Raw genomic sequence first — 288,358 nt, forward strand, 5'->3', positions numbered from 1 at the left:
ATAGAAAAAGTAGACGTATTACTGGTACTGTACTTTTAGGTTTGGGTTGTGTGTGTGTGTGCACACTCACGCACACACATCCAGAGATGTAGATGAAAAAGCAGGGATAAACATGTCCTCTGACCTCTTGAGTGCATGGTTCTCTCCATTCCCAAGGATGATGCAGGAAACAAAGAGAATAAAATAAAATATATGGAAATGTGTGCCAAAGAACTAGACAGAATATTTCCTTCAAGAACATGTGTCCTTGAAGAAGGACACCAAAAATACAGGAGATCCTGTTTATACCCCATAAATCTTTCTATTAATCTATAAAATGACTTCCAATACAAGCAATGAGAAAAGATATTAGTTTAGTGTTATTATTATAAACCATCACTAATGTCAGTTCTTCTTATAAAAAAATTCATGAGAATTATCTGAGTCTTAGAATGGGGTAGATCATGACTAAATTAAGTAATACAAGTAATTCATAATCATATTTATGGAGAGATGATCAAGTTTTAGTTTTGATAACGTTATATCCCCATAATTTGTATTACTGACTCCCTTAGAAATTGCCTTCCTTAGATAATAGAGGGAAGAAATCTAAACATAACTGATTCAAATATATATATATATCATATATATATATATATATATGGGAGAAGAGAGCAGATGTTGTCCTTTTTAAAAATATATAATATCCATCAATAGAGAAAAGCTATTATTACTGGTAAAGGAGTGATGACAATTCTTTCTTTTACTCCATACCCTTTTCTTCTTGTTCTTGTACCTATTTTTTTAGCTGTTTGGGTTTTTTTTTTTAAGTATATTTAATACACAACGTTAAATTAGTTTAAGTTTTACAACCTGGTGAACTCAACAAGTCTATACATTACGCTATGTTGACCACAAGTGTAGCTACCATTTCTTACCACATTAATACTATTATAATGTGTTCCCCATGCTTTGTTACCTATATTTTAATAGGGCTGTTTTTTCTGTATGAGAGACATTGTACCTTTACCTTTTATTTTATCAGAGTGATGCTCATTCCCATCTCCTTAAACCAACTTTTTAGTTTTCCAAAACATTCATTTGTTACAACAATAAGTGTATATGTTAATCTATGAAGTGAATCACATAATCTGTTTACCAAAACCATGGTATGCATTTTGGTAAAACCATGGTTGTCATAGACAGAAAAAACATTAAGAAGGTTCTTTTGAATATATTGTAGATTTAAAAAATAATACAGCTGAAAATGTGGAGGAAACAGAGAAAACAGAACAGGAATATAAATACTTTTTCATTTATCAATCCATACATGCTAGCTTCTATTTCCTAGAAAGATAATTTTCCACATTTAATTTCAAGTAATATGTTTGTCAGGACCATTTGAGTATGCCTATATCTTGCAGCAAGGACAAAGATGAAGACCATTAATTTAAGAGAAAGACTTTTATTAAACATTTTGAAAAAGAGTCAAAGAGAGTAAAAGGAACCATAACAAACAGGAAATATCCAGTATCACCAAAATAATAACATTACATAAGACATTCATATATTTGTCTCCTCCTTATTTATTGCCTCTTAAATTACCATGTAATGGGCAAGGAGAGACGCAATGAAATTTTCTTTTCTTTTTTATTTTAATTCTCTTGGTTATCTCTGGGAGAAACTAATGTAGATATTTGCACACAGTGAATTCTCAATAAATATTATAGAATTCAATGGAATTAAATTATATTGACTTTGTAGGTTAAATGCATCTTACTTTTATTCAAGCATTTATTTTTCAGAAACAAGGAAGTGAAAGCACTTAAAAATTTAGTCATAAAATAAAATAAGCATTACAGACTGTCAAATAATCTAGCCGGCATGCAAAAGAATCTGTGTTTGATGGTGGAACTAAGGGGTGCTTTATGAAAACCCTCGACAATTATAAATGCCTAAGGAAATGTGATATAATTGAGTGTTCTATAATCCACCTGACTGTACCCAAAGTATTGTTATTATTTAATATAATTTTGATTATGTGCTCATCAAATAGCTATATCTGAACTGATTTATCTTAGCCTAAATGGTTCATATGACAATTGAATTAATACAAACCAAACAAATAGAGTTGTACTGAATGAAATTGCACTTACAAAATCATTGCTGTTTAAATAATTCATCCATTTAGTGACTAAGTCTCAAACTCACATTGTTAGATACAAAGATAAATTTTCTGTACAATTTTTTCTTGATTTATCACAAACATTTGGCACAGTTGTTCATTAATTTCTCACTGATTTATTCATATGGCTTCTAGGAGACCTCTTATGTCTGGCTTTGCCTCTATCCCATTGACTTCATTGTTAGTCCTTCTTCATGGCTCCATTGTTAGTCCTCCATCATGGCTCCATAACATTTGGTATGGCCAAATGGTGGAGGGTCTCAGATCTCAGAATTTGGCCCTTTTTCCCTCTACCTTCATAGGTTCCCTGAGTGATCCCTTCTTGACTATGCCATATATAGTTCTAATACACTCACATCTATGTGTTCATATTCCTTCTACGTCCAGACCAGCTTATCCAATCACCTGCCAAAATTGGAGTATGTGTATTACATCTAAAACACAACATGTTCATCAGCGAACCTCGAATATCCCTCCCCCCGGATCTCCTTTACCTGGAATCCCCCTTCACTCCATTTTTGGCAACACCAACTTTCCAGTTGCTCAAGCCAAAAAAGAGAGAGAGAGAGAGAGAGAGACATCCTTGATTTCTCTTTTTCTCTCACATACAAGAACACCACATCCAGTTCCTCAGAACATCTATAAGCTTCACTTCAAAAGACACCCAAGCTTCCATTCATTTCCCTGCCACAACTGCCATTTACTCATTCTCTTCACCATCATCTTTCTCTGGTATTATTGTAGTCACTATTGTTTCCACCCTTGCACTTCAAGTTGAATCTCAACATAGTAGAGTGTTATTTAATTTAAGTTAGGTTATATCATTCTTTTTCATCTTAAAACTCTCCAATAGTTCACCAGTTCAGTCAGAGCCTAGAAAGCCCTGAGTTACTGTCTCTCTATTCACATAACCCCCAACGAAAATCTGCCCCCATCCCCTGACTTTTTCTCCTCCATCTCCTACAGGTTTCCTTCCTGCTCCTTATATATGTCAGGCATTCTCCCACCTTAGGAAATGTGCCCTGACTCTCTCTGCCTAAGATACATATTCCCTGGAAACCACACAGCTGAATTCATTATCATATTCAAGTCTTTATATAAAGTTTTTCTCAGTGATGTTTATCTTAAATAACCTTTTTTTTAAAATTTCAGGCTTGAGAAAAGCACTTGTAATCCCCTTTACCCTTTTCTACCTTTGGATTTTTTATGTCACGTAATTTTAAAGCATACTAAACAAATGGCTTATTTATTATATTTAATGTCTTGTCATGTGTCTCCCGCTCAGAATACAAACTATGTGAGTATAGAGATGTTTTTCTTTTGTCCAGCAGCTAAAGCTATCCTTAACATATAATTGCTCAATAAATATTTATTGAGTGAATAAATAAGACCAATCTCCATAAGTGGTGCAGAGAAACAAATTACATCAAGAAGCAAATATAGTTACTTTTTACATATTCAGTCTGCGTTTAGGTATGGCCATTATCCTCAATAGAGAATTTTACACATGGCATAGGAAATATTTTTAAGTGTGTAAAATATAAAGAGAATCAAAACAGTTTTACTTTCTCATAATAATGTGTTTAAATTCATTATTAAATACATAGCATATTAAAATAAATTCCATGACTAGATTGCATCACTTTAAAAACTGTAAAAATATAAAGCATGAATTCGTTTCTAAAATAGATTTGAGAGGTTCCACCAAGCCTAAGTTAAATAATCTTAATTTTCCCAGAAAGGTGCGGCATTCTGAATTTTCTTAAAAATGCAATTAAGCAATGTTAGCCATGTGTTAATGATGCATCTTCAGCAGCGGTTGTCAGGATATCATTCTTCCAACTTGAGACAGAAAACATATGCTGCTCCTTATCACAGCAAGGCTCTAACTTCACTGCAGGGATAGAATGTTATAACCTACTAGAATTACCAGGCATATTTCATGTGAATGCTCAGTAAAGACCACACTTTGGTACACAATAAAATAAAAGAAAATGTTCCCTAGAGGCAATCCAACATGCTGAGACTTACCTATTTTTTCCATATTAAACAGGACTGATGGGTTTGAAGAGATGAAATGCAAAATATATTCAAGGAGGCTAAAGTAAAAGGCCACCAATTAGGTGAGAGTAATTACATGACTACAGAAAAAAAATTGTGTTTGCCAAAGTTGGTCTTGAATCAACGAAGAGCTCTTTTAAAAGCTGAATATCCATTCTAATTTTTTAACATTTCAGACACATGAAGTGGAGTAGAAATTAGAACAATTTTTTTTGAAATTTTCTGTTTGAGATTTGAAAAAAAAAATCAAGTTTAAATTGATCCGTAGCTTTGAGATAATTTTGAAATGTTAGATTTTGTTTCTGATTGGGAATCTTACAAAACAGCTATCCTTGATTGTAGACTTAAAACTTCCAGGATATTCTATGTTTTTCAACAGTATGCTATCTGGATTATAAATTCCTTAGGGCTAGGGTTATTTTTTTTTCCCCTACTTACAATTATGATGACAAATTTCACATGGATATTAGTGTCTCTCACACACAAGCTTCAATGGCCCTGCGAGAAAAGCAGCTCGAGTAAGGGCTCTAACATCATTCTGAAAAGGTGTTTTCTTTCTCACCAATTTAGTAACCAAACCTAATGGAGCTTAAAGAAAATAGCATTAGTACTACAACAAATTTATGGCATAATATTTAAATACAAGGAATATTTTAACATGCCCCAATAAATTAAAGCTATTTTAGATATAGAAAGTTTTTGCAAGAATCACTTTCAACCATGAAATACAGAGGCCTCAGAAGCTTGTGGGCACACAGAGAAATAAAGTTTTAGACACGTTTTTCTAAACTTCCCTCCCCCCCAATTGGGACTACATTTCTACCTTTCATTGTTTAGACATTTAAACAATAATAATCTTTTAATATTAACAAAATTAAAATGAAATTATTTTTTTACTTACACAGAACAGTAGTTCTCCACAGAGCTAAATATTGAAGTAATTTCAGTGTTTTAATTCACTTCTAGAAGTAGATGGGTTAGAGAAAAAAAGTTAGCAAGAAAATAACATAAGGTCATTTCTGTATATATAACACGTTCTTAAAGACAATCTAAGTTATCTTTAAAAAACAAGATGTTTTACCAATATTTATAGTAAAGTGCCTAGAATGCTGTTGTCTTCCAGTTTTATTGAGACGTAAGTGACATGCAGCAATGTATAAGGTCAGGGTGTACAGCTAATGATTTGACTTACATATAATGTGAAATGATTACCACAATAATTTCAGTTAACATCCGTCATCTGATACAGATAGACACACATATTTTTTCCCTGCAATAAGAACTCTAATGATCTACTTAGTAACTTCCCCATCTATCCTACAGCAGTGTTCACTACAATCATCACGATGTGCATTATATCCTTCGTATTTATTTGTCTTGTAGCTGGAAGTTTGTACTTTTTGACCACTTTTATCCAATTTTCCCTACCCAATCCCCATCTCTGGTGACCACAAATATGATTTCTTTCAAGTTATTGTTTTGTTTTGTTTTGCTTTGTTTGTTTTAGGTTTCACATCTAAGTGAGATCATGCAGTATTTGTCATTCTCTGTCTAATTCATTTCACTTTGCATAGTGCCCTCAAGGTGTCCATCCAGGTTGTTACAAGTGGTAAGACTAACTCATTTTTTTTTATGGCCAAATAATATACAAGGCAAAACATTTAAGGTAGAAATGTCTTGGGATGATTAATTTTATATATTTACTTGGTTAGGCTATAGTGTCCAGCTTTTGAGTCTATCACTAATCTAGATGTTACTGTGAACAATATCAGCTGCTGTGTATTTTATAAATATGATTAACAGTTACAATCAGGTGACTTTAGGTAAAGAAGATTACCTTTCATAAAATGGGTGGGCCTGTTCCAATCAGTTGAAGGCCTTAAGAGCAAAAACTAAAATCTCATAGAGAAGGATTTCTGCCTCAAGACCTTAACAACTGAAATCCTGGTTAAGTTTCCACCCTGCTGCCCTGCCCTATGGATTTCTAACTTGCCAAACTCTATTATTATGTGAGCTACCTCTTTAGAATAAATCAGTTTAAATATAGGTAACTATAGATAAAAATATAGATGAAATATCGAAATAGAGATAGATATCAGTATTCTATTGGTTCTATTTCCCTGAAGAACTCTGATATATATTTTAATTATACCTTTTTTGAAATCTTATTTTATTACTTTATTGATTGTTTATACTTGTATAATTGAAATAAAGTTGAATAACATGATGCTTAACTTATAAATTAAATACTATGTGAAATTATAAGAATCAAGACTTAACTAAAACTATGAAATCATATTAGAATTATCTGTTCTAGGGGCGCCTGGGTGGCTCAATCAGTTAAGCTTCTGCCTTTGGCTCAGCTCAGGTCATGATCCCAGGGTCCTGGGATAGAGCCCCAAATTTGGCTCCCTGCTCAGCAGGGAGCCTGCTTCTCTCTCTCCCTCTGCCTACTTTTCTGCCTGCTTGTACTCTCTCTATCTGTGCCAAATAAATAAAATCTTTAAAAAAAGAAGTATCTGTTCTTAAATGCTCTTTTAAATTGAGTTAAATCATATTTCAAGAATCTATGTAACTATTGACCTTCCATGCAAACCTTAATAGTTTAAATCCAAACAATAATTTGATCAGGCTTTGTGATTCGCTCTCAGCTTTATGAATCCATAACAACTTAATCTTGCTTGGAGAAAAAAAATTGATGATAACATCTTATTTACCTGAAGTGAACTTCATATCTTTTTAAGATTTGATTTTTAAGTAATCTCTACACCCAATGTGGGCCTCAAACCCACAACCCCAGGATCAGGAGTCATATGCTCTATTGACTGAGGCAACCTGGCACCCAAATTTCATAGTTTTTTTAACCAGTGTATAATCTAGAAAACTCATTCAATCTTCTCTGTAGTCATTTACAAAAATATGTTAATTTGTTTACACATAATTATATATGGTTGTTTTATTGCTTATAAAGTTTTCCTTTCAATTGATGAATTGATCAAGAAAGAGTCATTTTTACTTTAGTAAAACTCATCAAGAATAACATTGTGCATGATAACTTAGCACACAGAAAAATATATTTTCAGGAGATGTCATGGTGCACATTTTTGTAGACAGCAATGGAAAAATGCTCTAGGATTAGGTAAAATGATTCTAGTACCAATTTCAGTGTGTGTGGGAGGGAGGGGGAGTGTTGTTCTTCACACCACCAAGCAATTCTGACAACAGCCAAGTGCCCTACAGTGAAACTCAGTTCTGACACTTTCTAGTGTCTAGGGACAGCATCAGACTCCCAACAGGTTAAGAGCTCAGTCCTATAAAACTGCCCACTCAAATTCAGATGTCAATCACAAGTCTAAATTGTCACCCCAGCTTCTGATCAATGAGCTAGAGGTCAGGTGTTCAACAACCCTCCTTGAGTTTGCTTAATTTGCTAGGGCAGCCTGTAGAACCCAAACAAACATTTTACTTCCTAGATTACCGGATTGTTATGAAAAGATATAACTCAGGAATAGCCAAATGGAAGAGATGTGTAGGGTAAGGTATGGGGAAAGAGTAAGGAGCTTCCATGCCTTCTCCAAGTGCATCAGCCTCCCTCAATCTCCACTTGTTCACCAACCAGGAAGCTCTTCGAACCCTGTACTACTGGGATTTTTATGGAAGTTTCATTATATAGGCATGATTGTTGAAACCATTAGCTACTAATAATTAATTTAGCCACCATCCCTTCTCCCTTCTCCAAAGGTCAGTGGGTGGGACTACAGTTCCAACCTTCTAATCACATGGTTGGTTCTCCTGGCAACCAGTCCCCATCCTTTAGGTGTGGTCCAAAAGTGGCCTCATTAAAATAAACTCAGGTGTGGTTAAAAGGGGTGTGTTATGAATATTAAGATACCCTTATCACTCACTATTTAGGAAATTCCAACATTTTCAGCACCTCCTTGTGAGATAAAAGACAAAGACTAACACATATTTATTATTATAAATCATATCACACTCCAGGAATTATGAAATTAGATGTTATGCAGTAGATGTATCAATAAGTCACAATATTCAAGATAAATAAACCAAAGTAAAATTGCATTAGATTTTATTTTCTAATATTAAAAATATTCTACACAGTTGTTAAAACTAGCATATGGAAAATAAGACATACAAATTTCTGACGTGTGATTTTGGTATGTCTTTGGTATTCATTACAAACAGGAAGCATATTATACTACAAATTGACATTTATTAGAAAAATACAGATTGAGCATTTCCATTACTGAATTGTTTGTTTATACCTAATTTTTCAGTTGAAATATCCTGATTTATCCTTCAAAAACTTTTTTCCTAGAGTATGTGAACTGCACACTCTTAAAATATGGATGTGAGCAATTTCACTCCATTAACATTTAAATATGAGTTGTGTATTGCAATTACAACAGTATCTAACTGAAATGAGAAAACTGCAGACTCTCACTAAGAGGAGATGAAACATCAAATAAGTTGCAGTACAAAACAAAGCCTGAAAGTTATTAATTTCATCACACTGTAATACTAAGTGATATCTGCACTTCCTAGAAAAGCCAATAAATTCATCTACATACAGAAAATAGGAATAAAAGTCAATTAATAGTATAATAGCAATCAATCATTCTATAAACATGGCAATGATATTACGTAGCAGTTAAACTGTATTGTAAATGACTAATGTTCTCAAGGTAATGCAAATAGAACAAAGTATAAATTAATTGACAAACCTTTGGATTTGTGAAAATCTTTGAATATACTTGCCACTTAAATTCAGAAGTTTATTAGGTTTTGATGCTGTATATCCATAAAGTATATTTCACAATCCTATACTTTTGATTTTGATTAACTAGAAAACAATTATCATAATGAAAAGCAATGGACAGATCAGATTATAGTGAAAGAATTTTCTTTGAGGTGAAAATGAGTTTTCTTTTAGACATACAGAATTGGGAGGAACAGTGGAAAAACATCATTAGATATACCTTAAGAGTCACGTAGATGGAAGTCAAAATAGTGCCTTTTATACTGATAAAGCTTTTTGGAGAATGCCACACAGATGTGCGAATAAGAGTGCAGCAAATATTTCACCCTAAAATTAGACATACTAGCTCACCCAGTAAAGAATAAAGTTAAAGGAGCAGAGTGGTGATCCATTTTTATAACGATTATGAAGGAGAAATCCCCAAGGGAAAGAAAATAGCTGACCCAGTACAACCCTGCTGATAATTGTACACACAGTAAAAAAAACAATAATATTTGCTGGGCAAAATTTTTGTCTATGGAAATCTCATAACATGATGTACATGGTTTAGTATTACTAACAGGATAGAAACCACACCCTGTGGAGTTATGACACAGGGCATTCTGAAAAGTGTGATGTAAGCATTGTAATATTCTTGTTATAAAACAGAGATGTTTGATTACCTACATGATCTTCACCATACTCCACTTAGAGTATATACCCATTACTCTGGGACAAAAAACATGTATCTAATGTGAGAAAGAAGTACATAAAGAACCAGACAGGATGCCCTGGAACTCTCTCTACTTCACCCTATGCTACTTTGTTGCTTGTATCCTTGAAATTATTCCTAAAACTTGACACTGGCAAGATCTCTGATTTAGTGAGTTTATTTGACAGTCTGGTTGGTGGTGGTAGCTCAGATTTGCACCGTGAGAGGATGATCTTTCAGCCAGAATGTAGCTGCCTACCCATCTTTGGTATAAAATGACAAAAGCTTTGAGATAAATTATCGAAATAAATATTACCAGTGGGTTTTGGAGAAAATAGAATTAGATCAAAGAGAAGTATCTAAATGAATGATAGGGCGTACATGAAGGAAGAAACGTTAAATAATATTCTATTCCCTGACTATTTCTAGTAGCTTTGGAAAAATCTACACCTTTAAAAGAGGACAATATTGTAGAAGTAAAAGTTGTTCATTCTTTTAAAAAAAAATGTACCAATGTATGACCTTCTTATGTATTTTTGTTTATCTGGAGAGATGCTCAATTTCCTCACAAAATAACTCAATTAAAGTTTTTGATTACCCAAAAAGTTATATACATAGTTGGAGGCCTAGTTAGGTCAGATGACTACTGAATCCCAAGGACGTACTGTTAAAGAACTCAAACACTTTAAAAAGAAATGCTGGGGGGAAGGGGGGTTGGCACCATGGTGGTTCAGTTGATTAAGCATCTGCCTTTGGCTCAGGTCATGATCCCAGGGTCCTGGGATGGAGCCCTGAATCCAGCTCTCTGTTCAGCAGGGAGTATGCTTCTCACTCTCACTCTCCCTCTGTGACAGTTTTCTCTTTTTCTCTCTCAAATAAATAAATAAAATCTAAAAAAAAAAAGAAAGAAAGAGAAAGAAAGAAGAAAGAAAGAAAGAAAGAAAGAAAGAAAGAAAGAAAGAAAGAAAAAGAAAGAAAGAAAAGAAAAGAAAGAAAGAAGAAAGAAAGAAAGAAAGAAAGAAAGAAAGAAAGAAAGAAAGAAAGAAAGAAAGAAAGAAAGAAAGAAAGAAAAAGAAAGAAAGAAAGAAAGAAAGAAAGGAAAGAAGAAAGAAAGAAAGAAAGAAAGAAAGAAAGAAAGAAAGAAAGAAAGAAAGAAAGAAAGAAAGAAAGAAAGAAAGAAAGAGAGAAAGAAAGAGAGAAAGAAAGAGAAACGCTGGGGTGCCTGGGTGGCTCAGTTAAGTGACCAACTCTTGATTTAGGCTCAGCTCATGATTTCAGGGTCATGAGATCGAGCCCCACATTGGGTTCCACCCTCAGCAGGGAGTCTGCTTGGAATTCTCTCACTCTCCCTCTGCCCCTCCCCCTGCTCATGCATGCTTTCTCTTTCTAAAATAAATAAATAAATCTTAAAAAACAAAACAAAACAAACAAAAAAAAGAAATGCCAACAAAAGTCTGATGAATAATTAATGGCATGATCTCTTAGAATTGATAATGGAAGGACATGTCACTACTTTTAGATATTACTTAAGAGGAGGGATTATTTAAATACTTAATATTGATTAATCTTGGTTTGAGAAATAGAAAATACCCATTCTTCATTTTATTACTATTTATACACTTATGATCTAAGTCTGTTATGTAGTTGAATTACCTGCAATATTAAACAGATCATGGCCCAGCTACCTTCCAAGAGGTAAATGGGATTTCTAAATCTCACTCTATTCAAAAAACCAGAAAACCTTAGAATTATATTTACAATGCATGTATATTACACATACACATATACATACTCACACACACAAATATATTGAAGAAAAATGTCTGGAAACTTCTTGCATAAAGAATTGAAACTTTCTTTGTCATGTTAAAATATATTTTATCTTAAAACTACAATAAAGCAAATGTTTTTTTTTAAAGGCTCTTCAATATTGCATTCTTTTAAGTTTCTCTAAAGTCTTATAAAAGCAAATGATCTTTACAATACTATCAAAAATCTTAAAATAGTAAATGTGTTTTTTCAGTGGTTGCAGCTTTTCTATTATTTTTAACCTAAAAAATTAATGAGTATAATAGCAATAAAACAAGAATTCTACTTTATATGGATATTTTAAATGCTGATATTTGCCTGCATGAAAAAAAATATTCTCTCAACGTGTTTGAGACATTAATTTTTGTTTTAATATTGTTCTGCTTCACTCCATGTAACATACAATATTCATTATCAGGTTTAATGGGAGGAAAAATGAAAATTTAAAGTTCTATCTTTGGTTTTGTTGACAACTGATTTAATGTTGTCTATAGAAAGCAAATTGATTTTATGAGAATATGGCTTTAATATATATGCATGAATATCACTGTTTTGCTATTCATTTAAAATATGAAAACAGTTGCTTGCTTTTAAGATTGCAAAAGAAAAATATGCTCACCTAAGAAGATTTGGATGGTGATTGAAATATGATAGGACAATAGAAATTAACTAATATCCCAATTCCTATGCATAAGTGCTGTAAAAATTTGATATATATTCTCCAATATTTTGTAACTTAATTACACAAATGCACACAAATATACCCATGTATTGAAATGATCATATAACTTCCTTCTTAGATATTTTCCCATGAATGTAGTTTTATGCAATACCCATTGGTGACCATAAATGTTCTTATTGCTATTTGACAATATATTTTCTTTTTTTTTTTTAAAGATTTTATTTACTTATTTGACAGAGAGAGAGACAGCGAGAGAGGGAACACAAGCAGGGGGAGTGGGAGAGGGAGAAGCAGGCTTCTCGCCGAGCAGGGAGCCCTCTGCGGGGCTCAATCCCAGGACCCTGGGATCATGACCTGAGCCGAAGGCAGACTCTAAACGACTGAGTGACCTAGGCGCCCCAACAATATATTTTCAAATAGCCTGTATATCTATTTAATTCAAATAATTAAAAAAGTGAGTTTTTCATTTTTTTAGTTATTTTCTACTTTTATCACTCATTTTTATTGTATTTTACTGTAATAGGATCATAATTTGTGAAATTATCTTTTTTCTAAAGACAAACTCTTGTCCCACATTATTTTTTCAAACTTTCTTCCCTTCTAGAATTTTCTAAAATAGGTAAAAGTACTTTGGTATTTTTGTTGTTTGTATTAATTCTTACCATTGTGGAAATGTGTAGAATTTCCATCATCTTTTTTTGTCGGGGAACTTCTTTAATTTGACCTTAAATTCATCAGATTTCAACCAGGTTTCCATGGTTTTACATTTTCATCAATTTTTCCTGCTAGATGGTAAGGTTTTGTTTTAGTTTTAGTGTATTTAGGTTGATCATTCGAGCTACACAGGGTTTCATTTTTTCTGTTTGCATTTGTTGGTTTTGTTTTTGAATATGTACAGCATCAACATGGCTTTCAGGGGGAGAATTATAAAAGAAAGTTTTATTGAGAGAAGTATCCCTTCCTGTTTGTTCTCTCCTTCCCACTCTCCTTCTTTTCATTCTATTTCCAACTCTACCCTATAAACAGTCTCACTATTGTGTTTCTTATTTCAGGACTGAGAGAGAGAACAAAATAACCTGTCATCCCTTGTGTCAGAAAGTAAGACAGCCCATAGACTAAAGTAGGAATTGATAAATTCCTACCGGCAATAAACAAACACATAGAGAAAGAAAACGTTTTCTCCCACAGAGTATCGTTGTAATGAGCAAGTGAAGAAGAAATGATGGAAGAAAATAAAAGTCACAGTTTGATAATCATAAAAATAATAATTGTTTACATCAACAATTTTTAATAGATGAAGGTAGTGAGTGTAAGTTAGAGGAGAAACAGGATATTTAGAGTTATAAAATATCCTCCATGGGGCATGTATCAATTACAAGAGGCAAAATCTTAATGCATCTGTAAGTGAAATCATAGGATCACATCATGTTTTTTCCTGATTTTGTTAGAGGAGGCAATTAGTTATGTTCTGACAGGATACCTGGAAGTCAGCAACCAGGAAATCCTGGCCAGCTAAAGTCAGAGGCCTGTCTGGCAGCACTCTGCAAGAAGCAGGATCAAGCTAGACAGATCCAAGATGGCAGTAGCCATAACAGGAAACCCCTGACCAAAGTAAGAAGAAAAAGAGCAGAAGTCCTGTTTCTTGCCTCAAGTAATAAATATTCCACCCCCTAGATAACAGCTGTGAATAAAAGATAGAAATCCAAGCCCCAGGGATAGATGCTCCCTCCCTCTCTCTCTCTCTCTCTCTCTCTCTCTCTCTCGAGCTTGCCCATTCTTCTATCTGGGGAGTATACTTTTCACTTTAACAAACTTCCCCCCTTGTGTTACTTATCCCCTGCACAGCTTGTCTGTCCTTGAATTCATTCTCTTAATAAATTCTTCTTAATAAAGGTTCTTTGGAGATTCCTTTGGTTCTGGCTGGGTCAAGGCGCCCGGGCCTGGGGCTCCCTGATTCACCTGGCAATGTAATTTCCTAGGAGATATACCTAGCATAAAGTAAAAGGGCATCAGGCCTGCAACTTTCACACAAATGATTGGAGGGAAAATCAATCAATCAGTGTATCTATTGGTAGATAAATAGATACAACACACACAAATGCACATACACACACACACACAAAGGGCAAATGTAGTAACATTTGGGATCTGTGTAAAAGATACTGTCAGGGAGAAAAACCTTCCTCTGCCCCGTAGTCTTTCTAGCTGGACTTAGAATCAAATTGACAAGAGACAGATTAACAGGAGAAAATCAAACTTAATAGGCATATGTACGGGGAATCCACACACACACGAAATTCCGAAGGCAATGAGACAACAGGAAGCTTATATGAGCTAAGGAGAGGGGTGGGGGCCTGAGGACACAAAGGGGAAGGAGGCCATTACCAAGAAGGTGAAAGTGAAGCGGGAGAACGAGGTTCTCATCTCACAGCATCAAAGAATGAATCTCGTGAGCAAAGGAGAGTGAGCAAAGTGATAGAGTTTTATTAAGCAAGGAACAGAAAAAGCTCTTAGGAGTGAGAGGGTTCCTGACAGGGTTGCCAACGTGGGCCTCCACCAACAGTCTTTTATTAGAACTGACCAGGGAGCCTGTGGCCTTGTCATTCTTGTGACGTCTTGGTTTGAGTGAGGACTGGTGAGGACATCTTTAATGGTTTACTTCTTTGGGTTCTGGTTATTCTTTGTTGGTCACAATGTGACGGCCATAAAAAGACCCCCCCACCCGACACCCAGGGCAGAGTGGTCTGGTTTGTTCCCTTATCTCTGGTTTCATTATGTCTCAGCACTTCTGGGATTTCTGTGAGCCTGATCCCATAGCCCCCTACCTGTCTTTCCCTACCTAGCCCCACCTGTCCTTACTCAGTGAGACCCTTTAGATGTATACTGGTGGGTCATATATTTGGGGGATGATTACCAACATGTACCTGGGGAGAGGGGGTATAGAGATAAAGGAATTTTATATGTTGAAGTAGACTTACAGGATCCTGGGGGTCAGGCTAAGATCACCTTCTGCCCTTAGCAAAGTGTCAACATCCAGGCAGTTGAGTTCCTGGGGGAAAGTCACTCTGCCCACCTCAAGGACTTGCCAATGGGCTGCAAGTAATAAGGAAATTTAATAATTTTTCTTCTGTCTTTATTTCCCACATGACAAATGATCGCTCTAATATGCAGATGAGTTCCTTTGGTAACAGGGGCCTCTGTTAATACATCTCTTCCTGGGTTGTCTGGGTGGCTCAGTGGGTTAAAGCATCTGACTCTTGGTTTCAGCTCAGGTCATGATCTCAGGGTCATTCTCTCTGCTCAGGGGGGTGTCTGCTTGGGATTCTCTACCTCTACCCCTCACACCTCTCTCTTTCTCTAAAATAAAATAAATAAAATCTTAAAAAAAAATACTTCTCTTCCTGTTGCAGGATCTCCTTGCCAATATAAATTTACATGGGAAGCAGAGAGCCTTTCATGCATCTGCTGGGTTTTTATTACTTTTAACTGGAAATAATCTTTATGCCAAAGTGGAATATTTTGGGGTGTCTCATCCTGCACCGCTTCAATATACAAGACTTTTTTGTTTCTTTTCACACTTTTTGGTAAGTCTGGAATTACTTCAAAGGAAAAGATCATAAAAAATAAAATAAAATCAGTGACAGAGTGGACAGAGTGAGTCCAGAACATACGACTGAGTCGTGGAAAAAAACCATTTAAAACATAGTAAATAAATAAACAAATTAACTAACAGAAGCGTGTGATTCTAAATTTTGCAGCTTCCAATGATATATAATTTATGCAATGGGCTTATTTAAGTATTTACATTTGCCTCCAGCTGAAAAGTTATCTTTTCATCACAATCTGAGGTTTGTTTTGTCTTTTCATCATCATTTATGCCTTACTTTTCAGACTTTGTATCCTTTAGTTTTCTTGTCTACGTGAATATATCAACTTTTTTTAATTCCTTGGGTAAAAATTCAGATGCACATCTCTGTGTGACTTGCATATATTTTTTGCTTTTCTCTTTTTTATATTTAATCATTAAATATTTGATTATATCCATATTCTCATCTTCAAGTGAAAGTGGATTCATCTAGAATGACTTTTATCAAAGGAAATGAACCTCTACAGCAACAATATTAGCAACAAATAGACAATAGAATGAATAGCATCGCTTTTTTTCTTCTGTGTGCTGGGTGCTATTTGATCATTCTCCTGGAAATTAAGCTATAGTGCTGGGCATTATTAATTTATCTAATCGCAGATTTTATTTAGTTAACTGATGGTGGCAAGTAGAAAAGCAGGCTGTTTGTCCTTTGATATGTGATCTTTGATTCTCTCTGCTTTATTTTCATTCATAGCAGCACCAAGAGTTACTCCACTTGGTTGGTGGTGTGAACAATGAACACTCAGGATTTTTTTGTTTGTTTTTTGACATACCCAGTGAAGATAATTTACATGAGAGATATACACTGACTCTCACAAACTGCTTTGTCAATTGGGAATATTCTCTTTAACACAGTATTTTATTGTTTATTTACTGTTCTTTGTCAGATCATGCCCCTAAGTCTTGAGACTGTGTGTGTGCCCGTGTGTGCCTTAAATCAGAGATTACCATTAAAAGCAAAAATAATAAGACACAGTTGTAAATTTTTATTTTATTCTCAGTATAATAGTCCCTGCAGAATTTGGTCTATGATAAAGAATCAGTCTCGGTGAAATGGGGTGGAATACTCCCATGTCCCCAGCAATTGCTTCAGACCTCTCCAGTTTTGAAGCTAAACAAGTAATTTTTCAAAATCACATCTACATTTTCTCTCTAACACCGAATTCTTATTTCATAAAAGGAGTTATATGATTATTCTATCTTACTCTACTTGTAAATTGCATGTTAGTTGAAGGATGTCTCAGAATACTTTCTACTTATTTTCTAGCACAGTGGGAAAGGTAAGTTGAATATTTTTGATAAACAACTTCATTTGATTTTATATGAATTACAATATATTATAATATATTTTAGTATTCATTAATTTCCCTCCACAATGTTTTATTCTCTTTGTTCATTTTTTTTTTCTTGTCAGTGTTTAGATATTTTTCTTCACCCATGGTTACCTTATCATCTTCCTCTTGAGTCCTAAACTTAAAATATTCCAATGGTAATGCATTTGAAACTATTTATTGTTCATGCATATATATCAACTAATAGTTTTACCTTAAATGAGTCTTTTGGTGTTTCCATTATTTTCTCTTTTTTTTTTCCTGATTAATCAGGGCAATTGCATTTTAGATATTTTAAAATATTCAAATTGTACAAGACCTGAAAATACACACTGAAATGGAAATTGTGCTCTTTATATTAATATGTATGTGCATCTAATGAGTTTTAATGAATGTGCAAAGGTCATTTCAATTGATTGTTGATTTGAGTAGTTTTCCTTTCAAGGGATTTGAGAGAATTGTATTCAAATAGACTAGATTCTTAAAACAATCAAAATACTGTAATAGTGACTATTATATTAAAATATGATTTTCATGGTTTGAGAACAAGTGTTTTGTCATAAAGTCACAACTTTGAAATTTTAAGTAAATTTAATGATTTGATATAAATTATTTTGAATTACATATGAGTTAGAGGAAAATTTTTCACTGTGTAAATGGCAAGCCATGAATAGAATGAAATAGCAAAGAAGTTTAAGAATTCTCACCTGATCATAAACAAACACATCAGAAAATTTTTTAGGGAGCACAACAAGTACTTACATGTCTTTAATACCATAAATCATGAGATTGATTGTTATAAATTAATGTATTTTCAAATTTCATATGCCATGATAGATGAGAATTACTGTTATGAACTTTTTTCCAAATTTTAGATTTAATAAGACAATTTGTTCAAGTAACTACCAATTAAAAATTTCATAATTCAATAAAATACGCACCTGCTGACTAAAATTTATAGGATATTGTATGCATTTAAAAATATTTTTGATCCCATATATTTGAAGAGAGGCAGCATCTGTACTACTAATAAAACTATGTTGCATAATGTAATAAAAATCATATGAACAAAGTGCAAGGAGATTCAATTATACATATATTTTTTAATGGAGAAAGGAGATAATGCTACAATATGGGAGCACCTGGGTGGCTCAGTTGGTTAAGCGTCTGCCTTGGGCTCAGGTCATGATCCCAGGGTCCTGGGATTGAGCTCCGCATCGGGCTCCCTGCTCAGCGGGAAGCCTGCTTCTCCCTCTCCCACTCCCCCTGCTTGTATTCCCGCTCTCACTGTGTCTCTCTCTGTCAAATAAATAAATAAAATCTTAAAAAAAAAGAATAATGCTACAATATGAATATTGTAACACTGGGAATTCTCTAAATTCTAGATGATTGTGTGAATCATGTCACTATCATGCTTATATCACTTTTTATCTCTAAGATACAACAGTGTAGCTTTGTTGCCTTTACCATTCAAAATAAGGCTGGATTGTACACCAAGAGGATATCAAAGGCATTAGAGAAATTAGAGGGGTGAGAAAATGAAACCATAATAAAGGAACATAAATGAAAATGAAAAACTTTTCATAAGTCTATGACCAAACTTTTCCTAAACCCCAAATATTATAAAATTTTTCTAATTACACTGGAATATTAGTTTATGTAGCAACTTCAAATGCTAAAAATCCCAGAGGAGTTTTTATGTCATTGGAAAGACAGTAGCTATCCTGAGTAGTTTAGAATCAGGTTAAACAATATTTCACTGTGGCATTCCTGTTTATAGTTACAAGTTTAGCTTTACTACCCCTCCAAGTAAAATATCTTCATTCATTTTTTTAAATAAGTTGCCACTGGGTGAATGGCAACATCTTTCTATGACTTCCTGGTGAAAAATGCCAATTGTTGCTACTATCTAATAATTTAGCGTTTAAAATATTACTCCTTAGAAAAAAGTCAATAACAAAAATAATCAAGAGCAACAAATGGAGATGCTTGCATTGAATCATATATAACGCAAATATCTTTTGCTTTTTATCATAGTCTTTTCTAAACATTCTTTCATTTATTCTTTCCAAGTTTAAGAAAAATTCATAGTCTTTGACCCAGTTCTCCTAAATACAGGCTCTTAGATAGACTTACTTGCAGGAAGTTTATTGATGCATGTGTTTGGAAATAACACTTGTGAAGGAGTAAAGAAATCTGGATCGGGCATAATGAGAATCTGAACTGCAGTAAATTTGCATAAAACAAAACAAAACAAAAACCTCAGTCTATCCAATGCAGAGCTCTGGAACTGGGATGGCATTTCAGAATTGATTAGAATTGAAACAAAGGGAAAAACTTTCATGTTCTTCTATTGACCAAAGGATGATTGCCAGCCACCAGGAAGGGCATATAGTTGGGTGACATCTTTGGCCAAACGCAATGCACAAGAAGAAAATTAGCCGTGGGCTGGGACAAAGATTACCTTATTTTTAAAGTTAGGTTCTGGACAACTAACCATAAACTCCCTGGATTCATCTACTTTCTAAATAGAATTCATCTGTGGAATCTAAAAGACACACACACACACACACACACACACAAACAAAAAGCAGAAACAGACTTTTAAATACAGAAAACAAACTAATGGTTGCCAGAGGGCAAGAGGGAATGGGCAAAATGGGTGAAAGAGAGTGGGACATCCAGGCTTCCAGTTATGGAATGAATAAGTCATGAGGATAAAAGGCACAGCATAGAAAATACAGTCAATGGTACGGTAATAGAGCTATATGGTGACACATGGTAGCCACATTTTGCGTGAGCATAGCATAACGTATAGAGAAGTTGAGTAACTCTCTTGCATATCTGAAACTACTGTAACACTGTGTGTCAACTGTACTCAAAAAAAAAGATAAAAATCAAAATAGCAAAATTGAAAAATCCCATTTTGATCTCTTAAATAGTATCGTTTTCAGTACTAGAACATCTTATGTTAAACATAATAAAGTAAAACAACATGGCTTATTGATATTTGTCTTAATTTTCTTTCAACTTCAAAATGAGTTAAGAATTAGAGCTATAAAGGAGGCATAAGCAAAGCCATAGTAGGAATTCAGTGCAAGACATGATCTATGTAGGTCCCGTTCCTCACTTTTTATTGTGTCTCCAGTTTCAGAGGTTTAGATATGGTAGCTCTACATCCCAGAATTGACAAACAAAGTAGACTTTTGTGTCTGTAATCTGTGGGCAGGAGATGCTATTTCACTTTCCAACATCAGGGGTCTGTACCTTAGAATAAAATAAGTATTCATTCCACTATCACTCAGTCTGAACCTGTGTAGATGGCAGTGTCCTTTCTCTTCCGTAACACTTTTCCTAATATTTTCTTTGTCATTTATTCTGCTTCTCTTTCGATATAGGGCTCACAATTTCATAAAACTTTTCCATGTTTTTGCAACTTTACCGACTCTCTTCCTCCTTGAAAGTAGAGCCACATTTCCTTCCACCATTCTTCTTTTCCACCAATGAGGCATTACTACTTTTTTCAAGGACTAAGGCAGTCATCATTCCTTTCCATGCTATCCTCTACGACGTTCCCTTTGATTGTGCATTAGCAATTATACCTGCTGTCTTACATCTCAAATTGATCAGCCAGATACCATCTTTCCCCTTATATGTAATCACGATTAAGTCTCTTTCATCCTATTACAATGATTTAAAAGTCATTTCTTTAGCTATCGCCTTTTCAGGATACTGTTCCATTTATTTTCTTATCTTCACTGTCAAATTCCCAGAAAACATAATTTTCACTTGATACCTATTTTAACCTACCAAATAACCCCTCAACTTAATGCTATCATGCAAGAGAAATTATATTTCCTTTCTTGAATATTCTTTCAAGATTATTCAAAGAATTAAACCCAACAATCTTTTTACAGACATTATTTAAAAGCTCTATTTGAAAACATTTTCCAGGGAATGAGATACTCATTACATCAGATGAAGCTTCATTTCACCATTTATTAAGTCACAATATGTTTTTCTCTAAGTTTTAGAGGTTTCAATGCCCCATGGAGATATTAAGCTAAAATTACTCCTTTGCCCACTTTCCTTGATAAAGGATTATTCTCCTATGTCATTCTTTTATGTATATCTTGATTATCTTTAAATTATATAAAGACCTTAAATAATTTTAGTGATTTTTTAGGAGCCAGTCTCTTTGTAAGATTCTTCTATTGATCATATCACTTCAGGTTGACATTGCGCACTAGACCAGGACATCTCGGTCTTGGCACCACTAACATTTTAGAACGGATTATTCTTTTATACTGGGGGAGTGTCTTGTGAATAGTAGGACCCCCCCCTACCCACCACATCAAGGCTAGAAAGAAGGGAAATCCTTTAAAAAGAATATAAGATTGGTAGAAGGAAAGAATTTTCAAAACTTGGAAGCCCTTTAAGATAAAATAAGAAAGAGGAAGACAATCAATAAACAGTTCAGAGGATAAGAAATAAAGAAGACAGGGATACACATCTTTAAGGAGTTTGGGAAAGAGAGGGAGAAAACTAGGTCATTACCCACATGAACATTAGATTTAAAACTATAATATAGTGGGAGATTTTTAATGTAGTAGGAAAATGTTTCTATTTTAAAAGAAATCTTAGTTGTCCTTATTACAAATCCATCATTTCTGATCAATTATTTTCTTAAGAATACCAGTTTTTTCTTGTAGTCACAGATTGAAGTCAGTGGTATGGAGATTGATAAGGAAATCACAGAATTATGTAGTTATTTGTACAATGAGGAATCTAGCAAAGCAGATCATTTACATGGTGTTATGGTATTATGTTTTGCATAATTTTACTGATGGCACAAGTAAAACAAATTAGGTTCCTATGAACATAAACTGGAAATGAACACCATTGGTTTTGGTGATACTAAGTTTACATTTTCTTTTATTGGAATAATTATCACAGGCTCATAGCTGCAAGATGCAAGAGAATGTATATGTTAACAGACAGTAGAACATCATACAGAGAGACCCTGAAGTCCAATCCCCAGAGAACAGGACAGGCAGTGGTGCCAGTATGCAGCCAGTCAGGTGGAGAAGGCAATAACGTGCTAGAATGAAGTGAAGTCTTAGAAAAGACTCAGCTGATTGCACTATCCCAAAGGCTGGTAAGCCTGTGTACAATTGTACAGTGTCAAGAATATTTTAAATTGGGTTTAGAAGGAGAATAAAGGTAAATTCTGGATCAACGAAACCAGACGAAAACTTACATCAGGCTGTCCAGTCCAGTGCACACACCACACAAAATCGCTAAGGATGATGACACAGCTAACAAAGGGAGAAAATGTTTGGAGATGGACTTAAAAATAATAGAAAGTGTTGCTTTGCTGCTCATTCCAGTGTGGAGCAAAATAGCTAAAATACGAACTGTCTTTCAAAGCCATGTCACAGTTTTGTGCATCCAAATACTAATCTTCCAATATATGAATGAATATGTTTTGTAAATATCTTATGCTCCCCTCAAAATATAGGGGCTATCTTTTACTAGCAAAAAAAGGTCAAGAATCCCATTAAAATTTTTTAAAAACCCTCTTTTGGCTATCAAAATATTAAGTGTATGTCCTTCATATAGTATCAGTGAGGAAAAAGGTTACTTGGATTATACAAAGATAAGTAAGGACAATAGAATGTAAGAGGTTAAAGCTAGCTGTTGAAATGTTTGGGAATATTTTGGCTTTAAATATCTTTGAGGTCATGATAGTAAGCAGAAACCAAAATGGATGATTTAGCTTGTTTATGATAGTTGCTACATATTTATAATAAAATATAAATATTTTAATACATTAGACACCTCAACATCTAACATTTATAGCCACATAAAATAAGTCTTGGTATAAGATTTGAACATCATTATATTCACATTAGTATAATGACAAAAAATAATTATAGTTTGGCATATAAAATAGTAAATTATTATGTTTTTAAAAAGGTTAAACTTGATGTGTTTTAATAACTGCCTAAGAACATAGTTTAAACCAACTAAATATATAAATACATAAATCTCATTGCCATAATCTCAATATACCTGAATTGAAAAATGTGCCATATTCTAGAATTTCATTTCTAAATTGTAGTGATATTTTGTAGTTTTTAACAGATGACCTCAGGAAAATTTTATGAAAACAATTTCAGGATAAAATTTTCAATTGACCTCCAGAAATACATTCTCAAAGGGAATTTGAGATAGGATTGTAGATTCTGTCACATAGCCAGGTGAATTAGAAGTGAAAACAAAAAATGCCTCTGTGTACCTAAAAACTATGCATTTGTATCTGTAAATAAATAGTTGAGAGAATTTTAGCCATTACAATTTCCTATAATACTAACAAGGAAAAGATGTGTAAAAAATAAAGACAATGTCAGGTTCAATTTGGATCAATTTTTCAATCAGTGCAAATACCTAGAACATAGTACAGCCTCACATTGTAGAAATTTTTTTCTTTTCCTTAATTTGGGAGAATATGACTCCTCATCACATTTTTCTATATTCCAGAGACTAAGTACATAGAGCTAGATGGATAGATAGATAGATAGTTGATAGGTAGATAGATGATAGATAGATAGATAGATAGATAGATAGATAGATGGATAGATAGATAGATGATAGATAGATAGATAATAGATAGATGATAGATATCTTCAAATTTTCTCCTTTCTTAAGAATGTATCAAGGGGAAAATTCACAAAATAACAAGTTGGATTAGGAATTGATTGTTGTTTATTTTTCTTCTTCAATATGACCTTTAAAATAAAAACATCCTCTGAAAGGGAAAGAGGATCCTATCCCCTTGAAAGGGGTTTCTTGATGAGAAATCCAGGAATACTGTTTTATGTAGCCACAAGGTAAAATCACTGTCAGAATCTTTGTATTACCAAATGCCATGGTGACTTTAGAAATAGCTTATGGTTATCACATTGAGAAGAACTTGCCAGGTTCTAAACATTCTGCTATGGCTATTTAGAGCCCTCATATGTCAGTTGAAACATGAAACAACTGATACTTCTGAAAATAATGATTTATGTCCTTAGTCTGGAGCAAAAGAAAACTTAAAAAAAAATCAGAGTCAACATTATACACTAAAATTTCTTTTGAGCAAAAATCATTTTTCAAGAACTTCCCAATCGAAAATATAAATTGATGAGATCACTGCCATATCTTCAGATTCTGGAAAATGTCCTTGCCACATATTAAGGACCAAAAAAACGAAAAACAAAACAAAAAAACATATTGCTTCATATATAAATATTTATTTATGAAACTTTATTTATAAAAATTTAAACTAAGCCACCAATTTATTAGGTCTCTTAGGAAATTACCTAAAACAGTGAAACAACCTGGGGATTAGCAAATAGCTTTACCAGTGATATAATTGGAATATTTGATAATTTTGTGGATTTTCCAAAACTTAAACAGAGCTGTGAGAAGAAGGATATTAAAATGGCCACTGCTTTTGAAGGAGGATTATATGCAACAAATAAGAAAATATAAAATTCAAATCTAGGCTTGCACTTTCTGGTGTAAATCCCTTCATTAATCCTCTGCTTTGAATTTATAATATCTTTCTAGTTATTACAAAAAAAAATGTTAGTGTATATTACTTATTTATCCCCTTTCAGGCTTCTCCCCAGCCTTCTCTTGTTCGCATGCCACAGTCCAACCATGTTCCCATTCACCCTGTTCCCCGCCTACGCATGCGGTTCCGCGGTTCCGTCTCTCTACTCTCTTCTACTCTTAATCTGGCTGATTTGCATACGTGCTTCAGTGCTCCGTTTGAAGCTTCCAAACTTGGTTTAAGTCCTCCTCTAAGGTGGTCCCATGCCACCACTGTCATCACTTATCACACCATATTAAAATTACATAGTTACTCAGGTATTATCTGACCTTGACTGGGAACTCCAGAAATACAGACTCCATGGGAATCTGTCTCAGAAACATCCCGCGCCGAGTGTGGTTTTTGGCACATAGCAGGTGTTGTGTAACTTTTTATTTAATGCCTGAATTAATGTATATATAATTGGATGAGTGAATAAAATTAGAGTAAACGATTGTATCACTTAACTGTTGCTCTGAGAGTGGAAAGAATAATCTTTTATTTTCATTTATCACTTCCCATGTGCTACATAATCACATACATATAATTTTAAAAACATTTATTTTTGAACATGGGAGAAGTATCAACATCCGTATAATAAACAAACTCCTTTATAGAAGTGGGTTTAGACAGTTTTTAGGAGCAAAGTAACCAAATGTAATGATTGCAATGAGCAAAATAAAGTATTTAATGGAAACTTCCAAATATTTTTTAAATGATAAGGAATATAATATTTCCTCAATTCTATTAAAATCCACAATGTTACCCTCCTATTTTGAAAGCACTTTTTTTTATTATGTTATGTTAATCACCATACATTACATCATTAGTTTTGGATGTAGTGTTCCATGATTCATAGTTTGCGTATAACACCCAGTGCTCCATGAAGAATGTGCACTCTTTAATAACCATCACCAGGCTAACCCATCCTCACACCCCCCTCTCCTCTAGAACCCTCAGTTTGTTTCTCAGAGTCCTTAGGCTCTCCTGGTTCGTCTCCCCTCTCCGATTTTTAAAGTCACTATATTCATGTGGCACAAAAGTGATTTGTGTTTCCAGTATGTTTCCCCAAAATTCAGCTCTTCTGAAAAACTTTTAGAAGATGGAACATACCAAGTTAATGTAATCAATTTTGAGGTATAATGTACAAAAAATAAATGCACCCAAGTTTATGGTACTGTTTTATGAGTTTTAACACATGAATATAGTTAATTAAATATATTAATTATATCGAAGATTCATTATATTTCTGTCACCACTTCTTTTGTGCCGATCCTTGGTTGATCATCATCTTATCCCTACCACCAGGCAAATGCAGATCTACTTTTTATTACTATCATATAAATTTACTATTTCAAGAGTTTTGTATAAATGGGATAAAAATATGTATTATTTGTGTAGCTTCTTTCATTCAGCATGATGCTTTTGAGATTCATATATGTTATTATGTTTATTAGTATATTCCTTTGTACCACAAAGCAGTATTCCATTTTCCAGTTGAAAGGCATATGGGTTATTGTCAATCTGGGACTATTATGAGAAAAAGCTGCTAAAAACATTTACATCTCTGTGTGGACGTTCTTCTTTTTTCTTTTTTTCTTTTAGTAAATACTTAGGTATAAAATTGCTGGGCAATATGTAATTAAAGATTCCTGTATTTATTATAATATTTATATGCCCACCAGCAGTGTTGTTCCATACCCTGGCCAACACTTGGTATTGTCAGACTTTTTTTTCACATAACCACTCTAATTGGTATGTAGAGGCATCTCAATGAGCTGTTTGTAATGTGCATGTATCTGATTAACAGTAGTGTTAAGCACTTTTTCATGAGACTATTGGCCATTTTTTTGGGGGGGAGCAGAGAGAGAAGGAGGGAGAGGATCTTTTTTATTTTAAAGATTTTATTTATTTTTCAACAGAGAGAGAGAGAGACAGCGAGAGAGGGAACACAAGCAGGGGGAGTGGGAGAGGGAGAAGCAGGCTTCCCGCTGAGCAGGAAGCCTGAGGCAGGACTCAATCCCAAGATCCTGGGATCATGACCTTAGCTGAAGGCAGACGCTTAACGACTGAGCCACCCAGGCGCCCAAGAGGGAGACGATCTTTGTGGAGCTTCATGTAGGGCTCTATTTCACAACCCTGAGATCACGACCTGAGCTTAAATCAAGAGTTGGACCCTTCACTGACTGAACTACCCAGGCACCCTGACTGTTGGCCATTCGAATACCTTGTGTGGAATATCTGCTCAAATATTTTGCCCACTTTTAAAATTTGGTTGTCTTTGTGGGTTGTAAGAACTCTTCATGTTTCTGGATAAAGTCTTTCAGATTTGTAAAGCTAATATTCTTTTCCCTTTTCATTTTCTCAATGGTATCTTGGGAAGAGCAGATTTTTTTTTTATTTCCTCAAAGACTAATCTATCAAATCTTTATTATCTGTGCATTTTGTGTCTTACCTAAAAACTTTAAATCTACTCCAAGGTGACAAACATTTTTTTTATTATCTCTTCACTTCTAGAAGTTAAATGGTTTTAGCTCTTACATATATTTCCATTACCCATTTTAAAGTGACTTTTATGTGTGGTGTGAATTAAAGGTCAAGGTTCACTTTTCGTTTTTCTTTATTTCCCCATTGAATGAGCTTGAAACTTTTGTCAAATTTTAACATATACGTTTGAGTTTCATTTTGGACTATGTTCCATTGATCTATATGTCTATCCTTAACTTTATACTGCCTTATCTTTTTTTTCAAAGATTTTATTTATTTATTTGAGCGAGAGAGAATGAGAGACAGAGAGCACGAGAGGGAAGAGGGTCAGAGGGAGAAGCAGACTCCCTGCTGAGCAGGAAGCCCGATCTGGGACTTGATCCCGGGACTCCAGGATCATGACCTGAGCCGAAGGCAGTCGCTTAACCAACTGAGCCACCCAGGCACTCTATACTGCCTTATCTTGATTATTGTGGTTTTTAGAGTAAATCTTGAAACTACATGGTAAAAGTTGTTAAATCTTATTATTTTAGCTACTCTAGGACCTCTGAATTTCTATATATATTTAGAATCAGATCATCAATTTCTACCAAAAAAGGCCTGTTTAAACTTTGTGATTGACTTGTGGTCATATCAGTTGGGAGAAAACTGGATCCTGAATAATATAATATTAAGTCTTCCAACCTATGAGTCTGGTATTTTTCTGTATTTATTTTGGTCATTTAATTTTAGTTTTTCTTTGTAATTTTTGGAGGATTTTTAAGTCCCTTACACACACACACACAGTTATCCCTGAGTATTTAATAGTACTTCTTTAAAATATTGTAAATAGTATTGTTTTTTTATTTCAATTTCTGTTTTTTACTAGTGTATAATAATACAGCTGGTTTTTGAACCTTGCCCCTGTATCCTATAACATTGTTAAACACATGTATTAGTTTTAGCAGAATTTTATATTTGGATATTCCATGTATATGACTATGTTGTCTGAAATAAGTCAAGTTTGCATCTTTTTAATACGTAGGGTTTATTATCTGTTTTACCTTATTGCACAATACAGGATCTCCTATACACTGTTGAATAAAAGTAGTGAAAATAGCCTGTGATTTTTCCTGACCTTAAAGAAAAAGGGAACAGTCTTTAACTATCAAGTACAATGTTATTTATAATTTTTTTTATAGATGCCTTGTAGCAGAATGAGAAAGTTACTTTCTATCTTAAATTTTCTGAGAATTTTTCTTTTATTATTAGAGCTGGGTTTTGTACTTAGTCAAATCCTTTATTCTTGATCTAATGCAATGACTTAAAAATTTATTTCTTTGCTTTTTCTGTCATTATAGTGAATTATACTAAGTTTCAAATGTTGATGAACTTTGCATTCCTTGCATTCCACTTGGTTCTGGGGCATTTACCTTCTTACATTTGTTAGATTTGATTTGCTAATATTTACTAAAGATTATCTCACTGATATTTAGGAAGAATGTAGTGTATAGTTTTGTTTTCTTGTGATGTGTTTCTCTAGTTTTAATGTCAGGATAATGGCCTCATAAAATAAGGTGTTCCACTGATGAATGTTTCTTCCCTTCTATACTGTAAAAGAGGTCATCTAGAATCGAAATTATTTGAGTAAACAATTCAGACCTAGAAATTTTTTGGGTGAAGGAGGATTTTTGTCCTTGTTGTTTTTGTTTTGTTTTGTTTTCTAGAGGGGGTACACAGTGGGAGAGGGAGAGAGAGAATCTTGAGCAGGCTCCACGCCTACTGCAGAGTCCAACGCTGGGCTCTCTCTCACAACCCTGAGATTATGACCTGGGCCAAAATCAAGAGTCAGTTGCTTAACTGACTGAGCCATCCAGGCACCCTTGTTTTGTTCTGTTTTTGTTTCCTTGCTTTACCATTCTGATTAAAAATTGATCTAGGGATATTGAGTTTTTGTAATATTTTGTGAATCTGTTTTCATGACTGTGTCTTCCAAAGAATTCACCCAATTCATCCAAATTGTCAAATTTACATAGGTAAAATGGCTCTATCATCCACTTACTTTTCTTTAGTCTTTTAAAGTTTGTCACGTAGTTATCCAGATGAAGTTGCTGAGGTGGAGTTTGGCATTCAGGATGTTTATCAGGAGAAAACACCTGCAGAAAGAATGGAAGAAAGGAAGTAGCATCGGAAACGGGTGAAGTTGAATTGTTATCTCTATCCTGAGGTGGATGTTCTTCAGTGTGACTACCTACGCGGTACCAAGATCTTCACATTTTATTCCAAATTCCATACGTCTGTCCATTTGCCTCTACTCCAGATCTTCTGGTCCCCAATATTCCCATTTTTTCTGCTTCTCGGCCTTTGACCACCCAACTAGGCCATTTAACACAGCACATTAATCCACATACATTCTAACCTTGACTCAGTTCCTGTTCTAAATAAAAGGGATGACTAGATGTACTACACTAAGTTTCACCACTGGGGAGATTCCCTTACACTGGACTTTTCAAAAGCACTTCCTAGGGATGTCAAGGTATATATCTGCTGTACATCTTCAGCTTTTATCCACATACCTCGTCTACCTTTCTTTAAACCATACGTAGGTTTTTTCCTTCTCTATCAGTTGGTCAGAAATGATCAACCATCTGCCCATTGTTGGGAAAACAGCCATGGGGCAATCTGCCCCCACTCTTTGGGATTGCCCAATCGGTGCCCCAGGTCTGGAACATTTCCCTATATGGAAGCCAGGGCATAGCTGTCACTCGGCCCCTTATTAGAGGAAATCTTTCTCCTGTCCTAGGTACCAGTGAACTTTCTTATATTACTTAAGTATGTGCGGCATATGGTACCTGGCCAGCCCTAGGAGTTTATCTGCCCTGAAACCCTGCACCTGGGGAAGGGAACAAAGTCTTTGCCTGCAGCACCAGATGAGTGCATGTAGCTCATCACCCACCTCAGCAATTGGGAAGGAGTTCTTGGCCAGGGGAGATCACACACTAGACCCATCTTGCTGAGTCTCCTCCTTTCTGTGCGTAAAGCATTATTCTAACCAGCACCTTGTGTGTTGGATCCTTCTTGCTGACTGCATCCATACAAGATGCAGTGAGTGCAGGTTATGAGCTCCTGCTTCCAGTGCTTGGCATTGTTATGATCTTTGCTGTCTTCCATGCCATGGAAATCTTCACTTGGGATTGGTAGCCATATTTAACTGCTCCACAGGCATGGACCTAAGAGGGGATTCTCATGCTACTGAAACATTAATGAATGGACAAGGGTTCTGGGAAACACCCTCATGCACCTTGATTTGTCATATGCTTGATTACAGATGTGTAATGGCCAACATGTGTTAGATTTCATCTGACTCTGCTTGATCTTATAATTCCACAGCTTGGACAGAATCCAGTTCATGAGAGTTCCAGATGCATAGTCACTTGATGGTCCATGTTTAAATGTTTAATGTCTTCTAGGCCATGCTGAGAGTGCTTTTTAAGTAGCATTTAATTCTGTACTACAGATGGCCTGGACTTACTTCATATCCTCAAAGGCCTATGTTTTGATTCCCCCCCGCCGAGGCTTACCATTGCCTACATCCAGCAGTTTTTCCAGTTACTGATACCTCTAGTATTATAGTCTACTGAGTCCATATTCCCAGGTGGCAGAGCTATTTATATCACAGACTGAGCACTTTCCTGCTTCAGAAACCCCTGGATGACTACTTTCATTGGACATATAACCGGGAGAAGTATTTTCAAGTGTAGAATAAATTTCCCATGGAACTCAAATGGCCAAGTAGGTATTATGCTTTCTCCTTTATAGTGAGAGAGGCAAGATTCAAACATCTTTGCCCCACTTGGGGCAATATCAATTCACCAAGAATATTCTCTGCAAGATAATGTCAACTGTACTTTAAAGATTAAAAGACTGATAAATTTGGCCAAACTTCTGATGTCATATTATATTTATGGTTGAGATTAAAATAAACTTTAAATGTATTTTACAAAGCAATTATTTTTCATAAATATATAATTATTTTACTTATTATTTTCTTATGTTTTCATTTATGCAATAAAATTTGATCCTATGTGTTGTGAGAAATAAGTGGGTATTATTTCAAAAGGGCAAATCATTTTAAGATAAGCTACTTTTTAAGACAATTTTTGAATCATGGGTTTAACATGCCTGTTTATAATAAAAATATAGATTTTTTTGTAATATATTTTGTTAAATATAATCTGACATGATCATTAATTTTGAGTAGACAGGTATTAAAATCAAAGCTTTAAAATATAAATGAACACACCTCACTATTGTAAAGATCTAAAGTGGCTCTATATAAATTAAATTTGGGCTAAAAATCCTCACCATATAATAGGTGATTTCTCCAATGCAAAAAAAATTATCTTGGTTCTGGTGGAGCAGTGTAGCTGCCTATTTGCTTGTCCAACACCAGCTATACTCTTCACACCTCTCGAGAAGCAAATGCAGTTCATGCTTTTCCCATCAGTGTGTTAAACAATGTATCAGATATGGTGCTATTGGCCTAGGGCACTGTTACTGGGGAAAAAAATGATAAATACCTAAAACAGTTCCTCCCTGCCAGGAGTAACTGCACACTTTGTTTTTGAAATAATTATAACATTGTGTGGTTTAATGAACAAACAACCAAAAAAAAAAAAAATTCAAAACTCTTCCTTCAGTTCACTTTTCCTTGAGATAGGAAAGAAAACATAACATAAATGTCTTATAGGATTTTTGCTGCGCAGATGTAACCATTAATTTAGAAGAGCCAGACTATTACATTTAGGCAGAAAGCTACTTTCTTCTTTGTGCCCAAATATCTATTCAAACTCACTGTTTACCCTAGGATATTCAAAAAGATTTTAGTCTTTTGTAGCTGCTAGAACCAATTGCAGATACATGATAGATAGAGGGATAGATAGATAGATAGATAGATAGATAGATAGATAGATAGATAGATTATTATATAAAATGTCTAGGCATATGCAATTTTCCCAAATCATTTAAAATAAGCCTGCTACCAAATGGCTGCTTTACAGTGGAAAATGGGAGCATATCATCTTCATTATTACTCCTCATCCATCTTTCCAGTGATACATCCAAAGATCCAATCCATAGGGATGTTTCAACTACAGTTTCAGATATAGGTGAATACATCTGCATGGCTGGTCACTCCTAATTCCTTCTTCACTCATTAGGTAAGTATTGCATAGGTGAAGAAATAGTAAAATTTTGGAGGTGTGAAATTATTTCTCTTTTGAAGAATGTTGATGAGTCTTGTAACAACGAGAGATGGAGAAATGTTAACTTCATTTAAATATGGACATATTCTTTTTTTCAAGATTCATATCTAATGGTCAACAACTTAAGGGGAAATATTGCTCTGCTTTGAGTTTGACCTCTCTGTGTTCTTCACAAGTTTTTCCACTCACATTAAATGATAGATATATCTTTCTACAATTGTTCTCGCACTAATTATTTACACTGTTTGATTAGGAATTAATTTACTACTATATTGTATGGTTCTTAATAGACTTTTATTTTCTTTATTGCTCTTCAACTATTGGTCTATAAAGTTCTTAAAAAAAGTTTCTCTCTTAAAGTAATTGCTTAAATTTATCTCATAACCCACTCTGTTAAAACTGTGTTTAATGTGTTTTCCTCTTTAAGTATTTTATTTTAATTTACATCGTATATACAGAAGAGTGTTAAACATTTATATACGTGCATTTTGAAAAGTAATTTTAAAATTGACATTTGTTACCTATTTTCCAGCTTGAGGAAAAAGAATGACTTAAAGGTCTGTACCTGCTCTTCGCTGTTTATATCCCTTCCTCTCACCTCTTCTCCCTGCCCCCCACCCCCATATTCCAGCATTTGCACTAATTATCTTTTGGTTGTCTTCAGAGTTTTGTCACTTATAAAATATCTCTCCAATCCATAATTGTTTAGTTTTTAAAAATGGAGTCACAATCACACAATGAATGATGTCAAAAAAGGACAAGACTGACAATACTAGATGAGGGCACTCAACAGAAGACAAGCTACACAAGTTCTCTGATCATAGTCTGGCTTCTGTTACCCTGAGAGTTTATAGATTTTCTTCTAGGGAAGTCAGAGGCAAGGATATGAGCGAACATTGGGGAATGTTCCCATTTCCAATACTATGTTTTCATTTTCAATACTTTTCTTCCTTTTCAGAATATTCGTTATCATGCAATGTTGTTCTACTTTAAAGAATGTCCTATCTTGTCTAAGCTCCCTATATAGTCACAGTCTCTTCTAAATTGTTTTATTCCCATTTGTTTGAGTTTTAATTTTTCTCCTTAGAAAGGATTTCTCACAAATATAATGATATTTTGTGTCTATGATTAAGAATGGAGCACGACGGGGCGCCTGGGTGGCTCAGTCGTTAAGCGTCTGCCTTTGGCTCGGGTCATGATCCCGGGGTCCTGGGATCGAGCCCTACATCGGGCTCCCTGCTCAGCGGGAAGCCTGCTTCTCCCTCTCCCACTCCCCTTGCTTGTGTTCCCTCTCTCTCTGTCAAATAAATAAATAAAATCTTTTTTTAAAAAAAAGAATGGAGGATGAAACTATGTATTTGGAAACCCAAAGTGCAAATGTTAGACTTGTTACCTTTGAGTTTTACTGGAGAGTGGCTTCAAGGATTTGCTTTTAGGGTACACCAAGATATGAATCCAGTGCCTAGGTGTTTCTTCTTGAGTTTCTCAGTAAAGGCTCTTCTAGCTTCCTCCTCAAAGTGTTCTGGTTAGTAGATGGGAGAAGAGTGTTCAATAGCATTAATTCACAGTATATTGCACTATTGTGTGATTGAATAACCAGGGCACAGTAATCTTGGGTGACATCTTTATAATTGTGTCTATGACAGGTACCATCCACTCACCATCTAGAGGGGCCTCAGCAGCTGCCCTTAGGGGTGGAATGCTCGCCTTTGCTCTATGACCAGATACCTGGAACACACCTGTGACTCCCAGACAGAAGCACTCCAGTTCTTGGCACAATCCTGGAGGCAGATCTCTCCAAGTTGCTCTCTGACTCAAGGTGGATAGAAATGTAAACCTTCTAGCTGCCCCTGCCTCTGTCAATTAATCCTAAATTAAGCCTGGATTGTTGCCTATTACTGCACCTTACCACCTTCAGCATGTTATAGATCAGTGCTTCTTGAATTGTAATCTCCATTTCAATGTAAGTCAACCTGATTTACTTGTTTAATGGACTGATCTTGGTTTATTGATCCTCCAAATATCTTTTCTCATTTTTGGTGTGGCTGTCATTACATATATGTGCTTTTCTGTAAATTCCAGAAATTTGATATAGAGTTGGATATAGCAGTAAATACTCCACATACATTCTAGAAATTGAAGTTGAATCTATAACAAGCTACTAAAATTATAATGTAATGGATTATGGAAATCTCTCTTTTTACTTATATATTATGAAGTATATATGTGCAAAATTTCTGAGTTTTTAAAGTCCTTTGAAGTAACAAAAAATTATTTATTTCTTGAAATATGCCATGATTGCCACCTTATGTTTTAAATTACTTTTTTATTTATGTTTTACATAGAGTAGTGATTAGCCCCAACTGACCATTTTACAAGACCCCAATATTCATTACATATGCACGATGTATGCATGTCTGTGTGTATATATATATATACATATACATATATACATCTTAATTTTTAAATAGAAAGCAAATAGAAGTTGTAATATTTTGTTCCTACAACTTACATATTTTTATAAGTGTGTGTGTATGTGAGTGTAAACAGGCCTAGGGAAATTTGGACATAAAACAGAGTCATTGTTATTCATGCTCTGCTTTCAGTTCAGTCTAAGTCAAGGAAGACATCTGGGGTTTAACGTTTGGCAGCTGCTCAATAGGCTACAGCATATGAAATAGTTTGGTGGTCTGACTTCACTTTTCACTGAATCGTTGTCAGGTAGTGATTAGTAGCCTCTGTGGAACTTGGCAAACAGTAAGGGATGTTCCATGCTGGAATTCTTTTCTATCCATACACACTCTGTTTTTAATATCAGCAGTAAAGTGTATTGGCAGGAAATTCTGTCTATGTCACCCTTTCCCACTGTTCAATAAATAAAAGACTCTAACTGCCAGTGCAGATTATATGTTTCAAGAGATTCAAGTAGTTGATGTATAAAAAAATAATTATGTCATGCTAAGAATATATAAAATCACAACAGACATTTTAGAAATGATTAATAATCTCATTTCTCTATTTTTATAAGAAAGAAAAAATATTTTCCTGGCTGAAATACCTACAATATTTAGGCACTTAGTAAATATTGATTGTTGTTGATTTGTTGTTAACCATTAATTGGATTCAAATAATTTTCTATGTTAATAAAAATAATTATACCAATTGTGCATGCGGTCAGAACTTTAGTGGTGCAGTGAAACACTTAGAATGCTTTTCCCCAGCTTTATTAAGATACAATTGACATACAACAGTGTGTAAGTTAAAGGTGTGCAACATAATGAGTTGGTACGTTTATATATTGCAAAATGACTACCACAATAAGATTAGTTAATATCTTTCTCTTTTCACATAATTACCATTTTTGTTTGTATGATGAGAACATTTAAGATCTGCTCTCATAGCAACTTTCAAAAATGTAATACAGTATTGTTGACCATAGTTACCTTACTATATATTAAATCCCCACAACTTACTCATCTTATGACTGGAAATTTGTACCCTTTGACAAATATTTTCCCATTTCTCCCGTCCCCTAGCCCCCAGCAACCACCATTCTGCTCTATTTCTATAAGTTTGTCTTTTTTAAAGAGTCCACTTATAAGTGAGATCATGCAATATCTGCCTTTCTCTATCTGACTTGTTTCACTTAGCATAATGCCCTCAAGGTCCATCCATGTTGTTGCAAATGGTAGGATTTCCCACCCTTATGAGGGAGTAAAATTCCATTGTGTGTGTGTGTGTGTGTGTGTGTGTGTGTGTGTCACATTTTATTTATCTAGTCATCTGTTGATAGACACTTAGACTGTTTTCATATCTTGGATATTTTGGAAAACACTACAGTGAACATGAGAGTGCAGGATAAAGATGATTGCAAATGTACGTGCAAGCAAGTACGTACAAGAAAGTACAACTGGAAATCTTGGTTCAAAGCATCTTTTTGTAAATTAATGTCTGATCTTATTTTTAAGTCTGACTTTTCTTTTTTTCAGAAAAAATATGAATTGAAAAAATCTATACTGTCATAAATATTTCTGTGAAATAATATTGCATTGTATCTAGTACACAAATGCTTAAATGCCTTTATTCAGCAAATAATGATTAACTCTGTGCTGCTATTGCAAGCCAGTAATTCTGTCCTATGTCATTGATCTAAGAAATGGGGTATTGTATATTTTCTCTCGGAAGGCTACAGTCAAGATCAGTGGTCCCTGTAGAAGAAAATATTCTTTGCCAAGTAGTTTGAAAGACTACCTCTTATGCCTCAGATGCAGAATATCACAGATTCTATCTATATTTTGATATACATATTGACTCTTCTCTTATTTGGTCTGTATTTTATGTGGTCACCTCTGACATGAAATGTGTTGGTGATCCTCAGAAAATTGTGGCTATATAAAATACAAATTCACAAACTCATTATACTTTAGAATATTGTAAGTTAATACATCTTTCACAAATTTGATTAAGTGATTTTAATCTAATACTATTTTGTTCAATTATATTTAGCTAAGACAATATTCACAGAATGCCTTGAAATATTTTTCTAGAGAAAAATACAGATAAGTTGAGCGATGTTAAGTCAAACAGCAGCATACACAAGAAACAGGTAAAGTTGACTTGTTACCTTTCCTAGTGAAAGTACCTAACATAACCAGATAAAAACAATGAAAATTTAAAAGAATTGAAAAACTCAGACAAAAGTGTTTGGAATTATAATAAACTATTAAATACAGATTTTATATAGATTTATGTTATTAATAATGGAAGCATACCCTAAGTCTCAATGTAGCTTGCAATAATAGATGACGATAATGTTAAGCCATTATTACCAGACACTTAAAAATTGTGTCCAACATATAAAGAACAAGATCTTTCTTGTCACAATCACTTTTTAGCACAGTCACAATCACTTTTTAACACAATATTCTGTAAAGTTGCCTTTAATGGTAAAGATCTAGATGATTCTGCTGAATTTTCTTATCTAAAAGAGAAATTCTAACACACCATACCATCTAAGTAACACTTGTTCTTCTTGCCATGGTAAAATTGCTTGAATAAAACATACAAAACAATGTGAAGTTGAAATAAAGTACATCCCATTGTCAGAAATACTGTCAGAGGATGCTTGGAAAACACTACTGAAGATCTGAAAACAAACATGCTTTATAATATATTTCAAAGTAGGGAAGATTACTGGAAAATTAGATGAAAGTACAGAAGTTTTGACTGTGACTTGTACTGTGGATTTTACAATATTCTCTTTCAAAAATGAAATGTATGAAAAACTACTCCTTTTGAATCAGTGAAGACATATATACTAGCTAGATATAATCTTTAGTTAATATCTTTTTAAAAAACATATTTTGTTTTTAAAAGTGTATCATTTTGGGGCACCTGGGTGGCTCAGTCATTAAGCGTCTGCCTTTGGTTCAGGTCATGATCTCGGAGTCCTGGGATCGAGCCCCGCATCGAGCCCCACATCGGGCTCCCTGCTCGGCGGGAAGACTGCCTCTCCCTCTTCCACTCCCCCTGCTTGTGTTCCCTCTCTTGCTGTCTCTCTCTCTGTCAAATAAATAAATAAAATCTTAAAAAAAAAAGTACATCATTTTAACTAGCCAGTTTATTAGTTCTTTAAAACTTCTGGAAAAATTTTACAGAATTAGCAGAATAGTTCAAGTAATTGATTCTTCAAACAAGAATTGATTTTCTGCCTTTTATGTACCCCCTCTCAAGGAACTGGAGCCTGGACATACAGCAGTGAAAAAAAGAGACAGAAATTCCTACCTTCATGGGACTTACTTTGAGGAGGGGGAGACAGAAAATGTGCCACGTACGGAGTATGTCAAAAATTAATGAATGCCATAGATAAAAGCTAAATTGGAACAAGGGATAGGGAACACTAGTGGGGTCAAGGACAGATATAGACAGTTTTTTAAATAGTAGTTTTTTAGTTCATTTTGAGAACGTGACACCTGAGCAAAGACCAAAAAGAAGTGAAGGGCCTAATCTAGCATACATGGTTCTTTTCTAGGAAAAGGACAAGTTCAAATGTTGTGGCTGTCCTCTGCAGGGCATGTTTGAATGACAACGAAGAGGCTAGTGTAGATTTAGAAAAACCGCTGGATAAGAGATGCCATGGGGCATGTGCAAACATTTATCCCTCAATTATTAGACCAGTACAATACATTATCTGATAATTCAAAAAAAAATGCCATAAGAAGGGTTCTAGGGATCCAGAATATATAATGCCTTCAGACCCTTCTATAAACTTTGATCTTACTCGGAGACAGTCATTTGAAGGGTTCTTCTTTTGAGCAGGAGAGAAGCATCATCACGTTCAGTTTTTCCAAAGATCTCTAACTAAGATGGTAAGAACAGATTTTAGGGGAAAAAGATGGGAAGTAGAGAGACTGTTAAAAGTAATCCACATAAGGAGCCCCTGGGCGGTGCTGTCACTTAAGCCACCTGAGCATGATTTCAGCTCAGGTCCTGATCTCAGGGTCCTGATCTCAGGGTCTTGGTATCGAGCCCCATGTCTAGACTCCGCACTCAGCAAGAAGTCTACTTGGGTTTCTCTCTCCATTTCCCTCTGCCCCTCTCCACCACATGCATGTTCTCTCTCTCTTTCTCTCTCTCTCTCTCTCTCTCTGAAGTGAATAAATAAACCTTTGGGGGAAAAAAAGTAATCCACATTAGACATAAAAATAGTTGGCCCACAATAATTGCAGCAAAAATGATAAGATTCTAGATCATGAATATGTTTTTGGGAGAATTTTCATAATGATTGTGGCTTATGAGACAATAAAAGGAGACCAGAATGAATCTATGCAATTTTTTTTTTGAAGAAGAAGAATCTAGGGCCAGCTACTGTAACAAAGAAGCACTCAGACTGTTCATAACTATAATGTGATTAATTTTATAAAAGGACATTTTTCAACAGGTAGTATATTGTCTATTTTTTTAGTGAAATATGGGGTTTGTGAATATATTTTTTAACATGAAGTTCACTGGCTATATTATGGAAAAACATTTGAGAGAGGGGCTCTAACATAAAGGTTAATTATGCATGTATTGCATGTTTCTTTCATACACATACAATAGATCCAAACTTCTGAAAATGTCAGTGATTTGTGTGCTACATAATTACTTCTGAAAAAAAAAATACATTTAATCTGCCTCTTCAAAGTGAAATGATATTTTCACAATTAATGAAAACATAACTGCCTTTGTCAAGTTATTCCTCCTATAGAAAATGCATTTTAAAAATTAATAGTTGCAATATTTCCATTGTTATATAACTTTGCTGTTGGAACCAATGTTTCTTTATCACCTATTAAAACTCTCCCTACATTAAGAAAGTAAAGAAAATATGTGTGTGTATGTAACACATGTAAATAAATGTATATATGGAATACATTTTCATTGGTATACAAGCACAAATGTTAATATCAGAGAATATAAAAATGTACTTGCTTAATTACAAGAAAATTTTCACCTAATTATTTGATACAATTGGAAAATAAAAATCATGGTTTATTTCTTTAAAAAACAGAGGCGAAGATGTACCTTTACCTTTTTTAAGTATGAGAGCCACTAAAATCGATTATCAAAATACAGTGTTCAGTTCCCACTTTGCATGAAGATAGCATATAATTCTGGTATGCCCTTTAGCCTGCACACTTCAGGGTGGTGCCCTAGCCGAGATCTCTAATTGGTCCTGTGTCCAACAGGACTAATTCAGGGAATTCTGGTTGTCTGAATGGTGATTCTAGAATATTGTCATGTTCGCCTTAATGTCAAATTCAAATAAGTTGTGGTCAGTACACCTAAAAGAACAAAGATTTGAAATTTCTGTACCTTTTTTTGTGCCTTCTTCCTAATAAATGTAATGTGTCAGAAAAATAAAAAAAATGTGTGCTCTGTAACCAGACGTTCAAAATGTGAAATATCACACAATGTTAAATCAAGATTTACAGAAACAATGTTATAAAGTTTTTTATTATTGCTGATAAATGAGAAAAAAATCAAAATTTAAATAATTGCTTTCTCACACTTTTACCTTGTTTTGTTTTTGTTCTATTTATCATGCTTAAAATATATTATTACAGTAGCACATGCATATAATTTTACCATAAATGGACATATTGGAAACACATGAAGAGTTTTTAATGGTGGGATAGATAATCATTTTGAAGAGCACTAATCTAGAGGACCATGCAAGCAGGTAAATAGATTATTTACTTACAAAGGACCCTAGTACAGGTGAGTTTGTGTATGTTTTTGGTGTGTGTATGAATGTGTATAAGATGTTCAATAGGTGTTTTCTAAAATTATTTGTTTAGATGTTCAAAGGAAACAAAACAAAAACAATGTTTAACAAAATTTAATTCTACAACTCCAATTCCATTTGTATCAAGATTCTGCTTTATGATTGGCATCGGCTTAAATGTCCTTTCCCCTTGTAAACAAATGCTCTTAATATGGGTAGTAAAACCTAATGTAATCTCTGTCTTTGTCTATGCGATTGCCAAGATTTTTACATCAGTAGTAATGTTAAATTCTAAGGTCTTTTTAGTTTTGCTCACATTCCTTAATTCTCATTCACATAACAGGTTGTAAACTAGGGTAGAGGTGCTGACTATAGTGTTAGTAATAGCAATAACAATAGCAATAAGAAAGCACGCTTAGTGTGTGCCACTGTGTGTCAATCCCTGTTTCAATAGTTTTGCATATATGAACTTATTTCTTTCCACGACTCTAAAGTGGAGTGTAATTGTTATCTTATTTTAAATGAGACTGATGCACGGAGAAAATAAATTACTTGCCTAAAGTCACAACTGCAGTAAGGAGGAAGAGCCAATATTTAAACTCAGATATACTGTTGCTAAGTGTAGATTTCTGTGTATATTTCACCTGGCAAAAAATCCATTATTTCGGGGCATCTGGGTGACTCAGTTGTTAAGCGTCTGCCTTCGGCTTGGGTCATGATCTCAGGGTCCTGGGATCTTAGCCCCACATTGGGATCCCTGCTCGTCAGGAAGCCTGCTTCTCCCTCTCCCACTCCCCCTGCTTCTGTTCCCTCTCTCGCTGTCTCTCTCTGTCAAAAACATAAATAAAATCTTAAAAAAAATCCATTATTTCACCTCTGCATTTTTATGCTTCCCATAATCCATTAAATATCCCTGATGCAAATATTTCTTTTCAATGTGTCTTGGTTAGGTTTTCATAATTTTCTTTAATTTTGTTTTGCCTTTAATACTTTAAATTCTCAAGATGTATTCAATTTCCACTGAAATTTTGCTGAGGTGTAACCATAGCCTTGAGGTACTCCTTCTTTTACCCCCCTGTTGTTTCCAAGTTTAACTACTCTAGAAGTACCAATGTTGGCTTTGAGCTGTGCTTCCATGGTGTTAATGACTGGTATAATTGCTTTTTAAAGGAACATCGCTACTTGGAATAATTTCAAGGAGTACCTTAGAGATAGAATTTGCAGAATGAAAAGGTTGGTGAATGGCTATTATTTCCCAAAACCTCAAGCTTTGATCTAATATTAATCCCTGAAGCTAATTGTCCTGATGAATATTTTTAGTAGAGGTTAAAGATTCCTTCAGTAACTTTTATTGAAAAGTAGGTAATATGTTTTTAGTCATTTAGCTACATGCAGTTATTCAATTAAAATAATGGCATTCTGTGTTTTATCTATATCAACTATATTCAACAAAAAATGCATATACTCAAAAATTATTAAATTTTATTCTTAAAAGAATCAGAGTCCAACCGCATCCGAAAGTAATTTCCTAGATCACTGACAGCAGAAATGTAGGTGTTTTCTCCATGATTCCAAAGAAAGGCATTATGTAACAATAAGATTAACTTGTATTGAAGTGCAAATTTCTATTAAGAAACAAAAATGTCTTTGTATTTCCAAGAGTACCCCGCTTTGTATTTTCGGGCTATATAAATCTGGCTGGGAGGGCCAGATTCATTAATAGTATACTGATTGTGTTATAACACATCTTATCCATGTGGGTCCAGGTGTACTTTGAAAAAGTAGTGTCCCAGATATTATGTCCAGATGCCAAACACTTTATTTTTCTAATACAATTTGATTAACTTCTAAACATAGTTTTCCCAAAAAATTCTAACACAAGGGTGCTGAGCTCCATTATAACACTATTTTCACAGATTCCTGAAGTGGAATATAGTGAGATTTTTTTTTTTAATGAGCTAGGCAATAGCAGTAATGACCTCCGACATTACAATACTGTTATATGGATTCATGTTTTAAAGTACATTTGTTTCTGTCAGATTGCTAATAAATTCAAGGTTGAAGGACCCTATTTTAGAACTATATTCTATACTTCTTTTTAGTTCTGTAATTTCTTTAATACCATGAAAATAACATAAATTTACTGGACATTCAATAGCAGGACTATAACTTCCATGTCTACTATGGGAAAATAAATCCCTGTAGATTGAACCGTTTCTTCAAAATAAATACACAGACTTCCAAATATTAAGATACATAACATTTGAATAATTTCCTATCCTCTGTTTCGCACTAAATACCATTCTGGAATAAATCTTATTTCTATACCTTTATATACTTCTGTAAGTGTATTTATAAAATAAAATGTTGGAAAATAAGTTTCTAAAATCAAGAGTTTTGGACATTTTAATATTTGCACAAATGGCCAAATACCTTCCAAATCTTTCACCAACTCATAACCATATAGGTGAGACTATTACATTTATTAATATTTTAATTTTTCTTATAATGAGTGTATAAGCACATTTTCATGCATTTCTAAATGATTTATATTTCTGAAAGTTCATACTTTGCTAACATTTTCTCTATTTGGCTTCTAGTATTTTCCACTTGGTTTTTAGAACATGTATTAAGACAATTAGCCTTGTTTGTAATAACATAATATATTCTTTAAAAAAGTATGATTTACTTTTTAACTTAGGGTGAGTTACAGCAAAGTTTTTACTTCTGCGTATTATGTTTTATATTATGTTTTGTGAGGTTGTGGCTGCCTTAGAATGTTTCCCTCACTCTTTTAATTAAGGTCTCACAATTTCTAATAATGAGTTTATTTTCTTTTAATATTTAAATCATTAGAAAATCAACGATCCATGTCTTAACAAAATGGTTAGCCTTTTGTAATTATCAAATGTACTGAAAGTTTTATCTTATCTTAAATCACTATAATCTTAGCATCTATTTTTATAGTTTCTATAACACTACATTGATCTGTTAATGAATTCTTATGTCCAAACCATTTTGATTATTCTAAATCTGTAATATCTTTCAAAGTCTTGTACTATGACTAATTCATCACTCATCATCTTTTCTAAATTCCTGTCTACTCTTGGATGCTTAATTTCTATATGAATGTTTATAGTTTACAACTACCTTTTCTTTCCCATAAATACGTATTCTGTAAAATAAGCAAATAAAATACTACAATCACATCTTTTTTTTTCTTTCTGATTGGGATAATCTTCCATTTAACATTATATATTTAGTCAGAGAAAGAGGAAGAGAAAGAAAGATATAGGCAAATTTACTATATTTGATTTTCACCTTAGGTGAGATGTTTCTTTTTTCATTTCTTCAATATTACTTTTATGCTACTCAGAAGACATATTGCTTTTTTGTGCATATCAAACCACTTCTTTTTTTTTTTTAAAGATTTTATTTATTTATTTGACAGACAGAGATACAGCGAGAGAGGGAACACAAGCAGGGGGAGTGGGAGAGGGAGAAGCAGGCTTCCCGCCGAGCAGGGAGCCCGATGCGGGGCTCGATCCCAGGACCCTGGGATCATGACCTGAGCCGAAGGCAGACACTTAATGACTGAGCCACCCAGGCGCCCCTATATCAAACCACTTCTTGATATATTTTGTTTTTTAAGTGACCAACAGGACCAGAACCACTATCGCTGCCAATCCAAGGTAATTAGAACAAGCTCACTAGGCTTGGCCTGAAACTCTCAAACTGGGGCAGCAACAACAACAAAATATGGCTAAGATGTCTGGAAAGGAATGACATCAGAGTTCATGCCCAGCATGTTGGTTGGTATCGTGTAACAGAGAGGGTATCCTGCAGGAGTGCTATTTACTTCTTGGTTCTCCAAAGACCTTGGCACCTCTTCGTGGTCCTCCAAAGTAGATTAGTTCTTTCCTGTTATCCAAGCCTGGCAATTCATTCTCCTGTCAAGATGCCCAGCACACTTCCGATAACCTCTTCCTTTTTGGCTTGTGATGGTCAATGACAGTTCCTGCAACAGTCCGCCTATGTGCCAGAAATTCTAGGCATCTGGAATAGATAAGGGAAAGAGAATTGTGAATGGTGTCCTCTTTTAGCAAGATTGGTCAGAAAAGTATGCTCCAAGGCATCGTATTTCATCAGAGACCTGAGAGCATGTGAGAGATGTAGGCCTGAAATATATGGAAGAGAACCATCTGGCCAACTGAGAAGCAAGCTCTTTGCAGGATGGGAAGCAGGCCTTCAGGATATAATGTGGAATTTGAACGAGAAATAACTCTATGGAGCTGTTCTTCCATGGAAAAGAATACTGTTGCCTATTAACCAAGGGCTAGAAATAGAATGGCACCTTTCAAAGTGGATATTTGGGTTGTCAGGGAAAAGAATGATTTTATCAGTATAATTCTAGCCTCTGCATGTTTAGCATCTTTACAACCTAAGAAAAATGAATGGTCCTAGAATATCATAAGCTGAATCTGCTACCAGGCCACTTGAGGCTCTTTATTTCAGTTGGTAAACAGGCAAAAATGAGAGGAGTATTCTGGTGGAAATGAGTGTTCCTGATAATCAAGTAAATAAATCTGGGAGCTGTGGATAGAGCTTCCTATTATCACTATGTTCGATAATAAATATTAAGGTGACACAAGGGTACTCCAAAGAGGCATTACCACCATGAATACACATTCTCAGAAATGAAAAGTGTGGCTCACCCTAATGGACAAATAGCTTTTATCAGCAACTCAAGCTGCAGACTAAATGAATGGGTAGTAGAAGAGAATCATAATGGGCGCTGGGTGGCTCAGTTGGTTAAGTGACTGCCTTCGGCTCAGGTCATGATCCTTGAGTCCCGGGATCGAGTCCTGCATCGGGCTCCCTGCTGGAGTCTGCTTCTCCCTCTGACCCTCCTCCCTCTCGTGCTCTCTATCTCTCATTCTCTCTCTCTCAAATAAATAAATAAAATCTTTAAAAAAAAAGAAGAGAATCATAAAGGTAAATTTGCCATTTACCAATTGCAGAATAAGATTTTACTTAGTGTGATTCCAATTATTATTTTTCTTTATTCCCTCTTCCTGACAATTGTATAATGAAAGTTGTAGGAAAGAAAGAAGAAAGAAAGAAAGAAAGAAAGAAAGAAAGAAAGAAAGAAAGAAAGAAAGAAAGAAAGAAAGAAAGAAAGAAAGAAAGAAAGAAAGAAGGAAGGAAAGAAAGAGAAAGAAAGAAAGAAAGAAAGAGAAAGAAAGAAAGAAAGAAAGAAAGAAAGAAAGAAAGAAAGAAAGAAAGAAAGAAAGAAAGAAAGAAAGAAAGAAAGAAAGAAAGGAAGGAAGGAAGGAAGGAAGGAAGGAAGGAAGAAAAAGAAAAAAAGAAAGTTGTAGTAGTGGTTAAATTGTTCATTGGACCATTTGTGGAATATTGGGAGGGACACAACATTAGGAGTGCAATAGATTTACCCCAAAGATAATGGTACTGGGACATAGGCAATCATGAAGAGATTTAGGGTTGTATTCCTTTGGGGAAGTGGGGACTTCTTTAATTGAAAAAGGAAGACTGCATTTTACAAGCAGACTATTTTTTTGGCAGTGTAACTATAGAAAGAAGGATGAGTGTCAGTGTTAGGAAACCAATAGGATTTTCAGTATGTTTTGGCTCTTCATCATCCAATCTCCACTTTCTAATTTTTGGAGGTGACTGATTGTTCACAGCCTGGTGGGAGGCATTGTTCTACTTTTCATTACGGAAGCTGAGTATCCCAGATATTTCTCTCTCAGCTTCACAGAAAATGGAGCACCTGCATCTTGTCCAGACGTAAACTGCTGCTTTATATTTTAAACTTGTGCAATCGGAGAAAGAGAGTGAAAATTGCTTTTTGCAATTGCTGCAGTAAAGGGATCCAGTGGCAACAACCATCTCATCCAACAGAGGCAGCTGCAGTGTCTCGTGTTGGCCCCAGTGCCCTTTCCTGAAGATTTACACTGATATCCTATGTACCTTTCATTCTCTGTTCCAACAGTACCATCTTAGTTTCTGACTTTTTTGCCTAAGCGAAAACTTCCAACCTTAAATAAAACCAGTAAGACCCTGGCATCAGTCCAATCAATTTCCTTTTCATGTAAGTTTGACAGAATACATTTATCTCCCTTGAAATACCTCTGTTATTTAAGGAAAAGAACACTAAATTTATACTCATGTGGTACTATGTATTATGTTTGAATTTCTTCCTTTCTTTCTTTTTTTGAACCTATAGGTTCCATTAGTAAAAGGGTATATTTTCTTGCATTCAATGATCTAACTCCTAATTTTATATGTAGAATCTAATTATTTACTTCTTCCTTTATGTCTATTTTGTCTATTCATTTTGTAACAAATCAATGCAAAAAAATTATCTTATTATTTTAAACTTTCAAGTACATTTTCCGAAGTGTTTCAGGTGTACGATAATATTATCTAAGACAATGAGAACTTTTCTTTTTTCTTTGACTTTAACTAATTGACTAGATAATACTTTTAGAATACATTAAATATTAATGTATATTAATATCTGTAACAGACAACCTTATTTTCTCAAAATTTATGCTTCTGATGATTTGACATTATGCATGATACTGGCTTTTACCTTATGATATATATTTTAATTTACATTGAGAAATAACATTTTTTTCCCATTTTATTAAGGGTTTTTATCAGAAATCCATGCTGTATTTTATCAAATGACTTTTTGGCACTTGTTGAGGTGATCATATTTCTTTTATCCACATTGACTTTCTAACATGGTGAATTATAATAAAGATGTTCTGACAATGAGCTACTATTGAATTCCTGGAACAAACTTCACATGACTCCATTAATTATTAGTTATAATATGTAGTTGGAATTTATTTGATTATATTTTATTTCAAAATATTTTGTAATCTCAATATATGAGACTGTATAGTGATTTTTATTTTATTGTGTATTATTGTTGTGAGTATCTATCAAACTGGCTCTCTATGTATATGAAAAATATCAATAGAAATGGTCTTAGATTCCTCGAAGTTTTATTAGCATTTTACTTGTGAATTATTTTGGACATTGTAGGTTGTATGAATGTGTACCTGTGTGAGTAGAGGGCAAGAAATAGTTCAACAAAAGCATGTGGCATTTCGATGTCACTTTCTTGATTTCTCCAAATGCTATTTCTATGGGATCTGGTTTGAAAAATTGAAACTATATTTTTTTAGAAAAACATCATTTTAAATTAGATTTCCAAGTCATTTTGAACATGACAATTATTCTGTTATGATTTTTTAAATGCCACATATGTATGCAACGAATTTTTTCAACTTTCATTCTTACTTTCAGTTTTTCATATTTTTCTTAAGATTTTATTTATTTATTTGACAGAAAGAGACACAGGGAGAGCAGGAACACAAGCAGAGGGAGTAGGAGAGGGAGAAGCAGGTCCCCGCTGAGCAGGGAGCCCGATGCAGGACTCAATCCCAGGACCCTGGGATCATGACCTGAGCTGAAGGCAGACGCGTAACCGACTGAGCCACCCAGGTGCCCCTTCATTTTTTAGAAAGTAGTTTCATATTAATGTTTCTTGATTAATTTATCTGATTGTTCCTGTTTTGTTGATTTTCTCCTAAAAACAGACTCAAATTTATTTATTTTTTTCTATTTTACTAAATTCTTTTTTTTAAAGAAAATTTTATTTATTTATTTGACAGAGAGAGACACAGCGAGAGAGGGAACACTAGCAGAGGGAGTGGGAGAGGGAGAAGCAGGCCCCCCGCGGAGCAGGGAGCCCGATGCGGGGCTCGATCCCAGGACCCTGGGATCATGACCTGAGCCGGAGGCAGATGCCTAACGACTGAGCCACCCAGGCATCCTTCTCCTTCTTTTCGGTAAATTTTTTTCTGCTTTCTTATTTCTCCATTTGATTTTTCCAAATTTTTGAAAAACAAGATTAAAAGTAATCATTTTATTTCTCCTTGTTTTGTATTATGTGTTAAAATTAGGGTTTTTTGGTTGTTGGTGGTCATTGTATTATTCAGGGATCTCCAGAGAAAGAGAACCAATATATAATATGTACTATATAATGTATATAACGTGGATGATATAATATAATATAATATATAATAATTATATATATCCACAATAAGGAATTGGATCACACAGTTGTGGGTGCTGGCAGGTCCAATCTGAAAGATGGAGAACGGTCCAGCAGGCTGGAGGCCTATAATGGCTGAAAATCTTGCTGTATAATGTGGGGAACAAAGTCAGGAAGAGTTCCCTATTAATATCCTGTCTTATGCATTTTATATACATTATATTAAATATGATTGAATGCAAAATGAAATTTAAGTATTAATTTACAGTTACATATATAAATATATATTATATTACCCCTGTATGTCTTAACTGAGCACTGTCTGATATTAATTATTATTGCCCCCTTGGGGTGGTAAGGAGATTAGCACATTATTATACCTCCATTGGGGTAGTATATATATATTTTTTTGCCTAATACTCACTTTTGTTAATTATTTAGTAACTACACATTTAGTAATGATTGAATAATTATTTGTCAGCATTAAGTATTACGTATTTGAAATCATGCTAAAGAATATGAGTAAAACTGAAATTTCACTTCCTCACACCTTCTCTCCTCAATGGTTTATTAATCTTAGTCATTTTTGTTATTCCCACTTTGTTGAGGTTTCATGAAGTGATTCCCAAATAATAGTGAATGCTCAGCACTGTTACTTTTCGAAGTATCTTAATTTTTTTCTCTTGGTTGCTGGACTTGTTCACTTTAAATAGATTTAAAAATATTTATCTACTATTACTGTAATTTGCCTACCAGTTTCTTTCTTGGTGCTTTCGAAGAATTTCACTGTCACTGATTCTTCTAACAGTGACTTCTCATCCCAATTTCTCCTTGCAATAACACACACACACACACACACACACACACACAGTCATACACGTATCATTGCGGCTTGTTTTTTTTCTGATAGCTCCATGAATATTCATTCATGTAAGTAAGACTACCTCACATAGACAGATCTTTATGTCAGTTATTTTATTATTTCCTTTTCCTCATCTTCATAAATACAAATTATATGTGTTTGGGGCTTTCCTTTTCTGTCTTATATAAATAATATTTTATTTTATAACTATAAACTGTGTACCTTCCCAGTCCATTTACTTACCTTTTAAAGGCTTATTCTCTATGTTCTTGCCTCTTATTCTTATTATTTTTTTAGAGAATCTTTTTTATTTTATTTTATTTTTTTAGTTGAGAGAGAAAGAGCGAGCACTCATGTGAGAGCAGGGGGAGGGGTGAAGGCGGGGGAGGAAGAATCTCAAGCAGACTCCCTGCTGAGCTCAGAGCCCATAGCAGTCACAAACTCAGGACCCTGAGATCATGACCTAAGCTGAAATTAAGCATCCAAAGCTAAACTGACTGAGCCACCTCGGTGCCCCCATGCTGCTGCTGCTGCTGCTTCTTCTTCTTCTTCTTCTTCTTCTTCTTCTTCTTCTTCTTTTTAATCAAAATATATTCTCCTTTCTGGTGTTTCAAATATTGCCTTTATTTATGTACTCAGTTGCTTTGTTTTGTTTTTTCCCATTATACCATCCTGTTCTATTTGGCTTATAGTTCTCATATTTTATCATTTATTTTAGTTTTTGACCTTTTATTTGAGCTCTTGTTTCTATCTTTAATTTTTGATATCATTTTACACTGTATATGTTCTGTGCCTTTTGCTTCTTACCTTATGTTCTTATGTTATACAGACATAGGTTCTTACATGCTTTTATTCACTCATCCTATGAGTTACTTGAAGAATTGATTTGGGGGTTGGAACAGGGGTAAAATAAAAGAGCAAACTTGTGACCTGAGATGCTAGGAACACTGCATATATTAATTTTCTAAGAACTTCTCAAAACTCTTATGCAATCTGCCCCAATAGTACATCTGTGATCATAGTTCTCAGCATTTGGTATGTCCTCTATCAGAAAAATCAACAACGCTCCGCATGTCCCGTATTTTTTGTTTTATTTCTGTTTTTGCTGTTGAGTGGCAATTTAGCGTTATTTATTTTTTCTTCTTCAGCTGGCTGTAATTGGCAGCTGATGTTCTCTTCCCCACCCTGTCCCCTGCCACACTGAGAGCTTGCTTCTCTGTAAGGAGTTGTGCCACGTGCCTCCTCATCTAGGTGAACCAACTCTTTCTCAAACTTCACCTTTAAAAATAAAGGCCAACATTATTGACTTGTGGAAAATTTTGCATCCATCCAAGACCTCTAGGGGCGGCTTTCTTTGCTCGGCATCATCTTTGACTAGATCCGTGTATCGTTAAATTAACTTTGGATAATGATTCAGCGTTGTTGTAAATGCTTCTTTCCTTCAGTTTATTTCTCTGTGCTTGGTGTGCTCTGTGTTTTTAAAGAAATGAAGCAGATAGTATGTAAATGGGTGCAAATATTTTAATAAAGTAAAACTTACAATTGGATTTCATTTTATTGAGATTATTTTTGTGACAGAGTGGAGAAAAGTTTAGAATGGGAGAAAATAAAAAAAGACAATTTAAGTCTCAAACACTTTATAATAAAATATGAGTCATTTTTTAGAAGATAGAAATTCTTCATCTGTAAACCTAAGTTGCATAAGGGCAATGGTTTTATTTTTTCTACTCACTGCTTTGGGCTGATCACCAAAAAAAAATAGAAAGACTTCAATAAAATTATTTTAAGTGAATGAATACATTTATTTTAATTTTTTCAAATATAAGTTGGAACCCTGTAGCATTTTCAGAAAAAAAAATATTTAATCAATATGGAGTCTGCAGTTCTTTGTATTATAATGTCATCACTCATATGACTCTCACAGGGAGTTTCTAGAAAAACTATACATAGTAAATAATCAGTTTCTAACAAAGATAATGCACTGGCCCAACATCCGTTGTGCACTGGAGTTTTCAGTCCTATTATTACTCCCCTTAATGCTTTCTCGGAAATAACCAGACTTTTGCTTTAGGAAGGGTGTTTTATCCTTGATTTGTAGTCAGTTATTTTTTTAATATGCTATTCCAAATTCTTTCTATAATTTTAATTGGCCTCTTTAAATTCATTTTTATTTTCCTTATTTAAAAAAAAGGATTTGGGGCATACAAAGTTATCAACTTCAAACAGTATGAGAGTGTGAAGTAAGTTTTCTGTTGACCATTCATCATACATCTTGCATCTGTGATGCATCAAAATGCACTTTAGAAACCAAGTTGAAGTATCTCCACTCATCACTGTAATAATTTGGGAAACATACATATTAAATACTTCTTAAAAATAGGAAGAAATACACATGTTCAAACAAATAAAATATTTTTTAAAAAATTGAGAAAGAAATTCCTCAGGTTTCTGACCATGCATAGAAATTTACCTACAGGACTGGTTTCCTCTGAGGATTTCCTCCTTGGCTTGCAGATGGCTCCCCTCCTGCCACCTCTTCACAAGTTTGTCCTTCTGTGCATGCATGCTGCCGGTGTCTCCCCATATGTACTAATCTCCTCTTTTTATAAGAGTGCCACGCATACTGAATTAGGGCCCACCCTTATGGCCTCATTTTAACCTAACTACCTCTTTGAAGGCCTTATTCCCAAATACAATTCCCTCTGAGGAACTGGGTGTGAGAGCGTCAACACTTGAATTTGGCAGATGGGGAAACACAACAGAACAGTGTGTGTGAGGAATTTTTCTAAGGAATGTCCTTAAAATCAGCATCTATGGAAGGGAGAAGGAGCAGGACTGGGCAGAGAGACACTGAGTTGTTGCTTTGCAGTCTTGAATGTTAGCCTTTGGTTATCCCAGGAGCAGCTTCAAGGCATTTATGCTTCACTCATGAGACTTGTTTGTATTAGGTCAAAGGGGCCAGGCTTTATGACCTAATTTGATCAGTCTTGAGATGCGTGGACCTCAAGACTCACATTACTTATCTGCAGTAAAGACATTCTCTGATGGGGCTGAGATCAGGAGGCTGTCTGCTGACAGCATTCCCAGGATTTGAGGCACCAAGACCTACCTGAAAGCAAAATATGGTAGTGTGTCACCCTTGTTCATCACAGTACTTTTTCTGCGAGGCTTCTTCCATTTAAATTTAAGCAGATTATATTTACAAGTGCAATTTTCCATGAGAGAATCCAATATACAAAAACCTTGATTGAGAATTTTCAGAAATACTTAACTTTTTGGCTTTTAACAGGTGAAGAGGAAAGCATAAACTATTTCAGGTGGTTAAATAACATAATGGAGATGTAATTTATTAAGCAATATTTAGTCTAAAAAAAGTGCATTAATATTGTTTACAAAGACATTTCTACCATATCAATAGTTTTCATACTAGAGAGACTCAAAATCAAGATTTAATTTAAACAAAACCAGTTATTTCATCAGGTAATCAGCATAGCTAGATGTAAAAAATTTTCTGACATTACACATTACCCACAAATTCTGAAATAGAGCCTCAAATAGCATGAAGAATTTGTTTTCATATCCCCTTAAATCATTTCTTATTATCTCTTGGCAATTCTTGTAAGACAAATCAGCACCAAGTTCTCAATTCTGAAAACAGAAGGGACTTTGCTTGGAATTTCCAGCACATAATTAATGGGTCAGTTATAAACACAAAGCCGACTCAGTTTGTATTATCTAAAGACAGTTTGGAATGGCAGGTGTTTACTACTTCCTTACATCTCTAATCATTCTTGGCTTGATGCTTTAATGCTTGAAACTGCATATAATGACAATTCCTGTTGTGAAAATGCCACAGAAACGTTAGAAGGCGAAGGCATATTTGCAGAGACAACAGAAAACAGCGGAAAAAAAGTCAGTATATTTCTAACAAATTTGCCTAAACTGTGATTTTATAGCAAGATGAACACAGTGGGAAGTTCCAAAGGGAAATTTATTTTCTTATCCTATTATTAATAGAGAAAAGAGTTAAATTGCCTCTTCCGATGTCAAATTTCTAATGATGTATATTTTGAATTATGGAGGATAAGGCAACATGTTCAGTTTCACTGTAATAAATCAAATACTCAATAGTGGTGAATTTGATTAGTGCGGTAATGAGTAGATGGGCTGTGTGCTGTCATGCCTTCAGACTCCTCAGGCTGTTCATTCTTTCATACGATTTCTTTAGTTTCTTTCTTTTTAAATTTAATCCATCAATTTTTAAATGACATCTCCACTTCACTTTTTTAACCTACTTTTTAGGATATATTGTTGGAAGGATTGCTTTATTATATCCCCCGAAATAAGTGCTAATTAGAGAAGAGGCTTATAAGATTACAGATATATGCATGCATATAAGAAGTTAGTAAAATTTAACATTTACTGTCATACAATTTATATAATGTTTAACTGTAAAAGTTTCGTGGCGCCTGGGTGGCTCAGTTGGTTAAGCAACTGCCTTCGGCTCAGGTCATGATCCTGGAGTCCTGGGATCGAGTCCCACATCGGACTCCCTGCTCAGCAGGGAATCTGCTTCTCCCTCTGACCCTCCCCCATCTCATGCTCTCTCTCTCTCTCTCTCTCTCTCAAATAAATAAATAAAATCTAAAAAAAAAAAAGAAAGTTATTACAAAGAGTTAAATTCCTTCAAAGCAAAGGACATTTGGTTCAGGTCAACTTTCATAAATATAAATGTGGAATCAGTAATATTTGATAAACTTCTTAATTATAGTTTATGGACATATTTATTAGGGTTGGCTTGGACACAATAGTGATAGTTACACTGACTTCACAAACATAAATATAATAACGAATTATGTTTACAAAATAGCAATACCTGACCCAATGCTTGTGTTTATTGTGGGCCAGTTAAAATATAAAAGTGAATATACAAATTATAAATTGGTAGAGTTTATAAATAGCACTAAGATCCTTCTACTTTAAACTAGAGGTAGTAGGGGTGCCTGGGTGGCTCAGTTGTTAAGCGTCTGCCTTCGGCTCAGGTCATGATCCTAGGGTCCTGGGATTGAGCCCCACGTCAGGCTCCCTGCTCAGTGGGGAGCCTGCTTCTCCCTCTCCCATTCCGCATGCTTGTGTTCCCTCTCTCGCTGTCTCTGTCAAATAAATAAATAAAATCTTAAAAAAAAAGAAAAAAAAACCTAGAGGTAGTAAAATACACCATTTATATAAAAGTGAAAAGAGTTCTTAATACCAAGAAGAAATTGAGCTTAGAACTTTGATCCTGATTAAGTAAATTATCCTCTGCCAACATAACTTTCAAATAAAAACACAAACTCCGTGTAAATGTGTTCTTACTTGTTCCATTATAATATTGTGTATGTCCTGTCGTTTCTATGTGTGAAACACTTATTTCCTTAATGGCATGTTGTCCAGAAATATGAAAAAATCCAAAGCCAGCTGGTCTCTATGTACTACAAAGGTTTAATACAAATCACCTCGATTGCTTAATCTTTTCATGAAATTGCAAATGTTAAAAACTGTGCTATTGTCTCAGGAATTTACATTTTACTAACTGAGCAAAGATAAGTGAGAGAAAGAAAAATATAACCTCTACTAACATGTAACCAAATGATCAAAATGATCATTTGAGTCATAATAAAGAACTATAGCTTCAGGTGTATCTTAGATGTTAAACTTGACTGAAGGAATAACTCCCCTTTGCTTTCCCGCTTGGTTGCCTGAGACACTAATTCTCAGCTCCGAAGATTATCTCACACTCCAGTGGCTTTGGTGCCTTCATATAATCATCTGCTGTGAACTTTTTCTGCACTTCACAGATACGCTGTAGGGAACAGAGCAGTCATAAAGGATAAAAAACTATAAAGGGCGAGATCTAGCTTCATCATAATAGCTACTATTTAGATTTCAAACAAACTCCCACAAATTTTATTTTAAGCAGAATTTAAAAAGAATGCAGATTTGCAGTCCAGGGATTCCCCATCCGTGCCCCAACTGTATTCTTTCAAGATAAGTGCACTGGTTCTTGTGTGGTCAGATACCGTGGGTAAAGGTGTTAAAGAGCTTCTTGCTTCTTCAATATTGACAAGTATAATTTAATCAAAATGTGAGAAAAGAGCTTGAAGTGTATATTAGAAAAGAACACGAACATATAATTCCCCACAAAGTATTCTAAATTGAAGTAGATGAAGACTTTCAAACAAATATATCACTATTATTCCCATGTAACTTTATAGTTCACCAATAATCAAATTCATGTTCTTACACATTTATGTATTATGACATGGTAGGTTTCTAAACTTAGTGCATACCTGCAGGCAATGAAAATAAATATGTTCGATTAAACTCTTTCTTGAGCACTTTAATGATTTTAAGCAATGGGCCAACTATTCATATCAATAAGCATGCAAAAAAAAAGATTTATACTACCAAATTATGCAGTGAAAGACATTTCAGGGGAATCGGCTGTAGAATTATTAAGAGTAATTAAAAAGTGCAGTTATGTTATGTCCAAGCTTCTATGTGTATACAATACATAACTAAAACAACAACCAAAGAGAAAACAGTAATAAGAAAAAAGGATCCCCTTTATTAATAATATACCTTATATCAAAGAAATGTATAAACCTATTTGAAGTAAACTTTAAAAATTTGACCAAAAAGAATAATAAAATGTCTATATCAATGAAAAGACCTACTTAAAATACTTTAAAGTATTTAAAATTATCATATGCATTCTCCCAAATATATCTAATATCATCCTTATTAAAACTCCTAAGTATGTTTCAATAAAACTTTAAAAGACGAGTCTAGGGGCTTCTGGGTGGCTCAGTCGGTTAAGCGTCTGCCTTCGGCTGAGGTCATGATCCCAGGGTCCTTGGATTGAGCCCTGAGTCAGGCTCCCTGCTCAGTGGAGAGTCTGCTTCTCCCCCCTCCCCCCCCATGCTCTCTTTCTGTCTGAAATAAATAAATAAAATCTTTAAAAAATCTAAAAACCTAAAAAAAACTTAAGAAAAAGACAGACATAATTCTTAATAATATTCAAGAATATACTTAAAATGTATTTGCTGTGTGTATAATAAAAGGACGGGATCTGATTTATGAACAAAACTAAATGAAAATGTAAACTTGTTTTTGCACCTTCTCTTTTTTCCAGAGGTATATTTGTAGATGCATTAAGCCATTTCATCACGTTTTAATGTTTATGATTTCATAATAGACAGTTTTTGCCTTGAAGATTAAGTCCCTTTTGGTGGTATTCTTTCTCAATATGTTCATGACAGTTTTGAGAAACACTTGCCAGGCATTTTGTGGAATGTCCTCAGTTGGGGTTTGTCTGATGTGTTTTGTGATTAGACTAAGGGATGTGTTTTGGAGAGGACTACAGAGGTAAAGGGCCATTCCCAACACATTATCATTAGGGTACATATTAACAGCATGATTATTACTGTTTATGTTGACCTTGATCACCTGACTTATTATTTTTGTTGTATTTCTTGAGTGGAGTTACTCATTTTTCTCCTTCAGTTTTTAGGAGAAGGTCACTGTGCGCAGCCCACACTTAATGGAGAGGAAGTATTGCTCCTTCTCCTTGAAAGGGCACTGCCTATATAAATTATTAGGATTTTTTTTTCCTGTATGAGAGATTTGTCATTCTATTCTACTTTTTTAATCATTTGCTTATATCAGTAATATATTATTTATGTCATTTCTCAATTCTTTCAACAATAAGACAATTTTTCATTTGATTCCTGTGTCCTTTGACAAACCCCCATTACTGTGTTTTATTGTTCGGGACACTTCCTCACTGTCTGACTACACTTGTATATGCTGATGAGCTAGAGAGGGTCAGCTGCCTATATGTCCAACAATTGGATTGATGCCTTTGTCAGGCCTATGAGTGAGGCCACTGTAGAAAGGTATTTTCATCAGGTGTCCATCTCATGACTGGACACTACAAGAGCAGGAGAAGTCTAAGGTAAAAAAGACAGACATTTTTAGGAACTTGTATGGGGAGGCCTTCCCCTTCTATGAAAATTAAACTTAATGGCCTGACCTTTAGATATTAATGTGACTGCAGCTTTAGGAATTTGACCAAGTTGCATATATCATACATGTTTGCCAGGGGAGGGGGCAGTGGCAGTGCTGCCAGATAAGACCCTCACCTTCTCCCCTCTTTCAGGGGTGTGTGTTCCTTTTAAGGTATAATGCATTTCAACCGGTCCAGTCTGCAGCAAGACAATGGGATCCCAGTGGAGATTGTGCAGTTCCTCCTTACCTAGGGCTGCAGAGTAACTCACCCATCCCCGCAGGATGTCCCATTGCAAATTCCAGTAGACAACTCCTTTCCTAGGCAGGAGGGAGCTTGCTGTTCTCAGCAGAATAGCACAGTGAGAGTCAGGGCAATGGCTGTTTCCTGAGACTTTCATACTTTTATAGTATTGGGTGACTCGGCAGGGGTCCCCAGTCTGACATATGGGGCAACAGGCCCTACTGGGTGGTCATTTAAATGTGCTAAAGCCTGGGATGGTACTGTAGTCCACCTGGACAAGATGATTTTGCCTGTTAGTAATTTAGTATGCTGTTTTAATATTCTGTTTCCTTTCTACCAACCTTGCTGCTTCAGGTTATAGGAAAGATAGAACCTTCACTCAATGTCATTTTCTTTTGCTCAGTGTTGTACATCATGACCTTTGCATTGTGACTTCCAATCACTGTCTAGTTGATGAGGTGATTTTTACTCAACTTCTCTAATCCCCTAATGATGGCAGGCTGGTTCCCACAGTGATGGGGGAAGTTTGGGTTAGGCCAGATACAATGTCCACACAAACCAAGGCATATTTAGAACAGTCACTTGCCAAAGTAATTAATAATAATAATAATAATAATAATAATAATAATAATAAAATTGTAAAAAAGAACACTCATTTGCAGGGAGTGGACCAAATATACTCAATTTTCCAATTCCTTATTGGTTGGGAACTTTGGTGGATGGCCCCAGACTCATCTGGCAGTTGCCTTGGGTGTTGTTTACAACACAAAGGAAATGATGTTACTGCATTAAACATGCCACTGTATTCCAAGGGCAATCAGCATCCCGGGCAATACATCAGCTCACGTGGGCACTGAAGTGACCACTCTTTCTATGCACCAATCTGCTGTATCTACTGAAGGGTCAGTTGCTCATACCCAAGCTAGGGAATCAGTTTCTTGATTGCCAGGGGGTATCAATACCTTCTATGTTGGGACATGAAAAACAGTGAGGCCTGCCTTGAGTTCCAAATTGATATATAATTGATAACTAGAATGCTTGACTGAATAAAATATTTTGTATACTGCCTCTCAAGTGCTAGATAGGGATCACCTCCATAAGTGCCTTCTTGTGGAATTTTAAAATGTGATTCTATTTTTAATAATTTCAAAACAGATACTGACTGTGAATTTACATGTCAATTATTATAGGATAAAGAATGAAAACTGGTATATTGATACTTAACCATATGTTCACAAATAAAAAATGCTACTAGGGATTCAACACTCTGTAACACTTTCTTCTGGAGCATAAAAGTTAAAATTGGACATGAGATCTCTATGCAGATAAAAATAATTTAAAAAGAACAGAGTATGAAAAATTACATGAGAAGCACACAGTATAGGGAATTCAGTACATAAACAGATAGCATCTGAGCAGAGTTTAGAAGAAGCCATTGAAGTTACTGAGACTAAAAACTTAGAATTGATCGGTGAGAGGATATTGTATTTCATGAAGAGTAAAACTCAGGAGGACACAGTCAAGCATCTTGTGAAATAAGGTATAACTTGATTTCAATAATTTCAAAATGCAAATGTGAAAAACACAAGCAGATTGAATCAATGAGTTTTAGACTCTGAGATTTAACTGAGTGAATCAAAATTCACTAATTCTGATGAAAAATAAATAACAAAAAAATCATACAAGTTTCAAAATAGCCTACACCGATATCTTCTGCATTTGAAAAAGATTATAAAAGAGCTGTTTTCGTAACTTATCATAAACACTCCAAGAGCCTACACTTCATTTATGTCTGATTATAATAATATCTGCATGTATCTGCAAATATCTCCATTGGCAGTAACAGATTGGTTTCAGAAAGCAAGAAATTAATAGCAAACAAAGAAAACACATTCAAATCCCTTGCCACTAAAATCAATAAACTGACCAATTTTAAAGCTGAGCTGTTTTATTATATAGTAATGAAGTTTATTTAGATTTTTGGCAACCACATTATAGCTCAGGGATTTATCAACCACTCTAAAACAAGAACATTTACATACTTCTTTAACTAACCTCATTAGTCTTCAGACAGAAATATCCATTTTTTCCCTTTCAATATTTAGTTTTTAAGTCTTAATTCTGTTCACTCTTCTTAGTCTTACTGAATAATTAAGCCTTTAATCTTAGTGTTCGATAGGAGAAAAAAAACTAATATAACATTTTTTCTTCTAGTATGCATTTTCTTTAAAAAAATAACATCATTAAATATCTGGATTCGGTTCTATTAAAGCAATGCAGCTAAATTTTAATTTATTAGCATCACAAGCACACATTATTGCCAAGAGCCAGAAATCAGAAGACTAATGATTTTACAGGTTAAAACATAAGCAGAAGTGCAAATCCCTGCTTATATTGTAAGAATGACATGTATCTGTTATTCCATTCTGTCATAATTGTATAGTGGATAATTTGGTGTTTATGAAAATACAAAGTCTAAAATTATTTTTAAAGGAATATTATCAAAAGACAAATTTAATCATTCAAGCTGGATCACTAAATATGGGTATTTTGCATAGTATTAAGTAAGTACATAGCTAAGTATGTAGCTACCAGATTGGAGGATCTGGTTTCTATCATTGAGGTTTTATTGACATGTCTTTTATCATATAACCTGAAAAGATGAAAATTGATTCCAACCTAGTCAGCAATGCCAGTAGACCATAATTATCCCCCTTTCTCTCCTTTTTCATTGTCATGGCCCTGGTTTAACATTTTGCAACTTATAGCATACATGTTGTCATGTATTTTAATCTTTATCTCTTTTTTATCTGCCTCTTCACCTGGTGGCCAGGCAGAGCATTTTGTGTCACCAGCTGAAATGAAGACTGGGGCCTAGCCTCTACCAGTTTTGGCTAAACAAGTATCTTTGTTACCAAGCCCTCAGGGAATCTACTCTTATCCTGACACATGTTGGATCTTACTGTTTTTTTGGTGATAATCCTGTGGTTTAAAATCCATTTTACCTCCATTAACTTACTGAGGAAATAAAGGCTCACAAATGTTCTGTGTCCAGTCCAAGGATAACTTGCATCTGAGCAAAAGATACAACATTTAAACATATATAAAGACAACCATAAAAAATTATAACTATGTACCATGATGGATGTTAACAAGACTTACTCTGATGATCATTTTACATTATGTGCAAATATCAAATCACCATGTTGTACATCTGAAACTAATGTTATATGTCAATTACACCTTAATAAAAAGTAAAAAAGATAATCAATTTCAGTATCAATCAAGAAATATAATTTAAAATAATCAAATAGTATTTTGTTATTATTAGATTTATAAAAGTCTTGAAAAATCTGTTTTTGGTGACCATTTGGTAGAATCAGCAACCTCATTTATTATGTTGTGGAAATGAAAATCAGTACAATTTTTTGGAAAGAGAATTTGAAAATTCTCATGAAAATAGAAAAAAGTACTTGTATCCTTTCACCCAGCAGTTTCACTTCTGGAAATATTTTTTGTAATATATTCACAAAAGTATATTATGTATATTTATGCCCAATTAAAAATTGTATAATTTTATTAAAAATGATTTTTTTATTTTAAACAATTACTTATATGAAATGTTATTACAACTTTTTAAAAAGGAAATAATAGATATAGAATGTGTTTTTATAAATCCAAAAACAAATGGTTCTATTTAAGACATGAAGTGAAAAGAAAGCCTAAGTTTCCAATGAAAGAAACTTTCTATTTTTATTCAATAACAAATACTTCATATTGTTTGGATTTTACAAGAAATGCATATTCTTTATTATTTGCAAATAGTTACAGAAATAAAGATGTCTCAAAATAATAGATATAAACAAATATTGTGACCCTAAATTATTAAAAATGTATGTATTGCTAAGTATAACATTACACTGGGTTCATACACTGAAGTAAAAATGAAGAACCCAGAAGAAATAATCAAGCTCTAATATATATGTATATATTATCATACACACATATTTATATTGTATATGCATATGTTCTTATGTGTAGATTTTATATGTATATGTGTGTGTATGTATATGTGTACTCTTAATGCTTGAACTTCTAAGACAAGAGAGTGCCAAAACTACAATGAATTGAGTAATTCAATAAATGATACTAAATGGCAGTAAATTCATTGGACAATCCATTTCCCCTCCTCCTTTCTTGTATAGTCTTGTATATTATATCTCTATTTTATGTGCCCAACAACACAGTTTATGGATACTGTTTTTTTGCAATATTTTGTTGTTTTAAATTGGTTCAGAGTAGCAATGAGAAGAAAATTTTAGGCTTTTACAACTATGTACATCAACATACTATCCTTTTTTTTTAAGGACTTTATTTGACAGACAAAGAGACAGCAAGAGAGGAACACAAGCAGGGGGCGTGGGAGAAGGAGAAGCAGGCTTCCCGCTGAGCGGGGAGCTGGAAGCGGGACTCGATCTCAGGACCCTGGGATCATGACCTGAGCCGAAGGCAGACGCTTAACGACTGAGCCACCCAGGCACCAAACATAGTATTTTTTCCAATCATTTTAGATAAATGTCTTATCGCTCTAATTTAAATTTTTAAATAATCTTATATAAAAACAAGATCATATCTCTCCAAAATATTATGGAATTATTTAAATACTAATTTGACAGGTAAGCTTACTTTATGGTTACTATATAAAATTTTAAATATTTATACTTAATTGTAGTTATTCAGAAAATCACTATTCCTTGTTATTAATCAGTATAGATAAAGCTCACTAATTGAAACTAAATGTGCTTTTTAAAGTGCTTTAGGTCCAAATTTAAGTGTTGAGTCTAAATTCTGAAGGTCCTTTCCAGTTTTATTTTTCAGTGTATGTAACTGTAAATATAAAATTAAAGCTTTGATTTGCCAACTCTACCTAAACACTGAGCATTTTGTATATGTTTTATAATAAGTTCCACTGTCCCAATGCCAACATTGAATTTTAACTTATTTCGATTCTGAGAATTTGGAGGTATACATGATTCTTTATTTCTCTTGATACAAATAAGTACCACTTTAAATGGCCTGTGAGTTTAAAATTTTGCTACAAGGCTCACAGCTTTAGAAATATTGGGGAAGTTTGACAGCAACCTGTTTAAGTGCTGGTGGGATTTGCAAAACTCAAGGAGCTGTGAAAGTCTGAGATTGAAAGTATTTCCTATGAACTGCTGGGGGAACATTGGGCAGTTTCACACACCTCAAATACAGATATGAATTGTAAGTCTTTGGTCACAGGCAGCATTATTCACTTGCAAAATTTCTTTTATTTTCCAGCCAAGAGAGCTGTTTTTTCTAGTTGTTTGTGTTTTCATATTGCTATTATGAACTAATAAATTCTCTGTGTATAAAACTGTGTATCATGATTAATAAATGTTAATATAAGCAGTAACACTTTTAAAGTTGAATATAACTCTCTGTGAATGGTATTTATTTTACTGATGGGTAAGAAAATATTGTTTTCCTTTCCATTTTCAATTTTTGCTAAAACACTGAGATTCAGGTCTGAAATAAGCAGCATGTATTGTCACTTATCTCTTCAAATCTGCTCTGCAGCATGCCTGCACATGCAAAATGTATTTTCCAGGATACACTTTGATGCATGAAGCACATGGGAAAGTGCTATTTAGCCATTAGAAATCTTTATTTTTTCTTTAAAGAAAGCAATTTATAGCATTTCAATTTTAAATGTTTGATAGTGGCATAATCATGTTCTCCCTGTTAAAGCAAAAACTATTAACAAATAAGTTCGCCTTTAAAAGGAAAGCAGACAAAAAGCCATTTATTTTACCAGAGTTTGAGGATTATTTCCTGTACTCCCCAGAGATACAAATATGCTTATTTTGTAGTTCTAATGCAAAATCGTGCTCTCCTGCCACTCAGAATCTATATTATTAAGATGCTTGCATTTTTAAAGCAGTATCTATGTACCTAGAGGCTAAAATAAGTTCTTTATAACTCAATCTGAAATAAAATGTCTAACAGTCTTTGAATGAATTCAAAATGCCTTTTGTATAAAGATAATTAAAAATAGTGAATATGATGAACTGAGCCACCAGCCTGGAATGACAGTGGTTTATATTCCATGAAAGCTTTCTTAAAATTCCTAAATAATTTGAAAGATATATTGAAATAATGTATAACCATGTGAACATTGATGAGATATACAGGGAATTATTGATATTGTTAGTAGATCCCAAGTTGAGTTACATCATCTAAAGACGCAAACAACAATTTGCAGCCAAACATAGTGAATGCAGTGATGCTTGTTGTTTGTCGTGTCTTCAGTGACCAGTATTAGTGGAAGCAATGTGAGTGCCATAACTTCACCCTTTGCCTTGAAGACTTTGGCCAATTCCCAACTCAGAGGAATGGCATCAAGGCAAAAATATGGTCTCCTTGGGTTGGAAAGTTAGTCAATAGAATTAGAGCTAGCAGCTGCCCAGATGGCTGGTCCTCAAGCAGCACAATCCTAGAAGAGTGCACAACAGGGAAGTGAACCTCAAAATCTGCATGCAAGTTTCCCCTTGAATTTTTTCCCCTGAATTTCAACCTGCCTGTGTTGAATGGGGCAAGGTTCTGAGGCTAACATGAGACAGAAATAACAAAGATCCTGAATATGTGGGTAGATATTTCAGCAGTTGGAATGTATAGGGAGATGGGTTGGAATTCGGGACCATCCGAGGTGGAAGAGCGCTGGTAAATACTCCAATGTTTTATTTACTCTGATCTTAGAGATAAGATGCTCTGCATTGCAAAAAAGCTACAAGAAGTTCATCAGGATGAATGAAAATGAAACTAGATGAAAGCTCAGATCTGAAGGTAGGAATAAAAAACAATAGAAGGAACATATGTCCGTGCACTCATCTAATAACTGAACCCTTCTGACACCCCTTGTATCTCTGTACTTGGAGCTCCTACCATGGTACTACTTGATATAGAATAAATAGAAATGACCCAGTACAAAATCTCTGTACACTGACAGTTTGTACACAGTGGGCCTGTGGATGATTAGTGGTGGGCATTTAGTAACAGGAGAGGTTGCTGCAGCGTGAAGGAGGCAATGTGAGTGATGCCTAGTGGGATGGGTGGGGTGTACATGAGGAGAGAGTACAGGGATGGACAGGTAGGCAAGAAAGAATTTATAAAACAGTGACACTTGTGGGTGTACAGGGGTTGCGCAACAGTCTGAAAAGAGAACAGACTTACTCAGGGAAAAAGAAGGACTGGCAGTTGAAAAAATTAGAGGCCTCTGATGAATTCTCCCTACATACGTGAGTTCTGAAGTTTGCAGCATGTCCACCAGACATTGTGGGCACCAGAGGCTTATCTCAAGGGATGCCTGAAAGCACGGACTTATCAAGAACTGCCTACAGTCTGGATATATTATGTGTTTCACCTACATATGCTGCTATTTTCATAGGTATATACATATTGCAGTGATTTATTTAATTAAAATTACTTAAAATAGTGCTTTCAAAAGGAAAGATTATTTACCTCAAGGATGCTATGACCCACTGGGGTGCTGAGAAAAACTCCAATGTTGAAGAAAATATCAAAACTTTATTGTTTTATTGCCCTTTTAAAATTTCAACTTGGGGTTTATTTTAATGTTTATAATAGTAAGTAAAATACATATATATTTTATAAATGAAATGTTATATTTAATACAATAAATCAAATAACTGATATGTATAATAAATTAAATTGATTTAAAAATTAAATACATACTGTGCAAATGGCAAGATTTCATTCTTTTTCATGGCTGAGTAATAGTCTAGTGTGTGTGTGTGTATATATGTATCACATCTTCTTTATCTTTATCTATCTATCTATCTATCTATCTATCTATCTATCTATCTATATCACTTCCTCTTTATCCGATCATCTAGACCTAGAGGGTAGAATGCTAAGACAAATAAGTCAAAGGAGGACAAATACTACATGATTTCACTCAGATGTGGAATTTTAGCAACAAAGCAAATGAAAAAAACAAACAAAAAAAGAGATGAACAAAAAAAGCTGACTCTTGCTGTTGTTGGTGGTGGCTATTTGGTGGCAGCAGGGGGGTTGACTCTTAAATACAGAGAACAAACTGGTGGGTGAGGTGGGTGGGGGGATAAGTGAAACTGATAATGGGAATTAAGAGTATACTTATCTTGGGGCACCTGGATGGCTCAGTCGGTTAAGTGGCCAACTCCTGATTTCAGTTCAGGTCATGATCTCAAGGTCCTGGGATCGAGCCCTGCATGGGGCTCCACACTCAGCAGAGAGTCTACTTGAGGTTCTCTCTCCCTCTCCCTCTGGCCCTCCCCCACAGTTCATGTGTGTGCATTCTCTCTCTCTCTCTAAAATAAATAAAATCTTAAAAAGTACACTTATCTTGATGAGCACCGAGAAGTGTATAGAATTGTTGAATCATATTGTACACCTAAAACTAATATAACACTGTATAGTAATTATACTTGAATAGAAAATTTCCATATATATGCTTATTAACGGATCAGAGGACTAGTAAACAAGAAGAAAGTTCAGCAGCAGAAGGTATCCACATAGAACCACAGAGAGAAAATTTGTGTGGAAAATATGGTAATGAATCTAAGAGTCATGTGGGATCCTAAAAGCAACCTGATATGTAATTAGAGAAACAGAGGAGAGGATGGTGAGGGTAAGACAGAAGCATCATTTGCAGAAACTCTGGCTGAGAATTTTCTAAAATATAATGAAATACTTCAAATTAGTGTTACAAGCAATCCTACAAACTTCAAACGTGGTTGACATTAAGAAAATCACACCTACTGCATCCTAGTCAAACTGCTGAAAACTAAATAAAACATAATCTGACAGTAATAGAAAATAAGAACTACCTTAAATTCACAATCATAAGATTGACAACACACTTTTCAAAACAAGGGAAACCAGAATGGAATGGAATGGAATGGCATATTTACAAGACGAAGAAAAAGAATTCAGCATAGAGTCCTATACCGATGGGAAGTAAAATAAAGCTACATTATTGTAAGTAAAGAGAAAGAAAGCTGGGCGAATTGATTACCAGTATACCTGCACTAAAGGAAGGGAAGTCATCAGGCAGACAGAAAATGTTCCAAGACGGACTATGAAATTTCAGATGCAAAAGAGAAGCATAAGAAAGAGTAAATAGTTGAGAAATATGAGGAATATGATTTTTGTAAACAAAATATAACATAAAAGTAGCATTGAAATATATAACTAAAAAGGCTCCAAAATGAGACAGTTAAATAGAATCTGTCAACTGTGTTGACTTAAACCATCAGGTTTGTGGTCCTGTATTATAAGAGCCATAGGAAACTAAGACAATTGCATTAAAAAAACAAAGCCCGCTGTATTCTGTTAAAAGGAAAGCATTTTAAAGATAAGAAATAGTTAGATTTTATTTTTTATTTTTTTAAAGATTTTATTTATTTATTTGAGAGGCAGAGAGAGAGAGAGAGCCCTCGAACGTGGAGAGGAACATGAGGGATGGGGACAAGCAGACTCTGTTCTGAGCGGGGAGCGTGACGCAGGGCTTGATCCCAAGACCCCGAGATCACAATCTGAGCCGAAGTCAAGAGCTGGAGGCTCAACTGACTGAGCCACCCAGGTCCCACTATAGTTAGATTTTAAATAAAATACAAATATGAAGTCACTAAACAAAAAAGCAGAGTTCAAGTTAAAGGATAGTCCCAGAAAGAGAGTATCATCATAATGAAACAGGGTCAAATCATAAAGAAGAAAAAGCAGTCTAAATATATCTAAGAACAGATTTAAAATACGTAAAGCTAAAATTGACAGAACAAAGAAAAATTTGTATTACACAAAGATTTACTTAACATGGCAGAAATGCATCAAACAGAATGGAAGACTGATATATTAAAATTCACTAACATTAAGAATTTATGTTCATAAAGACAATAAATAAAAAGTATGTTTACCTACATTAAAAAAAAGACATTGAGTGAAAAATACAATCTACAGAGTGGAGAAAAGTGCTCGTCTATAGAATACCTTTTTAAAAATTGTTCCTACAAATTAACAATAAAAATAAAGCATTAACCTACATATCCAAAATGGTCAAAAGCATAGCAAAAATGGATCTAGACTGGCACATGACATGTGTAAAGATGGGCAAACACCATTAGTCTTCAAGGAAATGCCAATTAAAAATGAGTACCACAACATACAGACCAAAAATTTTAAAAAGAGCCACACCAGTGCTGGCAGTAAGAATGTGGATCAAGTGGGGGCACCTGGGTGGTTCGGTCAGTTAAGCATCTGCCTTTGGCTCAGGTCATGATCCCAGGGTCCTGGGATCAAGCCCCGCATCAGGCTCCCTGCTCAGCGGGGAGCCCGCTTCTTCTTCTGCCCCTCCCCCTACTTGTTCTCTCTCTGATTCTCTCTCTTTCTCTCAGATAAATAAATAAAATCTTAAAAAAAAAAGAATGTGGACCAAGTGGAACTCACATACTTGTTTATGAGAGTGTTAAAAGGTATAGCCTTGTTGGAAATGTTTGATGGTGTCTGTTAAACTGAAAATCAGACCACATTATAAACCAGAAATTCTTTTAGATATAAATATGTATATATATATATATATATATATATGCCCAACAAAAAATGAATGTACATAAACACCAAAAGATATATACAGGGGCGCCTGGGTGGCTCAGTCATTAAGTGTCTGCCTTCGGCTCAGGTCATGATCCCAGGTTCCTGGGATCGAGCCCCGCATTGGGCTCCCTGCTCCGCGGGAAGCCTGCTTCTCCCTCTCCCACTCCCCCTGGTTGTGTTCCTGCTCTATCTCTCTCTCTTTGTCAAAAAAATAAATAAATAAAATATTTAAATACACACACACACACACACACACACACACACACATACACAAACATTTCACAGCACCGTTTATCCAAAATGGCCCCAACATGGAAAAAACCAAAAGCCCATCAGTGGATTGGAAACAAAGTTGTGTATTCCTACTATAAGATATTACTCAAAAAGGAAAATGAAAAAAATGAAAAAAATGGTGAGTCATACAAGATGGATGCATTTCACATGTTTAATATTAGATGCAAAAAGCCCAACATGAAAAACAGTACCTGCAAGAACAGGCAAAACCTGAAGCTATAGTATTAGACAACATAACGAGAGTTATGTTGTGTGGTTACCAAAAGGTTCACAGAGGCTTTTTCTTGTGCTGGAAATATGCCATAGGTTAATCCTGATAGCAGTTCCGTGAGTTTAGAAAAAATTCAATAAATTGTGTACTTAATATTTTTGAAATTTCCTGCATGTTTATGACATTTAACATTTTTATTATAAATCAGCTTTGCCCCCCAATCTAAAACAACATGCTGGATATAATTTTACATATTGCCTTCCAAAGTTAAAATGCTACCATTCTAATCTATGACCTTTATTTTTTATTTCACAAACGCTTAAATTGCTAGGTTACCTAGCAATTGTTTTTGTGCTTTGTTTTTCTAATCACAGCACTTTGACCCTTGGACGTGAATTTAGCCCAGGCACCTAATATTGGTGATTTATATACTGTCATATTTCTTCTTAAATTTCCCAAACTGTAAACTCCTTCAAGGAAAGAACCTGTTTATGCCTTTTTCTCTTGTGTTTAGTACACTGCTTTTCCCACAGCAGGGGCCCTGGAAACGTGCATGGGAAGCTGAATGGAATTGAGTTCCTCCCACTCGTTCCCTGTGGTGTTATCTCCATCACGTTACTGTCTCTGGTCTCAGTAATCTCACCAGTAAAATGGGAATAATAAGTGAAACTACTTCTTCGTAGAATTGTTGTGAGAATAAAATAATGCATGAGATGCATTTAGCAGGGTCTGGTGTTGCAGAGCTAAACACTTAAAAAAAAATGGTAGCTCTAATACTAATTTATTATTAAGAAGCAAAGCCCTGCATGCTGGTTTATGTGCCACTGACTCAGTTCAGAGGAAAAAGAAGTGGGGATGGCAGACAAGTTTCTGAACTGGACAGGGTGGCACTGTGGGATAGGAGATTAAGATTATTTTTGCATAAAGCCTGTGGCAGTTTAAGTGAGTCAGTGAGGACCATGGCAAAGCCTTCCTATGAGGTAGGTACTTTTGGCACATTATCTAGCCAAAGGCCCGAGTAGAGTCTGAAACCAACTGATGTTCTCCTCCCAAACCCTGTGCAACAGGCTAAGGCTGCAGGGTCTGAAGAAAGAACAACAAAGGAGGAGCCCTCTTCCTCACCCCCACGGGGATGGTGCAGGTGCTGTCAAGGGCCTGGTGTCAGATGCCCTGCGAAAATGTTGAGGAAGGCATAGGGTACCTCATAATTGTTATGTTCTTTCAAAAGATTAACTCATTTAACCCACCTACCAACCTGGCAAGGCAGGTAAGACCAGTATTCCGTTTTACTTATGGTCAAACGAAGGTACGGGAAGGTTAGGCAGTGCATGCAAGGTCAGATTCCTTGGAAGCAGCATAGCCAGGTTAAAATGCTACACTTCCGGACTGGGGTCCAGGCTCTTACCAACAGCGTGCCTTTCCCTTTCTCATTTTCCACTCCCCTTACTCCATGCCCATTTATTATCAGTCTAGTTTCCTTTTGCATTATTTCATAATCTGTTCATGTTTTTCTTTAAGTTTTCTCATTTTTAGTGGTTACCCAATATTCTATTGTTTTATTGTCAAGGATGACTATTTACTATAATTTTAAGTAACATTTGAAGAAAAGCTTCCTGTATCTGCCCCAATTCTTTCAACTGATACACTGTGTAAAAATGACCAGCTACATCAAAATTCTAATAAAATTCATATTGTTATTATTGATTATATCAGTAGCAATAATAGTTGAGAAACTGTGTAATGTAGTGGAAATACCATTTATTTAAAAAGACTGTATGGTCCTTTTATATAATATTTGGTTATAAAATATTATAACAAGTTATTAAATATCTTGGATCACTCCCTCCTATATTTTTGTTGATATGAGCTCTGCCTATCGACTATAGTGATTCACAGATTTCTTTGTGATGTTCACAATGTCTAATGCACATGAAAGCAGTTTGAAAATCACGATTGTGGTATGAAATCAACTACTTGTTAGTAATACTATTATATTAAAGGTGTCAAATTATAGTAATCTTGATTATGAGTGGGGAGAATATTGTCTTTTTAAATCACCATTTCTCCTCCACCATCATCTCAAAACCACTTAAAGGAGTTGGGACCAGGTCTGACAGATCCTACTGGAGCTGAAAGGAGAAGAAATTACCTTGTCACAGCTAGGGTTGAAAATGAGAGGGCAGCTGGGCAGGGTTGGGACCCTGATGTATTATCATGTTATGCTGTGAATTGTAAAATCCCTAGTAAGTCATATTTTTTTAAAGATTTATTTATTTACTTGAGAGAGAGAGAGAGAGCACAGAGGGAAAGGGAGAGGGAGAAGCAGACCCCCCCCAGCTGAGCAGGGTGCCCGATGGGGGGCTCAATCCCAGGACCCTGAAACCATGACCTGAGCTGAAAGCAGATGCTTAACCAACTGAGCCACCCAGGAGCCCGTCTAGTGAGTCATATTATTGTTAAATATTTCACAGGTTTTTCTGATTCAGTCACAAATACATAATTTTTCTAAAGAAGGACTATCTCGGTTTGGGAGACACATGTTCAGTTAAACATTTTTTTTTAATTCTTTATGTAAAATTAATTAGTGGGGAGTTTATATAAATAAGAAATTGTCAAATTCCTTAGGGGTGGAGGTCAGCAGCGAAAGGGGAAATGAAGAACTCAAAACTGCCTTTGTGCATATACTAAGTTTTTATTAGTCATATTTTTCTGATAGCTATCCAGGAGGTTCAAATGCCTAACCACTGGAGACAATTGGAAATACGCAATACAGCAAAAATTTTCACATAATGAGCATAAATATCCTTTCAAAGAGAAAATCATAATCTACCCTGCTCTAATCAAGTCTGCATTGTTGCATAAAGAATGCTAAGCAGCTGAGTATGAGGAAATGTTGTTGAAAGAAAACCAGAGAAATTATTATGAAATGTTTTTTAAAAAACATTTTAATCCCTTGTTATTCAGCTAAAAGTAATTATAAGTTATAATTTATCACTAGGGCAGAGTTTGTATTCTTACTAATGAAGTTCTGAAATGAATTAAAATGACCAGAAATGTATCTTCTTCATAAATAGTCCTAGCTAAAAGAGAGCTTAGTTTGTCTGGAGTGAATTTATAATCCTGAACTTCCAAATATATTAAGAATTTTGGGGTATTTTAAAAATTTTGAATTTTTAATATTAACTTCTCACTTATACAATGTTAAATATGGATATTTAATCTGAAGTATGCTTTTTTCAAAAACAAAATTGGCACTCTGATCATATTTCTTATAGTTGCATATATTTAAAGAAACAGTGGAAATTATTTGAATAGCATTTGAAAATGCGGAAGAACATTATCTGATTCCAGGAGACACTTGGTAAATGTTTATTTATAAACTTGGTCATTAGAAGAAAAAAAAAATCCTTCCTGTAGGAAAATCTCCTGACTTATTTTCTTTAATGTAAACCAAATTTGAATTCTACAGTAGTTGAAGCTATACTAATTAACCTAGGTCTTTTCAAATAAGGTTCATACCTGTCTTTCAAGAAGACATAGGAAAGCCTCATGTTTTGTGCCTCATTTACACTCATATTCTTCTTGCCAAGCATTTTTCAAGGAAATAGGTATTGCTAACATTTATCCTGCTTAGCTGATAAGCTAAATGAGACACAGGGGTATTTTATTTTATTTTACATATTTAATAACCTTATCAGGAATTTCTGAGCTTGGGTCTGTGTCTATTTTTAATAAACTAAAAAAGAAGAAATTTTAAGGGCAGGAGACAGAATCAAATATTAGAATTTTCAAATTTATTTCTTTTTCTGTGACCTTGGTCATGATCACTCAAATATTCAATAATATAGCTTCTTTTTACTGAAATGACTACAAAAATACTAAGTTTTATAAGTTGTGCTTTGTATAATATTGCATTGTCTTTCATCATGTCTTTTTTTCTAACTCAGCTAACAATATCGTGTTTAAGATTATTTGCAGAAAAATTATAAATTAAAGGTGAGATATGCTATCACTTTATAAGAGTACATTGTAAAATCAGCCACAAACAATTATTTGTTCCTAGACATTATGGTGAGCTAAACACAATTGTATACCGAATGAAATGTATTCTTGGGGTACTGTTAAGTTTGAATAATATGCTCTGTTTTTTCTCCAGATATAAATAACTGAAAAACTCAATCACTTTTTAAAAAATTTTCTATAAAACCAAATCTTGAAGTGGGGCACCTGGGTGCCTCAGTAATTTGGGAGTCTGACTCTTGATTTTGGCTCAGGTCATGACCTCAAGATCGTGGGAATGAGTCCCATATCGGGCGCTGTGCTCAGGAAGGAGTCTGCTTGAAATTCTCTCTCATCTGCCTCTCCCTCTGCCCTCCCCCACTCGACTCTCTCTCCCTAAAATAAATAAATCTTAAAAAAAAAACAAATCCTGAAGTAAAATAATATAATCAATTACAAATTTATACACTTTATTTATATATAAAACATATTATAGAATAAAGCTTAAAGAACTATCAGTATGTTGTTAGAAGTGCAGTGCCAGCCTCGTGCTAAATGGCCAACAGCTTTCCAATATACATTTTGAGAAGACTTAACTCTTCTTCCTTTACTCTGGGTCTTTCTGAGATGGAGGGAGAAGGTGGGGATAAATTTGTTTATCAATTCTGATTATGATTTATGTTGATTCTTCTCAAAATGTATCAGTCATCACTACAAACTTTAAGACATTTTCATAGTGAGGGTATTAATTAAGCATGCTTTTCTGATTGTCTGATTCTCTCAATATTTTTCTTCTAAAATGTTTGCTTTACCTTTTTTTTAAAAGATTTTATTTATTTATTTATTTATTTATTTATTTATTTATTTATGTGAGAGAGAGAGAATGAGAGAGAGAGAGCATGAGAGGGGAGGGTCAGAGGGAGAACAGACTCTCTGCTGCTGTGGGACTCGATCCCGGGACTCCAGGATCATGACCTGAGCCAAAGGCAGTCACTCAACCAACTGAGCCACCCAGGTGCCCTGCTTTACCTTTTTTTATTCCCAGCTACATCAAGTTTTTTTTTTTTTTTTTTTTTTGCATAACGTTCATGGCTTTGAAGAGCACATATAAAATTTATTTATGAGATTCTTTGTCATTTATATTATGTATAAAGCTTGATTGTATTCTTCAAGACCAAGAGTATGATTGCGTAAGTAATATTCAATATCCTGAATAAAGCTGTTGAGTGCTACTGAATAAATGAAAATATATTTAGCTGCCTTAAGGCTGTTCAGTGTTTACTTAACAAATAGGCATATACATATCATACAATATATGTCAGAGATACTATTGCGCACAGGACAAACAAAGACTGTTAAATGCTCTTGAAGATGTCCATAAAGTACTTCCTTCTTTTATATAAAGGTAGACATATAAGCAAGTAAATGTAATAAAGTGATTCATTTATAAATATCAAAAATAAAAAAACATACAAAGGAGTCCTCAAAGGGAGTTGGTGTGTTCCTCCTACTTAGAAAAGTTTTCAATCTGGGTAACGTAATGCTCAGTCTGAAAGATGACAATCAGCAGGTAATCATGGAGTGACGGAGCAGGAAGTATGTCCGGAGAACAAAAAGGATATATGAGAGCCAGAGCAGCATTACAAGGTCAACTTCAGTAAAGGTAAAGGGATGTGAAGCAGTCAGGGAAATTCAAGAGAGTAAGAGCAGTTTAGAGTTAGCATCTAAGTATATTGTGGGAAGAAATAAAGTCAGAAGCAGCAGTGATCAGAGAGCCTTCTGTGCTGTCCTGGGGAGTGTGAATTTTATTATGTAAATTCTAAAAAAAAAAAATGAAGCTTTGTCAAAAGCACAGGACAACTGATTATTAAATTTTAGGGAAGGGCGCCTGGGTGGCTCAGTTGGTTAAGTGACTGCCTTCGGCTCAGGTCATGATCCTGGAGTCCCGGGATCAAGTCCCACATCGGGCTCCCTGCTCAGCAGGGAGTCTGCTTCTCCCTCTAACCCTCTTCCCTCTCGTGCTCTCTGGCTCTCATTCTCTCTCTCTCAAATAAATAAATAAAATATTTTTAAAAATAAATAAATAAATAATTTTAGGGGAAAAAGATATATAGTTTTACTAAGAATACAGATATATTTTGGCAACTGTATAGTAGAGTGGAAAGTTTAGGGAGACCTATTTGGAGAATAATGTAATGTTTACATGAGAAATTACAACAGACTTAACTGAGACAGTAGTAGTGGAAACACAGAAGGAAGGATAGAATCAAATCATACAGAGCAGTTAAAATTGAGAAGATACAGTAATTGGTTAGAAATAAAAAATAAGGGGGGGGGGCGCCTGGGTGGCTCAGATGTTTAAGCATCTGCCTTCGGCTCAGGTCATGATCGCAGGGTCCTGGGATCAAGTCCTGCATCGGGCTCCCTGCTCCTTAGGAGCCTGCTTCTCCCTCTGCCTCTCTGTCTCTCATGAATGAATAAATAAAATCTTAAAAAAAAAAAGAAATAAAGAATAAGGAGATATGATAATTTATGGCATTTGGAATTCTGATTTGGGCAACTGGTGTCATTATCAAGAGAAGAAATAGAGGATGGAAAGCATTTTTTTTCATAAATTCAAACACCCAGTGAACACAGAGTGCTACTTTGTGTAGATTCTTCAGTGAATGTTAGTGCGGTGGGAGCATTAGGTAACAAGATTTATGCCCACCATGTGACATTGCCTTTGTACTAGTTAGCATTCATAGGGGCTGGGAATTGAAGGATTAGGGGTCCATTATGAAAATGTTGACTTTGAGATGCTAGTGGAACTTCTAGATAAGGACCACCAGTCAGCATTTGCTTAAGGGAAGCCAATGTACTAGGCTATAAAAGAAAGAAAAGAAATAAGGTGTACTGAATTATGTCAAGAGAATAAATCGGCTTTGTCATCACCCAAACCTGTCCTTGAAGGGAAATTGCTCTTGATGTGACCTAATTACTTAACCTCTTTGAGCCTCAATTTTCTCATCTCTGAGGAGAAAATAGTAGTGCCTAGCTCAAAAGGTAATGTGAGGGTCAAATAAGAAAATGAATTGAGAGTGCTTAGGTGGTATATAAACTTCTGGACCGCAGATTTAGATTACAGATGGTACTAATGTATGAATGGTCATCCTAACTTTGTTGTTTGAAATCAAGAGAGTATATGAAATTATTTAGAGAATATATTAGAGAATATGGGTTTAGATCCTTGCCAAACGATCAAAGGACAAAAAATAGTGTCAGAAGGACAAAAAATCGAGTTAGAAGGAAATGATTTAAGATCTAAGGAACCAGGAAGGAGACCGTTTCACAGAAAAAAAAAATATATATATATAATAAAGAAATTAAAAAATATATATATAAATATATATATAAAAATTGTTCAAACTGCCTGATTCTACAGAGTAGCCAAACAATAAGAATACTGAAAAGAAGGAATCCAGGGGCCGCCTAGGTGTCTCAATGGGTTAAGCCTCCAACTCTTGATTTCAGCTCAGGTCATGATCTCAGGGTGATGAGATGAGCCCTAGATTGGACTCCAAGCTCAGCGGAGAGTCTGCTTCAGATTCTCTCTCCCTCTCCCTCTGCCCCTCCCTGCCCACCATGGCACTCTCTCTCTCTCCCCCTCTCTCTCTCTCTAAAATTACAAAAAAAAAAAAAAAAAAAAGAATACTGAAAAGAAGGAATTCAGTAAAAGGAATTAAGAGAATACTGGAGTAATTTGCCAATGGATTGCTTTGAATTGAAAGCAGTTTGCTGTGTGTTGGAGAATCGATAAAAAAGAATGGGTAATGAGTGGAGCTCTTCTGTAAAAGGACTAGGCTATAAAAGAAAGAAAAAAATAAGATGATGACTAGAGAGAGGCACAGAACGGAGATGTGTTCTTTGTGTGTATCCACAAGGATGATGTAAGGGAAAGGTTGAAAATATAAGAATGTGGGATCATGGTACTAAGGCAAAAAAAAAAAAAAAGGAGTAGTTTAGATAAAGACCACAAGTGAGGGTAGTAAACATGAGACTAACAGGAAGAAGAACTGCTAGATTGACCTACTAATATCTTTATAATTTGGGGAAGTTCACTAGTTATTAATCTCACTTTTTTTTTTCCTCTGAGACAAACCATCTGCAGAAATGTGGGTTAGCAGGACAAGAAGTTGAAAATAATTGGATAAAGTCCTTGTAGCTCTACCAGTCTCATTTCATGTAAACTTACTTTCATATATTTAAGTTACCTTATTCTATGTACAGAATAGCCATGATATCTGAACATTTCTTATTTTGGAAGTTAGCCCTCTTTTTGGATCTTTATCCCTGAAAAGAAGGAGGCAATGATATAATTCAATTACTGTAATTTTGAATTAGCCATTTAATTTTTTTTTCCCAATTTCATACACTAGTAGGCTTTATTCTTTAATACCAGTTGGTACTAAATTATATGGTCAACTGAATATATTCAGGAAGCCTAAATTCAACTTTTAATAAAATAATAATACTCATTTTATAAAAATAGGGGAGTTGATTAATGGATGCCAATGTTTTCCTTGGTACATATTTTGTAATTGTGAACGTATTTGTTATGTTTATTCACCTGAAGTATTAAATAACATATTCTAATAAGATCATGTTGATTGAGTCAATTGTTGATCTTAAAAACAAAAATAGAAGAAGGGAGGTATCTTATTCTGAACATCATGTGTTTATTAATATTTCCAAATTTGTGTAGACTTAAGGTGAGCATTGTAATATTGAGACATATAGATGGAAGACTTTTCCCACTGCACTCTCAATAAGTAAAATTATAAAATATGTTGAGCTAAGTAAGTAAAAATGAAGCATGCTATCCAGAAAGACTTAGGAAAGAGCCTAAAATAAGTTAGAATGGTTACTAGTGTGAAAAGCAGCCTTTTAAACTTCTAATTATGGACTTTGATTTCAGTGCAATCCTAATGTTGCAAGCAAATCCATTCAGATGCTTCACTTATCCCAGGACATGGCCCCAAACTAGAGCACGGTTCTAATCCTCTCCAGCAATCCTAATACCCCTGTTTTCTGAAAGAGTTGTAAATGTCAACCTAAAATCCTTTAAACCAACAAGTTCAAAAGTAAATTGGAATTGGAATACTTATTGGACTGGTCAGTTTTTAGCTTTAAGGAAAAAAACTCTATGTTTATAGTCACTTGTCTGTAGTTCTCCAGATATTTTCTATATATCACTTTATGTGTGTCATACCCAGGTATTTATTTTTGTTTGTTATACTTATGTTTTGGAAATAAATTTTAATGTTCATTGATAATAATAAATAAGATAATTGCAAAAAAAAAAAAAAAAACCTGGAAAGTCTTCTTTCTTTGAGGAGTTTAGAATTTATAAAGGTAGGGGCGCCTGGGTGGCTCAGTCGTTAAGTGTCTGCCTTAGGCTCAGGTCATGATCCTCGGGTCCTGGGATCGAGCCCTGCATCGGGCTCCCTGCTCCACGGGAAGCCTGCTTCTCCCTCTCCTACTCCCCCTGCTTGTGTTCCCTCTCTCGCTGTGTCTTTATCTGTCAAATAAATAAATAAAATCTTAAAAAAAAGAATTTATAAAGGTATATAATTAACATCCTATAAAGCCAATGATACAATATATGCAAACACATAGAATTTACAATAATAGACATTTTAAATAAATAATAGCTTCAATAGGATAACTAATTAGTAAAGTATACATTTAAAAAGACAAAAGTTAACTGTAAGTAATAATCTATTGTGTACGAGACAATTTGTGATAAAGTTGGAGACTTAATACTCTTGATAAGAGTAATGAGATATGATTTGAAAATTCAGGAATTATCAGGCAAATTGTATTTGTGATGTCCCTGGCTTTCTTCATTCTAGCAAGGACTAAGAAGACACATGGAATGGATATTTAGAACAGAGTAAATACATTTGCGTTCCAGGGACAAAGTCATGGTGGTTTTCTTCTGCAGTGGCAATTCACTATGGGTAAGTTCCTATAAAAGGAGATAGGAACACATTTGCTTTTAGATTGGTATTATTGCTCATTCATGCCACAATAATGAAAAAAAACTTTCAACATCAATGCATGTGGTTTGTTTTTATAGACTCTTTCTCTACTTCATAATGTAAAAAAAAGAAAGAGTAATATTTAAGTGATAGGAAACAAGCTTAGTGTTGAACCTTATTTGTTTGAGCTGAATGATTTTTGGGGGGTGGGGGTGGGGAGTGGGGCTAAAAGATTTTAAACACAAATGAGAATGTTCCCTGGTCTGGAAATCCAAACTCCAAGTCATCAGGGTATGAGTTTGATCTGACTCACTTCACCCCACCCACCCCCAATGCCATTAACTAAATGACTGAATTAAAAGTATATATCTAAATTCTATCTGTGCTTAAAAAGGTCTCTTTCCAGATTATCATTTCAATAGATGATACTCTGATTCTCATTTAAAGCTTGAAATTCTCTCATATGTTTTTTGACTTCATCACATCGAAACTCTAATATGTTATTTGACTTCATCAAATCAAATGACAAATGGGAATAACTTGTATTTTATTTCTGTTTATTTGTGAAATTATATTGAGGCCTATGAGACTTCAAAATTGTGCTTATGTCCACTCCAGCTGCCACAATATGGCTTTACTGCAGCTCAGTTTCTCCTCTGCTAAGCTTTTTTTAGGTCCATGGGTAAAAATATCTTCAAGTTCTGGGTTCACATCTGAATTTCCTCCTGTGCAGAATTTTGACCTCTCAATTCCTCACTGCATTAGAAATCCTCCATGCTTTCAAAAATAGATTTCTAAATTATTTTCCAGCTCTCCTGGCTGTGTTCTCATTGAGCTATTTTTTTATGTGACACTGATATACAGTCAGCATACAACTAGCTTCCACTAATCCAGACACACATTCAATTACATGTAAGTTGTGGTTATACTTTATACAATGTTACAAAATTCAGTACGTGACAATAAAGCTACAACAAATCAATCAGAAAAATAATCATGGTATCTAGGGGTATTAAATAAGTTATAAATATTTAAGATTGTAGCAGAAACCATTATCATATACTCTAAAAGAGATAATAATTAAAGTTTAGAATAGTTGACCCTATTTTGATATGAAACCCTGATATCTATAGGAGTTAATTTTTTATAAGAACTCACAGAGATCTAGTGCCAATTAATGAACTGAAATCTTTGTTTTTATTTCATTTATTATTTTTATTATATAATAGCAAAGTCAAACAATAATGCACAATATCATAGAACCTAAAAACCTTATGGGATAACGCTTTAATTTTACAGATAAAGAAATCAAGACTCTGAGAGGTTCATTTGAGCAAACAAAACTAGATTTATATTCCCAGTTTCCCTATCAGAGCTTGTTTCTCTGAATCCAGGGTATTTAAGAGCAAATTTAAATTGGTTCTCAATTTTTTTTTCAAGAATAACTTCATGAAAAAAATGTGTTAATGCTCTTACAAGTGTCATTTAAAATAATTAAGGAAATTTTGTGTGGGCCAGTTGGAATAAATAAATAACTTGAAAGAGTGAAAAAAAAAAAGAACAAAAAGACAACTTGATAATAAGATAATAGTACACACTGCATGAAAGCCAGTTAATTGAAGGTTTGTCATGACCAGGGAATGCTACTTGTAAATCATCTTGAGAAAATAATAGCCTGCTAAAGAAGAAAAATAATCAAGAAGAGGAGATCTCAGAGAAGTATAAATTAGCATATTTTGATCTATGCATTGTCAAAATAATAATGGTCACTCTTAGCTCATAACAGAAGAGAACATATATAAGTGGACTGATGAACTTATTCAAACTTACTCGAAAAATATTTTAGCAGCTCCAATCTACCTTTTCTTATTTATATCAGGTCAGCCCTTTTTCTAGACAGGCTATAAAGAATTTCTCTTCAGAATTATACCCCTTTAGAGAATGCCTTATCTTCACTTTTCTTCAGAATCCCCCAGAGTGGAGTTCCTCTGCAGCAACATACAGTGTGTTAGAAGATGTGTTGGAACTCCGGAATATCTACTTAGGTAAGTTTCTTTTATTTTTAGTTTATGTTGAGCCCCCTTCTGAATCTCTCATTTTCACTGTATGTTAGAGTTCTGCTAGGCACATCTAACACTGCCGAGAGTTGAATTAGATAACACTTATTTTGTTTTGGATGAAATAATACAAGCATTTATTTTCAAACGTTTATATTTATAACTTTTAATATTTTATATTTTAAACCAAAATTCTGTCTAATACTATTATTCAAAAGAGAAGAGACTGTGATTTTTGTCAGTGAAATGTCTGCTGGCTACAAATGTCCTCATTTCCTATTAGGATTTGTATAGGAATTTTGTGCCCAATTGGATCTGGTAAGTCAGAAGTGGATCACACTGCAGAGCATTTTTAGGGTAACCTGGGTTCAATGACCAGCTTCTTGCTCTGGGCCACACTTACAGTGGGGATTCTTCAGGTACTGAAATTATGTAACCCAAGTACAAATGTAGGAATTAGAGCAATGAATATCTTGTGGTTTTAAAGTTCCACTACACTGAGTGTAAGATGTGCTTTGGTCAAACTCCATTTGTTGCCTGTCTCACTGGTCCTGCACAGTGGCCTCTAGCATCTTCAGGAATTAAGAGTTAGCTCAGGACACTATCCAAACCTCTAGAAAGGCAGTATCTACTCCCTGCCATCTGGATTTTTTTTCTTTCTTTTCAGTTCAAAAACACCCTGTTGACTGACTTCAGGTCACCTCAAAGGAAAATAGAAGGCAGGTTATGGTACAACATTTATGGTTTTATATCAGTATACCAGGGTCCCTCCTCAAGCTAATTAAACTGGTGTTTATTTAATGATCCTAAATCTAAAAGTTGAATCAGATCTGAGAAGTGGATCAGAAACTCTGACTTTCTTTCTTTTCCCACGAAGGCTTTACATTTCTTCATCTATTTATACTAAATGATAACTGACTTTTCAGTGTCTTTACTGAATCTTAAAGTTTGAATTTCCCCATACACATGCACACTCACATGCATGCACCACACATACATTATTAGAAACATACATGGTTCCTCAAGCTAGCATGTTGAAGGCAGAATTTCTGCTAAGTGCCCTCATATTGACACTGAGTAGGTTAAAGATATATATAAAGATATATAATAAAACATATGCACACAAAATCTCATTCCTAATCAAATTCTTTAGCACTTTTCAATGATATAAGTTAGCAATTGCCTGAAATTTTATTTGGTTAAAAGCCTTAGTTGATAAGGCTACCTTAGTTGGTAAGCTATAGGAACAAAACAGGGCATCTACCTGGAGTCTAGGTAGCATAAAATGCTCCATTTTATTGTAGCACTGATGTAACGAATGAAATCAAACCCTTTTATCCTGTCTTCATTACCAAGATTCAAAATCTTAGTAATGTCTAATTGGTTTAGCTTCAGCCCAAACTCATGATTCAGATAGGAAAAGTTAAGCACCCTGATTTATAGCCTACATGTATTTATGAATAAAAAACTTGGAAGGAGTAATTCCCCAAAATTCTCTCTTTTTTTTAAGAACATTCACTAGATGCAAGAAGCTAAAGTTAAGGAAGTTAATGAAGGCCCAGATTATTAAGTTAAAGAAAACTCCTACTCCCAGTTGAACAAAGTTACTTGAATTCATATCAATCTCTCCCTATAGTCTTCTGTTTACTGTAGTAGAACTTCCTCTCTTCGTACTGAAAGCCAGGCCCTCTCCCGAGCTCATGATCATGATTGCATCACTTCCTTTCTCTCAAAATTTATATCATCAACTCTCCTTTTTCTTTTTTGTGTATTCAAGCTGTTCGTCAACTTGATCTTTTTCCCCATACTATTTAAAAGTACTCAAGTTTCACTTCCTCAAAAAATACTTTTTTTTTTGATCAAACTTCCTATGAAAGCCAGCTACAAAATTCTCACCTCTGAAGCAGCTATACTTGCTGCTCCATTTCCTCACCTCCAAATAGCCTCAATCTACTTGAGAAAACAAAAATAATCGAATGGAACAAGACAAGAATAAACAGAAGCTTCCTATTCTTTTCAGTACCTCAGTGGAGGTCTATTGAGTCTTCTGAACTGTTGATTTAAGTAATTAGGATTTACTTAAGTAGCAGGATTTTCGCACCCTAGAGTCATTCGTTATAGACATTGGTATATAGAAACAGGGAAATTAAGAATATTTTAAGTGTACCCAAAGTTCTCCCATCTGCTCCTATAATGACTCTAAAAAAAAAAAAAAAATTCTGACTGTTTCTAAGATAAACCCTCTTGGGTTTATTATGCTAATAAAAGCCCTTAACTGAGAAAATAATAATTTACCCAATGTAGTACTGCTGATCATTAGCGAAGTTAGAATTATAAATCAAAAATATAGTTCAAGAGCATTACATCCTTAACATGACACGAAACTTATTAGTATGGGATTTAAATAAGTTTTACTGGGAAAATTTTAAAGAAAGATAGGTAAAAATGCCAAAAGAGATAACTGGGCCAATATTTTAGCAAAGTAGCTTATCTATATAATATATATAAAGATTTTTAAAGTTTATTTCATTCAGGAATGCCTGGGTGACTCAGTCAGTTAAGTGTCCAAGTCTTGGTTTCTGCTCAGGTCATTATCTCATGGTTGTGAGATCAAGCCCCCACTTTGGGCTCTGTGCTCAGGGTAGAGTCAACTTGAGATTCTCTCTCTCTCCCTCTAGCCCTCCCCCCACTCACGTTCACATTCTCTCTCAAATAAATAAAATCTTTAAAGCAAAAAAGCTTATTTTATTCAAACTGGTAATCCCTATTAATGAATTTACCCTATTGATATATGGCAAATGTAAACAAAGATACATATGTACAGAGATAGTCACAAAATAGCACTGTTTATAATAGCAAAAAAAAAAGAATGAAGGGGAGTAAGTCAGAGGGGGAGACGAACCAGGAGAGACGATGGACTCTGAAAAACAAACTGAGGTTTCTAGAGGGGAGGAGGGTAGGGGGATGGGTTAGCCTGGTGATGGGTATTAAAGAGGGCACATTCTGCCTGGAGCACTGGGTGTTATGAACAAACAATGAATCATGGAACACTACACCAAAACAAATGATGTAATATATGGTGATTAACATAACAATAAAAAATTTAAAAAAATAAGAAAAAATTTTCATAATCATCATCTATACTGAGCCTGGTGAATCTATATGTGGAGTATTATGCAGTTATTTAAAAAGTAAAAGATATTAAAAGACCCAGAAAGTGTTGAATATCTTTAAATGTAACAGTTACATATTCTTGACTTTATATTTAATAAATTATATATACTATGAAATGTATAGATACATAAGATACATTAATACTATTAACTATATTTGAGGGTAATAATATTTGAAGTTGAGGGCTTTAAGGAGAAACATGTTCATTTTTATTTTATACACTAACTTTTTTCAAATTTTACCATCGTTATTTTAATAAATACTAGTTTACGTAAAAGAACTTTTTCTAGTTCAAGTTTAAATTTATATTGGAAAATGTTTATGCTAAGTTTGAACTATATCCATAATGACTAAGAATGTTATTTAAAAGAAGTCATCTTGAATTACCATAAAAAGCACTTTCTCCAAAAGAAACTGACCCGTCAGAAAGCCCTTAGAAATGTTAGTGTAAGTTTTTGCCCTGACCACTTGTTCAGCTAAGATAATTTCTTCAAAAGAGCCTTGTCATTTCTGTTCCAACATGTAAAGAATTTGGAAGTTATCACTCTACCCCCACAACAAGAAGCAAAGCTGAAAAGAGTGCAAATCCACAATTCCTCTTAGATTGATCTCATCAGTGAACAGAAGTCAAAGGAGAAAATCACTGTCCAGAAAACATGAGAAACAGATGAATATGGTAGCTTACTAGGCGCAGAACCCACTGGAGCCAGTAACTGGTAGAAATACTTAAATTGATGAATGGCTAGAGATAGAGTGTGCGCTAACCTGAGAATTCAAAACACTCCGGGACCCAGTCTTGGGAGGATCCCTACACTCCAGGAGCCTATGTTTCCTGGTAAAAGTTGGTAAAACTCTCCTTTTTTCTTCAGGCAGGTAGACAGGATAAGTAACCATTTAAACAGGTGTCCAGGAGAAAAGGAACCCTCTGGAAATCTGCCAGCCTACAGGGTTTTGTTCTCTGTAACCAAGTCCTGCCACAGAAAATCTACTTTACTTTTACTGGAGCCTTAGCTGACCTGGGGGTGGGAGGAGAGGGGAGAATGGTAATTAAAAAGCTAGAGCACCCTCTAGCCTTTCTGTTACACATAAGGGGTCAAAAAGGCTTAAAAAATCTTTGGAAGGTCGCAAACAAGGGACGTAGGCTGATTAAAAAACTCAGATGTAATAATAAGATAATTGAACACCTCCCCTCCTCATTACCTTATGTCTACATCAAAAACACTTTGCTATAATAACAGTGAATTACCACTGAGACAGCTGCAACACACATATTCTATTTAAGTAGGAGTTTCTAGAGAACTCCAAACACAACAGGGCAGACAAAAATTAGAATGCTAGAGGAAACTGAAACCTCTGACATTTACAGCTATGCAAACATTTAATATAGCCTGACTCCTGGACAGATAAACATAAAACCCCACATTAAAGGCCACTTCACCTAGGTTCCTATTATTCAATATATGATGTCCATATTTCAGTGAAAGTCTACCAGGGATGCTAAAAGGCAAGAAAAAAAACAAAGTCTGAAAAGAAAAAGTAAGCATCAAAATCAGACACAGTATATGGCAGAGATTTGAGAATTTATCAGACCAGCAATTTAAAACAACTATGATTAACATTGTGAAGGGTCTAATGGAAAAAAAAAATAGAACATAGAAGAACAAATACATAATATAAGTAGAAGACAAGGAAACTCTAAGGAAAAATCAAAACTAAATGCTAGCAAGTGTGTAGAGAATTATGATGTTGTACACCTCAAACTAATGTAACATTGGGTGTCACCTATACTTTAATAAAAAGATACTCTAAAAAATTTTGAAAAATGTTGTAGAAATAAAGAATGCCCTTGATGAGCTCATCAGCAGACTAAAAATAGCCAAGGAAAGAATCAGTGAACTTGAAATATGTCAGTAGAATTTCCCAAACTGAAATCTAAAGAGGAAAAAAAACAAAACCAAAAGAAAACACAAGACAGAATACGCAACTAGTCTTTATGAGGCTGTAATGGTAGATTCATGGCATTAAGCATTTGTCAAAACTCATGCAACTGAACAACACAAAGGAGGAACTCTAATATAATCCAGGAATTTTAGTTAATAATAACCAATATTCGTTCATCAGTTGTAACATCTATGCCACACTAAGGCAACTAAGGCAAGATGTTAATAGCAGGGGAAAATGTGTGAGGTGTGGGGAGAGAAAAAAATATGGAAGCCCAGTATACTTTCAGCTCAATATTTCTGTAGACCTAAAGCTCCTAAAAAGTAACAGATTTCAAAAATACTTGTCAATTTACACAATAAAAATAACTTTTTACATTATCAGCTCTTTTCTTCCCCTCATTCTTCTTTCCCTCATTCTCTCCTTAGCCTTTACCTTAAACTAGACAACAGAGAAGTATCTAACTATATGTGGCTGCAAAGAAAGTCAATATTTATTCCTAAATGATGTAATGTTAATTATATATTCTCCCAGGTTTAATTTTAATTACACTAACAATTATTTTTAAAGTATCTTAACATTTTAAATATTTACGCAAGCTAGCTATACTACATAAGCTTTCATTATTAAAATAATTGATTAAAAAGTATCTTTCCAAATCTTACAATATATTTTTAATAAAAAAAGTATAAATCCATTACTGTGAAAATATTTAGGTTTGCCTAAATTACAAGTCACTTAATATAAGACACTCAATATTATTTTTAATTACTTATCAGAGGCCTGGGCAGATTTCTCTCACTGGTTAAACCTGCAAAGTTAAAGATAATGTCTCCAAAGAAGAGCTTTAAGAAAATGGTGTACATCTGTCATCCCCCCTCATTATTTGTTACCTTAGGTATTACAAGACAGAGACATTCCTAAAAGCAAATCATATGATTAGGAACACCTTAAATTCCCAAATTAACTGTAGGGTACATAGTTAACTAGATACTAGAATCAACTTCATGGCAATTTTAAAATTATAATTTATTTGTGATTATTTTGTTTAATGTTTTCTCTCTCTCTGTAGTGTGCATATGCCGTGAGATTAGGGCCAATTAAAATTTTGTTCACCAAATATTTATTCACTCATGAATAAATAAACATTCTATTTTTATGCATTGCTATAATATAAAAATGTGTTATCATTATGTAGACATAGGTACAGACTTATAGACAGACAAAGCATTTTAACTAAACAAACACACTACAAAATAAGGTATGTCAGTTAAGTTTATATCAGACAGATCTTTTTTTTTAAGATTTTTTTTTTTTAATTTGAGAGAGAGAGAGAGTGCACAAGCAGGGGGCAAAGCAGAGGCAGAGGGAGAAGCAGACTCCCTGCTGAGCAGGGAGCCTGACGTGGGGCTCGATTCCAGGACCCTGGGATCATGACCAGAGCCGAAAGCAGACGCTTAACCAACTGAGCCACCCAGGTGCTCCTCAGTCATAGATCTTCTTATCCTAGGATATTATCTATAATTCTTGAGCTATTAACTATAGATTATTAAATATCAGGTATCTGCAATATCAAAAAGCAATCCTGGATAAATTGGTAAGATTCTAGAATTCCTGAGCATTCGTTTTGTTTTGCTTGTTTTGTTTTACATTAATTTTTTTTATCTTGAGGTAAATGTGGATTCATGCAGTGGTAAAAAATAATACAGAGATCCTGGGTACCTTTTTTCCACTTTCCATTAATGGTAATAGCTTGCAAAACCGTAGTACAATACCACAGCCAGAATACTGACATGATAGAGTCAAGCCATACACATTTCCAAAACCACAACAATCTCTCCTATTGAGCCACACCCGCTTCTCTCCCACCCTACCCTACCTGTGACAACCACTAATGTGTTCTTCATTTCTACAGTTTTGTCATTTGAAGGATGTTATATTAAAGAAATCTAATGGTTGATGATGTTGAGCAAACTTTCATGTGCTTATTTGCCATTTGTATGCCTTCTCCAGTAAAATGTCTATTTGTGCCTTCTGCCTATGGTCTAATTAGATTGCTTTCATTTTCACTGTTAGGTTTTGAGAGTTATTTATACATTCTAGATACTAGTTCTTTGTTGGATATCTAGTTAGCAAATATCCCCTGCCTCATTCTATAGCTTGTCTTTTTATTGTCTTTTTTTAATTTAAATTTAATTAATTAACATATAATGTATTATTTGTTTCAGGTGTACAGGTCTGTGATTCATCAGTTTTCTATTATACCCAGTGCTCATTATAACACATACCCTCCCTAATGTCCATTCCCCAGTTACCCCATCCCCCTCTTCCCTCTCCCCTCCAGCAACCCTCAGTTTGTTTCCTGAGCATTCTTGTTATCTTTAGTAGCAGCTTGGGTGTTCTGAGTACACTGTTTTAAAAGCAAATGATTCCTTAAAAAAATAAAACAAGAATTTAAATTATTTGGGAAGGACTAATGATGGAGTATTAGATTTATTCTCCCCACTCTCTAGATTTTGTATATGAGCACATTTGTTTCAGTATAACTACAGGAACATTAAAAATAAAATAATTTCCCATCTCTCTCTTTCTTGCTGGACAAGGGCAGGACTTCTCACCTTCTGTTTCCATAATAATGGGGTAGACCTTTCATCCCTCACCATCACAAGGAGTTAAACTAAACGGATGGTTAAAACAAAAGTTCATAAAAGTGATAAACACATTCATTAAGCATTTAAACCAAAGTATACTCAGTATTTGTACATACTAGGTTGACTAAGTTCAAAAACAATTCATGTCCCCTTGAAACCTGTGAATGGGATCTTATTAGGAAATAGAGTCTTTGTAGATGTACTCAAGTTAAGATGAGGTTATGCTAAAGTAGTCCCTTATCCAATGACTGGTGTCCTTGTAAGAAGGAAATTTGTGCAGGCACACAGGGGAGAAGACCGTGTGAATATGGAGGCAGAGATTAGAGTGATATATGTAGAAGCCAAGGAATTCCAAGCATTGAAGGTGACTACTGGAATTTAGGAGAGACACATGGAACAGATTCTCTCTCAGAGCTTCCAGAGGGAGCGCGGCCCTGCTGACACTTTGATTTCAGACTTCCAGTCTCCAGACTTGTGAGAGAATAGATTTCAACTGTCTTAAGACACCTAGTTTTTGATAATTGGTTATGGTAGCACTAGAAGACAAATAGGATATTTTATCAACTACTCAGTAAATTGTTATTGGCCACTGTCAAATTGCAAATATCATTCTTTCCAAATCTTTATACATATATTTTTTTCTTTGTCCTCGTGCAGTTCTTGAAGTTTACAACCAGCTTACCTGCGTAAAGTACCAAACATACATATTCTGAACAAAGTTTTCATTTCTTTGAAGCACAGTAAAAATTTAGAGTATAAACAAAATAAACAGGGCGCCTGGGTGGCTCAGTTGTTAAGCGTCTGCCTTCGGCTCAGGTCATGATCCCAGGGTCCTGGGATCGAGCCCCGCATCAGGCTCCCTCCTTGGCAGGAAGCCTGCTTCTCCCTCTCCCACTCCCCCTGCTTGTGTTCCTGTTCTCACTATCTCTCTCTCTCTGTCAAATAAATAAATAAAATCTTAAAAAAATAAACAAAATAAACATATTTTAAAGTTTTTAGATTTTTTTCTTTTTAAATTCTTTACTTCCTTCATCTAAAAAATTATAGTAGGCACAACCATTTCTAAAAAGACGAAAATTTTTTAACCAACTTGCCTTTTTAGTTTCTCAAAAAATTTAGTTTTTAACTTAGTATTCAAAGAACCTGTTTTTGCAACTATCTTTTGCCCTCATTTTTTCAGCAAATTTTATAATTAAAACATCAGGTGTGACTGGCATAAATAGGATTTAGAACAAACATCACTGACTCTTAGTACACATACAAGTGAGCTAGTGGGAGTGTACTCTAGAGTAGCATGTACAACATGGTCTGGGCATCAGTCAGTCTGTTGTACAAAGGAAACACAGTTTGATGTTCTTGGAATAAGATTATGTGGAGGTCAGTTGGAAGAGCAACTCCTATTATCTCCTGTACCTCCCTCTCAAATGTTATCTTGGCAATAACATTTGTTCATGTATCTTTATACTCTATTGGGTGTGAAAGAAAGGAAGAGATTTCTACCCTATCTATGAAAATATCATGCCTAGTGGTGCCTGAAACATAGCGGACATTCATTTAAATATTTGGTAAAGGAATAAATCAATAATCAATGAATGAACAAAGTAGTTTACTTAGAGAAACACTACTAGTGATAGTAGTTGTTATTTGAAGACAGTTGGTAGGGAGGGACTTTTAAATAGAAAACCATTTTCCCCTGTGGATATAATAAAAGACACCAGTGCCCATTATCAAACTATTTTTTTCTTTCTCTGAGTTTTACTTAGAATTAAAATTCTTTGTGTGGGTGAGAATACCTGTTACAGAAAGATCTCCATCAGAGACTTAGTAAAACAGAACAGATTTCATAGAAATCGAGTGTTTTCTGTATTTGGAAATTAAGAATTACAAGGTAAGAAAAGAATAGAAAAATTCCAGGAATTGGTCTTGAAAGTTGATAAAGATTACTTCACTAATATTAATAAGGTCATGGTATAATTTTGATTGCTCAGAATTACTAAAACTAATTATAGAGCTATTACCTTTTGTTTGCCCTATGTGACTGATGCTTTTTTATATCTCCCCTGGTGATAGCTCCAGGGGAGAAAGCTTGTCTACTGAAACAAATCACTGTGCTTCTTGTTTTTCTTCTCCTATAGTGTTAACACATTATATCTTTATGGCCAGTGCTTATATCTGTAGGAGTATTGCAGCCCCAGCAACCTCAACTTTAGAGGCGACTTGAGCCATCTGAATACAATTCAAACAGCCCGTAAAGAACTTTATTTTTCTTAAGGAGTTACCTGATCCATGTATAATTTTACGGAAGAAATTTGAAAAGTTCAGCTTGCTTTCCTCCCTCTCAAGCAGATCCACTGAAGTGTTGAAAAAAGAGATTCTACTTTCACAAATTAAATCCTTGTCTTAGGAAAGACAGATTGATACTCAAGTATTTTTCAGTAATTTCTTGAAAAATTGCTTAAGAGTGCCCTTCATATTGAGAGGTTATTGATAATTTATTAAAAGTTCACATGCTGTATGTCAAACTAAGATTTCAAGGTCTAACAGTGAAGTCAGAGACTCATACATTGATGTGCCAACAGTGATATCTTTTCCTTCATCCCACAGACCTCACACCAAATTTATACAGCCTTAAAAAAAAAAAAAACTGGACCATAAAATATTTATGGTTTACATATTTTTCAGCTTCCTTTTTGGAAATAGGTAGCATCAGTGCAATGAAGTATTAAGGAAAATGCAATGAGAAAGTTTCACCAAGATTACCATTTTTAGCATGCTAATAGCTATAATCTTAAACTATAAAGTAGTTCCCCAGAACTCCTAAAGAGCTATGCTGCCATCTATTGACAATGCAGATGTCTTTTAATGGCTATATGTTGCAAGAAAAGAAATTTTTATTAGAAAATATGTCTATGGGAAATCACTGTTTCTGAAAAGACCTACTTTGTATGGTAAATATATGACATTTGAAATTATTTGTAATACATTATTAACTTTTATTTTTCAACATGGAAAGGGCTTATTAACAAATTATCTTGTACTAGCAAATTCACTGAATGTTGTAGATACTTTAGAGCACCACAGTCAGTAATTTGCAAGAGTTAACGTATTAACTGAATATGTTTATGCATCAGAATATTGTTATGCTATATTTACTACATTCAGTTGGATGGGATTAACATGCACTGTTAGGAATGTAAAACAACATTTTAAAAAGTTAAATATGACTTCAGCAAATTGGCTATTTAGAAAAAGAAAAAGTATGTGTGATCAAGTAATATAGATAAAAAGCATTTTACCAATTTTCTTTTTATTATTTCAAGACATATTACATTAAGATAGAAAGCACCTGTATTTCATTCCTTCTGAAGCAGAAACTTCCCCAAAGTGAGCAAGACAGACTGTGGTTGGATAGTTAAAGTGTAAATCACTAACTATTTTGAATCTCGGCCAATACAGTGTTGAGAAAAGCCCTTCTGAGAATTTTTCTCTCCTCTTTTCCTGGTCAAATATTCAGTATGTCAAATATTTGGTATAACAGAATGCTAGATGGAGTAAAAATACATAACTATACCAGCCCATAGTTGGAAAGAGCAGGTAATTACTCATCCTGGTGGACAAATACAGTTCCCATCGACTAGGAAAAGTGCTAAATAGAATATTGTGGCTTGAAGGTGTTCTTTGGGACCCTAGATGTATAGTGTGAGAAGTACCGATGTAGGTAAGGATTCCTGGATATTCTCAGAGGAGATGATCAATATTCCCCACCTTCTATTCGGAGTAAGTTTACTCAAACTAAGGACTTGAATGTGGAAGACACAACAAGAGGGAACAGACTGTTGAATTAGTGTCAACACAAAGGACTGTGACAGTTGGTAGCTAGACTTGAAGTCTTTCTGGATCTGCCACTCTGCATTAGGGTCATATTCCATTGAGTCATGGTTAAGCACTGAATGTGAATTGGAAGAGCTATGACTTTGCACTGCTGTATTAACAAGGACATCTCTATAGCAGCAAACAAGCTTGGGGTAGACTGGGCAGGACAGTACTCCACAGCACCACCTAGTGACAGTGGCTAGAGAGCTGGAGCTCAAGTGCTAGAAGACTTAAGAGAATATTTCTGTTCCATCTTTTCATCCTAGCATTTTAGAAGTGACCCTGCCTCACCACCTTGCACAACATGAAATGAGAAAACTCTCAAGATTATTCAAAAACTCAGTTAATGAAGACCTAAGCTGGGGGGAATATTGGACCTTCTAAAGATAAATTTGTGTCCGGGCTTAAGTGCAAGCTTGAAGGAGGTGGGGAGGAAGATGTGCCTGTATTTGCATTTCATACTGGTAAAGCAATTTATGTTATGTTCTGTAATGAGGGAAAAATACAAAGAACAAAAGATGAATAATGCATGGTGTGTAAAATATAAACCAAGGGCAAATGGGACCCAAGATGTTTGCACAGCACGGCTGCATGGTGATGCTGGGATTATATAACATCACTGGAAAAATTTTACCGAACATTAACTGGTCACCAGGTAGAGGGGTTCTAGGACAAGTGCATCTGCTCTGAGGAGTCTGTCCCCTAAAATGGAAAATAAAATGTTTTTTGCTCTGTTCTTTGTTTTCTTCTCCCCCCAGTCTTTAGCCTCCTACTTGTGAGCTTTATCTTGACTTCTTCATGAACTCACTATATTATATAATTACACCTACGCTCTATTTTCTGCTGATTTGACATTGTTTAATCGTCATTTCTAACAAAAATATAATAAGTTCATGATTTTATCAATATTTACTCTATATCAAAAGATGGCCTCTGATATGACCTGTCAGGAAGTATTTAATTTTCTATTCTATATAAACATTGAAATAATCATGAGAAATGAGCTTATTTCACTCAACTAAATTTATTTATTTTACAACTACCATATACTTCACTTCAAAGTACTGGAAATAAAGCAATATACCTATCGTTAAACCTTTTTGGTTTGACAAATGGTGAATCTATGTATGTATCTGAAATGCAAATATGATGCTTAAATGATAATTTGGGGAGAGAGGTGATAAAGACTACAGATGATCTGGGGCAAACTGTCAGTTCTTAGGCTTCCATTTACAAAAATATTGGCATTGTAATACTAGACTGCTCTTATTCTCATGGAGAATTTGGGGTGAAACTATAAAATTTATCTCAAAAGGAATAAAGTAGAAATTTTAAGATACTGATTAACGTGGTATGACCTGTATTGCTTTTATTTGATCCATCCTCAGTTTCTAGTGGAAAGAAAGTGACTGTGACCAGGGAAGTTGACAGCACTTCTAAGAATACCAAGGCCTTCAAGGTTTATGTTCTATTTTTCCAATTGCACCTGCATAATAGAGGAATAAGTATATTCAATTTTTGTATGGAATTTATTCTGAAAAGAAAAATTTAAGTAAGACATGCCTGAACATTTCTTTGTTTCAGAGAAATGATATGGTTATAAACTTGGATCTGATTGAAAGATTTTAGCCTAAAGATACTTTAATCACTTCAATAATTACCATTATAATCACTATGATTTAATAATACTACAAAGCCAAATTTTCTAGGTTCTCAGCTATAATTTAGGTGAAATTAACACACTTTTGGAAGTTTTTGCAGTTTAACAGGTCTAGGTTTATGATACTGTCAAAAACAATTTGTCCTAGTAGAAAAATCATGAAATTTGGATTCAATCCAAGATTGATCCAAATCCCAGCTCACCCATTTACTAGTCGAATGAGCTTCATCAAGTTCAAAAATCCCTGAATCTCAACCTTCTCATCCCTATAATTCTTCCAAAGAGTTAAAGATAATATATGTGATCTGATGTGTGCTAAAGGGTCAATAATTGGAAATGTGATCATTTTGAATGCAGAGTGACTCAATTTTATTCTTTATCCAAAATTATTGTTTTGGAGCTTTAAACCTTGGCCTTGACAATTATTTTCCTAACGAAGTTAGGTAATAAGCAAGACTGACTTGAAAGTTTCTGTTTGTACAGGAAGAGAAAGGGAGATCTGGTTCACATTAGAGATTCTTCAATGCAGTTCTAAGAAGAAACATCACAGTTGATTTGCATGTTCTCCTGGCTGGAACAAAACTTCTATTCTTCTTAAAATGAAATGAAAATTTCAAATGCTAATATTGGCATTGCTTTATAAAGGAATATTTTTTTATAATCTGCATAGCCTAAACAATACGTGCTCAGAAGGTAGAACCAGGCTACCTGACTTTGAATTTTAGTCTGGGTTCTTCAGAGACACAAGGACCAGTAGGAAATCTATCTATCTATCTATCTATCTATCTATCTATCTATCTATCTATCTATCTATGTATCTATCATCTATCTATCATCTATCTATCATCTATCTATCTATCATCTGTCCTCTATCTAGAAAAACATTTGTTATAAAATATTGATGCCTATGATTGTGGAGTCTGGCCAATCTCACAGTCTGCCCTTTGCAAGCTGGAGACCCAGGAAAATCTGGCATATAGTTTGAAAGCTTTAGAGCTGGAAGCCATCAGTGTAGATTCCAGTCCAAGTTCTAAAGGCCTGAGAACAGGAGCACCAAGGGCAGGAGACTATGATGTCCCAGCTGAAATAGGTAGAAAGAGTGTGAATTCTTCCTTTCCCCAGCTCTTTGTTCTACTCAGGACCTCAGTGGCTTAGGTGATGCCACCCACATTGGGGAGGACAATCTACTGTGGTCAGTCTCTCCATTCAGATGCCAATCTCTTCCAGAAACAACCTCACAGATGCTCCCAGAAATAACGTTTAACCAGATACCTGGCCATCTCACGAGCCAGTCAAATTGACACACAAAATTAACTATCACAGTTTCTAAATCTGATACTTCTTAGCTCTGTGCTCTGTAACCCTAACCGCTTACTTAAATATTCTGTGCTTCAGCTTCATCTGTGAAATAGACAAAATAAACTAGTGCGAGGAATAAATCAGTTATTATTATAAATTGTTACAATATTTATCCTATACCTGTTTTTTTTAAGATTTTTTATTTATTTATTTGAGAGAGAGAGAGCACGAGAGGGAAGAGGGTCAGAGGGAGAAGCAGACTCCCCGCCGAGCAGGGAGCCCGATGTGGGACTCGATCCCGGGACTCCAGGATCATGACCTGAGCCGAAGGCAGTCGCTTAACCAACTGAGCCACCCAGGCGCCCTATCCTATACTTGTTAATAATAAATGCTCAATAAGTGTCAGCTATTATCAATTTTATATTTTATTTTTCTTCTGTATTTCAGTCTGTTTCCTCCCAGAAGTCAGGGATATAGGAAATACAGGAAAACTTCCAGCCGGTAGTCAGGAAATAGGAAATATAAGAAAAGCTAGAATGTTAGTGACTATAAAAACACAGCTTCCAGTGTATTGATTTGTAATGTTCCTGTAATTCATATACAGAAATGACCATTATGAATTCATTCACTATCCACAGTACTGTTTTTCTTTGTTAATAAAAATGTGTTACTTTAGAATTTTTTAAAAACCAGAATAGCACTTTATTCCATTCTTACTGTAATCTTATAGAGCAAACATATGTTCACTTCTTAAATTTATCAAATTTGAGAACGAGATGAAGACAGGGAAGAAAGCAGCCATGAAGAAGGAAGATGGCTACTGGGACTGGATGTTGTGAGAGACCTCTCATCTCCTCCTTGGACGGCCCCGTTGCTGTTTTCACTAGTGTCTATGTGTTGACAAATCACGGACAGACCTCCTTCTCAGTCCCATTGCCCATTGACTAATGCTCCCTTCTTATTAAAATGTAATCCGGTGTATATAATACATATTAATATATTAAGAACAGAGTCATCTGATACTAAAGATAATAAATGTAGTAAGCTTAATGGCACCCAGCCCCCAAAGATAAATCCAGGTCCTAATCTCTGGAACCTGTGAGTAGCACCTTGTATAGAAAATACATAACTAAATGGAAGGTTTTGAAAAGAAGAACATATCCTAGATTATCCTGCTCAGCCCTAAATCCAATAAGAAGTGCTCTTGTAAGAGTGAGGCAGAGGAATTTTTGAGACAAGAGGAGGAGGTAATGTGACCAAAAAGGCAGATATTGGAGTTACATGGCCACAGGTCAAGGAATGCCGATAGCCACTGGAAGCTAGAGACAGAACAGATCCTTCTCTAGATTCTTTAGAGGGAGTGTGGCCTTGGTGATACCTTGATCTCAGGCATCAGGCCTTCCCAAAATTGTGAGAGAGTAAATTTTTGTTGTTTTAAGTCAAGATTGTAGTGACTTGTTTTGCAGCCACAGGAAACTAATACAAGTAATTGGATAATTTAAGAATTTGCTAAGACCATGAGAAAAGACTAATTGATGAATCTATATACTTCTTTCACAATCAGCCATTATTAAAATAACTTTTTTGATACAGTAATCTTGAATTCATTGACTCTGTGGTTACTAATACATCAAAACATATGGAAAAGGATTGCGCTTCGTGGAATATCGGAATGCAGAATGTACCCGTGTGTGTGCATGTGTGTATTTTAGGGAGAAAGGAAGGCGATATGGATGTAAGGATGTCTGTGATTCTGAACTCACACCCATCAGAGAACCTCTGTTTCCCTTACACAGCTACTGTTTTAAGTACAGTTGTTGTGGCAACAGTATTTCCAGATTTACTTTAAAGGAAATGATGGTTCAACTGCTGTAAGTGTTCATGAAATGTTGAGAATATAAACATAACTTAAATTGAAATTTGGGGAGCATTTCAATGACCACAAGATTATTGATTTTTTTTATCACTTTCCAAACATTTTGGAACTGTCATGAGTAAACAAACACTTAGTATATAAACACCCACTTGTATTAGTGGCAAATATCCCCAGAGCTGTTAGGGATATGGGCAAAGCTAGGTAAATAGACAGAGTGCAATGCTTTTACATGTTTAGCATCTAAATAGAACATCTTTGGAGGAAAATGTGTTAAGACACACTTAAGAAATGCCAATTACAATAGAGTATGCATACATCAGTGGAACATAAGTTTAACTGAAATATTATGTGGCTTGCAGAGGAGCAATATGTTCAGGAAAAATCCTCAGAGTTAAAGCAATATCCATCTTCCCATTATTACAAAAGCATTATGAGGAATTTAGAAAGATTTAGAAACTGAGAATAAGTAATCAGGTTGACCTCAGAAAATACTTTAAGGAAATGATCAAGGCAAAATATATACACATATACATATATATGGATGTATGTATAAGCACATATATTTCAAAAAATAATTCAAACAATCACTTGAATGAATTCTATGAAAAGTTATTTTCTATTTACTACATAAAAATTTCACCACAAAGAAAATTGTGCTGAGTTATTTTTAATCTTACAGAGTTTTCCTCATCTCTAGAATGAGTGTAAACTTGGTAGCAACAGAATCTTTGTTTAATAGGGGAAAAAGTTCATATAGATATGAAGAATTTAACCTCGCTTAATTCAACAACATCCATCGCAAATGACACACTAAGACTGCTAGCTAGTACTAGGGCTCTTGCTTTGTTTATGTGAGTCCCTCCATTTCCAAATAAATATTCCATGCTTTCTTTTTTTTTCTCCTCATTCCTGCTGTTCCTTTGCTTTCCATTTTTATTTTTCATTATGAACTTGTTCATGCTTCATTAAGAAAATGGCACAATAAACCTAGAATTCCTAGAATTCCTTCGTTTTCCCATCACTATGTCTGTACTATTTCTATCAACATTTCTGTACCTGTATCCATAGTCTCCTACTTGATGGATGAAGCAGCCCTTTTCTATCGAAGCTCAGCATTTCCATTTGTGCTCCTGATCCTGTATTCTTGACTTTTCAAGGACATCGCTTCTAAAATCTGCCCTTCATTCATATCATTTATTAATCCTTCTCTATTAGAAAACTTCCATAAGATATCCACATACCAAAGTACCTTTTATTAAAAAAAAAAAAAGACAGAGTCTTACCTTGGTTCAATAACCAGTCCCCCATTTCTCCTTTTTCTAGCATTACATGAACTCTAGAAAGAATTTTCAATAAGAGCAGCCCTCAAGAGTTCATCTCAATCCACTTGTAAGACTTCTCTCTCCACAACTCCACTGTGAAATATCTCTTTTTAAAATCACCAGTGGCCTCCATGTGGCCAAATTCAACAGTATTTATTGAATGCATCTTACATATACTTTTGAAAATATTCAAGCCAAGTTGTTCATTCCACCTTCTTAAAACATTCTCTTTTCTTGGTCTTGTCACAACGCATACCTACTTTTCCATTTCATTTAAATGACTCCGTCTTTTCAGTGTTCTTTCCTAACTCCCTCTCCTTTGATTGAGGTCTAATTCTCTCTGTAACTCTCCTCATATCATTTCTTTCAAAGTTTTAAATAACATGAATGATCTTAAGTAAAGCTTATTTGTATTTTCAGCACCAATCCATTCTCTGAATTCTAGACTAAATATTTACATAGTATCTCAACTTAATATGCTCTAATTAATGAGTATGTCACCACTAACATATACAAAATAAACTATTGCTATATATCTCTATATCCTAGCACTGCCCCCTTCTCAGTATATGGCACTGGATTTAGCCAGTTGCTCCTGCCAAGACTTGGGGATCATCCTTGATTCCTCTCTTTCATTCAATCTCCAAATCCCAGGCAAATATTCAAGAAGCTTGGAGATTTTTTGAAAGAGGTTACCAGAATTCAAAGAGTATCCTCATGTAAGACTTTTAACGATGACAAAGAGTGTAGGCAAACATTGAAGGTCTGAGAGATATCCAGGCACAAATTCTCTGGGGTTCATCTTATTCCCACAAGGATACATTTTTTTCTCTGGATGGGAAGTGTCAAGATTTGTCTGACAAATTATGGTTTCAGGACAGTTCAAGGCAGGAGTTCACAGCAGCATTATTTACGCCTCTTTGGTCATATCATTAAACTTGGCTGTTTAATTGATCAGTCAGATGAAAGCCACTAATAAAGAAAACTTGGCCCAAATGCTCCCAGAGAACTCCAGACTATAAAAAGGACATCATAAATCATGTATTATTTAGATAATTTCTATTATATTTTCCAGTGTTAAAACCAGACATCAAGGCATCCCTGGAGATAAGCATAGACCTGCCCGATTTTAGCTGTAAAATAACTCTCATACCTACTCATCCTAAGGGAATTCTGTTGACTCTCTAAATAAGACATATCCTCATTTTTCCTGCTAATACCTTGGCCCAAAACACCAACTTTTAAAATTTGGGCACCCTCAATTACCACATAACTTATCCCATTGTACATTTTTTCTTCCATTCTGCACATGCTTGCCTCACAAAGCAGTGAATGTAAATATTTCAAAATAAAAATCAAGTCATGTCTCTTCCCCCATTAAAATATTCTAATGTCTCTTCACTTCACAAAGTGAACATTTCTCTAAGTTTGTTATAAATTTTAAAATACTTTGCTATTATTACAATCCCATAAGGAAAGTACTCTTATTTTCATATTCTGATATTGAGGAAAGTAAGACACATAGAGGTTTAGGAATTTATGCAAAGTCACAGAGGTTGTAAGCATCGGAGCAAGAAGTTGAATTCCAGAAGTCTGTCTCAGAGGACCATACTAATAAGCATTAGACTATGTTTTCTCTTCATTATTTGATTGCATTAATATAAAGCAAAGCCTTTGTACATTCTTCACATACAACAGAGTAATGTGAAATACTAGTTTGAATTCTTAAAAGAAAGTTAAGGATACTCTGCCTACTTGAAACTAGTGAAAATTTGTGTCTTAATCAAGTTAGGTCTCACAGGCACAATAATATCTGAATTTCACATTTATTAGATAAATTGGAGCTCATTTTAAGTTGAATTCCCTTCAGAGGAAGATGATAGGTGATGGTTTTGTATTTTTAAAAGCTTATACTATTTGAGTGCCACTACTGTTCATCACTATGAATAAAAGCATGGTTAAGCAGATACCTAATCACAGTTGAAATATACGATTGTTCTTTTTTTTTTCTTTACATATTTCTGCATCTTAGATTCATGGCATCCAATTTCTATATTATATCTTGCCAGAGAATCATTCACCCTTCCTGTCTTTGGTTCTTTAGGTGAGGTGACAGCCAAGACACTAATATTGTAAAAGTCAGTCATGGAAGAAAGTGTAGGAAAGTTCAATAAGATTTTGAAATAAAATGAGATATTCTTGAAACTAAGTGATGCAAAGGCTTTTTAAAGCCATTTTTTTTGCCCTTTAAAGTGTTCACATTGTGGTTTAACCACATTATTACTAGACGAGATAGGGGAATCTCATTTGATACACTTCATTGTATGTTATATTAAAATTCAGGGATTCTGAGGCTTTTAATGCATAGAAATGTAGCAGAATTTACATCTTCTACTACTAGTAATCAGCCATGTTATTGTCTGTTACCCTTTGCTGATTCCAATGTCAGAAACAATACTTCTATCTATGTCTCACACCGAATTCATATATGACTTAAGGTACAAACGAAATTTTTCACAATCTTACTTTAGCAGGTATAAAATAAATAGAACTCAACCAGCAAAGTAGTTAATTGAATATAGTTTAATAATACCAGCAACATATCTCCCCCAAATATTGACACATATTTCATTATGACAAAATATTTATAGATGTATATAATAAACAACTAGGGTAAAATTTTCTTTAAAAAAATCAGTGTATTTTATAGTTGAAAATGTTCATTTTGGGAATAAGGTGGACACTTTTAGTAATAGTTTTCATTGAATTTGAATAATGAAAACACCTTAAGTCCAGAAATCTGTATTTGCAAGTAAATTCTATTCTGATTTGTCAATATTAAAACATCTCACAGAGTAGGATGAGGATTTTCAAATGGGATCATTGTAAGGAAAGCAAATACACTCCTTGATAATCTTTATCTCTTTATTTGTTTTGGAAAAGTAAATATTTTAAACACTATCTTATGATTCTTATGTGATTTAAAACCTTGATTCAAAAAGTCTGCTTAAAAAAATATAAATGCCAAGCTACTTCGAAAAATAGCAACAGAATTACTTGCCCTACATGATATCCAAACACCATAAATCAGTCACAATTAAAACACTTTGGTATTGACTTAGATATATACAGATATATCAATGAACAAAATAGATAATCCAAAAATAGATCTAAAGAGTGAAGCTGGCTTATGAGTATTTGATATTCCAAATCTAAAGAAAAATAGACAATTCAGTAAAAACTTGCCAGCTATTTTGGTATCTATTTTGTGGTGGTTGGGGGAGGGAGTCTCCCCCCAACATTATATTCAAACTGAGTTAAATGCAGTTTTAAGGTGAATGTTTAAAAACACTTTCAAATAAGTATAGAAAAATTAGGAGAATATTTTAAAAATAATTTTAGGTGTTGCACATCCTGTGAAAATTTTGCAAGATCAAGGGAAAACTTCAGGATTCATTAAGAAAAGACTACATATTTAAGTACATAGAATATGAAACTCAGGTAAAACAAAGATACTATAATCTTGTTTGAAGCAGCATTAGTTAATCACTAAAGCCTTTATATATGATTGGAATTAATCCTCAGATCTGTATGTGTATTTCTTTTCTAGCTACATATAAGTATTTATTTTATCTCCCTGATTATTTGGGGCCTAAAAACTACATTTCTCTCCAAATCAGTGTTCTCTTCTTTTAGAAGCTACTCAGTAGCTAATGACGGAGAGCTTTTATTCCCAATCTTTCTCTCCTTCTTGTTCTTGCCCTCCCTGTCTCCCTCCCCCTCCCCATCCCACTTCCCTCCCCCTTCCTCGCCTCCCTCTTCCTCCCCCCTCCTCCCCCTTCTTCTTCTTCTTCTTCCTCTTTAAAGATTTTATTTATTTATTTGAGAAAGAGAGAATGAGAGCCAGAGAGCACGAGAGGGAAGAGGGTCAGAGGGAGAAGCAGACTCCCTGCTGAGCAGGGAGCCCGATGCGGGGCCGATCCCGGGACTCCAGGATCATGACCTGAGCCAAAGGCAGTTGCTTAACCAACTGAGCCACCCAGGTGCCCTCCTCTCCTTCTCCTTCTCCTTCTCCTTCTTCTCCTTCTCCTTCTTCACCACCTTTCCTTACAAGTAACTCTCCCAAACACATTAACTGCCTTTTTGCTCCATCCATTTTTTTGGTTCAAATTCCTTTATGTTCTCATGTTCCTCCCCCTTCATTATGCCTCAGTGCTAGACTATTCAATGTTTTGAGAAAGCATATATTTGCTATTTCTCAATCAGTAATTTAGTGGGCATTAGGACTTCCACTATGCAACTCATTCTCACTTCTTTGGTGATTTACCTTCTTTATCCTCATTTCAAGTAACTAATATTTACTTTACATCCATTATGGTACTTCTGTGATGTATATTATCATGTCCTGACAGGATAAAAATGATACATAGTGAACATACTCTAAAACTGTTATGGACATCCAGAAGTTTCAAGGTTGATACTACATAGAATTTTAAAGTGTAGGTGAATTTATCATGTCTAAATGAAAATCTTCAATTTATTTTTCGTAAAATTATCTATATCTTTAGTGTAATTAGTACTTTTTGTTAAGGAAGATGCCATGATAAATAAGATTTTAAAAGGCACTGGGTGTTATAAGCAAACAATGAATCATGGAACACTACATCAAAAACTAATGATGTACTGTATGGTGACTAACATAACATAATTAAAAAAATAAAATAAAAATAATAAAAAGGCACTGGCTGATATATCTACTTTGCATTGCACTGGAATTTGTTATTATCTATATTATCTCTTATGAAGAAAACCTGAGGCATACAAAGACTAGAACAGAGGGAGAAAACCATTCTAAAGGTATTTTAATTCTCATCTCTCTAGCCCTTCTGTATTTTCCTTCCTGACCTTGTCCTTACTCTTTTCATCCTCTCAAACACACTCAAAAACACATTTATAGACTCACACACAGGCACAGCAAAGCAATTTTTTTCTAATATATATAAATATGTGTGTGTGTATATATGTATATGTGTGTGTGTATATATATATGTATATATGTATATATTTCTATATATATATATAGTTAACTCTCTAAAGATCTCTAAATTGAAACCTAATTATTTAGAACTCCAAAATATATCAAATTACAGGAAGCTAATTGAACTACTGAGTAAGTTAGTTTTCATTTAATGTTCATTAACTGATTTTGTAATTGTAGTGTAAGTACAACCATTATACTTTGCATTCCATCGCTTTCTCTGTGTGCAACCCATCTGCACATACTTCAGCTCCTCTCAGTTTAGAATGGTGTAATGAAAAGACCTTGGACTGTGATGCCAACATAGATCAAGTCTGTGGTTCAACTCTGATTGTGTTAGCTGTGTGATACTCTGTAAGTTATTTAAGTTGACATCCTCAATTACTCCTTTTTCTAACAATGAAAATATCACATTATATAGCAAGATTTAGGATTTTAGCATATGGAAAAATAAAAGGTGATTTCTTCTTTCTACTTACATATTCAGTTGGCTTTTTACATATAGTAATATAAGACAATTCCTCCACATATCCAGATTGGTTGAAGAAAAGTATGAAGGAGAGCTAAGGATGTTTTAAAGGATTATGCTACATTTATACAAATTTATATATTGATGTACTTATTCATTCATCCATTCATTTAAAAATGAATTGAGTATTGAGTATGGATTGCACACTGTGATAATAACCATAAACACAAGATAGGCACAGTTCTTTTCTTCTTTCATCTGACATGAAAAGCAGACACTTAGCTCAAGTCTTTGAGGATAACTAAGTTACTTTAAAGTTGTGATGAATAATACATGATAACTTAAATTGAAGATTAGATATTAGATATTAAAGATATTAAAAACTAAATGAGTCTATATTATCCTTTGACATTATTAAAATATAGCTATATCACATGTTTAATTTTCACTTGCAATAGTTTTAGAAAACAAAGGAATTAAATTTTTAAAACACCACTAAAAATCCATATTTATTATTTTTGATAGAGAAATAGAGAAGTGGATATTTGCCAAACTGATTGATACAGATAAAGTTTTTAAGAAACTTCAAAAAAAAAAAAGAAACTTCATGAACTTATAATCTCTAGGTTTGTATTACATCTTTTAAAAAATCTCTAATGAAGAATATACATGCACCTCAAGGTTTATAGCAGCATTATCTATGATTGCCAAATTATGGAAACAACCCAATTGTCCATTGACTAATGAATAGATAAAGAAGAGGTTATATATATGTGTGTGTATTAGAAGTGTAAGACATTGTGTAACACACAATGGGTTATTACTTAGCCATAAAAAAGAATGAAATTTTTGCCATTTGCAATGACATGGATGGAGCTACAGAGTATTATGCTAAGCAAAATAAGTCAGAGAAAGACAAAAACCATATGATTTCACTCATTTGTGGAACTTAAGAAACAAAACAAATGAGCATAGGGAAAAAAAATAAGAGAGAGAGGCAAACCAAGAAACAGACTTTTAACTATAGAGAACAAACTGATGGTTATCAGAGGGGAGGTGGGGGTGATGGGTTAAATAGGTCATCGGGATAAGGAGGGCACTTGTAATGAGCACTGGGTATTGTATGGAAGTGTTGAGTCATTATATTGTATACCTGAAAATAATGTTACACTGTATGTTAACTACCTGGAATTTAAATAAAAACTTTTAAAAAAAAAGAATTAAAAAAAGAATAAATATTCCATTCATGTAGCATTAGATGTCTGTAAACCCCTTTGTTTTAATTGCAACAAACAAACCAATATAAAGCTGCCATTCAGTACATGTTATAAAGTTTTAAAAGGATTGATTTTGCTATTATATTACTCCAAGTTAACAAGTGAAAAAAGTAAACAAGTAATCAGTCATTGTTGTTAACTACGTCTACCCCATTCTGTTATTTTATTTACTTTAAAAAAAAAAAGAAGAAGAAGAAGAAGGAAGGGCAGGAAAGGCAGAGGGAGAGAGAGAGTCTTAAGTAAGCTCCACACCCAGTGTGGAGCCCCACGTGGGGCTTGATTCCAACACCCTGGAACCATGACCTGAGCTGAAACCAAGAATCAGATGCTTAACCAACGAAGTCACTCAGGCATCCCTATTTTATTACAACAGGAGTCTTATCCACACTTCAATATATATAAAGATTTTCAATAGGACTTAACTCATGTTTAATGATTGGATAAGTTTAGAATTAAAGAATTTGTATTGCTGGATGGTAAATTTGGTGGCGGTAAATTGTGAAAAACAAAATGCACAGGACAACTAATAAGACTTTATTCAGTCCATTGCAATAAGTAGAATGTTCAGTATTACAAATATCTTCAAAAAAAGTGGGGTTTTTATAGAGGCAGGTAACAAGGGAGTTAGCATTGAGTCTTATGAGAGTCGTGAGGAAGGATGGAGACTAGTCTTAGTCTGAGTTACAGAAGGAAGATGAAAGCAGATCTTTTCCTGTGTTCTGCAAGAGTAGAATGAGCATTTGCATGTTGCTGTTTCTAGGATCACAGTAGGATGAGATTTCTCAACCATCACTGCTTTCTGGGAGTACAAACTCAGATAAAATTCAACATTGTCAATTTCTTCTTTTATAAGATGAATAAAAATAATTTGTCCCTGAGTAAGTAAGAGGCAAAATCAAACCCCTCGAGTAGAGTAAAGCAGGATCTAAGACATAGTTTCTAGGAGGTTCTTCTTGGAGTTGTTCCCTTAACACTAGTTGGACCATCTGTTGAATTGTGGTGGTAAGGATCAGGTTTTCTTTTTAGGGTGTTGGAGCTCAAGCACCTGAAAGAGGGATGACAAAAATGGAAAAAAGAAAAAAAAGAAATAGTGACATAAAAGATTTTATTAAAGTTCCAATGTTAACTCAGAAGATACCAATATTATGGATTTAAAGAGGCCTATAAGGAAAAATACCTCAATTATACAGCACCACTGCTAGAGTTTCCTGAAGTTCTCAAGCTAGGATGCCAAGTTCTTGGTGATGTTATTCAAGTCTTGTTTAACTCTTATATAAGAACCTACATGAATCCAAACATTAAATCAATTTCCTTAGTGGCCCTCACATCAGCATGTTCATAGAAACCTTGGTCCATCCATGGTTTGCTGTTGTGGGGAGTTCTGTGGTAGAAGCTTGTATCAAGTTTTTGAGCTGCATACAGTTTAGAGTTTTGGATCCATAGGATGAAAGGGCCAACTGCAAGGCAACCTAGTGTCCAAATGGGGATCCGGGCAGTCAATTTTTATTTTTCAGTGCTGCCCAGTCAGGCAAGGGGAAGAAAAATCAGAAAGTTTAGATTAGAGAATTATAGCCAAAGAATTGAAAATTTGATAAGGATTAACAATTGGATTTTACAATAAGCTAACAAAACCAGTTTTCAAGGAAAAGAGAGAATGGGTCAATTAAATTTTATCCAGATAAAACAGAATCTGTGTGTGTGTGTGTGTGTGCGTGTGCATGTGTGTGTGAGCGCACACATCAGTTACTTGCAATAACTGGGAAGGGTGTGTTATAGAAGATGAATAGTTTTCCACTTACACAAAAAATATTATTGTACAATTACCCCTCTTTTGACCAAAAATAATCTCAAAATGAGATTATTCTTTATTAAAAAATAAGACTGGCATTATTATAGTTGGCCTAATCATTTATATAAGAGAGCCAAGAATGGTAATTTACTATATAGATATTCTTAAATTTGTTTTGCTGGAAAATTTTATAAAGAATCTCAGATTGGACTTTCACAAGTCTCTTGACAGTATGATACCAAGCCAAACACGCTTCATCAGATTTCACCTGCAGTGCCTATAAGTTTGGGCAAATTCTTTTCTTCCTTGATGATTCTAAAATATCCTAAGATTTCTGGGCCTGCCAAAAATGATCTTTACTTTTGTGAAAGATCAAGAATTCTGTAAGTCAGATACCAGGCCAGTTTTCTCAATAAGACTTTGTAAGCATTGACTCCATAGAGTTAAACGTAGTTTCTTAAAAGTGTTTGGTCATATATGATGATATTAGCATCATTCTCAAATGTGGCATTACAGGGAACAACTTAGTTACATAATCAATGTTCCCAATTACCTTACCTCCTGGTAAAAGGGAGGATGGATTCTTATGGAACTTATATAAATAATTATGTTGCCATAAAAATAAGAATACTGAATAAAAGTTTCCAAATTCTAGAGAATCATACAGGGAGAAAAAACATACATAATTTATAAATCCTTCATTTCTGTTTTTTTTTTTTTAATTATGGCATAGGGGTACCCGTGTGGCTCAGTCATTAAGCGTCTGCCTTTGGCTCAGGTCCTGATTCCAGGGTCCTGGGATCGAGCGCCGCATCGGGCTCCCTGCTCGGCGGGAAGCTTGCTTCTCCCTCTCCCACTCCCCCTGCTTGTGCTCCTGCTCTCACTATCTTTCTCTCTGTCAAATAAATAAATAAAATATTTTAAAAGTAAATAAATAAATAAAAATTATGGTCTACTTAAATCTTATGATTTATAGATTATTTAAGAGAAAAGAAGGGGTTTCTTATATGCCCAGAAAATAAAACATGAAAGCTTTAGTAATATACCAAACAAAACCCATAATCATATGCCATCAGTTAATTCAAAAGTATGGCAGATATCAATAAAAGAGTCAGTATGCATTTTGTGGTCTCTTTGTTCTTCATTTTGGTTTACCATATTCTGATTTTAGATATTGAATACTACAAAAGGCATTTTACTAATGCCTGAGTAATCCATTTGCTCAAATTACGTTAATTTAATGTTCAGTAGTAAAATAAATGAAAATCATTAGCATGATCAGCATATTGGTATTGTTTACAGACAAAAGTACAATTTGCCTAAGATAATAAGAACTGCAAGAAAATAATAATATACATAATGGTTTTAATTGGCAGCTTCTACTTATTTGATCTCCAGAAGCTATTTTTAATGCTTTAATTTACATATCTTCATGTGAATTCCATGCTTATAAAAGGCAAAAAGTTTATAGCCTCAGAGAACACCATCTCCACCTTGACCACCAAGCCATTACAAGATAAGTGATGGCTATAGCAGTCTCGCTTAGCTTACATCAGGTGTTGCTCATCAGGAAACAGGTCTTCACCCAACCATCCTGGCAACCTGATCTTGGACTTCCAGCCTCCAGACCCTTGGGAAATAAGTTTCTGTTGTTTATGGACCACCTAGTCTGTGGTATTTTGTTACAGCAGCCTTAAGGGACTGAGACTGATAGATATATTATTACTTGAATATAAAGCATATCTTTAAATATGTTATAGTTATTTAATCATGGCCCAAGGCATCTAAAAAAGTTTACTTGCCAATGGAACTCTTTAGCCCAATTCTTCAAGTACAAGATTTTCAGTAATAGCCTAAAAAAATATTTTCTGTATTCCATGGAATATTAAACTAGATATAGAAACTTTGGTCCATTTTCAAAACGAATCCAATAACTTGGTAAATAAATTAATTAACTTCACAAATATAATTTGGTAAGTTAAATGCCTAATTAAAATATTAAGTCTTTATTAAATAAATGTCTGAAGCTACAAAATAATGATGATATATTTCCTTTTAAACCAGTAAGGTTTCAATTGGTGTTTGTTGATACATGAATCTAATTTGGAATTTCTTAACAAATTCCTCTTCATCAAAAGAAAATAAAAACTTTTTACTCCATTCTTCAGTTCTTCATTGAACTTTGGTTTTTCTTTTCGATACTGTTAAAATTTATCGGAGCCCTGTGCTCCTAGACAGCAATGATGGTTGCCAAATGCCCCATCTTTCTGCCATCCAAGAAAGGGCCACCCTGCTCTTGAAATAATTAGTTTTATTTGATGTGGTTTGCAGAAGACTTTTCACCATGAATATCTATAACCCCTTTCCATTCTGTGGGGTTGCTACCAGTTTCTTGGCTCCCTTTTCTTTTGCATATTGGCTTGGTCATAGTCTTGAATTCCCCAATAGAATGTCAAAATAATTGCTGTGTGTGACTTCCAGACCAGGGATTTAGAGAGGCCATGGTGCCTTCTCTTTCCTTTCCTTTTCTTCCTGACTGGATGCTGATGCTAATACACATAGGCAAAGCCAGTGAGAGGAGACTCCTTGAATCACTTCCTGGAGGAGAGCCAGTCACTAGAAAACTAATTAACTGACTAACACCCATTTGGATTATTACATGAATACAAAATAAACTACTGTTGTTTGTCCCCTGGAAATTGTTACATCTTAAGTAAAACATTTCTTACATATACTAATGATGAGAATGTTCATTCTACTCTACTATGAATTCCCTGCTTCCCTCTGATCCTGACTTATTTTCCTGGACCAGGCATGTGTATCTGACAACTAAAGATTATTATTTTCTCTCAAATTGCTTTTCTATTTCAGTAGATTTCTTTACCACACATGCAAATAGATTCATCTGTTAGTCTAAATCTGGTGGCTATCATAGATTATTTGACCCTTCCAGGTTGCAAAGAACAAAGCGTTGTCACACACCTTCAAGTGATAGGGATTTTGGTTTCTGAGGATAAATGGAGACATAAGGAGGCCTGGAAAATAAATTGGCAGTTGTATAATTCAACCTCTTGGTAATATGAGTATCACTAGAGTTTCAATAGCACCTCACCATTTTGTAATCGTCCCATTCTAGTGCCCTATACCCCTACATAATCACATTCCACATCTTCTAAAAGATTTTCTCTACTGTGAGACCTAAGGGTATTCAAAACCTCTCAAAGAGATACTGATAACCGGAGATCTAGGGCATCAACATATATGTCTTTCATAACTTGTTCTCTTCCAACTTACAAATCTTTGAGAGATCTTTTTGATATTTCCTTTATAAATGTATAAGTGTGTTTGGGTTGGCCTCTGTATGGCTATACCATCAGTTCTCACCCCTTGGCGACCGTTTTGTGTCTACCCACTCATTAAGAAAGATTCTGATTTGATCCATTAGTCCCTAAATAATATGGAGTGCTCATTATATATTATTACCAGTTCTAAATTTTTAGAGATTATTTAATTCTTCCTTAATAAAAACTTATTAGAAGTTAATAATATTTTTCTCATTTTAGAGATGATGAATGTGAAGCGAAGTTAAGTAACTTGCCCAAGATCACAAAGCTAGTACATAATGAAGACAGGAGAGAATTTAAATACCACTAGATACTGTCTTTCACAGTCTACTCCCATCGATCTCTGGGCAAAAGGGGGATGACCGTCTTTGGCTGAGGTGTTAATTTCTGACTCAATTAGTGGTGTGCAAGATGGCAGTATCATCTGGGATGTAGCATGGAGACTTCTACTAAAGTACAGACAAAGTCTTGTCCTCAGAAGAAGTGATTCAAATACTGTAGGCTGTCTAGCCCCAATATCAGATACATCAGTTCCTGCTCTTTCTCTTTCATCCTCCCCCCAGGGCTTCCTCCATCCCTAACTTTGTCCCTGTCTCATTTTAAAACTCTTCTCAGCCACATCCCCACTACAGATTATTTAAGTAAAGCCGTGTTTTACAATATGATAATTAATGGCAGATAATGGTAGTTTCGTCCTCTTCTATTTTAAATTTGAAGAATACTGAGGGCAAAGGCACTAATTTAAATTTGTAACCTGTCGTTATAACATAATGATGGCAGCAATATAAAGTCCAGTATTATGCTGTAATTGAGAATCATAAAACTATAGAAGTGCTATATTACAAATAACTCTAACTTAAAAAAAATTTAAAATTAGAAGAGGGTTGAGATTTTTAAAGATAAGACAGACAAAAAATGACTTGCTTACACTTTGTTTGAACATCTATTGCTTAGGTTATTTTGTATTTGGCACTTTTTAAAAATCCCAACTCTTGCTGTACAAATGTGTGAATTAATAGCTGGTATTTAATGTTAAAAAGTTGTGTAATTTGTCACATTGGGATACACTTTAAGTGTATATTTGTTTTGCACCATGTCATAAGCCAATGAGATATTCTCCAGTTTGACACATCAGAAATGCAATTTAATTCTGCAAAAGAAGCACAGGGAAGGGATAGCTATTTTTGGCTTCAGAGTATGAACATATAGAAGTTGCTTTTTCAGTTGTTTAAGTCACATAATTTTATTAACTGAGAGCATGAAATTCTGAGAAAAAAAAACAAACTGAATTCTTGTACTCTTCTGACATTCTCTGCTATTTGCCTATAATCTTCAATGAGATTGTTCTGCAGAATAAAAAAGTTTATGCTTTTACAAAGAAAACAAAATTAGCAGATTTACAAGTATGAATTAATATTGTCTGAAATGTCCCATGATGTCACTGAATTAATTACATGAACAATTAAGTATTATGTTGTATTATTATAGGATTATTTTTTAAAAACTACTAAGATATATATCATAAATTTCGGTTTCTGGATTTTGAAGTCTAGAAAGTTTTTTATTGAAGTTTTATCATTACCGTTGTACTACTAAAGCTGATCTTGCTTGGTAAGCTATTTCTTAGAGCTTTTAGGGGCAGAAGTAAAACATCCAAGGAAATCCCTTCTGTGCATAATTATAGTTTACAGTTTGATTCTAACCTCGAGAGTGATATTTTGAGAGATCTTTGTTGTTCCATGTCATAGACCTACGAGATTGGTTTAGGTAGACCAGTTACATGCTATCATGATACAGTAGTTTCCCTGTTGCTTCTGAATCCACTCAGAATGTCTTTTTTAACTATTTAAAATTTGACATAGTTCCTGACATATAGCTGGCATTCAATATATACTTATAAATAAATGATTGAATCAATGAAAATTTTAAATATTTTGTCTCTCCAACTAAACTATGACTCTACACTGGGTTGTGCTTTGTCCTTATTGATTTATTATTCATATGTCTTTAAAGTTTAAGTGGAAACCTTTACAAGATGAGAAATGAATTAATCGATTGAATCTATAATGGGCAATTTACTGTTGATTTATCTAGTGAACCACTCATTTATGTTCTAAGATGTCTAGGAGAATACATGGTCATAACTTTGATAAATTAAATAAAAATGTGTATCTAACCCAACACCTGGAATTTTCTGGAAGTGACTGAAACAGCAATAAGACGATTAGTGAAAAAGATTAGGAGAAGCAGTATTTGTTGTTGCTGCTGCTGTCTTTGTTGCTTTGAATTCAGGATGGAGTGCAAGAGCATTTCTAATGACATTCTAGCAGCATGAATGCATGGGCTTCAGCTTGGGGTATGCTGGGTGTCACCTCCTTCTTTATGTTCCAGACCTGAATCCTTTTTGTTTTTGCACCTCTAGTACCTCCAGCCCTTCTTCATTCTTAAATTCAATTTCCTATCATAAATATCCAGTGTCTGAAATATTTAGAGAGGTTTCTTTCTTTCTTTTTTTTTAATCTGATGGATATCCTTCATTCAGACTCTCAAAACTCACATGGAAGAGATATTTTCATTTCTAATTTATTTTGGATTTTGAATAACTCTGATCCGAAGAAACATATTTTATTCCGCATTATTCTAATGCCATAGGGCTTTTTTCTGCTTCTAATGACTGCTATCCATACATACATATTATTATAAGATGTGTAAACCAATTATCAGATCATAGTGTTAATGAGACTTATTTAGTCTCTAGCCCTTCATTTTACAAGACGAAATACTAAGTCTTCATGCCATAACATAATTTCCTAGACATTAAAAATAAATAATACCATACTATTAATCTCACAATCACATAGAAAAATAGAATATTTAGCATTTTCACTTTGAATCATGAATATGCATTTGCTTAGTCATCACTAGTAAGTACACTTTATTTTTCCCCTATGGAATTTATGATTGCCTGCATCTATAAACTGGAGGGCAAATAGTAGACATTGTCCAAATAGAAAGAAAAGCTCTGGCATCTAAATGGCTCTTTTTGAAATCTAGATCCCTCAGTCACTGATGCCATTCCAACTACTGGACCCCTCTGTACCATACTTCCCAATCTGTGAAGCATGTTACAACACTATCATCAAAGAGTGGTTGTAGTGATTAAATTCAGAAAATATAAGTGACACTTGGAACAGTGTGTGGCCCCTATTAAGCCCTTTATCATTGTTAAGTTGATATTACTACTACTATTATTATTTTCTCTGAAAATGGCAGAGAATTGTTTCAAATGAACAACAATGGAGGAAATTTCTCATGGATTATCATTCTGAATCATAGCATATAATTTGTTGAAACTAATTAGAAGATTCAAAGTATAGATTAGTATTTTTGCAATTAAAATATCATTTAAGAGTGCATGTATAGTAGTAGTTTAAAACATGATTAGCAAATGCTACCATATATAATTTATTTTTGATTGCATAGGTATTAAGTGCTTGTTCTGATATTTGATGCACAATATTATATCAGGTTTAAATTTTACTAAAATAATTCAAAGCTTTCAGTAATACTAATATATCAGGCTTCATCTTTGTACCACATCATAAGCTAGGATCTACAATAAAGAATGAATTAAAAATGGGGATATAGTCCATTCCTTCTCAGAAATCATGATATGCATGGACTAGACAGAAATACATTGACATGATTATAACACTATATGATAAACACTATACCAGAATATGCCAAAGACCCCATGAGAATATTAAAAAAAATAAAGTGACATAAGCAATCATACCTGGCATGCATAGGGATTCTATGGAGACTTGAGTGAAGTGGTAGTTTTTGAGTTAATAAATGTAAAAGAGAAATAAGATTTTTGGTAAAGATTGATGTAGAAAAATGTACAAAGATATTCAAAAAACATAGCACTTTTTTAGTAATCTTTAAGCAGTGTGATAGGATACAGGGGTAAAGTAATGAGAGCTGAGGTACAACTTTAAGAAAGTGAAAGGCAGGACAGAAAAGAGAGAGAAAGACTGATCCATTTTATCAAATTTTAACCATTTTCCCCTCATCTTAAGTTGTAAAACTTTTCTCTGATGAATATTTGTTAATCTATCAGAAAAAAATCCAATACTGGGAGGCTTGGAAAATACAATCATATTACTCTCTCATTTATATCTCTAAATTTTATTCATCATATAAGGTTTATTTAAAATTTATGTATTAAATAACCATGTATTGCATTATCATATTTTGTGAACTATTCTGTAAATTCACATCTAACATAATTATAAGAGCTCTCCAGTAAGATGGATTCCAATTATCCTCAAATGAGAAGCCATTTGGAAACATTTCATGTGGTCTTTACCTTTAATTTTGTATCAGGAACTTAGAAAGCAAAACTCTTATTCTTGGACTTTGAGCTTAGGTGAGTTAAAAGCCATAGCTTTCTGCTTCAGGGTTTGTTATTTGTTTTGGACAGGTGTGCTATTAACGAACAACTCCAACCTACTCCTAAACAGAGATTCCTCCCCAGAGCCCACTATGAACTGTATGATCACTATTTACTCTCCTGACAAACCCAGTACTGTTAATGAACATCAGGGTTAACCTATAGCTGTGCAACTCCCTGGTTTGTCTTTTTGAGATGAAAGTTCCATCGTGTGATGAAAAACACTCTTGTCTCTCCTAACTAATGAGAAACAAACCTACTGCCTGGGCAAAGATAGTGCAGAGAATGTGCCTCAGAGGGATCACTGAAACTATCCAGAAAACTATATTAAGGATCATTATAGATCTCGGGACAGCATTTTTCATATCTTTACTTGAAAAGAACATAAAATAGAATTTGAAAGCACATGGTGGGGACTGAAATCATTTATTCTAATGCAGATCATTATTTGTCTAAAAAATATTTCACATAGTTATTTAATTTCAAATCTCATAAAACATCTACATTATTTGCTCCATTTGGTTATCCAAGCACAGACTGCAGATTGGATCCCTAGACCCAACAACGAGCTCTATGCAGAAAGGAACCTAATGACAGGACGATTCATTTGGGCCAGGATTCCAACTTGGACAACAAGGGGAAAAAATACCTACATTTGAAATACAGAGCCCTCGAGTATAAATAGAATTCACTCTTTGACTTGATTCACTAACTGCAGGGAACATTAAATGGTATTTCTATGTTGTCTCATTCTCCTCCAATTCACTCCCTATATTTTATTAAAAATGATTTTTCAAGGAGTCAATTCTAAGAACTTTTCATGAAAGCTGCCAGAACAGGCTTAGTCAGAAATGTGACCTCCCTGAAAACCACCTCCTCCCCCATAAGCAACCAAAATGAACCAAAACAAACATAAATAACCACAAACTATGATATGTATGAGTTAGTGTGATTTTGAGCACTTTGGAAGAGAAGAGTAGAAGTCAGCATATCAATCATTTTGGAGAGCCCAGCAGGCTAGCTGGCAAGTTAAGTGGAACAATTCTGACAGGGTCACTATGATACAGCCCAGTGTATCAGGTCTGCATCTGAAACCCCTTGATACACCTGTCTTTCAAAATTCAGAATATTTCCAGTATAAATAGGCCATACCTTCATGTACAATATATCGTGTAGCATCCCCAGTAGGATTTGAGATAGTAACTATTGGAAAAATAGAGACAGTAAAAATAGTCTCCTGGAAATCCAGGTCCATATCAGATATACATATAAGTTGCCTTCAAGAAATTATTCTCAGGGCACCTGGGTAGCTCAGTCGTTAAGCGTCTGCCTTCGGCTCAGGTCATGATCCCGGGATCCTGGGATCGAGCCCCTCATCGGGCTCCCTGCTCAGCGGGAAGCCTGCTTCTCCCTCTCCCACTCCCCCTGCTTGTGTCTCCTCTCTTGCTCTCTCTCTCTCTTTCTGTCAAATAAATAAATAAAATATTTAAAAAAAGAAATTATTCTAAAAATATGGGTGGATTTAAGAAATGTGGATAAAGCACAGTGGACCTGTAAAACAAAAGAAAGAGAAAGAAAGAAAGAAAGAAAGAAAGAAAGAAAGAAAGAAAGAAAGAAAGAAAGAAAGAAAGAAAGAAAGAAAGAAAGAAAGAAAGAAAGAAAGAAAGAAAGAAAGAAAGAAAGAAAGAAAGAAAGAAAGAAAGAAAGAAAGAAAGAAAGAAAGAAAGAAAGAAAGAAAGAGAGAAAGAAAGAAAGAAAGAAAAAGAAAAAGTACTGAAGTTCTGGGAAGAGTATTGGAACTATTGGGAATACCCTCTTCTACTCCTGTCTACCTCAGAGGATGAGTAATAACATCAAAACTAAAGAAGAAAAGATCTTGTAGCCACATATTGAACATTTTCTCATAAATATCTTATTCTAATAAGAAGGATAAAGAACTAGAAATAAGAGTAATTATTAGAAGCAGGAGAGGCAAGGAAAACAAACTTTTATAGGGAAAATTACCATACTAATCTGCAATTTAAACAACTGTAGCTTGACCATCAGAGATAATACAAACTGGGAGTTTCATTCTTTTTTTTTTTTTTAAGATTTTATTTATTTATTTATTTGAGAGAGAGAGAATGAGAGATAGAGAGCACGAGAGGGAAGAGAGTCAGAGGGAGAAGCAGACTGCCTGCCGAGCAGGGAGCCCGATGTGGGACTCGATCCCGGGACTCCAGGATGATGACCTGAGCCGAAGGCAATCGCTTAACCAACTGAGCCACCCAGGCGCCCTGGGAGTTTCATTCTTATGCAATTATTTCCTTCATGCTGGCTCACTCAGAATTGGAAGAGCAAACTGAAATCTGAAATCTGAGCAGTACACATGCATTGGGAAGGGTATACTCCTCAGGACTCATGAACATTTCCCCATGTCATTTAGATTTTCCCTCCACACTTACACAAAAATAAATTCAAGTGGCTACATTCAACTAATTAAATTTAAAACCAGATTTGACGAAAGTATCAGAAAAATAGTAAGTTGAAGGTTTTATTTTCTTTTATGGCCATAATGAGGGTAAATTTTTGCTCTCAAGGTCAGCTATGCAGCTATGAAATTGTTTATGAATCAATTTGTTATTACAGGCTCCTTATCTTCTGTTTTCCAGGAAATATAATCTCAATCAATTTGAGGTCCTTCTCCCATGTGGTAAGTTTGGAGTGGGAGATGGTATTTGAGTGGTGTCATGGATTCAAAGGAGCTCAAGTCTTTTCCTTGGTGTCACGTGATTACAGAGGCTCCTACTTAGCATCTACCACTCACCAGGTCCTAAGTTAGTGGTCCTCAATATTGACTGCATACTGGACTTTCATTCTCATTTCATGGACACTACAGATCTGAAAACTATTTCTTCTATTTTCATGTTATCTCATGATACACGACAATGGTCCCATGGCAGCCCCTATGAATGTTGAAAATAAAATTTACCAGACTGGGAGATTTTTTTGAGGTCTTTCCTGTTTATATATACTAGGCATCGTATCATTTTTCAGTTTATCCCAACTTCCCTTAGACTCTACTTGAATAATCTCTCATAGAGCTTTTCTGCATTCAGATCTAGTTCACCAAAGTAATTAGGGATGTTTGCCAAATCGCAGGCCTACAATAGAATGTATAGAGTTCTTTCCTTAAACTTCCAATCTTTTCTTCTATCAATTGTGCAAACCTTCAAAGCAGAGATTATCCTCTTTTATTGGAAAGGTGGGAAAAAACCTACTTTGCTTATGATGTTTCTTTCAAGACTTTGACTTTTATATTACTTTAGTGGCCTAGGTTTTCTCAGTCATGGAAGTCAGAGAAAAACACTTTTATTCCTTTTTGTTGTTGTTGTTATGCATCATCTCTTAAGTTTGGGCACAAAGAAGCCTATCTGTTTGAATAAGGTGAAGAGAAACATGCTTTGCTGAAGGGGAAAAATAAAAACTATTTGTAGAGCAAAAAACTCTTCTGTTTTTTTTAAAGGCAAAAATTTGTGTAAGAATAAGATATAGAAAGGTGGGAAAGTATAAAAGAGAAAATGAATTGTTTGGTCCCTGATGACTAGAAAATTATATATAAAAATATAAAGTCATAGTCAATTGAAAACCTAGAAAGTTTTTTTCATATTACACTGAAAAAAGTTACTCATGGTACATTAAATATGGTATAAATTGTTCATATTTAATGTAAACATTTTGCTTACAAATATATCAAGAAAAGCAAAAAGATGCAATGGAAAATTGAGAGAAAGCCATAAACTTTCAATTCAAAAATAAAAGAAATTCTCAATAAACATATCAATAAAATATGTTCAGCATATTAATCATCAAACTTAACTAAAAATAGGTAACCTTTATTTACCTGCCAGTTTGGCAAAGACTAAAAATAACTACATTCCTGAGGAAGTCAAGAGTATGGGAAACCAGACCCACTTATACAATTCTGGATATATAGGAAAAGTGTTCTACTGTTTTTGAGAATAATTTTATAATATATATTAAAACATATATGCATACACTGTTACTTAAATTTACTTTAGGCATACAAAATTACCTAATCTATTAATTTATAGCTGTTTATCTAGACATATGTCACATATTTATGGTAGTTAAAATTATCTAACATATCTGTAATAAGGACTCTATTAAGGAAATTCCAAATTCTATAAAATGGAAGACTTTTCTTCCATTAAAAATTATAGAGATCTGCATTATGTCTGGGTGTATACATTCTTATACATATATAAGAATTTCAAGATAAATTATTAAGGGATTAAAAATAAACTCTTACAGAGTATGATCATATTAATGAAAAGGTGCTCATTCAACAAATATTTTTATAGTATTAGTGTATATTAGAGCACGTGTTAGGAACTGGGAAGAAAATGTTAGACACAATAATTGTCTAATCTTTTCCTCATGCAGTTAACAGTCTTCGGCTCCGGTTGTGATCCCAGTATCCTGGGATCGAGCCCTGCATCGGGCTCCCTGCTCCGCGGGAAGCCTGCTTCTCCCTCTCCCACTCCCCCGGCTTGTGTTCCCTCTCTCGCTGTGCCTCTCTCTGTCAAATAAAATTAAAAAAAAAAAAAAATCTTTAAAAAAAAAGAATAAAAGAGGGGCGCCTGGGTGGCTCAGTCGTTAAGCGTCTGCCTTTGGCTCAGGTCACGATTGATCCCAGCGTCCTGGGATCGAGCCCGGCATCGGGCTCCCTGCTCAACGGGAAGCCTGTTTCTCCCTCTCCCACCCCCCTGCTTGTGTGCCCTCCCTCTGTCTCTCTGTCAAAAAAAAAAAAAAAAGGAATAAAGGAAATCCTTAATAAAGAGTCATCGAACCTCCATCATTGTTTCTCTTTATTTCATTTCTATCTAAATAAACATATTCATATTAAACCTACCTCTACGTTTTATATATTAATTCAAGAAATATTTTCTAGGCATTGAAATTATAACAATAGACAAAGTTTACATGTCATTACCCTGTGCATATGTAAAAATATAATAAAGGTCCACTAGAGATTGAGATTATAAATGTTTGGAGGCCATACATGCATCATTTTAATCATTGCTAGCACATCTTATTCTTTATTACAGAATGTCTAAAATACCTCATCACAATAAAGACTGAAACTCATGACCTTTAAAAACTCAATATGTTGCATTATCATAGATCAAATTCAAACTACTTTCCTAGAATAAACATCTTCTATGATCTTTTCCTAACCTCTAAATAACTAGGATTCTTTGATGTTTTACATTATCAAAAACTCTTGGTTTTTCCAAATTGTTTTTCTGCAGATTTCAATGTATTTCCCATTTTCCCCATTTCCTGACCTATGTGTTTAGTGTTCCTACTGTGTGGAATGAATGTCCCATGATGTAGATCCTGGAATCCAACCCAGTCTTCAATGTCTAGCTCTAATGTTATTTTATCTCTTAAATCTCATATTCCCAATAAATGTAATGTCAACCCTCTACTGAACACTCATTGAATTTGTCCAGGCCTGCCTATAGTTTTTTCCTTCATTTTAGTATGTAGCTTATACACACACACACACACACACACACACACACACACACCTACATGTATTTATATGTATATATAAATAATCTCTTTTTTAAAATTATGATCTCAAACGATTTATGTTTTAAATAATTTTTGAGTTGTTTGAAGTAGCTACCACAGATATTTAACATAATATTAAATAAGACAACTATTTGTTGAGTGTCTAATACATACCGGACACTATTCTAAGCACTGTGCATATATTGATGCATATTAACAACAAAAGTATGTTTTATTATTATCGTTAGAGGATATTAATCTTAATCATTCAAGACATTTGTTTTGAATGGGTTTATTGAAAACAGCAACACACACAAGGAAGCATATTTGCTTTTCCCTCAGTTCTCTAAAGCAGAAGTCCTGTAATACCATTTACTCACTCATTAGTGATGGCTAGCCAGGCCTCAGTGAAGCATAAGTCCCAGGACCCTGGCTCTATCCTTTTCAAACTTCCTTTGGTTCATGAACATGCTAACAGATTGCACTGTTTATTTGAACATCCAAATCTGAAGCAATTGAAAGAGTCTAGGAATTAAACAATGAATGAAACTCAGTTTTGTTTTACCTCAAAAATATTTTGCATGTGTTTTAAATTGCTTATCCATATTTTTAGTACTACCATGCTTTACGCTTCTCAGAGAACATTCTTTTTCTTATTTCTTTGTCCTTTTTTTTTTTTCTTAAATTAAATCCAGGCTTTAACTACATTTTCTTGTTTCCCTGCAATGCCCACCTTTTGTACCTGCTTCAGGCCTCATAACTAAAACCTCAGGTCAAGCAGGTGGCAACTCTCTCTGTTCCAGGCATTAGAAGATTGAGGTTGTGATTGCTCATAACCATAAACGGTGGGAAACGGGTCTTCAGGGGAAGGAAGATCCATTAGTTACGTCACGAAGCAGGCCTAGGGAAGGGCTTTTCCTCTTCGGGCTACTGCCGTCTGCGGAGCACTGTTGCCAGGCTCACATGCCGACCCCGTGGGCATAACTGCTCCCTTTCTTTCACAGATCCACTGTATTTACTGCATTATTCTTCCCTAACATAATCCTTTCCCCATTTATTGTGGGAAAATGATTTTGCCATAGAGTTCCCTGGCCTTCATCCCTTTTTTTGTATGGTTTGGTTTGGTTTCGAAAGAGCAATTGCAGCTGCCCCTTGAGAGGTTTAGAAACATCAGTCCGTTTCACAACTACAGGTAGAACGACGAAGATTCAGCCTTGATGGTTTTTTTCTCATTTTAACTTTGTTCTTCTAGTAGAACCACTTTTGGTTTTGTCTTTGTTTTTGTTTCTTGCACAGAATGTAACGCAGTGCCAGACTTACAGATGGAAATGTTACGGATCTTTGCCTTTGCCTATGACTGGGGACAGAGAAGGTTCGGGAATGATTCCCTTCTCCTTGTAGCTGTTGACCACTGCAGCTCCATAATCCTTGCTGCCCCTGCGTTTCAATCACTTCTTTGGACCTTGGTTGAATATTATTTAAAATTTCAATGGAGCACCTGGGTGGCTCACTCCATTAAGCATCTGCCTTCTGCTCTTGTCATGATCTCTGGGTCCTGGGATTGAACCCCAAGTCTTCTCCTTACTCAGCAGGGAGCCTGCTTCTCCCTCTTCCCCTGTCCCTCCCCCATTGCTTGTGCTCTCTCTCAAATAAATAAATAAAATATTTATAAGTAAGGAAATAAATAAATAATAAATAAATGAATAAATACAACTCCAATGACTTTCCACCACCTAAGGAAACACACACTTTTTCCAGTGGTACTCCATCAGCTGCCTGGTCTTCCTTCATTTAGTCAAACCCTGCTATCACTATTGTCACATTGCTTATATGAATCTTTTTATTTTCTTTCCCTGTATTTCCTGATTGTAATATAAGTGTTTTGTTCCTTTAAGAAGTTGATTATATCTTTTTGACCTTTACATATCCTTATCATAAAATACAAAATAAGGCTGAAAATGGAGACAGGTATCATATTGCAGAGTTCCTCAGTGGGAAGGCCACAGTGAGAAGTCGTTGCTAAATCCTATGGGTGATGGGGAGGCAAAAACGTCTCATTGTTCACTAAATGTCTACTCAAATGCAACATACCAATAATTTTAATTCTGTGATACAGTATGTACCCCTTATTATCTATTAAAATATAACTCCTTATAGTCAATTATTCTTTAGTGGCAGAACTTTAAGATCTATCGTCACAGGCCTGACATACATTAAGTCCTCATTAGATGGAAGATGTAGTAAATTTAAATGTGTTTCACTTAGTAAGTAGGTAAGGGAATACTTTGAATAGAGCTCACTTTTATAAAAGTAAATTCACCACAGTGCATAACATGGCTTGGGCTCTGGAGTCTGTAAAAATATGTAACTGAGGAATCACTTACAAGCTTATTTTTATAGCCTTTGAATAATCACACAGGTGAGATTTTATAAGGTCAGGGACTATTGAGTTGGCAATAGCAACAAAAAGAGGGAATGCAGTGTATGGACGTTGTGCTTGTAGAATCTATAAGACTTTGTAAGTTATTTCTTATTTGGAGAAAGAAGTAGGAGTAAAATATTTTTAACCTAAGCTGAACAAGATAAGTGCAAAAACCTGAATTTCAAAAAATAACAGCATGGGTGGAGAAGGAGTATTTGATGGAAGAAAGGAAACTGAATTTTATATTTTGAAACTCTAGCTATTATTCGCAACTATGACCATAACCAGCAGTGTGATATTGGGCTAATCCCTTAACTTTTAAGATCTTAATTTTTCATCAATAAGGAAAAAGATTAAAGGTCAAAATGCTGGGGCACCTGGCTTGCTCAGTCAGTATAGAGCATGCGATTCTTGATCTTGGGGTCATGAGTTCAAGCCCTACATTGGGCCTAGAGCTTCCAAAAAAAAAAAAAAAAATGCTTCTAGACCCCCATTCCATGATCTCTGACGAGAAAACCCAAGCTATAAAAGACAGGGACAGAGAGTGAGATGTGAAAGAGATTTTCATATTCTAAAGGATATGTTTTGTTTGTTTTTGTTTTTAAAATGAAGAAAAAATAATGTATAGCTAGAGAAGTGAGGCTAATTTTAGCACCTGGTTCTGCAGGACATAAGTAAAAAAAGTATTAACAGAACAGATAAGTATACGGTTTAGAATTGGCCAAGAAAAGGGGGACCTAGGGGACCCTGGGTGGCTCAGTCTGTTAAAGCATAGGACTCTTGGCTTCTGCTCAGGTCTTGATCTTGTGGTCATCGGATCGAGCCCCATGTCAGGCTCTGTACCTGGCATGGAGTTGGCTTCAGATTCTCTCTCCCTCTCCCTCCCACTCACTCTCTCTCTCTCAAATAATAAAGAACATCTTTAAAAAAAAAGAAAGAAAGAAAGAAAGAAAAAGAAAGAAAGAAAGAAAGAAAGAAAGAAAGAAAGAAAGAAAGAAAGAAAGAAAGAGAAAGAAAGAAAGAAAAAGAAAGAAAGAGGGTGCCTGGGTGCCTCAGTCAGTTAAGCTCATCTTGTGATCTCAGGGTCATGAGATTGAGTACTCCCACCCCCCCCATAGGTCTCCATGCTCTGCAGGGAGTGTGCTTGAGATTCTCTCTCTTCCTCTCCCTCTGCCCCTCCTCCCTGGGGCTCATGCCCCCATGTAAGCATTCTCTTTTTCTCTCTCTCTCTCAAAATAAATAAATAAATCTAAAAGAAAAAGAATTGGCCAAGAAAAGGGAACACAGTAACATAATAATAAGTTTCATATATACAAAATATATGAAAGTATAATACATAAATCATGTAACATATATGTTAAGAGGCAAGCAAATTGAGGACTGTTTAATCAAATTTCTGAGAAAGGTTCAAAATGAGACTGCTATTGACTGAGAAGACCAGAAATAGGCACACAACGGATACATAATGCTTAGAAGCTGTGCATGAGAAAAGGGGTGATTCAAGAAGCCAATACTAAATGATTAAAAAGAGATAGAGATCACATTTGAAGAGACATAACATGAAATTTAGTTGTATGAATAAGTGTAATTTCTCAGAAATTTCCTCATCTTCTCTTTTATGCATTTGAAGATGATAGGGAATATGTTTCTCAACTGGCTCACAATATTATTTCGGAAAGAAAATTGCATATGGTCACTTTGATGGGTGATATTCTAGGTGAGAGAATGAAAATGAGCCAAAGAACATGAAGGGACTTTCCAATGAGACTGAAGAGTAGATTCAGAAGGACTACAGGAAGTTGGGTTCATATTTCAGGTTTCAAGATTAAGAAAATGGTACAAATTGGAGTTGACAAGACGTAGGGTCTAGTCACATCAGGGTAGATGGTGGGAATATGAGGTAGAGGTCACTGAAGTAGAGTAGGTAGAACGTTTATGAGGTCAGGATTTGTTAGGGACATAAATATAGCTGTTAACATATCTGGAGATTTTTTAGTGCAATACATAGTCCATTTTATACTATAGGTGCATATCATGGTTTTCATAATACAAAGAACTCATCCAGGAGATTAAAATCTAAACAAATCTCAAAGGTTTATTTTTATTATTATTATTATTTATTATTATTATTATTGCCAGGATACCCTTGAAGTAGATGCTGAAGTTTAGTGGAGGAAATGGATAATAAGCACACATTGAATAAATGTATAGTTATACATAATAATGAAGAATTTGAGAGATGACAGCATGGAAATCTGGGAGAAAATCTCATTTAAATATGAGTTGATGATACAGGTTAGAAAAAAAATCCCCCTAAAGAACTGGCGATCTTAATCTAAAACCTGACAAATGTGTAGGAATTAGCAAGATGAAAGCTTAGGAAAAAGTTCCTGGAAGTGGATACAAGATAACCAACTACAGAATAGTTCACATCATTCCTTTTTGGCTGGGGTGGGGCTCGAAATGACATTGAAGAATAACTGGCACTTTACATCCCAATAAAATGTGTAAGTAAATTCTAACTCTGTATAGCAAATAACATATATGATAGAGCAGGTAAGTCTGTTTCCTCTTACTATTGTGAATAGCTACAGAGCAGGAGGGTTATTAACATGTCTTCAGTCTATATAATGCAAGAATGGAAAAGCATTGATTTAGATGTTAGTAGAGAAATAAAAAAATGTATCAATCATAAAATACATGGCATTTGTCTTGCTTTCTAAAAGCTCTAAATATTCTTCATTTAAAAGGAAACACTAGAGCCTGGAAGTTTAACAGAGGCATTAAACTTCCTTTCTAATATAAGATTACAAATAGATTTTTTCATTTCATTTTTCATTGGAGAAGCTTGCCTTTCTTCCAACATTGAACCCTCCATCCCTATGAGCTCTGACTCTCCATTGTGGTATCTACATACAAGTGTCTTGTGCTATCAGAGGAGGGAGGGTTCATTCAAGTTAGATCAAACTGGGACTGAACTGAGACTAGGCAGAGTATGAGGATCCAAGCCAGCATTATTCAAAATGGATGATCAGTGCATGACAGATGACGGCCAACGATTTGTACTCCTCACGAGCTAGTACTGATAGTGAATGGTTTTTGCCCAGGTGGGTCTCATGATTTTCCTTCTAGAAGCATGATACCTTCTGTTAACTTTCCTTCGACAGTTGATGTCAGCAAAAGTGATGTATAATTGTTTTTAAGATATTTATTTATTTATTTATTTATTTATTTGAGAGAGAGAGCACAAGCGGCAAGCAGGGGGAGGGACAGAGGAGAAAGGAGAGGCAGAAAGAGAGACTTTTAAGCAGGCTCATGCCCAGCATAGAACCCCACATGGGGCTCAATCTCACGACCCCGAGATCATGACCTGAGCCAAAACTAAGAGTCAGATAATTAACCAACTGGCCCACCAAGGCACCTTAGCAATATATAATTTTTATTCCCAGAGTTGAAAGTTGGTGGACCATGCTCCTAGGTACTACAAATGCAATTTGTTAAGTGCTTTTTTAGCATTTGTTTTGACCAAAGCATTGATTTCAGTACTTCAGTGGATAAAAGATCAGTAAATTTTGAGGCATTTCTTAAAATTTATTTCAAGAAGACAGATAAGAAATTGAACCCAAACTGGATTGGTACATATCAAGAAACGTTTACAAACTTAGCACAGTGGAAGATCATGGAGGGAAATTTCACAGAGAACCTTCCCTGAGAGATGTTTGAGATGGACTTTGAAAAACTGCAATACTTTGAAGTGATGGAGTTGGGGTTTTAAAACATTATAGGTAAATGTAGTAGCCTGAGGTTAAGATCAAAGAAAAAATGCTGAAGCCTTTTGAAATGTTGATTTATTCCTCTGGATAAGATAAGTCTATGGATTTAAATTTTGCAATTATTTGTATGGGGAATGCTCATTGAAGTTAAAAAATGAATAAAATTGCATTAAAAATTATGGGAATGAAAGTAAAAAGGACAGAGTACAGAATATAAATAAACCTCAACAACCAACAAACCTCTCTGCTTTTTCCCCCTGGTCACTTTCCACATCTTTCCTTTATTTTTATTTTTATTTTTTTTAAGATTTATTTTAGAGAGAGAGAGAGAGAGCAAGTAGGGGGAGAAGAAGAGGGAGAGAATCTCCAGCAGACTCCCCGCTGAGCATGGAGCCCCACTTGGCTCCATCCTGACCTGAGCCAAAACCAAAAGCCAGTGGCTCAACCAACAGAGCCAGCCAGGCGCCCCTCTTTCCTTTACTTTAAATCCCATAGTTCTGCAATTTTTTGAGCCTTATACTGTCTTTATATAAAGGATTGTATGTATTATTTTGTATTTGGCTTCTTTTGAACAATACTAAGTTTAAATTAATAATCCATTTTGTTGCATGGTGACATACAGCAATTTTTTAACTATTAAAAATACCACCGAATAAAAGTGATAAGAGTAAATGCTCTTTCCTTGAACCCAAAGTAAGGTTGGTGTCTACCAGTTAATATAATGTAAGCTTCTGGTTTGTTAGAGGTACCTTTTATCAAATAAAGAAAGTTTCCCTCCGTACTTTGCTGAAAGGTTTATGTAATAATAAATAAGTAAACTTTGTATAAAAAGGTTTATAAAAAATGTCTTACTTACTCTGTATCTTCTGGTGTGTGCATATGCTTTTTCTCATTTTTTTCCTGCTAATTTGGAATATTTATTGATTGATTATTGAATGTTAAACCAACCTTGCAATCTCTTTTATATATTGTTGAATTCAAAATACTAATATTTTGTTCTGAACTCTTCTATCAATATTTATGAGCCATATTGATCTTTCATTTTCTTTCTTGTTATGTCCTTGTCAGGTGTTAGTATCATAGTTTATGTTGATCTCATGTAACAAGGTGGGGAATGTTCTTTATTTTCTGAAAGATGTTTATAAGATTGGTAAAAGTCTTCTGTAAGTGTTAGGCAAATATCACCACTGCAGTCATTTCAGATGGAGTTTTATTTGTGGTTAGTTTAATTCACTAATTAACATAGAATTATCCAGATTTTCTATTTCATCTTTCTTAGTTTTGGTAAGTTGTACTTATTAAGCAATTCTCCTATTTCACTTATGTTGTCAAATGTATTGTCATAAAATTTTCCAGTAATATCCTCTTGTAAGTAACCTTTTAATTTTTTTTTTAAGATTTTATTTATTTAGTTGACAGAGAGACAGTGAGAGAGGGAACACAAGCAGTGGGAATGGGAGAGGGAGAAGCAGGCTTCCCGGGGAGCAGGGAGCCTGATGCAGGGCTTGATCCCAGGACCCAGGATTATGACCTGAGCCAAAGGCAAGCACTTAACAATTGAGCCAACCAGGCGCCCCTTAAATATCAATAGTCTCTGTAGTGATACCCCATTTTATTGGTAATTCATGTTATTTCTCTTTATTTTTTGATCTGTTATGATAGGGGCTTATGAATTTTGTTAATCTTTTAGGGAAGCAACTTTTGCTCTGTAGACTATTTTTTTCCTTCTATCAAGTGTCTGCTTTCACTTAATTGACTTATCTTCTTAACTGCATTATTTTATTTCTCTCTTTTTGTCTTTATTTGATCTTCTTTCCCAGATTTTTGGCATAAAGACTTAGATCAATATTTATTTTTGTTTTTATTAATATATGCATTTAAAGCTATAAATTTTCTGTTAAATATTGATTTAGCCAAATCCAAAAGTCTGTTATGTCATAATTCCATTACATCAAAATTATTTTCTAATTTCCATTTCTTTAGACCCAAAATATATTTTGAAATATATTTTATGATTGCAAATCATTTAAAAATTCTTCTGCTCTTCATCCCCAATTTAATTCCTCTGAATTACTTTTTGTGTTTTTTTTCTGTGTTTCTTTATTCTTACTTTTCTACTTTCTTTAGATTAACAAATTATTTTTTCCATTTTTTCTTCTCCAATAATTTGTTAACTTCATTTTCATATAGTTGACATACATTGAATTCACAAGTTTAATATACAAATTAAGCTTTGAGATGGGTATAAACCCATCAACATAATCAAGATAGAAAACATATCCATCACCTCATCCCCTGACAAAGTTTCCTGGTGTCTCTTTGTAATCACAGCTACCTCCCTACAGCCCCTACTCCTAGGAACCCAGTGCTCTGATTTCTGATTAGTTTGCATTTAATAGATTTTTATACGCATGAAAACCTAAACGTGAACTTTTTGTGTAGCATCTCTAATTCAGCATAATTATTTTGAGATCCATCCATGTTCTTGGTTCATCAATAATTTATTCTCTTATACTGCTAAACAGAATTTTTATCATGTGGTGTACTATAATTTGTTTATTCATTCACATTTTGATGGACATTTAGGTTGTTCATACTTTGGAGCAATTATAACTACCATGATCATTATTGTGTAAGATTTTCTATAAGCGAGGAAGAGAAAGATGGCGGAGGAGTAGGAGACCTAGATTTCGTCCGGTCTCAGGAATTCAGCTGAATAGGGATCAAACCATTCTGAACACCTACGAACTCAACAGGAGATGGAAGAGGAGAGTAGCAACAACTCTCTGAACAGAGAAGCGACCACTTACTGGAAGGTAGGGCGTGTGGAGAAGTGAATCCGAGGTGATATTCGGGAGGATAGACGGCGGGGGAGGGGCCTCCGTCGGCCGCTTCTGGCAAGTGCTAGAGCCGCGGAGCACAAAATCGGACCTTTTAGAAGTCGGCTCCGCTGAGGGACGTCGCTCCAGTGGCTAAGCGGGGGTGGAACCCTCGTGGGACAGTGGGGTCTCAGGACCCTTGGGGTCACAGAAAGACCGGGGGAGCCTGAGTGCGCCAGAGCTCCCAGGTATCGGAGAGGGGAAGCCGGCTGCAGAGACGGAGCTGAAGCGCGGGCTCTCAGCTTGGGGTGGCCATAAACTGTGATCCGCGGCCCAGTCGGGCCACTGCTCCTCCAGCAGGGACCCAACAGGTGGCAGATCCGGGGAGACTCCCCTTCCTTCCCGGGGAGGAGCGGTGCGGGAACGCACCGCAGGGATCTGCTGGGTTTGGAGACTCTACACGGGGTCGGGTGCCAGAGATACAAACGCTCGGTCACAGGCCAGGTGAGCACGGAGTGCGGCCGGAGACCAGGGACAAGGGAGTGACTGCTTTTCTCTGGGGGCGCACTGAGGAGCGGGGCCCCGAGTTCTCAGCTCCTCCGGGTGGAGATTGGGAGGCCACCATTTTTGCCCTGGTCCTCCAAGGCTGTACGGAGAGCTTGCAGGGGACAAAAGCTCTTGAGATCAAACCCGAGCAGCTTGCTTAGCCCGGACCGACAAGGGCGGGGCAATTCCGCCTCCGGCAAAGACATTTGGAAACCACAGCAACAGGCCCCTCCCCCAGAAGATCAACACAAACAGCCAGCAAGCCAAGACCAAGTTTACCAATCAAGGAGAACGGGAGAACTCCAGCGCTAGGGGAATACTGCACATAGAATTCATGGCTTTTTTTTTTTTTTACCATGATTCATTAGTTCATCAAAGTTAATTTTTGTTAACTGTTTTTTTTTTCTTTTTCTTCTTTTTCCCTTTTTCAACCAACATCTTATCAATCTCTTTTTAAAATAAAACAAAACATTTTTTATTTTTCATTTTTAGAGTCATATTTTATCCCTTCATAGTAGTTACCCTTATTTTTGGCATATATATATAAGTTGTTCTCTCTTCAAAATTTTGAGATACACTTTCTTCTAACAGATAAAAATATACCCTAAATCACTAGTGTATGGTTCTGTTCTAGTCTCCTGCCTGATCACATTCTCTCCCTTTTTTCTTTCTTTTTTTTTTTAAATCTTCTTTCTTTTATCAAACAACTTCTTATCTTATCAAGTCCTTTTATAAAATCTTTTATAATTTTCATCTTTACATACATCTTCTATCCCTTCATTGTATCAACCCTTATTTTGTACATATATGTCTTTCTTCCTTTAAAATTTTAGGATGCACTTTTTTCTAACAGACCAAAATACGCCCAAAATCTAGTGTGTGACACTGATCTATGCACTAGCCTGATCATATTTGATCACATTCTGCTTTTTTTGTATTGTTCTGTTTTTGTTTTTATCTTTTTTTTTCTTTTTTCTCTTTATTTTTTCCTCTTTCTTTTTTCCTTCTTTTCCTTTCTTTTCCCCTGGTTTCAGGTCTTTTCTGATTTGTATACAGTATATTTGCTGGGGACGTTGTAAACCTGTTAGCATTTTGTTCTCTCATTCATCTATTCTCCTCTGGACAAAATGACAAGACGAAAAAAATCACCTCAGCAAAAAGAACAAGAGGTAGTACCATCAGCCAGGGACCTACTCAATACGGACATTAGTACGATGTCGGACCTAGAGTTCAGAATCATGACTTTAAAGATACTAGCTGGGCTTGAAAAAAGTGTGGAAGTTATTAGAGAACCCCTTTCTGGAGAAATAAAAGAACTAAAATCTAACCAAATCGAACTCAAAAAGGCTATTGATGAGGTGCAATCAAAAATGGGGGCACTAACTGCTAGGATAAATGAGGCAGAAGAGAGAATCAGTGATATAGAAGACCAAATGATGGAAAGTAAAGAGGCTGAGAAAAAGAGGGAGAAACAACTACCGGATCACGAGGGCAGAATTCGAGAGATAAGTGATTCGATAAGACGAAACAACATTAGAATAATTGGGATCCCAGAAGAAGAAGAAAGAGAGAGAGGGGCAGAAGGTATATTGGAGCAAATAATAGCAGAGAACTTCCCTAATGTGAGGAAGGAAACAGGCATAAAAATCCAGGAGGCACAGAGAACCCCTCTCAAAATCAATAAAAATAGGTCAACACCCCGACATCTAATAATAAAACTTAAGAGTCTCAGAGACAAAGAGAAAATCCTGAAAGCAGCTCGGGAGAAGAGATATGTAACCTACAATGGTAAAAATATTAGATTGGCAACAGCCCTATCCACAGAGACCTGGCAGGCCAGAAAGGACTGGCAAGATATCTTCAGAGCACTAAAGGAGAAAAATATGCAGCCAAGAATACTATATCCAGCTAGGCTGTCATTGAAAATAGAAGGAGAGATAAAAAGCTTCCAGAACAAACAAAAACTAAAGGAATTTGCAAACACGAAACCAGCCCTCCAAGAAATATTGAAAGGGGTCCTCTAAGCAAAGAGAGAGCCTAAAAGCAGCAAAGATCAGAAAGGAACACAGACAACATACAGTAACAGTCACCTTACAGGCAATACAATGGCACTAAATTCATACCTTTCAATAGTTACCCTGAAAGTAAATGGGCTCAATGCCCCAATCAAAAGACACAGACTATCAGATTGGATTAAAAAACAAGACCCATCCATATGCTGTCTGCAAGAGACTCATTTTAGACCCAAAGACACCCCCAGATTGAAAGTGAGGGGGTGGAAAACAATTTACCATGCTAATGGACACCAAAGAAAGCTGGGGTGGCAATCCTTATATCAGACAAACTAGATTTTAAAACAAAGACTGTAATAAGAGATGAGAAAGACACTATATCCTACTTAAAGGGTCTATCCAACAAGAAGATCTAACAATTGTAAATATCTATGCCCCGAACATGGGAGCAGCCAATTATATAAGGCAATTAATAACGAAAACAAAGAAACACATTGACAGCAATACAATAATAATGGGGGACTTTAACACCCCCCTGACTGAAATGGACAGATCATCTAAGCAAAAGATCAACAGGGAAATAAAGACTTTAAATGACACCTTGGACCAAATGGACTTCACAGACATATTCAGAACATTCCATCCCAAAGCAACGGAATACACATTCTTCTCTAGTCCCCATGGAACATTCTCCAGAATTGATCACATCCTAGGTCACAAATCAGGTCTCAACCGGTACCAAAAGATTGGGATCATTCCCTGCATATTTTCAGACCACAATGCTTTGAAACTAGAACTCAATCACAAGAGGAAAGTCGGAAAGAACTCAAATACATGGAGGCTAAAGGGCATCCTACTAAAGAATGAATGGGTCAACCAGGAAATTAAAGAAGAATTAAAAAAATTCATGGAAACCAATGAAAATGAAAACACAACTGTCCAAAATCTTTGGGATACAGCAAAGGCAGTCCTGAGAGGAAAGTATATAGCAATACAAGCCTTTCTCAAGAAACAAGAAAGGTCTCAAATACACAATCTAACCCTACACCTAAAGGAGCTGGAGAAAGAACAGCAAATAAAGCCTAAACCCAGCAGGAGAAGAGAAATAATAAAGATCAGAGCAGAAATCAATGAAATAGAAACCAAAAGAACAGTAGAACAGATCAACGAAACTAGGAGCTGGTTCTTTGAAAGAATTCACAAGATTGATAAACCCCTGGCCAGACTGATCAAAAAGAAAAGAGAAATGACCCAAATCAACAAAATCATGAATGAAAGAGGAGAGATCACAACCAACACCAAAGAAATACAAACAATTATAAGAACATATTATGAGCAACTCTATGCCAGCAAATTAGATAACCTGGAAGAAATGGGTGCATTCCTAGAGATGTATCAACTACCAAAACTGAACCAGGAAGAAATAGAAAACCTGAACAGACCTATAACCACTAAGGAAATTGAAGCAGTCATCAAAAACCTCCCAAGAAACAAAAGCCCAGGGCCAGATGGCTTCCCAGGGGAATTATATCAGACATTTAAAGAAGAATTAATACCTATTCTCCTGAAACTGTTCCAAAAAATAGAAATGGAAGGAAAACTTCCAAATTCATTTTATGAGGCCACCATTACCTTGATCCCAAAACCAGACAAAGATCCCATCAAAAAGGAGAATTACAGACCAATATCCTTGACGAACATGAATGCAAAAATTCTCACCAAAATACTAGTCAATAGGATCCAACAGTACATTAAAAGGATTATTTACCACGACCAAGTGGGATTTATCCCTGAGCTGCAAGGCTGGTTCAACATCCACAAATCAATCAACGTGATACAATACATTAACAAAAGAAAGAACAAGAATCATATGATCCTCTCAATAGATGCAGAAAAAGCATTTGACAAAGTACAGCATCCTTTCTTGATCAAAACTCTTCAGAGTATAGGGATAGAGGGTACATACCTCAATATCATAAAAGCCATCTACACAAAACCTACAGCGAATATCATTCTCAATGGGGAAAAGCTGAGAGCTTTTCCCCTAAGGTCAGGAACGCGGCAGGGATGTCCACTCTCACCCCTGCTATTCAACATAGTATTAGAAGTCCTAGCCACAGCAATCAGACAACAAAAAGAAATTAAAGGCATCCAAATCGGCAAAGAGGAAGTCAAACTCTCACTCTTTGCAGATGATATGATACTTTATGTGGAAAACCCAAAAGACTCCACCCCAAAACTGCTAGAACACATACAGGAATTCAGTCAAGTAGCAGGCTATAAAATCAATGCACAGAAATCAGTGGCATTCCTATACACCAACAACAAGACAGAAGAGAGACAAATCAAGGAGTCGATCCCATTCACAATTGCACCCAAAACCATAAGATACCTGGGAATAAATTTAACCAAAGAGGCAAAGGATCTGTACTCAGAAAACTATAAAATACTCAGGAAAGAAATTGAAGAAGACACAAAGAAATGGAAAAACGTTCCATGCTCATGGATTGGAAGAACCAACATTGTGAAGATGTCAATGCTACCTAGAGCAATCTACACATTCAATGCAATCCCCATCAAAATACCATCCACTTTTTTCAAAGAAATGGAACAAATAATCCTAAAATTTGTATGGAACCAGAAGAGACCCCGAATAGCCAGAGGAATCTTGAAAAAGGAAAGCAAAGCTGGCAGCATCACAATTCCGGACTTCCAGCTCTATTACAAAGCTGTCATCATCAAGACAGTATGGTACTGGCACAAAAACAGACCCATAGATGAATGGAACAGAATCGAGAGCCCAGAAATGGACCCTCAACTCTATGGTCAACTTATCTTTGACAAAGCAGGAAAGAATGTCCAGTGGAAAAAAGACAGTCTCTTCAACAAATGGTGTTGGGAAAATTGGACAGCCACATGCAGAAGAATGAAACTGGACCATTTCCTTACACCACACACAAAAATAGACTCCAAATGGTTGAAAGACCTAAACGTGAGACAGGAGTCCATCCAAATCCTAAAGGAGAACACAGGTAGCAACCTCTTCGACCTCAACCGCAGCAACTTCTTCCTAGAAACATCACCAAAGGCACGGGAAGCCAGGGCAAAAATGAACTATTGGGATTTCATCAAGATAAAAAGCTTTTGCACAGCAAAAGAAACAGTCAACAAAACCAAAAGACAACCGACAGAATGGGAGAAAATATTTGCAAATGACATATCAGATAAAGGGCTAGTATCCAAAATCTATAAAGAACTTATCAAACTCAACACCCAAAGAACAAATAATCCAATCAAGAAATGGGCAGAAGACATGAACAGACATTTTTCCAAAGAAGACATCCAAATGGCCAACAGGCACATGAAAAAGTGCTCAACTTCGCTCGGCATCAGGGAAATCCAAATCAAAACCTCAATGAGATACCACCTCACACCCGTCAGAATGGCTAAAATTAACAAGTCAGGGAACGACAGATGTTGGCGGGGATGTGGAGAAAGGGGAACCCTCCTACACTGTTGGTGGGAATGCAAGCTGGTGCAGCCACTCTGGAAAACAGTATGGAGGTTCCTCAAACAGTAGAAATTAGAGCTACCATTCGATCCAGCAATTGCACTACTGGGTATTTACCCCAAAGATACAAATGTAGGGACCCGAAGGGGTACGTGCACCCCAATGTTTATAGCAGCAATGTCCACAATAGCCAAACTGTGGAAAGAGCCAAGATGCCCATCGACAGATGAATGGATAAAGAAGATGTGGTATATATACACAATGGAATATTATGCAGCCATCAAAAGGAATGAGATCTTGCCATTTGCAACAACGTGGATGGAACTGGAGGGTGTTATGCTGAGTGAAATAAGTCAATCAGAGAAAGACATGTATCATATGACCTCACTGATATGAGGAATTCTTAATCTCAGGAACAAACTGAGGGTTGCTGGAGTGGTCGGGGGTGGGAGGGATGGGGTGGTTGGGTGATGGACATTGGGGAAGATATGTGCTACGGTAAGCGCTGTGAATTGTCTAAGACTGTTGAATCACAGATCTGTACTTCTGAAACAAATAACACAACATATTTTAAGAAAAAAAGAAAAAGAAGAAGATAGCAGGAGAGGAAGAATGAAGGGGAGTAAGTCAGAGGGGGAGACGAACCAGGAGAGATGATGGACTCTGAAAAACAAACTGAGGTTTCTGGAGGGGAGGAGGGTGGGGGGATGGATTAGCCTGGTGATGGGTATTAAAGGGGGCACATTCTGCATGGAGCACTGGGTGTTATGAACAAACAATGAATCATGGAACACTACACCAAAACAAATTATGTAATATATGGTGATTAACATAACAATAAAAAATTTAAAAAAAAAGATTTTCTATAAGCTTTTTCATTTATCTTGAATAAATATTCAGGAGTAGAATGACTGTGTTGTAGGATAAGACTATGATTAACTGTTTATAAAATGTCAAATCGTTTTCCCAAAATGGTTATATCATCTTAAATTCTTATCGTCAGTGGGTAAGAATTCCAGTTCCTCCATATCTTTATTACCACATGGTATGGTAAGTCTTTGTAATTTTAATCATTTTAATATAGTGGTATGCAGATGTATTTTATTGTGACTTTCATTTGCATTTCTCTAATGATTAAATAGGTTCATCACCTTTTCAAACACTGATGTGCCACTTCTTGGCTGAAGTGTCTGTTCAAATCTTTTTCACATTTTTATTTGGAAGTTTTTATTACTGAGCTCTGGGTGTTTTTATAAATATATTACAGACACAACTCCTTTTATGTATATATGATTTGCATATATTTTCTCCTAATCTGTGTCTCCTGGTCTTTTTATTCTCTTAACAGTATCTTTCAACAAGCAGAAGTTTTTACTTTAAATTTAGGCCAACTTATAAATTGTTTTTTATGGATTGTGCTTTTGGGATTGTACCTAAAAACTTTTTGCCTAACCCAAAGTTATAAAGATATTTTCATATGTTTTCTTCTGGAAAATGTGCAGTTCTAAGTTTATTTAGGTTTATGACCCATTAAATTAAGCATTTTATATTGTGTGAGATATGGTTTGAAGTTAATTATTTGTGTAGATGTCTAACTGTTCTAGCACCATTTGTTAAAATGCACTCGGAAAATTATAGTTTTCTTGCATTCTACACGAAGAGTATAAAAGTGTTATTTAAATATTGACAATGATAATTGAAATGTGTGTGTGCTAATCTCTAGGACAACCACAAGTCTAAATAAATGTCAATATATTGAAATTATTCATAGTATTTTCTATGATTTGTATAAAACTTTTCTACAAATCAAAAATAAAAATTCAATTAACTAGAACATCCCTATATATGTGAAAATTAAGAAATGTCTAAAAGAAATTATATGTCAAAGAAATAATGATCTATGTGTCAAACAAGTTGCTAGAATGGGTTTGAGCCATATTTTGAAGAAGATGAAAGTGAAAATGCAAAATGTCAAAACTTGTGGAATGCAGCTAAAGCCATGTTTATAGGAAAATTGTGTAAGTACAAGATTAATCTCAGATGGCCAGGAGCAGCCTAGTGCTTTTCTCTAGGGACACTTGGAGACACACTGCCAAACCCTGACTAAAAAAGCAATAGAATATATGAGTTAATAATTATTGCTTTTCTGTATTAAGATTTATAACATAATAAGGAATAACATGCAGCAGATTTTCAGCTTTGTTTTTAGATATGTGCAGATTTGTGTTTATGTTATCAAGGTTTGTATTATTTATGCTGGTCATGGTTTTATCATGGTTAGCTAGCTAAGAGGAGGGACATAAAAGATATTCCTGTGTCCTGTGAGATAGAAAGTACCCTGAAGACCTCCTGACTGCTATTCTAGGCTTGTTTGCTTTTTTGCTATGTATTTTTTGTTTACATTAAAGTGTTTTTTGTATAAATGTTTTCTTCTTGTAAGCCCTTTCAATTATCTAGACTAATATAATTAGTATAGTTGGCATATTTGGCAGAATAATAGTATAATCTATCAATAATAGTATAATCTATTCAGTAATGTAGAAGAGTTTGATTTATTTTTTTTTTTTTAATGAAAAAGGATGAGAAGTAAAGAGCAGAATATGCCATCCCAAAATGTGATTGTAGAGGAGTTTGCCACTTTGGTAAGTTGATTATTTTAAGTTGTAGGCACTTGAAAAACAGCAAATATGGGGAGAGGCTTTCTTTGAACTCTCCCTATCTGTTCAGATATAGATCTTCCAAAAGGAACTTAGCTCTGTAAATCTTTTCCCCAAGAGTTTCATCAACCAGGGAAGATTGATTCTTATAACGGGAGAGACTAGAAGTTGATACCATATCCCGACAAACTTTATCACAAACTACCATACCTTCCATCTATTCTTCTAAGAACTCATTCATCTTTCTTAGAAATCATTCACTCTCCCGTAAAAGGCCTAAATCTTCTTGCCCTTTTCCCTATTAAGATGGTATTTAACTCTGAATTCTATTTTTTTAAAGATTTCATTTATTTTATTTGTCAGAGAGAGACAGAGAGAGCACAAGCAGGGGGAGCTGCAGGCAGAGGGAGAAGCAGGCTCCTTGCTCAGCAAGGAGCCTGATACGGGACTCGATCCCAGGACCCTGGGATCAGGACCCGAGAGCCAAAGGCAGATGGCGTAACTGACTGAGCCTATCCAGGCATCACTTAACTCTGAATTCTAAACCATCTTGGGGAGTTACTCCTTTTTCGCTGGGTGTCCCCCTCTGTATACAGGAGATATATGTGTTAATAAACTTTGTTTTTCTTTGTTAGCCTGTTTTTTATTAGAAGGGATCAGCTAGGAATTTATAAATGTAGATGGAAAATCATTGTTCCTCCCTTACAGAAGGAACAGGAGGAAGAAGAACCTGTGGTACCTGATTTGCTGCTGAGCCATACATGGCTTGAAGTTGATCAAGTGTTACCATCATTGACAGTTAGAAAAAGCTTATCAGTGGGTTTTAGAGGGGGTAGACCCAAAACTTGAGATCATTGCTAAATCAATAAAAAAGTAATTTAGACAGAAGAGAACTCAACTAAGAATTTGGAAAGCTATTGCTGAGCTGTATATTATGCAGTGGGGACCCAAGAGTTATCTCTCTAGCTCAAGACACAGTGATCTCAGTGAGTAGTTCGAGCTTACTCAGCATCCCCAGTTAATCACAGCCCTGTAGAAATATAAATGGAGGGATAGATCTCCAATCTGATGAGCTGGTTAAAGGTGAGAGTTATGTAAAGATTACTGTGAGAAGAAGAATTGCCCAAACCCATCTTTATATATTAAAAGGAACATTCCTGAGTCTGCTAAATTTTAAGAATGTAAGCTACTTTGGATTGGGTATATGATGATGTTAGGGTGCTAATTTATCCCTTTAACTGAAGTCATGATTGATGCCAAAAACGTCTCTTTGAGCTTCTTATTTTACATTGTAACCAAAAAACACGGCCACTTAAGAGAAACTATCAGGAATCTAGTAGCCACCACCACATAATGGGGCCGCATGACAGAAAGAAGATATGAATTATTCAGAAAAAAAATTGGAAATAATTAAAAAAGGGATGATACAAAGGCAAGATGTTTAAGTCATATGTGTTTAGGTGGGTAGTTAAAAGTGGTACAAAATGTAGGCGATAATTGAAACGGCAGCTAAAGTGATTATGATGATAATATGGATCAGTTGGTCAGACTGCTCTAACAACTCCTAAGGTGAAAAAAAAAGTAACAGATTTCCTCATTCACCCTAGTCCTGATGAATTTAAAACCTGATAATGACACAAAAGTGAAATCTATTGTCTCTTCAGAATTGGTGCTGATCAAAATAGTGTGAATAGTAAACAAGGATTATGGAGTCAGAATGACTGCGGAGCTGAGGTCTCTCTTATCACAACCTCCAGAGGGAATCTGAGGCCTTTTAATTGGTGTGGGTAAAATAGTCTGGAAGCGCTGAAGAAGCATTATTGGGATTAGAAGAAATGGGTGCTTAACACATACTGATACCTAAACCTGAAAATGAAAATCTGAAGGGGATTGTGTCAAATTTACAGGATGTGGTGATGTTACTGTGGAACATTCAAAAGTAAAAATGTGCCTTAAGATGGGAAGTTACAAATGAATTATTGTGTCTGATAATCACGCTGCCTATAGATTTACGCATAATCGGAATGAATGTGATGTCCAAATGAGAAGCTCTTGCCTTACCCAAATGATTGAAGAATGAGGATCTCATGCAAACTGTCCATTTTTTTCCTAGTCAGATTGTTGTTTACTTTTATTTCGTTTTTAAAAAGATTTATTTAGACATAATTGACATGCAATAAACTTACAATAAACTACATACACTTAGATTATACAAGTTAGGTCTTGACATAGGTAAAAATGCATTGCACTTACACAGTGAACAAACCCATCACCTTCAAATGTTTCTGGATGCCTCTTTTTAATCCCACCTTCTTTTTTTTAAGATTTTATTTATTTATTTGACAGGGAAAGGGAGAGAGCACAAGCAGGTGGAGTGGCAGGCAGAGTGGCAGGCAGAAGCAGGCTTCCTGCTGAGCAGAGAGCCCCACATGGGGCTCCATCCCAGGACCCTGGGATCATTACCTGACCGGAAGGCAGAGGCTTAACCTGCTGAACCATCCAGGTGCCCCTAATCCCACCGTCCTAATGTTCTCATTCTTCATCCTCAGGAAAATATTGATACGATTTTTTTCACTATAAATTAGTTTGCACTTTCTAGAATTGTATATAAATGGAATCATTTAATGAGTTGTTGGGTTTGTTTTATAGAGGGTTGTCCATCTCCTTTTTTCTCAGCATGATTCTTTGAGATTAATCAATGCCATGGCATATATCAAGGGTTTTTCTTTTCTTGTTCCTCTTCTCTATTCCATTGTACGGATATATGCCATTACATGTGTATTACCACCTACCTGTTGATAGAACTTGGGTTGCTTCCAGTTTGGGACTATTAAAAAAGATCAGTTATGAAAATTAGTGTAAATGTTTTGAATGGCTCTTTTTTTCTCTTGGATTAATACCTAAGAGAGGAATGATTCATAGCTGTATTTCAATGTAAGAAAAGATTGCCAAACTATTTTTCCAAAGCGGTTATATAAAACATTTTATATTCCTACCTGCAGTGCATGAGGGTTCTATTAGTTCCATATACCAACACATAGTATGATCAGTCTTTTTAACTTTAGTTCTAGTAGCATGTAGGGTTTTCTCATTATGGTTTTAACTTGCATTTCCCTAAGGACTTATGGTTTTGAGCAGCTTTTCGTGTATATTTGCCACTTATATATTGGTGGTGACATTTCTGTCCACTTTCTTTTTATTAGGTTGTTGGATTTCTTGTCAAGTTTTGAGAAGTCAGTATCAAAGATATGATTTGAAATTTTATCTGCCTATAGTTTGTCTTTTCATTCTCTTAATAATGTCTTTAGAAGAACACGTTTTTCTTTAGTTTAATTTATTTTTAATTACATCCAACTTAAAAAGTCCTTCCATTGGCTAAAGTTAATACTTTGCATATACTCTATGTCAAGTCTTCCTAGTCTTTCCTTGAGATTCAATTTAATTGGACATATTTAATAACAGGTATTTAAATGAAAAATCAACCTACATACCTGATATAAAGACATAATGAGGACGTTAATTTTCCTCCCTTTACCAGGTGTACCATTGCCTACCCTGGTATACCTGGTACAACTGTGTACCTTATAGCAATCGCTGTCATAATTCCACTGGATTCCACTGGACGATGGCTCACTGACACACAACCTCATTTTCTTTCTTCAAGAAATACCTGTAGGAGTAAAGCTGGGTTTTGGAACAATAGCCTAGCAGCATGGATATAATACTATCTTTAATAGCACAGTCTGTTTTAACAGTTATCTAGATAAAATCAGTTCTCAGTTGTGTGTCTTCAAATTACATTATATAAGAAGGAGGCATCTTATTGTTCTTTGTCCTGTGTTCTTATGTCCTAGTCAGAGCTATGAGGGCATGGTTACCATTGGCTTATCCCATTTATATTAGCCAGAAAGAAAACCCTCATAAACGTTCAACAGTGACTTAATGCATCAACACAAAACACAACTCAGGAATAGCAATAACAAAAAGAAAAGCAGTAGGTATTTAAAGCTTAATATGTGCCAAGCATTGCATTAATCATGTTATATGTTATATACACGGGTCATCCCTAGAATGTAAGCCTAATCCACAATGGCTTTTTGGAAAACAAAGTTAATTGTCTTCCATCTCACAGACCCAGAGCCAATCTACCCTGTATGCTTTCATCTTAGGAAGTGCATCGCTTGTTTCAGACACCTTCCTTTAGGTAAGTATGTTCAATATACCAAAATTTTAATAAATGTGACTTTGGGGATAAATGTTTGACATTTGTCTCCTCCCTAGTAACCTTCAGAGCTTTCATATTAATAAAATCTGTCACACATAGAATATTGTTTTCCATTAACCAAATACATATGTACATATTACCTATTTATTTTTATTTGTTGCCCTATATGTCCTATATGCCCTTTATCCATTATGGACATCCACTATGTTGCCCTATATTCACTATAGCCAACTTTATCTATTACGGGCTTTTTTTCCCTTTACTTACCATGTGGCAGTCACTGAACTAAAATAAATTTGATTCATCATGTAATAACTCATAAGGGAGTGTGTTCTGAATGTCTGAGTTTGACTCTAGACATGGTCTTTAACTCTTCTATGCTTTATCCCTAAAAAGAATAAGAATAGCAAATCCCTCATAGGTATAGAATAGAGGATTTTGCCAGAGACTCAAAGAAATCTTTTTTTTTACCTTTAGAATTGCTCATATAAGGCCTTTTAAAATCATGGATTATAATGTTTGGTAAATTTTAGTACCTATATTTATTTATATTATTCTAAAAGCAAATATAACATTTCTGGATCAAACACAAATTACTAACGACAGCAATGACTGTACCAGTTTCCCACATTCTACGACCCCGCCCCCACTTCAGGATGATGCCATGAGAGCCCCATAGACTTTGCGTGTACAGGAGAAGTTTTATATGCCTCAGAACGGGGAGCAAAAACTTATGAATCTGGGAGTTTATAGACAACACTCCCCACTTCCCTTCTGAGAGATGCGGGAAAGATTTGCTCCCAAATGTGTTATAATCCCATGGAATGTAAACAGCCTACTCTATGTTTCCAGGTTTCATGCCACTTTGAAATGTAAACAAATTTTAAGACAAATATCTAAATCTCTCCAGAGGTCTCCCACTCTCGAGTCCAGCATCTTTGATCTTCCAAGACTTCTCTTTTAGTCAGGGTTCCAGTGTCATGCTGAGAAAGGCCCGACCACAAAAAAACATGAAAATGCTCACTTCCTGATATGGTAAATTTAAATTAAAACTGTATGTTAAGTATGAAGTCAAGAAGTACTCCACAAAAACTAACCATGAGATTATTAAATATGTATTTTCTCAAACTTGACAAAAGGCAGCCGGCTTTTTTATTTGTGCCAATAATACAACTAGCCTGTATTACTCAAAAAGTCTTCCATACATAACTCTAAAAGTCAAACTATTTTTTAATGAAAATTAAATACAAGATACTGTTTTCATCTATCTAATTGTCACTACATGAGATAAGATGAAAATATTGCATTTCAAATAATTGTACATCATGCTATGTTTTCCTCAGAGACTTAATCTACATGCAACATTTTTGGAAACAGCCAAAGTTTTAATAAGAGAAAGTCAGTGAACCTCATGTACCTTTTACAAAACATGACATAAGGCAATATAATTAAAACTAAACTTATTTCCTGTGGTGAAATTAACTTACAGAAATGAAGGTGTTTATTTATTAAATGGGATCTCTGGAGCTCTCGCCTTATACTTTCCCCTCCTGGGAAGGTTTTGATTGTTTGCTTCCTTTCTCTTGCCTGCTTGCTGTGTAATTTAAAACTGATGCCTTCCTTTGGGAAACAAAATTTGATAGGAGAACAGCCTGCACCACCAGCTAAACAAATTATCAACGTTTTACTCACTTTTCTTCCTGTATTCTTTTTTTTCTCCCCTTTAAGAATCAGAAGAATTGTGTGCAGAGTTTAAAAGTGCTGTTGTACAGTTCAGATTTAATTTGTAACAACAGGGAGGACATACTGGTCCCTTTAGTGACATATAGGCTGCTTGATGAAAGTCAGCTTAGAAGCAAACAGGTTACCCTTCTCTTTTTTCCCAATACCTGAAGTTTGTCTTTTTCTGACAAGCTTTTGGTTTCTAAGGAACTATATTTTGATAACTGATTAAATTACAAGTGAAAAATAATTAAAGTAAAAACAATTATAAATTTTTTTCTTATAAAAACAAAGACCAAACGATTTTTATAGCACAATACATTCAAATAGTATCAGGTAGAGCATATAACCACCTATTCGTTCATTAAATAAAACATTTCTTGAGTTCAAACTCTGTTTTAGGCATTATGGAAATGACTGTTAATGCAGATGTAAATATGAATAATATACTGTTTTTGCTGGAGGCAGTTTATGTAACAGTCTGTTTACTCATTTTGAGGAAGATGTACACAAAATATATTTAGCCAACATGACCCCAGATAGCAGTAAGCTATGATTTGCACTTGATTACTAGATGATGGTCAGAAATATCTTTTAAAGTGTAAATAAATTTGGTCAGTTAACCCTATGCAGTGAGAAATTATTTTTCACTTAGGCTCATATTTGCTTTGGAAAATAATGCTCTGCACCATAGGATTTACCAAGACAAATCTAATTTTGTCAGCCAGGTTATTATTCCTAATCCTTTATTTTCTTTGTCATCAACAAATTTATTCTGAAGTTTAAATTATTCTAAGTTTAACTTAGAAGATGTTTAAATACTACTGTTTAAAATAAAGAAAGCCTTATTACCACTATTTATTTAATTTCACCTTTAAATTTATAGACAACTTATAATGGTACAGAAAATTCTCCAAATTGAAAAGGCCTTAGAAATCTGAAAATACCTTAACAACTGAAATATTTCCATGTGGCCTCGTGGAGAATGTTAAGGACTGATTATTTGTGCCCCCCCAACTGCCCCCTAAATTTATGATGAAACTTAAGGCCCAGTGTGATGGTATTGTGAGATTGGGCCTATCAGCGGTGCTTAGGTCGTGATAGTGAACCCTCATGAATGGGATGAGTGCCTTCATAAAAGAGGTCTATGAGAGCCTCCTTGTCCCATTTTGGCCATGTAAGTGTTACAGTGAGAATATGGCCATCAGTCAGGAAGGTGGTTCTCGCCGGACACTGACTCTGCTGGCATCTTGATCTTAGACTTTGCAGCTTTCAGAAAAGTGAGACATAAATGTTTGTTGTTTATAAGGGTTGAGTATTTAGCTAAGCTAATTCATGGTCTTGTGCCTTAGCGTCCATTTTGTTTGCCCAAGCACCTGACGGTTATCTTCAACTGGCACTAGCTTCTTATGCGAGGACAAGCTCTACATAGCAGCCCTCAGAGTCACAAGTAAGTGTAAGTTCCTAATATGACTTTCTCAACAGCTCTTGGGATCAGCAGTCTCCCCTGCCTCCCAACACCTTCCCCTTAGATAAGACTCCCATAGAGCTTACCAAATCTCGCTCTGTTGGCTTGAATTCACCAATCTGGCTTTAGCCTGGGTGCTCCAAAGCACTCTACTCACACACCCTAATAAAGTCAGGTGTCCCAGGTTCTGTCTCTCTCTTTTTATCGGTCTACACTCTGCCTCCATTCCCTTGTGGCCCCTGGAGCCATGCCATATAATTTATCCAGGACCTGTGAGTAATAAATTTCTCTATTTTAATTTCTCTTGTGGTTTCATTTTGAATTTTGACTCACCATTCAGACCCTGTGCTCCACTTAACAAGCATTAATTCAACAAACTCATTACAATAAGCCACCCAGTTTATGGTATTTGGTTATTGTAGGTCAAACAGACTGAGACATAGGGAGACTCCGCACTGTAACCCAGGCTTCCTCACACTGAGTCCAGTGTTCCTCCCATAGAAAAACCTATGCAAAGTAAGAATTTTGTCCACTCATTTATCTGACAAACAGGGATTCATTGAGCATCTACTCTGCTTGACATTTTGCCAGGTGCTGAAGACAGAATAGTAAAAAGGCCATGGTAGGGCTTGCAATCTAATAGGGGCGATAGCCACTGTTAATTATAGAAAATACAAAGAAAATAATATCAGATTGTAAGACATGGTATAAAGGAAATAAGCAGAGTGCTAATATAGAGAATATCAAGGTTCTGGGAGTGTATTTGCTGGGAACTATTTACATAAAATAAGCAATAGACTTTCCTATACACAGGACATTTAAATTAGGAAGATGAGTTGGAGCAAAATATGTGAGGAGGAGATAAAGAAGTGGTCTAATGTGAGAAGACTACAAACAATGGCTTTGTATTACAGAGGTTGAGTGAAGACCAAAGATTGCATTATATGAGGATCAATGTAAGTATATATGCCCTTATATGTGTATGAATTAAGAAATTTAATTTTTTCCAAGTGCAATAAAAAATGAAATGATTTTAAGCAACAAAGTGACAGAATGCATTCCTTTGCCTTGCTGCACTGTGGAGAATATATTAAAGGGATATAAGTGTTGACACTGCTTAAGAAACTGTTGTGATTGTCCAGTGAGGGAAGTCAGTGAGTAGATTAGGATGTTGATGCTGGTGATGGAGAAGAGGAGATAGATTTGAGAAATATGGGACATGGTATTAACAGGACATGTTGGTAAAACAGATATCATTTGCAGGAGTATAAAGGAAAGAGAGGTGTCAAAGTGACCATTAGGATTATGGCTTAAGCAATGGAAAAAGAGTGTGATTTCCTGAGATTGGTGAATTTGGGGTATTATTGGGCTATTATTTGTGTAGGGGAGGAATAAAGACTTCAGCTTTGAACATGATAAGTTTGAGATATCTGTGAGAGACACTCAGGAGGAAATACCAAGTACATTCTTGGAGGTGTGTGTAGGGGATTATGGAGACTTGGGATGGAGACATAAATTTAAAACATGACATTGAACTGAACTTTAAAACTTGGGAGATCAATGATACAATTGACTGGAGAATTCCAAGACAGAAAAGGGACTAAAATGTTCCCTGTGAAGTATATAATTTTAGACGTCAAGCAGAGGACAGAGAATGGGAAAAAGGATGCTGGAAAGAAAATGTTAGTGAGGTAGAGGTAAAAACAATAATAATTGGTGACAAAATACTACCATTTGTACAGGAATGATGATGGGCTTACCTCTCTAAATGATCCCCAAAGGTTAAAAAATGTGAAGATGTGAAAGTTTACTTTGCATTTCTGAATGTTGAAGCCACTAGAGACTGGGATGAGAGCAGTTGCACTAGAATTCTGGTGTTGGGAGCTGATTTTATAATTGAGTGAAGAATGAGTAGAAGGTGAGGTATGGACACCTGTGTATAGGTGGCTCTTTAGAGAAAGTTAGCTGTGAAAAGGAGCAGTGAATTTGGTGTTCTCCGTTTGTCACTATTTGGCAAGAACGTTATTAATTAGAACATACTGCACACGAGTGAAAATCATTCAGCCCAAATGGAGAGAATGATGGTGCCAGAGAGGAGAAGTTAAGTAAAGATGCAGATATAGGAAGTCTAGGGTAGAAGTGATCCAGAGCACAAGTGGAGAAATTGTTTCTTGGTAAGAAGAAAATGGTTTACAGGAGGAAATACTTTTAACAGGAAGAAAGATGATGGGAACAATAGCAGTAGATGTGTAGATTTCAGCACATGAGGTTGAGAAGACATGTAGCTGTTTATTTTCTCAATGAAATGTGGATAAGACCACCGCTGAAAGTGAGAGGAGATGAAGACATATGGAACATTTAAAGAGAAGTCAAAGGTTGCAAAGTAAACATTTTAGGAAGCGAGGAAAAGAAAGTTCATTATAATAAAAGGGATTGAAGGATAGTTGTGTTTGTTATTGTTAAACTATGAATGACAGGAAAGAAAAGTAAGGGTGGCTTAAATAAGGCTGGAGTTTTAATGTATCTTATACATACATATGTAGACAGAAAAGAGTAAGTGTGAATCAGGAAACCAGGCTCCCAATTTGTCCTCCACCCACCTTAACATTGCTTCCTCCTCATGGTGCAGATTGCCTGCTTAAGCTCCCCGATATGATACCATTTATATGCCTTCCAGGCAGACAGAAGAAGAGAGGGAAAAGGAAGAAGGGCAAATGCCTTCTGTTCAAGCACAATTCCAATTAGTTTCCTGCATCATTTCACGTTATAAGTGATTTGGCCAGAATTTTAGACGTGTAGTCATGCTTAGCTGCAAGGCAGACTGAAATACAGTCTTTATTTTGGCCATGTATCCAGCAATAATTTAGGATCTGCTGCCAGGGAAGGGGAGAACAGCTATTGGCCTATGTGATGGTTACTTTTATGTGCCAATTTGACCAGGCTAAGGGATACCCAGATAGCTGGTAAAACTTTATTTCTGGATGTGTCCCTGAGGGTGTTTCTGGAAGAAATTAGCATTTGAATTTGTAGACTAAGTAAAGAAGATCTGCCTTTACCAACGTAGGCAAGGCATCATTCAGCCCATTGAGGATCTGAATAGAACAAAAAGGTAGAGGAAGAATGAATTCTCTCTCTCTTCTTGAACTAGAGTATCCATCTTCTCCTGCCCTTGGTCATTGAAGCTCCTGGTTCTCGGGCCTTTGTACTCAATCTGAATCGTAACACTGGCTTTTTTGATTCTCCCCAGCTTGTAGACAGCGGACAGTGGGAATTCTTGGTCTCCATTAACTGTGTGAGTCAATTCCTATTAGAAATCTCCCCTTATATATATCTTTCTATCTGCTATTGATTCTGTTTCCCTTGAGAACCCTAACTAATTCAGGCAACAAAAGTATTTTGTGCTACATCATATAGAGGACATTTTCAAGATTTTTTATTATGAATTTCAAGTGAAATAAAGCAGCTTCATTTACTTCCACGCTGTTTTCTAGCAGCCATGGAATGTATATCAGATAGAGAGGTAAAGGGTTCAAACGAGTTTTAGTCTTTTCTGGGTGAACATAAGTAAAAACTGAAGGATAACATGTTTATATAAAAACCAGAAGATACTCAAAGTTACATGTTAGTATTTCAAGCTAATCCAGCAGTAGAAAAATCTGTATTTTAAAGAAAGTATTCATTTATATACAGTAACTCAAATAATTCCTGATTAAATTAAGCAATACACATTTGTAATGATTACATCCACATTTGTTTGTCCAGTAGATCTTTTAAATTGGTAAAGGGTGAATTGCACCTTGCTTTTGAACACACAATTATTTATCCAGATAATTTACTTTTCTTTAAATCGAGTGTTTATATCCTTCTTTCGCATTCATTGAAGTGAATTAAGATAAATATGTATATACTTGTCAATACAAGATTCTAATTGTTTAGTATATAGTTTATCTTTATACCTCTAACTTATGGCCCTGTCACCTGACCTTGATTTTTACCAACATTTTCACCCTTTTTTCCCGCAAATATTAAAACTCTAGTAGATTTACCAACCAAAAGCAATTATGATTTTGAATGCCAAGAATCATCTTACTAGTAAATAGGAATTCTTAAGGGCTATGGAGGGAATATTAAGATAAGCTGGCTGACAAAACCTAAGGCTTTTTTTTTTTTTGGCCTCATGACACCACTCATACTGTGGATATCAGGCAAAAAGCCTTAGCCTATGACCAACAGAGAAATTTTCATATGCAATTTATGAGCTATTTTCCTCTTTTGTCCTCTTACCTTTCATCTAAGAAACTTTTCTAATTTTTGATAGTCTAAAATATAAAAAAATAAATTGTGTGATTTAGATTGATGTTTATCAGAGATTGCATAATGAGATCTCATCAGGAATGGTGAACAATTTAAATACTTAATTGGTGTCCTAGAAAGAAGAAAGGAAAGCTATTGTGCAGTGGCTAGGACGCTCAGATCACTCCCCGAGGAGTCAGTAAAGGCTGGAATATGAAATAACCCCAGTTTTGCTGTGGCTTAAAAACAAAACAAAACAAAAAAGCAAAAAACTCATGTTTTTTTTTTTTTTTTAAGATTTTATTTATTTGACAGAGAGATACACAGCGAGAGAGGGAACACAAGCAGGGGGAGTGGGAGAGGGAGAAGCAGACTCCCCGCCGAGCAGGGAGCCTGATGCGGGGCTCGATCCCAGAACCCTGGGATCATGACCTGAGCCGAAGGCAGACGCTTAACGATTGAACCACCCAGGTGCCCCAAAAAACTCATGTTTATTTCTTTTTCATGCTACATGTTAGGTTAGTGTGGATCATTAAAGTGTTTTGCTCCACACAGGCTTTCAAGAACCCAAACTAACAAAATCTCTATCCTTTTCTTTCTGCACCAACTGAAATATGCAGTTGTCTTAGGCAATGAATCAGAGGCAAAAGATTAGGCACTCATTAATGGGTTTTCCATTGCTTACACTCAGAGTAATATATAACACTTTCTTTCATAGCCCTTTGGCCAGAGGTGCACATAGCCTCACATATTTAGAGGGCATCTGGATAATGTAGAGAGGAAATGACAAATGGAATATTTAGTAAGTATTAATATCCTTCATTTCAACCTTTTAATTCCCTCTTCTTTCTCTTCCTAACTCATAAAAAAAAATGTTTGACAATTTCACAAGGTATTTAACTCTCTGAGAAATTCTTCTACTAGCTTAAGAATATATGTTCTCCCTGTAGGTTATGCATCTTTCTCAGCTCATTACCTGAATGTAGAAATTGGATCAAAGCATGTTTACAGTTCTAACCAGTCATTGTATCCAGTGATATAGTCGGGTTATGACCTCTCAAAAAGGTCAAAAAGATACTTTAATTGCCTGACTCCAAAATATAGTAAAATACATCCATAATATAGTAACAGAACAGGAAAAGCAAAACTGTAATAACCACATTCAAAAAGCTGGAAAATGGTAATATCAATAACTATTCCAAATTAGTAATAAAACCCTCCTGGGCAGACATTGAAAGAATCCCTTACTCATCATTTCACTTAAAACTCCTGGTTTCACTCCCTGGAAGGAGCTTGCTTTCCAACATGTAAATATTTGGGAGCCAAAGTACAGTTTTTGTTGTTGTTGTTGTTGTCTGTTAATTTATTTTTTTTAATTTATTTTATTTACTTATTTGGAGAGAGAGAGAGAGCATGAGCAGGGGAGAAGGGCAGAGGGAGAAACAGAAGCAGGCTCTCCGCTGAGCAGGGAGTCCAACCAGCGCAGGGCTCCATCCCAGGAGCCTGGGATCCCAACCTGAGCCAAAGGCAGCCGTTTAACCAACTGACCCACCCAGGTGCCGCTAGTAATTTTTTTTTAAGATTTTATTTATTTGAGAGAGAAGGTGCATGCATGACGGGGAGGAAGGGTAGAGGGAGAAGCAGACTCCCCTCTGAGCCGACAGTCCCACAGGGGGCATGATCCTAGGACCCTGAGATCATGACCTGAGCTGAAGGCAGACGCTTAACCAACTGAGCCACCCAGGCGCCCCTGAACAGTTTTTGTCTTAAACGCTAACAGTATCTTTTAGGACTGACTTTTGCTATTTTTGACAGAATATATTTCTCTAAAATTTAGTAAACACACACATATTTTTCAAAATATATTGAAGTTGAATTTTTGTTTGATTTGTTTTTTTCACATTCTGCTTTCTAGTCTCTGTCCATCTTTCTTTCCAACTTAATATTGGGTACCTTGAATGGAGTGTCTTTGATCAGAAATCCACATACTCTTTTGCTCTGAGTCATTGAATTGAAATAATTCGCCAGGAGTCACACATATATTTTCCCTTTCTATTCCTGGTGCAATTTCATCATTTGAAAGATACTTAGGATTTGCCATTTATGTACTCTCCCGGTCTTATTTTTTGCTCTCTTGGGTTGAGAAGTATTTGGGGTTTTTAGCAATGAAAGGCAATTTTTTTCTTCTGGAAACTCTATATTCATTTTCTATTTTGCTTTCAAATTATCATCTTTTCCCCATGAGTTTTCCTCTTTCTTTTAATATCTTGGCAATATAGCCAATTGACACCAACACATATTAAAAAGATTCTGTATTCATACCTTTTCTCATAGGGATCTAGGTTGATTAAGTAAGTTTTCATACATCCATTTAATTTCATTTGAACTTTTTTCTAAATATTTAGTCACACCATATATCGTGGTTCATCACCTTTCCAGCCTTTAGTCAACTTTCTCACTCTATGCCACATATTTTAGTTTTTTTAATTTTTTTTTCTAAAAGGATCACCTCATTTTTTTCATGTCAATTTCTTTAGCAGTCAGTACTAGATAGGTTATGCTGTAGTAACACAAATTATCAAGATCTCAGTGGAGTGACAAATACAAAGTTAAATTTATGCTCAGGCTCATATTCAGTGCAGTCGCATGGCAGTAGAAGATTCTCTGCTGCACAGTCACTCAAGAATGCAGATGAAGCTCAACATTTTGGAGTTAATTCTGTCTGGAGCAAATGGGCAAATGCTGCCAAAGCAAAGTAAGAGAGACCAGAGAAGCTCCTGATTAGCCTGGAAGGGACACACATGTGAGAGGTGAGAAATAGAAATTTTAGGACTTTTACCCTCTTTGCTGCTTCTGTAATGAGATAATTTATTCCTAAGCTATTTACTAAACATACATATCATCAACATCTAGATTTTGCATTGTGAATAACAAAGAAGTCCTTGCAACTCCCTTGCACGAAATAATCGGTTGCCTCTCCTGAATTAAAATATGTGGTACAAATTTCAGCGTGAGCTGAAATTCAGTCTTAAAACATGGTTCTAATCTTCCTTTCTAATGATAGTCTATTAATATCAACACCTTGTCTTGTATATAATCTTTGCTCTCCAAATACAATGGTTTCACTCACATATAATCATTTTATTCATTCATTTTTATTCCCTTAAAACTATCTAAATCTTAGCATCTCTGTAGTGGCAACACTTAGATCTTAGAATAAAAATGGGCAAAAGAAAAAAAGTATCAACCAACATCTCTGAATTTACTTTGACACATTACCTAAATTCTTTGAATGAATGTGGAGTTCTACTTTGTGTTTTATGACAGCATTTTCAAAAGGCTTTCATGTAAGAAGTCCTTAAGAAATGTTAGTTTTTCTTTTATTCACCATTCCTATTTGGTGCTCATTGTCCCATGGGCAATAAAGAAGTCCAGTTACTGAAGAACTTGATTTCAGACCTGCTTACAGGTTCTATGACCAAAATATATTATCTCTTCTAATTCTTAATTTCTCTTTGATTGAGGAAGTATAACAGCATTTTCCATATTCTTTTCACAGACTTGCTATGGGAAACAAATTGAACTTTGCAACATGGTTTTTAAATTCTTTTTTTTTTTAAGATTTTATTTATTTATTTGACAGAGAGAGACACAGCGAGAGCAGGAACACAAGCATGGGGAGTGGGAGAGGGAGAAGCAGGCGTCCCGTCAAGCAGGGAGTCCGATGCAGGGCTCGATCCCAGGACCCTGGGATCATGACCTGAGCCAAAGGCAGATGCTTAACGACTAAGCCACCCAGGCACCCCAGTTTTTAAATTCTTAATGTGTAATATAAACATCATGTATTCTTTTAGTTGATATCACTGCCATTATTGAAGTTTCATTCTAGTCTAACAATTTCTTTAAAAATGTATACAGACTTCTCAGGCCAGATTTAATTATTCTTTTTCTGAAGCATTTATTAATTGCAATGATTTTGCAGTTAATAAATAAAACAATCTCACAGCTCTTTAGGTTTTTTTGTCTCTGTTCCTAGATACCCATTAACCTGCCTGCAGGGGTTGGTATGAAGCATGATTTTTGTCAAGCTCACTACTTGGTAAGTGTCCAACACTATCTGTCAAACTAAATTAACACATTTCTCTTTCTGGCCTGTTTACATTAATATCATTATCAAAAAAAATATCTGCTAAAAGGAAAATTTGCTAAACAAAGAAATTTTACTCTAGTTCAAATGATCCTTTCATAAATCATGAATAACTTAGAATTATTGGGATTTAAAATAAAGCATTTTACTCTGTGTACACTAAAGCTAAAGTTCAGGTCTGATCAATAGAAAAGCAAAAAGTATCACTCTGGTAAGTTATCCACATGATTCTAAAAGCCCCATTTCAATTTTTAAATCTAACTCCCTTCTCTTATGGTGAATGTCTTTTCTGGGAGAAGTCAGTCTCCTCTCAGTTCCTTCTGCAGTGTTTTCTGTCACTAATCTTACTATTAATGATTTTCAAGTTTTTTATGTTTCACTTACAGTGAAAATAAAACTAAAGGTAGGTTAAATAAAAACCACAGCTGCTTTGTTTCAGAATTATGAATGGAAATATAAAAGCTATAGAATCATAATCCATTAAAACTGAAGCAACATTAAATATCATCCTGATAAACTCAGCACATTCTCAGTAATGAGAAACCTGACACCTGGAGTATGTAAGTGAACTTGCCGTGTCCACACCGCTTGAGAGTGTAAGAAATGGATCCAGAACTCCTGCTTCCTGACCCCCAGGCAAATTTTCACCACACTGCAGTACTTCCCAGTTTCCTTTTGGTACCTAAGGGATAATGTTAAAGAAATAACACTTAAAAAGAAGAAAAATATGATAATGATCCAGGTGTAACTTTTGTTTAAAGGTAACATAAAGATATGTTTAAATCGCACAAAATTCAAATAAATGAATTAAATGACAGGTAAGTTATTATTATTTTTTAATGTACTTAAGGATTTAGGTAATTTGGCAATTTCGTAATTTGGCATTTAAGTAATTTGGCAAATTCCTAGTAACTGAAGGATTCATAGCAAGTTAGGGAACGGGGAGAGAGATAGGGTTGTTTTCCTACATGGCATTTTCTACTGTACTAATAATTTAGGACTTGATTCTAAAGGTGTCCATATTCCCTTTTGACTTGCTATCTTCATACATATGGCTTCTCAAGAGTGAAGTGAAGTCCCTTCCTCTGATAACTGAAGACAGGAGGAGGTGCCTTTAAAATTATTGGCTATAGGTGTGGCTAGAGGTAGGGAGAGCAACGAAAAGACAAACTAGTTTAATAAAGAAAGAATGCGGGACACCTCTGTGGGTCAGTCAGGTAAGCAGCCAACTCTTGATTTCAGTTCAGGGCTTGATCTCAGTGTCCTGAGATGGAGCCCCATGTCGGTCTCCCCTCAGCAAGGACTCTGCTTCTCTCCCTCTCTCTCTCCCTCTGCCCCTCCCCCTGCTCTCTCTCTCTCTCTCTCTCTCTCTCTCTAAAACAAACAAACAAATAAATAAATCTTTAAAAAAGAAAGTATGAAGTAACAGATGAGGGCAGAATTGACAAAAGAGATGGAGAAGTACTAAAACTAGGAAGCAGAAAGATGGGTTATGCTAATTAATTGGAGAGATAGATGGGAAGAATAGTATATTTATAGAGATTCATGTTTAGACAGCAGGGCTATCCATGTCACTATGATTGGGAATGCAGAAGCAGAAAAATGTCCAGATAGGGACAGGAAGTTGTCTTGACAACTTGGCTTTGAGATACAAAAGGAAATCCAAGTAGTGTTTCTAAAGAACACTGACATTTAGATTTGAGTTTAAAAAATATGTATTTTGGAAACAAATTTATGCCAATGAATTTTTAGGTTTTGGTGAAGCCAAAGGTATAAAGTGTTTAGGATAGCATATCGAGAAAAGAAAATAAAACAGAGGACAAGATGCTAGAGGCTCTCAAGGAAACATAAAAGCAGCACGGTCTAAACAGTGGTCAGCCATGAAATAGGTGAAGGCAGAGTGGAGTTAGAGACACCAGGTGAGGTGAAAGTTTCAAGTGCCTACTGTGGCAGAGAGGTCAAACATAAAGAGATGAACCTGATAGGAGATCTCTGCTTAAGCAAGTCCAAAATAATTTACATGGACTGATGACACGATGTGGCAGTGAGCTGAGAAGGTGAAGATGACATAAGGACTGGAGGGACAGACTTTTTTGGGGAAAATTAACTGTAAGACTGAAAACAGAGAATGAGTAATACAAAAATGGAGAGAGATATTGGTGTGTGTTTTTTAACTGCAGAATAACCATAAAAATGATTGATCATGTTTTTAATATGTGCAACATCCAATTTACTCCTCTCCCCATCACCCTTTTCATCTCACATATTTTAAGCAAAGCTAGCAGCCATTATGCTGAAATCAAAATTATCTGTGTTTCTTGGTCTTCTTCAAACCTGCCGAAATGAACGCAGTGTATACTCTGTCTACTGCAGGTATCTTTCCCCGGGTTCAGCATGCCATCTCTTCCTCACATCTCATTCACACTCATCTTTCTGTCATCTCCTCTGGCTGGATTTCAGCTAATAGTATTTATACATATTCTGGTAGCTTCCTTCTAAAAAAAAAAAAAATTCTCCTTTGATACAAATTCTCCTGAACTGCTGCTTTCTCAGCACATATTTGTATCTTATTTCTTTGAAGAGACCATTGAACACACTAATTTCATTTTTTTAACTCACTTTTAATTTACACCTGTCTAGTTTATACCTCCACCAAAACTGCTCTTTCAAAGTCAACCATGATCTCTCTTTGCTTAATAAAAGGGATTTTTTGGTGGGTTGCCACCTTACTTTAACAGTATAGCTTTTAAAAATAGATGAATACTTTTTCCATCCTTATTATGCTTTAAGTTTCTGAACATAAATTTCAGTTTTTTTTTATTGAGCTGTTCTATGTTCTATGTGCCACTGTTGACTTTCAGTTTACTTCAGCAACTTGACTTTCTCTGTCCTACTTCTGAATGTGTAAATTCCACTGGGCTTGATCCTATGACCAGTTGCCTTGTTCCTCTATACTGTTTCTCTCCCTGTGCTTGCATTCATTGCCAAAGGTTTTTGTACAACATGTATATAACCTAAAATACATATCTCTGGTCCTATACCTACCAAATGTTGGTACATCCCATTCCTCATCCTTCATCTTCGTTGATGGCACCTTTCACCATCTAGTTTTTCCAAAAATTTTGAGGCAGTTTCCATTTCTCTCTTTCTCAAAATTTAAAAACAGTTCATAGTTTATTTTGCAATTCTATGTGCAAAATATGGGTAACACTGGCCCATTTCTGTTGATTTTCACCACAACCTTTTAGAATAAGCATGTATCTCTCACCGGGGCTAGTATGTTCACTGCTACATAAAACTTCTTAAATTCACCACCTCCTTAACCCTGCTTTTTTAAGGGTACAATTCAGTGATTTTTAGTATACTGACGTAGTTCTACAACCATCGCCACAATTTTAGGATATTTGCATTACCTCAAAAATAAACCACAATTACCAATTGGCAGGTGGTCCCCATTCCTTCCACAAAACCCAACCATTGGCAGCCACTTATCTACTTTGTGTCTCTATAAATTGAATCATACAATATGTGGTCTTTTGTGGTTTCTTTCACTGGTGATAAATTTTTCCAGGTTCATCCATGTTGAAGTACATATCAGCACCGTGTTCCTTCTGAATGCAGAACAATATTCCACTTTATACATCTACCATGCACAAATGCCATCAGGTATTTGGACATTTAGGTGATTTCCACTTTGGCGGTAATGTAAATAATGCTGCAATAAAGACTAGTTTATAAGTTTTTGTGTGGACATATTTTAAAATTTCTCCTGAGTCTATGCTTAGCAGAGGAATTGCTGATCCATATGATAGTCCTCTATTTAACTTTCTGAGGAACTGCCAAACTCTTCTTCAAAGTTGCTGCCCCATTTTACATTCCCACCAATATTGTATGAAGGTTCCAATTTTTCCATGTCCTTGCCAACACTTATTATTGTATGTCTTTTTGGTGATAGGAATCTAGGGGATATGAAAAGATATGTTATTATAAATTTGTTTTACATATCACTAATGGATAGTGATATTGAGCATCTTTTTGTGTGCATACCGGGCATGTATATATCTTTGGAGAAATACCTATTCAAATGGTATGTCCCCTTTTTAATTGGGTTATCTGTCATTTTTATTATTGTACTGTAAGAGCTCTTTAATCTAGATATGTCCTTTATCAAATATATAATTTACAACTATTAACTCCTAACTATTGTCTTTTTATTTTTAATGGTATTGATTACTACACAAAACTTTTAATTTTGATGAATTACAGTGTATCAATTTTTTGATCACTTGTGCTTTTGTTGCAGTATCTGAGGCTTTATCTATTCTAAGCTCACACAAATTTACTCCTATATTTCCTTGTAAGAGTTTTAGAGTTTTCCCTCTTAAATTTAGATCTATGATCCATATGAATTTTTATATTTGTTTTAAAGAAAGAGTCCAAATTCATTCTTTTAATGTGGATATCCATTTGTCCCAGCACCATTTGTTGAAAAGACTATTCTCTGCCCCATTATTTGTCTTGACACCCTGTAAAAAAATCAAATTGACCGTAAATATAAGGGTTTATTTCTGGTCTTTACATTTTGTTCCATTGATCTATATGTTTACTCTTTTGCCATTACCACACTGTCTTGATTATTATAGATTTTTAGTAAGTTTTGAAATCAGGAAATGTGAGTTCTCCAACTTTTTAGTTTTCAAGATTGGTTTGATTATTATTGGTTCCCTGAAGTTCCATATGACCTTTTGGACCAGTTTGTCACATTCTTAAAAAAAGAAAGATTCTGTTGAATCTGTATGTAAATGTGGGCAGTACAGCCACCTTAATAATATTAAGCTTTCTGATCCATGAGCATGAGATAGCTTTCCGTTTATTATTTCCATTTTCTTAATTTCTTTCAAAAACATTTTGCAGTTTTCAGTGTAAAAATCTTGCACTCATTTTGTTAAATTTATTCCTAAGTATTTTATTATCATTGTTGCTATTGTAAAAAAGAATGTTTTCCTAATTCAGTTTTCATATTTTTATTGCTATTTTATAGAAATGTAATTATTTTTTATATTTATCTTCTACCTTGAAACCTTGCTGAAATCATTAGTTCTTATAGTTTTTGAGTAAAATGCTTAGAAGTTTCCTCAGATAAGATCATATTATCTACACAGAGAAATAGTTTTATTTCTTCCTTTCCAGTCTGGATTTTTTAGAGGTTGTTCTGGGCTTACAATATACATCTGAACTTACCAGAATCTCTTTCAGAGCTATACTAACTTAATTCCAGTGAGATAGAGAAATATTATTCCCATATAGCCTTGCCAATTATTTCCCTTTTTTGTGCTATTACATATTCATTTACATATTACATATTACATTACATACATTACATATTACATATACATATTCATTTAGAGGTGTTACAGACTCAATAGTAGTTTTTATAGTTATCATTTTATATAATATCTTTTTTAAAAGACTATTTATTTGAAAAGAGGGAGCACGAGCAGTGGGAGGGGCAGAAGGAGAGGAGAAGGGAGAGAATCTCAAGCAGACTCCCTGCTGAGGGCGAAGCTTGAGCCCATGATCCTGAGATCATGACCTGAACCAAAATCGAGTGAGTCCAATGCTCAACTGACTGAGCCACCCAGGAGCTCCAATATTATATCTTTTAAAGAAGGTGAGAAGAGAGCAAATATATACTTAATAGCTCATTATTTTAATATTATTATTTTTCATTTCTGGTTCTCAGTCTTGTTTCCTATGGTTTTTAGAAACCATGTGTTGTCATTTCCTTATACCAATACAGCTTTTTCTTTATCTGTCTACTTTGTGCTATTGTTGTCAAATGTACTACAACTCTATATGTTCAGCTTCTGTTTCTACTTGTTTTGTATGTTGTTATTATCGAGTTACTAGCCTTCTTTAATTTCTCACCACCAAAATCTTGATTGTTTTTAACAGTGTTCTTTGGCTTGAACTTCTTTACACTGTGTTCTGAATAAAACCACTCTATAGGGAGCTCCTGGAGCATCTGTTCTTATAGCCTGCCCCTCCCCTAGGCAGAGTACCACTGCTTTAGGGCTCAGGTGTGGACAGATGCCCAATTTTTTTTTTTCTTTTTTTTTTGGAGTGTTACCTTTGGTCTATGAGTAGACACTGAGCAGAAGAAGTAGGCCTTGGTCCTCTCAGTTTACCTCCTATGGTACAGATTCTTCATTTTATGAACAAACTACAAAGGTGAGTGATGAGGGCCCTACAATTTTGGCCGGCCATGCTTGTGGTAGAAATTCCTCTTTGGAAATTGAGGATGGGTGAAAGAAAGGAGCCCAGAATTCTTTTTTTTTTTTTTTAGATTTTATTTATTTATTTGACAGAGAGAGACACAGTGAGAGAGGGAACACAAGCAGGAGGAGCGGGAGAGGGAGAAGCGAAGCAGGCTTCCCGCAGAGCAGGGAACCCGATGTGGGGCTCGATCCCAAGACCCTGGGATCATGACCCGAGCCAAAGGCAGACGCTTAATGACTGAGCCACCCAGGCGCCCCAGGAGCCCAGAATTCTTAGTCGTGCTTGTTTCAAATAGAGCTTTTACAACATAAATTAATTGGAAGGATAAAAAATCTTGAGAGCCTGTCTCTCTCAGGGAGAAACCATACCCTAAACTGGGAGCTTAGGCCATACTCACCCAAAAGTTCCATCTCACTGAGTTAGGGAAAGGGTTATGGGTCATTCCTCATGTCCCACAGACTCTTTCACTCTTCTAACCAAGATGCATTTTCTTCCTCTGCCAAGAATGTTCTTCCACATTTTCATATGGATAATTTCTGCTCAGCTCTCTGGGTTCCATTTATCCATATCGATATCTCCAGAACCTAGCACAATGGTCTGGATTATATTAGATTCTGAAAAGTTATACATTACATGACTGAATAAGTGCATAAAGATTGAGGAAATTCATAGAAAGGACAGAAAAACATTGATAAAGCAAAGTCCTAGAGAAAAAGGAAGTGGTAGATTTCTAAGATACATCTGATTTGCATAGGGCCTCCTATTCCTCTGAAACAAATGAGATATACTTTCTAAAAAAGAAGCTTTTGTGGAAACATACTTCATGGGAAACGACAAAAAAATGTATGGTATTTCAACTGTTACTTCCTTCCTATACTCTATAGTGCATGGCCTGTCTATTTTCTGCCTCATACTTTGATAAAACGTAGTCTGGCCTCAGCTGTAGGAGACATATGTACTATGTCCAATACTATATTTTGATCTCACAAATAAAAATTCCTTCTAAAATGCAGAAGGAATTTTGAGCTGAAAATGACAAAATAAGAGAGAAATTAAAAAAAAAAAAAGCACAACTATTATTTCCTGAGCCTCAGAAACACACAGCTGGCAGGCGCCTGGGTGGCTCAGTTGGTTAAGTGTCTGCCTTTGGCTCAGGTCATGATCCCTGGGTCCCAGGATTGAGCCCCACATCAGGCTCCCTGCTCAGTGGGGGTCTGCTTCTCCTTCTCCCTCTGCTGCTTCCCCTGCTTGTGCTCTCCCTCTATCAAATAAATAAATAAAAGCTTAAAAAAAAAACAAACACACAAGTGCCTATATCTTAAGAAAATCTCTCTCTTTGTCAAATAAATAAATCTTAAAAAAAGAATATATTGTAGCTTATTTTTTAATTGTCTTTCAAATGACATTTCTTCAGTTTTACACATGAAGAAATTGGGACTTAGCAAGACTAAAAATCTACTTCAAAAGGCTTAAATAGCAGAGCTAAAGTTAATTCTTCAATAATATAGCATTTCTCTAACAAAGCATTTCATTCTTTCCTTAGTTCATTTATTCATAAATACTCATGCATTAAACTTTTCTTTTATTTAAAAATGATTTATTCATTACTTGGAATTATGCAATTGAATTAGGTTATAGTTTTCTAAACCTAGGGGGTGGTGTATGAAATATTCAGTCATACTGAATCAGAAACTCTTTGGTATGGATTGAGAATCTGTATATTCTCAAGTTTATCTTACAGGCTAAGGGTTATGTTTGGGAAACACTTCACTGGACATATAAAGTAGGCTTAATTCCTATTTATAAATTATCTATAATTCCTATTTATTCCTCCCTTCTAGTAGGAATAAGATATTTTCATGAAAAATATAAGCCAAGAGTATTATTTATATTTTTAAAAATGTTACAGTTGAGGGAAAGGAAGAAGAAATTTATAATTTGGGTGAAAAATTGTCATTTTCTTTTATAGCCTAGCTTTGAAATGAATGACTAAGATTTTAAAGGTATAACTCAGGTTTTTCTAGTAATGGATTATATATGAACATAGGTGTGGAAGTCAAATGGTATCTACACGTGTACAGTGTGTTGCAATGTGAAAGGATTATGGAGTTCAGAGGGAGAATAGTGAAAAACCATGCTAGAAGTTTAGATTTGTGCAAGATAGAGAGGGTTTGAATGTTGGCCAGGAGTTTGGAATATTGTAGCATGTATTGCAGACATAGGTAATTTTTTGATCAAGGGCAAGACATTTTAATAATTTTATGTAAGGAAAAAGTAGTCTTTTAGCTTTATATATAGCAGATTATAAGAAAAGATTCTAGAGGTCAGAAGATGTGTAAGCAGACCATTTCCAGGGTCAGTTATGAGGTGAGCTTTTGAACTAAGGATTTAAGGAGAAATTGAAGGCACAAACAGAGACCAGGAAAAAAAACTCATAAAATGGTAAATTCCACATCACAAAGCAGAAACAGGAAAAAAAAAACCTAGTAATACTTTCAGAAAAAAAGGCATGTTCTCCCTGTAATATTGGAAACTAATGAAAGAGAAATACAGACTATAGGATTTTTTGCAGTGCAGCATTCCTCAAGGAGATAAAACAATTATTACACATTATTTTCTCCCTTCTTTCAAATTCCACATTGATTTCTACATTATTTCTTTCAAGCTTCATAATGGAACTGAATGCCTACTGAACACTGGAAAATGAGGTTTGCTTATTTAAGAGCACCATGACTTTGAACATTTCAGATTTATTTCAATCACCATCATTTCGGCTCATATATAATGCTCAACTTCAACTGAAAACCACACAAAAAAATAACTTCTTCACAAAAAGCTAAAGGCACTTATTATTATTTTTTATAAAAACTGCAATAGTGTATGGCTATTTGGCTTTCATTTTATACTGCAATACAGTATTCAGAATTCATTTAAACCTACAAAGAAAACACATTCTTCATAAAAGACTCCCAAATCCTCACAGACTTCAATCCATTCCTTCCTTTGGTCAGCTGTAGAATCTCTTTCTTTATAGTTACTGTGCTGGGTTACAATTCTATTCGATCACAGTTTTCCTGCTTTTTAATATAGTTTATGACAGTAGCAGCATTCCTTATTAGTGACTGGGAGAAGATCAGCCAGGTGGTAGTAGAATGGGGTAGACTTAAGAGAGGTATCTGTGTATAGTCAGTAAGGTAAAGCATCATCTCAGAGGAAACTGCTATTTTTAATATGATGTATTTTCACAGAACAAAGGAGCAGGAGAAAAATTATCTAATGGAGAAGGTTTGAATTTTGCTGACTTTTTCTGCTTGGAGTAAGTCGGAGATAAGCATAATATAATTCAGCTTTTTGAATATCTTTTAATTACATTGTCATTTGAATCTCTCAGTATTTTAAAATGGTATAATTATCTATTTTGCAAAGGGGAAAAACTGAGGATTACAAAAGTTACTGCCCAAAGATGGCAACAAATACTGACCAACTGAGAGTTCCAATGAAGATTTTCCATTTCAAAATCCATTTTTCCTATCTCTCCCAGCTTCCCTCTTATTGACCTTTCATTCTTATCCTTCTTCTCCCTGACATATGTTTTCTATCTTTTTCTTTAATTCATTCATCAAATATGAATTATTCTAGTCATTTTAAACTTTCCTAGAGATCCTAAGGTGAATAAAACACCATCTCTGACCTCACACTACTGTGCATAACATATAAGACAGATGTGGGAAATTTTGTTGGCCAACCTCTGATTTCTACCCCTGCTAAAATTTAAGCAAAAAATGGGCCATTTTACAATCTCAGAAAAGGAATTTCACAAGAACATGAATGTTTTCTGAATCTTCTATAGAAGAGACTGAGGAAAATATGTAAATTACATAGTTGTCATCCTTTCAACCTCCAATCCCCACTGGTTATATTTCCTTAAGTGTCTCCCTTGAACATTTCCCTAAGGAATCTAAACCCTCTCCTTGTTCTAAGCCCATCACTTATTTTTTTCTTAAACTGCATCTTTTGTCCTCTTATATGCATATTTAATGTATTTCTGTTATGTTTTTCTAAACATCCACAGAGACATCTACTTATACAAGGATAAAAAGACCCTTCAGGTGCCGGTGGAGAAAGGAAAATAGTAATATTTACTTTTGCTGTCAAAATTGCTATATTGGAGTGTTATATATGGTACCAAGGGCTGAAGGCACAGCAGAAATGGACACAGGGGAATTAGAATTGACCATTCTTACTTGCCTTCCTTCTGTCCCCAGGATGTCTAACACAGAAATATTGTAGCACATATATAAGCATAGTAAGTATTATAATGAAAATCCACATATGAAACCGTTTGCAAAGATTGTTTCTGTAGTGAAAAAATCCAAATAGTTCATTTATCAGCACCACGCTCTAACCAACTGAGCTAAACAGCCACTTGAAAATTTCATTACACATAATTTTTCACAGTGGAATTAAATGTGAACTTTGTTGTATTTTTTGTAAGCTATCTGATTAGTTTTTGAAAGCAAATGGCTAAAATAGCCAATGATAATGGATGGTATGTTCAATTTGAGACTACTGTAAACAGTAGTAAAGTCTCTGGTTCTGTTGGCGAATCCTAGTTAACTTGGATCTGCCATTTCATCAACGTATGACTGGGCAAATCAGAGTCTTAACTCTTAATGTCTTGTCTATAAAATGAAATATTATATAAGGTTTATGATATGCTTTGTATGAGATGATGTGTGTAAAATATCTTGCACAAATATCAGGTTTTATTACCGTTAAATTAATTAAACAAGGAGGGCATTAGAATGAGGTGGTTCTAATAGCTTAGTAGCCTATAAAAGCAAACCAAGACCTAGGCCTATAAATGCCTCAAGGTTAAGAAATCACAACCTAAAGACTAATGACAAAGAGCTAATCAAACCTTTCCAAATAAGGCTAATGTTTAAACTATAGCCAATCAAGTGATTTCCTTGCTTTGCTTCTGCCTTTTCTCTTAAAAATCATCATCTCATCTTTGATCATTACTAATAGCTATTACAAAAACTTTCAAATATGTATAAAACTATTAATATGGAATACTGTATGACTAATGCTAATACATTAACTGTGTGCTACAAACCAAAAGTGTGGTAATAAAGAAGAGAAAGGACTATGTAAGAACTAAGAAATAGCAATCGTTTTTTTGGAAGTGCTAGGAATGTGCATGAAGAATGGTTAAAACATTTTAGGAAAGAACAATACTAGGATTAAGTGTAGGCCGCTGAGTGAAAACGTGATAGGTGTGGTGGGCAGTGGGAATATCTAACAGACTAAATACGAGCAATAAAACTCTGATGAAAATTCGTATTAGAGCGATATTAATCTCAGAGCCTTGTATATGACAGCTATTAGAAAAATGGTGCTCTTCTTTCAATGATGAAAATCATCACATATTTGCATATTTATTTAGATTTGTAATAGTCTTTCGAATAGCTCATTACATTTAGTCTTCACAACACACCTGTGAGATAAATATTAGCACTATGTTTATTTTGCATATAGGAGTGATTTGCTCAATTTCACAATGTCAGTAAGTGGTGAAAAGAGGTGCACATACCACATATAAGAATGTCTGGCCAAGGAGGTAAAAAGTACAAGCTGAGAACCACTCATGTGTTGCTTGCCAAGTCCTCTAACTTGGCTCAGCACTCTGACAGCCTGGAGAAAGAGAACCTAACTGGGAATCTCATTTCCCCTCCAGATTCACCTTCTATCCTTTCCCACCCTGTTTTCTGCCTTAGGCTTTTTTGCCTTCTGGCACCTAAATGTGTTGGTCAACAGGAATCACCAAGGGAGATTAAAGTGAGGAAGGAGTGAGTTGGGGCATTTACTTTTCAGTCTTCCTCTCTCCAACATTACGTCAGACTGGCTATTTTTCCGGCTCTCAAGATAGACCACTTTACCATCTAGCTTTCAGTTGTCCGCCTCCCTTACTCAGTTAATGGAAGAGAAAATAAAAAAATGAGCTATTCTTTTTTTTTTTAAGATTTTATTTATTTATTTTGACACAGAGAGACACAGCGAGAGAGGGAACACAAGCAGGGGGAGTGGGAGAGGGAGAAGCAGGCTTCCCGCCGAGCAGGGAGCCCGATGGGCTCGATGCCAGGACCCTGGGATCATGACCTGAGCCGAAGGCAGACGCTTAACAACTGAGCCACCCAGGCGCCCAAAATGAGCTCTTCTATAGACCCTTGTCATTTTAAATATTTGTATTAAGATCTTTTATTGCCCCAACTTGATTATGCTAAATTTTTCCTGCTGGAACCCTGACTGACACAAGAGCCTTACTTCTACTTTGCAGAGAACGGCAGTTTCCTAATTTATGTGCTTTGAACAGAGCTTTTTTTTTTTTTTTTTTTTTTTTTTTACAAAAATGTACTGGATGTGCTAGCAGCTACTTAGGGTAAAACTAGAATTTAAACCTGTGTCTTCTTATCAGTAAACCAGATGGAACTTGACAATATGATTTCTAGTACTTCCTCTCCCGTTGACCTGGTAGGTGAGGTCAGGCCTTCCATTTGACCAATTAACAACACCCTTTGGGGCTTGAACTCACCACCCTGACAAAAGACCTGAGCTGAGATCAAGAGTGGGATGCTTAAACCACTGAGCCCCCCAGGTGTCCCTAAAATAATATATGTTTAAGATTCTTTCTTGGAATAAATATTTTTGCTTATTTGTTTTCTTCTATCTTTGTTTTGTTTTGATTTTAAGATTCTGTGAAGATTATACTTGGAAAAGGTTATCTTTAACATTAAATAATCATGGTATCATGAATAAGCTTAAGTTCATTGAAATTAAACTTATATGGAGACAGTAATATATTTTATTTAAAATATTTCTGGAATGATATTTTAATTGATATTTCTAATCAGTTTTTAGGAAAGAGCAATACTAAGATTAAGTGTAGGCAGCTGGGTGAAAACGTGATGGGTGTGGTGGGCAGTGGGAATATCTAACAGACTAAATATGAGCAATAAAACTCTGATGAAAATTCATATTAGAGCAATATTAATTGATATTTCTAATCATTTTTATATGTGTTATGTATTTTAGTTATTAAAACCATTTCCTGAATACATGCAAATATAACATTGAACATTGCTATAAATATCTCCAATATATGTTTGCCTTCGAAATAATCAAATAGAGAAATCAGAGGGGGAGATGAACCATGAGAGACTATGGACTCTGAGAAACAAACTGAGGGTTCTAGAGGGGAAGGGGGTGGGGGGATGGGTTAGCCCAGTGATGGGTATTAAAGAGGGCACATTCTGCATGGGTGTTATATACAAACAATGAATCATGGAACACTACATCAAAAACTAATGGTGTAATGTATGGTGACTAACATTACATAATAAAATAAAATTTAAATAAATAAATAAATAATCAAATAAGCTTTGTGAAAATTGTTATATTAATAACTCAAGGTAACTATGAAAATGGATTTAATATCATATATATAAAACAAAATACAAGAGCAGTCCAGTGCTTTCATCTTTTCAAAGTGTACTTATACCTGTACAAAAAAATCAATCTGAACCATGAAAGCAATACTTCCCCTGTACATAATGTTTTCTTATCTACTGTATTTATATTTTGTAGAAAACGTTTAATAAGTCTGTTAAAATGCACAGAAATGAAACCAAAACATCATGCATGTAATTAATCTACAAACTCTGAGCCAAAAAATATTGGGGATTATTTCCTTAGTAAAGGGAAAAGAAGAAGAATATCATTGATTTTTTTGAATGAAAAATTCATTTTAATCTAATGCCAAAAGTGTCAGGTTTATCACAGTATAACATAGCTTGTATTTTTCATGGTCATCTAAATAAAATTCTTTATAAATTATCAAAATTCTTTCCTCTGCCCAATAGCCATCACTTCCATCTTCTACTGATTAAATTTCAAATGGTTCACACTTAACTCAGCCAGACACTGGGCAAGTCAAACAACTCTACCATCTGGCCCAGGCAAAAAAACTGAAAGTAAGCAGTGACATGCTGCAATTCAAACCGGAACGCCGTGCCCGTTAAGGCTTCCAATTTGAACATTTTTCCCCAAAATGTACTCCAGTGAAGATTCAAAAAATAAAAAGTACCATTAAGGTAAACTATACTATAAAGCATAAAATAGTATAACTAAGAAAATATTTTAAAATGAAATAAACATTTTATGATTCCTGGAAAGAAATAAAAAATCATTTCTGTCTACTAGACTATTAATTTAAAAAATAATTCCAAAATAGAGCTTAAAATTAGGGAGAGAAAATTTTAATATGACAATATGACCTTCCAGGTAATCTGACCAAATAACCCCTGAAAACAAGTAAAACTTCTGTGGGGTATATATATATATATATATATATATATATATATATATATATACACACATATATATATTATATATAAAAGATATATATATTTATATATATTATATATAAATATATATATATATCATGTATATTTCCCACAACAAAGGATGGTGTGAGGAATAAGAAGAAAGGAACCTGATCTACATGTCAGCAATTGAACATATATATTCACTGGACAGATCTAGCCTTCCTGACCGTCCTTTGTGCCCAACCGAATCCACGGTGCACGGACCCTAATCACAGAGGCACACTGCAAAAATTTTAAAAATACATTTAGGACCTGAATTCTTGATCAAATTGAATATTAATTGAAATGGGAGCCTAGAGAAGAAATGAGAGCTTTCACTTTGGGACATTGACTGATTTTATTGAGCTTTATCTTTTGTTATCATGAAATTCATCCTCAAGAATTAACACAAAAAATAATTCCAGTAAAATGGAGTCCACAGTCAAAAATATCACAATTAACACTCAATATCATGAATGTGAGCTATCACTAACAATGGGATATTTTTTTAAAAAATCAAAGGAAGATATCAGGTTATAAAATTAAGTACACTAAATAATAAGAAATAAAAGGCCAATGAGAATACTCAGTATAGGTGCTTAAGCTGAGTAGAGAAAGAAACTAATTGAACATATAAAAATTAAAACTATATAACAGAAATTAAAAACTCAATGAATTTGTTAACAGAGATAATACAGAACTGAAGAATCACTCTTAAATATATAACGTAAGTCACCATACAAAATGCGGTAAGAGGTAAAGAGATAAAAAGAAAAATGAAACCAAAACTAATGAACTATGGCTAAGAAACATGGAGTTTAGAATGAAAATATACAAAAGGCTTTAATCAGAATTTCAGGAAAGAAGAGCTACAACACAAAAATATTTTAAAAAATAATGACCAAAAAATTCCAAAGCTAGTCAAAGGAAACAATTCACAGAAGCTCAAAGAATATCAAATGAGGTACATAAAAGATACCTACTCCTAGGCACATCTAAGGAAGCTGTCCTACACCAAAGCCAGAGAATCTCTTAAAAGTGGACAGAGGAAAAGAAAAGATTACCCTCAAAACGTTTCAACTAGACTGATAGGTGATTTCTCAACAGTAACAATGGAAGCCAGAAAATTTTGGAATATCACAAATGTCCTGACAGAGAACAATATTAAATCCACCTAAGAATAACTTCTATACAAGTGAAAAAGTAGCTGCTTAGACATACAGATGATAAGATCTTGCCACTGACGGACCCTCCTAATATGAACTTCCTTCCACAGGAGGTACCTCTACAGAATTAAAAGGATGGTAGCAGGACATACATGATGCCACGCAGAACAAAAACCAAAGAACCTGTTATACAGACCAGTAATTGAAAACAAAAATTGCCTGGACAAGCCATCATTAAATGTATCTTGTGGGAATTAAAAATACAGAATTACAATAATGTGATGATTTAGGAAAATTAAGGAAAAGTTTGGTCATATTTAAAGTATTCTAAATACTATTTGTGAGAAGAGTAATGATACAAATGGACTTAAGTTAATGAGTGTTAAAATTGTGGGGAAGAAACTAAGGATAATAGGGTGCCTGGGTGGCTCAGTCAGTTAAGCGTCTGCCTTCAGCTCAGGTCATGATCCCAGGGTCCTGGGATCGAGCCCCACATGGGGCTCTCTGCTCAGTGGGAAGCCTGCTTCTCTCTCTCCCACTTCCCCTGTTTGTGTTCCCTCTCTTGCTGTCTCTCTCTCTGTCAAATAAATAAATAAAATCCTTAAAAAAAAACCCAAAACTAAAGAAAAATAAAATATGTAAATATGATTGAATGGAGGGGAAAATGGAATTAGAACAAATAATTACAAAAGCAGAAAAAGAGTGAGAAGTGTAGAAATAGATTATTTTAAAGGGCAACCTATAATAGCAAAAATAAATGTATATAAGTCAATAATTATAATAAATATAAACAAAGTGCTTGAGTTAAGGAACACAAAGTTTATCAGGATGAGCCTTTCAAAAGCTGTTAATGTGCTCTCAAGAGACACATCTAAAACATAGCAAACAGAAATGTAGAAAGTAAAATGATGAACAAAGATGGAAGGGTCTAACAGCATTACAATGTGTATAATAATAATTAATGCTTAATTTAAAAAACATTATGCCAGTTATTTTGAAAAGATCAAGCAAATAAATATATTTCTAAATAAATATTCACTTGAAAAATATGTTAAAAATCAGATTCAGTTTATAACTTTAAAAGTATTAGCTGAGTAAAGTCTTCAAAAAGAAAACACCAAACCGAGATTTTTTTTTTTTTTTTACCAACAACTGTTAACATGCATTCAAGGAATAAATAATCCCATTTCCCATTTCCCATATTCCACTCCAAAATATAGAATATAAGATATATTCTCCAACTATTTTTATTGGATTAATTAATTCTATACACTAAAACCTAGAAGGACACTACATGAAATGATTATGGGCAACCTCACTTATTATAATAAATGAAAAAATTTCTAAACAATTTAACAGATGAAAGCTGGTAAATCTTAAGTAGAAGTTAATATACCTGAACCAAATTCTATTTATTCTGGGAATGTTAGGTTGGTTTAAAATGAGAAAAAAATCAACTGAGGTATCTTACATTAACAACTGAAGGAGAAAAATCATGTCATCCTCTCAATAGATGAAGAAGATATATTTAAAAATTCAAAATTCTGTGATTAAACATTGTAGAAACAAACGCAAAAACTAGGAATGAAAGAGAAATTTCTTATTTAGATAAATACTTTCCTGTAAAAATCTCCTATAAAACTTTATACTTAATGGGACTGTGAGGAATGAGGGAGGGTCTGCTTTGTGTCTCTAATGGAGGCTGCTTCCAATCATTTGGGAAACTCTTCCCACAGGTTGGGAGGGGAGTTTTTGACCCTATAAGGTTTGTACAGGAACTGTCATGGCAGCCTTTCTCAAGGATGGAGGGGAGGAGGAGTCTGTGCCCTCAATGCAAATGTATTATAAGGGGTTCACCTGGGGCAAAGGTGGAAGAGGAGAGCGCATGATCAGCACCTGTGGCTCTTTGTCTGTCAGGTCCAAGATGTTAGAAGGCACAAAGTCAGGATCTTGAGCTCCAGGGCTTTCAATATGTAGTTTTTGTTTTGTTTTTGTATTTCATCACCATCTTTGCCTCCAGCTCATGTCTCTATCATCCCCTTCAAGGACTTGGGGCTCTGCCTCAAAGTGTTCTTTCCACTGTTCATATCTAGCTTCTACCTAACAGACCACTGAAAGCATTATTTTTAAGGATGTACACTGTGCACAACTTTAAGGGTTCTCATGCTTATCACTTTATTTATCATTACAGCGAAGAGTCTAGTGAACATCAGAAGATACAAAAAAGGTAAAGCCACATTAAAATGAAAAGTTTGAGAAAGAAGGAAAAACTTCTCATAGCATACAGATAATACTATTTCTATAAGTAGAAATTCAAATGAATGTATGGATACAATGACTAGGAACTATGGTATCAAATGTTTGCTTGATGCAAAATCAATGTACAAAACTGGGTATATTTCTATATATAACCACAAACAGAAAGTTATACTAAAATATATCAATAAAAAAATAAAATATATCAATTAATATAACGTAAATATACTATTTTAATATGTAAAGTAATGTAAAAATATCTACCTAGAAAAATGTATGGGCCAGTCCTCAGTGGAGAAAATTATAAAACTTTATTGAAACACTTTAAAGAAGATTTAAATAAATAAATTTAAATATATACCACATTCTTAGATAGGAAGGTTAAATTAAATATGATAAAGATTATAATGCTCTCCAAATTGATAAATAGATTCAATGTAATTTCAGTCAAATTTCCTAACAGTCTTCCAAGGAATTTCCCAAGCTAATTCTAAAATTATAAGATAAGGTGAATAATCAAGGAATCACAAGACAATCTTAATGCAAAACTAACAGGATGGGAGGACTTCTGTTATATCAAAGGATTACTTATTCAGCTAAGATAATAAGTGCATGCAGTATTGCTACAGAGCAGATAAATTGAGCAATTAAACAGAAGGCCAAGAAACAAATATCACTGTATGGAAATTTGATGTATGACAGAAATGGTATTGTTAGTCATTGCAGAAAGAAAGAACTTTACAATAACACATGCTGAGAAAAGTAACTATCCATACGTCGAAAAATGAAACTAAAATCCTACCTCACAACATAAACCAAGATCTGATGAATTATAAATTTGAATATGAAAGGCAAAACTACAAAACTTGTAGAATTTATATGAAAATATTATTTTTTTCAAAAATATTTTATAACATAGAACTAATAAAGAATTTCTCAAGTACAAAGGAAAATTATAAGACAAAAGTAAAGATTGATTAATGGGACTATAGCAAAATTAAAATATCTATTTATGAAAATAAATCATAAGAGGTGTTAATGTAAACCAGGAATTGGAAGAAGATATATGAAACTGATATAAATCATACATTCAGAATATATAAAGATTATGTCATTGAGAAAAAGAGATAATCCAATAATATGGGCAAAAGATAAAACTCCCTGAGAACCAAAGCTTATTAGACATTAAATATATGAAGATGTAAATCTGGTAAATAATAGGTGGGATTCAAACTGAACCTACAATGAGATATCATTCCATATCAACCAAATTAGCAAAAATTTAGGTCTGAAATATCAAGTCTTAGTAATGATACAAAGGAACTGGAACAATTTTATACTTCTGGTGGGAGTGCACGTTGATAAAACTGCTTTAGAAAGAAATTTGGGATGTTCTAAGAGAAATGAAGATACATACTCTACAGGGCAGCAATTTTATTCTCATGCATATTCCCCTGAGAATTTCTGGCACATGTGTTCAATAAATCTAAGAATGATCATGACAATATTTTCATAGTAACAAAACATAGAGCGGTGCCTGAATGGCTCAGTGGATTAAGGCTCTGCCTTTGGCTCAGGTCATGATCCCAGGGTCCGGGGATCAAGCCCTGCATTGGGGTTCCTGCTCAGCAGGGAGCCTGCTTCTCCCTCTCCCTCTGCCTGCCACTCACCCTGCTTGTGCTCTCTCTTTTTCCCTGTCAAATAAATAAATAAATCTTTAAAAAAAAAGCTGAAAATAATCTTATATTTGATACATTTGCTAGTGTTACTCAGTGGAATATTATCCAATACTTAAGAAGTTATGATAGTTATTTACAGAGACCATAGGTCAATTTCAGGAACACAACATTAAGTCAAATAACCAAATTGGAAAATAACACAGAGAATGACTTCATTAGCATAAAGCTTAAAAACATCCAGGCACAGGTTCATACATATTCGTTCAGGGACAAAGGCACATATTTGGAAAACTAAAGGAAACTAGAGAACAGAAATGTAACATTCAAGGTAGTGATTTTCTGTGATGGGAAAGACTGATTTAGGATCAAGGAAGAGATCCTAACAGTCTCCAGGGCAATTTTGATCTTTATTGTAGAAAATATGCTATATACATCAGAGTTTCCTCTAAAACTCACATATATTCACACATATTTTTATTATATTTGATATTTGATAAACTGATAAATATAATACTTAACAAATTCAAAAATTAAGCATTATGAATTAGAATTCATGAGTCCTATTGGAGAGAGAAATGAGAAGTAAATAAAAGTAAGGGGACAGTGTAATTCAGTCCAAAGAACACTGAATATTTATTAAATGAAGACCATGTTGAAAACTAATAATTGAAAGTCATTAACTTATAGAAATTCACAATTTTTAAAGAGAAAAAGTATTCTGATACTGAGGACTGTTAATATAAGGTTTGGAAGATTAATTTTGATCAGGATGTCTAACTACTTCAAAGCAAGGAGAAACACCAAGTTTGAATTTGTAAGAATCTAAGGGACTTGTACAAGCCTGAAGAGTTGCTTCTGTGAACACATTAAATAAGAGAAGTTAAGGCGGAGGAGGAGAAGCAAGATGGTGGAGGAGTAGGAGACCTAAATTTTGTCTGGTCCCAGGAATTCAGCTACATAGCTATCAAACCATTCTGAACACCTACAAACTCAACATGAGACAAAAAAAAAAAAAAAATAGCAGCAACTTCTCTGAACAGAAAAGAGACCACTTTCTGGAAGGTAGGACGTGCGGAAAAATGAATCTGAGGCGATATTAGGAAAGATAGACAGCAGGGGAGGGGGAATCCATCAGACAACACCGGCAAATGATAGAGCAGTGCTGCACAAAATCAGAACTTTTAGAAGTTGGCTCTGCTGAGGGATGTCGTCCCAGTGGCTAAGCAGGGGTGGAACCCTCACTGGGACAGTGTGGTCTCAGGACCCTCGGCGTCACAGAAAGATCAGGGGTGCCTGAGGGCAACAGAATTCCCAGATGTAGGTGCAGGGAAGCTGGCTGCAGAGATGGAGCCGAGGAGTGGGCTCTCAGCTCGGAGTTGCCATGAACCATGATTTGTGGCACAGTCGGGCCACTGCTCTTCCAGCAGGGACCCAAAAAGTGGCAGATCCAGGGAGACTCTCCTCCCTCCCCCAGGAAGAGCGCTGTGGGAGCACACCGCAGGGATCTGCTGGGTTTAGAGACTCCAAACGGGGTCATGTGCCAGAGATAGAAATGCTCAGTCACAGGCTGGGTGAGCATGGAGTGAGGCCAGAGACTGGGGAGATGGGAGTGATTGACTGCTTTTCTCTGGGGGTGCACTGAGGAGTGGGGCCCCGAGTTCTCGTCTCCTCCGGGGCAGAGTTTGGGAGGCCACCATTTTCACTGTTGTCCTCCAAAGCTGTATGGAAAGCTTACAGGGAACAAAAACTCCCGAGAGCAAGCCCGAGCAGATTACTTAGCCCGGGCCCGGCAAGGGCAGGGCAATTCTGCCTCCTCCAAAGACAATTGAGAATCACAGCAACATACCCTGCCCCAGAAGATCAGCAAGAATGGCCAGCCAAGACCAAGTTTACTGATCAATGAGAACTGCAGAACTCCAGCACTAGGGGAATACAGCACATAGACTTCATGGCATTTTCCCCCATGATTCTTTAGTCTTTCAAAGTTATTTTTTTTCATTTTATTTTTTTTCTATTTTTTTTTGAATTTTTCTTTTTCCCTTTATCAACCAACATCTTATCAATCCCTTTTTTAAAAAATCTTTTTTATTTTTCATTTTTAGAGTCATATTCTATCCCTTCATAGTAGTTAACCTTACTTTTGGTATATATATGTAAGTTTTTCTCTCTTTAAAATTTTGGGATACAGTTTCTTCTAACAGACCAAAATATACCCTAAATCTCTAGTGTATGGCTTTGTTCTAGTCTCCTGCCTGATCACATTCTCCTTTTTTTTTTTTAATTTCTCTTCTTTCTTTTTTCAACCAGTTTCTTATCAATACCCTTTATAAAATTTTTTTATAATTTTCATCTATAGTCACATTCCATTACTTTATCATATTTACCCTTATTTTTGGTATACAGAGATAAGTTGGTCTTTCTTTAAAATTTTGGGAGGCAGTTTCTTCTAACAGACCAAAATACGCCCAAAATCTAGTGTGTGGTACTGATCTATTCAGCCGGTTGCCTGATCATATTTGATCATATTCGATCATATTCTTTGTTCCCTTTTTCTTTTCTTTTTTTTTCTTTTTTTTCTTTATCTTTTTTTTTCTTTTTTCTTTCTTTCCCTTTCTTTTCCCCTAGTTTCAGGTCTCTTCTGATTTATTTAGTGTATATTTTACTGTGGTCAATGTTACCCTGTTAGCATTTTGTTCCCTCATTCATCTATTGTCCCCGGGACAAAATGACAAGACGGAAAAATCACCTAAAAAAAAAGAACAAAGTTCCGACTGCCAGGGACCTAATTAATACGGACATTAGTAAGATGTCGTAACTAGAGTTCAGAATGATGATTTTAAAGATACTAACTGTGCTTGAAAAAAGCATGGAAGATATTAGAGAAATCCTTTCTGGAGAAATAAAAGAACTAAAATTTAACCAAGTTGAAATCAAAAAGGCTATCAATGATGCAATCAAAAATGGAGACTTGAACTGCTAGGATAAATAGGTAGAAGAGAGAATTAGTGATATAGAAGATGAAATCATGGAGAATAAAGAAGCTGAGAAAAAGAGAGATAAACAACTACTGGATCATGAGGGCAGATTTCGAGAGATAAGTGATACCATAACACAAAACAATATTAGAATAATTGGGATCCCAAAAGAAGAAGAAAGAGAGAGGGGGGCAGAAGGTATATTGGAACAAATTATAACAGAGAACTTGCCTAATTTGGGGAAGGAAACAGGCATCAAAATCCAGGAGGCACAGAGAACCCACCCACAAAATCAATAAAAATAGGTCAACACCCCGACATCTAAGAGTAAAACTTACGAGTCTCAAAGACAAAGAGAAAATCCTGAAAGCAGCTCAGGAAAAGAGATCTGTAACGCACAATAGTAGAAACATTAGACTGGCAGCAGACCTATCCAAAGAGACCAGAAAGGCAGGCCAGAAAGGACTGGCATGATATATTAAGAGTACTAAATAAGAAAAATAAGCAGCCAAGAATAGTATATCTAGCTAGTCTGTGATTGAAAGTAGGAGAGATAAAAAGCTTCCAGGACAAACAAAAACAAAAGGAATTTGCAAACATGAAACCAGCCCTACAAGAAATATTGAAAGGGGTCCTCTAAGCAAAGAGAGAACCTAAAAGTATCATAGACCAGCAAGGAACATAGACAGTATACAGTAACAGTTACCTCACAGGCAATACAATGGCACTAAATTCATATCTTTCAATAGTTACCCTGAATGTAAATGGGCTAAATGCCCCAATCAAAAGACACAGGGTATCAGATTGGATAAAAAAACAAGACCCATTGATATGCTGTCTGCAAGAGACTCATTTTAGAAACAAAGACACATCCAGATTGAAACTGAGGGGGTGGAAAAAATTTACCATACTAATGGACACCAAAAGAAAGCTGGGGTGGCAATCTTTATAACAGACAAATTAGATTTTAAACCAAAGACTATAATAAGAGATGAAGAAGGACACTATATCCTACTTAAAGTGTCTATCCAACAAAAAGATCTAACAATTGTATATATCTATGCCCCTAACATGGGAGTAGCCAATTATATAAGCCAAATAATAACAAAAGCAAAGAAACATATTGACAACAATACAATAATAGTAGGGGACTTTAACACCCCCCTCACTGAAATGGACAGATTGTCTAAGCAAAAGATCAACAAGGAAATAAAGACTTTAAATGATACACTGGACCAAATGGACTTCACAGATATAGTCAGAACGTTCCATCCCAAAACAACAGAATACACATTCTTCTCGAGTGCCCATGGAACATTCTCCAGAATAAATCACATCTTAGGTCACAAATCAGGTCTCAACCAGTACCAAAAGATTGGGATCATTCCCTGCATATTTTCGGACCACAATGCTTTGAACTGGAACTCAATCACAAGAGGAAAGTCGGAAAGAACTCAAATACATGGAGGCTAAAGAGCATCCTACTAATGAATGAATGGGTCAAACAGGAAATTAAAGAAGAATTAAAAAAAATCATGGAAACCAATGAAAATGAAAACACAACTGTTCAAAATCTTTGGGATGCAGCAAAGGCAGTCCTAAGAAGAAAGTATATAGCAATATAAGCCTTTCTTAAGAAACAAGAAAGGTCTCAAATACACAACCTAACCGTACAACTAAAGGAGCTGGAGAAAGAACAGCAAATAAAGCCTAACCCCAGCAGGAGTAGAGAAATATAAAGATCAGAGTAGAAATCAATGAAATAGAAACCAAAAGAACAGTAGAACAGATCAACGAAACTAGGAGCTGGTTCTTTGAAAGAATCAATAAGATTGACAAACCCCTGGCAAGACTTATCAAAAAGAAAAGAGAAATGACCCAAATGAATAAAATCATGAAAGAAAGAGAAGAGATCACAACCAACACAAACAAATACAATTATAAGAACATATTATGAGCAACTCTATGCCAGCAAATTAGATAATCTGGAAGAAATGGGTGCATTCCTAGAGATGTATCAACTACCAAAACTGAACCAGGAAGAAATAGAAAACCTGAATAGACCTATAACCGCTAAGGAAATTGAAGCAGTCATCAAAAATCTCCCAAAAAACAAGAGCCCAGGGCCAGATGGCTTCCCAGGGGAATTCTACCATTTTCTTTAAAGAAGAATTAATACCTGTTCTTCTGAAACTGTTCCAAAAAATAGAAATGGAAGGAAAACTTCCTTCATTTTATGAAGGCCATTTTATGAGGCCACCATTACCTCGATTCCAAAATCAGACAAAGACCCCATCAAAATGGAGAATTACAGACCAATATCCCTGATGAACATGGTTGCAAAAATTCTCACCAAAATCCTAGCCAATAGGATTCAACAGCTCATTAAAGGATTATTCACCCCGACCAAGTGGGATTTATCCCTGGGCTGCAAGGTTGGTTCACATCTGCAAATTAATCAATGTGATACAATACATTAATAAAAGAAAGAACAAGAACCATATGATCCTCTCAATAGATTCAGAAAAAGCATTTGACAAAGTATAGAATCCTTTCTTGATCAAAACTCTTCAGCATGTAGGGATAGAGGGTACATACTTCAATATCATAAAAGCCATCTATGAAAAACCCAGAGCAAATATCATTCTCAATGGGGAAAAAGTGAGAGCTTTCCCCTTAAGGTCAGGAAAACAGCAGGGATGTCCACTATCACCACTGCTATTCAACATAGTATTAGAAATCCTAGCCACAGCAATCAGACAACAAAAAGAAATAAAAGGCATCTGAATCGGCAAAGAAGAAGTCAAACTCTCCCTTTGCCTGTGTCATGATACTTTATGTGGAAAACCCAAAAGACCCCATCCCAAAACTGCTAGAACTCATACAGGAATTCAGTAAAGTGGCAGGATAGAAAATCAATGCACAGAAATCAGGGGCATTCCTATACACCAACAACAAGACAGAAGAAAGAGAAATTAAGGAGTCGATCCCATTTACAACTGCACCCAAAACCATAAGTTCCCTAGGAATAAATCTAACCAAAGAGGCAAAGAATCTGTACTCAGATAACTATAAAATATTGGTGAAAGCAATTGAGGAAGACACAAAGAAATGGAAAAATGTTCCATTCTCATGAATAGGAAGAACAAATATTGTGAAGATGTCAATGCTACCTAGAGCAATCTACACTTTCCGTGCAATCCCTATCAAAATGCCATCTACTTTTTTCAAAGAAATGGAACAAATAATCCTAAAATTTGTATGGAACCAGAAAAGACCCCAATAGCCATCGGAATGTTGAAAAAGAAAAGCAAAGCTGGTGGCATCACAATTCCGAGGTCAAGCTCTATTACAAAGCTGTCATCTTCAAGACAGTATGGTACTGGCACAAAAACAGAAACATAGATCAATGGAACAGAACAGAGAGCCCAGAAATGGACCCTCAACTCTATGGTCAACTAATCTTCAATAAAGCAGGAAAGAATGTCCAATGGAAAAAAGACAGTCTCTTCAACAAATGGTGATGGGAAAATTGGACAGCCACATGCAGAAGAATGAAACTGGACGATTTCTTTACACCACACACAAAAATAGACTCAAAATGGATGAAACACCTTAATGTAAGACAGGAGTCCATCAAAATTCTAGAGGAGAACACAGGCAGCAACCTCTTTGACCTCAGCTGAAACAACTTCTTCCTAGAAACATCGCGAAAGGCAAGAGAAGCAAGGGCAAAAATGAACTATCGGGACTTCATCAAGATAAAAAGCTTTTGCACAGCAAAGGAAACAGTCAACAAAACCAAAAGACAACCAACAGAATGGGAGAAGATATTTGCAAATGACATATCAGATAAAGAGCTAGTATCCAAAATATACAAAGAACTTATCAAACTCAACACCCAAAGAACAAATGATCCAATCAAGAAATGGGCAGAAGACATGAACAGACATTTTTCCAAAGAAGACATTCAAATGGCCAACATACACATGAAAAAGTGCTCAACATCGCTTGGCATCAGGGAAATCCAAATCAAAACCTCAATGAGATACCACCTCACACCCGTCAGAATGGCTAAAATTAACAAGTCAGGAAAGGACAGATGTTGGCGAGGATGTAGAGAAAGGGGGACTCTCCCACACTGTTGGTGGGAATGCAAGCTGGTGTAGCCACTCTGGAAAACAGTATGGAGGTTCCTCAAAAAGTTGAAAATAGAGCTACTGTACAACCCAGCAATTGCACTACTGGGTATTTACCCCAACGACTCAAATGTAGTGATCCGAAGGGGTATGTGCACCCCAGTGTTTATAGCAGCAATGTCCACAATAGCCAAACTATGGAAAGAGCCAAGATGTCCATCAACAGATGAATGGATAAAGAAGATGTGCTATATACATACAATGGAATCTTATGCAGCCATCAAAAAAAACCAAAATCTTGCCATTTGCAGCGATGTGGATGAAACTAGAGGGTATTATGCTAAGCGAAATAAGTCAATCAGAGAAAGGCATGTATCATATGACCTCACTGATATGAGGAATTCTTAATCTCAGGAAACAAACTGAGGGTTGCTGGAGTGGTGGGGGGTGGGAGGGATGGGGTGCCTGGGTGATAGACATTGGGGAGGGTATGTGCTATGTTGAGCACTGTGAATTGTGTAAGACTGATGAGTCACAGACCCATACCTCTGAAACAAATAATACATTATATGTTAAAAAAAAAAAAAAGGTAGTAGGAAGGGAAAAATGAAGGCGGGGAAATTGGAGAGAGAGACTAACCATAGAGACTATGACTCTGAGAAACAACTGAGCATTCTAGAGGGAAGGGGAGTGGGAGGATGGGTTAGCCTGGTGATGGGTATTAAAGAAGGCACGTACTGCATGGAGCACTGGGTGTTATACAGAAATAATCTATCATGGAACACTACAACAAAAACTAATGATGTATGGTGATTAACATAACAAAATAAAATTTTTAAAAAGGGAAGTTAAGGCTATCTACTCATTGATCATCAGTTAGTCTTCTACAGGTTGTGTTCTGAGTATTTGTGTGAGAAATGTAGAAGGAAACATAAAAACAGGTGGGCTTTGAATGTATGTATGCTGGGAGCAAACATTGAAGGATTATAAAGGGTTTTCTCATATCAATGTGTGAAGTAGGCCTACAAAAAGTGCAATATACAGTTTGGTATAAAGCAAGAACAGAAAATTGTAGAGTCTGATCTAGCTTGGATTGAATGACATTTATTATAGTCTGTGGTCTAACAAAATCTCACAATTGAAATTAAGCATTTAAATGATATGTTAACCTAACATCTTATGCATTGTTCCAGTAAGTGTAGTTTATGTAAATACCAGCTTAATTTAGCAGGTAGAAAAAAATGACCAGTGCCTTGAACATCTAGACCTATAGGTAGTGTATTAGTTTCCTGGGGCTGCCATAAAGTATCCCACACACACAAACGCACACACACACACACACACACACACACACACACAAAGTGGCTTAAAACAAAAGATATTTATTTTCTCACAGTTCTTGAGACTAAAAGTCTGAAATCATTGGGTGTCAGCAGCATTGATTCTTTCAAGTACTCCTAGGGAGAATCTACTCCATGCCTCTCTCTAAGCCTTTGGTAATGGCAGGCAATCCTTGGCATTCCTTGGCTTGTAGATGCATCATTCCAATTTCAAATTCTGTTTTCATGTTGAGTATACCTGGTATTTCGGTGTCTTCACATGGCTGTCTTCTTATAAGGACGCCAATCATAACTGGATTAGGGCCCATCTTAATGACTTCATCTTAACTTGATTAATTGCACAAAGATTCTATTTCCAAATAAGGTCACATTCCACACTTTCAAGTACTAGGGATCATGACTTCAACATATCATTGGTTGAAGGAATTTGTTATTCATATAAAATTTTACTCTTAGAAATAAGTTCCACTTCTCCATTATTTATACCATAAAAGCTATGCATTTTCTTATTTCTAAAATGGAAAAGTATAAAATACAATGTCACTTTATATGTAACCAAGTGATCCATCTGTAAGTTTCACAGCTTCCTATACATTATTACTTGGATATAAATTATTAGCTGTTTCAGTGTTAAAGACTCTTCTTTGTCATCATTTCATATTTTACTTACAAAAAATAATTGCAAACACGATGTTGTTCTTCTGCTAGATTCCTTCATGTTAATGTCAATAAAGTTACTGAATTACAATTAAGAAACTAGCTAGTAGAACTGATGTGCGGCTCAAATAGAAGCATAGCACAGCATACTCCTCACAATCTTAGGGAGTCCTTATAATGCAAACTGATTTGTCATGCAATGAGAACACCACAATAAAATGGGTAAAAATGAAGAAAACTGATTATTTTAAGCACTTAACAATTACGTTCTAAAGGTCATATTAATGAAGAGTGCTACATTATTGTGATATTTTTCAGATTTGGCATTTATTCTCTAAAAATTGACCCAATCTTTGTATAATTTCCTAGTATTACTCTTTCATTTTCTTAGCCCTGCAGTAAATTGTTAAAATGGATCTTTAAACACTCAACTATGGTCAGATACACATAGATCCAAAATATAGATCAGACATAAAAATTAGAAGAGACCTAACCATCCCCTGGCATAAACAAAATCAGATTATAAGCCAGTCAAATATAAATGTAGTAAAAGTAGATTTATACATTATAAAAATAACTCTCAAATATGCAATGCATAGCTTAAGAGACATGCAGTGTCTTTTCAGTAATGTTCATTTTTACTATTTTTGCTGCAAAGTTAACAAGCTAGTTATTTTCCCTCTTAAACTCTATTAAAATCAGGGTTAATTTGTGACCACACACTTTATATAATAGAAAAACAGAAGGAGAAATGAAGACAGAAATTCTTTTTCTTTCATTAAAATCGAAGTGTGAAATCCCATAAGTGCCAAATTTATTCTCATTTCATTAATTATATAAATAATAATTATTAAAAATTATTGAAACCAGTAGTTTTTTTTTTAAGATTGTATTTATTCATTTGAGAGAGAGAGACAAAGAGAGCAACAGAGAGCACAAGCGTGGAGGAGAGGGAGAAGCAGGCTCCCCGCCGAGCAGGGAGCCCGATGTGGGGTTCGATCCCAGGACCCTGGCTGGCATCATGACCTGAGCCGAAGGCAGATGCTTAACCGTCTAAGCCACCATGTGCCCCAAAAAACAGTTTATAATAATAATTTAGGTATGTCTTATCTCCTGATACTCAAGGTATTATTTTTTTTCAAGATATTGTTTTTAAGGCTATTTATTTTAGGAAAAAGCTTAGAATTTCTTATAGATAAGTTCAATTGATTCATGATGATTGTTCAAAATGCAGATTATCTGTACTACTCAAGTGGAAAGCAACTTATGCTCAGGAGTCACAAACAGTTTAGCCACATTTTTCGTGCTTGGTTTGTCACTAATGCACCACAGAAACTACTTAAAATCAGACACTCTTCTAGAAGGGCTGAGTAATTTCATTTGTAACAGTTTGTAAAGAACCTATGATATTAACTGCTTTTCTGCATGTGCTGGGCTAATTGGAATCCAGGCTCGGCATTATAGCCTGTATGCCTTAACAACAATGAATTTTTGGTTAGCCTCCAATGCACACTCCTTCCAAATTGCTCTTGCTGCCAGTTGAATGTGTTTATTTTCTCATTTGGACTTCCATAGTAGCATTGACTCCTGCATTATATTCTTACAGTACCTCTTAATGGCAACATAATCTGCTAGGGAGAATGCAAAACTCCTACAGAAATTACCTCTTAGGTTAGGTATAAAGAGGAGTTGTAGCCAGAGTGGCTAATAGGTAGTTAGCAAGAATAAGGTTAATGGTAAAGAGGTTTTCAAAGAAAAACTTGGAAGGAGGGGAACAAGAAATCGCCTCATTAAAAAATGAAAAATATAACTACCAATTATTGTACTACTAAATCATGCTAGTTCGTGGGTGGGTGGGCGTACACATGGAGACAATGTGTTTACTTGCATGTTCTTATCCATGTTCTTTTTAATTGACTGTATAACAGTGGGCAGTCATATATCCTGCAATGTTTCTAAAATTGATTTGTGATGCAAGGTTTAGATAATAATTAATATTAACAAGACTAAGTATTTTTTAAATGAGAAATATTCCTCAAATGCTAAAGTGAATATATAGATGGCAGCAACAACTAATTAAACACTTTTAATAAAGAAAAGATTTCTGGGTTTTTGAATATAGTAACTACAGTACCTGATCAGTTATCAGTAAGTTACACTGTAAATTGAACCCCCTGCTAACATCCTAGATTTTAAACAGGCTATATATTGGCAAAACAAGTTCTTAAACATTTTCATGAGGAAAGAGTGTTCATATGTTTACTGGATCACAAGAATACAGAATACGCAACTGATGCAGTGCATTTTATTACTCAACGATTACATTAGCATTGCACTGGCATACACTTACTGAAATTTTATCTAAGTTTTGTGAATTTTATCAACCCCTGTGCTTGAACGTAAAACATTCTATTTGTCATTATCTTTTTTTTATGAATTAACCCTTGGAAATTAATTTTGAGAATATTCATATTTAATTTTTAAGAAAATCTTGATTAAAATAATTGAAGAAACTGCAAAGGGAAAGAATATAGCGTAATAATATATATTATTTTTGTTGTTTACACAACATAAAACCATTGCTTAAAATTTACTATTACTTTGAAACAAAATCTTGCCCCAATTGAATTTGCATTTGGTGTTGATTATATCATTTAACTTAAATGACATTAAATAGAAGGCTTAGCAGTTGATGTTCATAATGCTCTATTAATGTCCTAAGTATTCACTAAATGTATATATAACATCATACTAATTTAAAGAGGAGAATTAACAAATTATCTGCCTCTTCTTTTCTCTAGGTCTCAAACTGACATTTTAAAATCTATGATTTTAAAATAGAAGTAACAATGAAACAGAAGATATATCCTTCACTTCAGTTTGATCAAGAATCATTTTTCCTTAGTATTTCTAAGAATTAGCAAGAACAAAGACAAGCACTAAAAGCTGCCCCAGCGATGTAAAATCACTACTGAAACACCAACTGAATACATAACACATACTTTTTAAAACTGCTTTTGAAATTCTTCATATATAAATGCTGGGAGTCAGGAATCCATACCAAAAGTTGTTTCCACTAAATTAAATGAAATGATCTTTTGACCTTTACTTCAGAAATGGTAGTCTACTTCAGAAACAGAAAATTCACTCCTTACTCTAAGGATTTTTTTGCTTATTTTCCTCTAAAAATTTCTCCTAACAGTAAGTGCTTATCTTTATGTAATTCTCCTTCTCACCTTGTTTAAATACTTTTTAACATGTCGGGAATTTTTTTTGCATATTTTTCAAATACATTTAGAATTGACAACTGGCTAATTAAAAAGCAATAACTTTTAATATTGCATTTTGTGTATTTATTTTAACAGTTTTGTCTTCCTGGGAGATACCTTCTTTGGTATGCTTTCTTCGCACAGGAGCTTCCCCAGGGTTGCCCAGCATAAAACAAACACCCTGTAGATATCTCTCCCTATCTTAATCCAGACTGGAGAGCCAGCAGAAAAATGTGAGTAATTGATCACTGCTGTTGTCAGTTATGCTATTGTGTATTAAGATATTTAGTAAAAGAAAGGAACTGGCATGTTTCTTTTACCTCCTTTCCCCTCATGTCAATTTGAACTTCTCTCAGCTAAATCTGATATTTAGTATCAGAATTGGAGTGCTTGGTGTCTGAAAACCAGTCAAAATGCGTTTTACAATATTCATTACTCCCAGATGTAACAGGCATACTCAAGAACAGACTAGGTTAGGATGAGATTATGGCAGTTACTCTGTTACACCACTCTTTGGAAATGCTTCCAGAGCCAAGTATTTTTCAGCTTTGAACAAAAATTGACGTGCAACATTGTATAAATTAAGGGGCACAGCATGATTTGATACATGTATGTATTGTGAAATGACTAAGGAGCTGTATGTTACACCCACCACCTCCCAGTTACAGCTGTCTTTCCTTGTGATGAAAACTTTTAAGATCTACTCTATTAGCAACAACTTTCAAATATACAAAACAGTATTTTTAACTACAGTCGCCATGCTGTATTTGACATCCCCAGGACTTATTTACCTCATAACTGGAAGTTTGTACATTTTGGCCCCCTTCACCCACTTCTCCAAACCCTCCACCCCCACCTCAGGCAACCACCAATTTGTTCTGTTTCTGAGTTTGTATTTTTTTAAAAAGATTCCACATATAAGTGAGATCACACAGTATTTGTCTTTCTCAGTCTGACTTATTTCACTTATGCCCTCAATTTTCATCCATGTTGGGACAAATGGCAGGATTTTCTTCCTTTTTATGGCTGAATAATATCAGACCAAAATATTAAGATGAATGTAATGGAACTCTTCTCTTTATTTATTCTGATTCTACACCTCAAAAAGCTACATGAATTTTCTAGGTAGTAATATGGTTTAATAATTTGTGAATTACATACAACAAATCATAATAAAATTCATTTTGAGACAATATGGGCAAGGACTGTCTGCAACCTGTAGTCATTTAGATTAATTTATAACTTAAGAACTTTTAATAATCCATAGCAAGGAAATAAGACTGTGGCTAATTTTAGACTGTTTATTTAAAGTTGAAGATGAAAATATGTCTTTACGGTCAAGCAAGAATATGTCAATTAAGAAAAACTCCAGAAACTAGTTGCTCAGAATTGTCAAGGGTGCCTCTCCATTATATGTTATGTGCATATCCAATAGTTCAAGTGATTGAGACATGAACTGTTTGGGAAAGGCAAAATTAATTATATTTTCTGATTCCATTTTGTAGACACAATTGTTAAGTATGCCTAATTTTAAGCATGACATGGGTAACGGAAGTAAAATAACACAGTGGAATGGACTGAGAAATTTAACACATGTTGAGCTCCTGTTTAAGCAGCGGACTATAGTTTGAATATTGACAATGGCTTGATCAAATCTGTGTTGAAAGAAACTAAGTTTATTGAAACTAATTATTTATTGAAAATAGCTATAACAGTAATTTGCAGAAATATGATTATAATCTTCAATACACTTGTTATTTGTCAATAGCTATCTCAATGCCTTAGTGAAAAAGTAATTTTGTTGGCATCATCAGTGTCGTAATTAAATCTTCATGCCTAAACAGTGCACCTTCAGGAAAGCTGTACCTTTCCTACAGAAAAAAAATGAATTTAGGAGCAGGTTCCTACATTCATGTTTACTTAAATATAAAGACACATTTTTTTCATCAATATTTTTGACAGTTTTGGATTGAATTCAGACCCACAAGATTTTCTGCAGATGTAAGGTTTCCAAAGCTATTGCTTTAGCGATTTTGCACAGTGTATTATAAATGTGTTTTCCCCCTGACTTCTCTTCGTTTCACCCTATCTGAAGACATTCTTTGCACATTAATGTATTTCTTCTGAGTCCAGCTATTGTCAGTCCAATCCTCTATGAACTTGCTTTTGTTGTTATCAAGGACTATGACTTTGAGCATTTTGTGCTTAAAGTTAAGGATTTATAAGAAGCTTCTATTCAATTCTGTATTTAATAGAGCAACCATGTTTGGCTTTCTCTTAGTACTTGGAACAAGATATGTAAGTAAACACTGTGATTAAATTTATTCCCTGTAAAATAATTACCTGTAGTATTCTGGAAAAATACAAATAAATCGTCATCATGATCACAATTATTATTTCAATTTAATAATTATTTTAATTTAAGCTCACCAGGATGATTAGGAGATTAATGAATTAGCAAGTGACAAGTACTCATATAAGATGGGAAGTATACAGTTATCTTCAAACACATAGACTGTGGAATTTATTTTCTTTAAAGATTTTATTTATTTATTTGAGAGAGAGAGAATGAGAGACAGAGAACACAAGAGGGAAGAGGGTCAGAGAGAAAAGCAGACTCCCCGCTGAGCAGGGAGCCCGACATGGGACTCGATCCCGGGACTCCAGGATCATGACTTGAGCCGAAGGCAGTTGCTTAACCAACTGAGCCATCCAGGCGCCCTAGACTGTGGAATTTAATAGAAACATTTTACAATATCTACACTTCCATTCATTATGTTTATGATTTCTGGCAAATTATGTAATGTATCTAAATTTCACCTTATCTAGCTTTAATATTAAAATAACTGCCTAAAATAGTGTTCTGAAGATTAAACTTAAACTATTCTGAGTCCTTGAAATCTAATAACATTTTTATTAAACCTAAGATTATGATTGAAGTGAGTCCATGCAAAATATAAATGTATCACCCTATATTTATTTTTGCTACTATACCAGTTATATATACTTTTGTATTGTGTTTACCACATATAAATGTAATCATAGAGTATTCTTATCGATGTTAATGTTTGTGGGCATCCCATGTCATGCCAAATGATAAGTCAACATGTGCCACAACAGAGACAACAATGAGGTAATTGACCCCGGAGAATTTAAGAATCAAAAATAGAAGGAAAAAACAAAAAACCTTTAGAACTTGATCAAAGGTCTGACTCTGTAAAATTGAAAAAATATTTTTAATAATCCTTAAATGGTTTGGGAAAATATTTGAAAACAATTCAGTTATATTTTATTTATTTGAAAAAATGTTTAATTAGTCCCTAGTAATTTCTGTCAATAAACTAATGAGTCAAAAATTATTTGGGCCTTACTTTTTATTCAATAATAGGGATGGACATCAATAAAGTAATATTTTAAGTAAGTAAAAATAACTTTATTAGATTCTGTTTACATACTTTATTCAGGGAACTTCATTTTTACTTAGTAGTAGAATCTGCATTTTTTTCTTAAATAAAAGACCATTCCAGGCGCAGTGAAAATGTATTTTAATTGAGCAACATTAGATGTGAGTTGACCAACATTGAAGATAGGAATGTAGAAGATAGGAATGGGATAATATCAACAAGACTAAATTGTAAATTGAATAGACACATTTAAGGAAAGGAAAGTGTCAAAGATGTCTTCTGGGGTGATGGATTTTTAAGTGGATAGATGATAATAACATGTACGGACCATGAAAGTTGAATACTTTTGAGTTTTAGGATTCTCTCAAAAAAATGCATTTAAATAATTGGGTGTAGAAGTCAGAGATGTCCTAATTGAATATATAAATTGTGAGTCTTCTGAGCCATTGAATCCATAAGCATAAGTAAAATGACCTTGAGACAGAATGTAGCGTGAAATACAAGCTCAGGACCTAGCACTAAGTCAGAGTGACTACCAGTGACCAGCTGATGAAAACATACTCACAAAATATCACTTATATGGCACAGGGAAGTAGGAGGAAACCCAGGAAAATGTGTTCAGAAACCAGAGGAACCCAATTATTTAAATGAATTTTTGGAAGCAAAGAGTGATTTCAAGTGTGGCTAAGTAATCAGATGATGTGAGCACTGAAAAAATATCTCATCTGTTGGATATTTTGGAGGCTGCCATAACCATAATAAGAACTGAATTAATAGGAACATCTGAGTGACAGATAGACTTGAGTGATATGGGAAGAAAATAGAAATTCAGAAAATGAAGAAATATCTTCCCAAAATTTTATCTATGAAGGGAGAGAGAGAAGTAAATAACTAATGCACCAGGGCCGAGTTTTAAATTTTAAAGGTTTTTGATTAAAGCTTGCATGTGTTAAAACCCATAGAATGGATCCAGTTGTTAGGGGAGGTATTGGCCAGAAGAGAGGGAAAAAGAAAAGAAGGGGTCAGGAGGGATGGAAAGAGAGAGGAACACAGGGAGAAAAGGGAAGAGAGACACAGAGAGAGTGAGAGAGTGAAACAATACAAAATTCCTAAGAAGGCAGGAGGTATTGGATCAAATAAGCAGATAGAAAATTTATTAAGGTAAGAGCTGGAGTTAATAATATCTGTCAAAGGCCAGATAACATAGTCCATTGAATCATTGTAAATATTTACAAAGATTTTTTTCTCAAATAATTAGATGGCAATAAAATTACAATAAACTTGCACTAGGAATGTTGGATAACTTATCTGTGAACTGACATCAATGCTGCACCTTCAATGTCATCATCCATACTTATAAGATATGACAGCAAGTTTTATCAATATAAGTATATTTCTCCAAATTTATAAAGAATTATTTCAAAGTTATAATCAGCAAAGTTTAAATACAGGGGTATATGATAAAAGGAAAATGTGGAAAAACTGCAATGGATTACACATTGATCTTTAGGGAGACACAAAATATAAAATAAAATATGTTCATGGCCAAGTCTTTAGATATAAGTTTTAACCAACTTAAACAATAATAAAGGGTTTTCATTATAAACTTGAAAATTTCATCCAATGCATTTAGTATGTAGTGTTTGCCAAATTCATAAGAAATCTATGAGATTTAATTTATTATTTTTTCAGAGGTTTTTTTCCCCCCCTAATATTTTAAATAAGGAATTCATTCATATGTAAGAATTTGGAAGGAAATGATGGCTGACTATGGAATCAAATTATATTGTTGGAGAAGTAAATAAATAATTAAACAATATTTACCTACCCACGATCAATTGAACAATGTGTGTTAGATTCCTTTTATATTACAAATAATGTGGCCAGTGTTTGGTGGTATGTGACAAACCTTCATTAAAATTTAATCATGTTAAGTTAATATCTCACTTCACTGCACGCTCTCACCTTTCCATTATGCATTTTGCAACATGCTTTCAGAGTATTTGAACTTGTATTTTTTTTTTATAAAGAAGATTCATGATACATATTATCTAAGGAAAATAATAGAAAGACCAAGTTTATCCTGTTACCCTCTTTCAAATAATCATTTAAATTCGATTTTATGAAGGAACAAAATTATTAACAAATCTATTAACATTACAAATTATGATTCTGAAAAAAAATGAATCAAGAATTATGAATGAAATACTCCTAGTAAGTTGGCAATTGGATTTCACTTTTTTACTACTTGTAAGTTCCTGTTTTATTCACACACACAATCATACTGAGATAAATGCTGACATGCTATCTCTCCTTTCTTTAGGCCAAAATAAAATATAGATTATTTAATATTAAGACAGATTCATTGTTTGTGATCTTTATTGAGAGAAAGGTTTTTGTGTGTGTGTGTCTTGTTTGTTTGTTTGCTTGTTTTTAGTGTTCTCACAGTCAGCGTGATTCTCTTAGGGGTTGGAGAAAATATGGAAACACCAAAATTTTAGCCCTCAGCTGTATTTAAGCTTCTCCCAAAAATAAGAATAATGTTTTCACTCAAAATTTCAATGAATATTATTGATAGTTTCAATATGTATCTTAAATTCAACATCATAAAAGATTGATTTGCTTCAAAAGAATGTATTCAAGTAATTTTTATTCTCTATAATCTTAAAAATATATGAAATAAGAAGCTTTTTTTAATAGAAGTATCATGTCTTTCTTTAGTTGCGCTAGATTCCAAAGTTCCCCCATAACTTCAAAAACTGTACTCTTTTGTCACAATTTGGGGCCCTGGATCCTTCAGTCTATGATCCTAAAACTCTAATTGCTGGAGTAGAAAATAGACTCTATAAGACTATATTTTCTATAGCAAACTCTTGGGTAAAAAATCATCCAAAACTTGCCAAGAGACATTAGATATAAGTCTAACCCTCCTATGTTACCTAGGTTCATTCTGTTTTGTCAGTCGACAAAAATATATGGAGCTACTATTTTGTGTACATCATTGCTTCAGCATTAGAAATCCCTATCAAACAAAATCAACACAGACTGGAGCTTATATTCCAGTAGGTAAGATATACAGAAAATGAATAATTGCACAATGTCTTGTTTAACTAATGTTATAAAGAAGAAGTACAAGTGCCATGAGCAGATGGACCAGGTTGCTGTGCTCTAGTCAGGAGCTTCAGGGAAGGATTCCTGGGGAATGTTATTAAATTGAAATTAAAATGTCATTCCCATAACAGGAAATAAATTCTGCATATTCTCCGGCAGAAAGGAATAAAGCACACTAACAAAGGGAGTGGATGGATTTTATTTATTATAAGCAAATGATTATATGAGGAGATAGTCTTCCTGCTGTTAGGAACGGTTGTTTCTTATTTGTAAAACTAGAGCATGCTGATGTGGAGGGCTTAGATGGGTAGAATATCATCTATATTCAACATCTTTTGATTTCTTGTACCAGCATTGTATAATCCATGATGCTTTTCCTAATTCATGAAATTTCATGGGAACCAGAGAGAACTGTGCCATTTTGGAAGCTGATAATTCTAAGGAGTTGCATGACCAGGCTCATTGATACAGACTGTACTTAACGAGCACAACCACTCTCCACTTTGAGCCAAGAGCCAATCTGGCAAAGATGCAGGAATGATGGGAAGTCCTTTCTCAAGAAGCTATCTCGGCAGCAAATCAAGGTTCCTTAGAACAGCATTGACAGTGAGGATAGTGTGTCACCAAAGATCCAGTGCCAGGAAGTAAGATCTGGGATCTGGTGCTCAGAAAAGTAAGCCAACTTCTCACTGAATGAGTTCTATGGGTATAATTTTGCTGAAAGTTCTGAAAGTGGCAAATTTTGTGTGGTTCTTACTGGTTACCTCTTCCTTTCTTGAAGATTTTCTGAGACTGGGTTTTCCAGTCTCCTTCGCTAATTTAGTTATCTAAACTTTTATCAATTCCCTTTTCTGCTTAAATAGACCATAGTAGGTTTTTATTATTTGGGGCTAAAATTAATTCAAGAATTGCTACCAGGGAAGGATAACGAAGGGGCTAAGAGAAGGTGGTGGGAGAGTTTGGGAATGGTGATCTGGCATTGTTGGGGCTAAGTGGAAAATCCATTTATTGTTAAGGAATAGGAATCTAGCAACCGTAGCTTGAAACAGAAGATGATTCCTTTGTCACCAACTGTCATCTGGAAAGATGTTTTCTTTGAGAATTAAGCTTTAAATATTAGAATGGCTGATACCCTAAAACTATATGAAAAACAAGAAAAATACAGTAACTTGAGTTGGGTTGGCTATTGTTAATAGTACTTCACATCATAGAAGACTAGAACAGGAAGTAATTATCCCTATAGATATTTTATTTTAATATTTGAGATATAGCCTGAAAAGTGACAGACTTTCCTTTCATTGATACAAGAAGAGTGGGACCCTGAGAAATGTAGTACAGAAGGTATAAGAGCTCAGAATTTTAAAAAAGAAAAAACCAAGCAAAACATAAATTCCCACCAAGGTTTCCTTGTCAGTTAAAACAAAACCTTTTTCCCTTTATTATGAGAAAAACATTTTCTTGCTTGAATGTTATGGTATGTAACTTGGGCCAAAAGTTAATTTGGAAAGGTAGCAGCAGAAGTAGATAATCCTTGCTGAGGATGCTGTCTTGTGAAGTGAACTTGGTTCTCCTCCTGTACTAACAACTGTTTCTCACTATGTCTATACCTAGTAAGGTGAGCCATATCCCAACATGTGTGTGTAGGTGGAGGCTGGTGGTGAGAAAATGAGAAGAAAATGAAATCAGGAAGAAGAAGACCACTTAAAAAATATTAACTAATATAGAACTATAACAAAATATTGGTAATAAGTATACAAATGATTTCTGAGAATTCTGAGAGTAGTAAAAAAAAAAAGAATGTACCTTTACAAATGGTTGAATCTTAAATCACTGGTGGACTAAGCTTTATGATGTTCTGAGGTCTTAGGTTGCTTATTAAATATGAGAAGCAATAATCCAAAATGTTTGGGAAAGGCTTTATTTTTTTAAGAATATTATCATGTCTTACAAGCCCTTAAGCTCTGAGAAATAAATCCAAAGATTTATTTGCTAAAAATTAAATTTGCTAAAGCCAGGAAGACACATGAACAATTCTGAATGTATAAGTTTCCTTCACCTTTTCACTTTCATTGACTAGTCAACATATGCATAGCTGTTAGCTACAAAAATGAGGGAGGCAATAAAGAGAAACTAGGCATTCTGCAGACTGGGGACCAAATAATAGGTCCTAGGAACTACTTCTTCCAGTCCCATTGAATTCTGACATGTAACTCCAAGGAATCACAGAATTTTATACTCACACATAGCCTTCCAGGTTTTTATGAAGTCATATTTGTCAGGAAGATGGGTCTTATGTCATCTAATTTGATTTGTCACTTCTAATTATTTAGACCTATAGCATATGGACTTTCATTTGTATTCTTGGGCCATGGGCAAGGCATGTATGTGTCTACCATACTTCCGTCAGGGCCACCATCTGTAGTGGCCCTACCACATTTTGCTATCCCACATAGCATTACTTTTAACCAACATATTTATTTTAAGGTAAAAAGTAAGGTAATAGGCTGATACCCTTTGATTTCTTGGTCTTATCATATACCCATTATCCAGCATTAGAATGAAAAACAATTAGAATGGTTATATTTCACAAAGTCATAGTGAAAACATGGACATAATGCATAGTAATATCATGAAGAATAAGAAGTACTATAAACTATCAAAAAATGAATGGTGTTATTTTTCCCACACACAAAATATGGGGTACATATGTTGTAGCTGAAGCTCCTAACCCATTGGAAGAGAGACAGATGAAGAAATGATATACAGATGAATAAATAGATGAGTGAGAGAAAAGAAATTTAAGTGGCCATTAGTCACTTTAGTGTACAAATATTATTTGAGTCCTAATTCAAAATTAAACCCAAACAAACAAATGAACAATCTTTATGTCCAGGAAAAACAGTTAATGTTAGAATACGGGTAGAAGCATATGATTCAGATCCCTCAAAAATGAAGTTTTCATTTTCAACCGGACAGTAACATAGAGAAACCAAAGTACTGACAAAGTGAACATGGAAATGATTTTTGAGAGGGGAGTTATAAACACTAATTTGATGACCAAGTGCAGAAATGAGAATTATAATCTCCTCTCTTATTTATGTTCCTTTATGTATATGTGTATATATATATATATATAGACAATTTGAATTTATTTCTGATTAATTTATTCACAACTTTACATAGGGCATTTTGATGGTGGTAAACTTGGTTATTTTTCCCATAGATTTCAATGTATCAAGATATAATGAGGATAGACTAGAGTTGCAATGAACATCACCAGACATTCTGAGTTAGAATTGACTGAGGATATTACTTTGGTATCACCAGTCTTGGTTGCCCTGCTGGGGTTGAAATAAAAGCCAGTTTCCCAGGGTAGTATTGGCAGTAAAGCCAAGGATAGCACTGAGTGTCAGGTGATAGTCCCAGCTTCTACTTCAATGAATTCCTTCCTATTCCCAGTAAGATGTCACCTAGCAAAAGAATTTCTTTGCTAGGGGTGAGGATGTCTTATCTGTTGCAGTCGAGGGTTGTGAGGATGGGCAGTTCAATTGTTCAAGCTAGTCATTCACAGTGATAGAGAAAGGGAAAAACCCTGCTTCTATCTTTGCTTCAATTTTTGATTTTTAAATTCATGTATTCCAAGAGGACAGTGTTACAATTATACTAATCAATATCCAGTTTGTTATCTTACTTAAGCCTTCCAAATATTATTCCACTCTTTTTCGAGGCAGACTAAATCTGATGATAGACTATATAGACTCAAGGATTACATAGTCAGAAGCTCATTAATTACAATTTTGGGGGGCTAGAAAAATTATTCTTTAGAAAAATATGTGGTAATATTGTATGCAGTGACCTTTCAAGGGATCATGAACTCTGGAGGCCCTGGATATGGGGATGTCTGAGTCCAGTCCATATTCTTTGTGTGAGTCCATTGCAATAAAGATAATTAGCTGCCTCTTTTATTAGTGAAAGTGGTCCAATATAGCTTACTTCTATCAGGATATGATATTGGCTTCTCTAGAAATAGAATTCTGAGTCAATTTTTGCAGCTAGCTGCTGGTAACCAGGAGTCAGTGAATATCTGTAACTTAGTCTTTCCCCATACAGAGTGGATATCCAAGGGTAACTTTAGCAGATCTGCCCACTGGGATAATTTCCTCCATCACTGTCCTTTTTGCCTACCTGGGAGTGGAGTTGTAAGGCAACAGCAGTTTTTTTTTTGCAGCTAGAACTAACATGACACACTGAATGGTTTGAAAATTTGATCTGAATCTTTTTCTTCTCCATCAGCTAAGAAACCCCTCTATTAGGTCATAGGTTTAAGGAGAGGCATCTGTATATGAGAGGTATGTTATATGGGGCTTGGGCCATCTGCTCATGCAATTTACTCGTGCCTTCTGGATTTCCTCAAGATCTATCCTGGAGAGTTCACTTCCACCGTATCATGGATTTTGGCTGCTTCCACCTGATTTTATGCTTCACAGGTTCTTAAGGCTCATTACTGGAAGCTAAGTTTATACAATTTCATGTTGTTTCATGATCAAATGCTCATTTTCTCAAAGGACCCAGTAGAATGTCATAGACTGACTTCCAAACAGAAAGTAATTCCCTGCTATGGGCACAATCACCCTTAAACAACAAGAGCAAGTTGTTTTATGATAGTTCCTTCTGATCTCCTGCCTCTTATTACTTGTTAAAGGTTTTCCTTCATGCTGTTAACTCACACTTCCTGGTTGTATCACTAGCCCTTACAGACTGCCACAGGGAAAGTCACAAATCTTGTGGGCTAATTTGTGGCAGTTTGGGGTCACTGGAGTTCCTAAGGATCCTGCCTATGAATGGAAGCTGCCAACACTTAGGAAAGGCCAACCAGCAAGCAGTGTTAAGAGACTAGAAGACAAAGTAGGTCCCTAGACTCTCCACTTAATAAGCAGCCAGGACCCAAAGGACAGATGAACCCAAGGGATTTCTAAAGAGGCTCATAAATTAGGTCGTGTATCAGAGAAATCTGAAAAACAAAAATAGACCCAGTCAGAATTGTTAGTGTTCATCAATGTTTGGAATAGAGCATTCAATTAAAAAACTAGTTTTACTTTGATCCCATGATTGTTAATTTTATGTGTTACCTTGACTGTGCCATGAAGTGCCCAGATTTTGGTCAAACACTATTGTGGATGTTTCCGTGAGGATGTTCTTTAGAGAAGATTACATTTAAATCAGTAGACTGAGTAAAGCAGATTGCCCTCCCTAAAGTATGAGGACCTTCTCCAATCAATTCAAGATCTGAATAGAACAAGAGTCTGACTCTTCTTTGAATCAGAGAGAATTCTCCTGCCTAATGGCCTTCAAACAGAACTTCAGCTCTTCCTAGTTCTGCATAGCTTCTGGTCTTTGGACTCCAACTAAGACATTGGCTTTGTAGATTTTGGACTCCAACTAAGACACTGGCTTTGTAGAACCAGTAGGCCAGGTTCTACTCCATATTGTGTGAGCCAATTCCTTATTTAAAAAAATCACTGTTGGGTGCCTGGGTGGCTCAGTCGTTAAGCCTCTGCCTTTGGCTCAGGTCATGATCCTAGGGTCCTGGGATCGAGCCCTGCATCGGGCTCCCTGTTCAGTGGGAAGCCTGCTTCTCCCTCTCCCTCTCCCCCTGCTTGTGTTTCCTCTCTTGCTGTGTTTCTCTCTGTCAAATAAATAAATAAATCTTTTAAAAAATCACTATCTATTATCTATCTATCTATCTATCTATCTATCTATCTATCTGTCTATCATTTATCTATTATCTATCTCCTGATGGTTTTGATTTTCTGGAGAACCCCGAGTAATACACACACAGATAGCATTGGTGGAAACATAAAAGAAATTTACTAAAATTAATTGTCCTTATGATTATATCCAACAACTTACTAACTCAACTATATTTCATAGCTGACTTAAACTTTATTTCATACTGACTTAAACAAACTGATATGTATGGATAGTAGATATTTTTTAAAAAGACATTTACTTTTAATATCAAATTGTTGGTTAATATAAAAGGACCTACATATCAGAAGTGAACTGGAAATTTTAAAGTCTTGCAAACCCATAGATACTGAGTGTTTAAAAACAAAGGATTGTATTTTGTACATTGTTGAGTCTGTAGGAGAAAGCACTATATCTGGTACATAGATTTTTTTAAATATATGGTTTAATTAAGTTTCAGAAGTCAAAATATCTGTTAAAGTGAATTGAAGTTACTAGAAAGTGTTCTAAAGATTGTGATTAAGGTAGCTTCAAATTAAGTAAATATAAGATAATTATATAGTTTTAGAAAAGAAGTAACAGGGTCAAGCTACTTTATTCATTCATTCACTTAATAAATGCCTACAATGTTCCTGGCATGTTTTATAACATATTTAGAACATAGTTTCTGTCCTGGTGGACCTTATATTCTCCTATAAATATTCTAATAATAATTTCTGTAGGAACATGTGAATAAAAAAGTGGACGTTAAAGGTAAGTTTTATTGGTAAGAAAATGGAAACTAAATGTAAGCATCTGTGAAGATCATGCCTCTAAACAGAGGTTTTAAGAGGGAAAACCTATTAAGGAATCTAACTATACATACAGAATTAAGAATATAACACCAGAAGTTCATTTACCAAACAAATAAGTGAAACTATCTTAATAGCCAATAATTCTGAGGTGAAATTGGAAGAGATTTTAATTTTTCCACATTGTTTTAAAAGTGTGTATTTAAATATATTTTAGGGTGCTAACACTGAAAATAGTCCTAATCATGTTGCGAATCATTATTACTAGTTTCTAAAATTTATTTGAGGCACTTTTTAAAGGATAGACAAATTCCACCTTCAGAATTTTGAAGTACATTACAGAGATATGTGTTCATCTGTTTTAAAAATTGCTGCAGGGGGAGTCTGGGTGGCTCAGTCAGTTAAGCATCTGCCTTCGGCTCAGGTCATGATCCCAGCGTCCTGGGATGGGACCCCACATCAGGCTCCCTGCTCAGTGGGGAAGTCTGCCTCTCCCTCTCCATCTACCTCTCCCCCTGCTCATGCTCTCTCTCTCTCTCAAATAAATAAATAAAATCTTAAAAAATAAAAAATAAATAAAAGTTGCTTCAGTTCTAATAGGTATCATATCACCTAATGATTTCATATGTATAAATCAGATAGTCTCTATTCCAATTGTTTTCCTTTCATAAATCTGTTTATGGGTAAGGTTAGCTGTTAATGAATAGCTGTATACTAAAGGACAAAATTCACTTTTTTCCCCATAAGTACAGTTTTCAATTACAACTTTTAATTTAAACTTTTCACTTAAATTGTTTCCATTATCAGCTGTTTTAAGACTTGAAAGATAATATTTTAGTATGAGGAAATATTCCTTCATCAAGTAAGTATCTTTCACAACCCCAGTCTTAATAGCAGTTGAAGTTCTAAAACGTTTGTTCTTATTTATTGATTATTACATATTTTTAATAAAACAAATGGGTACCTGACGGAGAAAATCTACCATTCAGTTTTTTCAAACATTAATATAGAAATCAGCATCTATGAAGAAAATGAATTTGACTACTTTTTAAATTATAAATGCTCACTTTCCATAAAACCTCAGGAAATATTAAAATGAAAGAAATACAATGATGAAGAACTATAAGAACTAAGGGAGGGAGTTTTATTTTCAGAGATGCAGAGAACCACGTATAGAAAAAGAATAGCTATGTAAGATTACACACGCAGAAACATATAGGGGGAATAATAAAGAGAATATAGAATAGAGGGAGAATCAGGAAGAGAAGTGGATGGAACAGGTCCCAACAGGAAAAGGAGCATAGCACAGACCTTGCACTCAAATCAACTGGCTTTGTGTTTTAAAATTGTCACTTTAACTTCATGAGGTTTAAATGAGTTTGTATCTCTAAAGACCTTAGAAAAAGGAGCAGAAAAGTCTGGCCTGCATACCAAATCTAGTCCACTTTTTTCATAAATAAAATTATATTTAAACACAGCCACATAGCCTTACTTATTGTCTATGGGGGCTATCAAACTACAAACTTTAAAACTATACATTTATGTCTCCAGAAGTACACCTTCTTCTGCCTCAAAACCACAGATAGATTTTAATGATTCTAAAAGCAGACAAACCTTCTATATTCATTATATTCTACATCTGTGCTAATGTCCTGGCAACCACTTCAGAGGAAATGGACACTAGTTTGGTAGCACATGTGCAACTATTCACCATCACCAGGGGTTTCTTGGTGAATCCAAGATAGAAAATCATGCAAGTAGGTCTCATAGTAATATTAATTTCAGGAACACATTAACCTTCCTTATGCTCTCAGAGACAAATGGCAATGTACCTCTTTGAACCTTGCTCTCTATTCTAGAAATACTGTCAATACTAACAAGCATTTGAAACGTTACCACATATAATCTACTGATATAGAACAGAAGAAGATATGCCATCTCCACGAAATTTTCTTTTAAGTGAAATCAGGTTAATATTGAATTTAATAGGAAAAATTTCCTAATCAAAAAAAGTGATTTAATAGTATTATACACACGATGTCAATGATTACTAGCAGTGTTGACAGAATTATAGTAATTAGAATAGTTAATATTTTATTAAAAATGTATTCTGTGGCAAGCTGCATGTTAACCCATTATAAATGAATTAATTAATTTATACTCCTGGTTATATTTTGAAATAGATACAATTATTATGCATATTGCATATTGTGGACATAAGACTTAGAGAGGTTATGCCAGTTTCCCAGAAACATAGAGCTAAAGAGTTAAAGAACCAGAACTGGATATGCATTTATTAGATTCCAGAGTGCAGACATCATTGTGCTACATATTGATTTTTCCAGAACAAAAAGGCATTTCCTTCCATGTGTCTTCTAAAAACTTTTTTTAAAATTCTTATTCACTATGTCAAAAATTCCTTATTTCATTCAGACAGTTTATGTTAAAAATAGTTCAGAGTTAAACTCTTCACAGAATAGTGAGCTTTGGTAAAAACAATAAATTATCTGGTAGGTTTGTATTTCTAAATTATTCTTACCAGATAAGAATTTATAAAAATGTATGTAAAGTATAAAGTATTATAATATAGTAAAACTTATCCATTCAAAATCCAGTTATGGAAGAAAACACTATATGTACCTTTGAAGACTCCTGTCCTGATTGGACATATCCGATCTTTCACATTAATCACTGTCTTCAAAGATAACCATTTGCTTTATTTTCTTTAGAGAGATCAATAAGTAGAATAATATAATAGAAAAATAATGCATATTTTAGTTGCCAAAATTTTATCTCTATATCTATCTATCATCTATGCATAATCTATGTTTAGGAGATACAAATCTATATATAATCATGTAGTTATTTATAATATTATGTTTATTAACCTAAAAGCCATATTATTAAAATTCCATTTCTTTCCACACGAAAACTAGATTTATTGTCTCACCCTAAACAAACTAGGACATTTGTAAAATATGTGAACCAATTATTTTCAAATACCTGTCAACATACATGCAGGACTATGATCCCTAAATAAAGACAAACAAATAAGGGAGCTTTATGGGCTCAGGCTAGAAGCAATTTCTGGACATTACTGTAGAGAATGGAAATGTAAATAGAACAGGGAAATTCTATGGAGTTAAGGAGTCAGAAATTAAAATTCAGGGAGGCCGAGGCAGCTGGAATTTTAAGACGTTACCACAGAGAGTAAGGAGTCACACACACTTTGACTGATACTCCTTCATGATGCATGAATATGTCACATAAACTTCCTTGGGTTTGAAGTTTTTGATAAATTCTTCACATATGTAGCAATAACTATATGTTAGTATATGTTAGTATAACTAACATATGTTAGTTATACTACCAACCAGGCATGTGGCAAGCAATAGCTCCACAACACTGTCTTGTTCACCAAAGTTATATACCTAGTATTTTGTTTATAACATTTCATAAACTGATATACTCCTGTTTCTCTCTCCATCTCCCTGTCTCTCTCACTCATCAGATGCATAAAGATATTAATAGACAAACATAATTCACTGTTTTAAAGTGAACATTTTATTTTTTTAAGATTTTGTTTATTTATTTGAGAGAGAGAGCATGAGAGAGCAGGGGGCGGAGAGAGGAGACGCAGGCTGCCCACTGAGCAGGGAGCCAGATGCGGGGCTAAGTCCCAGGACCCTGGGATCATGACCAGAGCTGAAGGCAGATGCTTAACCAACTGAGCCACCCAGGCGCCCCTAAGTGAACATTTTAGATAGCAAAATCATTAGTAAAGTAGTACAGTTGTGATTATTGCCACCAATGAGCTAAAACCCTTTCATCTTAATTGTCCTATGTACCTATGTCCAATTGTACATCTTAATTGTCCTATGTGTACGGATAAGTCTGAAGCGTTTGTTCAGATACCATATTCCTGTCTGTTGCGATTTCCAACAGTAAGTAATTAAAATAATAAATATTTTAATTTTATATACCTTAACAATGTAAAATGATTTAAAATTTACAGTTTATAAAATATATTGATGAAATAGTGAAAACAATATTTTGACCTAAATTTTTATATCATAAGATTCTGATATTGATTTAATCAATAATATTATCTACTGTCAAAGTAGACGATAAACTGCATAAATATTTGTTTGATATTACTTATACCATGGGCATATTGGCAGCCAACATTTTAATAGAAATTATGAATTTTTAGGCAAACAAGTCAACACTTGCATCATTATCAAAGAGATATCAAATATGGAACAGAACCTAAAAGTAAGAGTGACCTTTTAATGATGTTTTATAGCCCACATGGATTTAGTCATCAGCATTCATACAGCAACAGGGCCATGGAAATTAAGTGACTATAAGACATGAAAATCACCTTCCAAGTTCTTAACATTTTTCTTTTTCTTCCATAATGCATACTTAAAAAAAAGGAGATAAAAGCAAAATTTTCTCCCTTTCTCCTTCATCACTTTTCAGATTTCACCATTTTAAAAATTTTATTATTTCTATGTAATTAATGAAGTGTTTTGTGCTTTGATAATTATCATTTGAGTCTTTTGTTTCTAAATCTTTTTATACTCCAGGAGCTTATGCAAGGCTTTAATTTTATAGTGTTTCATTCTAGTAATGTGGGAGTAATATTGCATGCATTTCACAGAATACTGAACTCCAACCAATTTTTATGTGCCAAAGATGATCCCATCAACTGTGTTAAATAACAGTATTGTTTTTAATGTAATTTTTTGAATAACTTAGTAAAAGTTAAGCACATAGAATAGAGAACAGCCATAAGAATTTCAATCCTGAGGGGTTTTTTAGTATGCTAGTTGCAATGTTATGTCCAAAACTCAACTGTTTCTATCAAATAGCAGACATATTAAAATAAAAAAGAAATTGGAATAAACTGTGTAGAAGAAAATTTCTCATATATTAAATAAGATTATCCCAAACAAAATATTTTACATTTAACTGTTTTCTTTCAAAATAAATGGATTCTAGTATGTAAAAATGATATAACTTCATAATGTTTAATCTGTGAAAACTGAGTAAAAGACCAGGAACATAAATAAGGGGAAAAAAATAACATAGCATTTCATATAAAAAGGACTTAAATATATGGACAGGAATCAAAAAAGTACTTTCTCAAATAACAGAAAATGGCTATATGTCTTTTATTTATTTAGCTATGATGAAAATTCTTTTATTTTCTAGTAATTACAACTTTGTCTAAACAACACACTTTTATTTTCAATTGGCTTATTCTCAGGATTTTGTTCTGACCTTCAAAACATATCTTCTTGTATGCATGCAGTAGTTCTATTAAGAGAAACATCAAAAACAGCAGTGTTGAGGGGGCTTTTAAAAATTATACTATTAAACAAATACCATGAAAAGACTAAACAGAACAGCTAACAATAAGGTACTGGAAGTCAGCCAGTCTGTAAGCAATAAAGAGACGGTTATTAGTTCTCTTGCCTGCTAGGCTGAAGATTTACGGAGAATAAATACAAATAAAATCCAAAAGCATTCCTATAAAACATTGTATTCAAGAGGTGAAACAGGGGTAACGAACAAAGAAAGTGTAAACGTTTAAAATATATATTGAATTATGACCTCTAGCAATATGACACTGCTACAAACTGCTTGGCAAGAATAATAGTGTGCAGAATTACCAAGATGTAAAAATAGAAAAAAAAAAAAAGGATAGCTCATGTTGAACAAAGACATTAAAAATAACCAACTGCTTTAATAAACACAATTCACAAACAATGCTAAATCAAGGGTGGCTTTGCCTGCTGTACACAATATATTTTATATATGAAGGGATTGAGTTTATCTTGGTCTTTCCTTTCTTAAGCAGTTAACAAATGCCCTTTTCAAAAAAAAAAAAAAAAAAAATCCACTACCAGAATTCTGCATTCTCTCCTCAAGTGAGAAAATTATGATGTAATCTGATACATGTTTATTTTTAAATACTTTTTGTTTAATTATCTGTTGAACATCTAGAAGCAAATATCCAATCAGTTGTCAGAAATGTAGCTCACGAATTTGAGCAAGTGGAAATCACAATGAAGATGGTGATAAAAGGCATGAGCATGAGTTAGGAATTGAGAGTGAAGGGGGTGGGGGGATGGTTTAACCTGGTGATGGGTATTAAAGAGGGCACCTTCTGCATGGAGCACCGGGTGTTACATGCAAACAATGAATCATGGAACACTACATCAAAAATTAATGATATAACGTATGGTGATTAACATAACATAATAATAAAAAAAAAAAGAACTGAGAGTGAATGTAAGAATGAACTAAGAATTGAACCCTGTGAAACATCTACAGGTTGAAAAAAAAATTCCATAAAATAGGGAAAGCACAGGCACAGCCTGGGACTAAAGAGTGATATGAAAAATCATTAAAATGCTATCCTAGATTTTGGGCCTCCTCCTACCAAAAAGTAGACTAGGACATAGGACAGGTGATGACTGAATAAATGTTTTTAAAGTACAGAAGTCAGCTTAATTAGTAGAAGCCATAGAAAATATACTTTTGGTCTATAAAAGTCTCCAAACACAGTGTATTTGAAGATATAACAACAGTAATTATCCAATCTGAACAAAAGAGAAAAAATAGGCTAGAAAGCAAATGAGCACAGTCTCTTCTCAAACTCCATCAAAATGAAATATTGGGCGCCTGGGTGGCTCAGTTGGTTAAGCGACTGCCTTCGGCTCAGGTCATGATCCTGGAGTCCTGGGATCGAGTCCCACACCGGGCTCCCTGCTCAGCAGGGAGTCTGCTTCTCCCTCTGACCCTCTTCCCTCTTGTACTCTCTGTCTCTCATTCTCTCTCTCAAATAAATAAATAAAACTTAAAAAAAAAAAAAAAAGGAAGTGATCCTTTAAAAAAAAAAAAAATGAAATATTAAGGCGGTCTTGTTTTACACAGGAAGGGCAGGACACCACCAATCTCTTTTCTGAAGACTTATTAAATCTTTTGTTCTTTCTCACAATATAGAACACAGGGGCTTTGGTCATTGTTGTATTTTACATAATATCTCACTGTTTCTCACAGTCACTAAAATGGTGACACCATGTTAGCTGTACCTATGAACAGAAAGTGATGGTTGACCTGAATAACTTAATGGCGAGATAAACTTAAGAAGATTTAGACATCTGACACATTGGTAAAACTTGCAAGTCTAATTATGCCTGGCATGTTAGAGCCACCCCTCTAGAGAGATAATACATTGTTTTACCTTGTGTTTCCTAATGTAAGAAAGAAGCACTGAGTCTTTGCTGGATCTCTTTTGATTGTGGAGGTAGTATACACCATTCTTGGAAATAACTGTTTAGATCTGAATCAGAATGTTCCCAGTTTTGAGTTGTATATAATGCAAGAGAGAGCTCTGTAGTGGATCAAGGCTGTGGGTAAAATTGCACTGCTGCTTGGACCATACCAGCCAGCCAATCCAACGATGTTAAAGATACCAACTGCAGATAAGGTTGTTAAATAGTTTCGAACACAAGGTGCAATAGAAGTTTCATAATGCAGACCCCTGAGGCTGTGAGAAAGGCTGTGTCTTCTGTAACAGGGAAATATTCAACACTTTAAAAGCAGAGCCTCACATGTTACTGGACTCTAATAAAACACAGAGCTTCTGATCAAACGGCCTCAAATGAATATATGAAAGGAGCGGACCATCAAAAAGTAGGTATTATCAGATATAACAATCAGATAAGATATAAATGCTACTTTTGAGATAAGGACTTCACGTGTAAAGAAGGTACAAGTAAATACCATGAGCAAGTGGTCTAGTCTACCACATCATCCAACTCTGTTGTACTAATGTCCAAACTCATGGAGTTTTACTAAGGCAATGGATGAATGATGAAAAAAACTCAGATCAAATTGACAGATGAATCGGGTTCCCATTTTAGAATAAGCTGAAGATAAATTGCTGCCACAATGAAGCCATAGTCAGGGGTAGATCCAAAGAATAATATTGAAGGAATATTTTCCTAGCATGCAGATCAGCAGGCAGTATACTTGATCATTTGGTTTTTATAGAAAGAGAAGTGTCCTGATATACAGCTATCCATGGTTTTTTTTTTTTTTAATTAACCAAGTGGATTTGTCTTTTCTCCTTTTCACTATGCAGTGTCTTTGCCTGTACTACCAACAGATTTGCAGAATTGTTATTGCCATGAAATTGCTCACAAAATTGTCTCATACCCAGATGTCTACAAGGGAAGGACCATGGAATCTACTGGTCACACCATGACTACGGTTTAAGGAATTAATGGAAATCAATCACTCCCTTTGACTCAATTATACAAATTTTACTTCCTATCCTGATAAACACTGGCTGTGCTGAATTAGAGGTACTGGGTCCTTGGAGAGAAATTTGTACCAGCAGAGAGATTAAGGTTTTCTAAACTTGAAGTTCTAAACTTATACCTGATCACATCAGGATCTACTGGTACATTTAATCTTTCCTTATGAGAAACTAGAGTAAATTGCTAAACAATGGGAAGAGAAGATTAATGGGTTATTTGGGGGCTCCATGTCTGTTAAAAATTGTGCATAGGCAATTGAAGAAACCAAAGCTTAACAAAAGCAAGGCAACTCAGGGTCACTGACCTCAGGGAGAAAGTCTTGGCCATCCCCACGGACTACTAATAAAATGTTTATTGACTATAAAGGCAACTTATGGGGAATAGGAGCATCATATCAAGAACATCTTCAGGGCCTGTCACCACAGCTGGGGCTGCAGCCTGTTATCCCCCTGCATGGAGATTGTAGCTTGCCATCGCCTTGAGGGTGTGGTGATTGCTTGGATTTAATGGAAAGCAGATGCATATCTGAACAGTTCAAAGGACAGACAGTTGCTGTTCACTGCCTCACAACTTCTCAGCCTTCATTCTGATTACAACCTCAGATAACGTGCATATTTTTCTGTGCAAGATTTTATTGGTTTTTCTTCATAAAGATTCAAGCACATGCCATTATTTCTTCTTCACAAAGCTTCTCTAACATCACATCCTGGTTCATAAGGCAGAGTGCATTCCCTTGGCCCTCATAAATGCACAAAATGAAAATGTGATATCCTTAACACAAGGGAACAACCCACAATGAACTGGAAAGGAATCGAAGGGATAGATATTTCCACTTTTAGTTTTCATCGTGAACAATTTTGGATGCTTTTGATACAATTCCTCAGAAGGACCAACACAAACAAGAACTAGTCTCCTATAGTAATTGCCAACTCAAGAACAAATCCTACATTTACTTTCCCTCCTTCCTGGTCGCCTCCCCTCAGTCCCTAACCCGCTAAGTGAAATCAAATTTTGTCTCAGGTTCTGCTTTGGGGAAAGCCAGGCTAATTAAAGAGCCATAGAACTAGAAATGTATACATAAGTATTCTAGATAAGAGTAAAACAATCTTGGGACACCTGAGTGGCACAATCTTGGTTAAGCATCTGACTTAGGCTCAGGTCATGGTCTCAGGGTCCTGGGCATCAGGGTCCCCACTCAGCAGGGAATCTGCCTCTCCCTTTGCCCCTCCCCCCACTCATGCGTGCGCGTACTCTCTCTTTCTCAAATAAATAAATAATTTTTTTAAAAAAAGAGTAAAACCGGGGCACCTGGGTGGCTCAGTCGTTAATCGTCTGCCTTTGGTTCAGGTCATGATCCCAGGGTCCTGGGTTCAAGCCCCACATTGGGCTCCCTGCTCCGCGGGAAGCCTGCTTCTCCCTCTCCCACTCCCCCTGCTTGTGTTCCCTCTCTGGCTATCTCTCTCTCTGTGTCAAATAAATAAATAAAATCTTTAAAAAAATAATAATAAATAAATAAATAAATAAATAAATAAAAAAGAGTAAAACAATCTCTTGTTTATGAAAACCTCCAGACCCCAATATATTTTTTCAAAGTGTAATTAATTATAAAATTTTAAACATGCCTTAATCAACTGTCTCTCCAAATATGGTAGAATGCATTATAATGCAACAATATTTAGCAGCCAGGTAAGAGGTGTTATACAAGGCCTCTTCTAAAGTCCTTCCGTTAGATTTCTTTTTTTTTTTTAAGACTTTATTTATTTATTTGACAGAGAGAGAGAGAAAGTGAGAGCAGGAACACAAGCAGGGGGAGTGGGAGAGGGAGAAGCAGGCTTCCCGTGGAGCAGGGAGCCCGATGTGGGGCCCCATCCCAGGACCCTTGGATCATGACCTGAGCCGAAGGCAGACGCTTAATGACTGAGCCACCCAGGAGCCCCTTCTGTTAGATTTCAGTCATGTTTCCTGCATCATCAATTATATTTGATGCATGAAATGTGAAGTAATGATGAATTATTTTTAAAGGTGTAGGGATAAAATGAAAACAAAAACAAAAGGCAAAACCAGCAAACAAGGAAACATAAAACCTAAACTGCCACCAGCACTGCTACCAGCGCCACCACCACCACCACAACAAATCTTATTAGCTGCTCAAATGTTTTGATGACTAATCAGATACTGATACATTTACTGAAGACTCAAAATCATATTTTCTATGAATGATGAAAAATAAATTGTAACCCAATTATGTATTTTTGAAATCAGCAAACAGAACTATTTTCAACCAATTTTAAATTAAGAGAATGAAATCATAATAAAAAAAACTTTTAGGGGCCAGTTTTTTTTAAAAAGAGTAATTAAGAAGTTATTCCTTTGTTATTCCTTTGTATTAATTATAAATATGAATTCTAGGTTTGGTTACCTGGCAGTGCTTTTTTTCCCAGTGAAGATTACTTCTCCAGTATGGTCTTTTCAATTGGCTTATTGTACATTTTTATTGAGAAAAATTAATTTCTACAAGTAGAAAACAAGACCTGACATTATCGAAGACTCAACGGAAGACTCCAACAGTTATCCATAAACATTACCAAATCCATCACATTAGACATTTTTATATGAGGAAAGTCAAATTTACTCAACAGAATTACCATGACAGACTCTCACAGATTCTAATAGATTTCCCCAAATTGGATGATATCCATCCATTTTATGCTGATTTGATGAACATTCTCTATGACAAGGATCATTACAAGTTGGCTCTAGGACAAATAAATATTGCCAAAAATTTAGTGGACAATGTGGCTAAAGATTACGTGCGGCTCATGAAGTACGGAGACTCTCTGTACCGCTGCAAGCAGCTGAAACGCGCGGCCCTCGGGCGGATGTGCACGATCATCAGGAGACAGAAGAAGAGTTTGGAATATTTGGAGCAAGGTGACGAGAGCCGATGTGGATGTCCAGCCCTATGCGTTTACGACTAAGTCTCTGTTTGTGGGGCACATGGATTATAAGTATCTGCGTTGGCAGGTTGTAGATACTCCAGGGATTTTGGTCCACCCTTTGGAAGATCGGAACACCATTGAGATGCAGGCCATCACAGCCCTGGCTCACCTGCGCGCCGCGGTTCTGCTCGTGATGGACCTCTCTGAGCAGTGTGGGCACGGGCTGAAGGAGCAGCTGGAGCTCTTCCAGAACATCAAACCTCTCTTTACCAACAAGCCTCTTATAGTTGTAGCAAATAAATGCGACGTGAAGAGGATAGCTGAGCTTTCTGAAGATGATCAGAAAATTTGCAGATTTGCAGGCTGCAGGATTTCCTGTGGTTGAGACCAGCACCCTGACGGAGGAAGGGGTTATTCAAGTGAAAACAGAGGCTTGTGACAGGCTCCTGGCTCATCGAGTTGAAACCAAAATGAAAGGAAATAAAGTGAACGAGGTGCTGAACAGGCTGCATCTGGCCGTGCCGAACAAAAGAGACGACAAGGAGAGGCCCCCTTTCATCCCTGAGGGAGTGGTGGCACGCAGGAAGAGAATGGACATTGGGGAGCCCAGGAGGAAACGGGAACGAGACCTTGAAGTGGAGCTGGGAGATGATTATGTTTTGGGCCTTCAGAAGTACTGGGATCTGATGAACTCCTCTGAGAAATACGATAAGATACCTGAGATCTGGGAAGGCCATAACGTAGCTGATTATATAGATCCCGACATCATGCAGAAACTGGAAGAGTTAGAAAAAGAGGAAGAGCTAAGGACAGCAGCAGGGGAGTATGACAGCGAGTCTGACAGTGAGGACGAAGAGGTGGGGGAGATCCGCCAGCTGGCGAAGCAAATTCGGGAAAAAAAGAAACTGAAAATTCTGCAGTCCAAGGAGAAGAACACACAGGGCCCCAGGATGCCTCGGACCGCTAAGAAGGTTCAGCGGAAAGTCTTGGAGGATGAGATGCACAGTCTTGGTGTTGACATGGATGACAAAGACAATGCCCATTATGCAGTCCGGGCCAGAAGGTCCCAGAGCATTACTAGGAAGAGGAAACGGGAGGATTCTGTCCCACCCACGTCTGTAGCCCACAGCCACAGCTGCTCTCGGACTCCGCGGGATGTCTCTGGCCTTCGGGACGTCAAGATGGTGAAGAAAACCAAAACTATGATGAAGAATGCTCAGAGGAAGATGAACCGCCTGGGGAAGAAAGAAGCAGACAGACACGTATTCGATATGAAGCCCAAACACTTGCTCTCCGGAAAGAGGAAAGCCGGGGAAAAGGACAGGCGGTAGTGGCTTCTGCACCTGCAGCGGTCTGGCTGGTCGGGGTGGTGCCCAGCCTCGTCTGGTGGGGGGGGTCCCAGGATCGGGGCACCGCCTGTAAACCACAGACAGTGAGGACACCTGAAGCTCTGGCTGCTTGCTCTCGGGCGGGGGCTGTGGGTGCAGGAAGGTGTTAGCGCTGCCCCACGGTACGGGTCTTACGAGTGGACGGTGGGTTCTGCATTTAGGGAGTTCGGGTTGCTTCAGATCAGCAGAACCCGAAAGATGGACATCATGTGTGTTTTGATGGAGAAAAATCTTTCCGCAAGAGGGAATTTGGTTCATGTGTGTCTGGTCTTTTATTGCGAATAAAACCTCTCTGCTTGTGGACACGGGCAGAAGGCTGCCAGCCCTGCCCTGCCTACTGAGAGCCAGCGCGCCATGATTTTCTAGTCTTTCTCTATGACGTGTGTATCCTTGTAGCCTGTCTCCAACTAGTTCATCCAGGATAAACCTCTGAAAGAAAGTGGTTTTGGTTGATTTAGGGTTTTTTTTTTTGTTTGTTTAGTTACAAATCACTATAGTTTGGCCAAATGAAAAGGGAAAATTAATTAACTCTTGTTTTGAAAACAAAAAACAAAAAAAAAGCAGAACATTTTGCTCAATCTGTAATATACTCCCCTTAAATGTTGAATATCCTGTAAATTGCTCTCGTTGTGTTTTGTTAATCTTATTTATGTGGTATTGCATGGTCTGCCTGTTAAGTCATAAATATTTCTTTGCATTCCTACGTGTCCATTGTGAGAACTGTCACTGTTGTGTAGAACATGGAACAAGAATCTTAGAAGTGGCACAGTGGGGCAAACTGCCAGGAAAGAAGAAAAGACGGTCTCAAGCTCCTCCCAGCTCCTGACTATTATAAAAGCGCATATCACTATTTCCAGTAGGCCACTGATTATATTCATAGGAGTCTTGACGGCTATAGGCTTTTGTAAAGCTATTAAAGAGTAGACGAAGGCTTGCTTGCATCAAATGAAAGTGGGCATGAAACAACCAGTTGGGAATCAGAGGATCGGGGCCAAAACTCCTGGGGTTTTCACCAGCATAGAGAGTTCCACAGGATCAGGTCCATTATACTTGGATTTATGATTTCTCACCCATGTAGATAAACCTCTTGACTTCAAGCTAGATTGACCATAAAATTCTCCAGAGGGAGAAAATATATGGATAAGATGTGAAAACTATTTCAACCACCATATGGACAGACATATTGTCTTACCCAATTCTACCCCACCCTTCATCCTAAGCAGGCCAGCAGCATAGTCAGGGAAGACAGAGGTAAAGGAGCTCTGCAGCAGGAATACTGCGGGCCAGGAAGCTCTGCCCAAGTTAAGAGAAGGTGTTTCAACTGACAAAGATAGAGGATAATTGTAACATGGGAAATGTCTGAGGTTTTAGTAATCATATTAAATTTGATTTATTGGAAAGATCTGAGATAGTATAGTTAATTTGCACATTTAACTCTTGTCATTCTGTCTCCCAGCATCAACATAATTCAGTAAGTTGGGAGATTTGAAATAGAAATTTGATATGAGTTACTATAAAATATAAAGACTTTTTATCTGTATAAAAATAGGAATTTTTTCCCATTACACTAGAAATACATGTAAACCAGATTATTGATTTAACACATGCAAAATATTCATAATACTTAGATTAAATGATTAAATATTGTCTTCTTCATAGCTCTCCAAAAATGCAATTCCTAGAAATTGAGATTTAAGAAAAAAGTTGTGCTAAAGTCTGGTTCTTACTATGTTGAACACAATTAAGCATGCTTTTTTTTTTATTGCAACAATGCTTCTCAAAATGGTAATGTAAATTATCAATCTTCAAGAGTGTCCTAGACTTGATCCCAAAACACAACATGATTTTTTAAAAGATTATTACACATGTCAGTGGTTGCCATGAATGGATTTTTAGAAATGCTTATTTATTCCTAATTTTTCAGTTGAAAAAACAGATGAAATGAAAATTAAATAATTAGCTAAAACTGAAGAGATAAGCACTTGAAAGAGATAAAAATCCAACTCTCCTGATATCACACTATTGACCTTTACTAGAATTTTACATTGCCTCCCTTAATTTACTACAGTGTGACAAGAATGAATTGGGATTCCATTTTAACTAACTTTTTAAAAGAATCAACTTTGTCAGTTTTTTTTTCATTAATTAGGCTTAGTACCAATGTCCCATTCATATTTATGAAAAATAATTCTGTTCATTTTTATTATTGTAAGAAGTTTGAGAATGAAGTTTTACTTTTCTTAAACTGTAGCTGACATTATAATTCCATAAACCTGTGACTCACTTATGAAATAGGTAACCATCATTATATATTTTTTATTTATTTTATTTTATAAAGATTTTATTTATTTGTCAGAGAGAGAGAGAGCACAAGCAGAGGGAGTGGCTGACAGAGGGAGAGGGAGAAGCAGGCTCCTCACTGAGCAGGGGGAGCCGGATGCGGGGCTCAAACCCAGGACCCCGGGATTATGACCTGAGCCAAAGGCAGACACTTAACGACAGGAGCCCCAGTCATCATATTTTTTTTATTCAAAAAAACCACTCTCAAAACCTTCCTATTAAACATCATGTTATTAGAATTTTATAAACATAAACCTTATTTGAAAACTGGGTTGAGAAGATCACATATTCCATTTAGACTTTATATGCACAAGATCGTATATTACATTTAGACAAATTATCTTCATGTCATTATACCTTATTTCAAAGTATCAGATACTCTAATATCATCAGAAGCAATGAAGCAGGAACAAACACCTTTACAAATTCCCTAATTATTGACACTGACACTTTAACGGTAAGTTACCGAACTTTCCACTGTTTCACTTCTGTCACTGAGTTCACACTTCCATCCAGACATTTGTGGCTTATGTGCATATATTTTGTTGATATATAAACGATTTCAGTAAAGGGTAAGAGACTATTAATACAGTGCAGTCAAGGCTGTTTCACAGAATATAAATTGTCCTAAAATAATTAATATACTGACTATTCCCTAAAACATCAGAGTTAATAGAATTTGAACTACAGGTGTAATAAGTAAAGGTTGTAATAAATAAATGGTTATAAAGAAGGCATAATGATTATTTTTTTAAAAAATGTATCCATCATTTACTTTAAATACTATTTATTAAGTGTCCATTATGTGACAGATCAGGTGCTAAGGATATCACGGTTAAGGAAATGGCACCTCTCCTTAAGTCATTTATAGATAAGTTGAACTAATGTCCTGTTTTCCCAGGAACCTACATATTTACATCTGTTTTAAAATATTACTTATTAAGAAGACCCCTTTCACTCTCAGATGTACCATTGTATATATGATTAATCATATGGTTGCCCTATTTGTAAACTTTTTTAAAAGATTTTATTTATTTATTTGACAGAGAGAGAGAGAAAGAGGGCACACAAGCAAGGGGAGCAGCAGAGGGAGAGGGAGAAGCAGGCTCCCCCCTGAGCAAGGAGCCCAATGTGGGGCTTAATCCCAGGACCCTAGGATCATGCCCTGAGCTGAAGGCAGATGCTTAACTGACTGAGCCACCCAAGCACTCCTCCTATTTGTAAACTTGATAAACTCTTATATACAGAAACATTGAAAGAAATTTAAGTCACAAAATTAGAACTTTTTTTAAAGTAAATTAGATCTTTAGTTCCTTGTATAGTTTGAATCTTATCCTACTTGCATCAATTGAGGCAACTTCTTTTAAACCACAGTGAAAGCTGAATAAATATCTGATTATCTATCAACAGAATCAATCTTAGACCACAGAAGCCAGTAAATTAGTTTCATCCAGCAGTGTTAAATCCCGTTTGGAGAAAACCGTGTAAAGAGGATTATAACAACATATTATAAATTGACTGTAAATAAACTTGTAGGCCTCTCTTGGGGGAAGACATATTTGCTCTTACAAAATGAGTATTCCATGATGCTCTGTTCCCTTGTTTTTAGATAAAACCCAGATATAGGTTATTTATCATTAGGACTTTGTAGGTGTAGAATGTATTTTATAGGTATTTACTTATGAAATATTCCTTTGAAAACAACACAAAGTCTGAAGATGCAACTCTCAATATAAATTGAATTCTGTAGTGAAATAGAACAGGAGTGGATTCAGGATAATTTTTGAAAAGTTTGCTCAGAACTCCAAAGAAATAATTAAAATTTTTCACTGGCCTGAGACATTATTCTTTAACTGTGCTTAGGTTGGAACTATAAACTAGAAAAAAAAAAAAAAAAGATGTTTTGATAATTCTTTTTTAAAAAATTCAAATCACCACAAGACATTTTGAGGCACAGAGGTATTAGGAACTCATTTTGTTAACTTAATGAAGTTTTTCACATATTTACAAATATGTAAGAGAAACATCTATCTACAAACATAGAAATATCTATGTTTCTCTATAGATAAACAGCAATGGAGTCTCTTTCTCCATAGAAATAGTAAAGATGAAAATTATAGTTCTTCAACTTATATTAACAATAAACTATAAAAATAATTTGTTTCTTATGGACAATGAGCAGTATCATTACTAATACTTAATGAGAATAATCTGAATACTTTTGCTGCATATTTAAGAAAAAAAGCTTCTATCATATTTCAGAGTGTGGAAGAAAGTAGCAATGACTTCCTAACCTTTCTCCATACACACAATTCTTCTCCACCATGCCTAGTAAAGTGTATTTCTTATAGTATATGCTCATTTAATATTGGATGGATTTTTTAAAATGAGAAAATAAATTGAGAGGAATTGCTGAACATTTGTGGTTCTTTTGGGGAAAAAATGAAATGATAAAAAAACGATGCAGTAGACTTGTCTCTATAGTTTTTAGATTAAGGAATAATAATAATAACCTTGCTAATTCTGGTGAAATGAGTGGATGGGACTAGATCATTTCCAAACTATCTTACAATGCCATTTTTTTTTTAATGACAGTTTTTCTTTGCTTTGGTGAAACCAACAACAAAACTTGTGAGTTATGTTTATCAAGGAAATCTGAGAAGTGCCACAGCTTGCAGTTAAAGTAGTTAATAAGGAGATAACAACATAGATGTTATAATTCAAAATGAATTTTTTATAATTAGCCTATAGTATTTATTACCTTAAATATAAATATTATAAGTAGGGTGCTACCCAAGAGCAAAATGAATTTCTTTCTTTTTTGAAATTGACTTCCTTTCTTACACTATTACTAGGATTTTCAAACATTTATCAATAAATTTTATTTAAAGATCTGAAACTCATTGTTCTCAAAACAAAAGCAATGCATGTTGAGTTAAAAATTAATGTGGATAGGTAAAGTCATATTATTTATGTATGAATAGTAGTATCAAACATAATTAATAGACAATATATTGTGTATAAGCTGATTTTGAGTGACTAGATAATAACAGCAAATTTAAATTTGTTCACAAATAAAAAGTGAAATCATCCTTCATTTTTAATGATTCACTAGATAATTATTTACCAACTTTATAATAGTCTACATATCTATCTACTAATCTAGATAAGTAGATAAATATAAATATATCCTCATGATGGTTAATTTTATGTGTCAACTTGAAGGGTGTTTTTTGATGAGATCACCATTTAAATCTGTGAACTCTGAGTAAGGCAGATTGCCCTCAGTAACATGAACTCATTCAATCAATTGAAGGCTTGAATAGGAGAAAAAAAAAAAGATTCAGGTCCTTGAGGAGAGCACCAAGGAGTTCTCCAGCAGGCTGCCCTCAGATTTCATAGCACCACCAGCTCTCCTGAATCTCCAGCATTCAGCCACCCTGCTGATTTTGAACTTGCCAGCCAACCTGACCATGTAAGCCAATTCCTTAGAATAAATAGATTCATGATAGATAGAAAGACAGATAGATGATAGATGATAGATGATAGATAGATGATAGATAGATAGATAGATAGATGATAGATAGATGATAGATAAATAGATAGATGATAGAGAGCTAGATAAATAGAGCTGTCCCTTGAACAATGTAAGGGTTAAGTGTACTGACCTCTCCCATTATGGTCAAAAACCCATGTGCAACTTTTGGCTTCCTCAGAACTTAACTACCAGTAGTGTATGGTTGATTGCATGCCTTACCAAAAACAACAGATGAATACATGTCTTGTATGCTATATGTATTACATACTGTACTCACAACAAAGTGAGCTAGAGAAAAGAAAACATTGTAAGAAAATCATAAGAAAGAACAAGTATATTTACGGTACTGTACTGTGTAAGTGGAACTGTGCAGTCCAAATCCTTGTTGTTCAAGGGTCAATTCTCTCTCTATACATATACTATTCATTTTTGTCTCTCTGGATAACCCTGGCTAACACAATCTCCAAAATCAATGAAATGATGTGTATTTATAGAGCCATCATCTCTGACCTTAAAGTACCAAGATAAGTGATTACAACATGAGCAAAATTCAATCACAACGCCATAAAAAGGAATTTCTAGATACATTTCTTAGATCACAAAAGTTATTTCTCATCATATGTATACCATCATAAAAGATACTCTGACCTTCACAGTAAAGTAGGTCCCACCACTTCTTCATCATAAAGAATGTTGTGCTATAGGAAGCTAGTTTTTATTTTGTTCCAAATTTGATTTTAATAAATTTCAGTTACAACATTCATTAGTCTGGATGTAATAGGCTATGTTGTGTTAACAAGCAACTCTAAGGTGCAATGGAATGGTTTCTGAAAAGAAAATTCAGTTCTGTCTCGTGCTAAATGTCCATTTTGAAATGAATGCATCTCTGCTCCAAAGTATCTTCTCTCTAGGTCCAGGATGAAGGAGCATACACTCTCTGGGCCATGCCAATTGCTTGACTGGTATGGGGGGGGGAGAGGGGAGAGATAAAGGTTAACTGTAAGTTTACAGCTTTAGGAGTGACACATATTACCTCCACGCAAATTTTATTGGCTAAAATGATTTACGTGACCTCTCCTGATTTCAAACTCCGAGGATGTACAATTCTCTTTCTGAGTGGATCATCACCAATCACAATGACTAAGTCTGAGATAATTGGGCAGGGATGGGAGGAATATCCTTTTGCAGAAAGAGTCACTGCAAATTATGCTGGCAACATTGACATTGCTAGGGTGCAGCAGTATAATCCTTCCCCAAGAGGAGCAGCAAATGTTTTGAACAGTAATACTATATCACACATATTTGGTGTCAACCTAGTAGACAGAACTACACACATTGTCAACAGACAGAGAGTGATATTTTGGTTTGCTAGAAAGATACTTTTAAATGAGTGTTGTAACAATAAAACAATAGAAGTGTGAGTTTTTCAGGTGATAATTAATATCTTGTCTCTAAAATAAATAAAACAAATAATAAAATATAAACCCAATAATCATATCCCAAATATTGCTATTTTAAAGTCTGCTGGAATCAATAACCTCCAATTCCCATAATGTGGTCATTGCATATATTCCTCATATGAAATACTTCTTTGTTCTTGAGAAGTTTGGAAAGAAGAAGGAGACAGGGAAGGACTTGAAGGGACAAACAAATAGGAGGAAAAATAGATTTAGAAACAGAATTCTTATCAGGACTGTTTTTATTTCTCACAAATCAGTGAGGTAAATTTAAAAAAGAAATAACATTTGCTATAAGAGAATAAAATTTTGATAGCATTGTAGTCAAAACGTTTTTATTTAAAAACACACAAAAATGAATTAATAGATAATATTTATGTAAAGTTTTATAGTGAAATGACATCATGGTTTCCATTTTTAAGTGATAGTGAAGTTTTGTGAAATACACTATTTTTTCCTAGAAATGATGAAGATTTGTGTGTGGGGGGGGAATTCTTTTCTTTTTCTGATGGCTTCAATCAAATTGTGAATCTTATCAATTATCCAAAATGGTTTTAACATGAGATGATGGGAAAGTGCCCATGTTTTAGAATGACACAGATGTGAGATGCAATTTTGACTCAGAATATTAACTAGTGATTAGGGACTAATAGTTACCCTTTCTGAATTTAATTTAATGTATAAAATGGTGATAACAATCATACTTAAATTATGTATAGACTTTTAATGTTTATTTTATCACAATGTTTATTGTTTAATGTTTATTTTGTCATGATACTTTTTCTCTAGCCTGATAAACATTTAAAACTCTCTCTCTATACATATACTATATGTATTAAAGGGAATAATTTCACAAGAAATAAATATATGGTTTCATCTGCATTGTTTTAACTGAAAATAATACTAATTGAGTTTTTTGCCCCCTTTTTAATAATTTCTACTTCAAATGTGCTTACACAGATTAAGATTCTATAGATTTGCTAATGAAAATAGTGGAGTAAATTAAGGAAACCTGTTGTTTGAGAAGTCTAGGAATGTTTATGGGGACTTTGTCCTTAGTATTTACAATGTAAATTAACCATATACTTTGTTTCTAATTTGGGGTAAATTGAAAGCTAAAGCGCCATCTTTTCCATATCATTTTTTTTCTTACAATCATTTACTTAGCAGTGATAGATGAAGCATTTGCTTGTCTTGAATAGCATGCTATACATCTATTTTAATGAATTTTAGCCATCAACTTAATTGATAGTTCAAACAGAGGGATAGATTTATTCCCACAATGAATAAAACTACTTAACATTTGCAGCCGGTATAAATTATGTTAACACTTCTATTGGCTCTCCATTTCAGCCTAAAATACTGCTAATTTTAAAAGAAATCAATCAAACAATATATAATATATCACTAGAGCACAGTTTCTATATAAAGCAGAGTACATTTTTTTCTATAATACTTTAAAACTATGTGTTAAATGATTTTGCCAGGAGCCTTCACTGAACCAAGAAGCCTTTGACTTGTCTGATGTATATCTCTGTGGCTCCCTTTATCATTTTTTACTTTAGACTATTTGTCTTTCCCTGGCATCCCACCTGTACAAGTGAGATGTCTCTACTGTAATAATTTATTATATAGAGTTTCAGGAAATTTGTCTTCTAATTAGAAATGTAAAGGATTCTAGTCCATATGGTTTATTATAGAGAATAAAATACAAAAAAAGTGAAGAGCAAATACTGATTTCTGAACATATACATATAAACATTTTCTGGTATATGTGAAATCGCCAGTCAAATATCATGGATCCAGTACACATCATGGGATCTGGCACTTACATAAGGAAATGCTATGGTTTGAAATTTATATAATGTAATCATTTCTATATTTTAATATTTTGTTATGTTACTAAATCATGTGGATTATTTACTTTTGCTTGTTACTAAAGATGCATTATTTTATTTTATTTTTATGAAAAACCATCATTGTCACTGAAAAATTTGATTCTCAAATACATTAGAATTAACAGCTGCATAGAGACAGAAGTTTCATAGATTAAACATTGCACTTACAATTTACCACAATGTTCGATTACATGATATAATATTATATTACCCTATAAACCCTTATTTTTAAGTGAGATTATATGTCTCTTCTATTTTTCTTTCTGTAATATTGTTTTCTTTTAATGTAACTGCACAGAAATTTACAAGAGTGCCTTGCTTTACTTTTATTTTAATGTGTTTAAAGGGTAAAAAACAAAAAACAGGGAAACCATAGAGTGATGCTCTGGACTTGTTAATACTAATACTATAAAATTAAGATACATTTTATAAAACAGAATTCAATTAAATTTAATTTCCACAAAAAGAGTTGTGAAAAAGAATGGATCAGAAAGTACAACCCACGGGAGGACAACAAATTCACCTAAGATCTAAACGTAAATTGTAATGTTAACTGTGTTAGATAGAATCTAAGATGTACATGTTATTTATTCCCTATGATGCAATAAAATGACCTCTTTTTAAGTGCTCTGAACAAGTATAAAAGGCCCCACCTGCCTGGGGGTGGTCATGAATTAAAGATGAGACCAGTCAGCATAGCTGAGGTTTGTTTGTTTGTTTGCTTGTTTAGAGATATGTTCAGTTACACAGGCATACACGTGGGTAGTCCGAGTTGAATCCAAGTTTGGAATTTTTACCAATTTTGTACAATGACTTGAGGAAGTGATAAACATGTTGAGGTTTTATGTGAAGCAATTCTTTTACTGTTGGACAGAATCTAAGGCGGGTCCTTAGAGAAGTAAAAACTTAATAATGATGATTGTCAGTACAAAGAGGAGATACTTCAGACACTGTAGGAAATTATCCCCAAATTTGTTGTCATTAAATACTCATATATTTTTATCAATCAAATCATTTTAAAAGGCAGAGTGGGGATTCCTTGTATAAATTCTGTGATCTCTGCAGCCTCAGGTTGAAGAATCAAAGATTGGGTACTGGAATCACCTGAAGGCTCATGCACTCACTTATCTGATTGTTGATGGTTACTGTCAAACTGGGACCTCAGTTTCTTTCTTCAAAGGCATTGGATTGTGAAAGCTCTTCAAGAGGTGGTTTGGATTTCCTTACAGCATGATACTTAGATCCAAAGACAAGCCACTCCAAGAAAGAAAAGGCCATGCAGAAGCCTTATAACTGTTTATGATGTAACCTTGGAAGTTATGTGGCAGCACTTCCGCAGTGTTCTTTTTTTTCTCCAGAACTTTACCTTTTTAAAGCACTTTTAGGTTCACAGAAAAGTTGAAACTTCCCTTATACCCTCTAAACCACACATGCATAGCCTCCTGCATTATCAACATCCCCCTTCAGAGTGGTACATTTGTTACAACTGATGAACCTACACTGACTCATCATTATCGCCCAAAGGCCACGGTTGATATTATAGTTCACTCTTGGCGTTACACAATCTTGTACAAAACTCATGTTGCCCATGAGTTTTGAAAATTGTATAACGGCATATATCCATCACACAGAGTAGTTTCCAAAAGTCCTCCATGGTCTGCCTATTATCCCACCCTAACTCTCCAACCCCTACCCTCCACTGTCCTTTTAGTGTATTCTTAGTTTTGCCTTTTATAGAATGTAATATAGTTGGAATCATACTGAATGTAGCCTTTTTAGATTGGCTTCTTTCACTTAGTAATATGAACTTAAAGTTTCAACATATCTTTTCATGGTTTGATAGCACATTTCTTTTTAGTGCCTAATAATATCCCATTGTCTGGATGTACCATAGTTTATTCATTTACTCACTTGCTAAGAGATTTCTTTGTTATTTCTATGTTTTAGAAAATGTAAATAAAACTAGTAAAGATATCTGTGTGCAGGTTTTGATGTGGATAATAAGTTTATAATTCCTTTGGGTAAATATCAAAATGCATGACTTTTAGATCATAAGGTAAGAAAATGTTTAGTTTTTAAGTAACTGCCAGACTGTCTTCCCAAAGTGCTGTGCCATTTTGCATTTCCACCAGCAATGAAGGAGAGCTCCTGTTGTCCCACATTCTCACCAGCATTTGGTGTTGTCATTATTTTGAATTAAGCCATTCTAATAGGTGTGTAGTAGTATCTCATTATTGTTTTCATTTACATTTTCTGATGACATATGATGTGAAGTATTTTTCCATATGTTTATTTTCCTTCTTTTTATCTTTGGAGAGTGTCTGTTAAGGTCTTTGACCATTTTTGGGCGCCTGGGTGGCTCAGTTGGTTAAGCAACTGCCTTCAGCTCAGGTCATGATCCTGGAGTCCTGGGATCGAGTCCCGCATCGGGCTTCCTGCTCAGCAGGGAGTCTGCTTCTCCCTCTGACCCTCTTCCCTCTCGTGCTTTCTATCTCTCATTCTCTCTCTCTCTCAAATAAATAAATAAAATCTTTAAAAAAAAAAAAGGTCTTTGATCGTTTTTAAATCAGGCTGTTTTCTAATTCTTCAATTTTAAGAATTTTTGTGTATTTTGGATAATAGTCCTTTATCACAGGCCTTTAGCTTATATGTCTTTTGTAAATATTTTCTCCTTGTATGTGGCTTGTTTTATTCACTCTCTCTCTCTCTCTTTTTTTTTTTAAAGTAGACTCCACATCCAGCATGGAGCCCAGCAAGGGCCTGAACCCACAACCCCAATATCAAGACCTCAGCTGAGATCAAGAGTCAGAATCTCAACTGACTGAGCCACTTAGGTGCCTTGTCTTATTCTCTTGATATTGTATTTATAGAGCAAAAGTTTTAATTTTAATTTTAAGTCCAGTTTATTATTTTTTCTCATGATCATGCCTTTTGTTTTATCTAAAAAGTCATCATTATACCTAAGGTCATCTAGGTTTTGGCCTATGTTTTCCTCTAGAGTTTTATAGTTTTGTGTATTACATTGATATCTGTGATCCATCTGGAGTTCATTTTTGTGAAGGGTGTAAGATCTGTGTCTAGATTCACTTTTTGCTGGTGTGGCATGTGGATCTCCAGTTGTTGCCGCACCATGCTCCCTTGTATTGCCTTTGCTTCTTTACCAGAGTTCAGTTGACTATATTAGTGTGGATTTTTTTTTCTGAGTTCTCTTTTATGTTCTACTGATCTATTTGTCCATTCTTTCACCAATATCCCACTTTCTTGATTACTGTAGCTTTCTAGTAGTAAGTCCTGAAGTTGGGTAGTGTCAGTCCACCAATTTTGTTCTTCTCCTTTAATATTATGTTGGCTATTCTGGGATTTTTGCTTTTCCTATAAGCTTTTGAATTAGTTTTTCAATATCCACAAAGTAGATTGCTAGGATTTTTGTTGAGATCGCATTGAATCTATAGATCAAATGTGAAGAATTGATATCATGCTCACATTGTCTTCCTATCCATGAATATGGAATATTGCTTCATCTATTTAGTTGTTTTTTGATTCTGTTCTTCTGAGTTTGTAGTTTTCTTCACATAGATCTAGCACATATTTTGTTATTCTTGAGAATTAAGATGTAGACATGTTTAGGATTAGAGCATCACTCTGTACCACATGAAGCTTCAGTCTTCCCATTCCTTATTTAGTCAGTTTAGTACAATACTTTATTTCATTTAAATTTTAAGCTACTTAGCAAAAATTGTAGTACCATATTTATTTAATCTTTCCTGTACTTATATTTATGTTTTTCTATCCATATTATAGATATGGATAGCTATATTTTTTTTTCTTTGTTAGACTTTTTCCTTCCCCTCAAACCATTCTCCAAGTTATGTCTTGAGTGATTTTTCTATTTACTCTATTCACATCCTTCAGTGTTTTCTCAATATACTTAGAGTTAGCCCTGTATCGCTTTCAACACTTCCATTATATGTCTCTCACCTAAGCATGAAGAGTTTCTAAGCCAAAATATTCTTCAAATACATTTGCTTGTGTGTGTGTGTGTGTATAGGATTTTAGAACTGCTACTCACCTATGTAGAAAATGTATTTTCTTCTCTTGAACTATTGCTTTATAGGAATAACTATTATATGTATCTTAGTTCTCTGCTTTCCTCATTCTTTTTATCTGGACTTGATTCTCTTTCTGTAATTACATAACATTTATTTTGATACCAGAGAAATCTCCATATTATATTCTAATTTTGTATTAAATTGATTGTATCTCTTGGATGACTGACTATAAATTCAATTAGAGATCTGTAGCAGTGACCATTTTGTCTCAACATTTAGCAGAGTCCTGTAAAAAGTGAGCACTTGATAAATATATGATGGAAGGTCACTGATTATAACAGCATACTTTATAAGTATTTTACTATATTTGTGTTCAAAGATGAACTAGGAGTGAGATTAACTGCATCACATAGTTTTGTCTCTTGTCATTAGATAGCTGTCAAATTTACAAAACCACTTATATTATGATACTCTAAGTAACTATATTCCTATATATAAAGAGACAATTTGAACTAATTTTCCCCCAACATAAAATGGGCATGAGAGAAAACCAAGTTTTCCTCTCAAAAAATTTTTTCATTTCCATATCTATAAAATAGAGAAAACTGCACTGTCTTACAAGCATAGTCTTAGAATGGTATAAATTCTCCAATTTCATATATCAAAATTTTTATTTTAATGAACACTAGAAATTTTGAGTATTTACCTGATAGCATAATATTTTGCAAGCTTGTGTCATATTAAGTTAATTATTTATTACTAATATAAACTTATAAATTATATTTTTTTAAATGCTCTTTCTTTGGGAAAAAAATACTAGAGAAAAACAATTGTTTAACTTAGCTCCCATGTCAAATTCTTGGCTTTGGTGAAGGAGATAATATGATGTGTAGTTTCATCAGAACCACTTTCGGCAAAGCTATTGACTATGAAAAAGGAATGCACTTACCAGAGTAAAGGGGAGAGAATACTAAGAAATTTAAAAAAAAAGTCAATATGAAAAACCAACATAATCCTTTCAATTAAATATTAGTTACTCCCAAGTGATATACTTGCTATATTGGTAAATTACTTAGATATTGCAACTTTTGGTGAAGTCAGACTTTTTCTAGCTCTGTCTTTTCCAAATCCAAATCCAAATGATCTTCAAGTGTTATCCAGAAGACAAAGGAAGAGGAGGAAGAGGAAGAGAAGAAAAGGAAAAAAAGCAAAAGCAAAAGAAAACCTGATTTCTCTGGCTTCTCTCTTCTGTGACTTTTCTTAGTCAAGTGATAAAAACCTGGGGAAGAACAGTAAGTTTATAAGCTCTGTGTTGATTTATCCATTTTTATTTTGGGGTCTGTCTTTTTGGCTCTAACTATTCCTGTTGTGAACATAAATAAAGGAAACCTCATTTAAAATGGAGTCAGGCAGCCCTGAAGGTGATTGTTTTAAGTGCTTCCTCTTCAAAGAGATTCATGAAAAAGACTTTGACAAGTACTCTAGAACACAGGTTTTGATAAATTTAAGATCATAACATTGAACCAAGTAAGAATTTCCAAAACTCTAACAGATAACTGATTGCTTTACTGGGTTGTTTTCCAGATTTAAAGGACCCCTTTTTCTATTCTTTAAGCCATCTATAACTTACTGCAATTTGGTAAAGTGTATCTTTACAATAAAGTTTGAAGCATTTACTTCTTCCTGCCTACTAGATTCCTCCAAAATTCTGAAACGCTTATCAAATATTCTTATTTTTCATGACAATGTGTCTATTTGCATACATTCGATAAAAATCTCTTCTTCTTATAACAGGCTGCTCAATGCACATAAGCCCTGCTTTTAATCCACAGCTGATAAAAAGGAGACATACTTCAATACTATAAAGACCTAATTGTTTCTGTTGTAAACAACCATGCTTTGATAGAGAAAATTTTTTACAGTGTGATCCTGAGAAACAGAGACCTTAAATATCATTTTTGCAACTCTGAGACTTCCTGTCTTGGAAAAGATATCTCTAGAAAAACTTCCCTCCACCCGGTTGGAAAGACACCTATCAGTTATTGTTAACCAACCCTGTGCTGCCAAACTCCAGGGAATAAACTTTTGGGTTCTCATGTCATATCTAAAGAAAGTACCAAACCTAGACTGGTCCTGCACACCAACTGGTGACCTGACAGTAAAGATTCCCAGGAACTGAAGCATACAACAGCGCAAGGAGAAGGCTTTCCTGAGATGACCAGACCATGACTCTCTTGACGCTTTCTTGCAGCTGCCTCTTATTTTGTTTTTTCCCTCTTTCTCTTGGAGAGACAATGCCCTGATCTAAAATTTTTAGTCTATTGCAAAAAAGAGAAACATCTCTGACTATTGGATCGTCACCAGAAACTCTGATCTGTTCACAATGTCAGAGACCCTTTAGTCTTACCTGCAGCTAATGTCTCTTTAGTCCCAACCGCCACTGCCGAGTATACTTGGAAGCTTACAGGTGCTGCTACCTCTTAGGTTAGGTTGTTACAGCGAGATGTTCCTATACCTTGTTTCAACCTTTCCCCAGTCATAACCATACTAGCTCAACTAAACACCTCCACTTCTGCCGTATGACTCTCATTCCTCCACATTCTTTTATTTAAATATGATCTATTCCCCTGCACTCAAGGGAGATACAAATGGGTTTATACCTCTTTGTGAGGTTTTTACTTTTTTTTTTAATTTTTCTCTTTGTGAGGTTTTTAGAAAAAACCTCCTTAAAAGGAATAGGCTCTCAGAATGTTATCTCAACTTCTCTGACCCATGGTTTGAAAGGGTCAATCAGGAAATTCCAGCAAATGAATCTATCAATAACCAGACCTTAGCTGGAGTCCTTACACTCCACCTGGTTTCACTTTTGTTTGAGGTGGACAGCATTTCGAGAGCATGGGAATGTTAAGATAGCTGACAAATCAGTGGTCTATGCTTAATGGGACTTAACTGTCCCTCTTAACAGCCATACCACATCAGGAGCTTCCCATTGGTCCACTCTATTGAATATCCTTGGCCACCTTAAACAGGAACTTCCAGGAGGCATATATGACTCTGGATTTCCCTCCCTAGGCAGACCCTTTCTCCCATTGATTGGACTAAATGCCAATGAAATGCATGAGAAGAAATCTTTCCCTAACATTGGGAGAGCTAGCCCATTCCACAGCCAAAGCAATAACAGCTTAACAACTATCACTTGTCTCATTGGCTAAAATAATTTGGCATAATAACATAGCCCAAGATTATCTACTTGATCAATAAATTGTTTGTGTGATAGCAATACCACCTGTTGTACATGGATAAATTTCTCTGAGTGCGAAGATACCCAGTTGCATAGAATCAGAGAACAAGCATATTGGCTAAAAGAAAATCCACATAATAATACATGGTCCTTTGATCTATGCAACTGGTTACCTTCAGATTTGTGGTTCAGGGCTTTGTGATGATCTTCAATGCTTATAAACTTGATAAGATACAGACTTTAGGTGGAAGATCCCTGAGATTCTTCCTCCTACTCATCCTTATTATTCAAATGTGGCCTCCACAATTTCCATTTTATACACTTTCCCTCACATGGGACATGACAACCAGGAAAAGTCCTTTCTGGCACTGAGGGACAAAACCACTAAATGTGGTAAAGTGGCCCTAGACTAGGTCAGTGAAGCTTTCAAAGAAAGATCTTGAACAAAAGGGGAAAATGTGAAAATAAATAAAGGAAACTTCATTTAAAATGAAATTGGGAAGATCTGAAGGGTGGTTCTCATGCACATACCACAGATTGCAGCCTGCAAAACCAGGAGGAAGAGGGAAGAATTATTACAAAAGAGAGTATTTTTCACATTGGAATTTTATCTACTGCTTTTAAGAAAAAGAAGGAAAATCCCTCCCTGCCCCAGCAACAATGCACTAATCACTGTTGGCAACCAATGAGAAAACTTCACAACCTCAAACTCTTGCTTTTTTCCCATTGGTTGAACTTTTGTTCAAAATAACCCTCCTGAATTTCCTCTGAAAACCTAATAAAAACTGATCTTGCCTTTGCCTCTTCTGATTTGCCTATAGTTCACCATAGCTTGCATGTCCCAGACTGCAATTCCTCTGCTATTACTGAATAAACTCATTTTGCTGATAAAATAATTGGTTATTTTTTTAAGATTTATTTATTTATTTGGGTGGGGGGCAGGGGAGAGAATCTTCCAGCAGACTACCCACTGAGTGCAGAGCCTGACATGGGGCTCTATCTCACAACACATGAGATCATGACGTGAGCAGAAACCAAGAATCAAGTTGGCCCCTTAACCAACTGAGCCACACAGGTGTCCCTGGTTATTTTAAAGGTTGGCATTATGTTGAAATTGTTGTAAACTCCTCATAAGGTCACTAATTACAGAACACTTCTTTCTGTAGTAGCTGTAAGTTAGCTAACCCAAAATTAGATCAAATATCCATTTTATAAATTTTAATGTATTCCTAAAACTGAATATAAATTTATGACACAGTTTAGTTAATTCAGTTAATTTTTCTCACAGGCATATGTGTGTAGTCTCAATGTGTAATTATAGTAACTCATGATTTTTGTGAATAGATATTTCAGAGGCAAATTATGTATCTAATCGCTGAGTAAAAGAGCTTTATTCCAAGGACTTAACTCATTGTTTCTTCTTGTGCAGATTTGACTATAATGAAATCAAATAAAAATTAAGTTGATATTTCATAAAATAGCATTGAATGAATGAATTAATGAATTTCTATTTTTCAGAACTAGGAAAATACATCATTTCCCAGTTTAATGTATACAATTGTTTCATGCATAAAATTTGAATAGTGTAATTTCCAGTATCATATTTAAAATGCTATAAAACAATAAATTTGCTTTTCTTTTCCAGGTCTGTTCTTTTACATTTGAAACACAAAATTCTGGTATTTTAAATGGCAAGTCAATAAATGACAAAGTTTCAAAGCTAACTCAACACTTCTTTTGACTTAAAATTTCCTAATTGTTCAACCAGATGTAATTGTCCACTACTTTGAACACTATGACATTCATAATTTACCTAGAATTATGATGTTTATGCTTGTATAATTTTTCTGACATTTTTCCATTGTAAATTCATATTACTAATGCACAGTAACATTAAATTGAAAAATTCAGGAATACATAAAAATAGCAAAATGTTTTATAGAAGCAGATAAAGCTTATAAAAGAAACATGAATTAAGACATTGTAGAAACTGTATATTAGCAGAAAATGCTGGAATAAGCAATTTTGATCTTTACTGAGGAAGATTAAATAAAATTAAAACATGTTTAAGTGACTCTGTTAAAGGAATAAAAAAATGGAAGAGAACAAATGATTTTAGGACTAATTTTAGGACTGATTTTGAAAAGAGGAAATAATGTAATTTTAAAATATTTATAGACATGTACATTCATAAACATCTGCACACAGATACATCATACATATACTTTTAATAAATGTTAACCTTAATAATAAACCTTAATAAATAACTTTAATGTTAACATTTGTTCAAAACCAGAATTCTACATGTGCTGCCCATTTTTAATCTGTAAGATAAGATGTGAGTCATAAAAATATCCTTCCAAATTCTATATTGATTTATTAAAAGAAAAAATATTGTAAGATGAATGATCAATTATTGCAAAAATGATAAATATTCAAAAGTATAGCATAGCTGGGAGATCATCATTCTTCTGAGATTTTCACAGCCTTTTCAGTTAACTATAGTAAAGTCTCACCTTGCAAATTTAACCATGAATAGTCCATTAACTCACTTTCCTTACAGCTTTTCATCATGTAAAAGTGTATAAACGACTCCTTTAGAAAATTTGCAGCTTTATAACTTGCAAAATTCATTTGCAATGAAAGCAAAGAATTTTTGACAAAACACTTCAAGATTTTTCCCATTTAAATGTGCATTTTACTGGATTAACATTCTATCCCTTTTCTCATTTTGTCACTGTCAAATTTACATTTGCTTGTTTTTTGCCCTGTAAACAGTGGTTATTGCAAATAAATATTGCATTTCAACTTGAAGATGAATTTTCAATTATAGATCTAAATTACCAAAATATAAAAAAATACCAAATATAACTAACAGGCTGATGAGTAATTTCCAGAAAGTATCACCATTTTATTTTATTTTATTTTATCATTTTATTTTATTTTATTTTAAAGATTTTATTTATTTATAATATTTATTATTTTCTTATTTTATTTTATTTTATTTATTTGATAGAGAAAGAGACAGTGAGAGAGGGAACACAAGCAGGCTCCCCGCCGAGCAGGGAGCCCGATGCGGGACTCTATCCCAGGACCCTGGGATCATGACCTGAGCCGAAGGCAGATGCTCAAGGAAGCCCAGGAGCCCCTCACCATTTTGTTTTGAGCAAATTATAACTTTTATGCTGATGAAGTTGTTGCAGGAGAGAAAAAAAAGAATGAGTCACCACACCTGGAAGCAAAGACAGGAATAATGTAGCCAGGAGTGAAGGAATGTGATAGCCCCCAGAAGTGGAAGCGGCCCGAACTAGATTCTCTATTGCAGCCTCTAGAAGGAACACAACCCTGATAACGCTTTGATTTTAGCTCCCTTAAGACTTCCTTTGGATTTCTGTTCTTTAGAACTGTAAGAAAATAAGTTTGTGCTGCTTATATCATTACATTTGTGGTAATTTGTGATAGCAGCAAATGGAAAATTACACATCCTGGCAGTGATTCTACTCTTTAGCTTTCACTTATATAGAAATCTTTGGCAGCCATCCCAAAACAAGCAAACTGTTCTTCAAGAGAAGCCAAGACCATTGTACACATCATTAGTTATATTTGACCTACAAGAAGTTGTTTTATATACCCAGTTATCTACCCTGGGTTCATGGAAAAGAGAAATGGAGAGAGTGCAACAGGCAAAGCACCTTCATTAATTCACCCAAAAAATATTCAATGAAACAGGACTGATCTAGGGTGCGATAGATAAAAAAAATACACAAGAATTCCTGTTCTCATGGAGATTACATTCTAGCTTTTTTTTTTAATAAACTGTCTCTTCTATAAAGGTGTAACTGTTTAAAAATATGAGTATGGTGCACTTGATGCATGTTTAGTTTAGCTTGTCAAAAGGGTGGCAAAGGGAGAGGAAAAAGAAAATATAGTAGCAGGTACATTTCAGACAGATTTTTCTGTGAACTCTTTATCGAATATAATCTCTGGGAATAAACCCAGGAATGGTCTATGGGCTGAGCAAGAGAAAAATGAAACCACTAGAAACTATTTCTTGCCAGATACTTGCTTTAATGCAGATTTTATGAGACCTGGACTGGTCGTTGGAAATTTAGTACCTAGAGGGACTTTGTAGCTGATGTTTATGGGTTGTCCACAGTGTTTCCATGGCTATTTATTAAAACTACCCCAAAATTTAACATTGCATCTCCAAACCATAGAGACTGGCTGTCTTCAATTATCTGAGTGGAGTCATGTTTAAATATTTACCTATTTACTTGAGAGAGAGAGAGAGAAAGAGCATGAGTGGGGCTAGGGGCAGAGGGAGAGAATCTTCAGTAGACTCCATGCTGAGCTTGGAGCCCACACAGCTCAGTCCCACAACCCATGAGATCATGATGTGAGTGGAAACCAAGAGTCGGTCGCTCAACCAACTGAGCCACCCAGGAGACCCTAAGTGGAGTTATGTTTAAAAGGAACTATTAAAATGGTTCAGTTTTAGTGATCTAGATGGTTATTCTAATTTACCTATGTACTATGAATGAAAAGTGTACTAGCATAAAGCTCAAATCCCTCATTTGCAAGATTTTAATCCACTTAGCCTATCCTACAAAATTGAATCTATTCCACATGATAAATTCTTTAAATAAATATAAGTAATAAAACCCAATGGAGAACACATATTGCGGGTTACATTTATAGAATAAACTGCCAACTCTTCTGTAAAATGTTAAATTACATAATAAAAAGTGAGTATTTGGAGAATTGGGTGTCTTGGTATTAATCATAGTTTTATACTACTAAAGCACATTTATGAAAGTAAAGGTATAGCTAGGGTTTTGGTTTCTATTCTAAACGTAAACACATTCAACCATGGTAAGAATTAAAAAAAAAAAATCAATCTTCTTGCTTCTAAAGAGTTTATTTGGAATTTGACATAGTATTAAGAAACTGAAGGAACCAAAGTTTGAACAAGTTTATTCATGAAGAAAAACTGTAAGAAGAGAAAGTTTTGCCAGGAGAATAATCAACAGAAAAATGGATAAAAAAGATCAATGATACTTTTGATTTTGTATTAGAAGTTACATATCATAACCCAATACTGTTTATGAGTTCATTCTGTGTTTCTCAGCTTGAACAAGTGCTTAATCAGGGCTTTTTTACCTCCCTTGTGGGAAGTTTGACCAAAGAAGAGGGACACAAGGGGGGAAGGGATAGGGTCATTTTGTGCATGTACATCTCAATCTTTTCACATGTAAACTTTCCTATTTTCTTTGTTTTCTGGCAAATACTGTGATACCTTTCAACAAAGCCAATCAAATTAAGCTGAATTTCTACTAACTTGAGAAAAATAATGTTCCAATATTTACAGTATCTCTGATAATAAGGAAACTAAGGACTGTACCAGATTTTGTGACCAAATAAATACAAGGTTCTTTAAAATAAATTACTCAAAGTAGATTTAAATAAATAATAGGATCACCACGATATGATAAATGACATTTTGCAAATGATGGTTAAGTATAAAAATGTATAATCACTTTACTAAGATATAGTTAAGTAACTATATTATTATTAAATTATTAAATAATCATTTCATAGTACATTATTGTTATTACTATTTATTTTCTTTTTTTTAAATTTTTTTATTGTTGTGTTAATCACCATATATTACATCATTTGTTTTTGATGTAGTGTTCCATGATTCATTGTTTGTTCATAACACCCAGTGCTCCATGCAGAATGTGCCCTCTTTAATACCCATCACCAGGCTAACCCATCCCCCTACCCTCCTCCCCTCTAGAATGCTGTTTGTTTTTCAGAGTCCATCATCTCTCAAGATTCGTCTCCCCCTCTGACTTACTCCCCTTCATTCTTCCTCTCCTGCTATCTTCTTCTTTTTCTTTTTTCTTAAAGTATGTTGCGTTATTTGTTTCAGAAGTACAGATCTGTGATTCAACAGTCTTGCACAATTCACAGCGCTCACCGTAGCACATACCCTCCCCAATGTCTATCACCCAGCCACCCCATCCCTCCCACCCCCAACCACTCCAGTAACACTCAGTTTGTTCCTGAGATTAAGAATTCCTCATATCAGTGAGGTCATATGATACATGTCTTTCTCTGATTGACTTATTTCACTAAGCATAACACCCTCCAGTTCCATCCACGTCGTTGCAAATGGCAAGATCTCATTCCTTTTGATGGCTGCATAATATTCCATTGTGTATATATACCACAGCTTCTTTATCCATTCATCTGTGGATGGACATCTTGGCTCTTTCCACAGTTTGGCTATTGTGGACTACTATTTATTTTCTGAGATGCTTATTAACCCTACTTTACAAGCCGATCTTTTTTTTTTTATTTATTTATCAGACAGACAGAGAGCACAAGCCGGGGGAATGGCAGGCAGAGGGAGAAGCAGGGTCCCCACTGAGCAGGGACCCCGATGCAGGACTCAATCCCAGGACCCCGGGATCATGACCTGAGCTGAAGGCAGATGCTCAACTGACTGAGCCACTCAGGCATCCTGCAAGCTGACCTTAATGTTCAGAAATCCTTAGCTTATCTTATACTTTGAGGCAAATCAAAGCACATTCCCTCTATGGTCAACGTCCTCTAGATAGACATTAGTTTATTTGTTCTAGATCAGTCAATCAATAAAGCAATGAGGAAAAAATAAACCTAGAGATGTGTCATTTAAATATGAAGAACAAAGGTGAAATGGATGCAAATCCCTTGCAAACTTCAGAATCTACCTTCCTGGAAAAGTTTATGGGAAAATAAAAATTTGTTCTTTTCTGTTCTATAAAGTGCATATTTGTCTAGACAAAGGCAGAAGCTAGGTCAGCTATTATTTTGAAATACTTTATATCATTCTGTTTGCAAAGAAGGAAAAATTCAAAAGATTTGCAAGACAGTATTTAAAGTTAGTTTGTATAATACAACAAAGTGGAAAAGCTTACCTGGCAAGAATTCCCCATTTAGCTACCAATACATCTACTCTTTCTGGGATTTATTTAAATCCCACTTTGATAAATTTTCATGGATACTAAAACATAGTAAAGCAATTTTGTGTGATCGTTTCTAATAAAACCTGAGATGTACGTCATACAGAGTATATATCTACTGATAGGAAGTATATCTACTTATTTCTCTGTAAGAATATCAAGAATTTGGCCAAGCCAATTTCCTAAGGAAGTTTATACTTACAACCTGCAAAGGGGTTATACAAAGAAAAAGAAAAGAAGAGAGTCAAGTTCTTGGTGGCTGAGGTGGACCGGCCTGAGATGGCAGGACAGCACTATCAAGGAGTAGAAACCATTGGAAAGAGCTTGGACATCACTATCCATAATTTAGTGATTGCTTATAGAAATATGACACTTCAAAGTAGAATGCATGGTCTCTGGAAGTGTGAAGAAATAGAGTTCTTCTTATAGGAAGTCTGATTTACAACTCCTGATGTATCACAGATTAACAGTTTGCATGGGGCTAGGGGATAGTTTTTTTTTTGAAGTTTTTATTTACTTGACAGATAGAGAAATAGGGAGAGCAGGAACACAAGCAAGGGGAGTGGGAAAGGGAGAAGCAGGCTCCCCGCCGAGCAGGGAGCCTAATGCTGGGCATGATCCCAGGACCCTGGGATCATGACCTGAGCCGAAGGCAGATGCTTAACGATGAGCCACCGAGGTGCCCCTGGGGATATTTCTCTATATGTTGTTTTTTTAGACTGTAAATTTATTATTAAGATGAATATATATAAAAAACTAGAAGTTTTTAATATATTAAGAAATAAGAGTAAAAATATAAATTCTTTAATTCAAAATTGTAACTTAGCAGTATTCTTAAAAAAAACTTTTCAGATGGCAGTGTTAAACAGTATATCCATTTTTCCCATTATCTCCACTAAATTAAAATGATCAAACAATTCTCTTCACTCACTTCTTCAGTTCAGAACTGACACAGCACAGAACTAGCAGCTAAACACAAATCTACTAGTGAAGCATTTTTTTTAAAAGAACTATTTTATAAATATGGTTTCAGAAACCATATTTCAAAGACAGCTCATTAATAAAAAATTTGACTTAAATTTTGAAAATGTGTTACTATAATCAGCATTTATACAATAACTGATATCTTATTATATATATATAAAACTCTTATAATTGCATGTTGGGGTAAACTGTATAAAATACAGATTTTTTATCTTAATCTATTTCTTCACATTTTAAATTAAAAAAAATAATGTCCCTTTTCAGGATTATGGTGGAATATATGAGAAATATAAACAAAGTGTCTAGTAACATATTTGATGTAGAATACATTATAAATAACTGATTGGTGATTTCACTCAAACCATCACAGTGATGAAGAGGTTCTGAGTTTCAGTAAATATGTGTAAATGATCAAACACAAGTCATGTAAGTGAGTTCTTTGAAATTTGGTACCCCTGATGCTGCACTGTAAGTTCCATCTTTTACAGATGGAAAGCAATTTCATACTGTTTTATTTCCCCTTGAAATGAGACTAGCCAACTAGGTCTCTCTTTGTGCACTATAAACTGACTTGCTGATTTAAAACAAATATCATTTAAATAAATGTTTAGATCAGCAAAAACCAGGGTATAGTTTCCTAGTTTTGATTTATTGTATATATACACATCTAACTTCACACACACACACACACACACACACACACGCACACACACATGCGCGCACGCACACACACACACATTCTTGATGCATATAGTTTTACTCTTACCTCAAATAATAATCTACTCTTCATATCCCTCTCCCTCTCTTTCTAACATAGGCCCCTAAGGTTTTTTGTTTATTCTGTTCCCATTTCTTACAAACTTTACCTGGAACTATTAACATAATTCTTATTATCAGATCATAGAATTATTAAAGCCTAGAAGATAATGTTGGATGACAAGAAATAACATTTCAGAAAATTAAATGCAGTCTGAGTATCTTTTGTATTATATATTTCATTAAAGTCATCTAGAGCACAATTGAATAAGTCAGAAATGTGGCATTATCAAATTATTCACAAGGGCTATCTAACTGATTAGAAGTAATTGAAAATATCTTTAAAAGGTTGCAGAAGCCTGGCCGATGGCAGTCTGTGTGATCAAAAACCTTGTAACTACTTTATCAAAAAACTGGAGATTTTAAAGTTCCCTCCTGGTCTTGGCAGTGATTTCTTGGAAAAGACATGGAAAGCACAGTCAACAACTATATCAAATAACTTCTGTGCAGCGGAGGAAACAACCAATAAATTGAAAAGGCAAATCTATAGAATTGGGGAGAGTATTTAGAAACCATATACATTTATGGGGTTAATATCTAAAATTTGTAAAGAGATCATGCAACTCAACAGCAAAAATATATATAGTCCAATTTAAAAATGGGCACAGGACTTGAATAGACATTTCTTAGTTAATACAAATATATATACATGAGCATCATATACTAGAAGTTGACATTTTTCCCTATTCTCCTTGGTGAATTTTACTTAATATCCAACTGATTTTTCCATAAACAACATAAACAAACTTTTCCTGATTTTACAAATCCCTTAATTGTAATTCTTTTAAAGTAAGTCCTTATTATTCAATTTAACTTAAGCATTTATTGTGTTCCTTGAACCTAAATGATTCTAATAGTAGCATATTTGGCAAATAGTAATACATATATGATAAACACATATGTCCAGTATAAAATGATTAACACATGTTAATTAATTAATATGCTAGATATAACTAATATAAACACTTTAATGTCCTAGTTGTACAGATTGGAAGAAAAAGTATTAGAATACAAAAAATTAAAAAATATTTTATTTTCACTCCTGATCTTGTTAGTTTGTGATTTCTCTCTTTGTTTGTGTTTTAATAGTCTTTTTTCTGGGGAAGATTGCAGAGTAAGAGGATCCTAAGCTTACTTTATCCCATGGATACAGCTATATAACACCCATATCAGTGCAAATAACCCAAAATGACTGAAGACTGGCAGAACAGATTCTCCACAGCTAAATATAGAGGTGTCTACACCAAAGATGGTAAGAAGGGTAGAAATGGGATCTAGAGCCTAATGGACTGTGGTACTATCTGCCAGAGAAGGAGAGAGAACCAGACCCCATGCCAGGCATCTCAGATATAGGAGTTACAACAAGGAAGATGATCCCCATAATATTTGGCTTTGAAAACCACAAGGACCTAACAATCAGTTGGGCCGGACACCTTTAACTTTATAGTGGAGGGGGAGGGATGGGGTGGCTGGGTGATAGATGTGGGAGAGGGTATGTGCTATGGTGAGCACTGTGAATTGTGTAAGACTGTTGAATCACAGACCTGTACCTCTGAAACAAATAATACATTATATGTTAAAAAAAAAAAAAGATAGTAGGAAGGGAAAAATGAAGGAGGGGAAATTGGAGGGGGAGACAAACCATGAGAGACTATGGACTCTGAGAAACAAACTGAGGGTTCTAGAGGGGAGGGGGGGGATGGGTTAGCCTGGTGATGGGTATTAAAGAGGGCACGAATTGAATGAAGCACTGGGTGTTATACGCAAACAAAGAATCATGGAACACTACATCAAAAACTAATGATGTAATATATGGTGATTAACATAACATAATAAAATTAAATTTAAAAAAATTAGCAGGCTTAGCTGTGGGAGTGCCACAAGGGTGATAGGAAACTGAGTTCCCACCCTTAGTGAGACAACAAAACAAAGAGCCCCATGGAGGTACAGCAAAGAGGCAAGAGTTTGAGAATCACCTGAGGTGTATGGGAAGGAGATTTATTTACTAATCTCAGAATATGTGCTGGTAGGGCAGGGATCTTTTGGGGACTTCCAAGTACAAAAGAGCTGGCAGGCAACGTTTCTCTCCCCACACCCTAGCCTAGACACATAGACACCTGTGGGAACCAGTATTGCACCAACAATTGCTACATAACATGCCAATGGCTTGCCCTGCCCCCATTCTTCTGCAGACACCCCTACCCCATCCCAGCCTGGCAGCAGTTTTCCTGGACAGCTCCCCTCACATAGCAGACCAGCATGGATGTTGCTGGCACTGTGTGCCCTGTTCCCACATTCTCATGTGGACCTGCTCCCTCCAATACAACCTCTTCAATATGCTCTTGGCCAGAACCCATCCAAAGCAGTGCCACAAGTCTGGCAGTATGCAAGAGCCCCAGTAGGGGACAGCACCACTCTGAAGTGACTCCCTGCCCCAGGGAGAGGGAAAAATAACCACACACACCAGTCCAGCTGCAGCCCCAGCAGTGACCTGAAGGCAGAAATCAGGTCTGACTACAGACCCCACCCATCAATGAAAGCTTCACACAGGGAGAGTGCCTTGCAGTTTGGTACTCCTGCATCTCTGGCAAATGCCTGATCTGACTCAACTCAAGCCCAGATCAGCCCCAGACTGGACCATTGACAACACAGGGACCAAATTATTGACCACAACAGGCAAAGAGAGCCACTACAGACAACAGGACTGAAGGCAAAAACTGCTCAGACACAATAGTAGGGTGCACACAGTACACATAGGAGACATCCCTGAAGCACCAGGTTCTGGTGAACAGGGGACTTTGCACTGCAGGGCACTACAGTATCTCTTCTTCACAAGGCAACTATTTGCAAGATCACAGGGACATAGCTGACTTTCCTACAACACAGAAATGTATGCAGAGAGTTAGACAAAATGAAGAGATGGTGTAATAAAAAAAGAACAAATCACTGAAATTAATAATAAGCTAGATGGAATAAATAGCAGACTAGAGTAATCAGAACAGATCAGTGACCCAGAGGACAGAGTAATGGAAAGCAATCAAGATGAACAAGAGAGAAAAAATATATGTAAAAAAATGAAAGTAGACTAAGGGAACTCAGGGACACCATCAAGGGTAATAACATTCACATTATAAGGATCCCAGAGGGAGAAGAGAAAGAAAAAGGGATATAAAAATGTGTTTGAATAAATAATAGCTGAAAACTTCCTGAATCTGGGGAAGGAAACAGAAATCCAGACCCAGGAGGCACAGAGAATCTCCAACAAAATCAAGGAGGTCCACAACAAGACACATACTAATTAAAATGGGGAAAGTAGAGATAAAAAGAGAATTTTAAAAACAGCAAGAGAAAATAAAATAGTTACATAGAGGGGAAACCCCATAAGGCTATCAGCTGATTTTTTAGCAGAAACTTTGCTGGCCAGAAGGGAGTGACATGTTATAGTCAAGCTTCTAAAAGAAAAAAATCTCTATACAGAAAAACTATTATTCAGAATAGAAGGAAATATAAAAGTTTCTCAGACAAACAAAAGTTAAAGGAATTAATCACCACTAAACCAGCCCTACAAGAAATATTAAAGGGGACTCTTTGAGTGGAAAGGAAAGACCATAACTAGGAGTAAGAAAAGTAGGAAATACAAAGGCAGTAAAATTAAGTATATTTATAAAAATTAGTCAAGGGATTCACAAAATAAAAGCATATAAAGTGGGACACCACATACCTTAAAAATGAGCAGTGTGGGGGTGGGGAGTAAAAAATGAGTTCAAACTTAATTGAGCAACAATTTAAAATAAACTACCATAGGCACCAGATGTTATATATTGGCAACATATAATGGTAACCACAAATCAAAAACCAGTAATAGATATACAAAAAAAAAATAAAGAGAAAAGAATCCAAGTATATCACTAAAGAAGCCAACTTATCATGAGAGAAGAGAGCAAGAGAAGAAAGGAACCCAGGAAAACTACAAAAACAAACATAAAACAAGTAGCAAAATGGCAATAAATGCATACCTATCAATAATTACTTTGAATGTAAATGGACTAAATGCTCCAATCAAAAGAAACAGGATGAAGAAATGTTTAAAAAAGCAAGACCCATCTATATGCTGCCTACATGACAATCCGACAAGAAGATATAACAATTATAAATATTTATGCACCGAACATGGGAGCACACAAATAAAGCAGCTAATAACCAACATAAAGGAAGCAATTAATAGTAATATAATAGTAGTAGGAGAATTTAATATCCCACTTATTTCAATGGATAGATCATCCAAACAGAATATCAACAAGGAAATAGTGGCTTTGAATGACACAATGGGCCAGATGGACCTAACAGACAAATTCAGAACACTGCATACTAAAACAGCAGAATGCACATTCTTTTCAGACCCACATGGAACATTCTCCAGAATAGGTCACATATTACACCACAAAACAAGTATCAACAAATTCAAAAAGATTGAGGTCATAGCATGAATCCTTTCTGACCACAACACTATAAAATTAGAAATCAACCACAAGAAAAATCTGGAAAGAACACAAATACATGGAGGTTAAATAACATGCTACTAAGCAATGAATGGGTCAACCAAGAAATCAAAGAGGAAATAAAAAATACAGGGAGACAAATGAAGGTGAAAACACCACAATCCAAAATCTTTGGGATGCAGCAAAACTGGTCCTAAGAGTGAAGTATATAGTAATACAGACCTACCTCAAAAAGCAAGAAAAATGTCCATAATACCCAAAGCAATATACAGATTTAAAGCAATTCCTATCAAAATACTAATAGCATTTTTCACAGATTTTCCATTCTTCCCAAATTATTTATTTATTTTTTATTTAATAATTTATTTATAGGACTATGAACTTATGGGTATTTATTTTATATTTTGAGTCATAATTCAATATTACCTAATTTAATAAATTACTCAGATTGTTCCAGCATTGGCCTTTGGGAACCTTTTTATTGGTTTGTGTGGCCCTTTAATATTTTTCACAGAACTAGAGCAAATAATCTTAAAATTTGTATGGAACCACGATGATCCCAAATAGCCAAAGCAAACTTGGGAAAGAAATATTTATAGAGAGTAAATTCACCAAAGAAAAGAAAGACAATAGTCACATTAATCACACTAGATCAGACTCGGTGAACCCAAGACTGATTTGTTCTCCACATCTACCTTATTGTACACTGAGAAAATTTTCAGACCTACATTGTCTCATAATTGGTGTTGGATTTTGATATAGTAATTTCTATTGTAATTAGAAAAGGAATAAAGTCAGTGAATCTGAGAAGACATAGCATTATATTTTTTTTCTAGAGACACTCCAAAGATCCAGTTAGAATTCTCAAAACTATTAAGCTAAGTACCACATTAATGAAAGTTCATACTTAGTATATTCTCAGAAAACATTTGGCAAATACTTGTTTGTCAATGATACTGTACTTTGTACTGGGCATTCAATTTAATTCGAGTATACTGCTTCAAAATAATCATGTTGAAAAACTGACACAGATAAATAAAGAGTTTAATTCTAATTCATATAAGATTTCTCAAAGGAAAGTAGAAAAAATAATAAAAGTATTTCAACATTTTACTTAGAACCTTGGATATTTAATTCAGAATAAGCCAGGTAAGATCAATTAAGGGCAAACTTGAGCCTATGTGTTCATAAACTTAAATTTCAAAAAAATTATTATAAGAAAAAATTCAGATTGATAGGTGAAGATAAAACTAAAAATTCAAATCGCATTCAAGAGTTAAGGACTTTTTAAACAATTGAGAGTAAAAAAGTTTGAGAGTAGAAAATATATGGGTAACCTAAAAAAATAATTAACAACTGTTCTGTTAATAAAACAATATTTTATTGATTGTTTTAAAATTCAATTTTAGAGCTAAGGGATGCCTGGGTGGCTCAGTCAGTTTAGCATCTCCTTTGGCTCAGGTCATGATCCTGGGGTCCTGGGATCAAGCTCCACATCAGGCTCCTTGCTCAGTGGGGAACCTGCCTCTCCCTCTCCCTCTATCCCTCTCCCCACTTGTTCTCTCTCTCTCTCTTTCTCAAATAAATAAATAAAATCTTTAAAAAAATAAAATTTGATTTTAGAGGTAAAACATTTGTGAATATTCATGAGACTTCTTGGGTAGTCTCATTGGTTACTCAACAAGAAGTGATTAAATTACAACCTAAGTACTACTTGAGACTAACTACAAAATTGACCTTAAAAGTAATATGTCTTCAATTTTGTTATGGTCATTCCCTTTGTTCTTTTTTTCTTCAGAGACCTTTTAGTTTTAAATAAAGGCAGGTGCCTAACCTTTTCTTTCTTTAGTAATAAATTTGCATACTGAATGCCTAGTTTAAAGGTAAGGTATTCATTGATGAGATCTAGACCCATAATTTGTCATCTAAAGAATTTATATGAAAGAGTTAGGAATATTCTCTAGTTCTACTTTTTAGACGTGCTGTGATATGCTATTTTGGAATGTGCTTTTGCAGAAATACTTCAAAATTTTGTTGAGTAAATGCCCAAGGAATTTCTTAAGTGTAAATATTCTCAATATGTATACATAAATAATATATGCTTAGGAATAATTGATTATGATGGATATTTCAATAAACAATTTAGATAATTTCTCTCTCTCTCTCTCTCTCTCTCTCACACACACACACACACACACACACACACACACACCTGGAAATACTGAATCAGAAGATTAAAACACCAGTATCATTTTTCCAGGACTTTTAATCAGAGACATTTAGAGTGACCTTTAAATTCTGTGCATTCCTAAATTGTGTTATTCTTAATTGTTCTTACCTTCTTGTTCTTTCCTATAATTGCAAACATCAGTTTGTTTTGTTTAAAGGGTAGATCTCCTGTTAAGTGTTCTTACCACAATAATACAAATAATAAATATAGCCATTCATTTTATGAAATATTATGTGGTAATTTGAAATAGTGGGACAAACATATATTTAATTACCTTAAAAAATTCTGAAATCTCATAATCTAAAGAAAAATGAGTAGAACTAAATATAATAATATATTTTTTTATCTTAAAGAAAAACAAAATGAGAGTCATTCTCATGTGCCCACTACCAGTCAATGAGAGTCATTCTCATGTGCCCACTACCAGACCCTTAGTTGTCTCTTTGTGTCATAACCTGCTTCATTCAAAATGAATTTTCAATTGTCAATCAGAATAATTAGTCTACAATATAAAAGTTATTATGATGTACTCATGCTTGAAGTTATTTCTCCTTATAATTACTTTTAAACTCAGTTGGACACACCCTTGCTTAAATAGCTTCAGCTTCTACCACAGCATGCTATGCTATACCCAGATGAAACTTTACTGTCTTGGAGAAATTTTCCACATTTTTGCCTTGTGGATATTTTGAATTTTTGTTATGCTTTCAATATGAACCAACTTTGTAAGACACTTTGCCCTCCACCACATTTTCATTTGGATAGAGCTTTCCTGAACATATGATTTACATTGGTATCCCTGTATGCTCTATTATTACAACTAATACTTCTTTTAGCATAAATTTAAAACCCTTAATTTAATTGCATATTTAATTGTCTTTTTCTTCTGCTAGACTGTAAACTCCTTAATAGTTGGTACTGCTATTTTCTTGTTCAGCGTTTTATTACTGGTGCATGTCAGAATGCATTAGATATATACTACTGAACACTAAATTGTGGCAGATTTCTTTTAGTCCCTGAAGATTTGGTAGTTTCCAAGATCAAAAAAAAGTCTCACTCAGAGAAACTGCTTATATGTTAATGGAAAGGAGAAAGAAAAAACATGGAAATATATAAACACAATAAAGACTCAAAGATGACAAAGATGGTGATGCACTATGATATAAGTTTTAAAAATACTAAGATAATAAGATAGAGAATATTTTGGAGTGGGAAGAATGAAATCTCTGAAGACATGACAGTTGAACTATCACATGAATACTAAGAAGAAGGGCTATATAAGGATCAGAAGAAATAAACAATCCAGTTAAGAAATGGGCAGAAGACATGAACAGACATTTCTCCAAAGAAGGCATAGAAATGGTCAATAGACACATGAAAAAATGCTCAACATCACTCATCAGGGAAACACAAATCAAAACCACAATAAGATACCACCTCACACCTGTCAGAATGGCTAAAATGAACAACTCAGGAAATAACAGATGTTGGTAAGGATGTGGAGAAAGGGGAACCCTCTTGCATTGTTGGTGGGAATGCAAACTGGAATAGCCACTCTGGAAAACAGTATGAAGGTTCCTCAAAAAGTTAAAAATAGAATGACACTAGGACCCAGCAATTGCACTATTAAGTATCTATCCAAAGGGTACAAAAATACTGATTCAAAAGGCCACATGCACCCCACTGTTTATAGGAGCATTATCCCCAATAGCCAAATTATGGAAAGAGCCCAAATGTCCATCAACTGACTTCTCTCTCTCTCAAATAAATAAATAAATCTTTAAAAAGGGGGAGGGGGAGCACCTGGGTGGTTCAGTTGGTTAAGTGTCTAACTCTTGTTTTTGGCTCAGGTCATGATTTCATGGGTTACAAGGTCGAGCCCCATGTAGGGCTCTGTACCCAGAGGGTAGTCTGCTTCTCTCCCTCTCTCTCTTCCTCTGCCCCTCCCCCTGACTTGTGGGTGTATACTCTCTCTCTCTCCAATAAATAAATAAATCTTTTAAAAAAACACAAATGTCCCTTGACTGATGAATGGATAAAGAAAAAGTGATATGTATAGACAATGGAATATTACTTAGACATAAAAAGAATGAAATCTTGTCATTTGCAACAACATGGATGGAACTGGAGTGTATTATGCTAAGTGAAATAAGTCAGTCAGAGAAAGACAAATACCATATGACCTCACTCATATGTTTAAGAAACAAAACAGATGAACATTGGGGAAGGGAAGGAAAAATAAAATAAGATAAAAATAGGGAGGCAAGCCATAAGAGACTCTTAACTATAGAGAGCAAACAGGGTTGCTGGAGGGGAAGTGGGTAGGGAATTAGTTAAATGGGTAGTGGACATTAAGGAGGGCACTTGCGATGAGCACTTGGTGTTGTATATAAGTGATGAATCACTAAATTCTACTCCTGAAACAAACAAAAAAATGTGGTAAAGAAAGAAATAAAGCCCTGAGAAAACATGCTCAAAGCTTATATATATATATATATAACAGAACAAAACAAAACCAACAAACAAAAACAAGCAAATAAACCAAAAGTCAGGATGCTGCATTAGGTCCTTATGAGATAGGGGGAAAGTGACAGGAGAAAAGGCCAGTGAGTGGGGAACAAGTTAGCTTGTAAAACATCTTCCAGGCCATGGTAGAAGTTTGGATTTGCTTTTGCTTGAAATGAAAATCATCAAAGGATAATAGGGAAGACATTCCTATGATCTTGTTTATTATATAAATGAAAGACCCCAGTGACTGCTGTACCAGAACTGAGATGTGTAGCCTTAATGCCCACTTCCATTCAAGATACGGTGGTGGCTTAAAATAAGTTGTAAAATGAAGATAGTAAAATGCAATTAAAATTGGAAAAATAATTTTTGAGGCTGAACCAAAAGAAACTGCTTATAGTTTAGGCTTTAAAGTATGGGGGAAAAGATTAATGAATAGTATGTTCTATATTTGTTGTTGAAAATTTCAGTGAACTAAATGGATGTTTTTATCATTTATGGCACTAGAGAAGGAGCAGATTATAACAGAAACTGAGAGGTACATTTTGTCTGAATTTGATTTGAGATGCCAGTTAGCTTCCAAATGAAGATGCTAAACAGACAGTTTCATGTTTTTGGAGCCCAGGGCTAGAGCAGATGAAAGTTTAGACTTGAGACTCATTAAGATACATATGGCAGCCAATTTATGGAGATTTTTCTAATTGCCTAAGGTAAAATTGGCTAAAACATCTAACACTGAACCCTGTGTAGTTGTCTCCTTTTTAGGTATAGCAAAAGAAAGAGACTAAGAAAAGACAGAAAAAAAAAAAGTTCTCACAGAAACTTAGAACAGGAAAAAAACAAACAAACAAACAAAGGTTTCAACTAGAGAAGAATGATCTGCCAAGCTAAATGGTATTGAAAGTTCAGGTAATGTTAAGGAAGATAAATGAATATTGCATGTGCCAAGATTGAGGTTTTGGTGAATCTGAGAATTATTTTTGTGTATCACAAGAATGAGCAACCAAAATGGAATAAATTCAAGAGGAAATAAAGGAGATGCCATGTATAAATTGCTCATTAAGGGAGGGGATTAGTATGAAAGACTATGTTTTATGGAAACATAAAAGATAGTAAAAAGGGCACTAGAAATTAATTTGTTTAAATTAATATCTACATATTAAAATGATCCAGCAGAAGCAAAAGCAGTAACAGTAAAGAAACAAAGTAATTATACTAGTAAATGTTATTCAGTAGGCTAGTCATGGGGTCCAGCGATCAAGAGGATTGATCTTTGGTAGTAGTCTGGATAATTCTTAGACGGTAAGAGAAGAAAAGATACAATACTCACTAATGGATTTAATAAACAGTTAGTGAGTATTCCAGACACTGGGAATAACACAATGTTGTAAACAAACCCTCATCTCTCCCTCCTTTGCAGAAACACTAAATTTGAAACATGTATGACAGAGATGGTGCAAAGTCAGAAATTAGTCTTTGTTGATATTTTTCAATGAGTAAGTTTGATAGAAGAGATAAATAGGAGAGGCAGCCATTTGTAAAGTAAATGGAAATACCTAAGAAAATAACCACTGGCTTTGAGGAGGGAATGAGGAAGAATGGTTTGGAAGTGGAAATGGAGAGTAAGAATAACACCTACCCTGTTTTGTCTGTATCCTGCATATATTGTGTGTGTATGTGTGTGTGTGTGTGTGCGTGTAAAGAGAGAGAGAGGGGGTTTATAATTTTAAAAAATCATCAATTTGACATAGCTACCAGAAAAAAAATGATAAAAATGGTCATTTCATTGGAGAGAAACCATCTCTGAAGATGGAAAGGAAATAAAGAGAATGTTCACAGGGATCTGAAGCAAGCACCTACTTATGACTGATTTGAGATTCTAGTAGGCATGATAGAAAGGTTAGAGGTGGAAGGAAGAATCTAGAGCTGAAAGAAGAACCTAGATGTGACACTAAATGGGATTATCCTTGTGGACATGGTCTCCCAATAGTGCGAGATCATAGGGATAGAGTCAGAGCTTTGAAGGTAGAAGCTAAGCAGTGCTCCATCTTATTCTTCTTGAGGTATGAGGTTGTGCCTCAGCTGGCGCCAAGTTTCCTACAAGGATCTCAGAACTCTCTAGCAATGAGGTGGAAATAAGTCCCTTTGCTTCCTAAAAGAACACTACATAAAAACACAATAACATTGTTTCCATCTGTGAGAAGATAAAATATAAAATCTGAGATATTGATTTTAATTAACTATCTTGGAGAATCAAATTGGCATTGAAATGATAGATTCTTTTTTTTCTTTTTTTTAGATTTTATTTATTTCAGAGAGAGAGAGAGCGCGCAAGAGGTGGGGGGAGGGTCAGAGGGAGAATCAGACTCCCCACTGAACTGGGATCCTGAAGTGGGGCTTAATTCCGGGACTCTGGGATCTCGAGTCAAAAGCAGATGCCTAACGGACTGAGCCACCCAGAAACCCCAAATGATAATAGATTCTGAGCAAATGTTTAAAGACTTCTAGCCCTAGGCAATACAGGGACAAGTTTAGGTATAGAACAGTCAGTGCAGGCCTGAGATTCACTAACTAAATAAGTAGTAGAGAAAGTATAATACAAAAGGGTAGAACTCAAGACAATAGACATACAGTAGTCTGGAAATTTCAGTAAAGGGAAAACAGCCAAAACACTTCAGTGGGGTAAAATAGTATCATTTACTACAGCATTATTACAATAGTTTATGTTTCTAATGATAATCTTTAGTCATCAAAGCAAAGAATAAGTTTTATTAGCATAGTAAATTAAAACTCCTGACCCTTAGAAATATTCATTTTACAAAGGCTCATGTTCAAATTTGTTAAAAATTTTCCTTGGTGCCTCATGATACAAATCTTCAATTTTCTAGAAATCAAAGCTAGCCTGGTAAACAATGCCTAAACATTTCACTCTTAGAGTAATTTCGCTAGGTAATTTCACTCTTAGAGTTAAGGAACATTTTCTAGAGAATCAGTATGAGTAAATATTTACCAAATTTTATTTTCAGTATGAGTTTTTCCTTTTACTTGATCATTTTTTCCTTAATAATTTCTAGATTCCACACCTTCCTTGATTAATTAGGAGAGTCTTAGCTGATGCTTTCACTAGCTGTTATACCACAATACAAAGTCAACTGAGTTATTTAAGAGCCAGATAATATGAAAAACAAAGAGATTATTTGGACGAATGTTGCAAAATGAAAGAATAATGAAATTTATTCATAATAAGTCAGCAAATATCTGTCTCATAATATGTAGTATCTGAACTAAATGAGTTTCTACTTAGCTTTTCATTTATTAGGGTGGGATTAGAGGTTTTCAATTTAAGATTATATAGGAATCTTTCTCTTTTTTTTTGTTTTTGTTTTTATTCTGTGTTTTTTATTTTTTTTATTTTTTTTTATTTTTTTATTGTTATGTTAATCACCATATATTACATCATTAGTTTTTGGTGCAGTGTTCCATGATTCATTGTTTGTTCATAACACCCAGTGCTCCATGCAGAACGTGCCCTCCTCAATACCCATCACCAGGCTAACCCATCCCCCTACCCCCTCCCCTCTAGAACCCTCAGTTTGTTTTTCAGAGTCCATCATCTCTCATGGTTCGTCTCCCCCTCTGACATAGGAATCTTTCTTAAAGAATGTTCCACAGAATATTGGTCCATGCATCTTTTGAAAATGTTGTGCAGAGCAGATTTATGATTTACAAAACAGAGATATGATTAGTAAAACATTAAACAAGTGTTTTTCTTTCATAACTTCTCAAATCCTTCATCAACTAATGTGCTTTTTGATCATGGAATACATTTTTCAGGACACTTCTCTTAGATTTATATTCATGGAATATACTTTGAGGTATATTGCAATATTTATTTAGTTAGAAAACCATTATGAAAAACTAAACAAGAAATAATGAAACAGAAAAACAAAAACAAAAGGAACCTCCTCTCTTGTTCTTCAACAATAATGACAGAGAAAAAAAAAGTTTAAAAAATATATACCCACCCTACAACTGTGGAAGATCAAAGAGTACAAATTATATCACACAATGAAGAAATTACCTTTGCTTTATAGTTAAATTTGATCTGCTTAATCTCATTTTTTTCTGCTCTATCACCTTGGCTCCCCTCTTTATTTTAATTTTTTTTAAGATGTATTTATTTATTTATTTATTTATTTATTTATTTATTTATTTGAGGGGGAGGAAGGGCAGAGGGAGAGGGAGAGAGCGAATCTTAAGCAGACTGCCACTGAGCACAGAGCCCAATGTGGGACTCCATCTCATGACCCTGAGATGATGACCTGAGCTGTAATCAAGATGCAGACGCTTAACCAACTGAGACACCCAGGCGCCCTTCTCCCTTCTTTAAAATAAAATCATCTATAATCAAAGTGTTAATACTTCCTTCAACACAATAAAATCAGCTGGAGGGGATTTGAAGATTGGATAATTAATATGAAACTATTCATATAAGCAAAGATCATTAAAATTAAAAGATCACTCATGCATTTTTATATTAGATAAAACTTATTTCTTGTCTGTTTTTCCCCAGCTTTATTGAGATATATTTGACATAAAGCTATTATAAGCTTAAGGTGTTGATATGATACACTTACATACTGCAAAATGATCACCACCTTAGTGCTGGCTAATGAACTCCATCAGGTCACATATACACTTCAAAGTAGCCAACACTTATAGGACACCATATATTAGGCACAGCCTTAAGTGTTTGTTTTCTCACTAAATCTTCACAACCATCCTATGGAGTTTCATAATGATAATCTCCCCATTTTACAGTTAAGGGATGAGACTGATTAAAGTAAAGCTGTTTGCTAAGGGCACAGGGTAAGTACATGGTGCAACCATATTTGAAAGTGTGTAGTCTGCCTTCAGAGTCCAACTCCTCAAACATTCCTTATCATTCTCCAAAATAATGAGGAGCAATCACTTGATATATTAATAACAATTTTGCCTGGGCTGCCATGAGTGGACAAATCATGTTTCACTCTTTTAATATTAAGCCATATATATTTGGCAATAAGATAGCCACTGGCATAAATAACTTATTAATAATCATAAAATTATTTCTTTGCTGCCTAGATGATAACACTATCTTTAGCTAGAAAAAGAAGAAAACTTGCTCAGGGATGAGAAATAGACTTGCTCAGGGATGAGAAAATTTGTCATTGTAGTGGTAAAATCCTGTTGAATTGTTAGATAAATATTAAACCATTCACTTTACTGCTTCTAAAATAATAACTATGCATTTTTTGTATAATCTGTCCCTCTATTTTACTATGATATTTCAAATATGCACACCAATTATAAGTGCTTAAGTCAATGTGATTCAATAAAATAATTCTTATTGTATCTTTTTTTCTGTTTAGATGCTTTTTTATATCATCCATAAGAGAAGGTTAACCTATTCTAAACATGGACAACACCATTAGTTATTATTTTCTTATTCATGCCCCTTTCATGATTTTTAGTCTTTTCCTAAGCATTGTAAAAGAAGAGTCACCCACTCAAATACTAAGGAGATAAACTGAAAAAAAAACAAAACTATAGACATTCTGATATTTATACAACAGTTGAAACTGCAATCTTCACAGAAAGAAAATAATGTTTTGACTTGTAAACTGAGAAAAAAAATAACTAGAGATGTCAGTATTGAAAAATAATATAGATTATAGATGTCATGTTCTTACATTATCACCTTTCTGACCATAATTGCAATTTAAAATGAAACTTGTGAATAAAGAGTATTTGAAGATAATATAAGCTATAATGACTATAACACATTACAGGCAAAATGACTACATTTGTTTTTTTTCTAAGATTTGATCACCATTAATCAACTCTCCACTAAAGTTATGTATTTAAGGAATTGATGAAAACCATAGTTCTGAAAAAAATAATTTTGGACTGATGTACTGATGCAGCATACCAGAAACCAAACTGAGTAACTTGTATTTCCAGAAAATGTTTTTCCAAGATTAATTTTTTAAAGGAGAAATGAATTATTTTGCAAAGTATTTTCTTCCATAGGAAGAAAAGAAAGAAAAATATACATACTCTGCTACCCATTTTTAAAGTCGACATTATGTTCTCATAAGTACTATGTGCATAATTAGATGGCCACTGCCTTTTACATCTATACAATATGTAGTGAGAACCCCAGATCTCGTCATCATATATCATTTCAATTATTTTTTTTCAAAAACATGTGCTGATCTATTTATTATTATATCTCTATGAGAAAAAGTGTCACTATGCCTCTGGAACCTAGGCCATTCAGTGACTTATCCTCAATATTTATCATGTGAAAATACTGCCTGGTAGAAGTTATGAACTTTGATTCTGCTTTATCCATTGGTAAGGTTAAAGGTAACTAGCCACCAAATTTGTCCTAATACTCCTTAATAATTGGGAAAAGGTTATTCATTAGCAGTATATGGTAATAGGCAAAAGAATCCCCCAATAACAAAATATTATATTGTAAAACTGAGATGGATAATTATAAATGCAAATAGACTTATGCAGATCTAGTAAGATCTAAAGTAGAGTGGACATGGAATAATGCACACTTCCAGACAGAAGCAATACTCTGCGTAGTATGCTTCTTACCAGATTGAGGCCCTTTATATCTAGAAATGCTGATATTAGTCGACCAAGAAAAAACAACCCCAACCTGAAAGAATGATCTAAGTCAGTACTTTGTAACAACTACAAAGAAGGTAACTTGACAATAATTATAGTAACAATTTAAAAGGAGAATTATAAATTTTCCAAATAGTATAATTACACACACCAAAATATAATTTTATTATGATGAAAATCTTTGTACTAATTATGACACGTAATTGTCTTTGCTCTAGCGCCATGGCTATCTCCTCTCTTTTTTCTTTAATTCAAGAGTTTTGCTCTTCTGATCATTTTCTGCATGTACCGTCTTATTCTCCCTTGTGCCCTTCTGCCTTGGAATGGTTGGTAATATCTTTCTGTTAATATTATCAGAAAATTCTTATGTGTCTGCATGAGCATATTTCAAACTTGGCTTTTAACTACTTAGTTTTTATCAGTCATATGCTCTGGAGGATTTCTTTGCTCCATTTGCTTTGAAGAAATTTTAACCATTAGTTACTTATTAATAAAGAATGACTTCTCATTCAATTTAGGTTATCTCACATCTATAAATGTCTTTAATATGAATTGTGTTTCTTGAACAAGTTACCACAATATTTTACCTAATTAAAATTTTGCTCTATTATAGCAACGGTTGGGATGTCATACATTTGTTCTCCTTTGGATGAAAAACAATAATGCCTGATCTGTGCTGGTACCGGATATCTTACAGGTTGCACAAAATTATTGATGCCACAGGATTTTGTTTTGTTTTTAATGAAACGTTAAATGTCCCTCTCAGACTGAAGTAGCCTTTAAAAAATATATTTTCACTATAGCTTTGTGATAGTAATAAAAGTTGGTAAGAAAGAATTCTACCCTTGAACACATAAACCAGTAGGCATCATAAGTAACTGTAATTTTTTCTCCTCAATACTTATTTTTTTTAAGATTTTATTTATTTATTTGACAAAGACAGAGACAGCGAGAGCAGGAACACAAGCAGGGGGAGTGGGAGAGGGAGAAGCAGGCTTCCTGCTGAACAGGGAGCCCGATGTGGGACTCGATTCCAGGACTCTGGGATCATGACCTGAGCTGAAGGCAGCCGCTTAACAACTGAGCCCCCTAGGCGCCCTCTCCTCAATACTTATAAACCTGTTCAAATGATATGACTAAAATCACATGCAATTTTGTCTCTCACTTATCCAGCTTTCCTCTAGCTTCTTACAAAGATACTCTCAGATGCGTATAACCAAGTGATGATGTGTGCCCATAATGTCCTGCATAGAACCATGTACCCAGTGACAGGCCAATGTTTGGCTAATAGGATAATGTAGCTGAGAATGGATCGCTTTTATTTTGTGATAAAATGATTTCAAGTCAAATATCTTTCTTACATGTGATTCTAGATCTAAGACCAAAAATAAATAAATAAATAAATAAAAGCCCTTGCAAGAAAATGAAGTACATCTATTCTCACATATGGGCAACCTGGATGTTTCTGATGATTCAAAGTCTAGAACAAGCCTGGAATCAGTGACATCACTAAGTACATACAGTGGCAGCAATGTATATGAATATAATGAGGAGAGCTCTGTGACAGGGTATGGTTGCACAGAGTTTATACTTGAGTTAATACACTTTGAGTTAGACACATTTAAAATTGAGTTATTTCTCTTTTATTTAATCAGTTTTACTGTGTCTTAAGTGAGGTTAAAAATGCCTATTTCCATGCATTGAAATTGTATTAATGAAATTAAGTAAAGTGTAAAAATGTCTAGTTTATTCACCAGTCGTGGTTACTTTTCTTGTTGAAGTCCAGAGACCACTGATAAATGAATTCTTAGGTTTTAGGAATGAAAATTTTCCACTCAAGTTTTTTATATTAATTTTTTAAAAATGAGAAAAGATATAATTACACTGTCCTGCTAGCCACTAAATTGTCCATGAGTGATTACAATATCTGAATTTATAGGACTTAATATAACTACAAATGACTCAAAACTATAGAAACGTATTATGTGAAAAGCTTATTGATAATTCCAAGTTAAAATAAGTAATGGTAAAATCATTCTATTTGAAACAATTTTACGTATGATTCAAATAACTATTTCAAAGCCATAAAGTTTAAAGCTAAATTCATTTTACTCATGCACAGAAGGCATTCACAGTTCATCACATATCTGATGAAAGCTGTCTTTGCACATTTACTATTTCATTTTTCCCAGCAACAAAACCATGAGGGAAAAAACACACACACACTCTAGGTGTGAAAATCATGCCATTTTGGTTGTTCTCAAAGATAAGCCTATGCATTTTTGACCTTTCAATTTGTTCCAAGAGTTTACAACCAGCTCTTTTCTGCCTTATTTTCTGGAAATTTTATGATATGGCATTCTTGTCTTCTTCATTTTATGGGCCAAGATGAATACAACTTTTGTTTTATTTCATTCTTACATTACATGAAATAATTAACTTCTTCCAAAAACAAAAATAGCAAGAGAATGAATGACAAGACAAAATAATTGATTTTGAACAACCACACAAAAGTAAGGAAATAGTTTGGTTCCCAGTGTGACTGGATCTCTTTATATCAGAATGGAATTGTTGCTTCCATTTTTGATATTCCTTCTTTATTTTTTACATTTAATTTTTTATAGATAATACATACACATGATTGGATCATCCAGTGAAATTCACACTTTTCTCCCTGTGCTCCAGCAATCCTGCAATTCCCACAGATAATTGTATTTGTTTCTCATCTGTCATACCAGTGTCTTAAAGACAATTCTTGCACTTGTGAATGTATGCTTATCCTCCACTTTTTATACACAGAGTGTGTGTGTGTGTGTATATATATATATATATATTGCTCATTTCCTTGCTTTCCCATTTAATATGTCTTGGACTCCATTTCATATAAGTAAACAGAGAGCTGCTTCATTGATTAGAGTAGCACATCATAATATTATTTGTTACATTGTAATGTATTTTAACATTCTCTTGCTGAAAGACATTCATATTATTTTAATTCATTTTATTTTTGCTGTTACAAACAATGCTAAAATTAATGACTTTAATGAGAAAAGTTTATACATATCGTATACATACGATATTTCTCAATTGAGTCAAAGAGTGAATCCATTTGTAATTTTACTATTAAAATTGTCATTATAATGAAATGAATACATCCTCCTTACAGACGTAATAGTTTGCACTCCCACAAGCTTTATAAGAGAGTATCTACTTCCCAGCAGCTTCGTTAGCAAAGCACATTGTCATCTATGTTTCAGGTCTAGGTGGAGTAATAGGGACCGGATTCATTTCCAGCAGCAAAAGCCCTTTTTCTGGCTTTCTTTTGATTAGTATTAGCATGACCTATAGTTTTCAATCATTTTCTTTTTAACCTACAAGAGTCTTCAGATTTACATTTGTACTCGAAGTGAGTTTCTTGTAGTTGAAAAACAGTGGGTCTTGTTTCAGATCTCCATTTTCCACCATCAACAAACACAGAGGTATTCCAGTAGAGAGGAATTAGTGGTGATGGATGTTTCAGTGAAATGCTGCTTATATTGTAGTATTTGTTATGTCTTGAAGAATAATGTGTGATATGTATACTGTCATAGAGTAAATAGAACTGTGATTTATGGCTCACCATTTACATAACTATTTTAATATGCTACCTTCTGTCCTGCTTTAATGCATTTTAAAGCAAATTAACCCTATTCTCCTTTACATTTATTCTTCTTTTTGCATTGTGGGCTATGGAGGCATTGTTAAACAGAAATTATGGGTCTCTATGATATATTCCTGATGCTGTGTTCTCCCTTCCTTTCCTAATATTTGGTCTCAGTATAAGAGTGAACGTGAAGATAAAATGGCAGATTTGTTACTTTCAGATATTTCCCATATTTCTACATGTAATATCCTAGGTAAAGCTGGAAGGAGGGCATGGAATCCAATATAATCCTGTTTATTATAAAATACACTGGGTGTTATATGCAACCGATGAATTATTGAACACTACATCTGAAACAAATGATGTACTATATGTTGGCTAATTAAATTTAAATTAAAAAAGGAAAAAAAGAAAAAAATAAATAAAACACTTTGTTTTTCACAGGGTATCCATTTCTAATTGCTAGGTTGAGGTAATGCAGATTCACTGAGTGAGAAAACGTTTTTAACACAATTCATGAAAAGTTTGCAAATTTCTAACCTTCTATTTTTTCATTAATTTAATTAAGGAAAACTTAGAAGACTAATATTCTTGTTATAAAAATACTGTTTTAGAAAAAAATAGACTGTTATTTGAGGAATTTCATTATTTGCACAAGATAATAAAGATAAAGAACTTCAGTGCTTGGGCAAGTATTACTAAATTAGCAGATTTCTATCTTTCTCAGGACAATGTTTATAACACTTAATCTCCAGATATTGAAGACAATATCTCTAGAGAAAGATGCTCAATTAACCTCATAGGAAATATTTGGCATGCAATGTACAGTTCATTCAGGTTGAGTAGACATCAATTTACACCAAAGTGTTATAGAACTATAGTGATTTTCCCTAAATTGTCACAAAATTGGCAACTTATGATTAGTTCACGGGTGTTTTAGGTTTTATTATTTATATAAACGTTCCATATTACATATAATATTTATTAATATAATATGTCACATACATGTTAACTCTGATTAAAATAATTTCTTATCTTAAGGAACATTGTAGTGTTCCTTCTTTATGACAAAAAGGTACAGGATATAAACTATACTGAGAAATATTAGTACTTTGCCAAGAGCAGCTTAGAAAGTATATTTACGTGTTGATTGCTTGATTTTGCAGGCTTGATTCTGATGTCCATTTTAATTCTGTAATTCATTAATGTTTTCAATCCATACACACATGAAATAATGATACATTTTGCTCATTGGCTAATTTTTTAAAATATGTTATCTTTTTATTATTATGTTCAATTAGCCAGCATATAGTTTATCATTAGTTTTTGATGTAGTGTTCAACGATTCATTAGTTGCATATAAAACCCAGTACTCATCACCACACATGCCCTCCTTAGTACTGATCGCCCAGTTACCCCATCCTCCACCCCCCTTCTGTAACCCTCAGTTTGATTCCTGGAGTCCAGAGTCTCTCATGGTCTGTCTCCCTCTCTGATTTCTTCCCATTCAGTTTTCCCTCCCTTCCCCTGTGGTCCTCCACGCTATTCCTGATGTTTCACATATGAGTGAAATCATTGGCTTATAAGAAAAAAGTAAAAATAATTAATCAAACTGATAACTATAATGTCACAGTATAGCCAGCTTGTGCCTAAACATCACTAGTTTTGAGGAACTGTTATTACCTGAGTAAACCCAGCCCATTTTGAAAAATCTGTTAGCAATTCCCACCTTATTCCCACACACAATTTTTTTAATAGGGATCATTCTTAGCACCCCATTTCCCTTCAAGTTTATTTTTAAGGACCAAGAAGGAAAACCAGCATTTAGCACACTGCTCCCATGTGAGCCATTTCTTTCTCTTTTACCTTATTATTATTCGTTCTACTTAAATATATTAATTTACCCTAAACTTCTTTAATCAGATAATATTGACCCAATATTTCACTGTGGCCTGTTTCAAACTAGTATCATTGCATCAATTTTAAATGCATTTATGTTACTCTAATACTTGATTAAGCTATGAACTCTAGAGTAATCTCATTTGACTTTTCTCTGAGAAATAAGTTTCCCTTAAATATTCTTATTTTCACTAATATTTTAGAAAAAAATATCAACAACTTACTTGTGTTATTAGCTTATTCCTTAAACTTTGTGTTGAAAACATGTATTTTATTTTACTTTCCATTATCAGAGCTCTCAGTAGAAGTATAAATCAAATCAAAAAGCTCAGAAAATATAAACCTTAAATCAATTAAATACATCAATGATCAATAAAATAACTTTTCCAATTTAAATTATAATCCTTCACATTATAAAATTACATGAATTTATTTATACATTTATTCATGACATGAAATAACCTAATGACATATTTAACCTTAAGTCCATTTTGGGTCAAGCTAATTATATAGGCATTTTAATCATAGTATAGCTTGATCACACTGTATTAAAAACCAATTTAACTTTTTCAGTATCCATAATAAAACTTGTTTTATTCTGACAGCAATGCGGATTGGTTAAAATGCTTTCTACATAGAGTGACATACCACATTGGATGACGATAAATCATCAAGTTGGTCGGTTATAAAGTGTGAAAAATTCTTCCATCATATTTATTTTAATCATCAACTTGTTATTAATGCTATGGTTGCTATTTAGTGAAGACGTGTTAAATCTACAGTTTGAATAAACTAGCAGTTATAATATAGAGCGCCCTAAGCCAGGAATAATAACACCTATAGAGAGACTTTTTTAATTCTTAGAGATGAAGACAAAGGTCATAATGAATGTGTACGAAGGTGCCAGGTTGTTGATGCAAATAAATGAAAGAGATTAGGTCTGTGAAAACCTGGAAAACACATTTATCCTCTAAAGGAGGTAACCGACGCTTATATAGCTAAATTTTTAAAAAATTTTAACTCTTTCTAGTCTCATTTTACTGTCATGGAATTATTAAAACAAGTGAACTATATGAGCCAAATCAACATATATTAATTAATATTCAAATTTTTATATATTTATATAATATATTTAAATAGTAGCAGTAATATATATAAATATATATTTATATAGTATTCAAATATGTATATATTTGAAGTAGTCTACTTTGCCAGTTTCCATGGTGTCAAACTTCCAAGATGGCCAATTTAAATTTGTAAATCCCACTGAACATGAGACTGAGAAGAGTTGCATACAATCATTTCTCACAAGCATGTAGAATTCATCTTCAGCACACCACTCCCACAGGCCATGGACTTGCTACCCCAGCTTTAACAAGCTTTTTGACCATCCATAAGCACCAAGAAGTCTACCAAAGGGGGGGGGTGGTCTATCTATATATTGGTACATTTGGAAACCTTTTAACTTTCTATTTATTCTGTTTACCTTCCTTGGTCTTATTACATATCCTCTAATTCATATTTTCTTCTTGTTTTTCTATACTTGCTGTTCCACTCCTTCCCACCTGCTCCAAATTTTACATTTATGGTGACTAGTATCTTTTTGCTTCTCTAGGTTTCTTTACTCAATAGTTTCCTACATTTGGTTCTCTCTGCTCCCCACAAACATACTCAAGACAGTCCTGCCTCCTCCAGTCCTGAACCCAGTTCCAGTCCTGAACTTTACTCAGGAGACAACAATGGAAAAATATATACAGTTTTCCACTGAAAACATAGTTTTTGTTATTACCAAACTGAAATAAATACCATAACAAATGCACTAAATATTATAAAAATGTGAAAAACTGACATCTAAATGACCTGAGGTGATTAATAAAGGAGGAAGAAGACACTCCAGGAAGAAATTGGGAGGTCAACATCTTCAAGGAAAAGAGTACTTATATTAAACCACATGAGGAATCATTAAAATACTTTCACCATTTATAGGCAGTGACTATAATATGTCTCAAATCCCAATTGTATTATGGAAAAAAGAACACACACACAAACACACACACACTTTTGCCACAAAAGAGATGTTCAACTTGAGGTTGGGCTTTGGCTTTAAAACGAACCTCTAAAGAAGTGGAAGTACACAGAAAATTGTAAATAAAGAACTAAGCAAATTTTCCATATTGCTTTATAATTCTCAGTGAGAAAGGAACTTATACCTCTTGTGATGGAGTGGGATTGAAAAACGAAGTAAAAGAAATTGCAAAATAAAAAAAAAAAAAAAGAAAAAAATTGCAAAATCATTACACACAGAGGAATGGGGACAGAGAAAAAACTATCACCACACAAATACATGCGCGCGCGCACACACACACACACACACACACACACACACACACACGTAATTCAAAATGAACCTACAAACCAAACACTATTATTCTAAAACACAGAGAGAAATCTTAGCAGCCAAAACAATCAACAATATAAAATGAGATTACTGGAACAAAACATAATTTTCCAATCACATCTAACAAAATCTTTTTAAAAAATACACTTAGATGGTCAAAAAGAATTTTCATTTACAAAAGGAAAAACCCAGATATGTTTTTAAGAGGCAGTTTAACCAAAAACAGGTAAATCTCAAAATAAATCTATTATGAATCTTGGTATTAAATTTGTGCTCATTTAACTGAAGGAAGCAATATAGATTTTATATTGAAAACCGAAGGAGTTTCTTAATTCCAGTATATAGCTGGGAACATTACTTCTAACTAAAAGACCACCCAAGAAAAAACAAACAAACAAACAAAAGCAAGAAAGATATATGAAGAGGTTCTAAAAATATCTAGTAAGACTCAAATAAAAAAGAAGACCTGGGAATTGACAAAAAAGCAACGTAGCAAGAGTCAGTGTTTGAGAATTCCCCACAATTGAATGAAGATGTGTGTCTCAAATCAAAGGTATACCCCAAATATCAAGCACAGTTAACATAAATCTACATTAATACAAATTGTGATAAAACTATGAAATATCTGGAACACCTGGTTGACTCAGTTGGTTAAGCATCTGCTTTGGGCTCAGGTCATGATCCCGGGGTCCTGCGATCGAGCCCCTCATCAGGCTCCCTGCTCAGCGGGAAGCCTGCTTCTTCCTCTGCCTGCTGCTCCCCCTGCTTGTGTTCTTTCTTTTTCTGACAAATAAATAAATTTTAAAAAAATCTTTGAAAAAATAAAATTGGAAAATTAAAAAAAACCTATGAAATATCAAAGATGTAGATAAAAATTTTAAAGTATCAAAAAAAGTTTATATTATGCCTTTTAAACAAATAACAATTGAGTGGGATGAGCCTTCTCAATAACAAAGATGATAGAATTCATTGAAGTCATGTTTTCAAAGTGTAAGGGAAATTCATTGACAGTCTGTACTTTTTATATAGACGAACTATTCACCAAGATTGAGTAAAAAAAAAAAAAAACATTTTTAGGCATACATGAACTGAGAAAATTTGTCACCTCCATACTCTTATGAAAAACAATATTAAAAATATAATTCACCAAGAAGATAAAGAATACTAAAGGGAAAGGATAGGGAAAAAAGGAAACAAAAATAAGACAATTTTAAAAACATCAGAATTGTTAATAATCTGGTAAATATAAAAATAAAAAAATCATATTTTTAAAAGGTAAAATATCAATACTAAATGACAATATCAAGGTATGGATAAGTGAATTGGATAATTAAATTTGCTAAGGTCCTTATATAGTTAGAAGTGGATGTAGACAGCTAATAACTATAGGTTTTTTTAAACTCTGATTATTAAAAATTTAAAGGTAATCACAGATAAGAAGAACACAATCTATTGCTCTTGAAAAACTTCTCAAACCAAAACAAGGAAAAAGAAGAAAAAAGAAAAAGAATTATATAGTGAAAACAAAAGAATGAATGAATAGAATATATTCCACATACATTGTAATCATAATAAAAACCATAATAAATGTACAGTGAGGTGAACAGAATATAAAAATATCCAACTACCAGTTACATTCAACGACACCTCTAAAAGATAACATTGAAAGATTAAGGATAAAGAGATGGGAAAAGTTATTTTATCTAAATGCTAAAACATAAACAAAATCCCATGTCTCAGTATTTGCATCAGAAAAAATGTATTTTATGGCAAAGATTTGAAAGGCCAACAGAGATTCTGCTATATATAACAGTAAAGTAAATAACCCAAAATTTGTAAAAACTATCCAAATGAATACAATTACTATATTGCTCAGAAATATGATAATAAAATTAACAGATATATGAAGTGAGATAACAACTCCAAACCCAAAAATGATAGACCAAACAGACAAGAAACTCATTTCTAAGATATAGACTACCTAAATTAATCTTATCGAGGCATTATAGAGATACACAGTAAAGTTTACTCATTTTAAAGGTTTAGTCTAATGCATTTTGGTACAAGAATACTTCTGTAATCATCAACACAATCTAGTCATCGAAGAAGTTTCCTCGTGTTTTTTTGAGGATGCTTCTCTCCACACTTGGGCATCTGTAACTGTATGGGTACATTTTCACTTCTTTGGGTTTAATAAGTAATTATTACAAAACTTTTGGAGCACATTTTTAAAAATTACTATGACAAAATATTGTATTTATATTTACATATTACCCATATTTAAGATTTGTAAAATCCAAGATACCATGGACTATACAATGCAACATTCAACTATCACTAAGAAAGAGACACAGTTCATCATTTAATGATGATAAAGTGTTTTATCCCATAACCTACTTAACTGCTTTTTTTCCTTTTGAAATAGTTGTTTTGGATTAATTTAAACACTGATTTTTTTCAATTTTTAATGTATGTGCATTTGAGCATACATTAAAACAAAGATATTGGCAACAGCAATATATACTGATGTTACAAATGCTTATGAGAAAAAAAGTAATAGAAATTTAGATTAATGCCATACATTGAAATACATTGAAGAAAAATAAAATAAAAAATAAAATAAAATAAAATAAAAAGAAATACATTGAAAAACTGAATAAAGCCCAAAGTTGTATCTTTAAATATTTTAGAAGGAAAAGTGAATTTAATAAAGTTATGGCAGTGTAGAGGTGGGGTTTTCTTTGTTTTTTTTACTAGGGCTCTTTATTTTGTAAAGAGATTAAGCTTCACAGCAAAACTTAGCATAACATGCAGAGATTTCCCATATACCCACTCCTCACACACACATACATCATCTCCCCCTCCATCACTATCCTGCATCAAAGCGGTTACAATCTATGGACCAGCATTCACACATCATCATCACCCAAAGTCCACAGTTTACATTAGGTTTACTCTTGGTAATTCTCTATACCTACCTGTCTCTCCAAATTTGGGATTAGTAGTTATTCTTATGACCACAATTTCGCTGATAGATCATCTAAACACTGTTGTTGAATTTTAATTTGTTCGGTTTATTTGAATTTAGGACAGAGTGACAACTTCCAAGGTCCTTACATGCCTGAGCAGAAAATTAGAAGTCTGTAAGTTCTAATAGAATCCATTAAAAACAAATTACTTTTATAAAAGAATAATGATTATAAGGAAAACTTTGTTGATGGGGGTGTTATTTTTATTCATACATTTATTCTATCAGGCAGTCAGCATTTGCCAAGATTTATTGAACATCTACTTTGCATCAGGCGCCATTCTAAGTACCAAGAATATATCAATGTATTTAAAAAAAACACACACACAAAATCAAAAAACAATATCTTTGTCTTCCTGGAGCTTTCATTCTTGTCGCAGACTTTAACACAGAAGGGTCTTATTTGTTCCAAATTTGAAAAAAGATCACTTTGTTTCTCTAGGAAGAATGGAAGAAGGAAGGCCAGGCAGTTTTTCTATGGTATCTGCAGGAGAGAAGCATGAAGATTTCCTGTGTGTCCCATTGCATGGCAGTACTCCCGATGTCCCTTTTGAAAGGCATTTGTGCTGCTTCTGGCTAGAGTGGTGATGGCTTTGTGTAGTTCCATTATTTCATCTCCCCACTGATCGAAAGCAGTATTTTGAAAGGGCTGGCTAAAGTTGAATTGCAGTCTATGGGCCAGAAATGACCAGTGTTGGGTGGTGCCTTTGAGACTCTTTGAAGCAAGAAGTTATGTTCACCTAGGCTGCATGTTGAATACAGCCCTTGAGTTAAAGGAAAAATACATGGCCGATTACTCAGTACACTCCAGGAAAATAGTCCTTTCTCCTGATAACCTGTCCTTACATGGTTTTCCTTTTCTTCAACCCCTTTACCTTGCACACACACATACACAGACTGTCTTTTAAGGCAAAATGAATGAAACTGGGGCCCTACAAAGAATGAATTCAGAACCATGACTATGTAACAGGAGCAGGCTAATCCACTTTTTCTCAATATGCTCAATGTATAGTCCAAGGATCATCTGTATCTGTACCGAGAGCACTAAAGAGGAAATAACTGTCCAGATTTCTGTATATCCAACTCCTCCCCCCTGCCCCGGGACTTCAAGAATCTAAATCTCCAGCAGTGAATCCCAGATTCTTCATTTTCCATATTTCCATATCCATTATCTAAGGATATTTTTACTTCTTTTCTCACATCATAAGAACTAACTCAATCAACTAAAGGTAAATCACACAATATAAGTGTCTGCTCATTTCTCCACAATTAGCACTTGGTAGGAAGCAGGGAATATTACATGAACACTAAAAGTACTTCCCTGAGAGATAAAATGTCATGGTGGTTAAGAGGCTTTGGAATAAACCACATCTAGGTAAAGTGCTAGCTACAGTGATAACTACCCATATAATCATAACAAATTATTTCATCTCCTTGAACCTTAGTTTTCTTCATCTGGAAAAATGGAGATAATACCATGTTACATACTTGTTGTGAGGATTAAATAAAGCAATAAAAGGAAAGTCTTCAAAATAGATCTGACACATTCTGGGTGCTTGATATGTGAAAATGATTATGATTATTGTTCTATGATTTTCTCCCTTTCCTTCACCTTTGTTACCATTAGGACCTGAAGAGGATATTAGAGAAGAAAAATATTAAAGGAGATTACTGGGAAAAATGAATTAAATAGTGAATGTACCTGATATTGATGAGAATATGTAGAATCAGGAATTCCCTAACAATGATATTGCAAATTTCAACTGTAACTGATACGATGGACCTAAATCTGGCAATATCATGTAGTGTTTAGGATTTTCAATGTACAGCCACCAATATTATTTTTAGGGTAACTCACATATGTTCAAGGGGATAGGTTCAATAATGTTTATTATAACCTGGATATTAATTATCAAAATCAGAATTCATCTGAATAACTATCAAGAGCAGAATAAGCAAATAAACTGTGGTATTGTCACTTTTACATTGGTCAACAGACTCCACTTAAAGATCACCAGGACCCACCCCACTTGTAGTTGAATGAGCTGGATGTTCAGTTGACCTTTGAACAATGTAGGGGTTAGAGGCACCAATCCCCTGAGCAGTTGAAAATCCACGTGTAACTTTTGATTTTTTGAAAACTTAACTACAAATAGCCTATTGTTGATAGGCTATCATCAATCAGTAGAAGTCTCACTGATAACATGAGAAGTGAATCAACACAAATTTTGTATGTCATAGGTTTTATATACTGTAGTCTTACAATAAAGGAAGCTAGAGAAAGAAAATGTAATTCAGAAAATCATAAGGAAGAGAAGGGGTGCTTGGGTGTCTCAGTTGGTTAAGCAGTCGACTCTTGGTTTCGGCTCAGGTCATGATCTTAGGGTCGTGAGATGAAGCCCCGCCTTAGGCTCCAAGCTCATTGTAGCCTGCTTGAGTTTCTCTCTCCCTCTCCCTCCACCCTCCCCCTCCACATGCTCTCTCTCTCTAAAATAAATAAATGAATATTAAAAAAAGAGAAAATCATAAGGAAGAGAAAACACCTTTGCCATATTTACTGAAAAAAATTCACATACAGTGGACCCACAGAGTTCAAATTGTGTTGTTCAAGAGGCCACTTTTATTGCTAATTGCAGCTAGACAAATCACACTATGCAAAACTGTGGGGTGTCTACTTAGAAGACATGAAGGGAAATCCTATTCGATTTGGATCTGTTAGATGATTTGGGGCAGGGTTCAGGAAAACTGGGCTTTGTTTTAATTTGAAAGCTGTTAGAAAGCAGGAGTAATTCTATCATTTGCTATCTTAATAAGTCTTAGGACAGAAGACTAGCAGAAGACAGAAACTGTAATTGGTAAAGCCAGAGTCACTCATGCCAGCCAGAAGAGTGGCACATTTGGTGGTTTTGTAACTTGCACCGTATCTTTATTGCTTCTTTCAGGGCCCAGACAAACTCTTTGCCTTATTCCCTCACAGCCGCAGTGTGTCCTTAACTGATGTCGATGTTCTATGAAATTGTTAACATTTAAAAGAAGGACCTCAGGCTTAGCCCTGAGTGCTGAGCCAGATCCTGGATGTCCGCATTTATCTTTCTTATATGAAATAAAATATGGAAGCTAAACGAAAAGAGAAGTACACATGTGAGCTCGTGTTTATTGTAACCCCTCTCCTCCCCCTCTTAATTTTAACTCTTCTTGTTTTGAAAACTCCTGGTGTACTATCACTCTGTTATAGTTCTTTGGTCCCAATCTTGCTGATTTTAATTGATTTCTTGTAACTTTGATTTTTGGTTTCTTTTCTCTCATGTTTGATATAAGAAATTTGCTTTGATGTTTAATGTTTCAGTTTAAGCTAGTTAATATATAGCTCTGACTTCGGGTGGCAGGTTAGTAATAATGTGATGACTGTTTTTATTCAAAATTAATTTGAGAGACACCGTAGATCTATCTTGGGTATTTTGATTTGGTTGTATAATGAATAACTTAGCAGATGGTAAGAAATTTTTGACTTAATTAGACATATTAAGAATAATTAAATGACTTTGACTTTGAAAATGATATTGCTCTTGTCTTCCGTAGTTCTCATAAAGCATATAAACTAATTGATTAATAGGGAAGAAGACAGGCCAACTGCACATACACAGTCTACCTATCTATGAATATCCATGTCTGTACCTTAGCGTTTAAACACACACACACACACAAACACACAGCATTTTTCCAAATTTGGAATAATTGTTAAATACACTGAATCATTACCCGTATTAGAAAATATCAAAGGAGACAGAGATCTAACATGGTATAATCTAAAATTATTTCTTACTGTGCATTTTACTTGCTAAACTTCTAGCATCTAATTCCTAGATACATAAATAATGTCAAGTCTTAAATGAGTTGAAACTGTGTAGCACACACGGCTTTGATTTATTCACTAACACTGATTATGTGAAAGTTATTAATATGATGTTCTCTTTTTGTATTTTCAAATACATAACATTCTCTTTTATCTGTTCCATTTTCTTAGGAGTACCTGAGTGTTTGCTACAGAAGGAATACACAACATAAGAAGATCAAGGTAACATACAACTTTGGGATAAAAAAAAATTAACATGGATATTTTCATTCCAAAGAAGGTTGTTTCTCCCCCCCAAAAATAGTGACAATTCGTTTCTCACTTCATTATTAAAAGCTTGCTCTCAACTTTTGTCCAATTTGGCAAGCACTAGTTGCACATGACTTTTACAAACCTGAAATATGCCCAGTCAAATGAATGTTCTGTTAAGTATAAAATACAAATTTTGAAATATCTAACATAAAAAAGTATATCAAATACATCATTAATAGTTTCTTATACTGATTATATTCTGAAATGTTCATTTGGGTGTTTACTGGATTAAATAAAATATATTGTTGAAATAAAATTTACCTATTAATATATCCATTAAATATAAAATTATATATATTGGTCCCATTATATTTTTATTCGACAGCACTTGTCCAGACTGCAGATAACTTTTATAAGGTACAGATGGAGAGGGGAAAGTAAAAGGAACTTCAGAACTTTAAGGGGCAGAGATGGATACCTTCTCCGTTGGTAGGACCGAACTAAAAGAGAAAGAAGAGGCGAGAACAAGAAATGGAATAGCAGGGTTTAGGGAAAACACATGTGTAAACACACAAATGAATGCACGTATCTGTCCCTACTAACGTTGAAATTCTCTGTTATGAAGGTCATGGTGGGAGAAGAGAAGCAATGCAGTTGTTTATAAATTTTAAGGTTTGGCTCACCTAGCAATTTGTTAGTTTTACTTGTACAAGCCTAAATAGCTACGGGGCGCTTAAAGCACGCTGGATTGGCTAGGAATCACGTACAGAAAGAGTATCTCCTTTGTATAGCAAATAGCTTTATTGTGATATAATTCAAATAAAATAATACAATTTACCTCTTTAAAGTATACAGTTCAATGATTGTTAGTATATTTCCAGATATCGACGAGCAGAATTACAGTCAATTTCAGAATATCCCCATCATTTCAAGAAGAAATCCTATATTCTTTAGCTATCCCCTTCCTATACAGGGCTGGATTTGGTTCTTAGTATTTCGTTGAGGACCTTTGAAGCCATATTTATAAGCTATGTTGGCTTGTGTTTTCTTGTGATGTCTCTGGTTTTGATAAGAAAGTAACAACAGCTTCAAAAAATGAATTAGGAAGTGTTCCCTCCTCTTCTACTTTTTTTTTTAAAGATTATTTATTTATTTATTCATGAAAGACAGAGAGAGAGAGAGAGAGAGGCAGAGGGAGAAGCAGGCTCCCAAGGAGCAGGGAGCCTGATGCGGGACTCGATCCCTGAGCCGAAGGCAGACGCTTAACCATCTGAGCCACCCAGGTGCCCCTCCTCTTCTATTTTTTAAGAGTTTGTGAAGAATTAGTATTCATTCTTCTTTGAATGCTTCTTAGAATTCATTGGTGAGGATATCTGGGCCTGAGCATTTTATTATAGGTAGTTTTGATTACTGTTTCGATTATCTCAAGTGTTCTAACTCTATTCAATGTGGCAATTTGTGTTGCCTGCTCTTTTTTTCTGACCAATATGTCATATTTACTGGTTTCTTGGCAAGCCTCAAATTTTTATTAGAAACTGGACATTTTAGAAAGTCTACTGTAACAACTGAAGGGACTGCTGTCTACACTCCCCCCCAGGGCTTGCTACTGTTTTCCGGCTTGTATCATTTTTAGTGACTGGGTGGACTTGTTTAATGAAATCTGTCCCTTACTCCAAGTGTTAAGTCTTTGATGTTGCTCCACAGGGTGCAGCTTTGGATATGCTTCTAGTCTCCTTCAGGATATCAGTGGTATGTATCCATAGGGCTCTCTCTCTCTCTTTCACTGATCACATTTGGCTGTTAAACTCCACTAATCTGTGGGCAGATTGCTCCATTGTTTCAGCAATGCTTGGGGCATCAATTGCTTTACAAACTAATCCAGTCAAAAAAAAAAAAAAAAAAAAAAAACCTAATCCAGTCAAATTTTGGCTCTTTCTGAGGTCCCTGGTTGATCCCTATTGTTACTCCCGCAGAGCACCCTGCAGCCCCTTCACTACCTGGTTCTCTCTCACAAACTAGCCAATTTGCAATGTGGACTGTAGCTTCAGTGTATCCACAAATCTCCTCCCAGCTGTTTTTCACCACATTCCACTGTTTTTTGAGAGTTTTAAAGATTGGCTTTTTTCACTTAATAATATGTATTCAAGGCTCCTCCATGTCTTTTTTTGGCTATTGTGGACATTGCTGCTATAATCATTTAGGTGCAGGTGCCCCTTCCGATCATGTTTGAATTCTTTGGATAAATACTTAGTAGTCCAATGGCTGGGTCTAGGGTAGTTTTATTTTTAACTTTTTGAGGAACCTCCATACTGTTTTCCAGATTGGCTATACCAGTTTGCATTCCCACCAACAGGGTTAAGAGTGTTCTCCTTTCTCCATATGCTTGTCAACACCTGTTGTTTCCTGTGTTGTTGATTTCTGTCATTCTGACTGGTGTGAGGTGATATTCATTTTAGTTTTGATTTGTATTTCCCGGGTGATGAGTGAAGTTGATCATCTTTTCATGTGTTGAGCAGATTTTCTCTTAATGATGAAATGACTTAGCATCTCTTTCTTTTCCTTCTTTCTCTTCAAAACATATTTAGAAATGCCTTTAAATATGATATCTTTGGTAAACATTTGAAATATACCATAGTCATAGCTATCCAAGCATAGATCCACAGATAGGGTTTCCAATTTGTGCAATTAATTGTGCCCATATGCCAGCAAGAAAGTAGTATCTAAGGGCATTTCTTTAATAGCAGTTATAATATTAGGTGGTTAATTAGCCTAGGGCAAAGAAAAAAAGTAAACTATTTCTCTTTTTTTTCTCTCCAAAGCAAACTTGCTAATAATTTCTTATATAAAAACATAAAGAATGCCATTAAAGCTGTAAACTTACTAAAAAAATGTTCTGTTCTTTCATTTAACTTAATGTCATATTACATCTAATTGATATATTTTTAATGATTTCCTTTTTAAAATTATTGTCAATAGAGTTGGGACATATCTACTTTAAGAATTTCTTCTATTTTTTTGTTTGGATGAATATTATATTCAATTATTTCTTGTCAGTTTTTGCCATCAAATACTACTATAGCAATCATATATATGTATTTGTGCATATATACATTATTTTAATTGATTATATTATTAATACTATAATTTGATATTTTATAACTCAACTGTTTGCTGTTACTAGATTTCACATGACTTAAGATGCCTAGATTGTATTTCATTACATTTTTTTTTCAAATTATCCCATGTTGTTGGTAAATTAGGAAAATTCCAATTTATTGTTATTATGAAAATGTTGCAATAAATTTCTTGTAGAACTTTTCATTCACATAATTGTTTCCTTAGGATATATTTCTGAAGTTCTATTTTTTGCTCATTTTTAAGGCTTTTACAACTCATTACCAAATTGCCTTCCAAAAAGGTCATACCAATTTATACTCTCATATTAATACAGTGTGAAGAAGACACTTTTTATGCTTTTAATTGGGACGTTAATTGGCAGATGCTTTCTATAGTTTAAAGAAAAGGAAAGTAACCAGTAATTCTAAATTAAAGCAAAAATCTATGTTACAGCTTATATGTGATTACTATAAGATTTTCTTCCCTATAAACCAGGTTGTAGAGATTAGAAATAAGCCCAAAGTCATATAGCCCCATGCTTTCATTTTTTTCTTATTAGAATGGTAAATTGATAAAATGACTCACTACAGAAAAGAAAGTTTTTATAATATTCTATAAGTTTAAGTTGTTCAATGGGTAAAATGTTTCACTTACTCAAGATGAATAAGCTCTAAAGATCTACTGTACAGCATAGCATCTATGGTTAATGACACTGTATTGTACACTTAAAAATTTGTTAAAAGGGTAGATCTCATATTAAGTGTTGTTACTGCAATAAAATAAAATAAGATAAAATAAAATAAAATAAAATAAAAATAAAAAACAAAGGGGCAGGAAGAAACTTTTAGGGATGATCAATATTTCACTAATTTGATTGTGATGATGGTTTTGTGGGTTTACACATATGTCCATACTCATCAAATTATATTAAATATGTGCAGTTTTTTGAATATTTATTACACCTTAGTAAAGCTCTTTAGGATATAGTCCATAAGTGGGAAACATCAAAGTTTATAGCTTTATATCTAATTTGATGAAAAATAGCTGTATAATCATCCCCTTTACTACTCAAGATATAGTCTATAAGTAGGAAACATCAAAGTTTATACCTCTATATCTAATTTGATGAACAATAGCTATATAATCATCCCCTTTACTACTCAAGAAAGCATATGGGAATGCCAATGCATGCTCAGTGAAGTTTTTATGTACATACTATTGATTCTTTGGAAATATATATATTTATGCAAAGTTGTATATCTGAGTCCTTACACATATTCTGATCTTTGACAACCTGGTGGATTACTTGAGGCAGATTAGACAAATAGATTCACCAGGACAAAAGACCATTAATAGGTTTTACCACTACTAATGACACCACAATATAATTTCCTCAAGTTAAGGTAATTTTTAGCAATTGCTGCCTTGTCATATCTGGTTATAAGTGATCTGTTCAAATTTGATCTTATATCCAATGTAGTAATTTGCATTTCTTCAGTTTATTTTTATACATATACTCTTGTTTATATATTTGTATTCTAATGTAAAACTAACATGCAAAACACAAAATCGATGTATTAGAAATAAATCAACGGATGTTATTTTATTTTTATTTATTTTTATTTTTTACAAAGAGAAAGAGAGGGGGGCCAAGGTGGGGCGAAGGTCAGAGGGGGAGGGAGAGAGAGAATCTTAAGCAGACTCCACACTCAGCACAGAGCTCAACGTGGGGCTCCATCTTAGGAACATGAGATCATGCATGACCTGAGCCAAAATCAAGAGTCGGAGACTTAATCAACTGAACCACACAGGTACACCATTAACCGATTTTATTTTAAGAAATAATTTTTCCTATGTTCAAAACTCTAAGTTAAAAGCAATGCTCTTTACCCTATTATAGAGGTCAAGAGGCTGAGCTCTGGAAGTCTATCTTTGTGACTTAGACAAAGTCATCAATTCAACCTGTGGTAAATTGGGGTATGTGTATAGATATGCATGTATGTTTAAGTATAAAATCTGGACAGCAACTGAGACTTATATATACGTCTCATACGTGTGTGTGCATATATATATATATATATATATATATATATATATCTGTTGCTATCAAGATTTAATGAAATGATATTTATGAAATATTTGGCACAATGAATGCCTGGTACAAAACAAGCATTCACAAATGCTAGTTATTATTTTTGTGATTATTTTCTGCATATTCTTTATTATAAAATAATTTATTATAAATTATAAAAAATGTTATATAACTTTTTGTAATAGAAGTATTATATTCCTTATCATCATGAAGAGTTATCCTAGAGATATCAATTCTTATTTGTATCTGCTATTATGAATATTAAATAAAACCAAAAGGAGATTTATTTAAACATGGCAAATTTTACCTTTCTTTCTAAATGTAAGGGAAAACCTTTTGTCAAACACTGCATTTCTATAAATAGTTTAAAACCTTTTTTACCAAGAAAGGGAGTTAAAGGCATTCAATATATTTGAGAAAAGAAAATAAGAGCTAAGAAAATGTGGCACAGAATGGCTGTGACATGTATATTATCTTACCTGGAATCATTTCATTATGAGGTCTAAAAAAATAGCTGTTCTTTGGGACTCAGTGAATATAGCTCTAATTTCAGCTTCTAATTTCAGGTTCTCATATATAATTACTCTCTCTCTGAGTGTAGAGTGGAGGGTTTTCTGTTACCTTGGGTATGAGCTTTAATTTAAATCCTCAGATTTCCAAAATTCTAATTTAAACTGCAGAGCCGCACAGCTATGATCAGATTGTTCTCTTGCAAATGGGGTTTATAATTTGCGAATCCCAAATGAAACAAATCATTTAGCAGAACTCAAAGAAGCCAGTTAGTCTATGCTTTAATTTTTTTTTTCCTTTTACAAAATGAAAGTAAAGAAAAGCTTAAATACTGTTCTGAGAACCTAATCAAGAAGAACTACAGAGTTACTCTTGAATTATATGCCCAATGGCAATTTAAATCCAATCCTTTGGAGAAAAATTAATAAGTTAAGTTAAAGAAATGGCAAATTGGGATAGTCTGTAAACTTTTGTATCATGTAGCTGATTTTTCATGGTTTATATTGAAAAGAAAGGACCTTTCTTTTTATAGATTATATCACATAATTTTGATGCCATTGCTACTATAGCAGGAAAGAACTCTCTATTCCCCATATGCAATTCTCAATGATATCTAAAATGTCAGATATCAAAAATTACTAGTTATTTGCAGTTGTCTTCTCTCTTCCTCTATTCTTCATTTCCCCAAAAGCCACTGGCCCTAAAACTGGTGAGAACAATCTAACCAGATATAGAAAGCCAGGAAAAATGTCTTTACAAGCAGAAAGTGAGTTCAGAAGTGTGAAGAAAGAAAGGTCAAAATCAAACCAGGAAGCAGTTTGCAAGTCCTTTTGAGTCAAGTTGGAGCATTCCTATCCATGCGGGCTTTAGGTAGAAGTTAGCTGACATTGGGCGCCTGGGTGGCTCAGTTGGTTAAGCGACTGCCTTCGGCTCAGGTCATGATCCTGGAGTCCCGGGATCGAGTCCCACATCGGGCTCCCTGCTCAGCAGGGAGTCTGCTTCCCCCTCTGACCCTCTTCCCTCTCATGCTCTCTATCACTCATTCTCTCTCTCTCAAATAAATAAATAAAATCTTTAAAAAAAAAAAAAAAAAAGAAGTTAGCTGACATAAAGATGTTGAGATAAACATACTGCCCTAATCCTAGCTTACCTCCCTTGGTGATATAGTTCAAGACTTCAATATTAATAATAGAAAGTTGTTGCACAAATTGAATCTTTTTGAAGATGAATAGTTGTTTTCACAAATATCACTCTGGTCTGTATAAAATCGACTACACCCTCAATTGCTTCAAGTGCTAGAAATTTCTAAAGTAGTGGCTCAAATTTTGAAAATATTAGAAAAAGTATTCATTTTGGTCATTTAAGATTATAAAGCGAGCTGCAAAGTTATAAAGTAGTATGAAGGGAAAAAGCAAGAATTTAAGCTCTGAACAGAAAGAGAATTTTTAATCAATAAGATTTATCTTGATTATCTTATTGTGAATAGGCCCAAGAAATGGCTCTCAAATTACGAATATTGTAGAAACTGAGTCAGATTAAGTTTTTAACCTGCATACTTTCCTGTGGAGCCTGGAGCTCAATGAAATGCTATCTTGTGGTTACTTTTGGTGTGGCCATATTAACTTTAATTGATAAAATGGAGTTGTAGGTCCAGGATGTATTTCAGCAGGTACAAATAGGGAACAACAACATCAATGACAAACCCAGAAAGTATTATGGCTCCCGTTCTATTTTTAGTAAGAACTGGGACGATTCTGTCAGCTTAAAGATATTCGGTTGCTCCAGGTAAACAATCAAATTAAATACTTGAGTAAATTGGACGACATACAATGATGAAGACAAACATATATCGAGCTCATCAAGGCAGACCTTGAAAGCTTAATTTTAGTGTTGACATCTAAGTGAAGTAAGGTCTGTGGGTAATGAGACAAAAGCAAGAATCATAAAATGTGGAGCATGGTGGGAAATTTATACCAAATCTATGTTAATGGAAAATTTTAAACAGGTATAAATCTCTAAAACAGGATTAGCAACATTTATGAAAGTGATGTAGGTCTCACTTACGATGCCAGGTTGCAATATTAAGTTATTCTTAGGGGATATGAAAAAAAAATGGATAGAGGATAGTCAAATAGGCAGACTGCCTTGTTACAGGAGAAGACAAATTCAAGATGTCATATTTCTGTGGCTATACATACCTTGAGAAATCTGTTGCTCTTTAGGAATTTCAGCCCTGTGTGCATGAGAAATATTACATAATTTGAATCTCCTGGGGCTGATAAGGTGAAAGATACAGAAAAATATACAGATAACCTACAAGGAGTTTAATATGTGTAGATTGTAGATGGGAGAGTCTTATACCTTATATTTTCATTTTATCTATGTTATATGTATATTGCATGAAGCCTTTTACAGCAAATTGCTCTTAGATTCAGAATGAAGCAAAAACAAACAAACAAACAAATAAAATATCTGACCAAAAAAATGAATGTTCTTCCTTTTGGATATCAAGAAAGCACATGCTTAGTATTCCTTACTCTACTCTGATTCCTTACTCCAATTTGCTCTATCCTTTCCCCTTCTTTTCTGAACCATTTAGTTTGTCCTTTCCTTAATTTTATGGTATATTTAAAAGTGAAGAAAAATTATTTTAAGTAGAGTATATTTATAAAATATAACACAGTAAATTAGCAACCAAATTAATTTAATTTAATTATTTAATTTAATTTCTAAATTAAAAGTGAAGGCCCTACATAGGGGTTACATGCAATATTTGAAGTTGTATATGTGCATATTCACAAAGGTTAAAATGGTGGCAGAAGTTCACCTTATATATATATTTTAATGGTAGACTTGCCCCCGGATGATGTCTTTGAATTATTATGTTTAATCAAAGCTATTATGAATTATTCTACTACACATATAATATATAGTCAAGTACTCTTGTGAATCAGCTTGGTTAGGAATACTCCTTATAGTACTTTATGCAATAGGAGGACCTTCAAATTAGCAATAATGGAGAAGAAATGGTTATTGATGTTTGGTCATGATGGGGCCTTTTGTCAAGCTGTAGCAGTTTCTTAACAATCTAATTCAAATTTCAATCACTTGTTTCCAAATTATTAAATCAATTGATTGAACATTGGCAAAGAGAATCAGAGCAAAGAACTAAAGATGGACATTCTCCAGTTGTCCAAGTGTTGACATTTTAATTAGTATGATTTGTTCTATTTACTACTAAAACATTAGTGCTGCTCTTTCAAAGTACGCCATGGCAGACAGCCAAATTGAAAATATACACAGTTCATAACAATCAAAGACATCCTAGCCTTTAATAAACCATACCATTAGACCTTAGAACCAGTAACCTAAAAAAAATAGGCCTTTCTTTAAAAGAGAGGGGGAAATTACTCTTGCTTTTAGTAGACAGTGCCTCCCTGGGGAATTACCATGATGCATACTTACTTACCCAATTAGCAGTTTGGATTCAATTTCCATCATTTCTCACTTTTTCTCTAATCCTAAGAAATATAACATTTGAATTCTGGGCCACTATGGAAATATGCATGAGAAATTAAGAAAAGTAATGAGTAAATGCATTAGCCCAGAAAATTTAGCTCTAGGAGTCTATTGTCCTCTCCTTTGATGATTCTCACCTCAGGTTAGTCCCTTCTCTTAACTCATGATTCTGTTGATGTCATACACTGGGGATAGAATCTCACCCAGGAAATGTGGTCTCGGCCTCAAATATCAACCAACACACCCCTTCACATCTCCATGGGGATGTTATTGCTACTTAGGGAGAATTCCAAATGTTTTCTATAAAACTCCACATGGTTAAAGCTGCAGCAGACGTAAAAGATGCTAAAATTCAAAGCTTTAGTCCTCTATAAGCCTATTATTGTACATAAAGTTAAATAATTCTTACAATAAGTTCTGGCGAATGAGAAAACTAACAAGAACAAGGAGGAGAAAGAGAAGAAGGATTTAGAAGAGACTCTCCCCATGGTGATGTTTTCATCACTACTCACTTCAGTTTAAATAAAAATGTAAAGTGTCCTAACAAAGTTTGCCATACTACAATGTGGTAACAAAGACAAGTGAGTGAATTTGTCACTTCTACCATAATATACTAAGTGAATTTTGATTGGGATTAAATTAAATGTATAGATCAATTTATGATAAATGTATATAAGATTATAATAAAGTTTTCCAATCCAGGAATATGAAAAATTGTACCAATTATTTAGATCATCTACACTCAATTTCTCTAATGTATTGCATTTTTCTACATAGAGGTCTTACACGTATTTTGTTAGATCTATCTAACAATAGATTAGATAGATTAAGTAAATCTAATAGATTTATTTATGTTGTTAGAGTTCAGTGTTTGATATTTTGCTGCTACCAAATACATTCGGTTTGTAAATTGAGTATGCCAAATCATTGTTTTTGATATCTAGAAATACAATGTTTTTATATTGACCTTGTATCTTTCCCCCCAAAATAAACTAATTACAATGCAAATGATGTTTTACATCTGCTTCTATAGTATATATGACTTTATTTCTTTATTATCCCTCATTGCACTGACTAGGGCATCTGAAATACTGTTGAATTGCAGTAATAGTGAGTACAAATTCTGTTGTCTCCTTATTGAATCAAAGGAACAACACATTCAATATTTTACTACTTACTATATTTATTGTTTTGTTTGTAAATATCTTTAATCAGGCTAATGCAGTTGTCTTCTAATCCTGGTGTATAATTTTTTAAAGGATAATTGGATAATGGGTTTAATTAAGTGCTTGCTTTACATCTCTTCATGATCATATGATTTATATATCACATTCTGATATATTGATTCTTTTATTTTACATGTGAAACAAACTTGCAATTCCTGAAATTAACCCACCTTCTTTGTCACATCCTTCATTTTCTTGTATTACTGAATAGAATTTGCTTATATTGGTTTAGAATTTCTAAATTTACATACCTAAGAAAGAGTTGATTCTAATTTTTCTTTATTTGTAATGTTCTTGTAAGGTTATAGTATCAAGATCAGCTGGCCTCCCATAATATATAAACTTCTTAAATCACTATGCTGTATATCTAAAATAATGTAACATTGTGTGTCAACTATATGCAATTTTAAAAGAAGAGGGAGAAGTAGTAGTTGGTCTCATAAAGTGAATTGGGAATATTTTATCCTTTTGTAATATCTATAAAATATAGAATTATTGTAATTTCTTTCTTAAATTCAGTAGAGCTCATTAGTAAAAACCATAATCTCGTTGTATTTATTTTTGATATTTTAAGTTATACAAAGTGACAGAAAACAATTCTAACTTTTTCATTTTATTTGTAATTATGTTAATGGTGCTTTGTGTTTTAGAATTATTTTTCCATTTCACATATCTATTTCTTTTATAGTTATTCATGATATATCCTTTATTCCCTTTTTAATGTCTACAGCATTTATTTTTATTTACAATAATTTTACATCTCGTGTACATGGGATCTTACTCTGTCATCATTCTCAGCTTATCAATCTACTTTATTTGTTTGTTTGCTTTAATAACTTTAGTGTTCTTCGGTTTCATACAATAATGTTAACTACCTGAGCCAAAATATCTCAAGTTCCAAAAATCATAGAGATCAAAAGGATGTACACAAATCTACAAATCACCATCACTTGCATCCTAAAACCAAACATAGAATATTAAAAATATTTATAAATGACCCATATCTAGGGCAGTAAACTGTAAAATCCAGTAGATTCTGGAGCCCAGATGATAGAAAGAATAAGGCAGAAGATCCAAAGTATATGCAGAATAGAATAAATGTGTTCAGGAAACATGGATGAGAAAGCATAGATGAGATCTTCTCCAGGAAGAATAAAATTACATACAGAATTGGTAATACTGAGAACAAAGTTGATATCTGAAAGATCATTTTGGCTGTGGGGTCATTAGGGGGAAGGCATCTGGAAATCTGTATGATCCCAAGGGTTGCCTTAGAGAGGTGTCTTTTTAAAGAAGGTAGCAAATTGGAAAAAGGAGGTGCCCCTCCAGATTTGGTGGAGATGAAAATAAAATAAATCAAGGAAAGCCAAAGGACTTGGAGAAACGAAGAAAATTAAGAAATCAGGAGACAAATCAAAGAACACCTTCCACTATGAAAAAACCTAATTAGCCATTTCAAAAGCTCAAATATTTTCTATATTTAACTGTTATTTTTACTTCAGGAACAAATATTATAAGAACTCAACAGAAAATGGAAGGACATATCCATTCAGGAAGGGACAGTAACTTGTTATTTCCTGGCTTATCCCCACCACTCACTGACCCAATGTAGCTGATACATTGTGGAGACTGAGTATATATTTATTTATTAAAGACAGGTTGATTAAAAAATTGATAATAGATTACTTAAACTATGTAATATGAAATACCTGGAATAAAGTCAAGAGGTATTTTTAGGATTCACTAAGAGATGAAAATTCTTTAAAACCCTTGAAAGATCAGACTTGAGGAAAGTCTGTATCATTCAGGGCACATATATGTTTGAAACTTTTTTTATAATGATCAATTTAAGCAGTTTATTTAAATCATTACATTAAAAAATGATCGATATATAATGAAAAGTTAATAATTAATTTTCTCATAAGCCCTTAATAAGAAATTGAAACACAATATTAAGAAAGCAGTAGATGAATCAAATTATGAATTATTTGAGACATCGCAAGACAATCCATCAGACCATTGTGGAATTTTTATGGTGCTTCTCACAGGCTCTATAATTTTTTACTTATGTCATATTTAAAATTTAAAAGTTGTAAAAGCTATATTGATTTTGAAAACTTTGAATTAGTTAATTTTCTTTCTTATCTTTATATGTAATTTACCCATAACCAGTATAAACATGTGCCAAATATATTTCCACACTAAAAAAAAAAATCATATTCAAAATTAAGATTTAATTTTTGGGAAAAATATTTATCTTAGAAAGAGTAAAATTCAAGATATATTTTATCTAAATACATTGTACAAGGAACCAAGGAACTTCATTTTAACACATTTCAACTTCCCTAAGCACCACTCACCACCCACTGAATGGAAATAACTTTTACAGTAATATGTTCTAAATTATATATTTCAAAATAACATGTTATATATTACATGTTATGGAAAGCAGAAGTAAAAGTGAGATGGTGTCTCTCATGTCTCTCATGAGACATGAGAGAACAAAGAAAGAAGTTCCACACATATTATGCAAAAAAAGCAGTTGTAATCTTAGTATATACATTTACATAGGTATCAAGTCACAAGCATGAAAGCACAATGGTTCTATGAGTTAAGGAGAATTTTTAAGATGAAGAAAATGGGAAGATAAAGATAGAAAATGTATACCAATTTTTACTGCATAACTGCCAACCATAAGCTTTCAGTGGCATGGAACACTAAAAAGTTTATTTCAAAAGTGTGTGCAGCTGGAAGGTAGCAGAGTAACCTTGCTACTGCAGTCTTCATTCTAGGCTCTGGACTGAAGGAATAGCAGCTAACCCTGGAAAGCTTTTCTCATGGTGATAACACAAACACAAAGTACATGAGTACACACTCCATTGTCCTAACAATTTCAACAATTTCAACAGAAAAATTCACTCAAACCTACATTAAATATTTTTTTTTTATTATGAGTATGCGTTGGACTGCATCACATTATTTTTCTGCACAATTAACTTTGTTAAACAATTTTTTTCTGCTAATTTATTTTCTACCATTTCATAACTTTCCAGTCATGTATAAACCCAAATTCAATATAATATAGTAATTATTTTTATATTTTGCTGATTTCCATTTGCTAATATTTTAATAATTTTTTGACTTATCTCCCACGTGAGATTGGCTTAAAGATTTCTTTTTCTCTACAACTCTTTGTGGAGTTCAGTATCAAGGTTATTCAATCTTCATATAATGCACTGGGAATATTTAAATAACATAGCACTATAATCTATCAAAGGTAATAGGAATATACAAAATGACATGTCAAAGTTATTGACCTAAAGACATCTTTTGATTCCAATTTTTTTTTCTAATACTACCCATAAAAGTCATATAAGTATACCAGTATTAAAAATTTAAAAACACTTATTTTATCTGTAAGTATGTCTCACATTTAACAGCAGAAAAGGCAACAAACACACATTTATATTGTGTCAAAGCTACAAACAAGGCTGAGTGAGTATATCATGACCTCTCTTCCATGTGCTCCTAACCCAGGTCCCTGAAATGTCAGCCTAGCTTGGGATTCTGCCTGTCAGCATTTCTAACTTTTGCTTTCTTCATCAAGATGTCGTTGGAGTCCGCTAATAAAATCTATATGTTGATTAATAACTCACCTCCACAATAGAATTACAATCTGTTTTCTCCTTTCCTCCTGATTTTCTAGTTTTTTATTTAGGATTCAGGATTTGTGTGTGTGTGTGTTTTCATATTATGTGTTTTCTTATGTAGTATATACAGATGTACGTATATGTGTAAAAATATACATATAACCATAAAATCCAGTAAGGCATTCCCATATAGACATCTCAGTAAAAGTTATTCAACAGGTACAAACAACACTAGTCATAGTTTCCTAGGATGGGACAGAGGGATTAACTGCAAAGGGTTAAAAGTAAACTTTTTGGTGAATAAAAATGTTCTATATCATTACAAGGGTGTAGACATTCTTCAAAACTCATTAAACTGCAAATAAAATACAGTTTATTGTTTATAAGTTATGCTTCAATAAAATGGATTAAAAACGGAATTTATTTCTTTGAAGTTGACTAGCTACTAATTAACCAGAAGTTCTAGTTAATTTAGTGGTAATGTTTTTTGAGGGGTACAGCATGTGATGGAAAGTATTTAAGAAAGTATAGTGATTAAAGGTGTCTTTTTCACACCAATTATTTTTATAGGACTTCTCTAGGTAGTATCAATTAATAAATTTTATTTGGCCAAATTTACATAGACTCAGGGCATTTGATAACAATTGAATTAAAATTGAGTGGTATGTTATGAAAATTGGAGGTAGCTTATCTTCCACACATTATATTAGCAAAAAAAAAAAAAAAAAGCTAATTGGTCACACTGAAACAGAAATTCTGTGGAAAAAACAAATACCCTGTGGGATGCTGGATGGCTCCATCAGTTAAGCTTCTGCCTTCCCACTAGGGTCTTGATCCCAGAGTCTTGGGAACAAATCCTGCATAGGACTCCTTGCTCAGCAGGGAGCCTTCTCCTGTCTGCCGCTCTCCCCACTTGCCTGCGCTCTCTCTCTCACAAATAAATAAAACCTTAAAAAAACAAAACAAAACAAAACAAGAAAACAAATACCTTCTAAATTACAATCCCATCACACTTCTCTGGCCCTCAGCAGAAATTAACATTCAAAACTACTTACCATCCACCAGATTAAATAACAGTATTCTTTATCTATCATTAAAATAAACCAATGGTTTTAGATCATATATTCAAATTTATATGCGATTAAAATAGACTGTATAAACACTATTATCTTTGAAATTTAAAGTGAACATGAATACCTCTTAGTATAATTGATGCTCTAGAGATTGATCAGAGTCTACCATACAAATTACCAGGAAAGAAGGAAAGTGGGCTAGGCTAAAGAAGTTAAGCTTCTTGTGTAGCTAAACAAGGTTTCTCAAAAAACCTGAAAATCCCACACAGAAAACTAATTTGTCATGTCTTTAAGCTGCTCTTTTAAATCAGAGGTCCACAAACTCTGTAAAAAATAAATAAATAAATAAATAATAAAATAAAAAAAAAAAAAACCCAGCAAATATTTTAAGCTTTGTGGACTATATTGTCTCTATCACATTATTCAACTTGGCCATTACAGCATGAAAGCAGTAAAAAACAAACAAATAAATAAATAAAAATTATTTTATTTTTCAGACTTTCCTTCCAGAATGTCTATCCCCTTTTTGTGTTTGTTTCAGTTACATTGGTTTCCTTTTTAAACAAGGGAGCTAGTAATGGATGGGTGTGGTTGCATTTGGATAAGAATTTAGCAACAAAAGCAGGAGGCTATGGGAATTGGCCCACAGGTTGTTTTTATTATTATGTATTATCATAAGTACCAGAGCTGATAAGCCAATGATGTTGTAATTGCAAAAGCCATTTCTTAACCCCTATTAGCAAAATAAGTTCAAAAATAAGTTTATAATGTGGTTAATTATATTTTATGAAACTTGGTGGAGTATTCTACCTTCTAACACTAACTGAGCAGTGTTGAGATCTCTAAGGCAGAACTCAAAATATGGTATATTCAATTTCGACCAAGTTCTTAGTATTGAGAAATAAATCAAAGGAGTAAAATAGAAACTCAAATGTCAAATACATTTCTGACAGAAGCCAGGTCAAAGGACATAGCTTAATGAGAGTCAAACAGTTCTGCTAAATAAATCTCAGAATTAATAAGCATATTTATCTACCCCATAGAGTGGTGCTTGATGTAATTGGGGCTCCATTCTTTAGGTTTACATTGTTACATAAATATACATTGTTAACTTCAAGAGAAAGAAGATCTGAGTGAAGATAAGCACCTACTTATTCCTCCCAAGTTTGGTTCCCTGATTATTCATTTCACCTCCTTGGATCAGAGTGATTATAAAGAAAGGAAGAAGCTTTTTTCACTAACAAATAGATAGTGTCTCTTAGAGAATTTACATTTAGTTTACATACGTTAACTTCAAAGACTACCGCTTGATGCTTGCATGTTTTAGTCATTTTTCCGAAATTAATCTGTGGTGAATTCTAAATACTTTTTTTCCAATTATTGCAATCATAGTCAATAGACACATCAGTGACACATTAGTGAAAACACTACTGATTGTCATCAACTCATTTGAGATTTAAACAGACTAATGCTTATTTCCCTAAAATATTTTACTACAATGTAGAATTAGTTGAAGTCTGCTGATTTCTGAGGTTCTGTATGGCTGCCAAAACTTAGTTTTGTTTTGTTTTTCTCATTGTTAATTGTGTTAAATGATATTTCCCTTTTACACATTGTAAAATTTTATTGCTAAACTAAGCATATTACAACTATCAGGAATGGTGAATGAAGTTTGCTAATTTTATGCTGAGATATGGATTAGACAAATACAATGGTCCCACATTAAATATCTAGCTGTAACTTGATACATGTAATGTGTATACATATTACGTATAAAAAGATGTCATTGGTTTTATTACTTTTTTCTCCAGCTTAAATATAAAACAAATAAATTGAAACAAATACACATAAGAAGAAGATAGAGTAAGTCCCAGAGAGAAAAAAGCTTAGAAGTAAATTAAAGAAGTTTTTGTTTGCACACATGTAGATGGGTGTGTATTTTTGCCTAGATAAATTAGGACTAGGTGATACTTGGATGAAAAAATTTACAATAAAATACAACAGTGTTATGAGTAAGGTGCTTCAAAAATAAAGGGGTATTTTATGAATGTCAGTGTTTATATAAAAAGACTGATTTCAAAATTTAGGTAACATTTTTCTCTGAGTCACAGTGTGGAACACAGGTACCAAATGATTGCTTTAAAGATTTAGGTGGGCAGGAAATAATATTCTAGAGCTGTGTTATCACATACAGTAGCCATGATCCACACTGGCTACTAAATTTAAATTTTAATTGATTAAAATTAACTAAAATTATAATTTTAGTTATAGAGTCACACTAGCAATAGTTAAGTGTTCAGTAGGCACATGTGGTTATCACAGTGATCATTATATTGAACACCATTTATTTTATTTGAAGTGTAGAATAATATTCCATTGTCTGTATTATTATATAGCTATAGTACAGTTTATCTATTCACCTAAGTGAAGGACAGCTCAGGTGCTTCCCAGTTTTGGCAATTATTAACAAAGCTACCGTAAACACTTACATATAGGTGGGTGAATGGATAAATAAACTGTGGTACTTACTACAAAATAAAAGAAGCCAAACCTATAGAATGTGCAACACCAAGAGTAAACTCTAAGGTTAAACTATGGACTTGGGCTGATGATGATGTGTCAATGTAGATTCATCAATTATAACAAATGTACCACTCTGATGGGGAGTGTTGATAATGGGGAAGAACATACATGTGTGGGTGCCAGGGATATATGGGAAATCTCTTTACCTTTCTCTCAATTTTGCTGTGAACCTAAAACTGCTCTAAAAAATTAAGTATTTAAAAAATTAATTTAGAAATCACCTGAATAGATGTTTCTCCAAAGAAATTATTCCACTGGCCCAAAGAACATGGAAAGATAATATCATCAGTCATTACAGAAATGCAAATCATAACCACAACAAAATACCACTTCACACCAGCTAGCATGGTTATAATCAAAATGACAGACAGAAACTAGTGTTGGTGAGGATTCAGAGAAATTGAAATTGTCATTCATTGCTAATGGGAAATGTATAATGGTGTCACCATACTGGAAAACAGTTTGAAAGCTCCTCAAAATATTCAACATAGTTACCATTAAAAGCCAGAAATTCCACTACTAAGGATACCCAAGAGTAATAAAAATATATGTCAATATACAAAATTATACATGAATGTTCAGAGTAGTGTTATTCATTAAAGCCTAAGAATAGAAAAAACACAAGGTCAGTCATGTGATGAATTAAAAGTAACATGGTATATTCATACAATGGAATATCATTTGTCAATAGAAAGACTGAAATGCTGATACATGGCACATCATGGATGTACCTTGAGAACTCTATGCTAAGTGAAAAATCATAAATTAAGATCTATTGTATTATTCCATTTATATCAAATTTCTTTAATAGACAAATTCATATAGAGACAGAAAATAGACTATTGTTTGCCAGTGAATTCTAATATATGGCAATTTTTTATGGTGATGAAATGTTTTAAAATTAGGTAATGTTGATATTTGCACACCTCTGTGAATGTACTAGAACCACTGAATTATAAAGTCTAAAAGAGTAAAAATTATGGTATATAAATAATACCTTAATAAAGCTATTATAAGAAAAATATCATGTTGTTATGCACATCTCTACACCTCTTTCCATGCACAGGTGTATTTATTTCTTCTGGTATATGCTTCTTGGTGAAATTTCTTGGCTTGCTCTTGACCATATCACTGCCCAATTTTACTATCTTGTGCACTGAAAAAAAAAATGTTTTGGTTCACATGTGGGAGGTAGAGAGCATTATTCTGTATTAATTTAGGCCTCATCATACCTCTAATAGACTGAAAAGATCAAAGAAAACACACTTAGTAAAGAAAACATACAGAAAAATACATAAGTCAAGGGTGGTTATCGCTAAGAATGCAGTCAAATTGATAATGAATAAATAAAAGGCTGAAAGAAGAGTGACTAATGTTATGGGACATAAACATGAAATGATTTTCAAATATACTTATGATTATGTACTCAAATTTCATACATCTCAAACTATTTTTCCCTAACATGGGAAATTCTCTTTCTGGTAAAACACTCAAGCAGGGCTTCTTTCATTTAATTCTCTTTTGTTTCTATTTCTTGATAGAAATATTAAAGGAAAAACAACTAATGCAAATGTATTTTTAAATATCTACATACCAAGCACATTTAACTTTTGATTTCTTTCCATTAGAAATAATTATATGATTAACTGATAATGCAGTGCAAAATATAAACATAACAGTAACACTTATCTAATGCTT

General features: G+C 34.6%; 1 protein-coding gene across 1 annotated transcript; it reads left to right on the plus strand.

Annotated features, from left to right (window-relative positions):
• The first annotated feature begins 16,886 nt into the window (after positions 1-16,886).
• On the plus strand, positions 16,887-212,506 carry LOC114208186 (GTP-binding protein 4-like). Its single transcript, XM_028102248.2, is given in 8 exon segments — positions 16,887-16,952; positions 24,832-25,084; positions 122,359-122,434; positions 198,107-198,263; positions 199,829-199,859; positions 210,736-211,162; positions 211,164-211,520; positions 211,522-212,506. Coding segments are annotated over 8 exon segments (2,352 nt in total).
• The last annotated feature ends 75,852 nt before the right edge of the window (positions 212,507-288,358 follow it).

The sequence above is a fragment of the Eumetopias jubatus genome, unplaced genomic scaffold (assembly GCF_037043125.1).
Source record: "Eumetopias jubatus isolate StellerSeaLion01/CBP00866 unplaced genomic scaffold, mEumJub1_p1.0 scaffold_2, whole genome shotgun sequence".
NCBI classification, from domain to species: Eukaryota; Metazoa; Chordata; class Mammalia; order Carnivora; family Otariidae; genus Eumetopias; species Eumetopias jubatus.